This window comes from Oncorhynchus clarkii, chromosome 3, assembly GCF_045791955.1.
Source record: "Oncorhynchus clarkii lewisi isolate Uvic-CL-2024 chromosome 3, UVic_Ocla_1.0, whole genome shotgun sequence".
Lineage (NCBI taxonomy): Eukaryota > Metazoa > Chordata > Actinopteri > Salmoniformes > Salmonidae > Oncorhynchus > Oncorhynchus clarkii.
Genome location: NC_092149.1, coordinates 43459435 through 43747792, shown reverse-complemented (window position 1 = coordinate 43747792; position 288358 = coordinate 43459435). Strand labels below are relative to the sequence as shown.

Sequence of the window (288358 nt, the reverse complement as noted above, 5' to 3'; positions counted from 1 at the left end):
ACTAATACCTAAAGTTGGATTACAAAAGGATTTCGAAGTGTTTTGTGAAAGTTTATCGTCGACTTTTTTAATTTTAAAAAATTACGCAGCGTTTAAAAACGATGATTTTTTCTGAATGACACAGCTTCCATACAAAGCTATTTTGGGTATATATGGACCGATTTAAACGAAAAAAAGACCCAATAGTGATGTTTATGGGGCATATAGGAGTGCCAAGAAAGAAGCTCGTCTAAGGTAATGAATGTTTTATATTTTATTTCTGCGTTTTGGGTAGCGCCGGCTATCGCAAAATCTGTTGTTTACGTGTCGAGCTGGCATTTTGGGGGGTGCATGCTATCAGATAATAGCTTCTGATGCTTTCGCCGAAAAGCATTTTAAAAATCTGACTTGCTGGCTAGGTTCACAACGAGTGTAGCTTTAATTCAATACCCTGCTTGTGAATTTTGATCAAGGTTTGAGTTTTAACGAGTACATTTAGCATTTAGCGTAGCGCATTTGCATTTCCAGGTGCCTAGTTGAGACATCTGCGTCTCAAGTAGGATCAAGAAGTTAAATTAAATAACAAAAATGTCACTTGCCTACACACAATAATGTCAAAGAGGAATGATGTTTTTCGAAATATTTTCTAATTACTTAAAAATGAAAAGCAGAAATTTCTTCAGTCAATAAGTATTCAGCCCTTTGTTATGGCAAGTCTAAATAAGTTCCAGATTAAAACAAGTCACATAAGTTGCATAGATTCACTCTGTGTGCAATAATAGTGTTTAACATGACTTTTGAACGACTACCTTATCTCTGTACCCCACACACACAGATCTGTAAGGTCCCTCAGTCGAGCAGTGAATTTCAAACACAGATTCAACCACAAAGGCCATGGATGTTTTCCAATGCCTCGCAAATAAGTGCACCTATTGGTAGATGGGTAACAAAACAAAAAAATCTGACATTGAATATCCCTTTGAGCATGGTGAAGTTAATAATTACAATTTGGATGTTGTATCAATACACCCAGTCACAACAAAGATTCAGGCGTCCTTAATAATACTGAAAAACATTTTTTTTATCCTGAATACAAATCCAGTACTACACGTTACTGAGTGCCACTCGATATTTTCAAGCACAGTGGTGGCTGCATCATGTTCTGGGTTTGCTTGTAATCGTTAAGGACTGGGGAGTTTTTCAGGATAAAAAAATAAATGGAATGGAGCTAAGCACAGGCAAAATCCTAGAGGAAACCTAGTTCAGTCTGCTTTCCACCAGACACTGGGAGATGAATTCACCTTTCAGCAGGACAATAATCTACAACACAAGGGCAAATCTATACTGTAGTTGCTTACCAAGAAGACAGTGAATGTTCCTGAGTGGCCGAGTTACAGTTTTGACTTAAATCTACTTAAAAATCTATGGCAAGACCTGGAAATGGTTTTCTGTCAATGATCAACAACCAATTTGTCAAAGCCTGAAGAATTCTGAACAGAATATTGGGCAAATGTTGGACAATGCAGGTGTGGAAAGCTCTTACCCAGAAAGACCCAAAACCGTAATCGCTGCCAAAGATGCTTATACAAACGATTGACTCAGGTGTGTGAATACTTATGTTAATTAAATTTCTGTATTTCATTTTCAATAAATGAGCAACATTTTCTAAAATCATGTATTCACTATGTCATTATTGTGTATATAAATCTGTTTAGGACTTTTTTAATTCAGGCTATAACACAAAATGTGGAATAAGTCAAGCAAAATGAATACTTTCTGAAGGCACTAGACTGGGAGCCTGTCAAAATGTCATTCTTTTTTCCCCTTTTTTGCCACCTGCAGTAATGTGTATACCCTCATTTGTGAAGACCTGACCACCTATAAATGTTAAAGATGTTCTACACAAAATACAACCTAAAATGATTTTTCCCCCTACGTTGGCTATAGTAGTTTTTGGACATGCATTTAGCTTAAGGTATTGATTAGTCATGCTCTGTATTTTCAATATTACCATTCATTCTGAAAATGTCTAACACCCTACAATCCAATTCATATTACAACAGCATCCCTTTCTGACAGGAATATAATTCAACATGGCGGTAACCCTAGTCTGCTGTTTCTCTCCAGGTGTTTAAGGAGGAAGAGGAGGCAATCAAAGTGGACCTCCACGAGGGCTGTGGGAGGACAAAGCTCTTCTGGCTCATGGCTCTGGCTGACTCTAAGACCATGAAGGCCATGGTGGAGTTTAGGGAGCACACAGGTAACAGACCCTTTCTAGCCCTGTCCAGAAACAACCCCAGCTTACCATTACCACCCTAGACACTTGTGTAGATCTGAGAGGGACTGAATATGGTTACATTTCCACCGAGCCTATTAGAAGGTAAAGTGGAGCTACTACTTGTTGCTTCTACCTTTCTACTTCTTTACGATCATAAAACGACACCGGCTGTCATGACTGTTGATCTGCCGTGTGATGTTAATGACAGGGATGTGTATGTCGTATGATCCTTTTGTTGTGCATAGCTAATGCTCTGCCTCTATGTGCAGGGAAACCAGCCTCCAGCAGCTCAGACGCCTGTAGGTTCTGTGGCACCAGGAACGGCACCGAGCTCTCAGCCGTGGGCAGTGTCTGCTCTGACCCAGACTGCCAGGTACCAACCATTGTTCTGAATTGCATTGATAAAGCTCTTTTCATATTGAAGTGTTCAGAGAGCTAAACTTACTTAGTCCAGTCATAGTGATCATAGTAACATATTGGATCTACAGTTGAAGTCAGAAGTTTACATACACTTAGGTTGGAGTCATTAAAACTCGTTTTTCAACCACTCCACAAATGTCTTGTTAACAAACTATAGTTTTGGCAAGTCGTTTAGGACATCTACTTTGTGCATGGCACAAGTCATTTTTCCAACAATTTATTACAGACAGATTATTTCACTTATAATTCACTGTATCACAATTCCAGTGGGTCAGAAGTTTACATACACCAAGTTGACCGTGCTTTTAAACAGCTTGAAAAATTCCAGAAAATGATGTCATGGCTTTAGAAGCTTCTGATAGGCTAATTGACATAATTTGAGTCAATTGGAGGTGTACCTGTGGATGCATTTCAAGGCCTACCTTCAAACTCAGTGCCTTTTTGCTTGACATCATGGGAAAATCAAAAGAAATCAGCTAAGACCCCAGAAAAAAATTGTAAACCTCCACAAGTCTGGTTCATCCGTGGGAGCAATTTTCAAATGCCTGAAGGTACCACGTTCATCTGTTCAAACAATAGTATGCAAGTTACAAACACCATGGGACCACGCATCCGTCATACCTCTCAGGAAGGAGATGTGTTCTGTCTCCTAGAGATTAACGTTCTTAATCAATCCCAGAACAACAGCAAAGGACCTTGTGAAGATGCTGGAGGAAACGGGTACAAAAGTATCTATATCCACAGTAAAACGAGTCCTAAATCAACATAACCTGAATGGCTGCTCAGCAAGGAAGAAGCCACTGCTCCAAAACCGCCATAAAAAAGCCAGACTACGGTTTGCAACTGCACATGGGGACAAAGATCATACTTTTTGGAAAAATGTCCTCTGGTCTGATGGAAAAAAATAGAACTGTTTGGCCATAATGACCATCGTCATGTTTGGAGGGAAACGGGGAGGCTCGCAAGCTGAAGAACACCATTCCAACCGTGAAGCACAGGGTTGGCAGCATCATGTTGTGGGGAATGCTTTGAGGGAGGAGGGACTGGTGCACTTCACAAAATAGATGGCATCATGAGGTAGGACAATTATGTGGATTTATTGAAGCAACATCTCAAGACATCAGAAGTTAAAGCTTGGTCGCAAATGGGTCTTCCAAATGGACAATGACCCCAAGCATGCTTCCAAAGTTGTGTCAAAATGGCTTAAGGACAACAAAGTCAAGGTATTGGAGTGGCCATCACAAAGCCCTGACTTCAATCCTTTATAAAAATTGTGGGCAGAACTGAAAAAGTGAGTGCGAGCAAAGATGCCAACAAACCTGACTCAGTTACACCAGCTCTGTCAGGAGTAATCGGACAAATTTCACCCAACTTATTGTGGAAGGCTACTTGAAACGTTTGACCCAAGTTAAACAATTTAAAGGCAATGCTACCAAATACTAATTGAGTGAATGTAAACTTCTGACACACTGGGAATGTGATGAAAGAAATAAAGGCTGAAATAAACCATTCTCTCTACTTTTATTCTGACATTTCACATTCTTAAAATAAAGCGGTGATCCTAACTGACCCAAGACAGGGAATTTTTACTAGGATTAAATGTTAGGAATTGTGTAAAACTGAGTTTAAATGTATTTGGCTAAGGTGTATGTAAACTTCTGACTTCAGCTGTATATAGCTAGCTCTTTCAAAGTGTTCAAAATGCATAGGCCATACAACTTGAATGTTTAACTGATACATTTTTTGGAAAAGTGAGACGAGCGGGGGGAAAATAAGGAAAAAAAAGTTAATATACTATAACGACCTTATTTCAACACTTAACAACCTAATATTTTATTTTATTTAACTCGGCAAATCGGTTAAGAACTAATTCTTATTTTACAATGACAGTCTACCCCTGCCCTAACCCGGACGACGCTGTGCAAATTGTGCGCTGACCTATGGGTCTCCCGATCATGGCCATTTGTGATTCAGCCCGGTATCGAACCAGGGTCTGCAGTGACGCCTCTAGCACTGAGATGCAGTGCCTTAGACCACTGTGCCACTCAGGAGATGGCTTATTTTACCACATCCGCCACTATTATGAAAAACCCAACTCGGTAATAATGATCATAGTAATGGATTTTCAACTGTCTAAACTTACCTTACCTGCCACCGGTGGGAGACACCCAACTCAACTTGGCTTATTAGGCTTGGAGTCCATTTCCGTCCAGTCCATTCAATATATGGACATTGAAACTCAATTTATTTTAAATTGTACAGTTCATGAATTGAATTCCAAGTCACTCTCTAAATTGATAGATTTGACCCAGACTCTTCTGTACAGTATCGCACTGCAAAGGGTGTTGCTATTTTAAACACACTTTGAACAAAGTTGGATTTGATTAGATGTAAAAAAGCATAACATGACCCTCCGTGTCCTATGTAGGAGTATGCCAAGCTGGCGTGCAGTAAGACGCACGCGTGCGGCCACCCCTGTGGCGGGGTGAAGAACGAGGAGAGCTGCCTGCCCTGTCTGCACGGCTGCGACAAAAGCACAGGCTGCCTGAAACAGGACGCCGATGACATGTGCATGATCTGCTTCACAGAGGCACTCTCTGCCGCTCCCGCTGTCCAGGTATACTATACTGTACACGGAATTAAATACAATATGCTATTTATTTATAGTATATTGTATCGATACTAACTTGCTTGAATCAGATGGTGACTCACACCTGGGTTCAATTAGTATCCGTTTTCTTTCATATATGTGTGTGTATATATACAGTGGGGCAAAAAAGTATTTAGTCAGCCACCAATTGTGCAAGTTCTCCCACTTAAAGATGAGAGGCCTCTAATTTTCATCATAGGTACACTTCAACTATGACACACAAAATGAGAAAAAAAATCCAGAAAATCACATTGTAGGATTTTTAATTAATTTATTTGCAAATTATGGTGGAAAATAAGTATTTGGTCACCTACAAACAAGCAAGATTTCTGGCTCTCACTGGCCTGTAACAACTTCTTTAAGAGGCTCCTCTGTCCTCCACTCATTACCTGTATTAATGGCACCTGTTTGAACGTATCAGTATAAAAGACACCTGTCCACAACCTCAAACAGTCACACTCCAAACTCCACTATGGCCAAGACCAAAGAGCTGTCAAAGGACACCAGAAACAAAATTGTAGACCTGCACCAGGCTGGGAAGACTGAATCTGCAATAGGTAAGCAGCTTGGTTCGAAGAAATCAACTGTGGGAGCAATTATTAGGGAATGGAAGACATACAAGACCACTGATAATCTCCCTCGATCTGGAGCTCCACGCAAGATCTCACCCCGTGGGGTCAAAATGATCACAAGAACGGTGAGCAAAAATCCCAGAACCACACGGGGGAACCTAGTGAATGACCTGCAGAGAGCTGGGACCAAAGTAACAAAGCCTACCATCAGTAACACACTACGCCGAAAGGGACTCAAATCCTGCAGGGCCAGACGTGTCCCCCTGCTTAAGTGAGTACATGTCCAGGCCCGTCTGAAGTTTGCTAGAGAGCATTTGGATGATCCAGAAGAAGATTGGGAGAATGCCATATGGTCAGATGAAACCAAAATATAACATTTTGGTAAACTCAACTCGTTGTGTTTGGAGGACAAAGAATGCTGAGTTGCATCCAAAGAACACCATACCTACTGTGAAGCATGGGGGTGGAAACATCATGCTTTGGGGCTGTTTTTCTGCAAAGGGACTAGGACGACTGATCCGTGTAATTTTGAGTGAAAACCTCCTTCCATCAGCAAGGGCATTGAAGATGAAACGTGGCTGGGTGTTTCAGCATGACAATGATCCCAAACACACCGCCCGGGCAACGAAGGAGTGGCTTCGTAAGAAGCATTTCAAGATCCTGGAGTGGCCTAGCCAGTCTCCAGATCTCAACCCCATTGAAAATCTTTGGAGCGAGTTGAAAGTCCGTGTTGCCCAGCAACAGCCCCAAAACATCACTGCCTTAGAGGAGATCTGCGTGGAGGAATGGGCCAAAATACCAGCAACAGTGTGTGAAAACCTTGTGAAGACTTACAGAAAATGTTTGACCTCTGTCATTGCCAACAAAGGGTATATAACAAAGTATTGAGAAACTTTTGTTATTGACCAAATACTTATTTTCCACCATAATTTGCAAATAATTTCATTAAAAATCCTACAATGTGATTTTCTGGATATTTTTTTTTCTCATAGTTGAAGTGTACCTATAATGGAAATTACAGGCCTCTCTCATCTTTTTAAGTGGGAGAACTTGTACAATTGGTGTCTTACTAAATACTTTTTTGCCCCACTGTATACACTGCTCAAAAAAATTAAGGGATCACTAAAATAACACATCCTAGATCTGAATGAATGAAATATTCTTATTAAAGAATTTTTCTTTACATAGTTGGATGTGCTGACAACAAAATCACACAAATTATCAATGGAAATCAAATGTATCAACCCATGGAGGTCTGGATTTGGAGTCACACTCAAAATTAAAGTGGAAAACCACACTACAGGCTGATCCAACTTTGATGTAATGTCCTTAAAACAAGTCAAAATGAGGCTCAGTAGTGTGTATGACCTCCCTACAACACCTGGGCATGCTCCTGATGAGGTGGCGGATGGTCTCCTGACGGATCTCCTCCCAGACCTGGACTAAAGCATCCGCCAACTCCTGGACAGTCTGTGGTGCAACGTGGCGTTGGTGGATGGAGCGAGACATGATGTCCCAGATTTGCTCAGTTGGAACCAGGTCTGGGGAACCGGGCCAGTCCATAGCATCAATGCCTTCATCTTGCAGGAACTGCTGACACACTCCAGCCACATGAGGTCTAGCATTGTCTTGCATAAGGAGGAACCCAGGGCCAACCGCACCAGCATATGGTCTCACAAGGGGTCTGAGGATCTCATCTCGGTACCTAATGGCAGTCAGGCTACCTCTGGCGAGCACTTTGAGGGCTGTGCGGCCCCCCAAAGAAATGCCACCCCACACCATGACTGACCCACCGCCAAACCGGTCATGCTGGAGGATGTTGCAGGCAGCAGAACGTTCTCCACGGCGTCTCCAGACTCTGTCACGTCTGTCACGTGCTCAGTGTGAACCTGCTTTCATCTGTGAAGAGCACAGGGCGCCAGTGGCGAATTTGCCAATCTTGGTGTTCTCTGGCAAATGCCCAACGTCCTGCACGATGTTGGGCTGTAAGCACAACCCCCACCTGTGGACGTCGGGCCCTCATACCACCCTCATGGAGTCTGTTTCTGACCGTTTGAGCAGACACATGCATATATATATATATATGTGTGTGTGTGTGTGTGTGTATATATATCTGTGTGTATGTATACACAGTACAAGGTCAACAGTTTGGACACACCTACTCATTCCAGGGTTTTTCTTAATTTTTTCTACCTAGTAGAATAATAGTGAAGACATCAAAACTATAAAATAACACATATGGAAGCATTTAGTAACCAAGAATGTGATAAACAAATCAAAATATATTTGGTATATTTGAGAATCTTCAAAGTAGCCATCCTTTGCTTTGATGACAGCTATTGGCATTCTCTCAACCAGCTTCATGAGGTAGTCACCTGGAATGCATTTAAATTAACATGTGTCTTGTCAATGTATATTTTGGGGATTTCTTTCCTTCCTGCATTTGAGCCAATCAGTTGTGTTGTGACAAGATATGGGGTGGTATACAGAAGATAGCCCTATTTGGTAAAAGACCAAGTCCATATTATGTCAAGAACAGCTCAAATAAGCAAAGAGAAACTACATTCCATTACTTTAAGAAATGTTCTTCAATGCAGTCACAAAAACCATCAAGCGCTATGATGAAACTGGCTCTCATGAGGACCGCCACAGGAAAGAAAAAAAACAGAGTTACCTCTGCTGCAGAGGATAGATTCATGGTCGAATTGCTGCGAAGAAACCACTACTAAAGGACACCAATAAGAAGAAGAGACTTGCTTGGTTCAAGAAACACGAGCAATGGACATTAGACCGGTGGAAATCTATAATTTGGTCTGATGAGAAATTTGAGATTTCTGAATCCAACCGCCGTGTCTTTGTGAGATGCAGAGTTGGTGAACAAATGATCTTTCCATATATGGTTCCCACCATGATGCACGGAGGAGGTATGGGGGTGCTTTCCTGGTGACACTCTGATTTATTTAGAATTCAATGCTCACTTAACCAGCATGGCTACCACAGTATTCTGCAGCGATACAGCATCCCATCTGTTTTGCACTTAGTGGGACTATAATTTGTTTTTAGCAGTACAATGACCCAACACACCTCCAGGCTGTGTAAGGGATATTTGACCTAGAACAAGAGTAATGGAGTGCTGCATCAGATGACCTGGCCTCCACAATCACCCGACCTTAACCCAATTGAGATGGTTTGGGACGAGTTGGACCGCAGACTGAAGGGAAAGCAACCAGCTAGTGCTCAACATATGTGGAACTCCTTCAAGACTGTTGGAAAAGCATTCCAGGTAAAGCTGGTTGAGAGAATGCCAAGAGTGTGCAAAGCTGTCATCAAGGCAATGGATGGCTACTTTGAAGAATCTAAAATATATTTGTTTAGTTACTACATGGTCTTATATGTGTTATTTCATCGTTTTGATGTTTTCACTATGATGTAGAAAATAATAAAAAATTAAGAAAAACCCTTGAATGAGTAGTTGTGTCCATAGATGGATAGAGATAAAAATACAGTGGGGAGAACAAGTATTTGAGACACTGCCGATTTTGCAGGTTTTCCTACTTACAAAGCATGTAGTCTGTAATTTTTATCATAGGTACACTTCAACTGTGAGAGATGGTATCTAAAACAAAAATCCAGAAAATCACATTGTATGATTTTTAAGTAATGAATTTGCATTTTATTGCATCAGAAAAGCAGAACTTAATATTTGGTACAAAAACCTTTGTTTGCAATTACAGAGATCATACGTTTCCTTTAGTTCTTGACCAGGTTTGCGCAGCATGGATTTTGGCCCACTCCTCCAAACAGACCTTCTCCAGATCCTTCAGGTTTCGGGGCTGTCATTGGGCAATACGGACTTTCAGCTCCCTCCAAAGATTTTCTATTGGGTTCAGGTCTGGAGACTGGCTAGGCCACTCCAGGACCTTGAGATGCTTCTTACGGAGCCACTCCTTAGTTGCCCTGGCTGTGTGTTTCGGGTCGTTGTCATCCTGGAAGACCCAGCCACGACCCATCAATGCTCTTACTGAGGGAAGGGGGTTGTTGGCCAAGATCTTGCGATACATGGCCCCATCCATCCTCCCCTCAATACGGTGCAGTCGTCTTGTCCCCTTTGCAGAAAAGCATCCCCAAAGACTGATGTTTCCACCTCCATGCTTCACGGTTGGGATGGTGTTCTTGGGGTTGTACTCATCCTTCGTCTTCCTCCAAACACGGCGAGTGGAGTTTAGACCAAAAAGCTCTATTTTGTCTCGTCAGACCACATGGCCTTCTCCCATTCCTCCTCTGGATCATCCAGATGGTCATTGGCAAACTTCATACGGGCCTGGACATGCCCTGGCTTGAGCAGGGGGACCTTGCGTGCGCTGCAGGATTTTAATCCATGACGGCGTAGTGTGTTACTAATGGTTTTCTTAGAGACTGTGGTCCCAGCTCTCTTCAGGTCATTGACCAGGTCCTGCCGTGTAGTTCTGGGCTGATCCCTCACCTTCCTCATGATCATTGATGTCCCACGAGGTGAGATCTTGCATGGAGCCCAAGACCGAGGGTGATTGACAGTCATCTTGAACTTCTTCCATTTTCTAATAATTGCACCAACAGTTGTTGCCTTCTCACCAAGCTGCTTGCCTATTGTCCTGTAGCCCATCCCAGCCTTGTGCAGGTCTACAATTTTGTCCCTGATGTCCTTACACAGCTCTCTGGTCTTGGCCATTGTGGAGAGGTTGGAGTCTGTTTGATTGAGTGTGTGGACAGGTGTCTTTTATACAGGTAACGAGTTCAAACAGGTGCAGTTAATACAGGTAATGAGTGGAGAACAGGAGGGCTTCTTAAAGAAAAACTAACAGGTCTGTGAGAGCCGGATTTCTTACTGGTTGGTAGGTGATCAAATACTAATGTCATGCAATAAAATTCAAATTAATTACTTAAAAATCATACAATGTGATTTTCTGGATTTTTGTTTTAGATTCTGTCTCTTACAGTTGAAGTGTACCTATGATAAAAATGACAGACCTCTACATGCTTTGTAAGCAGGAAAACCTGCAAAATCGGCAGTGTATCAAATACTTGTTCTCCCTCTGTATATATATATATAATCTCAGCAAAAAAAGAAACATTGAGTTTGCTAATGAGGATGCTCATGATGTGATAATAGCCCAGTCATTGTTGAATAAGTAAACTCAGCAAAAACAAGAAATGTCCTCTCACCATCAACTGCGTTTATTTTCAACAAACTTAACATGTGTAAATATTTGTACGAACATGAGATTCAACAACTGAGACATAAACTGAACAAGTTCCACAGACATGTGACTAACAGAATTTGAATAATGTGTCCCTGAACAAAAGGTGAGGGGGTCAAAAGTAACAGTCAGTATCTGGTGTGACCACCAGCTGCATTAAGTATTGCAGTACATCTCCTCCTCATGGACTGCACCATATTTGCCCATTCTTGCTGTGAGAAGTTACCCCACTCGTCCACCAAGGCACCTGCAAGTTCCCGGACATTTCTGGGGGGCCCTAGCCCTCACCCTCCGATCCAACAGGTCCCAGACATGCTCAATGGGATTGAGATCCGGGCTCTTCGCTGGCCATGGCAGAACAGACAGTTCTGTCTTGCAGTAAATCACTTACAGAACGAGCAGTATGGCTGGTGGCATTGTCATGCTGGAGGGTCATGTCAGGAATGAGCCTGCAAGAAGGGTACCACATGAGGGAGGAGGATGTCTTCCCTGTAACGCACCGCGTTGAGATTGCCTACATTGGCAACAAGCTCAGTCCGATGATGCTGTGACACACTGCCCCAGACCATGACAGACCCTCCACTTCCAAATCGAGTACAGGCCTCGATGTAACGCTCATTCCTTCGACAATAAACACGAATCCCACCATCACCCCTAGTGAGACAAAACCGCGACTCGTCAGTGAAGAGCACTTTTTGCCAGTCCTGTCTGGTCCAGCGACGGTGGGTTTGTGCCCATAGGCGACGTTGTTGCCGGTGATGTCTTTTGAAGACCTGCCTTAATTTAAAACAGGCCTTCAAGCCCTCAGTCCAGGAGCCTCTCTCAGCCTATTGCGGACAGTCTGAGCACCGATGGAGGGATTGTGCATTCCTGGTGTAAATCGGGCAGTTGTTGTTGCCATCCTGTACCTGTCCTGCAGGTGTGATGTTCGGATGTACCGATCCTGTGCAGGTGTTGTTACACATGGTCTGCCACTGCGAGGACGATCAGCTGTCCGTCTTGTCTCCCTGTAGCGCTGTCTTGGGCGTCTCACAGTACAAATATTGCAATTTATTGCCCTGGCCACATCTGCAGTCCTAATGCCTCCTTGCAGCATGCTTACACAGATGAGCAGGGACCCTGGGCATCTTTCTTTTGGTGTTTTTCAGAGTCAGTAGAAACTGCCTCTTTCGTGTCCTACGTTTTCATAACTGTGACCTTAATTTTCTACTCTCTGTAAGCTGTTAGTGTCTTAACGACCGTTCCACATGTGCATGTTTATGGTTCATTGAACACGCATGGGAAACAGTGTATAAACCCTTTACAATGAAGATCTGTGAAGTTATTTGTATTTTTACTAATTATCTTTGCAAGACAGGGTACTGCAAATGGGACGTATCTTTTTTTTGCTGAGTTTATATTAAAAAAATATATAATGGTTTACCTCCCTGGAGTTCCAGATAGGTAGGATTTGAACTTGTGGGACAATTCTATTGGTTTTGTTGTTTGAAAAAAAAAAAAAATGTAACCAAGGATTCTTGTTTACCTTTATGCCAAAGATGTGTTCAGATTCAAGGTCAGGTTCTATGTGTGTGATTCTGTTTTGTTCCTCAGTTGGACTGCAGTCACGTGTTCCATCTCCAGTGTACCCGTCGTGTTCTGGACAACCGCTGGCTCGGACCCAGGATCACTTTTGGCTTCATGTCCTGCCCAATCTGCAAGGTACTATTCACCTTATGTAGCCCCGCCCTCTCGACCTGAGCCATTTCAAACGTGGTCGTCCTACAACTTCCGGCCCATTGACACACAAGCAAAACCATGGTTAAATATTAAATAAATGTGTCATTATCATGTAGTATAAGCACTCTGAAGCCGACACTAGCATATTCAGCATTCCTGGAGACCTAAAATGGCAGGTTAGCTAGCTAGCTTATTAGGCTGTATCAAATGGTCGTTATCCGTACAGGCTGTATTACCTTTTAATTGAAGATCAATGCTTGAAAGGGCAAATGTTGTTAGACAGAATACCAATGACAAAAGACAGAAACAGTGCTGAAATGTTTTGATGTAGATAACATTAAGATATTTGCAGTCGGTTGTGCCCAATGATTTGTATATACACTAGATGACTGCCACTGTGCCTCCATCTTGGAAGCTATAGAAATGCATTTATTAATCTATACATTCATTTTTGGACACATTTATTCTATTTACAGACACTTTAAGCCGTTATATTATGTGGGCAAAAAATGTAAATATAAAAATATATAACATTTTCCTTAAGGAATATTTTTTTTTATTAATAATGTTACTGTCCCCACTGCATCAAAAAAATACCTAGATACAAGGACATAATTTTGTCCTTGAAACACTTCATTGACATAGTGTAGAATTCCATTCATTCCTATGGAGGACAGCTCCTACTGGGGAGTGCCAATATGGTTGACCAGTTGCTTCAAACCCAATGCATAGCATCAGCAATCCAAAGTTTATATACATCATTGGTTGTGCCACAAAGCTAACTAGCTAACCTGCCATTTTGAATCTATGGAAATGCTAATGATGCTAATAATAATACATTTAATTTGTATGGTATAGAAATACAGTTTTATATCTTTATGTTTGAAGCCTGAAATGTGGCAAAAGGTCGCAAAGTTCAAGGGGGCCGAATACTTTCGCAAGGCACTGTATTCCTCTTGTCCAGATGGGTTAGGGCAGTGTGATTGCGATTGCTTCGTCTGTGGACCTATTGGGGCGGTAAGCAAATTGGAGTGGGTCTAGTGTGTCAGGTAGGGTGGAGGTGATATGGTCCTTGACTATTCTCTCAAAGCACTTCATGATGACGGAAGTGAGTGCTACGGTGCGATAGTCATTTAGCTCAGTTACCTTTGCTTTCTTGGGAACAGGAACTGTGGTGGCTCTCTTGAAGCATGTAGGAACAGCAGACTGGGATAAGAATTGATTGAATATGTCCTTAAACACACCAGCCAGCTGGTCTGCGCATCCTCTGAGGACGCAGCTAGGGATGCCGTTTTATTTTTGTAGTCCGAGATTGATTGTAGACCTGCCACATACCTCTCGTGTCTGAGCCGTTAAATTGCGGCTCTACTTTGTCTCTATACTGACGCTTAGCTTGTTTGATTGGTGTGTGTTTGGACCACGATAGGTCGTTAGTGATGTGAGCACCAAGGAACTTGAAACGCTCGATCGTCTCCACTACAGCAAACTTAATTCGCCATTCAGACGTAGATGAACAGCGAGTACAGGAGGGGGCTAAGCACGCACAGCTGAGGGACCCCCATGTTGTGGGTCAGCGTGGCGGATGTTTTTGCCTACCCTGACCACCTTGGGACGGCCCGTCAAAGTCCAGGATCGGAATGCAGTTGGAGGTGTTTAATCCTATAGAGTCCTTAATTTAGTGATGACCTTGGAGAGCACTATGGTGTTGAACGCTGAGCTGTATTCAATGACCAGCATTCTCATGTAGGTGTTCCTTTTGTCCAGGTGGGAAATGGCAGTGTAGAGTGCAATAGAGTTTGTGTCATCTGTGGGTCTGTTGGGGCGGTATGCAAATTGGAGTTGGTCTAGGGTTTCTGGGGTGATGGTGTTAAAGTGAGCCATGACAAGCATTTCATGGCTACAGATGTGAGTGCTACTGGCCGATAGTCATTTAGCAAAGTTACGTTGGAGTTCTAGGGCACGGGACTATGGTGGTCTGCTTGAAACATATGGGTATTACAAACTGAGTCAGGGAGAGGTTGAAAATGTCAGGGAAGACACTTGTTAGCGAATTCTCTGAGTACACGTCTGTTAGTGGAATTCTAAATTCCTCTGTATTATTTCCCAATCAGAATTATTACTCTGTCAATGCATTCTAAAGGGATTGTAAGACCCAATATTTTTATAAGAAATGGACAGAGTCCCGGTCTTAAAAGTCAGGTAACAGCGTTTAATTCAAGAGAGTACTCCCACATACACATATTTCCACAGGTTATAAACTGAAAATGACGTCAGCGTTTTCTAAACGTTCTATCCCTTTTCACCAGTAGAGAGGCCCTATAGCTCTCGAGCCTGAAGTCAAGGTCAGTCAGTATAAATCAGCATTCTAGACAGTCTGGAGATAGTCCGTTCCTGCCACCTGGAGATTGTACAAATGAATGAACTAAGGAACAGACCTTCATTGTTACTAAACTCCTGACTACATTATATACAATTGGGAATGGGAGCAAGAGAGAAAATTCATATGTACAGTACATTATAGCATTTGGACTAGTCCGTTCTGATTGGAATGTATACATAATTAGTCATTTCAACCATAATTTCCTCCAACAACGTCCTGGTAATCCGTCTGGCCCTGCGGCCTTCTGAATGTTAACCTGTTTAAAGGTCTTACTCACATTGGCTATGGAGATCATGATCACAGAGTCGTCCAGGACAGCTGGTGCTCTCATTCATGGTTCTGTGTTGCTTGCTTCGAAGCGAGCGCAAAGAAGGCATTAGGTCTAGTATGCTCGCGTCACTGAGCAGCTCGCAGCTGGGCTTCCCTTTGTAGTCCGTGATAGTTTGCAAGCCCTGCCACATCTGACGAGCATCAGAGCCGGTGTAGTAGGATTCAATCTTAGTCCTGTTTGATAGTTTGTCTGCGGGTATCGCAGGATTTCTTATAAGCTTCCGGGTTAGAGTCCTGTTCGTTGAAATCGGCGGCTCTACCCTTTATTCCAGTACGGATGTTGCCTGTAGTCCATGGCTTCTGGTTGGGATATGTACGTACAGTCATTGTGGGGACGACATCGTCAATGCACTTATTGATGAAGCCGGTGACTGATGGATGTGGTTCACACCTCAATGCCATTGGATGAATCACAGAACATATTCCAGTTTGTACAGGCAAAACAGTCCTGTAGCATCCGATTAATCTGACCACTTCCGTATTGAGCGAGTCACCTGTACATCCTGCATTAGTTTTTGCTTGCAAGCAAGAATCAGGAGGATAGAATTATGGTCAGATTTGCTAAATGGAGGGCAAAGAAGAGCTTTGTATGTGTCTCTGTGTGTGGAGTAAAGGTGGTCTAGAGTTTTTTTTCTCTGGTTACACATGACATGCTGAGTTAAAATTGATTTAAATTTGCCTGCGTTAAAGTCCCCGGCCAGTAAGAGTGCCGCTTATGGATGAGCATTTTCTTGTTTCCTTATGGCCTTATACAGCTCGTTGAGTGCAGTCTTCGTACAAGCATCGGTTGGTTGTGGTACACAGACGGCTATGAATAATATAGATGAGAACTGTCTTGGTAGCTAGTGTGGTCTACAGCTTATCATGAGGTATTCTACCTCAGGCGAGCAATAACTCGAGACTTATTTTATATTAGACATCGCACACCAGCTGTTATTGACAAATAGACACACACCCCGCCCTCGTCTTAGCTGCTCTGTCCTGCAAATGCACGGAAAACCCAGCCAGCTCTATATTATCCGTGTCGGATAATCTTATCCCTTGATAGGGATTTGGGCTTGGTCTCCGAATTGCATTATATCCTTCGCGACGGACTCTTTGTCCAGTTTGAGGTGAGTAATCGCTGTTCCGATGTCCAGAAGCTGTTTTCGGTCATAAGAGACAGTATCAACAACTTTGTGTACATAATAAGTTACAAACAATGCGAAAAAAACGAACAAAATAGCACAGTTGGTTAAGAGCCCGTAAAACTGCAGCCATCCCCTCCGGCGCCATTATCATTCACTTCTGATTCATTGAAATCGAAGTCCTCATCCAAAACGAGGTTAGTAATCGCTGTTTTGATGTCCAGAAGCCCTTTTTTGGTCATATGAAACAATGTCTGAAACATTATGTACAAAAAAAGTTAGGACCAGGCCCCCCCAAAAAATAGCACGTAACAGTGGCCATCCCTCCTGGGGCCATTCTCAAATCCAAACCACTGCCCTTCTGACTCGCAGTCCTCCTACCTTTACGGTCTACTCTTCACTGTCCTATCTGGTCAATAAAACAAAACTAAAAATACATTGCTGTGTAGAGTTGAGGACTTGAGTTCTCAAATTTACTAATTGACCTTACAAAGATTCATATCTTCAATTGCTTGGATCATAACAACTCTGGCTCTGTTTGTTTGAACTAACATTTTGTTAAGGAGCGAAAATTGACTCATACTCCAAGACTTGAGACTTGACTGGACTGTTGCCTTTTTCCTCCCAGAACAAGATCAACCACTCCGTCATCAAGGACCTGCTGGACCCTATCAAGGAGCTGTTTGAGGACGTACGGAGGAAAGCTCTGATGAGAATGGAGTACGAGGGTCTGCACAAGAGCGAGGCCATCACCACGCCCGGTGCCCGCTTCCACAATGATCCGGCCGGCTTCGCAATGAACCGATACGCCTACTACGTCTGCTACAAGTGCAAGAAGGTAGGCAGAATTCGGTTTCATAATAGAATGGATCTTTCCCTTAAAGGGCTAGTTCACTTTTTTAAGTTCAAATTATTTGTATATTTAGTGTTGTCAATTTGGAAAAAATAACCTTAAACTTCAAAATAAGGAATAATATCCTTATCCCCTAGGGTCTGTATTTTCCCCCCGCGGTAATCTAATTAGCATAATAATAACATCCCCGTTGGTTTAAAAAAAAATGTAAATAATATATTTGCATGGGCAATGGCAGCCTTCCCATCTGCGGTCCTCATAAGGGACTTCAGCTCAGTGTACCTCGACTGTGAAAAATTGCCGTTGATTATCCCTGTTTCCAGTGTGTCCGCCAAGATGGGATTCTTTCTCCAAAACAGATTAAAAACTACCTTCTTGAGGACAAAGTAACAATGCTGCTCCAAGGATTTGGGCAGTTTTGACTGCCCAACAGCAGTGGCTCACTTTGAAAAGGCCAAGGTCCGCCACAAACTCAAGTAAATTAGAGGCATAATTTTTGTGTTCATCAGGTCCAGTCCTAGCAGTTCTGCTGCCGCCCTGGGCAAGATCAACATATGCAGCGCCTATGTCATGTATAGTTTAAATATTTGGAATGGATTGATAGACTAGAGTAAAGTACTGATGTATATCATATTATTCAGTAGCACTTGGAAATGAAACCATCGTTGCCAACTATTCACAACTATAACCTTAACCTAATTCTTCTAACCTGCTACAAAAAGTCAAATCTGACGTTAATTTGACATAAGCTGGATCCCTTTTAGCCATGACTGGCCAGCCCTTGTGTTCATAGACAGCCATATTTTGTTATTTATTAGGACTAATTAGAATGTTCATGCCTAGGCTAAATTAAATTAGAGAGGCCTAGATTTGTATTTGAAAACAGCTGTGTTTTATTTATTTATTAAAATGTTCATACAATAGGACATGTTGTTCGCAAAATTATACAAATATTATATTTTTAAGTTTTATACAGTGTAGGTCAAATCAAAATTATTTATATAGCCCTTCGTACATCAACTGGTATTTCAAAGTGCTGTACAGAAACAAGGTGACTTGTTCTAAATGTTAAATGTTTTTTTGATCATATTAATTTATGATTTATAGCAGGGATGAAGAGGCGCAATGTTTTGTTTTTCAACAAAACGCTAATTTCTATTCTGTTAAGATGAATGACAATGTAAATGTGATTTTGAGCACTGTGGGTCAAATCAAAGTTTATTTGTCACGTGCTCCGAATACAACAGGTGTAGGTAGACCTTACAGTGAAATGCTTACTTACAGGCTCTAACCAATATTGCAAAAAAGGTATTAGGTGAACAATAGGTAAGTAAAGAAATAAAAGAACAGTAGCGAGGCTACATACAGACACCGGTTAGTCACGCTGATTGAGGTAGTATGTAGATATGGTTAAGGTGACTATGCATATATGATGAACAGAGAGTAGCAGTAGCGTAAAAGAGGGGGTGGTGGGTGGAAGGACACAATGCAGATAGCCCGGTTAGCTAATGTGCGGGAGCACTGGATAGTCGGGCCAATTGAGGCAGTATGTACATGTAGATATGGTTAAAGTGACTATGCATATATGATAAACAGTGTAGCAGCAGCGTAAAAAGAGGGATTTGGTTGGGAGGGGGCACACAATGCAAATAGTCCACGTAGCCATTTTATTTCGGGTGGACGCCCTAATGCTTTACCTACCCAATGCATATGGATGTCCAGTAAATTTCTCAAATGTCCGGTAAATTCAAATCTTGCCGGTCGCATTGTCCGCTGCCATATTTTCCTAACTGAAACCCTGATGTGGAAGTAATTTAGTACCCTCCAAAAAGGGGGTTAATTATGGGTAATACATTATTTTTATTTTTTTTGTAATTTCCTGATCTTTCTCTATATATCTCAGATATAGGACAGACACTTTTAAAACAAAATGTATTTTGATGTATTTTTGGACAATCTGTTTTTCCATGTATGAGTATATTCTGAATCATATATCACTAGGCTTTGGGATAGTTAAAAGGCCAGTGCCAGAGGACCTGAGGGACCTACTGGGTACATAACTCAAAAGCATACAGTAAATTCAAAAAGTACCAGACCCCTAGACTTTTCCACATTTTTGTTATGTTACAACCTTATTGTAAGATGGTTTTTCTCATCAATCTACACATAGTATCCCATAACGAAAAACCAAACGTTAGCAAATGTATAAAAAATAAAGATACCTTGTTTACATAAGTATTCAGACAAAGCAACAAAAAAAATGTTTTTGTTTGTCATTATGGAGTATTGTGTGTAGATTGAATACTTTCCGAACGCACTGTATTTCTTCTATACGCTAATAGCAGTAAGGCCAAATTCAATGTTTCAGCAAGTATTTTTTTAAATATATTTTGGGAATACCTAAAGGGGTCCTAAAATTCCATATCAAATTGCCAAATGATCCTTCGTCTGACCATCTTAATAGTTTAGGCATAGACTCTTAAGGATTAACTTGTGAGAATACAGTAGCAGCAGGCATATATTTCCCCTACATGGAATATATTTCGCAGAGGTCCTTCAGTCAGTTTCGCTTGTCTCTAATTAACTACTTTTAACTGACCCATTCCCTTCCTCTGTTGCAGGCGTACTTTGGGGGAGAGGCGCGCTGTGACGCGGAGGCAGGACAGGGAGACGACTACGACCCCAGCGAGCTGATATGTGGAGCATGCTCAGATGTGTCCAGGGCACAGGTGGGTGGAGGACAAGGTCCAGCGAAGGCCTTAGGGCATTGACTCCATTGGGCTGTGTAACCAACACATTGCTGAATACTTGGTAGTATCCAAGTTTGTATAGTGGGACACATCTTGACACTTTAACTCCTGACCCTATCACTTAAAATTAAGACATTATTTTTCAAATAATACGATTTATTGTCCATTTCAATATAAATTAACTTTGTAACCTCAGCAATACATTTTAAATACTAAATACACAAATCAATACATTTTTATACAATACAATTGACACACTATACATCCATGTTCTGTCTGCAGATGTGTTCCAAGCACGGGACAGACTTTCTGGAGTACAAATGCCGTTACTGCTGCTCGGTGGCTGTTTTCTTCTGCTTCGGCACCACTCACTTCTGTAACGCCTGCCATGATGACTTCCAGAAGATGACCAGTGTGCCCAAGGAGGAGCTGCCTCACTGTCCTGCAGGTACTGACTTACCGTGCAAAATGCATCATCATAACATACGTTTTTGCTCTGTAAGGAAAGTGCTCCATCTTAACTTGACTGCTGATATGCATACTTCTTCGGGATTGTATTTAAAAGTAAACAAAATTAACTAAATACTGAACAAAACACTGAAAGATTGCTTGTGAGTATAGTATTCCTTTAAGCCCTTAGCTCCTTTAAGGAGCATATCAAGCCGTTGTCAAATGTCCTCCATTTCACTCGGTACGGGGCAAGTTTTAGTTGTTGCCACAGTTGAAGCACCAGGTATGCAACCAGACAACCGGACCAATACCCTATTTATCTATTCAGTTATATACTTACCCGTTATTTATAACCAGGAACGTTGATTTAGCGCCTATTTACGATAGTATCTTCTGGCCGGGGAGCTTTGTTAAGAGCCTCAACACTTGCTCTAAATGTTAACATGCATCGCGGTTTTGGAAACATAAGGAACGTATCTTTCGTATCAGTGAGAATTAATTTAAAAACAAAAGGTTAAATTACTACACACCTTTTATAGTGTTAGTGTCCCTGTATGGCTATATTTCTTACTATATTACTTGTTTACAGAAAACAGAGGAGACTACCAGTGCTAATTAGCTATCTGCGTCCGAACACCTGTGTGTAAACTGTCCCCACACCTAATGCGTGTTGTCACTGAAAAATACTGTCCGCTGCAACTTTGTTAATACCACTAAAAACCAGGCAAGATGGCGTCCTGAACACAACGGTGCAAAATCACCTCAAGATAAATACGTAATATTCAATATCAGTAAGTTAGACCAAATTTTAGCACTTCCTTCCAGACTCATTAAGCATCTCCAATCCAAAACTAAATCTAGAATCAGCTTCGTATTTCACAACACAACATCCTTCACTCATCCTTGACTTCGGTGATGTCATTTACAAAATAGCCTCCAACACTCTACTCAGCAAATTGGATGCAGTCTATCACAGTGCCATCCATTTTGACACCAAAGCCCCATATACTTCCCACCACTGCGACCTGTATGCTCTCGTTGGTTTGCCCTCGCTTCATATTTGTCGCCAAGCCCACTGGCTCCAGGTCATCTGTAAGTCTTTGCTAGGTAAAGCCCCGTCTTATCTCAGCTCACTGGTCACCATAGCAGCACACACCCATAGCATGCGCTCCTGCAGGTATATTTCACTGGTCACCCCCAAAGCCAACTCCTCCTTTGGCCACCTTTCCTTCCAGTTCTCTGCTGCCCATGACTGGAACTAATTGCAAAAATCACTAAAGCTGTAGTCTTATATCTCCCTCGCTAACTTTAAGCACCAGCTATCAGAACAGCTTACAGATCATTGCACCTGTACACAGCCCATCCAACCAACTACCTACCTCATCCCCATATTGTTATTTATTTTTTTGCTCCTTTGCACCCCAGTATCTCTACTTGCACATTCATCTTCTGCACATCTATCACTTGTTTAATTGCTAAATTGTAATTATTTTGTCACTATGGCCTATTTATTGGCTTACCTCCCTAATCTTACTACATTTGCACACACTGTATATTGACTTTTCTATTGTGTTATTGACTGTACATTTGTTTCTGTGTTTGTGTCGCAATGCTTGCTTTATCTTGGCCAGGTCGCAGTTGTAAATGAGAACTTGTTCTCAACTGGCCTACCTGGTTAAATAAAGGTGAAAAAATATATATACATATATATACTCGCTGTTAATTACATTCAATCTGAATAATAACACAAAACAAATCATAAGGCTAGAGAAATGTATTGACAAATATAACGAAAACAAGCAACACTCAAACATGACGGAGAGTAAACGTGGAGAATCAATATCGAAAAAGAAACGCGACTCTTCCGCGGATACAAACAATTTATGCTTTTCACCACTGGGACTGGTAAGTGTGGGAAGTGATCTGTTAAAGTCGATAAATGACAAACTGGGTATACTTGAATTAGTCAGTAAGGATATAAAGGATTTGAAGGTGAGCCTTGAAATGAGTGACGAAAGAGTTCCGATAATAGAGAAAGAAACTAAGCTAAAAGGGGACAGTCAGTAAGATAGAAACGGATGTTAATGAACTTAAAAATAACATAATTCTGAGAGAAGCCTTACTAGATATAGACTAGATCTATGAGAGAAAATCTGGTACTTACTGGTATCCGAGAGAGAGGAGAAGTTCCCGAAAACGTAGTGAAGGAATTCTTTCTTACAGTGCTTCAAATCCCACTCGATGCTGACGATAAAATCCAACTCAAACATATACACTGTTTTGGACAGAGGACAGAGATATGAGCGTCCAATTATCCAAAAACACAGCAAATAGAAGACACAGAAGGCACAGTATGTGGGTATGTGTGGATGTATTGTGGTGGTGTGGTGTGGTGTGTTTTTTGGTGTTTGGAAAGTGTGCCGTTGAGTGAGAAAGGAAATGGTTGCATATCCCAGAACCAATGTATGTCTGTGAGCAGGGGTTGGGAGAGAGCTTTGCATTTTGTGCAGATGAGGGATATACATTTTAAAATAAATTATACATCTAATGTATTTATTTATTGTCTTGTCATAATGGAACAGTCCACAACCCTTTACCCTAGACACCCACCTGAATGACCCATACACTGAAGAGAAGATGTATCTGTAACAGATATCTGTTTTATGGGCCTGCTGTAAGCTGCCTGTATGCAGCCAAAACAGAAAGATAAATGCAGTCAGAGACCTACTAGAGCAGTACCGCCCCTCAATTTTCTGAGCCTGCCTGGCAGGGTTGGTCCGACAAAGCCAGGGCCCCCTGATGGGTGAGCATAATATACAAGGAAATTCTCGAAACTGCTAATGAGAACATTTACGACCTTGTACCTAGCCGGTGTAGATTCCGATAGGGTATCCCCACCCAGGTTGTGGCAGTGCTGGCAACACAGGCTGTCATAACCCATGGGGAGGGGGTCACACTCGGACAATCAGAGATGTGACATACTATGGTGGCCCTTGTGGCACAAAATCAAAGGTCTGACTGCACAGAGATGCTTGGGGAAATGGTAACAACTTGGGACCAGCGTGTGTGTGTTTCAGGGGAACGGGTTGGATCTGATCTCCACCTAAGACTTGACAATGGTTAATCAAATCTCACATTTTTGCCAGCTGTAACTATATGCATTCATAGATCAGGTCCTTTCTTGAGTTGGGCTCTGGGATATAACAATCGTTAAGCATCTGAGTTTATGGTTGAGTGTGTGAGTAAGTGTGTGTTTTTCCACATCTGTTGCAAGGGGGTAAGGATGTTAGAGACAATATAGGAGGAATCACAATAAAATAATTGCTTGACAAAAATGTAATGTAATGCAAAGGCAATCCTGGTAAAAAGGTAGCAATCCTTTGCACAAACTGCTGACATTATTACGCATATTAATTGTAAATTAAGATACGTAGGATATTTGAATATATATATATATATATATATATATATATATATATATATATATATATATTTTATAGCAATATATAAAACAAATTGAGGTGAAAGCATTGGAAATAATTTTAGCGGTTGATCTGTTCTGTGGGTGGCACTGTGTGCTCTTTTCAAAGGATGGGTCCTGGCCTTTCGGGTGGCTAGGGATCTGGGGGTCTGGGGGTGGTTTCCCGGTCACTGGGATGACAGCCCAACTTGGGAGGGGCTTTGACGGGTGGAGTAGTGGAGAACAATTGGAGGCTTACTTAGTAGCAATGCAGATATCATGGTACAGTACATATGGGCACTCAATCACTATGCATTTTTTTATGGTAAATGTACAAACATATATTATGATGAATAGATATGAAACTTGTATCTCATTATGGTAAATGGTGCAAAGTATAGCCAGTTATAATTGTAATGGCATAGCAGATAATAAGAAAATGACAATATTTACCTTGCTCAAAGAGAAGGAATATAATATCTATTGTTTACAGGAAACTCATTCAACAATTTTAGATGAAGCTGAGTGGAAAATAGACTGGGGGGGTGAAATATACTTCATTCATGGGCAAAGAAACTCAAAAGGCTTGATTATATTAATTAACAGTCATTTTAAACCGAATGTGCAAATTGTCCAAACAGATGCGTAAGGTAAATGGATGGTTTTAAATATGTTATTGGACCATAAACAGATATGACTCAATAACCTTTACGGACCAAATAATGATGATCCACGCGTCTTTGAAATATATATATATATGTCACGAGAATTTTCAATCCCAATGATAACTGACAATCAATAGCTCTGACCAATCCCCGAGATCTGTAAGACCATGGGTTTAATAATAATTAGTCAGACTCAGCTTATGCAAAAGGATAGTACAGTTTATTCACAAGAACGTTCTAAAGTCCATTATACAAAGACATTCATTTTATAGCTACGCACCTAATTCCACACAAACAGTAGGTATCATACGCACATACTTCCACACAAACAGTAGGTATCCTACGCACATACTTCCACACAAACAGTAGGTATCCTACGCACATACTTCCACACAAACAGTAGGTATCCTACGCACATACTTCCACACAAACAGTAGGTATCCTCCGCACATACTTCCACACAAACAGTAGGTATCCTACGCACATACTTCCACACAAACAGTAGGTGAGTTTTATCTATAGTTCTCACCACTGTGGATCACTACCCAGCCGACAGTTCCATTCCCCCGAGATTAGGGAAACCTTGAGAAATACTCCCTATGCTCTCATAGGTTCCTCTGAGGCCTAGCCAGGTCGGTTCAAACACAGTTTTAATTGTTCTTTGGTATTTTCCTTCGGCCCCCACATACACGTTCAAATCCTGAGCTACGCCTTGCTCACACAGTCTGTGTTTTTCCACTATACAGATACATTGTTTAACCTAAATCTGACTAAAACTACACACATCATCAGATTATAATGTTATGATTGTAATCAATTTCATACAGTTATAAGGTTTCAGAGTGGAATTATTTTATCAATATCTTTCAACATATGCATTATTTTATCAATGTAATAAATTATCAACCCTGTAAGCAATATAAAACTATATTATTATGGTTGGAGATGATAATACTGTTTTAAATACCTCAATGAACAGTAGAGGAAATCACAATACAAACTATCACCCTCATGCCCTTAAGGCAATCATGAATGTCATGGATATATTGGAACTAGTTGATATATGGAGGCTTAAATATCCTGACCTAGTGAGATATACATGGCGGAGGCTCAATCAAGCTAGTCGTCTTGACTTGTTTCTCATGTCATTCTCATTGGCACCAAAAGTGAAAAAAAGTGTTGATAGGGAATAGAATGTGGTAGGACCATCAGATAATTGGCATATACATTACTTGTACTGAATTTCCACGTGGGCGAGGATATTGGACATTTAATCAAAGCCTATTGGATGATAATTTGTTTTTAACTAGGACAGAATAATTTATAACTGAATTTTTCCAACATAACATAGTTACAGCAAATCTGCTTATTGTATGGGACACTTTTTAAATATGCCTTTAGAGGTCATGCAATTCAGTACTTATCTCTAAAACCAAAGTAATTTAGGTCAATGGAGTCCATACTAACAAGGGAAATAGGTCTAACAGAACAGATGTATAGCAGTAAAAACTGTACCATAGAGGCACAGAATAATTCAGTGGAAAAACAAAAAGAAAGGAGTGAGCTAAGCATATGTTTTTGTTTCTGTCTCCTCCAGCTCCTCTAACCAAAGCTAATTGTATATATTTTTTTCTATGAATAATGTAAAATTAACAGCCATACAGACAACTCAAGTGAAGGTGAATTTACAGAAGAACATTTGATTCAATTAAAGCCTTTATGTCCGGGAAAACTCCAGGCTGGATGGTATACCAGTTGAGGTATACCAAACTATGTTTGATATACTCGAGGGCCGTTATTAGCATGTTTTAACGACTCATATGTAAATAGTAGATTATCGGACACTCAACAAGGTCTGATTTCATTATTACTGAAACAGGATACAAGTGGTAAATATAAAGGTACAGTCCTTTTTTTTTTTAAATGGAGGCCCCTTACACTTCAGTGTTGTGATGCTAAAATTCTAGCAAAATGTATAGCGCATATAATTAAAAGCTATTATTCGACATTATTAATTCTAATCAGAAAATGTTTTTTACATGGACAATACATTGGAGATAATATAAGGCTAGTACTGGAAACAATAGAACATATTTCAAAAATCTGGAATCCAGGCCTGCTATTCATAGCAGACAACTGAAATTTATATGTAAATGCCTGGAACATTTCCATTTTGGAGAATATCTTATAAAATGGGTTAAAATCATGTATAGTAACCCTAGGTGTAACATTGTAAATAATGGCTACTTCTCAAAAAGTTTTAAACTCTCATGAGTAGTAAAACAAGGTTGTCCACTATCGGCATATCTATTTATTATGGCCATTGGAATGTTAGATATTAAAATCAGATCCAACAATAATATCATGGGATTAGAAATACAGGGCTTAAAAACAAATGTGTCATTGCTGATGATTCATGTTCATGTTCATCTTTTAAATCCACAACACGGATCCCTCCATAGCCTCTTAGATGATCTTGATCATTTTTCTAACCTCTGGATTACAACCAAATTATGATAAGTGTACTATATTAGTTATTGGATGACTGAAAAATACTACTTTTACTTTACCATGTAGTTTACCAATATAATGGTCTGATGGTGATCAAATCAAATTTGTTTATGAAGCCCTTCTTACATCAGCTGATATCTCAAAGTGCTGTACAGAAACCCAGCCTAAAACCCCAAACAGCAAGCAATGCAGGTGTAGAAGCACGGTGGCTAGGAAAAACTCCCTAGAAAGGCCATGAGGGGTGGCCAGTCCTCTTCTGGCTGTGTCGGGTGGAGATTATAACAGAACATGGCCAATATGTTCATAGATGACCAGCAGGGTCAAATAATAATCACAGTGGTTGTAGCGGTGCAACAGGTCAGCACCTGTCAGTTGGCTTTTCATAGCCCATCATTCAGAGTATCTCTACCGCTCCTGCTGTCTCTAGAGAGTTGAAAACAGCAGGTCTGGGACAGGTAGCGCGTCCGGTGAACAGGTCAGGGTTCCATAGCCGCAGGCAGAACAGTTGAAACTGGAGCAGCAGCACGGCCAGGTGGACTGGGGACAACAAGGAGTTATCAGGCCAGGTAGTGGTGATGTGGATATACTCGGTAACATATCCTGAAATAAATAAATTATCTTACTCCAATACATTTGAATAAAAAGTTAGCAAAAATAGATAAGATCTTGCTACCATGGAAAGGTAAATTAGTGATATCACAGTTTACTTATTTGCTTATGGTCTTGCCTACATCTAATGAACCGTTTTTTTTTTTTATTATATGAGAAAAAAATATTACATTTTATTTAGAACGGCAAGCCAGACGAAATTAAACAGGCCTATTGATATAATGAATATGAATTTTATAAAATATTAAAGCATTAGACCTCTCACTAAAGGCTTCAGTCGTACAAAAGTTATACTTAAATCCGAACTGGTTCTCTAGCAAATTAGAAGGAATGTGTCACCACCCTATGTTCAAAAACGGCCTTTTTCCATTCATTCAGATTACAACCTCGCACTTTCAGTTATTTGAGAAGGAAATAATCTCCCAAATATTGCTATTTTTAAAACATGGCATAGAAAGTTGGTTGCAATTTCATCCACCAGAAAAGACCGAACAAATAATACAACAAATATAAACTCAAATATACTAATTGATAAATACATGTTTTTTATTTAATCTTTATTTAACTAGGCAAGTCAGTTAAGGACAAATTGTTATTTACAATGATGGCCTAGGAACAGTGGGTTAACTGCCTTTTTCAGAGGCAGAACGATAGATTTTTACCTTGTCAGCTCTGAGATTTGATCTAGCAACCTTTCGGTTACTGGCCCAACGCTCTAACCACTAGACTACCTGCCGTCGAAGATGAAATGTAATCTTCGTAAATTATATCATAAATACGACTAGTAGAGTTATGTCATACATGCAGCTAACTAAAACATATGGAAATGTCTGCTCTACCCAAAATTACAACCAACTAATTGTGGCATTTCCACAAAAATGGAAGAGGAAAGTGGAAGAGGTAAAAAATAAGGAACTTGTCTGTTGGCCCTGCATTAAAGGCCATAATTGGTTAAAGAAAATTAAATTGTGATAAATAAAAAAGTATACCAGTTTCATTTAAGGACCAAAAAATGGACAGCCCTTGCCATATAGATTGCAAAATAGTTGGGAAGAGATTTTTGACATACCGATTCCATGGCACATGGTTTATGAATTGATACGCAAACGACGCCAGATTCAAAATAATTTTTCAAGTAAATTATTATACAGAATTCTTACAACCAACAGAATAACTAAGCTGGAATCAAATGTTTTCCGTCAGATAAAGTATTTCAAGCCAAATTCCTCATTGTTCCCCTTCCATCCCCAGGTCCCAAAGGCAAGCAGTTGGAGGGGACGGAGTGCCCCTTACACGTGGTTCACCCTCCCACCGGCGAGGAGTTTGCCCTGGGCTGTGGAGTGTGCAGGAACGCCCATACCTTCTAAAATCACCCAGTTCTGAAAACCCAGAGACCTGTACCGAACACTCGTTCTTCTTCTGTGACTGCAAGCTATTGGCTGCAGCCGGGGCCCAGCCTGTCAAGTATTTCCTCGTGTTGGCTCTCGTTGTCAGGCGGCCATGGACACTGTTTCAGGTATTTCTAACGTACCCAAGAGTCTCAAGTTGTGCTCTTCGACATACCAATCAAAGTCTTCAAGGCTTTACTACAAAAACAGCTCTCTGTGGATTCCAGAGGAAACTCCCATGTAAAAAAAATATTATTAGTATAATTTGTTTTTTTTACTTGTGACATGTTTGCATGCGGCCGTTGTAACCCCTCGGCTTCCATAGACGTTGCACACCTCCCCGATCACTGAAGTGTAAAAAAGTATTTAAAAATTGTATATGAAATACATTTTGCTTAGGCAACTGTGGATGGACTTGGATATATAAAAGGAAAAAAATGTGACAGGCCTTATTTCCAGCTTCCTAACTATGAATTCTAAATATTGTTGTATGTAAACAGACTTTTTTTTTTCCGTAATCCTGTACAGTATTCTCTCCACTGTCGAGTGCATCAGGGGACAACAACAAAAAAATAGGAGAATTTTGATGAGGGGGTGAAAAAGTGTACGATTTATCTAATCTTGTATATAATGATAGTATCCAAAATAGCTGTATTCCGAAGTTGCTACTCTACACTTCAGTTTCGTTTGATATTCTGGGTTATGTTTTGAGCCAGAACTTTTAATGAAGTGCAATACTGAGTGTGCCTCCTATCTTGCAGCAGTTTAACCTATGGAATGTATGTCAATAAAAGCCACTGTACTTTTTTATACAGTGATAAACACAGTCGTGTATTACCCCAATTCAAAATGTCAGATCACTTATGTTCTCTGCAGCAGATCCCAGCATCTTCAGTGTATGAAGGTTGATTGATGTGAACCCTTTTTTTAGTTCCTCAATTAGACAAATAACGTGGTGGTACAAACTTTTTTTCTGTCATTTTTTTTAAACAACTGAGAAGGTGATTACGCTATAGGCTACCATTGTATTGTAAAGGAGTGCTAACTGAACGTGTTGGGGGCCAGTCTTCTTCACCAAATATAAAAAATAATTGTGATTCTGTAATGCTTCTCCATCATTAGGAGGCAGGCGGGACATATGGGTATGGGGGTTTGAGAGAAAAAACAAACAGCTGCTGTTATAAAAGCTTAATACTTGTGATTCTGTATCTGTGATGGATGGAGTTGAATGGTAATAAACCAGGTTCTCTGTTTCGCAAGGTACATTCAAGCGGTCTCCTGTGTGTTTATTTCACCGGGTTATAGTTTTACCACCAACAATGCAAGTCATTTCATACAGTATACTGCTGAGACTGTCATCACCACATGTATTTGGAAAGTGATGCTAGCTAATGTTTTTAATTTGGCTCTGGTTTGTTTTGCCCAATAGTAACTAAATGGTGAATGATGACTGGAGTAATTTTCTTTCGAAGTGAGTAGATAACATGTTTCTGAACACTAACGCTACTAAATAAATCCTGATAATGCCATGATTAAGAAAAATCATGAATTAATCATGAATAATGATGAGTGAGAAGGTTACAGAGGCTATAACAAAACAAGCTAATCTCTCCTTATTACCAGTAACAGGGGATTTTAGATTTTGGGGGGATCTTTGTCTCGAACTTTATTTTTCATCGTTATTCACAATTTATTCGCAAGTCCATCATCTAATCTTACAATAAATGTGACTCCAAAATGACAAGACATTATTCCCCATTCAGTTCCTATTGGGCAAAAATATAGGTTGACTGTGCCTAATATGAAACAAATATCAAATCCAAAATTCTGGAATATAGACAAATTATATATTTTTTGCTTCACTGTCCAAATACATCTGGCGTTGACTGTAATGTAGAGAATATTAATTGCCAGTTATTTTACTATTACTGCTGCACAGTTTTACACAGAAAAGGGCAGTATATCGGACATTCAATGCCAAAGGACTTTTGTGCATTTCATGAAATTGTAATCTGTTTCTCAATTTTTGTCATACTTTGGGCAGATTATTATTTCTTAATTGGGCAGGAGCTTACCAGAACTGAGTACAGGCTCCTTACATTTTCTACTGCTTGAGTTCCTGCACCTCTTATAAAATATTTGCTCAAAAGTATTGTACAGTTCCTGCATGTAAATATAAACAGTACCGCCACCCAAAATGAGTACCGGCACCTATTTTAGTCAAGCACTGCATATGCCATACTGCTATGCAGTAAAGCAGACTTCACTGTGTTTGAGATATGCTCTGCATTATGCTATGTTTCCTCCTAAGTAGGTATTCTAAAAATGATTTTGAAAATATTCAACACAGGAGCCAGCCATTTCATACAGTACCACCACAAATAGAACAATGAGACAAATATTTCACTGGATGTATGAATGTGAAGCATCGGGTTGGCGTTTCCACTCACTGCCAAATATGGTGGTGAGAGGAAGCCATGTGGCTGAAGATGGAGCGAGATGGATTTTGGCCAACATTCTGCAAATTTTCTCATGGATTAAACGTTTCCTCTCAATACAATTTTCAGTTTCCAAAACTAAAATATGTTACGAACAAAGTAGAGTATGTGTTGTACCCTTAGCCAAAGTTTGAAAAAATTGTGTTGTTTAGAACGAGTGCAAGAGCTAATTGAGTTATTGCACACGCACACTTCAAAGTAAGCATTCCTAATGCAAATAATGCTAGCTCGTGCTTGGCTCTGTCCACGTCCTTGCTTGTTCTGCCCACTGTTAGTAATTTGTTCCCATTGGAAATGACAGGCTGTGGTCTGTCTATCTTGGGTTAGTTATAAAAAATATTTGGTATCACCCACAATACACCGCTTCTGTCACAACCTATCGCCATTTCAGGGATGGAGGGTGGGAACAAGCTGAATCTCCCGCGAAGGAATTAAGGTCACCGGGAATATAGCAATTCACACAAACATAATGTATCTTCAAGAAAACTGAATCTTGCTCAATCTTAAACTGATGGCACCGAGTTGGTTCCCGATAAGTGTTGTTTGGCTTGGGCGAATAAGTTTTTCATTATGGGGTTGAAGTTTTCAGTAATTATATTTTTCACTGCAAACAGCTTACCGTTAGCTATCCAGCCAAGTGTAAACATAAGGTAAGGAAGGGGATGGGTATGCTAACAGCTAGCTAACGTTAGCTTTCCTTCCACCATCATTTAATGTTTGTCAAGATTAGTATATTTTTATTCACTTAAGTAGATAACTAAAACTAAACGTTAAATTCTAAATATTTTATCTACCAAATCATTTGACTAGGAAATGTTACAGTTACTAGCTAGTTAGCTAATGTTATCTACGTTAACATTGCCACAGCCATACAATTAGGAATTACAATACTAGAAAGGATATGAACCTTCTTATGATGTCATAAAGGTCAGCCAGTGCTGTGATAAGATTTGTTTAAAAATAATGAATTTGAAGATTGTATCTGTACTGTGTGTTTGTTAGCTTACCTAGCCAGCCAGTTTTAAAGAAATTATGTACATTTTTACAATATGCCAACATTCTATTCAAACAATCAATCCACAGCCATACAGTGGCTGAAATCAGTTGATGATAGGACTGACACAAGTTGTAAATGTAAGTAACAAGTACTAATATTGTATCTTATAGCACTCACAGCTTTCCAAAAAACAAAGATGTAGCTATGGTCTGTTTACATATATATTTGTTGTCTATTGATACAGAAAACAGGTATAAAACCTGTATGAACTGTATATATTTATGTCAATATTTTGTAATAAGTTGTAACAGTAAGTGCAGTTATTTAAACAACGTTCCATCCAATGACTGTATAAATGAATGGACAAAGGCATTAATCACATGACACCATTGATTCCTATGTGAAGACTCAATAGTGCATTGAATCCAAATATGCATGATGACTAACAAAAATACACGCACCAATTTAATTGCACTAAATTATGCAAATTAACTTCTTGGTGACAGGGGGGCAGTATTGAGTAGCTTGGATGAATAAGGTGCCCAGAGTAAACTGCCTGATACTCTGTCCCAGATGCTAATATATGCATATTATTAGTAGTATTGGATAGAAAACACTCTGAAGTTTCTAAAACTGTTTGAATGATGTCTGTGAGTATAACAGAACTCATGGCAGGCAAAAACCTGAGAAAAATCCAACCAGGAAGTGGGAAATCTGAGGTTTGTAGTTTTTCAACTCTTTGCCATTCCAATATACAGTGTAAATGGGGTCATATTGCACTTCCTAAGGCTTCCACTAGATGTCAACAGTCTTTAGAACGTGGTTTCAGGCTTCCACTGTGAAGTGGGAGAGAATGAGAGGGGATTGAGCCAGGTGTCTGGCAGAGTGACACAGGCTCTGAGGTGCGGTTACGAGAGAGTTAAGCTCTCGTTCCATTGCTTTTCTACAGACATAGGAATTCTCCGGTTGGAAAATGATTGAACATTTATGATAAAAACATCCTAAAGATTTATTCTATACTTAGTTTGACAAGTTTCTACGGGCTGTAATATAACTTTGAACTTTTCGTCCGAAGTTCGGCTGGACCTGAACGCGCGTTTGGATTTGTTTACAAAACGCGCTAACAAAAGAAGCTATTTAGACATAAATAAACAAATCAAACATTTATCGTGGAACTGGGATTCCTGGGAGTGCATTCTGATGAAGATCATCAAAGGTAAGTGAATATTTATAATGCTATTTCTGACTAATGTTGACGACACAATATGGCTTTTTGGCTGCTTTGTTGTCTGAACGCTGTACTCAGATTATTGCTTTTTCCGTAAAGTTTTTTTCAAATCTGGCACAGTTGTTGGATTAACAGATGGTGCTGTGAGCAGGGTTCACCACGATTTGTAGTCAAACCAAAGAGTCCAAATCAGTGGAGCAGATCTGGCAAAAAATAAGGTAAGCAAGTTCCTATATCTGTTTCCACTCCTTTTGACATCTTTGGGAGATGAGAATCGTAGGCGTTTAATTCGATTGGCCCTTTGTATAACGACCGGTCGTAGCTTTATGGTAGATGGTAAGTCCCGGAACGTAAACTCGTACAGGCTGTGACCTGTAGGGTAAGTCTTAGAGGGTAAATCCCTCGTAGGTTGGTTCCTGCTATTACTATAAAGTAAATGGTAAATCCTAGTAGGTTGGTTCCTGCTAGTACTATAAAGTAAATGGTAAATCCTAGTAGGTTGGTTCCTGCTAGTACTATAAAGTAAATAGTAAATTCCTAGTAGGTTGGTTCCTGCTAGTACTATAAAGTAAATGGTAAATTCCTAGTAGGTTGGTTCCTGCTAGTACTATAAAGTAAATGGTAAATTCCTAGTAGGTTGGTTCCTGCTAGTACTATAAAGTAAATGGTAAATCCTAGTAGGTTGGTTCCTGCTAGTACTATAAAGTAAATAGTAAATTCCTAGTAGGTTGGTTCCTGCTAGTACTATAAAGTAAATGGTAAATTCCTAGTAGGTTGGTTCCTGCTAGTACTATAAAGTAAATGGTAAATTCCTAATAGGTTGGTTCCTGCTAGTACTATAAAGTAAATGGTAAATTCCTAGTAGGTTGGTTCCTGCTAGTACTATAAAGTAAATGGTAAATTCCTAGTAGGTTGGTTCCTGCTAGTACTATAAAGTACATGGTAAATTCCTAGTAGGTTGGTTCCTGCTAGTACTATAAAGTAAATGGTAAATTCCTAGTAGGTTGGTTCCTGCTAGTACTATAAAGTAAATGGTTAATTCCTAGTAGGTTGGTTCCTGCTAGTACTATAAAGTAAATGGTAAATTCCTAGTAGGTTTGTTCCTGCAAGTAATATAAGTATAGAGTAAGTCCTGGAGGGTAAACTCCAGCAGGGTACCTGTAGGGTAAGTCCTAGGGGGTACATTCTGGTTGGGATAGTTCATGTGACTACTATAAGAATAGTGTGAGTCCTGGAAGGTAAGCCCACGCAGGCTGGAACCTTTGAAGGGTAAGTCCTAGGGGGTACATTCTGGGTGGGTTGGTTCCCTGCTAAAACTGTAACAAGAGGACAAAAGGCCCAGTTGCAGTGGCTGTAAAAGTGCAGGTTGTGAGTGTGTGTGTGTGAATGGGGGGTTAGTTTTGTGGCCTGTTGGGGTGGTGAACCATGGCATATTATGTGGAAATAGGAAGACAAGTGTGAATAATTTTGGTGATGTGTGTTATCAATAATAGGGATATTGGAGGGAAGACGGGACAAAGCCATTAAGTCATCTGTATTCTCCAGTAATACATTCGCAGACGCTATGGTATCGGTTCTAATACAAGGTATTAAGTGATGTGACCAATTTATTATTATCCGGGGAATTGTGTAGCGCTATCTTAGAAAATACTTAATAGAAGGTGTGCATTATAGACGGGAGTGAAGTAATCTAAGATACCCTGAACACCGTCGGGAGAATTTAAGGAATAATAACTATTGATATGACGACAAACGGCTCCAATTCTCTGTGTAATATAGAGCTAGCAGATTTTAATAAAGCCATGGAGGCGCTGAAAGAAGCACACGAGTGCTCTACCAATTCGGCTGGAATATGGGTAATATTTGTTAAGTTCATGTTTTAAGTATCCCTATATTTCTGTTATTACGGGGCTATCGCTCAGTCAAGAGTGCACCTGCGCAGAGAGTCTTGTTGTTGATGGACCTAGCCTTGAGTGTAATGGCTACCTTGTAGTGTGTTCATACGGTATAGTAAACTTTGTTCAACTGGAACCTTGTCGTTGTGTCATTTCGAGTTAACATTGGTAGCAGAGGATGGCTAATAACTACAATGTGCCACCACGCTTCGACGAGAAGAGGTCGTACGAAATTTGGAAAAATGAACTTGGAATCTGACCACGGGTTACTAATCTGGACATGAAAAAGCAAGCACTTGCGGTGGTATTATCGCTCGAGGGAAGAGCGAGAGATACAGCACTGGAAATATCCGTTGAGGATTTGAACAAGGATGACGGTATGGGAACTTTGATCAGAGCACTGGATTCTGTATTTCTTAAAGAAGAGAACGACCGTGCCTACGAGGCATATTCAAACTTTGACAGTGTTACGAGAGATATTTTGGTTGCAATGACGGACTACATCATTTTGAACAGAGTTACAATAGGATGCGCAAGTACGACATGGTTCTCCCGGATGCAGTGTTAGCTTTCAAGTTGCTAGATACTGCCTGTCTAGATGGTAGGGAGAAGCAGTTGGCTTTGACTGCTTGTACTGTGCAGACTTTTGCATCCATGAAGTCGGCACTAAAAATAGTTTTTGGTGAAAAGACGTCTGTCGCGCCAATAACAGATGGAATGCAAGTGAGTGACGCAGCATATTACACCTAGCAGCAGAGAAAAAGCGCCAACAAGTCACGTTCTCAAGACAACCAGAAGAGGGTGCCATTCCCCGACACAAATCCACTGGACAAATATGGAAGGAGATCAAAATGTGCTATTTGTCAAAGCACCATTGGGTTAAAGACTGTCCTCATAAAACTTAAACTACCAGAGAAATGTAAACACGGAGATAGAGCAGTGTAATATTACACTGTTTTCAAATTAATCTGCTTCTGATGCTGAGATTTTTATAGTTGAATCCTTAGGATCTGCTGTGATTGATACTGCATATACACGGACAGTGTGTGGTGCAAAATGGCTTGATAGCTATGTCAGTGAACTAAATATGAAAGAAGTACAAAATATGATTGACACACCAAGCAAAAGAGCTTTCAAATTTGGAGATGGGAGAATTGTCCATTCTACCAAGAGTGTCAAGATACCAGCAAAAATTGGTCAGACAAAGTGTCACATTGAAACAGAGGTGGTCCCTACAGATATCCCCTTACTATTAAGCAAAGCTTCCCTCAAGAAGGCAGAGGCTGTACTAGACATGAAAAAATTACAAGGCAGTGATGTTTAAACAACCAGTGACTCTTGAACTTACTACCTCAGGCCACTATTATGTAAACATTTTAGACAAAGACATCACACAGAGTCCATGTAAAAATGACATTCTGATGGACCTAGAGCACATGGGGATTCTGACAGTCACAGAGAACATGAACACAAAAGAAAAACAAAGTATTGTTAAAGCTTCACAAACAGTTTGACATGCTACAGTTGACAGACTTCAGAAATGACTCTGCAGTTCAGGTAATAATGATGATAAGTACGAATCTGGAAACAAAGTGTACTTGTACTACAAACGAGTTGACTATCAAGAGTGGAAAGGACCGAGAGTAGTCATTGGTCAAGATGGTGTGGTGATATTTGTGAGACACGGAGGCATCTTTGTCAGGGTGCATCACTCAAGATTGCGGAAAGTAAATGATCAACAAGATAGAGGGGCTGTTGCTGAGAATCAGTCTCCTCATGAAAATGACAAAAAGGACACAGTAACAGACACAGACCTACCAGATGTCAGATCCAATGATATGGACACTGAAACTGACACAGGAAATGGAGCAGAGACCTTCAACCATGTCACAGGTAATACTGTTGAGCATTCAAATGAAGAAAACATTCAACAACATCCACATGTGTTAATGGAACATGGTTGTTCCAATCTGAAAACTGGACAAACTGTTAAATACATGGACAGAGAAAGTGGTATTCCACATACAGCAACCGTCATTGGACGAGCAGGAAAAGCCAAAGTAAAACACCAGAACTGGTACAACGTGCAGTATTCTGAGCCAGCTACACTTTCTGGTACAACAGGGTCAGCTGACCTGTCGCTTGTAGATCATATCAGAATTGAACCAATTGAAAATCGAGAAAAACAGAATGACATTCAAAATTATGATGTACTTGCAACCAGGGACGTGTCATTTGACTCAGCTAAGCTAGATGAGCTCAGTAATTGGAGAAAAAAATGGAGTGTTTGAGGAAGTCAAAGACATTGGCCAAAAATGTGTCTCAAGAAGGTGGGTGTGTACCCTTAAAGAATCCTTAACTGGAATAGTGCCTAAAGCACGTCTAGTGGCTAGAGGTTTTGAGGAGCTGGCTGCTAAAGAACTCCCAAAAGACTCACCGACATGCGCCTCAGTCACTCAGATTGCTGATATCAGTGATCTGCCAGAAAAAATGGAAACTTAATTCCATAGACATCAAATCTGCATTTTTGCAAGGAACAGAGCTGTTAAGGGACATTCGCATCCGACCTCCGCCTGAAGCTAAAAGCGAAGGAACACTGTGGAAACTCTAAAAGTGCGTGTATGGACTGGCAGATGCATCACTCTACCGGTACAACAAAGTCAAGGAAACAATGCTGAATACAGGTGGAAAAATGTCACAAGTGGATCCTGCAGTCTTCTATTGGCTTGATGAAGACTGCAATGTGACTGGAGTACTTGCCTGTCATGTTGATGACTTTATCTGGGGTGGCTCACAGACCTTTGCTTCAACTGTGATTCCACACCTCAAAGCTATTTTCTAGGTCGGCCGTGAGGGGCATGATAATTTTTGTTATGTTGACAAAGAGTTTATTACAGTTGATGGAAAAATACTGATGCAACAGGAGAGCTATATCAAAAATCTTCAACCCATTCACCTGGATTCTTCAAAAGCCGTACAAAGGAATTCCTCTCTGTGAAATTGAAGCTGATCAATTGAGGTCAAAGATGGGACAAATTTTATGGGTTGCTAGACACAAACCATGCCACTGTACAAACCATTCATGAGGCGAACAAAGTTATTCGTAAACTGAAATCACAACAAGTGACTTTACAGTTTTAGCATGTTGGAAAAGATGACTCTTTGAAACTAGTTGTCTTCAGTGATGCTTCCCTAGGGAACCTTACAGATGGAGGCACACAAGGTGGACATCTAATTGTGTTAATGGGTGAAGCTAAAGATTCTCACCTATCTGTTGGCAGTCAAAAAGGATCAGAAGGGTTGTCCGAAGCACACTTGCTGGAGAAACCCTTGTTCTTGGGGATGGAATTGACAATGCTATATTTCTTGCAACTCTGTTCTCAGACCTCACCACTGGTGAGACAAAACGGCACATTCTAAATGTAGTTTGTGTCACTGACAACTACTTATTAGTTGATGCTGTGAAGTCAACCAAGTCTGTCATAGAGAAAATACTTTGTCTTGAGATTAGCAGCGTCAAGGAACTTATTCAAGCACAGAGAATCCAGCGGATTCCTTGGTCGACCACAAAGGAACAGCTTGCTGACTGTCTGGCTAAAAAAGGAGCATCCGGTCTTGTGCTCCTACAGGCTCTCAGTAATGGAAAGTGGCAGCTTGAGTAATACAAATAAAAACTGTCACACAACCCATTTGTAATGGGGATGTTGAATAATACTTGGACATTTAATTATGTAGTTTTATTTGTCTTTAAAGAAAAGGGGGAGATTGTTGAATTCATGTTTTAAGTATCCCTATATTTCTGTTATTACGGGGCTATCACTCAGTTAAGAGTGCGCCTGCGCAGAGAGTCTTGTTGAGTGTAATGGCTACCTTGTAGTGTGTTCATATGGTATAGTAAACTTTGTTAAACTGGAACCTTGTCGTTGTGTCATTTCGAGTTAACAATATTGAGCAAATTAGATCAAATTGGACAACAGTTTCCTGCTGGCGGGGAATTTAAATCAAATAAAGAATTCAGGGAGGCAATTATGACTTGGCATAGAGACATAAAATCAGAATCAAAAGCTCAATATACCAGCGTGTTGATGTCAGCATTCTATCAACGAAAAATGCATCATGATAAACCCGGAATAAGTACAGGTATACTACCACAGAAAGACTGGGAACAGGAGTGTAATTGATAGAATTTGCACCCTGTGATCAAAAAGATAATTGTGTGGGTGGTAGATTTAATTCAAGAAGATGTTTTGAGAGTGGATTATAACTCCGCTCACCTCGCATACGTGCGAGGAGTTAATAGGGCCATAGAGAAAATCATTACCTATTGTTTCAAAGGCCAAGATAGACAAAGCAACGTAGCGAAAAAAACATCAAAGCGTAAGGAGATAGCTCCCTGTTTTATTGGAAGAATGAGTGTAAAGTGATACTGGAACCTACTGCATTCGAAGGAAATGCCTCTATGCAAGATTGCATCTTTTTCAAAAGAGTAACAACTAATCGTTTTGAGATCAGTAAGAATGGAACTTTCACCTAGCGGTGTATTGCCTCATAGAGATTACTGTTTCTATGTGATGGAAAACGTATGAGATCCCGTTTTACCTAACTTTTAGTAGAGGCCAGGGATTAAATATCGCAGATTCCTTGCAATGAGAAATTGGCTAAATTTGCCACAGGAAAACGTATTTTGGGTTGAAGAATCTAGGCAAAATGCCAGGAGAATGGATTCTAAAGGTAACAAGTTTAAATAAGATGGCCAAACACTCCTTGCAAACTCAGAAAGCCACATTTTACGTGGTTTTATTTTTAAATCGATTTACGCTTTGTCGTCTTATTCTGAAATAGAATTCCAGAATGGTCGAAAGGGTGGAGGGGTCACGAGGAATTGGTATAGGGGTTACCAAACCTAAAAATAACCTTTTATTTTTGTAAGTGGTGTGTTGGTTATGGAGAATCATGGGGTAAGGAGACCAGTGTTAGACTCGTTGGAGAGATAATGTTGCCGTGTCTCTGCTAAATAAAGGACAGTGGATTAAAAATAACAGGTTTGGTTTATAATTAATAGTTTTGGATTGCTGGTTAAAATGTTGCATAGTGAATGCTAACGGAATGTACACTCTCTTTAACGAAAGAGGGGGTTTCATTATTTTGCTTTGGAAGGTCCCCAGAGATTTAGGGGGAGAGCAGTTAGTGATATTCGCCAATTTGAGGTATAAACGTATCTGGATTAGGCCATAAACGAGTTCCAGATAATAAGTGAGCCCTGTTAATGTGTGTTCTGGACCTACGGTTCCCCAGCACGCACACACCATTTACTGGTTACGAATGTGCGTCAGTAGTGTGTTGATACTGTGAGATTTATTGGATGGGGTCTTTTCAATTCAGTTAAATTGGGAATGCAGAAGGATGGAAATATTTTGGAATGTATTTAAATGGTTTCTGAAGGACCTTGAAAGAAAAGGGAGAGGAAACATTTTAATGGTGTCGAATGCCCTGTATCCTAGAATTTCTCGTGAGGAATGATCAACCTCAGTAGAGATGATCGGAACAGGGGGATTTAATTATAAAATGTATGAGAAACACCATTCTCTATCCAAATTGTACCATTACTTTAGGAGATTATTATTATTTCCGTAGGGAGATATAAAGAGTTGTAATTCTAAGTTGATTAGTTATTCGAATTGGTTTATTTTTGATCTAACATGTTGTTTTTGAATCACGTGTTCTAAGGGAAAATGACCAGGTAAATATACAGAGGTACTGTGTTCAATCTGCATAAAGAAAGGAAAATATATGCTATTACGGGATGACAGTTACTTCAAATGGATTGTGAAAAATGTATTGCTGATTTCATTTTGTGTTTTTGTTTCGATACAAATTTTTCCAGATTGGATAATGGATTGTGGAATTCTGCAAGGGGTTAGGGTGCTTCATGATCTGGTAACACTTCCGAGAGGTCGCCAGTAGAATAAGGGAGTATGGACTAATTTCGAAAATGGTTTTAGCACTAACAACATGTAACCTCGGAATCCAAACCGGTTGTGCGCGTGCGCTATCGTGCAGAATATTTTGCCCCCCCACACCAAACGCGATCACGACATGCGGGTTAAAATATCAAAACAAACTCTGAACCAAAGACATTAATTTGGGGAGGTCGAAAAGCATTAAACATGTATGGCAATTTAGCTAGCTAGCTTGCACTTGCTAGCTAACGTTAATGTGTCCTATTTAGCTAGCTTGCTGTTGCTAGCTCATTTGTCCTGGTAAATAAATATTGAGTTGTTATTTTACCTGAAATGCACAAGGACCTCTACTACGACAATTAATCCACATATAAAATGGCCAACCAAATCCTTTCTTGTCATCTATCCTCCTTACAGGCTTTTTCATCTTTGAATTTATATGGTGATCGCATCTAAACTTTCATTGTATTACCACGACAACCGGCAACAAAGTTCGTCTTTCAGTCACCCACGTGGGTATAACCAATGAGGAGATGGCACGTGGGTACCTGCTTCTATAAACCAATGAGGAGATGACTTTCAGCGCGATCTGCGTCAGAAATATGAACGACTTCTGTTTTAGCCCTCGGCGTCGCAGACACTCGTTGGCGCGCTCGAGCAGTGTGGGTGCAATTATTGAATAACACGCAACGTGTCCGGTCTGGTCAGCATGTTAAGCTTTTTGACATTTGTCGTAGAGGTTCATTTTATTAAGAAAAGGTTCATGTCATAATTCGTCATATAGTCTGTGTTTGTCTGGATTTCCTGAGACAGAAATAAAATGAACTAAACTGTTATGATTTGTACTTTTTTGAGGTTATCATGGAAGGTAACATCAGATCGTGTCTTAAAACTTCTTAAGGCTAGTGGAACCCCTCGACAACATCTGCTGAAAAGGCAGAGTGCGAAATTCAAAAATAATTTTTAGAAATATTTAACTTTCAACATTCACAAGTGCAATACACCAAATTAAAGCTTAACTTCTTGTTAATCTACCTATCGTTAATCTACCCTACAATTTCAAAAAAGGCTTTACAGCGAAAGCACACCATATGATTATGTTAGGACAGAGCCTAGTCACAAAAAAAATACAGCCATTTTAGGGCCAAAGAGAGGAGTCCCAAAAAGCAGAAATAGAGAGAAAATGAATCGCTAACCTTTGATGATCTTCATCAGATGGCACTCATATGACTACATTAATGTATGTTTTGTTCGATAAAGTTCATATTTATATCCAAAAATCTCAGTTTACATTGGCACGTTATGTTCAGTAATGTTGTGCCTCGAAAACATCCGGCGAATTTGCAGAGCCACATCAAATTACAGAAATACTCATCATAAACTTTGATAAAAGATACAAGTGTTATACACAGAATTAAAGATATACTTCTCCTAAACCTCTTGATACTACCCTTCCTGGATCCGGGTGCGTAATCATCGCCTGAAACGAATTAGCATAACGCAGCGGACATAAATATCCCTAGAAAATATTCCTATTCATGAAAATCACAAATGAAATATATTGACACACAGCTTAGCCTTTTGTTAATCACACTGTCATCTCAGATTTTCCAAATATGCTTTCCAGCCAACGCTAGACAAGCATTTGTGTAAGTTTATCATAGCCTAGCATAGCATTATGCCCTGCTAGCAGCAGGCAACATTTTCACGAAAATAAGAAAAGCAATCAAATTAAATCATTTACCTTTGAAGAACTTCAGATGTTTTCGCTCACGAGACTCCCAGTTAGATAGCAAATGTTCCTTTTTTCCCAAAATATTATTTTTGTAGGCGAAATAGCTCCGTTTGTTCTTCACGTTTGGCTGAGAAATCAGTTCTGTTGCACTCACAGACAATATCTTTGCAGTTTTGGAAACGTTTGTGTTTTCTATCCAAAGCTGTCAATTATATGCATAGTCGAGCATCTTGTCGTGACAAAATATCCTGTTTAAAACGGGAACGTTTTTTATCCAAAAATGAAATACTGCCCCCAGAGTTTCAAGAGGTTAATGCAACCACGGTGTCACATTTCAAAAAAGCACACCATGCAATAATCTGAGTGTAGCGCTCAGACACAATAACAAGCCATACAGATGATACCCGCCATGTTGTGGAGTCAGTAAAAGTCAGAAATAGCGTTATAAATATTCACTTACCTTTGATGATCATCAGCAGAATGCACTGCCAGGAAATATAGTTCCACAATAAATGTTTGTTTTGTTCGATAAAGTCCATAATTTACGTCCAAATAGCTTCTTTTGTTATGGCGTTTGGTAAACAAATCCAAACGCGCATTCAGGTCCAGCCGAACGTTGAACGAGAAGTTCAAAAAGTTATATTAGAGGTCGTAGAAACCTGTCAAACTAAGTATAGAATCAATCTTTAGGATGTTTTTATCATAAATCTTCAATAATGTTCCAACCGGAGAATTCCACTGTCTGTAGAAAAGCAATGGAATGAGAGCTAACTCTCTCGTGACCGCGCGTCACTAGCCTGTGGCACTCTGCCAGTCACCTGGCTCAATCCCCTCTCATTCTCTCCCCCTTCATAGTAGAAGCCTCAAACAAAGTTCTAAAGACTGTTGACATCTGGTGGAAGCCTTAGGAAGTGCAATATGACCCCATTTACACTGTATATTGGAATGGCAAAGAGTTGAAAAACTACAAACCTCAGATTTCCCACTTCCTGGTTGGATTTTTCTCAGGTTTTCGCCTGCCATATGAGTTCTGTTATACTCACAGACATCATTCAGAGTGTTTTCTATCCAATACTTTTAATAATTAGCATCTAGGACAGAGTAGCAGGCAGTTTACTCTGGGCACCTTATTCATCCAAGCTACTCAATACTGCCCCCCTGTCACCAAGAAGTTAACAAGAATTGAAGCTTTCTGCCAATATCAGATATGTCTATGTCCTGGGAAATGTTCTTGTTACTTACAACCTCATGCTAATTGCATTAGCCTACATTAGCTGAACCGTCCCGTGGATGGGACACCGATCCCGAAGTTAAAAGGTCCTTCAGGCCTTGGATGGGACACTGGGGATATTGAAATGCCGCATTCAAAATTGTTATTCATACAAATCAAAAATGTCTTGCACAAAATGTCTGGAAACACAGTAACCCCTACTGTACACCATTATTTATTTACAAGATCCACTATCCCTGTTTTTTACACATGGTCTTGACTATGTGATAATTTTATGAGGAAATGGAATGTACAACGGGGCATCAAGCCATACACCCGAGGTGTCCTTATGACAGCACCCAGCCCACTTGAATTTCTCTGAAGCATCAGCTGTGGCCTGTAAAGCACTGATATCATTAACAGAGAAAATTTAGCTGCACATTCAGCCTTTGCATTCCCCAGAAATGTTCTCTTTACAGGGACTATGGGCCTGACACTTTATCACCAAGATTGACAAGGGGAGTTGAACAGCCTCCAACAGAGAGGACACAAGCTTAACGTGAGCATTTGTTTTCCAGAGGTCAAAAACCCTATATTCTTCCACAATGTTCCAAAATCATGCACTACACCAAATTCATATCTACTGTTGTGTATATGTTAACAGAGCTCTCTTTAGCCAAAATACAGGCTCTAGTCAAACCAAATCATTCTGCTGATTGAGCTGACAAGTGGGACGGGAGCCTTGCACTCTCCACCGTCTCCAAAATAGTCACAACAGCATAACCAATTAGGCTCCACTTTATCATTACGTGGAGCAGACCCATCTACAAAATACTCTAAATCTGGATTTTCTAATGGGGTGTCTCTCAAGTCCAACCTAGGTCTACACTCAATTTTAGTAGCTAAGTCACAATCATGGTCTTCACCGGCCTCTGATTTAGGGAGAAGATTTGCAGGGTTAAGAATTTTACATAGTTTCAGAGTAACATGGGACATTGTCGACAGAATGTTCTGATAGTCTAGCAGTCTTGCAGGCGTCAAATGAGCCATTTTTGCCTGTGTAATAAGTAGCAGACACTACCAATCTCAAAACAGGAAACCATTCCCCTGATCACACTATCCAATCATTTAGAATACTAACCAACAGGTTTCTAGCTCTCATGATTCTGTGTCAAAACTGCTGACATTAACCCACCCGTCAAACAGATGAAAAGGTTTGTATGGTCTGGCAGGCCCAGGCAACAGCCGACATCAGAGTTTGTTTGAATTTTACCAATGCCGTCTCAGCCTCATCTGTCCTGACTACAATTTCACTCGCCTTTATATTTCTTCCATAAATACAATCCCGCAATGGTTGAACTATCTCTGCATAGTCTTTCAACCACAGACGACATTAACCAGCCACACCCAACAAAGACATCATGTTCCGCTTAGTAACAGGATTAGGCAAAACTTTAATTGCATCTAATCTATTTTTGGAGAGGGAAGTAATGTCAAGACCTAAATATTTAACGGAGCTCCAGCATAACTGTATTTCATTTGGGGAAACTTTATGACCATTTTCTGCTAAGAAAATCAACAATTCTAGAGTGTCCTCATAACATCTCTCCTCTGATTGTGATCAAACCAACGAATCATCGACATATTGATCCAAAATGCTTCTACCAGGGGCAACAAAATCCTCTAGGTTCCGATCCATTTCTTGGGCAGAGATCGCTGGTGATTCAACATAACCTTGGGGCATCACCATCCAAGTCAATTACCAAGAAACGTAAACGAGAACCACTCATGTTACTCTTCAGCCACAGGGATACTGAAAAAAGCATTTGCCAAATCAATCACTGAAAAACAACTACTTGGAGGCACTTGGGATGAAATTATAACAGTGTTAGGCACCAGGCGTGCTCTAGCACGTACTGCATTATTTACTAGTCTAAGGTCTTACACAACACGATAAACACCAGATGGTTTCATAACAGGTAAAATTGGTGTGTTACAGGGTGAATTCGGACAAGGAATCAAAGCACCTATTTCAACGAATGTACTATTAATGGGAATATTTGCTAAGAGGGTAATGAGCTTTGTAAGGTCTGTGGTTGCAAATGAAATCGCAAATGAAATGAAATCAATATTCTAGCTCTCAAGCTTAGCCTTTTGTTAACAACACTGTCATCTCAGATTTTCAAAATATGCTTCTCAACCATAGCAAAACAAGCATTTGTGTAACAGTATTGATAGCTAGCATAGCATTTAGCATAGCATTTAGCATTAGCATTCAGCAGGCAACATTTACACAAAAACCAGAAAAGCATTCAAATAAAATCATTTACCTTTGAAGAACTTCGGATGTTTTCAATGAGGAGACTCTCAGTTAGATAGCAAATGTTCAGTTTTTCCTGAAAGATTATTTGTTTAGGACAAATCGCTCCGTATTCTGCGTCACGTTTAGCTACGGAAAAAACCTGTATCCAGGATTGTGTAAATCTATCCGCAAGCTCATTAGCATAACGCAACGTTAACTATTCATGAAAATCGCAAATGAAATGAAATAAATCTATTTGCTCTCAAGCTTAGCCTTTTGTTAACAACACTGTCATCTTAGATTTTCAAAATATGCTTTTGAACCATAGCTAAACAAGCATTTGTGTAACAGTATTGATAGCCTAGCATAGGATTATCCCTGGCATTCAGCATGCAACATTTTCACAAAAAACAGAAAAGCATTCAAATAAAATAATTTACCTTTGAAGAACTTCAGATGTTTTCAATGAGGAGACTCTCAGTTAGATAGCAAATGTTCGGTTTTTACAAAAATATTATTTGTGTTGACAAATCGCTCTGTTTTCTTCATCACGTTTGGGTAAAAATAAAAAATATATAAAAAAAATTACAAAAAAATTAAGTCATTAAAACGTGAACTTTTTTCCAAATTAACTCCATAATATCGACAGAAACATGGCAAACGATATTTAGAATCATTCCTCAAGGTGTTTTTCACATATCTATCGATGATAAATCCTTCGTGGCAGTTGACTTTCTCTTCTGAAGAAATGGAACGCGCATGGACCTAGAGATTACGCAATAATTTCGACACAGGACACCGGGCGGACACCTGGTAAATGTAGTCTCTTATGGTCAATCTTCCAATGATATGCCTACAAATACGTCACAATGCTGCAGACACCTTGGAGAAACGACAGAAAGGGCAGGCTCAATCCTGGCGCATTCACAGCCATATAAGGAGACATTGGAACACAGCGCCTTCAGAATCTGGGGCATTTCCTGTATGAAACTTCATCTTGGTTTCGCCTGTAGCATTAGTTCTGGGGCACTCACAGATAATATCTTTGCAGTTTTGGAAACGTCAGAGTTTTTTCTTTCCAAAGCTGTCAATTACATGCATAGTCGAGCATCTTTTTGTGCCAAAATATCTTGTTTAAAACGGGAACGTTTTTTATCCAAAAATTAAAAGAGCGCCCCCTATCTCGAAGAAGTTAATGGGTCCAATGTCAGTCTTTGATTTAGCCCTCAGTTCTTCAGGTATGTCTTTTAGCCAATCAATGTGTGAATGATCTTGTAATACCACAGGCATGGTTTCAACGGGAATTGATTATTTTCTTGGTAATGTCATTGCAATAGCCCAGAATGGGGAACAGAAAGTTGCTGTTGAAGCTGACCACTTTCCTTCTCCTTACCAAGACACCCAATTAGTTGCTTCTACCACTGTCCAAACACTCACATCTTTCCATTGCTTTCCAGAAGCTTTTGATAAGCTACATTGGGGAACAGAATCAGGGACTTCATACAGACTTGTCTTAGTATCCGTCAACAACACTCCAGCTGCTACGAAGTCTTCTCCTCTGTTTATCAACTTTCTCTTTTTGGTTTAACCATCCCTGTTGGTATTCAGGATCTCTTTCGAATGAGGAAACAGCAGCAGTACAATGTAGGTGTTCAGAAACTTCCCAGTTAGCATCCAATGGTGTAGAAGTATTTCTCTCTCAGCTGTCCCTCAACATGTTGATCATTCAAATGTCAATCATAGTAACAGTTTATTAGGTATGAGAAGATTCCATTTCCTCTCGATCCCAATGACAATCCTTCTTCGGTACATGCAACAGATATATTAATTTTACACATCAAATCTCTTCCCAATAAATTTACTGGTCAGGCAGATGAATATAGGAATCAGTGTTGCCATTTCCCCTCACCCCAACACCACATCTCGGGGAGAAGTCAAACATTCTTCAGAAGTAATTCCAGTTGCTCCATTTGACATGTTTCTTCTGATTCTTTGTCATTGTTTTCTTCATTAGTTTCTCCTTCTGTTTCCACCTCATCCTATGTTTGGTATCCCCCTCGACCTCCTCTTCCAAATGGGTTGTCAACTTGCACGCCAAAAGGTGGGGAAGGCCAATCGTTTTGTTGTTCTCCTCCTTCAGGACAGTTTCCTTTAGAAATGCCCTGGATTCCCACAGTTGTAGCAGCTCCAATCTCTCTCTCTGTCAACTCCAGCAGGGGCCCCTTGGCCTCTTTTTCTGCCTCTTCAGTTTCCACGGTTACCACTATTTCCTTGATATCCTCTTCCTCTTTCATAGTACATCAGCTGTCTTCTTCAGTGTCTTTCCATCCTTAGTTTCATTTTCTTTCAACTGTCTTTCCACATGGGTGATGTATGGCTTTACATCAGGCAGTGATCTTGTTTCCCCTGCGATACAAGTTGTCGTTACAGCTGTCTTCAAATCGTGTCTCAGTCCTGTCACCCCAGCAAGGCACAATAGCCTGCTACATGAGTCTTGGTCAGGCGTCAGGCCTGAGTGTTGGAGGAAGACTGTCTCTACTCTTACCATGTAATCACAACATTTTTCATCAGTTACCTGTTTGGTAGAATGGATTTTTTGCCAGTCTGTGTGTTTAACGAAAGCTGCCTTTATAGCAGTAAACACTGCATCCAGCTGGTCACCACGATTAGCCACTAATACATTGCGATCCCACATATGTTTATAGTCTTTCAATTCCAATTTTAAGCAGTGGAGTATTTCTTCAATTTCTTCAATTTCTCTGGTACATGGAGATGATGGGGTTGGGGTAGCATATTATCAGACACATTCCCGGGGGAGGCGTTTTCTTCCCTCTCATATCTTTTCTCTTTTTGCCCTCGTTGCTGTCTTCACTGCTGCTTGTTTAATCTTCTGTCTCTTCTTTACTGACATTCTTCCTGCTGCTTGCGCTCCTTAATTTGCGTCTTGTATCATTTAGTCTCTTACATTTCTCCAGTTCTCTTCCGAGGTGTCCTCTAGTGCTTCTTCTTCACTCTCTCTCTTCTGTTCCTGTTTTTTTTGGTGGTAGCGTTCTATCTTCCATTCCAGCACCCTCTGCAGCTCTTCCGACAGCTCCTAAACCTCCTGCTCATCCACCAGGCACCTGGCCACCCCCAAATGGGTTGTGAAGAGGTGGGAATCCACCAACTCTGTCCGCTGGTGGAGGATTCGGCAGTGGTGGATACCAGTGGGGCTCCATGAAAGGGTTCCCCTTCGGAGAAGAGCCAGCCAGGCTTCTTCTTCTCTTCATCCTCTTTCTACTCTGGTAGTTCCACTTGTTTTATCAGCAGTCCTCTTACACCTTTATCTTTTGGATTTTCTGCCTCCCTCTCCCATTTTCTGAAATTGTCCCACTTCACTTTCCCTTTATTGTTCTGTCTCTTTTCTCTCAAGTTGGCTTCTCACAGACTCCAGTTTAGCTGTGCTCAATGTCCCATCAGCTGGGAAATCTAAATCTGTCCAATTTGTCCGATCTTCTGTTAGGTTCAGCTATGCTATGCTACTGATCCTTGACTTCGGCGATGTCATTTACAAAATAGCCTCCAACACTACTCAGCGAATTGGATGTAGTCTATCACAGTGCCATCCGTTTTGTCACCAAAGCACCATATACTACCCACCACTGCGACCTGTATACTCTCTTTGGCTGGTCCTCGCTGCATCTTCGTCGCCAAACCCACTGGCTCCAGGTCATCTATAAGTCTTTGCTAGGTAAAGCTCTCCCTTATCTCAGCTCGCTGGTCACCATAGCAACACCCAGAGCATGCGCTCCAGACGGTATATTTCACTGGTCACCCCCAAAGCCAACACCCCCTTTGGCCGCCTTTCCTTCCAGTTCTCTGCTGCCAATGACTGGAACCAATTGCAAAAATCACTGAAGTCTTGTCTCCCTCATCTACTTTAAGCATCAGCTGTCAGAGCAGCTTACCGATCGCTGTACACAGCCCATCTGTAAATAGCCCATCCAACCAACTACCTACCTCATTCCATATTTGTTTTTGTTTTTCTGTTCTTTTGCACACCAGTATTTCTACTTGCACATCCTCATCTGCACATCTATCACTACAGTGTTAATTGCTAAATTGTAATTACTTCGTCACTATGGCCTATTTATTGCCTTACCTCCTTACTTTATTTGCACACACTGTATACAGTTTTTTTTCTATTGTGTAATTGACTGTACATTTGTTTATCTCATGTGTAACTCTGTGTTGTTGTTTTTGTCGCACTGCTTGCTTTATCTTGGCCAGGTCGCAATTGTAAATGAGAACTTGTTCGCAACTGGCCTACCTGGTTAAATAAAGGTGAAATAAAAAAATAAAAGGGAGGGTGACATGTTCAATGCCGATATAACATAGGGACGAAATTGAGTGGTTTGCTTCCAAAAGTGGGCCGCAACTAGGTAAGTCAAGTTTTTATACCTATTGGTGCTACGATGCACAGATATTCTTATTTTTTATTTGTGCTTTGTTTTACCCACGTCATTTTTACCACAAGGACAAGTTATAAGATAAATAACTGTCTTAGTGGAGCACCTAATAACACCTTTGATTGGGATCTGTTTCCCTGTTTGGGGGTGTTTGAAGGATCTGCATTTGTAAGTGCCATTGCATTGTGCGCAGTCATTGCACTTGTAGTTTCCATCTGGTAGAAGCGCAAGTAAATCTCAGGTGCTCAGAACAAGAGTTAAGAAAAGCATGGAATGCCTGCAGCTGTTTTGCATCACTCCTCCATAGAACAAAAATATCATCAATGTACCGTTTCCAAATAATAATGTCAGGCAATAATTTTTTTTTGAGAGGATTGAAAATGGACTGTTTCTCCATGTAACCCACATACACATTAGCATAGTTAGGAACCATAGGGGATCCCATAGCAATACCCTTCGTCTGAATAAAGAAATAATATATAATGCATGCACTAGGTAGTTCATTTGGGGCACATTGCAGAAGAAAATGTTCCATGGCTTCAATACCGCCCTCATGTGGAATATTTGTTTATAATGACTCAACTTCAAAAGTAAATAATGTATTATCAGGAAGAGGATCAAGAGAAACAATAATAGAGATCATACTGCTGGTGTCCTTTACAAAGGAGGGGCGCTGTTCTGCGAATGGTCTAATAAAAAAGTCAATAAATTCGATAAAGGGGCCGACTGCATCAATGCCCACTACAATAGGGTGTCCTGGAGGTTTTGTAACATTCTTGTGTAATTTCTGCAAAGTATAGAAAGTGAAATTTTTTGTATGTTGAATAGCCCAAAAGTTATGTTGGTGATTTGACCAGAACTTAAATACTCATCTAGGACAGTAAAGATTGTGTTCTGAAATTGGGAAGTAGGGTTGCTTCTGAGTTCTTTGTAAAAGGTGTTGTCAAGCAGTTGTCTATGACACTCATTTACATAAACTCTCCTTTCCATGAGTACAACCGACCCACCCTTATCAGCAGGGCGGGTTAGGACTGACGTAACGGTTTGTAAATCAAGCAAAGCTTGTTTTTCATCCTTGGGTAAATTATGGAAAGATATGTACTCCTGTTTGTTCTTAATGAGATTACCAACATCTTTATCAACGAGTCTGCAATATGTCTCAATAGAGTGATTGCAATTGGCTGGAGGTACAAAATAACTCTTACTTCTAAAAGGAGTCTGAGTATGTGCAGGTGAACAACCAACATGTTCAGTTGAAATGTCACGATTAGGGGAGCTAAAGTATTCCCTTAAATGGATGTTTCTATAAAAAAACTTGAACATGTCTACCTTACCATTGAAATCGTTGCACTGAGTTGTAGACACAAAAGATAACCTTTTAGTAAGCAAGGAGACATGTGTAATGAACATGATGGGAGACAGAGAGCTGGTTTCAAGCGCAGGGCGCAAGAGGTGTTTATTGCAAAGGACCACAGGAAGAGGCAGGTAGCCGGGTCCAGGGACAAGCAGAAGGTAATACACAGGGGTCCAAAAGGGCAACAGTACAGGCAGGGAAAAGGCTAGTGACGTAGTCTGGGAGATCAGGCAATAGGTAGATAACAGGAAATCCGCTATCCGCTAAATAGGCAAAAGGTGTCGTTAGTGAGTGTCAGGTATGCGTAAATGGCTGTAAGGGAGTCAGGTCCAGGAGAGCAGATATTGGGTAGCCAACGGAGCCTTTTATTTAGGCGAACCAAAAACACACGGCAAAGTGAACACGAAATAACAATACGGGTTAACATAACCCAGCGCAACAGACTAACGTGCGCATAACATGAAACAGAATAAACAATACCACACAAAGACATGGGGGAAACAGAGGGTTAAATACACAACACATAATGAGGGACATGAGAACCAGGTGTGTGGGAAAACAGGACAAGACAAATGGAAAATGGATCGGCAATGTCTAGAAGACCGGTGACGTCGACCGCCCAGAGCACTGCCCGAACAAGGAGAGGCATCGACTTCGGCAGAAGTCGTGACAGTGAGGCAGGCAAAAACGATCATACACGGGAGGATTAAATCATGGGAAAAACAGAGCTCAGAAAGACGTGCGTCACAAAACAAAAAATACCTCACAGTGGTGGGGTGCAAAAAACTGATCTAAATAGTGTGTGATAATGACATACAGGTGTGTGAACAGGTGATTAGAATTCAGGTGATTGGGATCTGGAGAGTGAGCTGCGTTCAGGGGATCTAGGTGTTTGAGAGTGTGAGCTGGAAAGTGGGCTGGAAAGGGAGCTGCGTTCAGGGGGATCTACGTGTTTGAGGGTGTGAGTTGGAAGCAGACGGACGTTACAACATGAGCAGGGCTCAATATCTTGCTTGATAAATGTGTGCCCTTTGACACTATATAAACTAGTGATCCGAAGTGTTAGTGTGCTCCTCTCCTTTTCTTTTTCAAGTGTTCTGCACCGCTAGCCAGCACCTCGTCTAAACAGGTGTGCATTTATTTTGCCTCCAGGCTACACACGCTCACAGAATGGGACCGTTGAGTGCTGAAGCGCTTAGTGCATAAAAATCATCTATCCTCGGTTGCAACACTCCCTATCAAGTTCCAAACTGCCTCTGGAAGCAACATTAGCACAACAACTGTTCGTCATGAGCTTCATGGGGGGGGGTATAAACAATAGTGGTCCTAAAACGGAACCTTGAGGAACACCGAAATTTACAGTTGATTTGTCAGAGGACAAACCATTCACAGAGACAAACTGATATCTTTCCGACAGATAAGATCTAAACCAGGCCAGAACTTTGGGTTTCCAATCTCTTCAAAAAGAATGTGGTGATCGATGGTATCAAAAGCAGCACTAAGGTCTAGGAGCACTGACAACTGAGCTTTGAAGGAATACGCAGATTTAAAGAGGAGTCTGTAATTTTCTTTCTAAGCTGTGCTACAGCCTCCACTCTTCTGTGAAGGAGGGACTTGCTTCCATTCAGCCACAAGAGCATTCATGGCTAACCTTACTTTGCTACCCGACAACTTTACGGTTTTTACTTTTTAATTACCGTTTATATTTTTGGTTTTCCCTCACTTAACTTTTTTTCATAAAAAGTAAAGTTGAAAGGTAGCAAAGTAAGATTGGCCATGAATGCTCTTGTGGCTGAATGGAAGCAAGTCCCTCCTTCACAGAAGAGTGGAGGCTGTTATAGCAGCAAAAGGGTGATCAACTCCATATTAATGCCCATGATTTTGGAATGAGCTGTTCGATGAGCAGGTGTCCACATACGTTTGGTCATGTACTGTAGATAGGCATGAACAGAATACACTATTAATTTCTGGGGCTACGTTCAATAGGATATTTGACAGATAATATAGACAATATAATTGCAATATTCAATGAACAATGTTATTAGGCCTGCAGTACATTTGGAATGTATTCAGACCCCTTCCCTTTTTCCACATTTTGTTATTCTAAAATAAATTGAATAAATACAAATCAATGACAAAGTGAAAACAGGTTTTTAGAATGTTTTGCTTTGATTTGGAAAGGCACATATACAGTATATAAGGTCCCACAGTTTTTTCAGAGAAAAAACCAAGCCATGAGGTCGAAGGAATTGTACTGAGACCTCTGAGATCTGGGGAAGGGTACTGAAACATTTCATCAGCATTGACGGCCCCCAAGAATACTGTGACCTCCATCATTCTTAAATGGAAGAAGTTTGGAACCACTTCCTAGGGCTAGCTGTCTGACCAAACTGAGCAATCGGGGATAGAAGGGCCTTGGTCAGGGAGGTGACCAAGAACCCGATGGTCACTCTTACAGAGCTCCAGAGTTCCTGTGTGTAGATGGGAGAACCTTCCAGAAGGACAACCATCTCTGCAACACCCCAGCAATCAGACCTTTATGGTAGAGTGGCCAGACGGAAGCCACTTTTCAGTAAAAGGCGCTAGACAGTTTGCCAAAAGGCACCCTTAGACCATGAGAAACAAGATTTTCTGGTCTGATGAAACCAAGATTGAACACTTTGGCTTGAATGCCAAGCGTCAGGTCTGTTGGAAACCTGGCATCATCCCTACGGTGAAGCATGGTGGTGGCAGCATCATGCTGTGGGGATGTTTTTCAGCAGCAGGGACTGGGAGACTAGTCAGGATCAAGGGAAAGATGAACGGAGCAAAGTACAGAGAGATCCTTGATGAAAACCTGCTCCAGAGTGCTCAGGACCTCAGACTGGGGCGAAGGTTCACCTTCCAACAGGACAATGACCCTAAGCACACAGCCAAGCCAATGCAAGAGTGGCTTCGGAAACAAGTCTCTGAATCTCCTTGAGTGGCCCAGCCAGAGCCTGGACTTGAACCCGATCAAACATCTCCGGAGAGACCTGAAAATAGCTGTGCAGCAATGCTCCCCATCCAACCTGACAGAGCTTGAGAGGATCTGCAGAGAAGAATGGGAGAAACTCCCCAAATACAGTTGTGCTAAGCTTGTAGCGTCATACCCAAGAAGACTCAAGGCTGTAATCGCTGCCAAAGGTGCTTCAAAAAGTACTGAGTAAAGAGTCTGAATACTTATGTAAATGTGATATTTCATATTATTATTTCATATTATTATTTTTAATTAGCTTTCTAAAAAACAGTTTTTTTGGTCATTATGGGGTATTGTGTGTAGATTTATGATGACCCTCCCCCCGCCATTTTAATCAATTTTAGAATAAGGCTGTAATGTAACAAAAAAGGTCAAGGTGTCTGAATGCTTTCCCAATGCAATGTTTTTAATCATCTTTTACAACAGTATAAGGAGTTATATTAAGTGACATTTGGGAGTAAAGACCACACCTACACTAACCACATCCTTCCCTCTCTCATTAAATCAGTTTTATACACACCTGGCATGGTACATCAGGTGAGCAGGAGCTCCGATTAAGGTCATACGACATACTGGTAGTATGATAACAATGGGAAAGGGTAACCTAGGGCCCATACAAATAGTACAGTTTTCTACCATCTTAACTGGTCTGACAACAAAATGCAGGTGGAAAAACACTAAATAGGAAGAGAATAGGTTTTTACTTTAATTTTGTCTTAGATCTGCAAAGGTGTAGGGAGGAAATAAGGAGATTAAGTTTAAATGAGATACTAATAAACAAATGAAAACTTATTATAATTTTTGGGGAATTTAATAAGTATTCAAGTACAGGAAAGAACGTGTGTTATACATTTTTTACAAAAAAAATAAAAAGTATTGAAAGAGGTGTGTGTGTGCGTATGTACGTGTAAAAATTTAACATTTCATAGCTAAACACACAAATCACCTGTAATCTGTAAGAGTACAACTAGATAGAGCATGTATTTTTGGCAAAACTGCAGACAGATACAGGGTCTACTCATACTCATAAAGACGTAGTAGGGGGACTTCAGACATGGCCATAAAGAGAGAGGGCAGGGCACTGGCGATCTGAGGTACATAGAGGAATGGAGGAGAGTTGTGTGTCTGAAAAAAATGTAAGTGAATGTGTAGTCACAATAGAGGTAAACACAAATGTCACCTTTAGTCTTGTAAAAGAACAAGAGCATCTGAATTCTCTGGTTTGTGAGTTTCAATTCAGTCCATTTTCATGCATTCTTTGTACAACTAATAATGAACGCTATTGAGTAACTGTTTACTTTATGAATTCCATGAAGTGTATACTCAAAAAGCCTACTAACAACCGGTCTCCCCTAGTCTTTTCTATCATCCTTGTAGAAAGGGTTAACAGTCATCACTCAAATCAGCTGTCTACTCTCTCCTCCCACACCGACAAGCACAGCACTACATAAACAAACTGCTAGACGTTCACTCTCATTATTACATGATTCCAGTCGGTAACAGAGACCCAGGGCTGCGAGTGAAAATGTCACTGGCTGACACGGACACAGAGCGTGGGTTCTCTGGCGCCGAGTCTGAGTGCCCTTTCTCGGAGGTAATTGAACTGAATGTAGGGGGACAGGTGTATGTGACACGGCACATAACTTTGGTCGCTGTCCCAGACTCGCTCCTCTGGACCATGTTCAGCAAGAAGACTCCAAAGGACCTGGCGCGCGACAACAAAGGGCGCTACTTCTTGGACAGGGACGGATTCTTGTTTCGTTATATTTTAGACTACCTACGGGACCTCAACCTGGTACTGCCTGATTATTTCCCCGAGCAAAGCCGGCTGCAGAGAGAGGCTGAGTTCTTCCAGTTGCGGAGCCTGTCCACGTGCATCAGCCCCAGGATGAGCAAGGATAACTCCATCAGTGATGATATTTGCCAGAGCGTGACCGAGGAGGGTGCGCTCCAGTGCGGCATAGGGCCCTCCAGCGGAATGGAAACTTTGCGCATGATGTCCGCAATTAGCTGCGCCCGCTCCCCGTCTCGGGAGTCCAGCAAGTCAGGGTACATCACAATTGGATACCGGGGATCGTATAGTATCGGTAGAGATATCCAAACCGACGCCAAGTTCAGGAGAGTGGCGCGCATCACGGTGTGTGGGAAAACGTCCCTTGCCAAAGAGGTGTTCTCGGACACTTTGAATGAGAGCAGAGACCCCGATCGGCCACCGGAGAGGTACACGTCCCGCTACTACCTGAAATTCAATTTTCTTGAGCAGGCGTTTGACAAGCTGACGGAGGTTGGCTTTCACATGGTGGCTTGTAGCTCCACAGGCACGTGCGCCTACACTAACAATGATCCAAACGAGGATACAATCTGGACGAGTTATATGGAGTATGTGTTTTGTCGGGACTAAAATGTTGATATGATCCCACCCCAGTAGCCGCTTTGATATTGATGTTTACTGACATTTTATTTGGTTTAGCCTACTGGTGTAAGTAGGCCTCACGCACGCACGCACTCCTTCCAGTTATTTCACAGATCAGTCATTATGCCAGTTAGTGGCATTGAGCCAATCTTCAGTATTGTTTTCTGAATCCAGTCCTGTTAAAAAATAAATTGATAGAGATGATTATTGTAAGAGATCATTCTGAATGTCCAAGAATAATAGACATAAATGTAGTTGTACTTTATTTTGTATACTAGACCGTGGAGACCTGTCATTTAGGGCAGGTGGGGCAGAGCTTGTTAGCATGTTAATTTGGCATTAATACGTGTCACATATCAGTTTGAAAACAATGTAAAAAATAATAATAATTGAGTTAATAAAGCCGCATACAAACATGGTCTCTTTTTTGCTTTCTTGAGTAAGGCAGCTCCAAAATGCAGGTGTTTCAGCCTAGCTCAGCGCTTTCTGTGGTGGTGAGGCAGCCAGCAGAAAATACAGCGCGTAGGGGTTGGTAATGTTCTCTAGTTTAACTGGGATTGGCTCAGTGTTCTGTCACTCATGGGGTCACTACCTCACCGCAAAATCTAGAGGGAGAGCTCAAAAAATCATTGCCCTTGGGTGCTGCAATAGATTTACATTAGAAGTGCCCATCCAAGAAGGCACAAGGTCATTGGCCACAGATAAAATGATGTCAAATCACATTATATCTACCCTAACTTTGATGGGACTGATCATGCCAACATCATATATCAAAATCTTAGCTAGCAAGCTAGACAACCAGTCATTCTCATGAATGAAATTGACAATCTACTGGCAAATCCTTTTCATATGAAGATAAATTATAGCAAATTCAACAATGAGTGATTTGGAAGGAATTAGTGGCTAACTGCAAGCGTTTCAAAGCAATCACTAGCCTGCTATTCAGTGGAGAGGGTGTGTGGTCCAAGTCTGGATTTAAGAGTCTCTTTTCAAAGCAACACCATGGACCAGAAAAAGTTATATTACATTGGTCATGCTGTCAAACCAGCATGACTTCTACTGCGTTCAAAACAACTGGAAACTTGGAACTGGGTGATCACAAGCTTCAGTGAATACAAGACAACTGGGAATTCTGAAAAAAAACAAGCTCTGACTGGGAAAATACGCTTTGAACAGTCATCCAAGTCGGGAAAATGAGGCCTCTTTCTAGAGCTCTGACCTGAAGATCACTGACGTCATGATTCAACCTTGTTTTTTTCATAGTCTCCAGTTGTCTTGAAAGCACCATAAATTCAGAGGATGTCAGATATTGATGATGAAGTTTGATGACAAAATTTGCCCACAAGAAGGACCGCCAGCCACACCACCTTCCTGTTTAAGTGAGCACAACAAGGTGAATCCAAAAATGTCTTGTATGCTGCTATATAAATTATGTAATATTTCAGGGAGATATGTATACTGTCGCTAAGAAAATAATACTAAGTGTATGTTGTGTAGTAAGCTGTTAGTAGACCATGTGCCTCACCATAATAATTTGGTCCCTTTCCCCTCTCATACCTTGGCCTACTGTTCTGACTTGGTGGTGCACATGTAGCCTATAGCCTGTTTTAGAGAAATGTCCTCATCGAATATTGTAAAGAGCTTTCGTTATCTGCTTATATGATCCCATTATTTATCCTACGGTTCTGACTTAGTGTACAGGGAGAATACTGTAAGAATGGCCCATGTTCTGAAATCTGTCGCTGTCCATTTCAAAAGTGCTGAACAAATATTTATATTGTGACTATGTCTGTCTTAGCTCACTCATTAATGTCTTCATCAAAAAGCCTCTTATGCGCTCATCGTTCCCTTATGCCATATTTTGAACATCTCAATTGTCAGTAGAAACCACATTTGTTTAAGCAAGTCAGCCATGTTTTTAAAAAGGCAGTAAATGAGGCTGAATTAACTGTTTGCTGCCAGTCAAGGCTCTGCTAATAGCCAGGTGTAGCAGTGGTAAGGATTCACTCCATGGTGCTGAAAAGAAAGCTCTGCTGTTGGGACAGCTTATGTAGGCCCTTACAAATTGTGGGTATCATTTGTCACCATTAAAGTACAATTCATGTATTGTTTAGTGTAGTGGCTTTGCTGGCATGCATCAACATATTTTTTTTGAGTTTGCCCCATCATTTACATGCTAAAATCGCCACAGATACTAGATCTTCTACAGAGCTTATATTGACCTGAAATATATATTAGCCTACTAAGAGAAACACTTCTCTCTGCAGAGCTGACAAATGTAAACTCCTGTAATAATAATGGTGTTATAATGACATTGCCTGGTCTCACAGGGATAAATAATACAATCAAAGCATATCTTTTTGTTTCTGCCTCGTATTGCATGAAAATGTTACATTGACTCCAACAGACTCCAGTGATCTATAAAGTTAATACAACATCGTATTGTGTTGTATTTTTGTTAACCTGTTCAGATACTGAAATAAGGTATTCTACAATTCCAACATTCTTTACATTAAGTTTACCACTGACTGAAGACATTTTGCAGGATCTTTCCCATTGCTCCTTATCCAGGAACAATTTCTAGAGAGAAGTGCCATTACCAAAGGGTTGCATGTTCAAATACAGGGCTGTCAGGATAAATCTATTGGGAGTGAACATCAACATGGTCGGTATGCATGGCGCCTGCAACAGCAATGTTTGAGGGTTCGATTACTGCTGAGACCACCCATACATAAAATGTATGCACAATTCTTTTTATTTCAGCTTTATTTTCACAGGGATGTCATACAGAGACTATGGTCTCTTTTACAGATGAGCCCTGCATAAATGCATCAAAGACTGTAAATTGCTTTGGATAGAAGTGTCTGCTATATGGCTTTCAGTGCCTTTACAAAGTATTCACAGCCATTGACTTTTCCTACATTTTGTTGTGTTACAGCCTGAATGGATTCATATGGGATTGTTTTGACACTGGCCTTCGCATAATACCCCATAATGTCAAAGTGGAATAATGTTTTTCAAAATTTGCACCAATTAACTAAAAGTGAAAAGCTGAAATGTCTTTAGTCAATAAGTTTTCAACTAATTTGTTATGGTAAGCCTAAATACGTTCAGGAGTAAAAATGTGCTAAATAAGTAATGATAAGTTGTATGTACCGTACTCACTCACTGTGCAATAATAGTGTTTAACATGCTTTTTGAATGACTACTTCATCTCTGTACCACACACATACAATTATCTTTAAGGTCCCTCAGTTGAGCAGTAAATTTCAAACACAGATTCAACCTCAAAGACCAGGGAGGTTTTCCAATGCCTCACGAAGAAGGGCACCTATTGGTAGAAGGGTAAAAAAAAAGAGAGATTGAATATCCATTTGAGCATGGAGAAGTTATTAATTACACTTTGGATAGTGTATTGAGGCATCCATTACAAAGATACAGGAAACCATTTCGGGAATTCACTATGAAGCCAATTGTGACATTTAAACAGTTATAGACTTTAATGGCTGTGATAGGAAAAACTGAGGATATATCAACAACATTGTAGTTACTCCACAATACTAACCTTATTGACAGAGTGAAAAGAAGGAAGCTTGTACAGAATAAAAATATTCCAAAACATGCATCCTGTTTGCATCAAGGCTCCAATGTGATACAGCAAAAAAAAGTTTTGTCCTGAATACAAAGTGTTATGTTTGGGGCAAAACCAATACAACACATTACTGAGTACCACTCTCCATATTTTCAAGCATAGTGGTGCCTGCATCATGTTAAGGGAATGCTTGTAATCGTTAAGGACTGAAGAGTTTTTCAGGATTAAAAAGCAACGGGATGGAGCTATGCACAGACAAAATCGTAGAGGAAAACTTTCTTCAGTCTGCTTTCCACCAGACACTGGGAGATTAATTCAACTTTCAGCAGGACAACAACATAAAACACAAGGTCAAATGTACACTGGAGTTGCTTACCAAGAAGACAATGAATGTTCATGAGTGGTCATGTCACAGTTCTGACTTAAATCTACTTGAAAATCTATGGTATAACCTGAAAATGTTTGTCTAGCAATGATCAACAACCAATTTGAAAGAGCTTGAATAATTTTGAAAACAATAATGGGAAAATGTTGAACAATCCAGGTGTGGAAAGCTCTTAGAGACTTGCCCAGAAAGACCCACAGCTGTAATCGATGCAAAAGGTGCTTCTACAAAGTATTGACTCATGGTTGTGAAAACATCTTATATCTCTTTATTTCATTTTCAATACATTTTCAAAAATGTCTAAAAACATGTTTTCACTTTGCATTATGGGGTATTGAAGGTAGACGGGTGAGAAATAAATATTTAATCCATTTTGAATTCAGGCTGTAACACAACAAAATATGGAATACTTTTTGAAAGCACTGCATATGATATTACATCCCAGGTGACACCTACTGCCATTGTGCCCTTGATCAAGGCACGTAACTGTTCGAAGGGCGCTGCTATGCTATTGGTCTATTGGAATGGGTGGAGTAGAAAGTGATGCTGGGTATTTAGACCACAGTCCCCAAAGAAATTGTTTATTTTTATTGAGTCTTTATTTTGACAGAGAGTCAATGCTGAGACCAAGGTCTCTTTTCCAGATGAGCCCCATAATACAGATGAAAATACAATGAGCACATTAAACTACACATTCATATACACAATAAAATACCCGTAAAGCAAAACTCAATCATAAAAAAACAGACATTCTTCAGTAAAAAGGTCCCCGAGTGGCGCAGCGGTCTAAGGCACTTTATCTCAGTGCTTGAGGCGTCACTACAGACATCCTGATTCGAATCCAGGCTGTATCAGAACCGGCCGTGATTGGGAGTCCCATAGGGCGGCTCACAATTGGCCCAGCGTCTTCCGGGTTTGGCCTGTGCAGGCCGTCATCGTAAATAATAATTTGTTCTTAACTGACTTGCCTAGTTAACTAAGGTTCAATAAAAACAACCATCTGAAATTCCTTGTAGACACCAATTCCTCCAATTTTAAAGTCTATTGTAGATAATTCCACACGTAGAGTGCAGGGAAATTAAAGGCTGTATAACCAACCCCACTTATACCTCGGCACGTAGAATATTTTTTTCTCTATAGCCCAATATTCAATATTGTGAACATACCAGTCTGAACATTGTATTTTTCAATGCCATATTTGTAATAGTTTCCATAAATTCCTTCATGAATTTTGTTATAAGCACAATAAAAATGGACAGGAAACCCCCAGCTCTTGAAGAAGTTAGTCAGAACTACACAGTTCTGATTATTTACTGATCATGAAAAGCATGCAGTTACTTGTTGTATAACTCTGATGATCGAGATACATGTGTGTAATTGTTTTGCATGGAATAATTTGAAATGTGTAGTTCTGACTACGCTCTTCAAGAGGTGACGTTATTACAATCAAATAGTTGACATTTATTTAACGATCCCTTGAAAACGACACACAGTTGCCAATGGTTTTAGCGGAGCTGGGGGTGACACCTACACCTAATAGGTTGTTATTAGTAAAACGTCACAATAAGGTGCAGAGGGTTTGATTTGATTGCAATCAAATCAAACGCTCTGCTCCTTATTGTGACGTTTTATTAATAACAACCTATTGTGGAAAACAATTAATTTAAATAATTTATCTCCACTGTATGTTTGTTAGCTAGCCACCCAGTTTTAGAGGAATGATTCCATAAACTTTGAATTTAAATGCCATTATGCCAGCGTTACTTTCAAACAGTCAATCCACAGCCATACACTGGCTGAAATCAGTTGATGATAGGACTTAGTTGTAAATGTTACAAGTACTGATATTATATCATATATTGGTGATATATTGGTTACTACATGATTCCATATGTGTTATTTCACAGTTTTGATGTCTTCACTATTATTCTACAATGTAGAAAATAGTAAAAATAAAGAAAAATCCTTGAATGAGTAGGTTTGTCCAACCTTTTGACTGATATTTTTAGACATTTGTGACCAACCGGCTTGAGTCGGTCTTATGTAGCAAAATTAGAAATTGTGTTTTTACATTGGATAAAAGTAGAGACTCAGAGCTACAAAATGGTATATCATACACTACAGTTGAGGAACAATGGGAAAGTAATTCTGCTTTGAAAGTTGATAAACTTGTAACCTCACTTTCGTGGAAATGGCCTTTGAATGTTTTGGTACACCTACTGGAGAGCTCTCCTTTGTCAACATCCATTCAGCATCGTTTACACCCTCTAAAGCTTTAGCCCAGCCCATCTCTTTAACAAGCTTTCAGAATGCACACTGGACGCTCTGGCCGAGGAGTAGGGTGGATCTGAGCGTTTTGTCATAACAACAGCAGTCAAGCACCCAAGCTAACTGGCTAACATTGGCTAGCTTGCTAGCTACTTCCAGACACAAATGAGAGAACAGCTCACCCTGACCACTTTACTCGCCCTAGCAGACCTGGTTAGGCTGTTTTTATGTTATCCAGACCGGTGGGGACTGCACCAACAATTTAATGACACTTTTTTTGCCAACGTTTACTGACACTGGCAATATTCAATAGGTGTTGAGCATTTGTAAATTTGTCAGTTATTCTGCTCTCTGGCACGCTCAGACAAGAGTGCTCTGAAATCGGAGTAGATAGCCAGAGCAAATTTACCAGCTATTTCTATCAACAGTTGTCGCAGTGACATCATTAACATTCTATTGAAATGGTTACTTGCATAGTGGAGTCTTTTGTTAAGACATGTAGCTAGCTAGCTAAAAGATTAATCATAATCCCAACTCATGATATTACTACCCTGCGTGAATTTGCAGGTATCTAACCAACCATTTTCAATATTAGCTAGCTAACATTGGGCTTTAACAAGCAAAGCAAATGGCTCTGAGATACAAATAATATTACTACACAGATCATACATGTAACGTTAGCTAGCAAGCCAGCCAGCTAATGTTAGCAAGCTAGCTAACAGTACACTTTAAATGAAAATAACTTTATGACTAAATATGAAATGTGTATCTGAAAATCTAGCTAGCTAGACTATCTTACATGGATGGACACTTCTCCCTCTCGGTCACGGATGCCATTGTTGCCCTTAGTTTGAAGATCTATCTCCTTAGCTATTATACTCTAATACTCTAATAACACTTATGCAGTTTTACTATGTGATATCTTTAAAAAAAAGCTGTGTTAGAAAGGATTACATGCTACCCTTCCTGACCAGCTCAAATAGACACAAGCGTGCTACATAACAGACCAATCCGAACTCATCTCTCGGCATGTCCAGCCCACACATTATCTCAGCCAATCATGGCTAGCGGGAAAATTGCTGTCTTTTTTTGTGGCTAAACCAACTGGGATCGTAATTTATCAATTGTATTCATATTTACAGATGGAAACAAGTTTGTTAAGACAAATCAAAGTTCACATGTTCCAGAAGGCATTTCTGCCAAAAAACGCAGTTTGATAAAAATACAAAAAGTTTACCTTCAAAAATGGCTCTCGTGTGACGTAGTGACGTGAAACAAGTCACATTTGTGGTATGTTTGCATATATTTTAGAGGCTATTTATGCAGACATTTTTCATAAAACCTGTATAAACTGTATTTATAACTATACAACAATATTTTAGGTTGACATTCTATTACACAATTTCTGTTCTATCACATGCCTTGCTTTTATTTTCCTGCATAATTAAAATCAGGATCATGCCTCTACTGCCATTCATTCCAATTAGACTGGTTTGGATTTCTCCCTGACCAATATGTCTGCCATTTTCACCTCATTGTGTACGTTTGAGGATGAATGACATGGCCCCTCTAGTAATTTAATAGGATCTCTACCCTTGTAACTTAGATTTAAAGTTTCATATAAAGAGATAATATCGTGGTAACGAAGTCAACTACTGCGAGTTGAATGCACTCGGCCTTCAGTCAGCTCAACTGTCCTACAACACAATATCTGGCTAGTTTTGTCTCTCCTTATGTCTGCTGTTAGAGCTATCCCGTGAGACAAATCCCAGAACTAATATCCTTACTGATTGCACAAACATCGCCCAGCTTGCGTGTAGATATGGTTATCAACAAAACATCTTCTCTAAATATCATATACAGTGCCTTGCGAAAGTATTCGGCCCCCTTGAACTTTGCGACCTTTTGCCACATTTCAGGCTTCAAACATAAAGATATAAAACTGAATTTTTTTTGTGAAGAATCAACAACAAGTGGGACACAATCATGAAGTGGAACGACATTTATTGGATATTGATTTAACAAATCAAAAACTGAAAAATTGGGCGTGCAAAATTATTCAGCCCCTTTACTTTCAGTGCAGCAAACTCTCTCCAGAAGTTCAGTGAGGATCTCTGAATGATCCAATGTTGACCTAAATGACTAATGATGATAAATACAATCCACCTGTGTGTAATCAAGTCTCCGTATAAATGCACCTGCACTGTGATAGTCTCAGAGGTCCGTTAAAAGCGCAGAGAGCATCATGAAGAACAAGGAACACACCAGGCAGGTCCGAGATACTGTTGTGAAGGAGTTTAAAGCCGGATTTGGATACAAAAAGATTTCCCAAGCTTTAAACATCCCAAGGAGCACTGTGCAAGCGATAATATTGAAATGGAAGGAGTATCAGACCACTGCAAATCTACCAAGACCTGGACGTCCCTCTAAACTTTCAGCTCATACAAGGAGAAGACTGATCAGAGATGCAGCCAAGAGGCCCATGATCACTCTGGATGAACTGCAGAGATCTACAGCTGAGGTGGGAGACTCTGTCCATAGGACAACAATCAGTCGTGTATTGCACAAATCTGGCCTTTATGGAAAAGTGGCAAGAAGAAAGCCATTTCTTAAAGATATCCATAAAAAGTGTCGGTTAAAGTTTGCCACAAGGGAGACACACCAAACATGTGGAAGAAGGTGCTCTGGTCAGATGAAACCAAAATTGAACTTTTTGGCAACAATGCAAAACGTTATGTTTGGCGTAAAAGCAACACAGCTGAACACACCATCCCCACTGTCAAACATGGTGGTGGCAGCATCATGGTTTGGGCCTGCTTTTCTTCAGCAGGGACAGGGAAGATGGTTAAAATTGATGGGAAGATGGATGGAGCCAAATACAGGACCATTCTGGAAGAAAACCTGATGTAGTCTGCAAAAGACCTGAGACTGGGACGGAGATTTGTCTTCCAACAAGACAATGATCCAAAACATAAAGCAAAATCTACAATGGAATGGTTCAAAAATAAACATATCCAGGTGTTAGAATGGCCAAGTCAAAGTCCAGACCTGAATCCAATCGAGAATCTGTGGAAAGAACTGAAAACTGCTGTTGACAAATGCTCTTCATCCAACCTCACTGAGCTCGAGCTGTTTTGCAAGGAGGAATGGGAAAAAATTTCAGTCTCTCGATGTGCAAAACTGATAGAGACATACCCCAAGCGACTTACAGCTGTAATCGCAGCAAAAGGTGGCGCTACAAAGTATTAACTTAAGGGGGCTGAATAATTTTGCACGCCCAATTTTTCAGTTTTTGATTTGTTAAAAAAGTTTGAAATATCCAATAAATGTCGTTCCACTTCATGATTGTGTCCCACTTGTTGTTGATTCTTCACAAAAAAATACAGTTTTATATCTTTATGTTTGAAGCCTGAAATGTGGCAAAAGGTCGCAAAGTTCAAGGGGGCCGAATACTTTCGCAAGGCACTGTAGACAGCATGTCTACACTTTACCTAGAAAATGAAAATAAGCTGTGTGAGTGTACAAGTTCAGCTGTCTAACCAGAACTAGAATGGAATTTATTAATATTTATATGGTCTATTTGGCCAAATCTAAGGATTTCTCTGTATAACTATGCACAGCTCTCTGGGTGACGTTCTGTCTTCAAGTCTCCAGTGGGTGATTAAGTTCCTTCCATATATGTAATGTATTACAGGTTATGGACAGGTCCAATCAGGTGGCAGGAGGGGTAGAGTGCATGACACTCCATCCTGGATATGACAATAGTTTGCCTCAACTCATTGGGTCCAGTAAGCAGACTACCTTTCCAAACACGTCAATTGTCATACCTTCCTATATAGGGACCAATGAACTCCAACCACATATTCCCGCATGGTAGGGTCCTTTGGCATGGCATGCAAACCACAGTCGGTTGTGCATCCTGGAAGCATGCTTTGTCGAACCGGAGACAAAGAAATGGTCAATCCATAGAGGGATTTTTGCTCAGTCTCAAAAGCCCCATTTATACCTGGTGCTAACATGTGTCCTTTGTCCTGGTCCTGTCCATTATCTGATTGTGCTCACATTTTCAGACTGGTCTAGACGATTAAAAGGCGCATTGTGACCTGATTATGATCAGTGTGTAAACAGACAAGATCACAACAAGAGCAGGACGAAGGACGCAGGTTAGAACCAGGTATAAACAGGGCAAGAAGGGACCATTTTCACTTGGATCTTGGCAAAAGAGGGCATAAATTGTTTGCATAATTGTAATCCAAACCCAACATTCTTAACATCTTGATGAACTCTTGTCACAAATCTCACAAAACTCTTGTTTGACACTAGAATAAATGTTTCTGACTCAAATTGATGCTATTTAGTCCTTTTCAAAGGAGGAATGTGCTTTTTTGATTCCGTTGCGCTTGAAAAGTGTGATTGGTTTTAATCCCGGCCAAAGGCCTAGATTCAATCAGATCAAGCGTTATCCGGCGATAGCCAACCCACGCATAGCTGATGTTTTGGCAGTGTTGGAGGTGAAAATGCGTTGGAGCTGTCAAATTGATGAGCAGCGGCTCTTGTGATCATTGTCACAAAGCCATGCCCGTCCCACTTGTGTTAGAAGTTCAGAAGGAGAAAGTGTAGGCTATATAGAAATAATGACACTCAAATTGAAAATCTTAAAACAAAATAATTACGATTTCTATAAGCCTAATTGAGGTGTTGTCACGTTCTGACCCTAGTTATTATGTTAATTGTTAGTTTTAGTTGGTCAGGACGTGAGTTGGGTGGGCATTCTGTTTTGTGTGTCTAGGTTGTTTTTCTGTGTTCGGCCTAGTATGGTTCTCAATCAGAGGCAGGTGTCGTTAGTTGTCTCTGATTGAGAATCATACTTAGGTAGCCTGGGTTTCACTGTTTGTTTGTGGGTGATTGTTTCCGTGTCTGTGTTTTACACCACACGGTACTGTTTTTGGTTTCGGTTATTCACATTACGTTTATTGTTTTTGTATGGAGTGTTCAGTTTATGTGTTTTAATAAACAACCATGGACACTTACCACGCCGCATATTGGTCCTCCGATCCTTCTCGCCTCTCCTCTTCAGACGAAGAGGAGGAATACCATTACAGGTGTAGATTACATCTCACGTGTTCAAACTTGTGAACAAGGCTGCATGGGATTTCTCTCAATGCGACTCCGTGTAGCCAATGGCAATGTCCTGCCTGGGAGCCGTTATGGATTTGACACCGTCAAACCATCACCTATGCAGGTTTAGTTTAAATCCGAATCGGGCCCTAAGATGTACCAGTCCTTCTGGAATCTGCTCGACTGCCCTACAGCCAGTCTGTTTCTGACTGATTGGCTCAGTATATCACACTGAGAATGGGTCACCCAAGTACTGTAAATTAGAGGGAACAACCCCACAGCCGATTCAACTCATACATTCAACTTTACAAATGCCACCCCATGCCACTCCACATGTGAATATTTAGGAGATGTGTAAATGTTACAATAGTATCTGTTTCCCTCATCTCTTTATAACACAAATTGGGCTGTGTGTGATGTCGGTGCAAAATGGAGCAGCTGGCCTCATTTTATGATGTCATTATCATTTCAAGTGTAAATAACAAAAGGCTCCAGCTGCAGAGATGAGAGAGTGGGAGAGAGAGATAAATGGGAAAAGGATCTGTGATGATAGAGTGAAAGGAAAAAGTGAATAGAGCAGAGCTTCTCAACCTTTTAAATTTTATGAAATGAATTTTTTGTATTTTTATATCAACTGTTTGTTATCTTCCCCTACTCCCCTGGATCAGAATCACTGGAATCGAGGACATCCATGAGTGGAGACGACCTGCCATTGACCCAAGATATTATCTCATTCTAAATAAACAACATTTGCTACGAGAAATATCTATCTTTCAATTTAGTTACTGTATGTATTTATTTGAGTTTATTTGAGTATATTTTATTTTTACAGGGACAGTGCACATTAATCAACGTTTCAGTAAAAGTGCCGGTTTTAGCCAGCCGGCTAATTTTCTAGGGCAGGTTATTAAAAATAATTACAATATAGACAATAGCAACATAGGACAAGCAAGACGTAGCATACAGACATAGCAACATAGAACAAAAAGCAGCAAGACAAAATTCATAAAAGCAACAAAGTGTTTCCACACCTCACAAGCTACAGACAACAGACAACATGGAAAGCGGCAACACACAGCTAGGGACCATGTTCACAAATCTGATTGACCTTTAGCCATGTCTTCAAGCATTTTGTGAAAGTGTGATATGTGGTGCAGTTATGTGTGTCTGATGGCAGTGTATTCCAGACATGGGAAGCTCTCACAGAGAAAACGGACTTACTAAAGGTGCTTTTCCTTAACACAGTCACCTCTCATGGCAGACCTTGTGGATCTGCTGCCATATGTTTGGGTTTTCTGTTTAACAAAAATACTGAGTGGAGGGGGAGCCAGGCCATTTAGGATCTTGAATACAAGACATGCATCGGTGTATTGCACAAGATTTTCCCAACTCAGGAGCTCATGCTTTCTGAGGATGTAACAGTGATGATGGCTATTGGGCTTCCTATCAAGCACTTTGAGAGCCTGTTTGTAGACAGACTGAATAGGTCTTAATGCTGTACAGCAAGCTTGGGCGAAACTAGTCAAGCAGTATGTTAAGTGGGGGAGTATCATAGATTTGAAGTACAGTTTTGCTACCTCTGTAGTCAAACAATTTCGTATAAATCGGAAATGAGCTAGGTTGAATTTGGTTATTTGAATTACCTTTTTCACATGCTTTTTAAGAGAGGTTGGAATCAAGTATGATGCCAAGGTACTTACAATCAGATATCACCTGGAGCTTCTCCCCTGACACATAGACATCTGGCTCAGTAGCATCTGTTGCCCTTTTTGTGAAGAACATGCAAACAGTTTTTTTCACATTGAGATGCAAACATGAGTCACTGAGCCACTTTGTAACCTGGACCATTACAGTAGTGAGTTTTTGTGCAGCTTATTGTTTGCTCTTTGCATGCACATATATCACTGTATCATCTGCATACATTTGAACTTCAGACCCAGTACAGACAGAAGGCAGATCATTAATGTACAGGCTGAAGAGGGGCCCCAGTATTGACCCTTGGGGCATGCCCACATCATAGCTAAGAGTGGGCGACAGCTCATTGCTCACTCTGACACACTGAGTTCTGCCTTCAAGGTATGATTTCCTCCATCTCAAGGCATCAGGGGAAAAGTTGAACTTGGACAATTTTGTGATACGAATTTCATGGTTAACAGTATCAAAATCATTCCTTAGGTCCAGAAACACAGCCCCAACAACGCCCTCTTTGTCCATCTTGGACTTCACATTTTCCAGAAGAAAGTTTCTGTGGAGTGTTTCGCTCTGAAGCCAAACTGCATGGAGTGTAATGTGAAGGGGCTGTTGTTGAGGTGGGCAATCAGTTGTTTTGCTACACACTTTTCAACAACCTTTGACACCTCAGGTAGTATACTAATGGGTCTGTAGTTACTCACGTCACCAGGGTCGCCTGATTTAAAGATGGCCGTTATTATGGCTGACTTCCATACCCTTGGAAACACCCCGAGACCAATAGATGTGTTGGTGACCTTAGTAATGGGGCCAATGAGTGACTCTTTGTAGTTTTTAAGAAAGGTAGAGTCCAGCCCAAACACATCTTTGGCGATAGAGTTCTTTAGTGAACTAATCACCTTGTTCACCTTTGACTGAGAAACCTCCCTTATGATGAAGACAGGTTGAGCGTCATTCACTAGCACTGAGCCCAAGAAACCAGTGGAGGGGTTCTGTGTCAGTACCCTGACAGAGTCAATAAAGTAGGAATTGAAGGCTATTGCTATTTCGACTGCATCCTGTGTTAGATTGTTATTCACCATGATTTCTAGTCTTTTTGCAATGGTCTTTCCCTGTTAACTTTTTTATATTCTCCCAGATCAGTTTAGAATTTCCCTTTGCTTCACCAATTATTTTAATAAAAAGGTTTGTCTAGGCCTGTCTGATTTCTTTCATCACCTTATTTCTCAACATGGTAAACCTACGTCTGTCATGCTCTTAATTTGGATCTTAGGGCTATTTTTAGAGCATAATCTCATTCTTTCATCAATTTCCAGATTTCTTCTTTTTAGCCAAGGAAGAGTGCTCTTTTGGCCAGGTTTGGATTTAATTTTCTTTAGGAAACCATTTATTGTAGTCTGGATTGCTGATAGAAAAACTTGACTATCAGCTTCTACATCTGTATAGGACAAGAGATCATTCCAGTTAATTCCCTTAATTGTGTTTTCAAAATAGCTTAATTCACTCTTAGGTATTCTTAGTTGATCCGGCTTTCTAACAGTAGAGAGGTTAAACCTGCTCTTAGACAGCTTTCTGGCTGTAAGTGTCAGATTATGATCAGATAGCCCAGTAACCATTTTGAATGATTTAGTCACTCTCTTTGGTTTATTACTGAACACCAAATCAATCTGTGTTTTAGAGCAACAAGTCACCCTGGTTGGCCCTTTAACTAGCTGTGTAAGCTCAAAGGTATTAGTGATCCATTTGACGGTTTTCCTACAAAACTTGTCTTCATAATTAATGTTAAAATCTCCCATTAAGATGTAATTTATTTGGCACGAAGAACACGTTCATCATGTCACTTTAAAGGTGCCAGAGTGAAAGAAACATAGTGCACATAATTCACCATTCATAAATTTGCTTCAATACCAACATACATTGGTATTGTTTAATATACTCCGTTGTTTAGGATACTCCGTTGGCTCAGATTATGGTAAAGATTATCAGCCAGTCAGTGAAATGAAAGGAATCAATGGAACATGAATTTGAACTAGAAAATGACATTAGTAAAGTAAATGTAGTGTGCTTGCTAGTCTTGAAGTATTTATGATTGTGAAATAGTAGTAGTGTAGTAGGTAGTGATAGCAATAGTAATTGTAGTAGTAGGGTTTTCATAGGCTATGTGTTTGTTATACTGACCTATTTTCGGTTTGTAGGTGTGGAATTATTATAGTGGGTTGTAGTGGGATAGTATAGTACGCTAGAGTGAGGACTATATCATCATTAGCCATATAATGTGTTTTTAAGCTCTTCAAATTATTTAGTTTGAACATTCTGAAAGTTTTGGGGCAGTGATTATGATTATTCCTACCTACTATTTCCTGAGTACTTTATTATTTTGCACTTTGGGTTTTGTCCCACTTTTATATATGGTGCTTTAATAATTTCAGTAGCTCTAAACCTGCACCTGCCTTCTCCTCTCTACACCTGTGACAGAATGACCGACCCAACAAAACAGGAAGCAGCAGGACATCCCGACCTCTCCGCCATAGGAGCAACCTCCACCTTGCCCGTCATGCCAGGACGGCCTCCGAGAGGGACAAGGTGGCTGGCCTTGGTGATCTCGGTGCTGGGAGAGGGACGGTTCAGAAGTGCAGTTCTATGAGCGCTTCACCCAACTCTTCCGTGCCGTTTTCGACCACCTTACAGAGGGCAGAGAGGGAGGTGAGCATCTCCTCTGTCTACGCCAGGGGTCCAGGGCAGCATCTGAGTACACTCTGGATTTCCGGACGGTGGCTACGTCCACTGGCTGGAAAGAACAGGCCCTGTTGACGGTTTTCCACAGCGGGCTACAGGAGGATGTCCAGACTGAGCTGGCCTGTTGAAATGAGGACCTCATGCTGGACCAGCTCATCGCCATGGCCATCCGCCTGGATAATCTCCTACGTGCCCGTCGTCGCCCATCCCGGGCATTCTGGTCTCTCCCAGGAATCTCCAGCGAGACTGAGCCCAGAGGAACGTCAACGCTGCCGTCAACAGGGTCTCTGCTCCTACTGCGGGGAGTCAGACCACCCCTGGAAGACCTGTCCTAGAAGAAGAACCCGGCGAGGAAGTGACAGGCCGGGGAGCACTCCTGCACCTTCCCAAGTAGGCGTGGTTGTGCCTTGCTCCTCTCTGTCCACCTCCTTCCTGTCACCTTCCCAGCCTATCCTGGCCCCCCATTGAGTCCTTCCCTAGTGGACTCAGGTACTGCAGGCAATTTCCTAGACCGGTCAGTGGCCTTGTCATTACGCATTGCTCTAGTCTCTTTAAAACCCCCTATCCCAGTCCATGACCTAGACAACCGTCCCCTAGGAACAGGACTGGTGTGCCAAACCACGATTCCCATTTCCCTCATAGTTGCTCACACCCACCATGAACGCATCATTTTCCTAATCTTAGACTCTCCCGTAGTTTTAGGTTTCCCCTGGTTACAGTTGCATAACCCCAGGATATCATGGGCAGAGAGGAGGTTGTTGAGTGTCAGGGGAATTGTCTCTCTGTGTCTGTGCCACCTCCATGGAAAGTCCGGACCAGGCCACCCACGTCTCTATCCAGGAGGAATACCGGGATCTAAAGGTGTTTTTTTCGAAGACTCGTGCCATGTGCCTGCCCCCTCATCACCCTTGGGATGGCACTATTGACCTACTGCCTGGTTTTACCCTCCCGCGGGGGCACATCTACCTTCTCTCGCATGCAGAGACTGAAGCCATGGAAGTCTACATCCAGGAGGCGCTGGCCCAAGGATTCCTTTGTCCGTCCACCTCTCCGGCCTCCTCCAGCTTATTTCTTGTGAAGAAGAAAGGTCTCCACCCCTGTATCGATTACCGGACACTGAGTAAGGCAACTGTTAAGTAAGTTATCCCTTGCCTCTCATACCCACTGTGATCGAACAAATGCATGGTGCTCAGTACTTTACCAAATTGGATTTACGCAGTGCCTACAACCTAGTGCGCTTCAGAGAGGGGGATGAATGGAAGACTGTCTTCAGCACCAGAACCGGGCACTACAAATACAGGGTAATGCCCTATGGACTGACAAATGCACCCTCTGTGTTTCAATCCTTCATTAACGAGGTGTTTAGAAACACATTGGGTCGTAGTGGTGTACATAGATGACATCTTGGTGTACTCCACTACACGCGAGCAACATGTCTCTCGTCAGGTCCATTTTGGAGAGGCTGATAGGGCATCACCTGTACCTGAGGGTGCTCAACACCCATTGGTTTGGACGGACCACCAGAACCTAGAGTATATTTGAGCCGTGAAGAGGCTGAACTCGCGTCAGGCCAGGTTGGACCCTATTCTTCGCCAGGTTTGACTTTACCCTCTCCTACCGGCCGGGATCTAAAGTCAAGGCCGATGTGTTGTCTTGGGTGCATGACACAGAGGATCAGAGGGAGAAAGTGACACCCATTGTTGCTCTGTCCCGCATTGTTGCCCCTGTCGTGTGGAATGTGGACGCGGACATCAGTCGAGCCCTGTGATGGGAGCCCTCACCTGCCCACTGTCCCTAAGGGGTGTACCTACATGCCCTCTAATGTGCAAAACTGACTCCTTGCCTGGGCGCGGGGAACCCGGGGAACCCGGGTATAGCCCGTACTGTCGACTGTCTCTCCACCAAGTACTGTTGGCTCACCTTGGCCCAGGACGTCTGGGTTTACTTTTCTTCCTGCTCCCCCTGCACACAGAGCAAGACACAGAGACACCTCCCCTATGGCAAACTCCACCCGCTGCCGGTTCCACAATGACCCTAGTCTTTGTCACAGACCTTCCCCCCTCGGAGGTGCACAACACCATCCTGGTCGTTGTGGACCTGTTTTTCAAAGCCTGTCGTTTGATTCCTCTGCCTGGTCTCCCTACAACCATGCATACCATGGAGGCTATCTTCTCTCAAGTCTTCAGGCACTACGGATCCCGGAGGACATCGTGTCTGACCGTGGTCCTCAGTTTACCTCCCGTGTCTGGAAGGCCTTCATGGAACAATTGGGGGTCACGGTCAGCCTCACCTCCGGGTACCGTCCCCAATCAAATGGGCAGGTGGAAAGGGAAATCAGGAACTGGGTAGGTACCTTCGTAGTTAGTGTCAGGACTGGCTGGGGGAGTGGGCTGCATTTCTGCCTTGGGCAGAATACGCACAAAACTCCCTCTGTCACTCCTCCACTAACTTCACCCCCTTTCAGTGTGTTCTAGGCTATCAGCCGGCCCTGGCACCTTAGTCAGATCAAAGGCTCCTGCGGTGGACGATTTGGTGCTCCGGCAAAAGGTGCAGGCTGATCATCACCGCAGTGTGACCCCTGTCTTTCAACCCGGTGACAGGGTCTAGCTTTCAACCCGGTGACAGGTGGAGGACCTGTCCCTCCACCTGCCCTGCCGGAAGCTGAGCCCGCGGTTTGTGGGGCCGCTCAAAGCCCCGAGGAGAGTCAATGAGGTACAGATTACAGCTCCCCGTCAATTACCGTATCTCACCCTCATTTCATGTATCTCTCCTCATGCCGGTGGTAGCTGGTCCCTTGCCTAGTGCTGGACCCCACGACGCACATTCCCTTGGATGTCGATGGGGGCCCCGGCGTACTCCGTCCGTAGCCTGTTGGACTCACAGCGTCGTGGGGGGGGGTCGCTTTGGTCGCTTTGGCTCCCCTTCCTGTCCAGCTCAGGGGTTCGGTGTCACCGGCCAAAGAGCTGCTGCCGAACCTGCTGCTGGCAAACGCCCTTCACTCATCAACCCAGGACGTGTCTCGTCATCATTACACACACCTGGTTCCAATCCCCACTCTATCACTGTATAATTACTCCCTCTGACCTTTTGTCTTTGTTGGTCATTGTAAATGTTGCTTGTTTCCTGAGCGGAATCTCTCCTACTATTTCCTGAGTACTTTATTATTTTGCACTTTGGGTTTTGTCCCACTTTTATATATGGTGCTTTAATAATTTCAGTAGTTCTAAACCTGCGACTACCTCTTGCCTTCTCCTCTCTACACTTGTGACATACACATTATTACACACACCCACGTACATAGATAAAGGCTTCCAGGTGAACATCATGTTATTAAATTATTACAATATTGAGAAAAGGGTAAATGTACAAAAAATAAATGTTATTCTGTACTTACTTTGAGTGGCGTTGTACTGTACCTTCAAATGTGTTGGCAGATTACGGGTGGATATCTAGAAAATGTGGTAAAAAAATACTATCCTACCAGATCTACACTGAAATAATTAACACTTTGTAAATTATATACAATTAATCATAGGACTGGATGGTTTCAAATATTAGCGTTAATTAGCATCAAGCCCTTTTAAAATAGGAAGTCAATTTGGCTGTTTTAAGCTATTATTAGACAACTTTCTAGGAATCGTAGCCAAGACTTGACTGTCTATCTGGTTGATAACGTTAACTAGCGAGGTCAAAGTAATATATGGCCAGATATTAGTAATCCTAGAATAGTAATAAATACCCAGCTAGCTAAATAACTGACTAGGTTGCCAACGTCATAACTTTTAGGACCTAGACGTGTTACCTGACAGGAAAATATATTATTGTTAATGTCAGCTAACAGCATCTTTGATACAGGAGACCTGTAAGTTAGACATTGGTGTATCCAATGTGTACATGTCTCCTGGACCTAAGAGGCTACTAGTAGGAGGATGCTAACAAGTAAGCCTGTAGCTGAGAACGGTTTCTTGTTGCTGAAGGTCACAAGTCTGTAGCTAGCTAGCCAGGTAGTGAGAAAATTTGGCTAGTTTGATTAGCTTACTAGATAGTTATATAATTTGCTAGCTAGCTAGTTAACATAAGCTTACCAGCTAAAGGTAGTGTCCGCTAATATCGGTGATACAATGGCACCGTTCGATAACTTAACAAGCTAATGTTGTCTAGCTATCTACAATGTTAACCAGATTAAAAGGGAATATAATGATTTATTTGGTTACAATGGCTGAAGGCCATATCAAACTAGCTAGCTGTTTATCTTATGAGGTGGTATCGTTATATCTTATGAAATAGTTTGGTAGCTAGCTATCAATGTTCAAACATTACTTACCCTAACTAGCTATCTAGCTAACATTAGCTAGCTAGGTGGCTAGCTACCAAACATTGTTAGTTAGACACAAACAGAGCGATGCATAGAATCAAGCAAGGTCTATTAGCTAACTAACCCCCTTTGGTCTAGCTAACATGAACAACCGCCACTGTTTATAGACAGTTTCAACAAACAAAGCAATAACTATTGGCACACAAAAGTACTCAAAGAAAACAAATTAAGCAGGAGTCAACATGGTTGACAATATTTATTTCCCTCAATACTTATTTCTCTCATTAAAATGCAAATCAATTTATAACATTTTTGACATGTGTTTTTCTGATTTTTTTGTTGTTGTTATTCTGTCTCTCACTGTTCAAATAAACCTACCATTAAAATTCTAGACTGATCATTTCTTTGTCAGTGGGCAAATGTACAAAATCACCAGGGGATCAAATACTTTTTTCCCTCACTGTATATAATGAATAATGAATTTATTTGCAAATTATGGTGGAAAATAAACTGTACATAAGTAAGTAGCCATGCCCCGAGTGACATCAGAGAGCATGTCAGACGGACGGAGTCGTCCCCTTTGGCCAGAGTGCATAAAAAGCCTTGGTAACAAAATTAACATTAGACCAGAAAAGCATGGAGCGGTAGCTACATGTCTAAAATGGTTGGAACTTTGAACCTCAACATGAGGTGAAGAAATAAACTCACCTTTCTTTAGACCAGGAAAGACAGGGAGCTGCAGCCCACCGTCTAAAGTGGTTTAAATCCTGACTATCAAGACAAGGAGGAAGAGGTGACTAACTCCCCTTTCAGACAATCACTGGCAAGGCTGATTAGCTGTCCTAAGTCAGGAAAAGCGAATCAGAGAGGGACCATCGAGGAAAGCGAATCAGAGAGGGACCATCCTACTACACTTCGAACCATCCCATCCTACTACTAAGTCTCAAATCACCGTATTCTCCGACTATCATCACCAATGAGAATCGTCGACACAGCTGGCTGTCTTCCAGAGTGAACAACAGTAGAAGAGGACGGTCCAGACCCTTACAAGCGTGCTGCTGAAATGCCAACCTACCTCCATCCTAAGAAGACATGGTTCCAACAGAGAAGAACGGCGAACAAGGGCACTCACAAGTAAATACATTCAGGATTTTTTCATATTCCAAACAGGCAGCGGTTTGTGTGCAAAGTATTTCATTAATGGGAGAATAGTTATAGAATGTGTCCAATAATAAGTGCACCTATTTCTCTGTCTCTCTGTTTTATTACGACACCTTACAGCCTTATTCTAAAAGTAGATATATTTTTTCAAGCCTCTGAAATCCCAATACCCCATTATGACAAAACAAACAGGTTTTTAGAAATGTTTTTTTTAAAATTTAACTGAAATACACTTACATATGTATTCAGACCCTTTGCTTTGAGACTCTGGTGCATCCTGTTTCCATTGATCATCCTTGAGATCTTTCTACAACTTGATTGGAGTCCACCTGTGGTAAATTCAACTGATTGGACATGATTAGGAAAGGCATACACCTGTCTAAAGAATGTCCCACAGTTAATAGTGCATGTCAGAGCAAAAACCAAGCCATGAGATCGAAGGAATTGTCCGTAGAGCTTCGAGACAGGATTGTGACGAGACACAAATCTGGGGAACTGTACCAAAAAATGTCTGCAGCATTGAAGGCCACCAAGAACACAGTGGCCTCCATCATTCTTAAATGGGAGAAGTTTGGAACCACCAAGAGCCTTCCCTGGAGCTGGCCGCCCCCAGCCAAACTGGAGAAAGGCCTTGGTCAGGGAGGTGACATCCAATGGTCACTCTGACAGAGCTCCAGAGTTCCTTTGTGGAGATGGGGGAACCTTCCAGAAGGACAACCATCTCTGCAGTACTCCACCAATCAGGCCTTTATGGTAGAGTGGCCAGACAGAAGCCACATGACAGCCCGCTTGGAGTTTGCCAAAAGGCACCTAAAGACTCTCAGACCATTAGAAACAAGATTTTCTTGTCTGATGAAACCAAGATTCAACTTTTTGACGCGTCGCGTCTGGGGGAAACCTATTAGCCAAGAACGTTTTTTATGTTATTACATATAGCCGGAAATAACTTTTGGAAATCAGTGCGGCGGGAACTAACCAGCATTCCGACCAGAAATACGACTTTCCCGAATTGGATCCTTTGTTTTTAACATTTCTGGCGCAGGCGTTGCGCTAGCGACCCACCTCGACAACATCCAGGGAAATTGCAGAGAGCCAAATTCAAAATACAGAAATAGTCATAATAAACATTCATAACAAATACAAGTGTTACACATCGGTTTAAAGATGAACTTCTTGTTAATCCAGCCGCTTTGTCAGATTTCAAAATGGCTTTACGGCGAAAGCATACCATGCAATTATCAGAGGACAGCGCCCTGCTTACAAAAGCATACAAACATTTTACAACCAAGTGAAGACCCTCCTGAAATGGACAAAGATGAATGGGAACTTATTGGCACCGTACAAAACATATACACGATGTACAATACCACTCAAATGGACGGCATATCATTCAAAACTTATTGCAAATGTCATATGGCAAATGCCAAGTGTCGCACAGCAAAAATCCAATAGATGGCGAGCGCGCTCCACAGTAAATTTCATATTGCAAATGTACATCAAGTCAAGACCCCAAGAGGCAAATTTTGATTATTATTTTATTTTCAATAACTTATCACCCCCTTAAAAAAGTGCTTTCTGGACTGTTTTTTGAAATTCTTTTAATGTTTTAGTCATTTATACATGTATTACAACTGTATGATCATACTTTTGTCATATTTTATTTTCAGATTTTTTAAACTTGTCCATAAGGATCATGTTTTGTCCATTTGCAATGTGATTTCATAGGAAGTCAAAAGTCAATGAACCATTGCCAAATGCCATAAGAAAGTATTGAAAGTGCCAAATCAGGATGTTATGTCCATTTACCATGTACGACCATGGGTTTCCGAACCCAAAAGTCAGTGAACCATGTCCAAATGGCATTTATACCGCCCAAATGATATATAGCACTATGTTAAGCCATGAATCAACCTAGATGGTCTATTGGTCATGATGATGAGGGAGAAGTGGGACTCAGTTGTTTGTTTTTGTATTGAAAAAAGTCCAAAATGACCAGGGGCGCCCCTTATTTCATATGTGTGTGTGTGTGTGTGTGTGTGTGTGTGTGTGTGTGTGTGTGTGTGTGTGTGAGAGAGAGAGTTGTTTTTGTATTGAAAAAAGTCCAAAATGACCAGGGGCGCCCCTTATTTCATATGTGTGTGTGTGTGTGTGTGTGTGTGTGTGTGTGTGTGTGTGTGTGTGTGTGTGTGTGTGTGTGTGTGTGTGTGTGTGTGTGTGTGTGTGTGTGTGTGAGAGAGTTCTTTCTTTGACATCTGTTGGGAGAAATGACTGATTTACAGTTCATGAGGGTTGTCTAATCACACATATGAAGTTTTGGAAAGATCTGACATTTTTAACCCTTCGAAACAGCCCCTATGACCCTAATTTAAGGCACTTCTGGATGACACAGGAAGCTGAAAGTTAAAACATATCCTCCTTGGGGTAGGCTCTTACAGAATTGTGGGTTTTGAGTCTTTATGTTAAGAACTGACTGATTTACAGAGGGTTGAATGATTGTGTGTGATTTCAGATAATCACAGAAATTCACAGAAATCTCGCAGAGCTCCGAAACCCACCTTAACGGATTCGTCTGAACACGTCACAACTGTAACTTTTTTTGGGAAAAAAATAAATAATTATTTGAACAACACCAATTGTACATTGTACGATTTCTCTTAAATTACGATAGATAAATGGCTGGTTCTTTTTCCTGACACCGTACGTTCATGTAGCGCTCTATTCAAATTAGAGCAATTTTTTTTTTTACCTTAAATCCCAAAATTTTGGCCTTAACTGAAAAATCGTTGGGCCTCGACGCCATCTTGTTTCTGGGGTAACAGCCCATTAGTTCAAAACCTATGCTTACCGAGTTTCGTCTTTGAAGTCTTTTCCGTTTAGGAGAAATGGCCATGTCGTAATTGGTGATGTTTTGTACATTTGCCATAAGATTCCATTCGCCATCTGGTGGAATTTACCGGGACAGCGGAAAAATTACCAACATTGTTATAAAACGGAAACCAAATGTCAGAGAGACTTCGTTCGATCACTTCCCGGAAGATCTGGCCCCGGTGCACGGCCCGCCGCCGTCGGCAAATTTTAGAAACATTTGCGGATGTCTAGTAAGCGACCGTACATTTGCAATATGGAGATTCTCATCGATCATACAGCAAATGCCGAAAAGTGACCTTCAGGTATGTAAATTAATCACGTACCTTTGAAGATCTTCATATGGTTGCAGTCACAAGAGTCCCAGGTACACAATAAACGTTTGTTTTGTTCCATAAAGTCCCTCTCTTTATCCCAAAAACCCAGTTTTGTTGGCGCGTTTTGTTCAGTAATCCACTGGCTCAAAGGCTGGCTCAAATTTGGCTCAAATCCACTGGCTCAAAACATGCAGACAAATACTTCCTAATAGTACCGGTAAAGTTCGTCGAAACATGTCAAACGATGTTTAAAATTAATCCTCAGGTTGTCAATTGTCTAAATAATCGATAATATTTCAACCGGACAATAGCGTATTCAATAGAAAGGAAAAACAACGAAGGGGCACACTCGGTCATGCGCAAAACCAGCACTGCATGATTCTACAGTCCACTGAGAGAAAGGTCTCATTCTTCTTCATTTTTCAGAAAACAAGCCTGAAACAATGTCTTCAGACTGTTGACATCTGGTGGAAGCCATATGAATTGCAATCTGGGTTCTAACCCATTAGATACTCTATAGGCATTCAATTGAAAATACCCACTTCCTGGATGGATTTTCCTCCGGTTTTCGCCTGCCATATCAGTTCTGTTATACTCAGAGACATTATTTTAACAGTTTTTGAAACTTTAGAGTGTTTTCTATTCAAATCTATCAATTATTTGCATATCCTAGCTTCTGGGCCTGAGTAAGCAGGCAGTTTTCTTTGGGCATGCTTCTCATCCAGACGTGAAAATACTGCCCCCAAGCCATAAGAAGTTAATAAATATATTTTCAATACATTTTATTTAAATAATCTCCCCCCCATAACAAACCAAAAAGGCACATCGATAAAAATAAAGAGTCAACAACAAACCTTAGTCATCAACAAACTTGTTGTAACCAAAATATTTGTAGGCGAAAAGGAGAATAAATCCAGCCTAACATGAAAACTCTTACATCTCTGAAGTATGAAGTAATCAGGATCAATAATCTCATGAACAAGACCAAAATCAATTTCCAGTATTGTTTCGTTAGGGTTGCAAAATTCCCAAAACTCTCCACCAGTGATTTCTGATATTTGGGAAAGTTTTCAGAATTTTCCAACCCTATTTTCAGCTAAAAGTCTAAAACTCGCAGGCGCATGCACATCCCTACTACTTTATACAAGCAACTGGTAAAAATAATACGTTGATATCAACATTTTCACTTTTTTTGGTCAATCTCACCCTCTCAAGTGTACAGTAGAAATAAAGAATAAGATAGTTGTTAATTGAAGAATCAGGGCTTTTTGTCAAATCACAAAACCACATTAATACATCTGAAGTTACAGCTGGTTGCAGTGTTCATGGGTTGTTGTCAAGTAGTCCTTTATCTACTCAAGTACAGCGTTGTCACATGGACGTTGGCTGTCCAGCTAGAGGAGAAAGAAGATAGAGGTTATAACACGATACTATTCGATAACACAACAACACAGCATATCACTAAATGGCACGGCACGACTCACCATAATATAACTGACATGACACAACACAGACAATAGTAACACGAGCCCTGTTACTATTGGCGATACCAGTCAGGTATGACTATGGAGTTTTTATAAATGGTGACAGATAGCCTCGTGGTTAGAGCATTGGGCCAGTAACTGAAAGGTCGCTAGTTCAAATCCTGAGCTGAACATTTTGAAATGATGTGCCCTTTCCAATTTACACATGTACATGTAAGCACCCACCAAATTACTATTATTCAGCTTTGATTCTAGTTGGCTCACTTTTCAGCTGGTACCCAGCTAAAGTCATACTCACTTTTGAATCGCATGTAGCAGGAGTTACAGTAGAGCTGTCGGTTACGTATTCTGACCTCAGCTCCGGCCTCCGATCCTCCTAGGTCAGACTTACAGTCGATACACTGGAGGATAGGGAGAGAGGGAAATGGTCAATGAGGGCTAGCCCAGATCCCTCACTCCCGGGTGGGGAGAGGAGAGGAAAGTTGCCCCCTGGACGAAAGAAGAGTTCCACAGACAGAGGAGTCACGGGGAGAGTGCTAGACATATACCCATGGAGCCAAAACCAGATAGACGGAGCCCATGAGAGACACCTGACCTGACACTTGACTGCCAGACAGAGAGACCAATGAGATTATAAAAAACTGACAGTTTAAGCCCAAGTATACATGTAGGGACTTTTGGAAGCTCGTCATGATGTCAGCAGCAAATGTTGGTGATAGGTAATAGTGAGGTGAAGGATTGATTAGTGAGGTTTGGCACAAATGCAGTCAGATTTCCTGAAATGCTCATAAAACCATGAAAACAATGTCCCAAACGTTTTGCCATTTCTGCAGCAAGTCATAGATCTTCAGGAATTTGGAAGAGCTGTATTTTTCAATTAACTAAAAAACGAATGGAAACATTACTCCAGTCATGTTACACTGGAAACCTTAATTAAATGGTAATGATTGGCCACATTGGAAAAGTCATCAACTATCCATCTTTACAACCCAGTGGGACTTTGGACTTCTGTTTCCTTGGTTTTGTGTGTACGGTTATAAAGGATCAGACCAGATTGTGATCCATTCATGCTGGTTAGGTTAGTAGAACATTAATCAGGATCAAGTTGTCCATATTAGTACAGTCTCATTCCGTGGATACGGTTATTACTGAGAGGATCAGGTAGGTTTAGTCTTTGCTATGGACCAATCATGACCTCAATCTCCAGGTCAGGTAGGTCCGGTCTTGAACTTTGAACTCTCACCTTGAAACAGGTCAAATGATAGCAGAGTCCCAGGGACTCGATGATCATGGCGGCTCCCTTGCCCAGCACCGTGTCACAGAACGTACAGACTTTCTTGCCACTCACTGACCTGAGATTACAGAATGCAGAACCATAATTTGACTGGAGAACACAGACACACAGACTGGAGAATCGAGAATATACATGCCCTCCCACGCACCATCAACCACACTGAAAAAATGAGAATACACACACATTCCTATCCAAACAAAAATACTTTCATACTTGTTCATGTTATATGTGTATTGGATGGTCACCTCCCTGACCAAGGCCCTTCTCCCCTGATTGCTCAATTTATCACAGGTAGACTCCAATAAAGTTGTAGAAACATCTCAAGAATGATCAATGGAAACATGATCCACCTGAGCTCAATTTTGAGTCACTTAGCCTACTCGAACAGAGAGGAATGTTATTTATGTTAGCTAGCTGGCTATCCAACACTGGAACTCTTCCAAGTCGAGATAAGCTTTTGGTTTTATTCATTTATTACCATTGTGGGCCGCCTGTGTAAATGCTAAATTGCTTGCTGTACCCTGACCTGTGTGATTGTAGTGGATTTACTAATGAGTTAGTTCTAGTAGCTATGTTGACTATGACGTTAGCTAATATGGTTGACAACGATGTAGGCTGTGTGTAGTGGTTAGCGGTTATGGTATGAAGGTTTAGCTTGGAGAGGTCAAGACAGCTGTTGTGTTGTGCACTGTCCACAAATGAAGGGAAAAGGGAAACGTTGATGAGAGAAGGAATTATACAACGAGAAAAGTGATAGTGCTGTTTGTATGTGGCTGCTATGAAAGTGAACTGTGTGTGTGGTGATCAGGGGTGTATTCATTCCGTCAATTCTGTTGAAAAAAGTTTCTTAATTGGAAGCAAAGGAAATGGGGATAGACCTACCTGAATTTGTCTAATAGAAACTCTTGGAATGTTTTGCAACTGTTTGGACTAATGATTACAAACTAGATCAACTAGATGTAGGCAAGAGCGTGCAAGGCGGTATTGAATGTGTCACTGTCACCTTGTTTACTCCAATTTGTCTCTCGACATGTGCACCTACGTGATACACTTTCTTTCGTAGGCTAGGTTGTAGCAACCTCATGATGGGTATAGGGAAAATATGAGTGTCATGTAGTTGCCTAAACCTATCAATGTTACATTGAGCTGGGTGAATGGAATATGAATGACAGTCATTCAATATGCTGTAATATAAATAAATAAAAAAGAAACCTTGGTTCACGTTTGTGGTGAACACAAACGCCTAAGCACCGACATTTTGATGCATGTCAGCATTTGTTACTTTGAGCAAGGGCTTTTGGTGTTACCCTTAACCCCAGATCGAGAATCTGGCTTTTAGCTCAGATATATGACATTGTATCAGGGTTTGGGAGCAAATCTACTGACTCAGTTCTTTGGCAAGCAGCAGTGTGCCACGTGATTGGACGTTGGATGTTTTACCTGCTGCGTTGCTGTGAGCATGGGCGTGACTCGGGTTCGGGGCCAAGAGAAGGGGTGGGGGATGGCGAGGGTGAGCGCAGGGACCAGGAAGATAGGTTACACCCCCTGGCCTCTCTGAGGGAGCTCATGGAGAGGGAGGAGGGCAGGGTGGCTAAGCCAGGACGACTTCCGACCCCGCTGCCATAGCCACCACCACCGTAGGCAACACCACTATAGGAGGATGTAGTTTTGAGGCCAGAAAGGGCTAAATGAGGCCGGCTGTAGTTGGGGATGGACGAGGGGCTTCCTGGTGTCCATGACGAGCGCCAGGAAGAACGGGGCGCGGTGTCCAGGTTGTCCAGAGACTCGCCTCTGAAAAGTTGAACAGATTACCGGATGTTAGTGGATGTTAGCGGGTTAGCGTAAGCACCCAAATAGCCTGGATACCACAGGCCATTATGTTTCTGATTTAGCCAACTCTTTTGATAACTGCAACAGAAAAGAGACTGGCATCCAGGCTAGAGCCCAAAATGTTAAAGTCACTAAAAACAGTTACTTCTACTAAAATAGTTGTTGTAAATTATGTGTTAACATGTTACACACACTCATTCAAGCTAGCATTATACGGCATTAAACCCCTGGTGACCCAATCTAGGCAGTTTAGTGTGCTGTCCAAGTTGGAACAGAGTAATCACAAATCCATGGAAGGCGTGTCAGAGTTACTTGGAGTTGGTGTCAGAGTTATGTGGAGCTGTCCTAATATGGACGCCCATGTGAGTCCCAGGTAGAGTACCTTCTAATAGGGCCATTGAGGCTGGCTTAACCCCTATCCATCATTCAACACACACATTGTACTGTACTGATCCACTTCCCCCATGCCAGCGGAGCCCCAGTCAAGCCCCAGGAAGAGTACCTCCTGATGGGGCTGGCAGTGGGGTCCTTGCTGTTGGTGGTGCTGGTGGAGCGTTGGCGGATCCAGCTGTTGTCTGTGGCCAGGTTGGTCTTCTTCTTCATCTCCTGAAGGATCTGCTGCCTCTCCAGCTCCGCCTGGGGTACGCTCTGCTGGCCCTTCCTCCCCAATCCTTCGCCTATCCCACAGCTGCTAGTCACTGTGGGCCAATGAGAGAGAAGAGGGAATCAGAAAATAAAGATGAGTCAATGGGGGAGGAGAGGGTGTCAGGGGATAGACATGAGAGCCAATCAGATTGGATGGAAGTCCAGAAATAGACTGTAGACCAGTGATTTATCCAGGAAACACCAATAAGACCAGTGATTCATCATTGTGACAGAGCCACTGGAGAGGACAGATTCATTTTCTGTATTCAGCTTCAGTGACCAATAGGACATGATCAAGACATATTATAAAATTTATATATTAATTCATGCTAAACGCGATTGATCGGCTGAGCTGGTTGGTTGACTGGGTCCTGCATTGATTAGACAGGAGTGGTCAGGAGCGGTCGAGGAACGGTCGAGGTTGTGAACCACACCTCTTTCTGGCTCTCTGTATCTCATGGCGTTTAGGATGTTTCTCCTCTCCAACTCCAGTTCTGACGCAGCCCGGAGACTCTGGGCCTTTTTGTCTGTTTTACGTCTCAACTCCTCCTCCAGTAAGCTCTGGGCCATGCCCCCAGAGCTGCCGTACCAGCCTGGGCACAGTGTGTACAGTATTCACACTCACTGACATACAGTCACACACACACACACACACACACACACACACACACACACACACACACACACACACACACACACACACACACACACACACACACACACACACACACACACACACACACACACACACACACCTTCCCTTGCTAATTTGAGCAGCTAAGTAATGGTTCAACTTCCACCGAAGGTCAATAAGGATGAACTACTATTGATGAATACATGAGGACATTAGTAAATCCCCACTGACCTTTAGTTTTCTCCATGTTGTCCAGCTCTGGAGTAGATTTCGACTTTGCCCTGCCAATCACAACAAAACACATTTAGGGGCTGATAATCAAGAAAATTCATTATCTCTCAAATCAATGTACACTGTAAAACACATTATTGATTTTACTAGTCTACGTGGTACCAAATGGTACCCTATTCCCTACAAAGTGTACTACATTTGATCAGGGCCCTTGGGGCTCTTTGTATTTTCAAATGCGTACAGTTCAATACATGAACACATACAGTACATGAGTGGCCTGCAATGGAAATAAGCCTTCCGGCTTTGTTGCATAATCTCTTCTTTTTTACTTTACAGTGCATTCGGAAAATATTCAGGCCCCTTGACTTTTTCCATTTTTTTTTTTACGTTACAGCCTTATAAAATTGATTAAATGTTATGTTTTCTCTCAACAATCTACACACAATACCCTATAATGACAAAGAAAAACTGGTTTTTAGAAACGTTTGCAAAAAAGTTAGTACAACTAAATGTAACATTTACATAAGTATTCAGATCCTTTACTCAGTACTTTGTTGAAGCATCTTTGGCAGAGATTTCAGCCATGAGTCCTCTTTGATTGACGTGACAAGCTTGACACACTTGTATTTGAGGCGTTCTCCCATTCTTCTCTGCAGATCCTCTCAAGCTCTGTCAGGTTGGATGGGGAGCGTTGCTGGACAGCTATTTTCCAGTCTCTCCAGAGATGTTCAATCGGGTTCAACTCTGGGCTTTGGCTGGGCCCCTCAAGGACATTCAGAGACTTGTCCCGAAGCCACTCCTGCGTTGTCTTGGCTGTGTGCTTAGGGTCGTTGTTCTGTTGGAAGGTGAGCCTTCAGTCCAGTCTGAGGTCCTGAGCAGGTTTTCATCAAGGATCTCTCTGTACTTTTCTCAGTTCATCTTTGCCTCGATCCTGACTAGTCTCCCAGTCCCTGCCGCTGAAAAACATCCCCAGGGATGGTGCCAGGTTTCCTCCGGATGTGACATTGGTCGGAGAGTCTTTAGGAGCCTTTTGGCAAACTCCAAGCAGAAGGCCATGAGCCTTTTACTGAAGAGTGGCTTACATCTGGCCACTCTACCATGAAGGCTTGATTGGTGGAGTGCTGCAGAGATGGTTGTCCTTCTGGAAGGATCTCCCATCTCCACAGAGAAATTCTAGAGCTCTGTCAGAGTGACCATCAGGTTCTTGGTCACCTTCCTGACCAAGGCCCTTCTCCCCCGATTGCTCAGCTTGGCCGGGCGGCCAGCTCTAGGAAGAGTCTTGGTGGTTCCAAACTTCTTCCATTTAACAATGAAGGAGACCACTGTGTTCTTGGGGATCTTCAATGCTGCAGAAATGTTTTGGTACCCTTCCCCAGATCTGTGCCTTGACACAATCCTGTCGCAGAGCTCTACGGGCAATTCCTTCGACCTTATGGCTTGGTTTTTGCTCTGACATGCACTATTAACTGTGGGTCCTTATATAGACAGGTGTGTGTCTTTCCAAATAATGTCCAATCAATTGAATTTTACACAGGTGGACTCCAATCAAGTTGTAGAAACATCTCAAGGGTGATCAATGGAAACAGAATGCACCTGAGCTCAATTTGGAGTCTCATAGCAAAGGGTCTGAATACTTAAGTAAATAAGATATTTCTGTTTTTTTTTGCACAAAAAAACATAAACCTGTTTTTGTTTTGTCATTATGGTGTATTATTGTGTGTAGATTGCTGCCGAGTTATTATTATTTTTAATCAATTTTAGAATTAGGCTGTGATGTAATATTTTTGAGCCATTCGGGCTCTGGTCAACAGTAGTGCCCTGTATTGGGAATAGGGTCCCATTTGGGACATGGGCTGCGCTACACATTTAGTTCTGTTGGTTAAGTATTGACTCTTAGAACATAATGTATTAGTTATAGGCTGAGGCATGCTTTGCGTTTGCTAGTAACAGACCATAGATTTTATGAATGCAATTAAGTCATACTGTATGTTTGTCTGATTGCAACAGAGGCAAAGCCGTGGCCATTCTAATGCATACAGACACGCATGCACTCAGAAAACTGCAAACCCAGCCCATCTGGCACTCAAGGCAGACGTAAGCAAATACTCTGAGTATTTAATTTATTTTTTAAGTATTTGATGTTTAGGTTGGACCTTGGCAGACACACACTGACCTGTCTGCTATGGATATCTCAGGCTGGGCCTTGGCATAGCCATAAGAGTCCCCGACCCTGCCAGCAGTTTTGAGAAAGGGTTATGGGGTTACAGCAGTATAAAGATAATATAGATAGGGAATACAGACAGACAGACAGACAGACAGACAGACAGACAGACAGACAGACAGACAGACAGACAGACAGACAAGGACAGACAGGTCAAAACACATACAGAGAAGACAAAATACAGGCAGACCAATAGTGGGGTTTAGAGGTTACAATACAATGTAAAGTAGACCTTAGAACAGGCAACAATTAATTATTAATTAACTAAATGGTAATGTTTAATATACTGCAGTGAGTTGGTGTTTACAATAAGCATTTGAAGATTTAGCACACACAAATCTTAAAGCCTTTAACATTATGTCTGTAACGACAAAAGCGCTACAGAAGATAGCTTGCTTCATCAAGACCACTACTGTTATCCGTCATTCTTCTTTTTTATTAGTGTGCTTGCTTCAGCAAGACCAATACTATTATCCGTCATTCTTCTTTTTTATTAGTGTGCTTGCTTCAGCAAGACCACTACTGTTATGCGTCATTCTTCTTTTTTATTAGTGTGCTTGCTATTTTTATTATCCATCAATTGAATTCTTTAACCTCTCTTCGCCCTTGCCATCCCCCAACACTCTTTATCTTTCCATCAACCCAACTATGGGTACTCAAGTACGGGTTTTCGGAAAGGCCCACTATTTAACTCATTCAACTTCTGTTCAGCTTGAACTCTACATTTGCCAATTTATCCTCCTCCCACTGCCAGAAAAAAATATATTTTTAGACTGCAGACAAATGATACGTACTTTTTCAAAATTAGGGGAGGGAACTGGGTAGGATGGGAAGGGAGAATTATGGAGGAAAAACAACATAATTGCAAATCTTTATCATTGTAAAAAGCATCACTGAAAAACTGGGGGGAAAAAAATACAAAATTCCGGTAATGTATACTGGAGCATCATCTATAAGTGACTTTGTTCGGCTACATAATCAATTTTAGATACTTTAGGATAATTTGGACATGATGTGCGAAAAATGCTAACATAGGTACAACGATTGCATTAGATTAGTGCCACAAATGTTAAAATGTTAGCATTTGGAAACAGTGCCAGAGAAACTTAAACAAAGCATGGATTGCTGTTATACCTGGTCCATAGACTGCTTACAGGGTAAGGAAACCAATATGTAATTTTGTAATTTGGGTGAACTAAACCTTTAAAGAAAATAAATATTATTATTATTAACCATTGCTGCTGCTCCTGCATTTTCTCTTTCTCCCTGTGTTGTTGTTCAGCAGCCTTTTGGCGCCTCCTCTCCTCCCTCTCCTCCTCCTTTCTCCTCTGCCATCTCAGCTCCTCCTTTTCCCTCTGTCTCCTCTCCTCATCCTCCTGCTTCTCCCTCCTCTTCCTCTCCTCCTGAAGACGCAGCAGCTCTTGCTCCTTCTCCTCCTTCCTCCTCCCCTCCTCCCACTTTTGCCGCTCCTCCTCCACTCTCCTCCTCTCTTCCTCCTCCTGTCTTCTCTGTGCTTCCTCCTCTACCCTCCTCCCCCTTTCCTCCTCTTGGGCTTCCTTGTCCTCCCAGGGCATGGTAGGCTGGCGGAGGGGGGAGAGGGGGCTGATACTCCTGCTGTACGTCTCCAGGCCCCTCGGCTCCTGGGGAACAGACAGTAAAGGGTTCAAGCCAAAGTCCTGAGTTACAACCAGAAAATTACATTGCTAAAGTGATATGGTTCCTCACCTCTTGGTGGTGTCTTCCCCCTTCTGTCATAGCCTCTTGCTGGGCCCGACGCCACTCTTCCTCCAGTTTCTCCTGGTCACGACGGTATTTCTCCTGATCACAAACACGCACACAGAGAGAGACAGGTTACTGTACTGTATGCACACACACACACACACACACCCACACACACATATAAACACACATTCAGAGTTTATCAAGCACTTTGGTCGCAGGCCCCCTACTGACAACCCCTTTTAATCACAATTTGATGTAAGAGGAAAATAGTCTCTCTTGTTAAACAATAGAAATAGAAAGTTATAGTTTCATGGTAAAGACAAGGAAAGTGCTTCAACTCATTCAACAATTGACAGCCCTTAATATCCCGACAAAAAAATAATTTCCACATTTTAGTCTACCAAAACCTAAGTAAAGGGCAATTGGAAGACAAGGATTAGATGAAGTCGACCTAACTCCTGAGAACGAAAACAATCCCAAAGTTTCACCTTCAACCGCTCAGCTCTACATTCCAGCTTCGTTCCCCAGAGTAGGTGAACCTTGTTAGATTTTCTGCCAAGCTTCTATGTCTCATTAAGAAATTAGGCCGTTTGACCTGCGGGGAATAGAGAGTGGAGGAATAACGAGCCTTGGCTTCTAGTCTACAGCTGCTCTGCAGGGGTCAGGCTGGACACATTTTTATCTCTCTACCTCCATAAATAGACCTCGGGAGTAATTCACAATGTGCACACAGACACACTTCAAACAAACAAAACCCCCACACACTGTTACCTGTAGGAGTCTCTCCTGCTCCTTCTGCCATTTCTCCTGCCTCCTGAGCTCCTCCTCCGGGTCACAGGACAAGCGGTTAGAGGAGGGAGCGATGGAGGCAACGGGCATCTGATGGAGGAGAGGAAGAGGAGAGTAGAGAAGAGACATTGCCATTATTCCTTTATAGGAGAACACATTTATCCTGCAAATAAACAAATAACTTTATTGTTTTTTCTTCATCTGATGTTTGAATATAAGTAATTCTTACAGTATCTTAATCACACTTAATCAACAAAGCTATTTGAGTCTCCCCAACCCTTATACATATTGTCATGCATATCACTTGTTTTCCATTTAAATGTTTCATTGTTTATGTATTAACATGCTACCCATGTACAGCATTGCAGTGTCTATGACTAAGATGAAAAGTTCAAACTTGAGCTGTTAGTTATATTATTCCTCCAGTCAACCTTTTCAAAGTGAGCCACAGATGCTTCAGTTCACCATCCAATTTCAAAGATTGAGTTATTCTATGAACAATGTCAAAGGTTGGGACTAGCATTTTCAATCAAGGAGTTTAAGGGGGCTCAGGATCCTGCCCCTGGTGTGGTAGTTAAATAACCCATTACTATCCCACACAGTAAAGATGTCACTCACATTGATGGGTCAATGCATTGTAAAAACTTAAGAACATAAATACGTATTTGAGAGAAAAAAAAAAAACACTTGCATGTAAACATTTTGTAAATATTAAATAGAATTGCTTACATCTGATTTTGCTGACTCTGATCCTCCTTGAAAAAGAACAACAATCATCAAATAAATTTATCTAATGTTAATAGTAGGTCCCAACATACTGTTGGTGTGTTACCAAAGTACATCACACTAACTAGATTCAACTTATTAACATCTCATCATTTTTGTTTTTTAATGGATATAACAACAAACATGCACAAGATGCAAAGAGTCAAAAAAAGTCAACAGTCACCAAAATGCATGTTGATGCATGCAAAAGCATTGGCTATTAGTAATAACACAAGAGCAAAAGCACAGCACAGCAAAGCATGCAAGGTTTAAAAGGAGGGGAGCCAATGTGTGACACCTGGACATCATACCAACATACTGTACCATTCACCTGACAGCATATGACACCCGAGTTAGCCTTGTGATGGCATTAGTTTCTAGGCTTATGGCTTAGTGAATAGCCCAGAGGCATAGATATGCACTACATGACCAAAATTATGTGGACACCTGCTCGTAAAACATCTCATTCCAAAATCATGGGCATTAATATGGAGTTAGTCCCCCCTGCTGCTAAAACAGACTCCACTCTTCTGGGAAGTCTTTCCAATAAATGGTCACAAATTCAGTCACAAGAGCATTAGTGAGGTCGTGCACTGATGTTGGGTGATTAGGCCTGGCTCGCAGTCAGCGTTCCAATTCATCCTAAAGGTGTTCGATGGGTTTTTATTTATTTTAATTGTATTTATTTTTTTACATTTATTTAACTAGGCAAGTCAGTTAAGAACAAATTCTTATTTACAATGACAGCCTACCGGGGAACAGTGGGTTAACTGCCTTGTTCAGGGGCAGAACGACAGATTTTTACCTTGACAGTAACGGGGATTCAATCCAGCAACCTTTTGGTTACTGACCTAACGCTTTAACCACTAGGCTACCTGCCACCCCAAGGCGGTGATGGCTCTGTGCAGGCCAGTCAAGTTCTTCCACATTGATCTCGACAAACCATTTCCGTATGGACCTCGCTTTCTGCACGGGGGCATTGTCATGCTGAAACAAGAAAGGGCCTTCCCCAAACTGTTGCCACAAAGTTGGAACAACAGAATTGTCTAGAATGTCATTGTATGCTCTAGCGCTATGATTTACCTTAACTGGAACTAAGGGGCACGAGCCATGAAAAACAGCCCCAGACCATTATTCCTTCTGCACCAAACTTTACAGTTGGCACTATGCATTCGGGCAGGTTGTGTTCATCTGGCATCTGCCAAACCCAGATTAGTCCGTCGGACTGCCGGATGGTGAAGCATGATTTATCACTCCAGAGAACACATTTCCACTGCTCCAGAGTCTAAAGGCGGCAAGCTTTACACCACTCCAGCTGAAGCTTGGTATTGCGCATGTTGATCTTAGGCTTGTGTGTGGCTGCTTGGCCATGGAAACCCATGTCCATGAAGTACCCGACGAACAGTTCTTGTGCTGACCTTGCTTCCAGAGGCAGTTTGGAACTCAGTAGTTATTGTTGCAACCTAAGACAAACGATCTTTACAATCTACACACTTCAGCACTCCCCGGTCCAGTTCTGTGAGCTTGTGTGGCCTACCATTTCGACGCTGAGTCGTTGTTAATCCTAGACGTTTCCACTTCTCAATAACCACACTTACAGTTGACTGGGGAAGCTCTAGCACGGCAGAAACTGACTTGTTGGAAAGGTGGCATCATATGACGGTGCCACATTGAAAGTCACTGAACTCTTCAGTAAAGCCATTCTACTGCCAATGTTTGTCTATGGAGATTACATGACTGTGTGTTCGATTTTATAGACCTGATCGCAACGGGTGTGGCTGAAATAGCCGAATCCACAATTGTGAAGGGGTGTCCACATACTTTTGTATATAAAGTATAGTGTATATCGCTATCCTATATGGCTCTGGAACAGACTAGAATTGATCATTGATCAAAACGCACAAGCAAGAAGTGAGAATTCTGTAACCACTTCTATGGAGTCTAGTAGATTGGTATGTTGGTATGGCATTCTGACATGCTGTCTCCCCTTTGGTGCTTCAAAGTGTTGGTGAAAACACAACTTTCTAGTCAAGTGTATCCCAACCCTCTACTGAGGGATCCTCAGACGGTTCTCAATTTGGTTTTAACCCTGAACTAGCCACCTGATTCAACTAATCAAGGCCTTTGTGATTAGTTGTCAACTCAGAGCTGCAACAGAAATGTAGATAGATTGCTGGTCCCACAAGAGAGGGTTGGGAAATACTGGTCTAGACTCATCGAGCTCAGTGTCTCTGGGAGAATCACCACACACTCAACCCTGTTTATCACAGAGGTAGACCAGCGCACTGAAACTGGGCCCTGAGAAGCCCGGGTGTGGGAGGGAGGGGGAGACCAGTGGAGTTACACTCACTACCAGATCAGATGGAAAAAAGCAGTAGATTTTAAGCAGCGGGCCCAACATGGATCCCTAGGGAACTCCTGAGTATTCAACTGTTTGTCTCAATCTTTCCATAATCATGATTAGGTTAATAAGTCATAGATGAAACAAAACCTGTACACCAGGAAGGTCCTTAGGAGAACCACTGGGATAGATAGAAAGAGATGGAAGCCTAGAGCACCCAGCCTCTTGATAGTTACACAGACCATTGACCCTTCACCAACACCAGGACTCGATCAGGGGTGTTTTACCTTGTTCAAAAAACTCTGACCTCCGTTTTAAATTTTTCATGGATATGGGTTCTACATGAGAGATGGAAAAATCAGAACAGGGTCAGAGAGTGTAAGAGAGTGGGAGAGAAACTTTGAAGTAATAGCTTCAATCATGCAGGCACGTGCACAGATATGGTTCTACCTGTGCAGAGCACATGCCCCTTTGCCCTTCCAGTCTCCAAATTTCCCTTTTGGGTGGTAGTATTTTTTTGTATACATATATTGTCACTGTTGTTTGGAACCTAATGCCCGCAAGACAAGCCTTTAAGTTCACTAGCCACCATCCTTTCTGTTGGTTGCACCTGTTGATCTGCCCTGTATGGAGCTTGCGTGCGCCCGGTTGCGCCTTTTGCCCAGTCTGTCCTGTACGGAGAATCCGTGCACCTGTTATCCAAACATGTATGCCTTGAGAGATGCGGTCACTGGTTGAGTGTGTGTAGCTAGCTAGTTCAAATATCAACAATAGTGCCACAGCAGCATAACATTTGATTAACACTTGATTTAGCCTACAGCATGATCAATATTCAGTCTGGTTAGCTGATATGTGCAACAGAGAGAGGCAGTAAGACATAGAGGTAAATCACAATCAGTAAAATAAATTGAGGTGGCTAACAAGCTGATTTACATCAATCATCTACATCAATGGTCAGCTGATTGCCCACACTCTTTTCCCAATGTCAATTATGTCTCAAGGAGTCACTGCAACAGAGGCATATGGTATGTTATAATTTTCGAGATATGAATTATGAAAGCTCTGTGCACGGCCCTGCTATCATGGCATGGGGAACTTCAATCAAGATCTCCATTCTCCACTATTGGACACATAACAACTACATTAGGATTATGTCATCACACTGAAAATAAAAACAATCATATGCAGGGCCAGCTCCGGGCATAAGCAAATTTATTGGGGGGGGAATAGATTGTCATTGAAACAGAAAGCCCATAAGGTTACCTCTCAGTTGGGGTCTGAACTTACTCTTGAGAGTTAGATTAGTACAATACACAAGGTGTAAGTTCAAAATGTGGTTGTGCATCAAGCAGTTTTCCTCTTGTTTTGTCAGTCATTGACAGTCACAAAACAATCAAAACCAAAAATAAACACACCTAAAACCAGAATGCCTAAAGTCTTCACATGTTATGGGAAGGGTTGTCTGTCTATCTGTCCGTTTGGTTTACTGACTTAAAACACACGTGGAATTTATTCAAGAAGTCTGTGGAGCCATGTCATTTCATTTAATCATTTTTTGATCGATAAGTTAGTCCAGCCAGTTATCTAAACTTGTATTAATCATTGCAGAATACCAACCGGGCACGCAGGGCATTGTTTTGTTAGTCACTCTCACTCAGATATCATTAAAATTGCAAAATGTGTAGAATTGCAAGAAATTAGCTTTAAAACTGAAAAATATATATTTCAGTCCCTTGAAAATGTATTGGTATTGCATGACATTTTTTTATAAAATCCCCCCACCCAAAAAATCTACACCCGATTGCAAAATGTGTAGATTTGCAGGAAAAAAAAAATACATTTTTCACCCCCCCGTCAAAAGGGGGCCACTAAAAAAAATTTGCCCTCTTGGTGGTCTCCCATAGGGCCCCCAAAAGTCTAGACCTAGTCCTGATCATGTGTGAGGTCTGCCCAGGTCTTTCCAAAAATGCTCACACAGACATATCCTACATTACAAGGAAACAGTACATCATCATATTTGTATTAATTATGGATCCCCATTAGCTTCAGCTACTCTTCCTGGGGTCCAGCTAAATTAAGGCAGTTTAAACCATTTAAAAAACTTTACAATACATTCAAAGTTTTCACAACACAATGTGTGCCCTCCACCACTACCACATATCTACTGTACAAAATCCATAGTTACATGTGTGTATAGTGCGTATGTTATCTTGTGTGTGTATGTATGTATGTCTGTGCCTATGTAATGTTTTTGCATTGCCCCCCCCCCCCCCCCCCCCCCCTACGTTGCTGCTACTCTCTGCTATTATCTATTCATAGACACTTTAATAACTCTAGTTCCATGTACATAATTACCTCGACACCGGTGCCCCCGCACATTGACACATTGATTCTGTACCGGTACCCCCTGTATATATATATAGCCCCGCTATTGTTATTTACTGCTGCTCTTTAATTATTTGTTATTCTTATCTTTTACTCTTTTTTTGTATTTTCTTAAAACTGCATTGTTGGTTAAGGGCTTGCAAGTAAGCATTTCACTGTAAGGTCAACACCTGTTGTATTCGGTGCATTTGATGTTCGTGTTGCTTCACAGTCCCCACTGATCCAAAAGGTGTATTTTTATCTGTTTTTTTAAATCTAATTTTATTGCTTGCATCAGTTACTTGATGTGGAGTTCCATGTAGTCATGTCTCTATGTAGTACTGTGCGCCTCCCATAGTCTGTTCTGGACTTGGGGACTGTGAAGAGAACTCTTGTGGCATGTCTTGTGGGGTCTGCATGGGTGTCTGAGCTGTGCGCCAGTAGTTCATACAGACAGCTCGGTGCATTCAACACCTCTCATAAATACAAGTCAATCGCTCTTCCACTTTGAGCCAGGAGAGATTGACATGCATATTATTATATTAGTTCTCTATGTACATCCAAGGGCCAGTCGTGCTGCCCTGTTCTGAGCCACTTGCAATTTTCCTAAGTCCCTTTTTGTGGCACCTGACCACATGACTGAATAGTTGTCCAGATGCGACAAAACTCGGGCCTGTATGACCTGCCTTGCTGATAGTGCTGTTAAGAAGGTAGAGCTGCGCTTTATTATGGACATACTTCTCCCCATCTTAGCTACTGTTGTATCAATATGTTTTTACCATGACATTTTACAAACCAGGGTTATGCCAAGCAGTTTAGTCACCTCAACTTGCACAATTTCCACATAATTTATTACAAGATTTAGTTGAGGTTTAGGGTTTAGTGAATGATTTGCCCCAAATACAATGCTTTTAGTTTTATAAATATTTAGGACTAACTAATTCATTGCCACCCACTCTGAAACAAACTGCAAATCTTTGTTAAGTGTTTCAGTCATTTCAGACGGAATCCAACCTATGTGTTCTGGTAGACAGGTAACTCTTCATCCACAATGTAGCAGGTGGTGTAAAGCCACAACACATACGTTTCTTCCAGCAGCAGACTATGATTGAAAATGTCAAAGGCTGCACTAAAAAAACATCAATGTCTCTAAGCCAATCATCAGTCATTTGTGTAAGTGCTGTGCTTGTTGAATGTTATTCCCTAAAAGAAAGTTTGTTGACAATTTGTTTACTGTAAAATAGCAATGTATCTGGTCAAACACAATTAAATTATTTTTTTTACCAAGTGTTGAGAACAGGCTGATTGGTCGTCTATTTGAGCCAGTAAAGGGGACTTTAGTATTCTTAGGTAGCGGAATGATTTTTGCTTCCCTCCAGGCCTGGGGGCACACACTTTCTAGTAGGTTTAAACTGAAAATATTGCAAATAGGAGTCACTACAGACCCTGGTTCGATTCCAGGCTTTGTCACTACCGGCCGTGATTGGGAGTCTCATAGGGTGGCGCACAATTGGCCCAGCGTCGTCGGGGTTAGGGTTTGGCCGGGGTAGGAAGTCATTGTAAATAAGAATGTGTTCTTAACTGACTTGCCTAGTTAAATACAGTGCCTTGCGAAAGTATTCGGCCCCCTTGAACTTTGCGACCTTTTGCCACATTTCAGGCTTCAAACATAAAGATATAAAACTGTATTTTTTTGTGAAGAATCAACAACAAGTGGGACACAATCATGAAGTGGAACGACATTTATTGGATATTTCAAACTTTTTTAACAAATCAAAAACTGAAAAATTGGGCGTGCAAAATTATTCAGCCCCTTTACTTTCAGTGCAGCAAACTCTCTCCAGAAGTTCAGTGAGGATCTCTGAATGATCCAATGTTGACCTAAATGACTAATGATGATAAATACAATCCACCTGTGTGTAATCAAGTCTCTGTATAAATGCACCTGCACTGTGATAGTCTCAGAGGTCCGTCAAAAGCGCAGAGAGCATCATGAAGAACAAGGAACACACCAGGCAGGTCCGAGATACTGTTGTGAAGAAGTTTAAAGCCGGATTTGGATACAAAAAGATTTCCCAAGCTTTAAACATCCCAAGGAGCACTGTGCAAGCGATAATATTGAAATGGAAGGAGTATCAGACCACTGCAAATCTACCAAGACCTGGCCGTCCCTCTAAACTTTCAGCTTGTTTGCCACAAGCCACCTGGGAGACACACCAAACATGTGGAAGAAGGTGCTCTGGTCAGATGAAACCAAAATTGAACTTTTTGGCAACAATGCAAAACGTTATGTTTGGCGTAAAAGCAACACAGCTCATCACCCTGAACACACCATACCCACTGTCAAACATGGTGGTGGCAGCATCATGGTTTGGGCCTGCTTTTCTTCAGCAGGGACAGGGAAGATGGTTCAAATTGATGGGAAGATGGATGGAGCCAAATACAGGACCATTCTGGAAGAAAACCTGATGGAGTCTGCAAAAGACCTGAGACTGGGAAGGAGATTTGTCTTCCAACAAGACAATGATCCAAAACATAAAGCAAAATCTACAATGGAATGGTTCAAAAATAAACATATCCAGGTGTTAGAATGGCCAAGTCAAAGTCCAGACCTGAATCCAATCGAGAATCTGTGGAAAGAACTGAAAACTGCTGTTCACAAATGCTCTCCATCCAACCTCACTGAGCTCGAGCTGTTTTGCAAGGAGGAATGGGAAAAAATGTCAGTCTCTCGATATGAAAAACTGATAGAGACATACCCCAAGCGACTTACAGCTGTAATCGCAGCAAAAGGTGGCGCTACAAAGTATTAACTTAAGGGGGCTGAATAATTTTGCACGCCCAATTTTTCAGTTTTTGATTTGTTAAAAAAGTTTGAAATATCCAATAAATGTCGTTCCACTTCATGATTGTGTCCCACTTGTTGTTGATTCTTCACAAAAAAATACAGTTTTATATCTTTATGTTTGAAGCCTGAAATGTGGCAAAAGGTCGCAAAGTTCAAGGGGGCCGAATACTTTCGCAAGGCACTGTAAATAAATAAAAAACTATATGAATGATGGAGATGAGTTTGCCTTTTTTTCCCCAAAATGTCAATTAAGGTGCTCCAAAGCTTTTTACTATCATTCTTTATGTCATTTATCTTTGTTTCATAGTGTAGTTTCTTCTTCTTTTTATTCAGTTTAGCCACATGATTTCTCAATTTGCAATATGTTTGCCAATCCGTTCTGCAGCCAGACTTATTTGCCATTCCTTTTGTCATTCCTTTTTTCAAATGCTCATCAATCTATGGGGATTTAATAGTTTTTACAGTCATTTTCTTAATGGGTGCATGCTTATTAGTAACTGGAATAAGCAATTTTATAACTGTGTCAAGTGCAGTGTCTGTTTGCTCCTCATTACACAAACCAGACCAACAAATATTCTTTACATCAACAACATAGAATTCACTACAAAAGTAGTAAATACGTGATCAATACATGTTGATGATTTCATTCCTGTGCTGTTTGTAACTACCCTGGTAGGTTGACTGATAACCTGAACCAGGTTGCAGGCCCTGGTTACAGTTTGAAGCTTTTTCTTGAGTGGGCAGCTTGATGAAAGGCATTTCAATATTTTAATCACTCAGAAAATGTTATCAGTACATTGTATTAATATAGATTCAATGTGACCATGCAACAAACCAAAATCTATTTTTTTTCTCACAATGATGTGCTATGTCAATGTCCTTACCAACCTTGTCACAACATGTTTGCAACTTTTGGAAAATATACCTCTCTGTTGATGTCACATACATTATCAAGAATTTCACATGTTATCCAGATACTGACTTTTAGCACTTGGTAGTCTATAGCATGGTGGTAAGCTGCCCTCAGGAAACTAGGCGTATGTCGCGGGTCACTACTTCACAGGAGAGCCACTTGAATGTAAACTTTAAAGAAAATCAAAATGTGGTTATTGGCAGAAATGCCTTCACAAACATGTGAACTTTCATGTGCCTTAATAACAAACTTGTATACCATCTGTAAACATTATAAAATAGTTAAATTACGAGCCTAGTTGGTTAAGCCAAAGAAAAAGTCAGCAACCTTCCGGCTAGCCATGATTGGCTGAGATAATGAGTGGGCTTGACATGCCAAGAGATGAGTTTGGATTGTCTATTTGAGCTGGTCAGTGTGTCTAGGTAATCCTGTCTAACGCAGCTTTTTTTTTTTCCGATCGTATATTAAAACTGCATGAGTGTTGCTCTCCACTTTCTGGAGGACTGAGTTTTAAATCAGTGGAATTAGAGTATGATAGCTAAGGAGAGGGAGAAAACACCTGTCTCCAGATTATATCTTCAAACTAAGGGCAACCCTGGCATCCGACAGGAAATGCATCCAACCATGAATGATGAGTGAATGATGATTAGTCTAGCTAGCTACATTTTCAGATATTACACCTTTCTAATTTTGACAGAAAGAACCATTTGCTTGGCTAGCTATAGCCTAATGTTAGCTAGCTACCACAAACTTGGTTGGTTATTTACCTGGAGATTCATGCAAGGGTAGTAACGTCATGAGTTGTGATTATGGTTCATTGTTTACCTAGCTAAGTAGCTAACATTAGCTGGCTGGTTGGTTGGCAATCTGCAGATTCATGAAGGGCAGCTAGCTATAGCTAGCTATATGTCTTAACAAAAGACTTCACTATGCAAGTACCCATTTTGGGTGACTTCATAAATTCAGTCTAGCCATCTACTCTGATTTCAGAGCACTCTTGTCTGAGTGTGCCAGGGAGCGCAGAACAACTGTTGAATTTATGAACACTCAACACCCGTTGAATATGGCCGGTGTCAGGAAACGTCGGCAAAAATAAATAGCGGTCCTATAGTAGCTGTTAAAAGCTAACCGTGTCAAGGAATTCACGTAAAAACAAGTTCGGTATTTGTAGTTAATGAATAGCAGTTTTGTTTTAATCAATAATAACAAACCAAGTGTTTTTACAGGATACAATTTTCAGCTGCACACTCTGATCAAGTCATGTGGTGGCATGCGCAAACAAAATGTGTAAATGTACATCATTATTGTGGAAGGACCACCAGAGGGCAGGCTGGGCTCATGGATATTAGCCCAACAAGGCATGTGAGACAAGGTAACCAGAGGCAATTAAGCACAGCTGACGGTACTAATGACATACTCTCCTTCCCCTATAAGAGAGAGAATGGAACCAGCAGAGAAGGGGGAAAACTATCTCTGGAAGATGGCCACCGAGAGAGAGGAGCTATCCAGGAAGAACCACTAAGACGGTGATAATCCCGTGCCTTTTTGTTGTAGTTTAAAGATAATCCTATTATGTTCTTGTTTCATCTGGAGAAGAAGATGTATGTTTTTCCTTGGAAGATTTTCATTGATTATGTTGGAGTGTTTGTGTTGACCCAATGCCCTCAATAGAGAACTGTGTTCAATCGAGAAAACATACTCCTGACTCGTTTATTCCACCTTCCCGCTTTAGAGTGACGCCCAATTAGTTGGTCCGCTCACATTATACATAATTGAACAATGGGCATTCACCACCAGAAACACATACAGTCCCAAAGAGAGAACGTTGTCCTTGCTTTCTCAAACTTGTTCCTGTTTATAAAGGCTAGTCATAACCTCTCTGGTTAGTAGATCTGCTCTATGTTCTTTACCTTTGTTTCTCACGGTCACTGTTTCATCACGGAAGCCTCCATTCACTCCATTGGATGCTACATCCTGCAACAAGATGAATTAAAAGCCTGTTGAGAGCTGTCTGTGGTTTAATCAGAACATTGTATTCATATAGATTCAATGTGACCATGCAACAAACAAAAATCACAAATGTTTTCACAATGATGTCCTATGTCAATGTTCTTACCAACCTTGTCACAACATGTTTGCAGATTTGTGATATATCAAGTTTATTTGGGTATTTGTGAGTAACATAGCAATAAGCTAATAAGAAACATTTGAACATTATCAACACCACGAGGTCTTCCTGTAAAACTCACAATGATTGGTTGGGTAGTGACCTTCTTGGTGGTTTCCATGGATCCCCGAGAGGTGAAATCCAAGCTGGTGGTTGCGTTAACGGTGGTTGTGTCGGGGAAACCTATAACTGTTGGATGATGATCCATACTGGTCAGATTGATGGTCGTATGGCTTTTAAACGGCAGGGAAGGTAGGTCTCTGTCCCAGTCTGAACGTCGTAGACGTGTGTCAATGGCAAAGATAAAAGTTTTGTGTGTGTGTGTGTGTGTGTGTGTGTGAAAAATGTATGTGTAAGAGATAGTGTGTGGGCGTGAAAGCACAACATTAGGAAAGGTACTAGTACTTAGGAAAGGTACTACTATACAACTATAGTACACAGAGTACTTACAGTATTTTCTGCAGGTATAATAATAGTAAAGACATCAAAACTATGGATAAGAGATATGCATTCAGTCTTGGCATTCTCTCAACCAGATTCATGAGGTAGTCACCTGGAATGCATTTCAACAAGTACATATTATAGCAAGAACAGCTCAAATAAGCAAAGAGAAATGACAGTCCATCATTACTTTAAGACATGAAGGTCAATCACTCTAGAACATTTCAAGATTTTTGAAAGTTTCTTCAAGTGCATTCGCAAAAACTATTAAGCGCTATGATGAAACTGGCTCTCATGAGGACCTCCACAGTAAAGGAAGACTCAGAATTACCTCTGCTGTGGTATGATGAAACTGTCTCTCATGAGGACCTCCACAGTAAAGGAAGACTCAGAATTACCTCTGCTGCAGAGGATATATTCATTCGAGTTAACTGCATCTCAGATTGCAACCCAAATAAATGCTTCACAGAGTTCAAGTAAGAGACACAGTTCAACATCAACTGTTCAGAAGAGACTACGTGAATCAGGCCTTCATGGTCGAATTGCTGCATAGAAACCACTACTAAAGGACACCAATAATAATAAGAGAATTGCTTGGGCCAAGAAACACGAGCAATGGACATTAGACCGGTGGAAATCTGGCCTTTGGTCTGATGAGTCCAAATTTGAGATTTTTGGTTCCAACCGCCGTGCCTTTGTGAGATGCAGAGTATGTGAACGGATGATCTCCATAGAGTGGGGAGAACAAGTATTTGATACACTGCCGATTTTGCCGGTTTTCCTACTTACAAAGCATGTAGAAGTCTGTAATTTTTATCATAGGTACACTTCAACTGTGAGAGACGGAATCCAGAAAATCACATTGTATGATTTTTAAGTAATTAATTAGCATTTTATTGCATGACATAAGTATTTGATCATCTACCAACCAGTAAGAATTCCGGCTCTCACAGAACTGTTAGTTTTTCTTTAAGAAGCCCACCTGTTCTCCACTCATTACCTGTATTAACTGCACCTGTTTGAACTCGTTTCCTGTATAAAAGACACCTGTCCACACACTCAATCAAACAGACTCCAATCTCTCCACAATGGCCAAGACCAGAGAGCTGTGTAAGGACATCAGGGACAAAATTGTAGACCTGCACAAGGCTGGGATGGGCTACAGGACAATAGGCAAGCAGCTTGGTGAGAAGGCAACAACTGTTGGCGCAATTATTAGAAAATGGAAGAAGTTCAAGATGACTGTCAATCACCCTCGGTCTGGGGCTCCATGCATGATCTCATCTTGTGGGGCATCAATGATCATGAGGAAGGTGAGGGATCAGCCCAGAACTACACGGCAGGACCTGGTCAATGACCTGAAGAGATCTGGGACCACAGTCTCAAAGAAAACCATTAGTAACACACTACGCCGTCATGGATTAAAATCCTGCAGCGCACGCAAGGTCCCCTTGTTCAAGCCAGCACATGTCCAGGCCCGTCTGAAGTTTGCCAATGACCATCTGGAGGAATGGGAGAAGGTCATGTGGTCTGATGAGACAAAAATAGAGATTTTTGGTTTAAACTCCACTCGCCATGTTTGGAGGAAGAAGAAGGATGAGTACAACCCCAAGAACACCATCCCAACCGTGAAGCATGGTGGTGGAAACATCATGCTTTGGGGATGCTTTTCTGCAAAGGGGACAGGACGACTGCACTGCATTGAGGGGAGGATGGATGGGGCGATGTATCGCGAGATCTTGGCCAACAACCTCCTTCCCTCAGTAAGAGCATTGAAGATGGGTCGTGGCTGGGTCTTCCAGCATGACGACAACCCAAATCACACAGCCGGGCAACTAAGGAGTGGCTCCGTAAGAAGCATCTCAAGGTCCTGGAGTGGCCTAGCCAGTCTCCAGACCTGAACCCAATAGACAATCTTTGGAGGGAGCTGAAAGTTCGTATTGCCCAGCGACAGACCCGAAACCTGAAGGATCTGGAGAAGGTCTGTATGGAGGAGTGAGCCAAAATCCCTGCTGCAGTGTGTGCAAACCTGGTCAAGAACTACAGGAAACGTATGATCTCTGTAATTGCAAACAAAGGATCCTGTACCAAATACTAAGTTCTGCTTTTCTGATATATCAAATACTTATGTCATGCAATAAAATGCTAATGAATTACTTAAAAATCATTTAATGTGATTTTCTGGATTTTTGTTTTAGATTCCGTCTCTCACAGTTGAAGTGTACCTATGATTAAAATTACAGACCTCTACATGCTTTGTAAGTAGGAAAACCTGCAAAATCGGCAGTTTATCAAATACTTGTTCTCCCCACTGTATGTGTGGTTCCCACTGTGAAGCATGTAGGAGGAGATGTGATGGCATCGAGGTGCTTTGCTGGAGACACTGTCAGTGATTTATTTAGAATTCAAGGCACACTTTACTAGCATGGCTACCACAGCATTCTGCAGCGATACACCATCCCATCTTGTTTGCGCTTAGTGGGACTATCATTTGTTTTCAACAGGATAATGACCCTGCACACTTCCAGGCTTGTAAGGGCAATTTGACCAAGAAGGAGAGTAATGGAGTACAGCATCAGATGACCTGGCCTCCACAATCGACCTCAACCCAATTGAGATGGTTTGGGATGAGAAAAAGTGCTCAGCATATGTGGCAACTCCTTCAACACTGTTGGAAAAGGATCCCAGGTGAAGCTGGTTTAGAGAATGCCAACAGTGTGCAAAGCTGTCAAGGCAAATGGTGGCTACTTTGAAGAATCTAAAATATATTTTGATTTGTTTAACACTTTTTTACATGATTCCATTTGTGTCATTTCATAGTTTTGATGTCTTCACTGTTATTCTACAATGTAGAAAATAGTAAAAATAAAGAAAAACCCTTGAATGTGTAACTTTTGACTGGTACTGTATGCTACCACTTGGAAGGGAAAATAAGGTTGTTGTTATGGTGTCATTCTAAAGAACAGCAGGGATAACAGAGAAACCACCTTCCACACCCATGCACAATCTACAAACCCCTAGCTTTACCAACTGGTTTACACTCTCTCCTACAAAAGCGTCTATTTTGATATGCATTGCACATTCAACAGATCACACAAATCAATACAATGACTGATGTTTTGGTGGTGTAATCGTGATATAGTAGGATGTGTAAACCTGTTGGTGAAAACATACGAATCCTACAGACGAAGAACCATATATGTGACATTTAAAAAAAAAAAAAAGATATACATGAAAAATCATTATTGGACACCATTTTTCTATAGTGAACCGGTTTCACAAGCTTTCCACGCGCTAATTAACAATAATTTTAAATTTAAAGATAGGCTCTCGTGGAATAACCGTTTATGTGCACCACTCAGAATGGACGGACAAGCGCACAACCTTTCTGTTGCTGATGAAAATCGCAGAAATGTGGGAAAGAAACTTAAAACAAAACTAAAAGAATGGAAAGACAGGCAAAGGAAGATCTTACGGGATGCGGGAAAACCCTATACAAATCGTAAGGGTCAAGAAAAAACTGGGAAAAGCTGTCCAAAAGAGGTATGTGGAAGAACCGTATATCAAACAATCAAGCTAGCTAGCTATAGAGTACAGTAACTAACATGTATGTTCTGGGTTGTCTAATTTGTAACTATAGAGAAAACATATTAGCTAAAGTTCGTTGGCTACTAACTCATACATTATCGTTACAAATGTTATTGCTAGATTATAGAAGAAACATAGCTAGCTACTTTTTCTCCGTCCACCGGATGATTCGACATGGCTACAGTAGCTAGCTAGTTACACTGTATCCTGCAGGGAAGAGCGTGTTCCACGACGTGCAGAAAGGATTGTGGAAAGTTGACTGATGAACGCAAGCTGCATCTGTTCAACAGGTTCTATACTGTCCCATACGAGAAACAACAAGCGTTGATTCTCTCCGGCTTAGAATAGGTTAGAAATAAGACAAAACGCCTATTATTATAATAGCTATATTGAACACTTGCATAGTTTAACTTTGACAGTAATGATACGTACATTAACGTTAACTCTAAAAGTGCTGTGTTACACAATGGTGCAATACAAACTCATTCTGTGTATAGATTGGGAGTGTGTGAAAGATGGAGGTCCTGATCAAGCAATATCCTGAATGTGCTACAGTATATTAAATTCTGAATTCATCATTGTCAATTTTTATTGCAGCATGAGGTGAAACGGAGACGTAAACCTGAGGATACAAAGGAGAACAAACGACGGAAACAAACCTTCAAATACCATGTACAGCAAGCAGGCCAGAGATTGAATGTGTGCAAGGTTACTTTCATGTCTGTGTTCCAGCTAACCAACAGCCGTCTTCAGGCAAGTGAAAATATGAATTAATGTCTATATGAATATCAATTACAAACATATTGTATTCTCTGTACTAGTTTTTAATAACCTGCTAATTGAAATGTAATTGTTTTGGTCAGGTTATTCAGGAAAAGTTAGCTGAGGCAGGTGAGGTTGCAGGGTCTCCAGATCAGGCTACTGAGGCTAGGTCTCCTTTAGAAGATGGAAGAGGGAAGCATAGCAATAGGTAATACGCTATGGATTCCAGCCTGGATTATTTCACTATAGCAGTGCTCTAAACAATCTTCTAAACATTAACATAGAGTATCGAATGGATGAATAGCGAATTCTGAAACAAAAATATAAAAATGTTTATTACTTTTAAACAAAATGATGGTAACTAAGCTGTCCAACTACCACCTGAGCATTGAGGACTGAGTGCCGATTACCTTCCCCCTCCCACCGGACAGCACTGGCCTAATTCTCGCCGCCCTACAGGACCCCCCGTGTGGCAATGGCGTGACCGGGATTTGTACCCCGGTTATAGCGACACAGTTGCACTCTAAGGCAGGTCCCTAGACCATTGAGAGAATACAAGTTTAACAACACCTTGTTGTCTCCTTACAGGCCACATCGGATACATGCTACAATGAAAGAGGGCATCAAGGAGCACATTCTATCTTTCCCAAGAACCCAGAACCACTACTCACGGATGAAGGGGGATGTACACAGAGAATACCTCAGCCCTGATCTGAATTTGTTGCGAATGTACCGACTCTACAAAGAGAATAATACCACATCATCTGCAAAATTCTGGGTTTATAGGGACATTTTCAAACAGCAGAGTCTCAATTTCGGCCAACCCAGGAGTGACACCTGTGGCAAATGTGACGCATTCTTCACTAAGATGTCAGCAGCAACATCTGAAGAGGAGAAGAGGAAGATTGCAGTTGAAAGTGAGTTACACCATCGAAAAGCCGAAAAGGCCTACACACAGCTTCAAAGTGACACTGAGTGGGCTAAAGCCAATGCTGACTGCCATGTCATTTCTGTGGATCTACAGGGGGTGATGTACACCCCTAATCTGACCCACTCCAATGTCTACTACCAGCGGCAGCTGTCAAATTTTAACTTTTGCATCCAGGAACTTGGAAAAGAAGATCCTGCATACATGTGTGTTTGGCATGAGGGGATTGCACACCGAGGGTCCATTGAGGTGGCAAGCTGCATAATGAAGTGGGTGAAGACAAAATTCACGCCACTCACCAAACCAAAGGTGTGCAAGTTGATCATATTCAGTGACAGATGCTGTGGGCAGAATAACAACTGGCGGATGCTCAACCTGATGTCGATGCTCGTCTCTATGGGTTACTTTACCCAAGTTGAGCAGAAGTTCATGGTCTCTGGTCATTCTTTTCTTCCTTGTGATCGATCTTTTGCCACCATCGAGAAGAGGCGCAAGGTGTCAGTCCTTCATACACCTGATGATGTTTCAAAGATGATACTTGAAGCACAACCAGCAAAACCATTCAAGGTGATGAGGATGCAATGTGAAGACTTCAGGCACCTCCCAGATTCTGTCCTCAAGCGACCAGCTGGACTACAGATCACCTCAGTGAGGTGGTTAAAAGTCACAGGTATTGCACAGAGAATAGTTTACTAACATCCCATCAACATGCAACATGTTGTTCTAACAATAAAATATCCTAATGCTTGACTGTGAAAGTTGTTTATTGATGTCAGGAACTTAAAATGTTTCTGTTCTAATTTCAGTTGAGGATCCTTGGAATCTGTACGCCAAACAGAGCCACAGTCTATTTGAGGGATGGAAGTCGTGGCTGATCTCCAAACCAAAACAAGGAGCTACACCTCAACCTCCCTATTTTGCAAGCCACTACCCTAGAGCATATGAGAGTCCTCTGCCCATCAAAAAAAACAAGTACCAAGATCTGATGACCATGCTCAACTACTTGCCAGCTGCTGCACGCTCTTTTTATGAATCACTGCAGAGTGAATAATTTGTTGTTAAACCAAGCTACATAATTAAACGTTTTTTCTGTGAGTTTATGACCCCCTGAACCTGTATACTGTAGTATGTTGAATCTGTATACATTTCAGAAGACATGTCACCCCTATTGTAGGAAATTAAATGTATCGTAGGTGTTTTCTATGTGAATCAATTTGTGTATGATTTGAACCAGCACAATATATTGAATTAATTTAATTTTAAGATGTTGTTCCTAGTGTAGAAAATGTTATGTACAATGTGTTGATAATTATTTTGTGTGATCATTTGAACCTTTTTTAATCTGAATGAATTAAAAACAAATAAGTCATCACATACAGTATGTGAGTATTCATTTGATCTTGATTCCCTTTTTTTATTCATTACAATATACACTGTCTCTCTGTCACCACATTTAGCATTAACTCTAAGCAGTTAATACTTATTTACTGCTGTCACCTCAGTGCAGAAGGACATTTCTTACCTTTAGCATGGGTTTAACGCAATTCACAACTTACAGTGCCTTGCGAAAGTATTCGGCCCCCTTGAACTTTGCGACCTTTTGCCACATTTCAGGCTTCAAACATAAAGATATAAAACTGTATTTTTTTGTGAAGAATCAACAACAAGTGGGACACAATCATGAAGTGGAACGACATTTATTGGATATTTCAAACTTTTTTAACAAATCAAAAACTGAAAAATTGGACGTGCAAAATTATTCAGCCCCTTTACTTTCAGTGCAGCAAACTCTCTCCAGAAGTTCAGTGAGGATCTCTGAATGATCCAATGTTGACCTAAATGACTAATGATGATAAATACAATCCACCTGTGTGTAATCAAGTCTCCGTATAAATGCACCTGCACTGTGATAGTCTCAGAGGTCCGTTAAAAGCGCAGAGAGCATCATGAAGAACAAGGAACACACCAGGCAGGTCCGAGATACTGTTGTGAAGAAGTTTAAAGCCGGATTTGGATACAAAAATATTTCCCAAGCTTTAAACATCCCAAGGAGCACTGTGCAAGCGATAATATTGAAATGGAAGGAGTATCAGACCACTGCAAATCTACCAAGACCTGGCCGTCCCTCTAAACTTTTAGCTCATACAAGGAGAAGACTGATCAGAGATGCAGCCAAGAGGCCCATGATCACTCTGGATGAACTGCAGAGATCTACAGCTGAGGTGGGAGACTCTGTCCATAGGACAACAATCAGTCGTATATTGCACAAATCTGGCCTTTATGGAAGAGTGGCAAGAAGAAAGCCATTTCTTAAAGATATCCATAAAAAGTGTTGTTTAAAGTTTGCCACAAGCCACCTGGGAGACACACCAAACATGTTGAATAAGGTGCTCTGGCAGATGAAACCAAAATTGAACTTTTTTGGCAACAATGCAAAACGTTATGTTTGGCGTAAAAGCAACACAGCTGAACACACCATCCCCACTGTCAAACATGGTGGTGGCAGCATCATGGTTTGGGCCTGCTTTTCTTCAGCAGTGACAGGGAAGATGGTTAAAATTGATGGGAAGATGGATGGAGCCAAATACAGGACCATTCTGGAAGAAAACCTGATGGAGTCTGCAAAAGACCTGAGACTGGGACGGAGATTTGTCTTCCAACAAGACAATGATCCAAAACATAAAGCTAAATCTACAATGGAATGGTTCAAAAGTAAACATATCCAGGTGTTAGAATGGCCAAGTCAAAGTCCAGACCTGAATCCAATCGAGAATCTGTGGAAAGAACTGAAAACTGCTGTTCACAAATGCTCTCCATCCAACCTCACTGAGCTCGAGCTGTTTTGCAAGGAGGAATGGGAAAAAATGTCAGTCTCTCGATGTGCAAAACTGATAGAGACATACCCCAAGCGACTTACAGCTGTAATCGCAGCAAAAGGTGGCGCTACAAAGTATTAACTTAAGGGGGCTGAATAATTTTGCACGCCCAATTTTCAGTTTTTGATTTGTTAAAAAAGTTTGAAATATCCAATAAATGTCGTTCCACTTCATGATTGTGTCCCACTTGTTGTTGATTCTTCACAAAAAATACAGTTTTATATCTTTATGTTTGAAGCCTGAAATGTGGCAAAAGGTCGCAAAGTTCAAGGGGGCCGAATACTTTCGCAAGGCACTGTAATTGCTGATCATAGTGTTAAACACAAAGAGAATGGTTTTCTGAACGTTTTGTAATATTGACCTTAGGGACCTGCATATTGGTACATCACATTGATCCATATTTGATATTTACAAGTTGTGCTTGTTTTGATTTAATTAATTTAATTGTATTCTATGTTGGTAGTTCTATGGTATGTTCACATTGAGGGCTTCATTTTAAATGAGACTAAGATTTCATGACTCAACTTTTAAGAAAAGTCATCATTGCTAAAGTTGATAGACCGCCTTTAAATGAACATCCATACAAATGAATTAACTGCATATTGCATTTAAGTTATTTACATGAAGGGCATATGTACTTGAAAGTACTTAAAACATCATATCAGGTGTTAAAAAAGGACATCTTACAAGAGTCATGCAAAATGTCACATATACTGTTCTTCCACAAACTGAAATCATCACTGGAGATATACTGTTCTTCCACATTCTAAAAATTAAAACGGCAATAAAAAAAGTATTATTTGAAATAACAAAAAAATATAAATTGTTGTTGGAAGATATGGGTATGGTGAATTTATTTCTCAACCATAAAACACCTAATGTGGTACACACAATTAATAATATAAAAATAACTGATTATCTTAAAATGGAAAAATTGTCACATATATGGTTCTTCGTCTGTAGGGTTCTGTATTACAGTGAGCTCCAAAAGTACTGTGACAATTACATTTTTGGATTGTTATATAATAACTGTGAGGTTAAAGTGCAGACTATCAGCTTTAATTTTATGGTATTTTCATCCATATCGGGTTAACCCGTTTAGACATAACAGCACATTACACAAAAGTATTGGGACAAATACACGTATATGTGTATTAAATTAGTAAAAGGTTAAGTATTTGGTTTCATATAAAACTTAATGTGTCACGCCCTGACCTTAGAGAGACGTTTTATTTCTCTATTTGATTAGGTCAGGGTGTGATGTGGGCATTCTATGTTTTGTATTTCTGTGTGTTTGGCCGAGTGTGGTTCTCAATCAGAGGCAGCTGTCTATCGTTGTCTCTGATTGGGAATCATACTTAGGCAGCCTGTTTTGCCACCTTCGTTGTGGGTAATTGTCTTTGTTAGTGGCCTGTATAGCCCTAGTAAGCGTCACGGTTGTGGCTTGTTTTGTTGGCGACATTCTTAATAAAGAAAAATTTACGCTCACCACGCAGCACCTTGGTCCGGTCATTTCCCTGGCGACTACATCAAGCTTGTGACTCTACACATTTGTTGGATGTATTTGCAGTTTGCTTTGGTTGTTCCAGATTATTGTGTGTGTTTTTGTGTACATGTTTTGTTTTGGGAGTATTAAAAACCTCTAATTTGTATTCCTGCGCCTATCTCCAAAATCCTTTATACCAGTGTGACACCTTGCCTTAATGTAATGATTAGAGGTTAGCACATCTTAGGGGTATGATATTTGTGCATCTGTAACTTTCTCACTCATTATTATTCAGGATGATCCATAATCATGGAGGCATCCACCTTAATGTAGAGTCAAAATGACACAAGATATTATTTACCATTCATTTCTATTAAGCACAAAATAATCTGAAACAGAACAAAAACAAACAGAAAATGCGTCCAACAAATTTGTAGAGTCAAAAGCTTGATGTAGTCATTGCGTGCTATGAAAATGAGACCAAATACTTAACTTGTTATTACTTTAATACACAAGTAAATTTGAACCCAATACTTTTGGTCCCCTAAAATAGGGAGACAAGGTACAAAGAGTTGCAATTTCTAAACGGTTTACCTGATATGGATGAAAATACCCTCAAATTAAAGCTGACAGTCTGCACTTTAACCTCATACTCATTGTATAATTTCAAATCCAGTGCTGGAGTACAGAGTTCGGACCTGTAGGATCTTGTGCCTGAGTATGAGTTAGTTCTCCACAAGGTAGACACCACATAAGGAATGCACAAAGGAAAACAGAGGGAGACAGAAACAGACAGAGACAGAGAAACACAAACAGACTGTCAGGCAGACAGACAGACATAGAAGGAGAAACAGAAGTATAGAAACACAAGCATACAGACAGTGAGAGACAGACAGAGACAGGCAGGCAGAGACGGGAAGATAGTCAAAACTGGGCACACATATCACTAACTAAAGGGTTATCCCAGAACAGAGGACTAGAAAACGAAGGAAATTATCATTAAACTGCCATTAAATAATTGAGCCATGATACCAGAAAAATGTACTGACCAGTTTAACGTGTCGCAATAGTTTACCAACACAGAAAACATAAATAACACTGACATTCTACAAATACTCTGTAACACACACATCTCTCTAGTCGTCTACTCACTGTTCCTGCCGTGACGGCGTATGTCCATGGTAAGGCTTCCCTGCTGCAGAGCTTGCTCTGTGCTGCTCTTCCACTTGCCGTAGCTCATCTCTGCCACCCTTTGCCCGCTCACCGACATCACCTCGTCGCCCACCTGCAGTTGGCACAGCTCGGCTGGGCTGCCTGCGGGGCACAGAGAGGGGCAGCGAGGTCAGATAGAGAGGGTAAAGAAGGAACAGAAGGAAGGAACAGTGGTCAGATATAGAGAGTGTAGAGTGCACAGAGGGTGAGATAGATATGTAGAGATGGAATTGGGTCTCAGATGTAGGGGCAGAGAAGGCATTGGGGTGAGTAATAGAGAGGGCAAAACAGGTGTCACAGTAGTGATGTAGACCAGTCAAGATACATTTAAACTGTTACAATAGAGAGATACAGAGATAGGACAAGGCAGCGATTGCAATAAATCATCTCAACTTTTTAAAGTGGCTTCAGCTTCTTGTCTCCTTCCCTCATTTACATTGATGAGAAAGAACTGGACTACTGAAAAGTCAGGGGTGGAATGACAATAGGTATCAGGTACTCCCCTAGTAAATACAGTATAGGCTAGAGAGAGACAACCCCAGCAAATCTGACCTAGATAGAGGCTACCCTACATAAGGCCGGGCACATGATCTGCTACTGACTACTTATCTTCTAGTAATTTTAAGAAACATTAGTGTGTTGAAAATGCCTAGCCACTTGTATTTGCATACACTTCAAAATACACCAGACACGCCACTATGGGTTTCTTCACGGTACCCAAACCAAATAGAGATTTAATGCATTGCTTAGTTATGTATAGAGTCACGTCATCATGGAATGCGCTGCCACCAGAGGTTACTCAGGCAAAAAGCAAGTTTAGCAAAAAAAAACGGATTAAAAAACATACTGTATCACAGCGCCTCTCCTCTTTCTAAAGATCTAATTTAACTGGACTGTATATAAGAATATGAAAATGTATGTATAAATAGTGCATAAATAGTATTTTTTGTAGTCTCTTGGTGTCTTTCCTTTACATAACTCTTATTTTTAATTTTAATTTTATGTAATATAGTTTACCAAGCTACCAATTACTTCCCACTGGAAGAAGTTAAGCTACACTAAAGCTACCCTTAAGAAACATACAGTTTACTGAACTAAAGATACACTTAAGAAACATATAGTTTACTGAACTAAAGCTACCCTTTAGAAACATATAGTTTACTGAACTAAAGCTACCCTTAATAAACATACAGTTTACTGAACTAAAGCTACACTTAAGAAACATAGTTTACTGAACTAAAGCTACCCTTTAGGAACATATAGTTTACTGAACTAAAGCTCCCTTAAGAAACATACAGTTTACTGAACTAAAGCTACCCTTAAGAAACATATAGTTTACTGAACTAAAGCTCCCTTAAGAAACGTATAGTTTACTGAACTAAAGCTACCCTTAAGAAACATATAGTTTACTGAACTAAAGCTACCCTTAAGAAACATATAGTTTACTGAACTAAACTACTTTGTGATAAATACTAATATCTAAATCTGAAATATCAGAGACTACAAATTTGCAAGAACAGATCACTCTGGAGTCAACTGTTAACATAATGTTTGAATTCAAGTGTAAATTAGGAAGGTGTGATGTCAAAAATGTATGAAACTTCTTGCCTACTTTTTTTGCAAAAAAAAGTGTAGTTGCAGTAGTTAGTTTCACCGCTACATGGCAAAATAGTAATTAACTACTAAAAACACTACCCATATTTGAATTTAATTACATTACCAACAAGCTACTGCAAACTGTAGTTAAATTACTAGTTTAACTACATGTATTTCACTATTTCACGGTCTATTGGCACTGTACTAAGGTATCTGGCACTATGTGTGGTGGCCAGCAGAGGCAGAAATTGGAGGACGGACTCATTGTAATGGCTGGAATAGAATCATATTAATGGTATCAAACACATCAAACTCATGGACCTCCAGCTACTGGTGCAGTGTTAGCAGTGGAATGGTATTTACTCTTCTGTGTGAATTATGAATGGTTTATGAACAAAAGGGAGTGAAGCCATTGTCCACTAATCAAATCTAACCAAGTTTTATTCCCAGTGTCTCACATATTGTCCATTGCTTAAATAAACAACCTTTAAAACTTTCTCACTGAAATGAGAGATGAGCCTGCTGTGCCAGTGGAGGCTGGTGTCACTTTAAATCAAATGATGCGCTCATTGTTAAGGCTGGATTGGAACGATATCAAAAACATTAAACATGGTTCCCAAGTGTTTGATACCATTACATTAATTGCCATTACTCTGTGCTCATTCTTCCTTCACTATCCTCCAACATGCTGTATGTACCCGGTTTAAATCAGACAGTTGGTTCAGTTGTTACTCTTTGTTTGTTTTAACCATGCTAAACGTGTGTGTTTTGTGCTAAATGTGTGTGTGTGTGTATGTATGTGTTTACCTGGTTGGATGGAGGTGACGTGTGCTCCAGTGGAGTCCCACTCTGTCTGGAAGCCAAAGTCTCGACTGCTGTTGGGCTTCTGGTTGAGACTGATCCGCATGTCAGCGTAGCTCTCCTACACAACACACACACACATTAAGAATGCCAGGTTGTGTTCCAAAGCCAGGGAAAGAATAAAATTTGTTCTTCACTATGAATTATTAGTTGCTCTCTGACAATGGGGAGCATCGATCCTACTGTATCTCCTACTGTATGTAGCACTAGCTGCATGGTATAGTATGCACATAGTATAGTATGCTCGCTCACTCGCTCCAGTGCAGTGACTGCTACTTATATTCCAACATTTCTTTAACAAATTGTTTTTTACATGTGATGTCCTTATTACTATGTGCTATTTTTGGCTTCAGCTCTGGAATACTGCAAATGTGCCCTTAAAAAGTCTAATCTGCCTAATAACCAAAATCTAAACCTACCTGGTTAGTGTCTTTTGTAGGTAACGGACTGACTGGGGCTGTGTAGGCCACTTTTGGGGTCTGGAGGGCGGGTGAAGGACTCCTGGCCTGAGAAGGGACAGGAGAAGGGGCCAGGGTAGGGACAAGTGTTGTGGCAAGTGTTTTTTCTTCTTCTTCTTCTTCTTTTCCACTGCTGTGGGCAGAGCTGGAGAGGGAGTGCGCCTTATCCTCAGAGGTCATGACCTGGATATAGCGGCTGGGGGCCGACAGCTTCTTGGTGAAATCCGTCTCTCCGTTCACACTTTTCTGAGAGTCAGCCATCAGAGGAGCCTACAGTGCATTCGGAAAGTATTCAGACCCTTTCACTTTTTCCACATTTTGTAACAGCGTTATTCTAAAATTGATTAAATAGTTTCCCCCCCATCAATCTACATACAATACTCCATAATGAAATGTTTACAAATTGTCCTGTTGGAAGGTGAACCTTCATCCCAGTTTGAGGTCCTGAGCGTTCTGGAACAGGTTTTCATCAAGTATCTCTCTGTACTTTGCTTTGTTCATCTTTCCCTCAATCCTGACTAGTCTCCCAGTCTCTGTCATTGAAAAACATCCCCACAGCATGATGCTGCCACCACCATGCTTTGCCGTAGGGATGGTATTGGCCAGGTGATGAGCGGTGCCTCCAGACGTGATGCCTGGCATTCAGGTCAAAGAGTTAAATCTTGGTTTTATCAGACCAGATAATCTTGTTTCTCATTGTCTGAGAGACCTTTAGGTGCCTTTTGGAAAACTCCAAGCAGGCTGTCACATGCCTTTTTATGAGGAGTGGCTTCCGTCTGGCCACTCTAGTATAAAGGCCTGATTGGTGGAGTGCTGCAGAGGTGGTTGTCCTTCTGGAAGGTTCTCCCATTTCCACAGAGGAACTCAAGAGCTCTGTCAGAGTGACCATCGGGTTCATGGTCACCTCCCTGAGCAAGGCCCTTCTCCCCCAATTGCTCATTTTGGCCGGGCGGCCAGCTCTAGGAAGAGTCTTGGTGGTCTCAAACGTCTTCCATTTAAGAATGACGGAGGCCACTTTGTTCTTGGGGACCTTCAATGCCAATGTTTTGGTACCCTTTCCCGATACAATCCTGTCTCGGAGCTCTACGGACAATTCCTTCAACCTCATGGCTTGGTTTTTATTCTGACATACACTGTCAACTGTGGGACCTTATATAGACAGGTGTGCCTTTCCAAATCATGTCCAATCAATTGAATTTACATGAGGTGGACTCCAATCAAGTTGTTGAAACATCTCAAGGATGATCAATGGAAACAGGATGCACCTGAGCTCAATTTTGAGTCTCTAGCAAAGGGTCTGAATACTTAGGTAAATAAGGTATATTATTTATTTTATTGTAATTTTTTTTTGTAAACATTTCTAAAAACCTATTTTTGCTTTGTCTTTATGGGGTATTGTGTGTAGATTGATGATTAATTGTTTTTATTTAATCCAATTTAGATTAAGGCTCTAATGTAACAAAATGTGGAAAAAGTTAAGGGGTCTGAATACTTTCCGAATGCACTGTATATATATGGTTAAAAGGTAGCCTATTTTTACATTGTTAAATGTACTTTACATCCGGTGGACTCCAATCAAGTTGTTGAAATATCTCAAGGATGATCAATGGAAACAGGATGCACCTGAGCTCAATTTTGGAAACAGGATGCACCTGAGCTCAATTTAGTATAATTAAAAGTTGTGAACAAATAATAATCAAAGTCATAACAAGCCAACAGTAAACATGTCATCCCGCACGAATGACGCAGCGCCAATCAAGGAGCTCTACGGCAAAATGCATCATTCACCAATGTTTCGTCAAAATCTGGCCAGTGGTGTCAGAGATATCGCATGGGTTAGTAAGAGTCATATCCCTGAGCATGTGTCATTTCATGACTGAGTCAAACAGATCAAGAGAAATAAACATGTGCCAGTTATAGTGCCACAGTGTGGTTGATAGGAATGTTCTTGTACATTCTGAGTCTTTATAGTGTTTGCAACATGTGTGCCACATCTTGTCACAATACAAATATCCTTGACTAATTTATTTACATTTATGTACCAGACTACACCCAAGTAAAATGTTTATTGGTCAATAGCGTTGTTGTTTTAGGTACTAGCCTGAAACATATTGCTTGAGAGACCTTTGTTCCCAGATCCCACATATCAAGTTTTGTGCAGATCGGTCATTCGGTGCCAGAGGAATAACTTTCATTCTAAATGACTTTAGGTCTAACGGGGTCAGACGCTTGGCCTTTCAAACGCTTGTTATAGCGGCACAATCTGGCCAGTCAGTGTAATTTTGAAAATGCAGGATCTCTATGGCAAGACACATCATTTCATCAAAATCAGGCCAGTGGTGTCTGAGATATCATGTGTGATGTACGTACAAAGGACACAGATCCATAGTCCCCTCACCGATTTCATCGCGAGGGACAATTATAAAATGATCAAAGTCGTGAGCCAATAGTTTTTTCATTATTACTATTGTATCAAACTCAATAGAGACTGAGAGATGTAAAGTAACTATTTGGACAACACTGTCTGGAATTCTCTCAAGCTTAATGTACAATATACTAATACTAGTTAGAATTGTTGCTAGCTCCAATGTGTTGATGCTAAACAACTTAAAGAGATCTTGCCTGAACAAGTTCATGACACAAGTTATTCGCTGGTGGACAGATGCACGTAACATAGGATGGTATCCCACAAACTGTGGGATGCAAAGACTAATGAGGAACTTCGTTCCAGTGTGCAGATTTCTTCGTCACTGATTATTTGGACAAATCACGATTTCACAGGTGTTTGCATCTTTGATGATATCTCGTTGATATCTCGCATCTTCCATCTCCCCCTAGAACCTAATCGAGCATCTGCCTCTATGTTCTGGGTTACCGAGAATACTAACACTCAAATAATCACCCAAACTGTTTATATCAAAATGCCCTACTAATGATATTCTTCTGATGCTATACTACACGCCTTCGTAAAAGCTGTACGAATATTTTAAGATAAATACACAACGCAGAGGATGAAAGGTAAAGAGGGAATTAACGATCAATGTTTTTCTGTAATATGGAATTGAAGATTAATGGGACAGAGACACAGGGGAATTTCAGTCTAGGACTCATAGCTACGTGGCAAGTTCTCATTGGTCCGAATTGTCTATACATTAGGCCTGAAACAGGATACTTGGCACAGTTTTATTGCGAGGAATTCTAATTGGTCAACCACAGGCTAGAGTTGGGTTATAAATTAGATCCTGTCGCTTTGTTCTGAGGAGAAGATATTGAGAACAGGGAAGAATGACCATCTACTTCCCAGCATAACAACTATTATTTATTATTTTTGAATAAATATATTTTTCTCCCCTTGATTTACTTTGGGGTCTGTGTTATTGAAGAATAACATCAACTGTTAACACAGCGAAATTGAAGGTAATAGAGTGACAAGGCTGGAAACAGCAGCTTTGCTAAGTAAATGGTCACATAGTTCAAAAAAGCCTCATTCATTATTCACTGACAGATAAAACAAATAAGGCGTGTGAGCAACTACTACATTGGAAATAGACTACGTTGCGACCGACACAATACAACATTCCTACCGGTCTTAGGTCCTGTTCATTATGTAACAAATAGAGGAAAATGGACTGGAACAGGTAGCGATTCTCTGGACTTGTCTATTAAGAAACATTAATTTAAATGTTTTGTTGCAAAAACGTTGCGTGCCCTAATGAACATAACCCACAGCCATTGAAGTACCTCACCCAAATCCTCCAGTCTACTAAAAGCAGTTTCTGCAGAAAGCAGTCCTGAGGTAACTACACACACAGACAGAACTGGAAAGTGTGGTGATATTACTGTATACTACGGTACTCACGGTGTAGGCGGGTGGCAGTGATGCGACGCTTGTAGACTGGCTCCCAAAGGGCCTTGGCATGACGACAGAGTTGAGCCGAGCGCTGTCCGATCTCATGTAGCTCCTGGGGAGAGAGGCAGAAACCCGAGACACACCAGGAGGCACGGGCTGTGGGTCCATCACCACCGAGTTGTACTGTGGCTGTTGTATGTACAGAGAGCCACCACCAGTGGATGGGGTCACTTCTTCAGACACCTTCCCCACCCATGGGCGACTGGGCTCATGAGCTTTGGGTAGTAGGCTGGGGGTGGTGGTGGTGCTGAAGGTCTCCTCCGTCTTGGCTGCACTGGTGTACCGTGAGGCCAGGCTTGGGGCTCTTTCTGAAGGATTCGGGGCTGGAACGTAGGGGTTGTAGTTGGGGGTGCGACCCACAGTGGTAGTGATGTCGCTACCAGAATCGAAGGGACTGTCGATACTGTCACTCATGTTGCCCCTAGAAGGCGGGACAGCCCTGTTGGTTGCCGTGGTGGCAGCGCACGCCTCCTCCCTTGGGGGGAGCACGGAGGAGCTAGTGGGTCTGAGGTGGTCAAGAGGGGTGTAGGGGTTGTCGAAGGTGTAGCTCCTCGGAGGGAGGGTGCGGAGGACCGGGGCGGCGTCTTCAAACACGTCCTGGTCCAGAGAGGCGAGGGAGTTGAGGCGACTGCCGATGGAGCTGTGGGGATGGAGAAGAGAGGGAGGGTGGTGAAGTAGAGAGAGAGAGGGAGGGAGAGAGAGGAGGGTGAGGGGAGAGAGGGATGGAAGGGAAGGGAGGTGAAAGAGAGAGGGGAAAGGGATTAAAAGGTGTTATGTAAGCGATTGAAAGAGATAAAGACAGAGAGAGAGAGAGAGAGAGAGAGAGCGAGAGAGAGAGAGAGGAGGGCAGGGGAAAAGTAAGATAGGATGGGTGAAAGAGAGAAAGGAGCCGAGGAAAGGAGGTGAAGTGGCAAGGGAGGATGGGAAAACCAGAGGAAAAAGTGAAAGGTGGAGGGGGATAAAAGGAGAGGGCAGAATGAGAAAAGGATTGAGGAAAGGTGAAAGGGGGAGGGAAAGAGAAGTTTGAAAGAACAAAAAAAAAGAGGTGAGGTAGGATTTAAGCCACGATTAGATTACACTTTCACACAACGCTTTGCAGAGAGACAATTACTGTTCATTCATTAACACAGTCTCAGGTCACTTTCTCTCAGGGCAAACGTTTCAACAAAAGTCTGTAAAAACACAAAAGTTTGCATGGCCCTGTATTTGTGCCTGAGTTGTCATCGACCGGAGTTTGTTGGTGTAGTAAGTACTTGTACAGTAACAGGACAGCTTTGAGTGACAGTGAAAACACATCTAAAAATACTGATTAGAATTCTGATGATGAAATACTTTAAAACAGGGTAAAATATATTCAACCAATAAAGGATTATTCAATGCCTTCAGAAACTATTCAGACCCCTTGACTTTTTCCACATTTTGTTACAGATTTTAAAAAATCCTTAGCAATCTACACACAAAACCCCATAATGACAAAGAATAAGGCTGTAATGCAACAAAATGTGGGAAAAAAATCAAGGGGTCTGAATACTTTCTGAAGGCACTGTATGTTTCTAATTGTCTGTACAAAAATGGCATGGCTAGCCCAAATGCCCTTTGGTAACTGTATAGAATATAGAGAACATAATAACTCGAACACATGTAGGATTTGTATTTGAGGATGTCTAGTCTCTAGTCTAGCAGATACAGTACTTTCATCAATCCATCAATCATAGATTCCTTTTTTAAATCTTACATTCAATCAGACCATATTTCATGAGCTCATCCCCTCATGTTCATCGGGCACCAAACGGAAGAACAGGCAGGGACTACGTGGACATGTAGGGATCAACTGGACATGTCCAGTAAGAAAGCCCCATTATAATTTCCCCTTGCAAATTGTTTTCCGTAGAGTGCCCAAATTAAATCATTGGCCCTGGTGTCTACCTGTCACTCTATTACCTCCAATTGGAATTCTGGAAACCGCGGCTCCCTATTCCGCTGCTCGCTGTGGTCTGCTCCCTCTCCTCTTTCTTCTTCACAATATCAGAGTTGAAGCTCTTGCGACGGTTTTTCCACTTGGTGAGATCCTGCAGAGAAGAAACGCAAGTAACAGTTAAATCCCCTAACGGATGTTGAGGGTGGCTAATGTGATAGGTGTTAGCCGCATAGGAGGGGAAGAGGAGGAGGAGGAGGAGGAGGAGGAAGAGAGAGAGAGAGAGAGAGAGAGAGAGAGAGAGAGAGAGAGACTTTCCTATTTGTGTCAGTTTAGCTCCTCCCACCTCATGTCCCATGTGTATTGGGGCCCGTGAATGACTTAAATCTATGCTAAGACACCATACTATACTGCTGGACAATGTTACAACTGATAGACATATAACCCAGTAACAGGTAAGAATGAGGCCTTTAATATATTCATATTTCGTGGAATAATTATATGAACTGAGTTGGACATGGTGAAACATTGTGAATATACCTAACTTTTGCTTCCTGCACCTCTTTTTATTCTCTCTCTCTCTTTCTTTTTCTGTGCACTCTCTACCCTCTCTCTCTGTTCTCTTCAGATTTCCATTCTCCCCATTTCAAATACGAACTAGACTGATCTATCATACAGTATGTTGTTACCTGTAGACAGCTGGGATGGCTTTGACTTGAGTGTACACATTTAGACAAGGACACAATAACCATGGCTTATATAATGATATGGTCGATGGCTGTTTAATCAGTGATGATTAAACAGGCCTAGTTCCCTAGATATTAAACACGACTAGATTGTGTAAAGCATGGGTTGGACAGGTTTTACATTCTAATTTTAACGGCAAAGCCAGGGGAACATACATTTTGTGATTCACAAACTAGTACAGTTTTCACCCTCACAGATCATTTCAGATCCTGGAGGATGTTATACAATAGTTAGTGGCACCCTCTTCCAGAACTCTGTAGTAAGACTCCAACCCTCTTTTACGCTGCTGCTACTCTCTGTTTATCATATACGCATAGTCACTTTAACTATACATTCATGTACATACTACCTCAATTGGGCCGACCAACCAGCGCCCCCGCACATTGGCTAACCGGGCTATCTGCATTGTGTCACGCCCACCCCCTGTACCTATCACTAATCAAGGTAAGACCCAAGTGCAGGCTTTGTTAAGTAACAATGTTTATTGTAACAACAAGAGCAGGCAAATGACAGGTCAAGGCAGGTTGGGGTCGATAAATCCAGAGTAGAGGCCAAAGTACAGGATGGCAGGCAAGCTCAGGTCAGGCAGAGTTCAGTAATCCAGAGGTGGAACAAAGGTACAGGACAGCAGGCAGGCTCAGGGACAGGCAGAGTGGTCAGACAGGCAGGTACAGGGTCAAGACAGGCAAGTGTCAAAAACCAGGAGGATGAGTTGGGACTTGGGAAAAAGGAGCAGAAACAACCACTGGTTGACTTGAACAAACAAGATGAACTGGCACACAGAAAACACAGGTATAAATACCCAGAGGATAAGTGGGGAAGATGGGTGACAACTGGAGGGGGTGGAAACAAACACAAGGACAGGTGAAACAGATCAGAGCGTGACAGTACCGGTAACGAGTCAATATGCGGAGGTACATGTTAGTTGAGTTATTTTGTACATGTAGTTAAGGGTAAAGTTAAACGCCAGTCAGCATCTCATCTTATCTCTCAGGTACATGACTCTTCCTGTAATCTTACAAGTGATTCCTCTAATATTAATTCAATGTTTGTGTCGTTGTATTCTAACCTCTACAAATCCGAACCCCGATGAGATAATACGGCTATGGACAACTTTTTAGATAACTTGGATACCCCATCCATTGACAGGGACATGAGTAAAGTTCTGGACAACCCTCTGCATCAGGGTAGGCAGGGTAGCCTAGTGGTTAGAGCGTTGGAGTAGTAACCAAAAGGTTGCAAGTTCGAATCCCCGAGCTGACAAGGTTCTTTCCCACCGACGCTAACACAAGACTCTATCTCACTTATACTCAAAAAAATCTGTCGTTTTGCCCCTGAACAGCCACTGTTCCTAGGCCGTCATTGAAAATAAGAATTTGTTCTTAACTGACTTGCCTAGTAAAATAAAAAAATCTAGATGAGATAACAAAGGGTCTGAAGTTAATGCAAAGTGGCAAGGCACCAGACCCTGATGGCTTCCCAGTCGATTTTCTTAACTCTCCCCATCACTATTAGATATGTTCACCGACTCGTTATCACAGGGCTCTTTCCCACCGACGCTAACACAAGACTCTATCTCACTTATACTCAAAAAAGATAAAGATCTGTCAGAATGTGGTGGATATCGTCCCATTTCATTCCCCGCTCATTTTTACACTTTTCGATAGAACCGCTTTCCTTGGCCTTAAAATTAGCATCATTATTCAATGGAATCCACCAAGCTGGTGAAGAACACAAAGTGTCACTGTATGCAGCTGATTTACTATTATATATCACTAACCATGTGAACTCTGTCAGGAAACATACTGCATGTTTTAAACACAACTGGATCATTCTCAGGTAACAAATTGAACATTTAGAAAATGTTTTCCGATCAAGCAAATTCCCCCTGCAGTCCTGCCTTTCCATCTATTGCCCTCTGGTTTTTCGTATTTAGGTGTGAAAATAACTCAGGCTACCCTCCATAAAACTATCTTTGCGAGTCTAGTCACACGATTTAAAGCAGACTTACAATGCTGGGATAGTCTGCCTCTCTCCTTAGCTGGAAGAATCCAATCGGTTTGAATGTGACTCATTTCAGAAAACTAGGCGTATGATGCACATCAGTACTTCACAGGAGAGCCATTTGAACATCAACTCAAAATAAATAATCTAAATGCGTTTTTTTTGTGATCTTTCATGTGCTTTAATAACAAACGTGTATGTCATCTGTAAATACAAATGAAATTGTGAAATTACGAGCCTAGTTGGTTCAGCCACAGAAAAATAACCTTCCAGCTAGCCATGATTGGCTGAGATAATGGATGGGCTGGACATGCCGAGAGATGAGTTTGGATTGGTCTGCCATGTAGCGCGCTTCTGTCTATAATATGAGCTGGACAATATGTGTAGGTAATCCTTTCTAACGAGGCATTTTTGAAAAATATCACGTAATAGAACTGCAAAGGTGTTGCTCTCCACTTTCTGGAGGACCTAGTTTGGAAATCAGTGGAATGCACGGTGGAATTAGAGTATGATAGCTAAGGAGATGAAGAAAATTCTGCCGTTTGATTGCAAATATGCAGATGGCTATAAAAAGAGAACACACAGAAGGCTGTTGTATAAAACACCTGTCTATCCGGATTACATCTTCAAACTAAGGCAACCATGGCATCCGTGACAGAGGGGGAAGCGTCCATCCATGTAAGATAGTCTAGCTAGCTAATATTATTCATATCTCAGAGACATTTGCATTGCTAGTTATAGTCTAATGTTACAGTAGCTAGCTAACATTGAACCTGGTTGGTTAGCTACCTGCAGATTCATGCAGGGTAGTAACGTTATACATTTTTTGTTTAGCTTGCTAGCTAGCTACATATCTAAACAAAAGACTCCACTATGCAAGAAACCATTTCAATAGAATGTTCTTGATGTTACTGTGACAACTGTCGATATACGTAGCTGGTAAATTCTCTCTGGCTATCTACTCCAATTTCCGAGCACTCGTCTGAGTGTGCCAGAGTGCTGAAAAACGGACAAATTTCTGAATGCTCAACACCCATGGAATGCAGCCGGTGTCAGTAAACGTTGGCAAAAAAGCATGATCAAATTGTTGCCAGCAGCACAGTTTCAGTCACCAACACTTGAGATAACATAAAAACAGCCTAACCAGCTCTGCTAGGATGAGTCAAATGGTCAGAGTGCGCTGTTCCCTCATTTTTGTATGGAAATAGCTAGCAAGCTAGCAACTTTAGCCAGTTATCTTGGGTGCTTGACTGCTGTTGTTAGGTCAGAATGCTCAGATCAACCCTACTCCTTGGCCATAGCATCCAGCGTGCGCTCTGAACGCTCCGAGACAGTCAGAGGTCACCAAGCACAAAATAGCTTCAGCGTGTAAATCAGCTAGAAATGTGTTGGCATCGAGTAATTGTCTCTGTTAGCCAGCCTGCCAGCTTAGTGGAGTCTGCCACTAGCACAGTCAGTGTAGTCAGCTCAGCTATCCCCATTGGGGTGGCAGGTAGCCTAGCGGTTAAAGCGTTGGGCCAGTAACCAAAAGGTTGCTAGATCGAATACCAGAGCTGACAAGGTAAAAATCTGTCATTCTACCCCTGAACAAGGCAGTTAACCCACTGCTCCTAGGCTGTCATTATAAATATAAATGTTCTGTTAACTGACTTGCCTAGTTAAATAAAGGTTAAACAAAGAAACTGTGTATGTGCCTTGATTTAGGTTGGGCAAAACTAAACATGGTGGTGTTTGCTTTAGCAATCTCACTGGAATTAAGACCTCTAGTCATTATTGAAAGAGATTGTGATAACTCACATCTCAAAATAGGGCTACTTAACATTAGATCCCTCACTTCCAAGGCAGTTATAGTCAATTAACTGATCATAATATTGATGTGATTGGCCTGACTGAAACATGGATTAAGACCTGATGAATTTAATGTGTTAAATGAGGCCTCTCCTCCTGGTTACACTACTGAACATATCCCCCACGTATCCTGCAAAGGTGGAGGTGATGCTAACATTTTCAATAGAAAAATTATATTTACAAAAGAAATTACTGCGTTAGGTAGGAGCACACACTTGGCATTCTCTCAAGAAACGTGTGCGATGGACATTAGACTGGTGGAAATCTGTCCTTTGGTCTGATTAGTCCAAATTTTAGATTTTTGGTTCCAACCACTGTGTCTTTGTGAGATGCAGAGTAGGTGAACGGATGATCTTCGCATGTGTGGTTCCCACCGTGAAACAATGGAGGAGGAGGTGTGATGGCGTGGAGGTGCTTTGCTGGTGACACTGTCTGTGATTTATATAGAATTCAAGTTATACTTAACCAGCATGGCTACCACAGCATTCTGCAGTGATACGCCATCCGATCTGGTTTGGGCTTAGTGGGACTATCATTTGTTTTTCAACAGGACAATGACCCAACACACCTCCAGGCTGTGTAAGGGCAATTTTACCAAGAAGGAGAGTGATGGGGTGTTGTATCAGATGACCTGGCCTCCACAATCACCCAACCTCAACCCAATTGAGATGGTTTGGTATGAGTTGGACTGCAGAGTGAAGGAAAAGCAGCCAACAAGTGCTCAGCATGTATGGGAACTCCTTCAAGACTGCTCAAAAAGCACTCCAGGTGAAGCTTGTTGAGAGAATGCCAAGAGTGTGCAAAGCTGTCATCAAGGAAAAGTGGGGCTACATTGAAGAATCTCAAATATAAAATATATTTTGATTTGTTTTAACACTTTTTTTTTGGTTACTATAGTTGAAGTTGGAAGTTTGTATACACCTAGCAAAATACATTTAATCTCAGATTTTCTAAATTCCTGACATTTAATTCTAGTAAAAATGCCCTGTTTTAGGTTAGTCAGGATCACCACTTTATTTTAAGAATGTGAAATGTCAGAATAACAGTAGAGATAATTATTTATTTCAGCTTTTATTTCTTTCATAACATTCCCAGTGGGTCAGAAGTTTACATACAGTCAATTCGTATTTGCTATTATTGCCTTTAAATTGTCAAATGTTTCAGGTAGCCTTCCACAAGCTTCCCACCATAAGGTGGGTTAAACATTGGCCCATTCCTCCTGACAGAGCCGATGTAACTGAGTCAGGTTTGTAGGCCTCCTTGCTCGCACACACTTTTTCAGTTCTGCCCACACATTTTCCATAGCATGAGGTCAGGGCTTTGTGATGGCCTATCTAATACCTTGACTTTGTTGTCCTTAAGCCATTTTCCACAACTTTGGAAGTATGCTTGGGGTCATTGTCCATTTGGAAGACCCATTTGCGACCAAGATGTCTTGAGATGTTGCTTCAACATATCCACATAATTTTTCTACCTCAAGATGCCATCTATTGTGTGAATTGCACCAGTCCCTCCTGCAGCAAAGCACCCCCACAACATGATGCTGCCACCCCCATGCTTCACGGTTGGGATGGTGTTCTTCGGCTTGCAAGCCTCCCTGTTTTTCCTCCTAACGTAACGATGGTCATTATGGCCAAACAGTTCTATGTTGGTTTCATCAGACGAGAGGACATTTCTCAAAAATGTACGATCTTTGTCCCCATGTGCAGTTACATACCGTAGTCTGGCTTTTTTATGGCGGTTTTGGAGCAGTGGCTTGTTCCATGTTGAGCGGCCTTTCAGGTTATGTTGATATAGGACTCGTTTTACTGTGGATATAGATACTTTTGTACCTGTTTCCTCCAGTATCTTCACAAGGTCCTTTGCTGTAGTTCTGGGATTGATTAGCACTTTTCGCACCAAACTCTAGGAGACAGAACGGGTCTCCTTCCTGAGTGGTATGACGGCTGAGTGGTCCCATGGTGTTAATACTTGCGTACTATTGTTTGTACAGATGAATGTGGTACATTTGGAAATTGCTCGAAAGGACGAACCAGACTTGTGGAGGTCTACAATTATTTTTCTGAGGTCTTGGCTGATTTCTTTTGATTTTCCCATGATGTCAAGCAAAAGTGCACTGAGTTTGAAGGTAGGCATTGAAATACATCCACAGGTACACCTCCAATTAACTCAAATTATGTCAATTAGCCTATCAGAAGCTTCTAAAGCCATGACATCATCTTCTGGAATTTTCCAAGCTGTTTAAAGGCACAGTCAACTTAGTGTATGTAAACTTCTGACCCACTGGAATTGTGATACAGTGAATTATAAGTGAAATAATCTGTCTGTAAACAATTGTTGGAAAATTTACTTCTGCCATGCACAAAGTAACCGACTTGCCAAAACTATAGTTTAACAAGAAATTTGTGGAGTGGTTGAAAAACAAGTTTTAATGACTCCAACATAAGTGTATGTAAACTTCCGACTTCAACTGTACATGGTTCCATGTGTTGTTTCATTGTTGTGATGTCTTCACTATTAATCCAACAATGTAAAAAATAGTAGAAATAAAGAAAACCCCTTGAATGAGTAGGTGTGTCCAAACTTTTGACTGGTACTGTATATGTGTGTATGTATGTCTGTAGTATGTACTCCTACATCGCTGTCGTTGGTTGCTACAGACCACGCTCGAACGTTCTAATGTCCTGCAACAAGCTAAATGAATCTGAATTCATTATTTTAGGAGATTTGAACTGCGACATGCTTACATCTGTATCCGACTCTTTTAAAGAAAGAACTGTGTGACTCTGAATCTCGCTCAATTAATTAGAGCACCAGAGCACTTAACAAATCAACTCTATTGGACATTATTCTAACGAAAACCCTCACAAATACACATCGACTGGGATATTTTGTAATGATGTCAGTGATCACTGTGCAATTGCTTGTGTTAGAAATACAAAAATGACCAAAGCCTAACCCGCATTATATTTTTAAAATACATTTCAGACAGTTTGATGAGCAAGCATTCTTACATGATCTGTACCATAATATTGACAGAGTAAGTCTGATTCCCGATGTTGACACTGCCTGGGAATATGTTTATATGAAATTCGTGTCCATTTGTGATAAGCATGCCCCTGTGAAGAAATTTAGAATCAGTGGAAGGGACAATCCCTGGTTTTCAGATAACTTGGCAGAATTATTAGAAAGATAAATATATCTTGGCCTCAAGCTAGACATACAAATGGGCCTCCTTCAGAGTGCTAAGAAACAAATGCACAGGTTTGATCAGGAAGTCCAAATCAGATTACGATTTCAATGCAGTCATAGAGAACCTAAACAACCCTACCAGGTTCAGGAAGCTAATCAAATCAGTGTCAGGTTCTAATGTATCCTCTGGCCTTCCTGACCATTTAATGATGGATTCTAATGAAGTGAAAGATAAAGCTCATATTGTAGGGGGATTTAACAAGCACTTCATATCTGTTCAGTTTTTAATAATGGTGGGGCCCAGGCCCATAGTCCCTCATGTGAACCATTTTAACTTTGAGCCTGTTTCTTATACTGAGATCTATAAAGCACTAAAGGCAATGGACACTAAAAAGTCTGCAGGTACAGACAACCGGGACCCCTACAGTGGTTCCTCCTTTAAAAGTTGCGTCACACTGAGGCACAACCTGCGTGCTGCCGCAGCATTCTGTGGCACGTCATTTGATTCTGAGCCATTTTTTCTGTTACAGCAAGTTATTGCTAGTTTGACCACCAGAGGGAATCTTTGAGAAGCATTTGATAGTATTCCATATTGGCATTACCAGAGAATGTAAAACCTTTTTTGTAATAACACAGTATATGGGATTGAGTTTAAGAAATTTGGCTTGATTAATTTGATTAATATTATGGTGTTTCCTTTCAGAGAAAAATTGTCAGTTTGTAAATTCAGACCGTTTCACTGTCGGAGCGCAGTAGTCTTTTCCTGGTTAAATAAACAAAATGTATGTGTACATACTGTATATTTATATTTTATTATTTCCAATTGTATGTTTTAATTTATTTTTGTATGTATGCTGCTTTTGTTGTTAAGGGGAGGGAGGTGTTTCAATAAGTATAGCTATCCCCAAACTGGGGAAGGGGTATGCCCAATGCCATTGGGGGTACGCCAAAAAGAATGTGATTCACATTTAAAAAAATGTTTTAACCAAAAACATTTCTTCACATTTTCAAACAGTCCATTTATATTTTCCAAAGGGGCTATACATTTGGGTGAGATTTGTTTCTCGCCTGAGCAGCCTCGTTTCACTGCCCAAAATAAAATGAAACCATCTAGTGTTCAGCAAAATAACAACACAATGTCAAATACAGCTAGTCTGGTCAAGTAATTAACATCCAATCACATTAACCATTACTCTCTCACAGGAATTCCATTAACGGTCACATGTAGCCAAACGCAGCTGCTGCTCATTCCGTTTGCTCGAAAATGAATCAATGGTTCAAAAAAGTAAGGCCTGCGTCCATAGAGACACATACCAGCTCTACTGGTAGTACTGCTACTACCAGCAGTACTACACTTGCACCTGTCAACGACACAAGTTGTTCTGCTTCCACGACCACATCCAATGCTAGCATCAGTAATTCTACATTTGTTGTTAGCCCAGCTAGCATGGACCCTGTCAGTTGTGAATTTGATGCAGCTCCAGAGCTACTGCCCCGTTACCCAGGAAAGCCCCTGAACAACAGACAGGGTCGTTGGACCATTGAAGTGGCGCAAAAATGATGACTACTACATTGATTTGGGGTTCACTTATATTGGGTGTAGTGCCTTTGCTCAGCTACATTGTGTTATATGTGCAAAAGTACTGTCTCACAACTCAATGAAACCACTCTTAGAAACAAAACATGCCAATTTGAAAAGTCAGCCACTTGAGTTTTTTGAGCGAGAAGTAAGACGACTTACGAGTAGTAAAACATATTTAAAAGCAACAGATACCATTAATAAGAAGGGGCTAGAAGTGTCTTATATTGTGAGCTACCGAGTGGGTAGGACAGGCAAGGCCCATACTATTGTGGAGGACTTAATTCTTTCTGCTGCCGCAGATATGGCTGGGACAATGCTGGGGGAAAAGGCCAAAAAAACTGTACAGACAATGCCTTCATCAAACAACACTTTTTCACGGCGCATCAGTGATGGCAGGAGATGTTTTGAGACAATTACTGCTTTGCATACAAGCCAATGTATTCTATGCGTTACAGCTGGATGAATCAACAGACGTGGCGGGCCTGGCACAGCTCCTTGTATACGTTTGTTACGTTTATGGAGGGTCAATTAACCTCTTTCAGCTAGGGGGCACTATTTTTATGTTTGGAAAAATAACGTTCCCAATGTAAACGGCCTATTTCTCAGGCCCATATGCCAGAATATGCATATAATTGACAGATTAGGATAGAAAACCCTTGAGCGAGAAAGATAACATCGCGTCAGGTGTTCGCATGAGTTTTGCTTGCGCAACAGAGCTTGGGCAGCCATCGTCTCTCCCTCTCCTACTGAAAAAGAGACAGTGCCGGTTGATATATTATCGATTATATATTTTAACAACAACCTGGGGATTGATTATAAAAAACTTTGACATGTTTCTGAGGACATTACGGATACTATTTGGAATTTTTGTCTGCATTGTTGTGACCGCTCGAGCCTATGGATCTCTGAACATAACGCGTCAAACAAACGGATGTATTTTGGATATAAAAATAATCTTTATGGAACAAAAGGAACATTTATTGTGTAACTGGGAGTCTCGTGAGTGAAAACATCTGAAGATCATCAAAGGTAAGCGATTAATTTGATTGCTTTTCTGATTTTCGTGACCAAGCTACTTTGATGCTAGGTTTTCATACTGTTTTGCCTAGTGATTGATAAACTTACACAAACGCTTGGATTGCTTTTGCTGTAAAGCATATTTTCAAAATCTAAAGCATATTTTCAAAATCTGACACGACAGGGGGGAGGGAGTATTTTCATTTTTGGCTAAAAAACGTACCCATTTGAAACGGCCTATTTTTCAGCCCCAGAATATGCATATAATTGTCAGATTAGGATAGAAAACACTCTAAAGTTTCCAAAACTGTAAAAATAATGTCTGTGAGTATAACAGAACTGATATTGCAGGCGAACGCCTGAGGAAAATCCAATCAGGAAGTGCCTCTTATTTTGAAACCTCTGTGTTCCTATGCATGCCTATCCTCCATTTAAAGGGATATCAACCAGATTCCTTTTTCTATGGCTTCCCTAAGGTGTCAACAGTCTTTAGACATAGAAAATCAGAAAAGCAATCAAATTAATCGCTTACCTTTGATGATCTTCAGATGTTTTCACTCACGAGACTCCCAGTTACACAATAAATGTTCCTTTTGTTCCATAAAGATTATTTTTATATCCAAAATACATCCGTTTGTTTGGCGCGTTATGTTCAGAGATCCATAGGCTCGAGCGGTCACAACAATGCAGACGAAAATTCCAAATAGTATCCGTAATGTCCTCAGAAACATGTCAAAATGTTTTTTTATAATCAATCCTCAGGTTGTTGTTAAAATATATAATCGATAATATATCAACTGGCACCGTCTCTTTTTCAGTAGGAGAAGGAGAGACGATGGCTGCCCAAGCTCTGTTGCGCAAGCAAAACTCATGCGAGCACCTGGCGCGATGTTATCTTTCTTGCTCATTTTTCTAAATAAAAGCCTGAAACTATGTCTAAAGACTGTTGACACCTTGAGGAAGCGATAGGAAAATCTGGTTGATATCCCTTTAAATGGAGTGAAGGCAGGTTATGGAACATGGAGCTTTCAAAATAGAAGCCACTTCCTGGTTTGATTTTCCTCAGGTTTTCGCCTGCAATATCCGTTCTGTTATACTCACAGACAATATTTTGACAGTTTTGGAAACTTTATAGTGTTTTCTATCCTAATCTGTCAATTGTAGTATATGCATATTCTCGCATATGGGCCTGAGAAATAGGCTGTTTACTTTGGGAACGTTATTTTTCCAAACATAAAAATAGTGCCCCCTAGGTGAAAGAGGTTAACAAGGACAACACACAGGTCTTTCCATCATTATATATTTTTTTGTGTGCAAAAGAACTCAAGCTTACTGGACAATGTCAAATGTCATATAGCGAAGCACCTGAGTGAGTTGGGTGCGCAATTACGCAGGTACTTTCCCAAAATGGATTACACAAACAACTGGATTCGTTATCTCTTTCTTGCCCTGCCTCCAGTCCACTTACGGATATCTGAACAAGAGAGCCTCATCGAAACTGTGAACGGTTAATCAGAAGAGTATCCTGCCTTGGCAAATCGAGCTGTTAAGACACTGATGCCCTTTGCAACCACGTACCTATGTGAGAGTGAATTCTCGGCCCTCACTAGCATGAAAACTAAATACAGGCACAGACTGTGTTTGGAATTAAAAAATAAATGTTTCATATAGTGTGTATGTGGCAGACTTACAAAGATGGCAAAAAACAACATTTGAGAGTGCGCTGACCCTGGTGCTAGAGGGTTACGCAGCTGGAGGTTGAATGTTTGAAGGTGTACGGGACTATAAAAAGTTGGGAACCACTGGTATAGGGAGCTAAAAGGATGTATGTGTTCAATTTGTAATTCTTTATATGTGCAATAAAAATATACATATATACTTTTTTTAAGCAATCTCTCATGTCATGATTATTACGTTAATGTAGCCCTCATAAGGGAGGGTTCAAGTCAAGTGTAATAACAGTCTTTTGGGTTGAATGTGTGCGACCCCTGGTAAGTTGGAGACCGTTAGTGTTGAACGGCTATGTGGGGCATGCAGGGTTTATTGCCACCAAACCAAACCTAACCAAAGGACTGACACAGGGTGAGAATACCAGGGGTATACTCATTAGTGCAGACAGTAGAAAAATGTTTTGCAATGCAAACTACAGTTTCTATTGGACAAATTCAGGTATGTCCTTACCAGTTTCGTCCTGTTTGCTTCCATTTGGTTCTTAGTGAATACACCCTAATCCACCTGATCCAATAACAAACACTAATTTTCATTTAGCGTTTCTAAATATTTTGTCACACTGAACACAGCCCACGTGTGTGGTCGTCGCCAGTTCATCTACTCACATCCTGCCACTGGTCTTCGTTCTCCCTGACCTGCTCTCTGATCTTCTGTAGCTCCTCGTAGCGCACCTGCTTTAGGGCCTCCTGGTCCACCGCAAGGTCTGTCATTGATTTGCTCCTACACATCACAAGAGAAGAGGAAGACGGCTTAAAGACGGGGTTGAGATCATTGTCAACTCAGTTACAGGCATTGGACCATCAGTTAGGAGCATAAACCTACAGTACACAAGACGGTATTTACAAGACGTTCATAAAGTAGGCTACAGATGTATGTATCAAAAGACACTACAAATCCACTATAATCACAGATGCGACACACATGCCAATCATAAATGCACTCAAAATGTGGAGCAAAAGTGCTTGTTAAAGTAAATCTCAATTAAATAAACTGAAACGTACTTTTACACATACATTTATTGTAAGAACACAGAAAACAAAAACAAGATTCAACATTCATTGAAGATGAAACAATAATTTTCATCTACATTACACCATTAAGACTAAAAGTACAAACAAAACATGTTCCCCATTTTTCACATTTCTTAGTTAGGTATTAGTAAGCAAACAAAATAAGCAACAGTTGAGTCACGCTAAACACAAGCTTGATGCGGTTTTAGCCTAATTGGGTTAGACAAACCATGCAGTATATCTCAGCCATCCCATTCTGCAAAATACGCTTGTTTACTCAAAGCTTTCAAAGTTGTCTATGGTCAAAAACATTCACTGCATTTTACTTACCTGTAAACTTCTGAATCATACCGCTATCAATGTCTCTCTATCTTGTCTGTCTGTTACACAAAACCAACCATCACGGTAGCCTACAACCTGTGCTTCAAACATTTTCTAACTCTCAGCTGTACATAACAAACAGTATGTTTGGTTGGATGACCCAGCATATTGGTATCGTGTGTACAATCCCCTCACTCCACTTTGTTGCCTTATCAAACGTTGTGTCCCACCCCCCTTGGTTTGGCCCTGCGCCATTCAATCCCCAACAATGTGTCAGTGTCATCGTATAGCAGTCAGTCAGCGAGTGAGGAAACTAGTAAATGAGCAGCAACACAAAGGCAAAAGGAGGAAGGAGGCAGGAAGTGCTCTGTGATTGCATTGTGGGGGGAGGCCGTGGAGAGAACACGACCATGCCACATTCCTGGGAACCAACATAATCAACTCACCCATCGTTAGCAACGTCATACATTTCGAGCAGTCTAGGAGAACCAGAAAAGAGAACCACACAGACAAAAAAGTCACATTTGGGCCAGAATTTATTTTCCTACTCTGGGAATAAGTATAGGTATAAGTGATCCCTAACCAGTGTCTGGAGTTTTTCTCTCCCTCTAATGGCTAAATTCAGGATTGGGAATCTAATCCTAGACCTGTGGTAAGGGATTGCTACCTCCAGCCTCTGTCTTCCTTTTTGGAAGGGGAAAAGGTAAAGTGCATGGATGGACACATAATGGTTCATTGCAATGCATAGTCAAGTGCCACTCCACTTCAGCTTCCTCCTCCTGAGGTTTCACTGTCCTTTTTATTGAAGGTGGGTGTGTATCACAGCTAGAGTAACACCTTCCTTTCATCTCTTTGAGACCACAGCTACGGTGATGTCACTGGAAACTCTACAGGAGTTTTCCATGTGTGAGGGAAATACATCCAGATGCTTCAGACCCATGTTTGAATGGCCTGTCTTGTGAGTGAGTCACACAGAGAAATAGAAAGAGTGTGAGTGTGATTGTGAATTTGTTAGAGGAAAGTGTGTATGCTTCATATTTACACTCACCTCCATATGTATTTGGACAGTGAAGCTACATTTTTAAAATTTAGTCCCCTCATTTGAAGAAATCACAAGTATTTGCACTTATAGTGTATTAAAGCAGTCAAAAGTGTAGTGTTTGGTCCCATATTCCTTGCACGCAATGACTACATCAAGCTTGTGACTCTTGTTTTGGTTGTGTTTTGGATTAAGTAATGCCTAATAGGTATTGCGTGCAAGGAATACTTTAAATACTTTAAATTAATACACTAAGTGAACTTAGTCCAAATACTTAGGACTTCATCACATGGGGGGGGGGGGGGGGGGGGCTAGTTACATGAAGTGCTTTCATTTGTAATTGGTATGAAAATACCCTCAAATAAAAGGTGACATTCTGTACTGTCACCTAACATGAAAGACATGATCTCAAATCCAAAATGCTGGAGTATAGAGCCAAGTAAAAAAAATGTATCTTCACTGTCCAAATACATATGGAGGGGAGTGATGTCAGAGTGTGTGTGTGTAAACTGTGTATGTGTTTTCACGTTGCCAAGAGTGGCAGGTAACAGCTTTCATCCCCTCACACGACGATGGGGAATTTCAGTCTAGGTTTTCATGTCTGTCTTCGTTATTAAAAAACGTATGCTCTATGATCGTCATCTACCTCTGCTATGCAGACTTGAGTTGAAATACTATTAGAAATGTCTCAAATACTTTGAGAGTTTACTTCAGCCTGACTGCCAGTGCCTGGAGTGCCATGTGGGTGGGGTTTGCACTTTTGAGAATTCTCTATTGAATCCATTGCACCAGGCAAGCTCAATTGACCACAGCTAAAGTATTTTAAATGATTTCAAATAGTATTTCGAACCCAGGTTTGGTGCAGTGTCTAGGGGTAAGTATGGAGTTCATCTCAGAAACCCCAAACTAAAATATTGCATAATTGCGTAAGATGCTTGATTAGGTTCAGGAGGGAGATAATATACTGTATTTTATTAGAAAAGATACTAACAAAACTAGCGAAGTCTCCACCCCCCTAAACGGAAACTCTCAGCCAAAGCATGGGCCAAATGTTCCTTGTTAGTCGTCTCATCCCTGTCTGTTCGACGTTACCATCCTATGTTACGTGCGTCTGTCCATGAGAGTGAGTGTGGGGTCAATAGATCTTACTCATGTTCAAATCCCTTTTCATACCACTGCACTCATACTGCTCCCCCAAGTCAGTGTGAAGTCCTCTGATGTTGAGAGACACTGTGTTATTCCAAGGCAAATAGAGGTGCTAGGGTGATATCATGCTTCGCCATTCGTGAACCACCTCCGATTAATTCCATGACAAGTTTTCAGTCTGTTTTTGACTATTTTTATTAAGCATGGGACAAAGTATTTTTAAATTCACAGGCAAAGGCAATCCATGAGCAAAAAACAAAAAACAAAAAAACAAACAAATGTATAACAGAATGGGGTCTTGTTGTGTTAATTCTGATGGAGGTATACGTTTTTGGTCAATGCATTGACGACAGTACTCATGTGGTGGTGTCTATAATTAGCACTTAAAAAAAGGTTAGCAGCAGTTATACAAGTTGTACAGAAAGGTCATTTACTTAGAGTGTTGCGTTTTAGAGCTTCAGAATCGTATAGCTTGTATGGTTTCAGAAAATACCACAACCTGCGTAAAAAAAGTCATTTTTTGACCTAATCAATCAAACCACTTTCTCAAAAGCTGAGGTAACTTAACCGTGGGTTATTTTTCTACATTTCCACCACTGGGTTTATGTGTTAAAAATAAATTTACTGTAAAGTTGTCTTTTATCAATTTGTTGCAGTTAGTGTGAAAGGCACATGTTTGTTTTTGGTAGAGAAGTGCTTAATATAGTTAATTGAAATTTCCTTCTATGAGGTCCTTCTATAAGCACCACTCCGTATCAATGCATGTCCACATGCGATTTAGGGCACTTCAATAACAGACAGAAAAGGGTTTATTAGAAGTAAACAGCACCGGTGTGTGTGGGGGGGCAGGAGTTGTGGGGGTTAAAGAAGAAAACAACAATACACAACCTGGAGATTTGAGTCTCTGTCTCAAATGGCACCCTATTCCCTATATAGTGCACTACTTTTGACTAGAGCCTTATACGGTAGACCTATGTGGCTCCAGGTCAGTCAAAGTAGTACAGCGCCCCTGGAGCAAATTAGAGTTAAATACTTTGCTCAGGCGCACATTGACCAATTATTCACCTTGTATTTGAACCAGCAACAGTTACTGGCCCAAAGCTCTAACCGCTAAGCTACCTGTCGCCCATAGCAGTGCACTATATAGGGTTTGGGGTGCCATATGAGATTTGCCCTGAGAGCAACAGGCACTGTAGCGAAGTTGTTGTTTTCAGCAGCCATTTTAGTTCCTAACTCTTCAGAAAGGCTAACCTCTCAATCATCATCCTCTTCTTGTACCTCAGCCGACTCGCCTCCCTAATCGCCACCATCTTCTGCAGGTCACCCTCGCTACAGGAAGTGGGCAGCGACGAACCCATCTGATTGGCCGACATACCTAGATATGACCGCTGACCTTGGACACGCACTGCCCCCACCCCCACCCCTAGCACCATCCCAAACTTCCTCAGCAACATGTCGTCCGTTTTAGGGTGCCCATCACGATATCCTCTTTCCTCATGGTTCTCCCTGCCCTCAGCTTCAACCTCCTGGGTCAAAGGTGAGGGGGCGCAGAGCAGCCGCGCCTGGAGCTTGGCAGGCAGTGCCCAGGGCTCAGGGATGGTCATCGGGTTGTAGCTGTCGGCCGCACCCAACAGTGGTCTCTGCCGCCGACCATCCTGGGGCTGGTTGACCTTCCGAGAGATGAAGTCGTCCCTCTCGATGTCGGGGATGACGGTCTTGTGATCCTTGCCTGGTGTCTGCGGCTGGGTGGCGATGTTGAGCTGGGGGTTCGAGGCGTAGAGGTGGCCGGACAAGTGGTTTACGCACACCCGGGTTTTCAGCACAGCCAGCGCCGAGTTGGAGTGGAAGGCCTGGGTGCGTCGGGCGAACATGTCGTCATTCTCCAGGTCAGGGTAGATGCTTGCCAGGGACTCATCCAACTGTTCTGGTGGATCCAGGGGGTTGTCACGCCCCAGAAGGGGACGCTTCTCGCATTTGACCAGCCGGGGGCCGGAGGTGGGGTCGATCATAGGGAATACCACCGGGAAGCGCTCAAAGTATGGGATGTTGGTGGCTTGCTTTTTGGGGGGCTGGTAGAGGGCAGTGTGTTGTGGCTGAGTGTTGTAAGGACTGGAGGGGGGGGGGGGGGGGTGGAAGAGAGAGGAGAAGGAGAGACAGGACAGAGGGTTGATGAGTTGCATGCAAGTAGAATAAGAGGAAAGCAGAAAGAGCTAGGAAAAGGAGGTTTAAAAAATGGAAGGCTATTTGACTTAAAACAGGGCTGCATCAAACTGAGGACCTTGTATTCTGAAGCAGCTTATTCAAATCGTAAGTGCTTGGCAAACACAGTACAGTATCTTAACATATGTACTGATGCAAATTGGACTAAACAGCAAGACAGCAAAGTGATTATACCTCAGTTTAACTGGTATAACTCTCAAAACTGCTCTTCAAGGCATGTTAGGGCACAGTTACTAGCTAAGCTTTTTAGCACAGTATTGCTGTTAGGGAGGGCAGCTGTTAGGGAGGGCAGCCAATCAGAACTCCTGCCCTTTTAAGGCAATGCGTTAAAAGGGCAGCTGTATCGACCTTTGACCAGCAGGGAGGCTGGTGTGGGCGGAGCCTTCAGGTGCATGGGGGTGAGAGGAGGGGGAGGGGCCGGAAGGGGCTGAGGAGAGCCAGCGACTGACATCGCAGTCAGAGTCGTCAGAGGATGAGCCGCCAGACTTCTTTCGGCTATGGCCCCAGAGAGGAGTGGGTGCAGAAAAGAGAGAGAGACAGAACGAGAGAGGGGGGGGGGGGGGGGGGGAGAAGGATTGATGAGAGAAAGTGAGGGAAAATAGAATGGGGAAAAGGAGTGTAAGGCAAAGTGAGAAGAAAAGAGAGAAACGGAGAAGCAGAAGTCAGACAGGTGGAATCAATACAGTGAAGTCGTGTAAAAGTAGAGTAGAATAGTTCCCCACAGCAGTGCGGACCCAACTTATCAATCAAATGAAAGCTTTATGAATGATGTTAGAATCACATGCATTAAACAGACTATAGGGAATCACTGGAAAATGTTGTGATAGAAAGAGATAGAAACAGGAAACTGTGATAGAAAGATAATGAATATAGTTGGTGATAGAGTGATAAAGTATTGTTAGCAATAAGAATGGGATGTGCCATTAGAAATAGTGAATGTAAGAAAGAGTAAGGAAATTATGTGTGTGGTTTGTAAATGTTGGCATTGTATGTACTAATGTTTTATATAGTATTTTAAATGTACAGTATGAACATGTGAATGGAATGCAAGTGCTTTAAATTATGACGTTAAATCTGTGTTATTGGGTATGATGCTGTAAGTGTTTGTGCATGTGCGGTCTTTAACATTGGCCCTCTTTGCATCGTCCCCCCCTCACCCTGTATGTCCACAGACCTGAAGCCCTGGATCTTCTTGTACCAGGGTCTCCTCTGGGACCCCAGTTTGATCTTCTGCACGTGGGTGTCCTCCTCAGGCGTCCAGAACTTGGGCAGAAACCGGTCATATGACACGTCGACAGTTGACTTGGGCAACGCACCCACTTTGCGAGCGTACAGGTCGTCCTGAATGGGGTCTGCATACCCAACATCATCTTCCTCGTCTTCAGAATCGTCATACATCTGTCGGAGAAGGCTGTCAGTGGGGAGAGGACAGTGGTGGTCCACCCTGACTGAGCCCATCTGAGGCTGGGGGGAGCACATCGGCGTCATTGGCCCACTGCTGCTACTCGAGAGAGAGAGAAAGAGAGACCAGCCAATCGTATGAGGGGAAAGGGTTTATCAGGAAGGTACAAGCAATTAAAAGGCAGAGCAAGGAGCGTATGGTGTTGGAACATCCTTGGGTAAACGGCACACAATCTCCAATGAGAGCACACAAGGATAGAGGTAAAGGGCAAGGCAGAACCAAAATGAAAAACACATGATCAATGAAATCAAGTAAATTAAATGAAATCAAGTAAATGAAATCGAGTCAATGTGAAATTGGATATTTCGGATGGCAAGTCACTGCAAATCCAACTGCAAGAGGAACGAGCAAATACAACTAAAGAAAACAATAAAACAAAACAATCAAACACACAAACAAAATAAACGTATTCAATCAATCAGTTAGAAGAGCCGGCAAGTTAAGACCAAGGTGGCCTGGTTCTAGAAAACCATGCAAATTGAAGCGTTCTCTCATTCTTTTTTTCTCCCACACTCGTTCATCCGGCAGGCATAACAGAAGAAGCACTCTCTCTTTCTCTCTCGCTCTGGTCAGATCCCACAGCATCAGGCTTTCTGACCTGAGGCAGGTCACCGTCTGCCGCGGTGGGGCGTTTGTGTTTGTGGTCATTGTGACCATTGGCCAGGTCCCTCCTTTCGCCACTGAAACCACTCCTCCCCCTCCTCCTAATCCCACAGCATTCCCGGCCTCCACAGGGCTGATTGGTAGTGCGAAGTTGGTAGGCAGGGCAGGGGAGGGACTGTGGAAGCGCCGGCTGGCCAGGTCGTCCAGAACGAGGTCGGGGTCCGGCCGCTCGGGGTCAGAATCATCGCCACTGCCACTCTCATACTCGTACGCCCACTGCAGTTGGACGGCGGGCAGGGAATCCTGGGATATGCATCTGTTGTTGGAGGATTCGGACCTGGTCTCACAGAGGTCAGTGTTCCGAGGTTAGTCGCAACATATGATGGTACAGTGCACACACACAACCATAAACATGGGACAGCCATACACAACCATGGGAGAACCAACCAGCAGACAGACAGAAAGACAGTGGAGATTATAGGAGAGGAGTGTGTAAAGACAAGGGCAAGTATCAGGGTATGGCATACAGTAGATTTAAACCACATAGAGTCAGATCCATGTCTTATACAGTATTCACCAGTGCAAAGCAATAGTTTTATTTGGTGTGAAAGAAAAAAAGCTGGCTTATAGAGCTAGCTTACTGTAGCTTGTGTTGCAATGGAGTTTCATAACGATCAAAGAAACTGGGTGGCAAGGTTTGACTCGATACCATTACCATTTAACAGAAGGACACCAATTCACCTGAATTATACTGAATTAAAATGGAATGGAGCCCCACCCTTCTGGATGATTTAAACATTGACAGACGAGTGAACAGACCGGAATGAACATTTTACACTTCTATAGCCCCTTCGTATATCCGAAAGGATTTGCTAGAGCAGTACCTGTGGATAAAGACTTGAGGTAGCTGATTTCTGGTGTATAAGCTACATGTGTGTGTATGACTCTGCTACCTTGTGAAGGTGCCATCCTCCTCAGTGTACTTGGGGCTGGCCCAGCTTCGGCGGCTGTCCTCGTGGCGCTCGGCCCGCTTCTTGCGGAGAGGTGCTGGCACGTAGGCCGCTGGCTTGTCCTTGGTGGGCAGGAACTGGTTGAACTGTGTGGTCGTTTTGGGTGCGATGACCAACGAGCGGCGGTAGTGCAGCGAATCCTTGTTACTGTCCACCGCCATCCTGAAGACTGAGTCCACCTCCGCGTCACTCCCACAACCTGGGGGAGTGAGAAGATATAGAGAAGGAAGAGGTGAGAATTTAACGAGGAAGGGGAAGGACACGGCAAATGAAAAGGGGAGGGAAGTGTAAGAGGAGAGAAAAAGTAGAAAGAGGGAGAAGTCTAATGAGGGTTGTGGAGGGGAAGATAAGAATAGCCGAGTGGAGATTGGAAAGGGAAGGTGGGAAGAGGGACGGGGGACGAGAAGGGGGAGGAGAGAAGAGGAATGGGAAAGGGTAGAGTTGAGAGGTCCAGTAAGGAAGAAAAGTAGAGAAAAGGAAAGGGCGGAGTAAAGGTCTATTTAGTGTTGTGTATAATATGATTGTCCGTTATAATATGATAGAACAGTTAGTCCCAAACTGAGGTACCCCCAGGGGTAAGCGCAATGTTTCACATTTAAAAAAACATACATCTTCACATTTTCAAACAGTCCATTTATATTTTCCAATGGGGCTATACATTTGAGTGAGATGTTTTTCTCGCCTGAGCAGCCTCGTTTCACTGCCAAAAATAAAATGAAACCATCTAGTGTTCAGCAAAGTAACAACACAATGTCAAATACAGCTAGTCTAGTCAAGTAATTAACATCCAATCACATTAACCGTTACTCTCTCATGGGAATTCCACTAATGGTCACATGTAGCCAAATGTAGCTGCTGCTCATTCCGTTTGCTCGAAAATGGATCAATGGTTAAAAAAAGTAAGATCTGCGTCCATAGAGACACATACCAGCTCTACTGGTAGTACTGCTACTACCAGCAGTACGACACCTGCAATCAAGTTGTTCTGCTTCCACGACCACATCCAATGCTAGCATCAGTAATTCTACATTTGTTGTTAGCCCAGCTAGCATGGACACTGACAGTTGTAATTCTGATGCAGCCGAAGAGCTACTGCCCCCTTACCCTGGAAAGCACCGAACAACAGACAGCGTCGTTGGACCATCCAAGTGGTGCAAATATGTTGATTTGGGGTTCACTTATATTGGAAGTAGTGCCTTTCCTCAGCCACAGCCAATTTAAAAAATGAGTCACTGGAGTTTTTTGAGCGAGAATTAAGATGACTTTCGAGTAGTAAGACATGTTTAAAAGCAACAGATACCATTAATAAGAAGGGGCTAGAATCGTTTTATATGGTGAGCTACCGAGTGGCTAGGACAAATAAGCCCCATACTATTGTGGAGGACTTAATTCTTCCTGCTTCCGCGGATATGGCTGGGACAATGCTGGGGGAAAAGGCCAAAAAAACTATAGACAATGTCTTCATCAAACAACACTGTTTCACGACACATCAGTGACATGGCAGGAGATGATTTGAAACAATTACTGCTTCACATACAAGACAGGGAATTCTATGCATTACAGCTGGATGAGTTAACAGACGTGGCAGGCCTGGCACAGCTCCTGGTTTATATTCGTTACATCTATGGGGGGGTCAATTAAGGAAGACATACTCTTCTGCAAACCGCTGGAAAGTCTCTCTCTCTAATTAATGACCTGCTCTCCTGGCCTTAAACACCACGAACCAAAACAAAACCTATTTGACTTAATTGAAATAACTATTATTAAATAGAAGTAGAAAAAAAGCTGTTTGTGTAATATATTTGTCTTCTTACAGTGAGTTTGATAAGTTTCGACGAGAAAATATAGTTTTATTTATCAACCACTAGAGGGCGGTATGTGTTTCTTATTATAAGTAGCTCTCTTCAACTGATGCTACATGTTTTTGTATCCCAAAACATTATTTGTTTTACAGTGAGACTAAGACATTGTATTATGAAACTATCCAATTTTAGTGTCGGCTGAGAGACTTTTAACCGATAAAATAGTCCACACATTGTCAAATGTCAACAAAGATCCGGTATCGGTAAAATCAACATGCTCAGTGTGAATTTATTGACTTTGTCAGGGTACTGACACAGAACCCCTCCACTGGTTTCTTGGGCTCAGTGCTAGGAAATGACACTCAACCTGTCTTCATCATAAGAGAGGTTTCTGAGTCAAAGGTGAACAAGGTGATTAGTTCACTAAAGAACTCTAAAGCCAAATATGTGTTTGGGCTGGACTGAAAGAGTCACTCATTGGTCCCATTACTAAGGTCACCAACACATCTATTAGTCTGGGGGTGTTTCCAAGGTTATGGAAGTCGGCCTTAATAACGGCCATCTTTAAATCAGGCGACCCTGCTGACGTGAGTAACTACAGGCCCATTAGTACCTGTGGTGTCGAAGGTTGTTGAAAAGTGTGCAGCAGAACAACTGCTTGCCCACCTCAACAACAGCCCCTTCACATTACACTCCATGCAGTTTGGCTTCAGAGCGAAACACTTCACAGAAATGGCCAACTGCTTTCTTCAGGAAAATGTGACGTCCAAGATGGACAAAGAGGGTGTTGTTGGGGCTGTGTTTCTGGACCTAAGGATGGCTTTTGATACTATTAACCATGAGGTTCTCATCACAAAATTATCCAAGTCAACTTTTTCCCCGATGCCTTGAGATGGATGAAATCATACCTTGAAGGCAGAACTCAGTGTGTCAGAGTGCGCAATGAGCTGTCGCCCACTCTTAACTATGATGTGGGCGTGTCCCAAGAGTACGGGTCAATGCTGCCTTCTGTCTGTACTGGGTCTGAAGTTCAAATGTATGCAGATGATACAGAGATATATGTGCATGCAAAGAGCAAACAACAAGCTGCACAAGAACTCACTACTGTAATGGTCCAGGTTACAAAGTGGCTCTGTGACTCGTGTTTGCATCTCAATGTGAAAAAAACTGTCTGCATGTTCTTCACAAAGAGGGCAACAGATGCTACTGAGCCAGTCTATGTGTCAGGGGAGAAGCTCCAGGTGGTATCTGATTTTAAGTAACTTGGCATCATACTTAATTCCAACCTCTCTTAAAAAGCAGGTGGAAAAGGTCATTCAAATAACCAAATTCAACCTAGCTCATTTCCAATTTATACGAAAGTGTTTGACTACAGAGGTAGCAAAACTGTATTTCAAATCTATGATACTCCCCCACTTAACATACTGCTTGACTAGTTGGGCCCAAGCTTGCTGTACAACATTAAAACCCATTCAGTCTGTCTACAAAAAGGCTCTCAAAGTGCTTGATAGGAAGCCCAATAGCCATCACCACTGTTACATCCTCAGAAAGCATGAGCTCCTGAGTTGGGAAAATCTTGTGCAATACACCGACGCATGTCTTCTATTCAAGATCCTAAATGGCCTGGCTCCCCCTCTACTCAGTACTTTTGTTAAACAGAAAACCCAAACATATCGCAGTAGATCCACAAGGTCTGCCATGAGAGGTGACTGTATAGTTCCCTTAAGGAAAAGCATCCTCTAGTCAATCGCTTTTTCTGTGAGAGCTTCCCATGTCTAGAATACACTGCCATCAGACACACATAACTGCACCACCTATCACACTTTTACAAAAAACGTGAAGACATGGCTAAAGGTCAATCAGATTTGTGAAATAATCCCTAGCTTGTACTGCCGGTTTCCATGTTGTCTGTTGTCTGTAGCTTGTGAGCAGTGGAAACACTTTGTTGCTTTTATGGATTTTGCCCTGTTGCTTTTTGTGCTATGTTGCTCTGTCTAATGCTATGTCTTGCTTGTCCAATGATGCTCTGCGTGTGCTCACTACTTGATACTTGATTGTCTGTATTGTAATTGTTTTTAATAACCTGCCCAGGGACTGCGGTTGAAAATTGGCCGGCTGGCTAAAACCGGCACTTTAACTGAAATGTTGATTAATATGCACTGTCCCTTTAAAAAATAAACTCAAACTAAACTCAAGTTTCAAGAACATTTCCCAGGACATAGACATATCTGATATGGGCAGAACGCTTAAATTATTGTTAATCTAACTTCACTGTCCAATTTACAGTAGCTTTTACAGTTAAAGAATACCATGCTATTGTTTGAGTAGAGTGCACAGTTATGAACTTGATAATGTATTAGTAAACCAATTAGGTACATTTGGGCAGTCTTGATACAACATTTTGAGCAGAAATACAATGGTTCATTGGATCAGTCTAAAACTTTGTACATTCACTGATGCCATCTAGTGGCCAAAATATAAATTGTGGCTAGACTCCTAAGTAATATAATGGCACTTCTCTTGCATTTCAAAGACGCATGTTTTGTTCTTTGTATTATCTTTCACCAGATCTAATGTGTTATATTCTCCTATATTAATTTCACATTTCCACAAACTTCAAAGTGTTTCTTTTCAAATGGTATCAGGAATATGCATATCCTTGCTTCAGGTCCTGAGTTACAGGCAGTTAGATTTGGGTATGTCATTTTAGGTGAAAATTGAAAAAAAGGGCCAGATCTTTAAAAGGTTCGCAAGGCTGCCTGCCCAGACGGTATCCCTAGCCGCTTCCGCAGAGCATGCGCAAACCAGCTGGCCGGAGTGTTTACTGACATATTCAATCTCTCCCTATCCCAGTCTGCTGTCCCCACTTGCATCAAGATGTCCACCATTGTTCCTGTACCAAAGAAACCAAAGATAAATGAACTAAATGACTATCACCCGTAGCACTCACTTCTGTCATCATAAAGTGCTTTGAGAGCCTAGTTAAGGATCATATCACCTCCACCTTACCTGACACCCTAGACACACTTCAATTTGTCTCCGCCCCAATATATCCACAGACAATGCAATCTCCATCAGACTGAACACTGCCCTATCCCACCTGGCATGAGGAAGACCACATTGACTATAGCTCAGCATTCTACATCACAGTACCTTCCAAGCTCATCATTAAGCTCGGGGCCCTGGGTTTGAAACCCTCCCTGTGCAACTGGGTCCTGCACTTCCTGATGGGCCGCCCCCCAGGTGGTGAAGGTAGGAAACAACACCTCCACCTCGTTGTTCACCCATGTCTGCATGGCCACACATGCCTCCAACTCAATCATCAAGTTTGCAGAAGACACAACACTAGTAGGCTTGATTACCAACAATGACGAGACAGCCTACAGGGAGGAGGTGAGGGCCCTGGGAGAGTGGTGACAGGAAAATAATCTCTCACTCAACGTCAACGAAACAAAGGAGCTGATCTTGGACTTCAGGAAACAGCAGAGGGAACACGCCCCTATTAACATCGATGGGAACACAATGGAGAAGGTGGAAAGCTTCAAGTTCCTCTGCATACACATCATGACGATCTGACGATCTGAAATGGTCTGCCCACTCAGACAGTGGGGTGAAGGAGAAACAGCACCTCTTCAACCTCAACCTCAGAACCTGAAGAAATTTGGCTTGGCCCCTAAAACCCTTACAAACTTTTACAGATGCACAATTGAGAGCATCCTGTCGGTCTGTTTCACCACCTGGTATGGCAACTGCACCGCCCTCAACTGCAGGGCTCTCCAGATGGTGGTGAAGTCTGCCCAACGCATCACCGGGGCAAACTACCTGCCCTCCAGTACACCTACACCACCCGATGTTACAGGAAGCCAAAAAGATGATCAAGGACATCAACCATCCAAGCCACTGCCTGTTCATCCCGCTATCATCCAGAAGGCGAGGTCAGTACAGGTGCATCAAAGCTGGGACCGAGAGCAATGCACAGTGATATGGTTGCCAGGTGTCGGGTCTTTCCTCCGACACATTGGTGCGACTGGCTTCCGGATTTAGCGAGCATTGCATCAAGAAGCAGTGCAGCTTGGCGGTGTCGTTTTTTGGCGGATGCCGAAACCAAGATTGTAACAACCAATTGGAAATCAAGAAATTGGGGAGAAAAAGGGGTAAAAAATAAAGATAAGCTGAAACTGAGAGACTGAAAAACAGCTTCTATTTCAAGGCCACCAGACTGTTAAATAGCCATCACTATCCGGCTACCACCGGGTTACGCAGCCCTGCTTCTTAGAAGCTTCTGCCCTATATACAGTGCTATCAGAAAGTATTCAGACCCCTTGCTTTCCTCCACATTTTGTTAGGTTACAGCCTTATTCTAAAATGTAGTTTTTTTAAAAATCCTCATCAATCTACACACAATACCCCATAAGGAGATAACAACAACAGGATTTGAGAAATGTTTGCTAATTTATTAAAAAAAAAAAAAAACTGAAATATCACATTTACATAACCATTCAGACCCTTTCCTCAGTACTTTGCTAAATAACTTTGGCAGTGACTACAGGCTCGAGACTTCTTGGGTATAATGCTACAAGCTTGGCACACCTGTATTTTGGGGAGTTTCTCCCATTCTTCTCTGCAGATCCTCTCAAGCTCTGTTTGGTTGGATTGGGAGCATTGCTGTACAGCTATTTTCAGGTCTCTCCAGAGATGTTTGATCGGGTTCTGGCTCTGGCTGGGCCATTCAAGGACATTCAGAGACTTGTCCCGAAGCCTGTGTTGTCTTGGCAGTGTGCTTAGGGTCGTTGTTCTGTTGGAAGGTGAACCTTTGTCCCAGTCTGAGGTCCTGAGCACTCTGGAGCAGGTTTTCATCAAGGATCTCACTGTACTTTGCAACGTTGATCTTTGACTCGATCCTGATTAGTCTCCCAGTCCCTGTCACTGAAAAACATCTCCACTGCATGATGCTGCCAACACCATGCTTCACAGTAGGGATGGTGCCAAATTTCCTCCAGAAGTGACGCTTAGCATTCAGGCGAAAGAGTTCAATCTTGTTTCTCATGATCTGAGAGTTTTTAGGTGCCTTTTGGTAAACTCCAAGCGGGCTTTCATGTGCCTGTTACTGAGGAGTGGCGTACGTCGGGCCACTCTACCATAAAGGCCTAATTGTTGGAGTGCTGCAGAGATGGTTGTCCTTCTGGAAGTTTCTCCCATCTCCACAAAGGAACTCTAGAGCTCTTTCAGATTGGTCACCTCTCTGACCAAGGCTATTCTCCCCCGATTGCTCAGTTTGGCCGAGGCGGCCAGCTCTAGGAAGAGTCTTTCCAAAGTACATAGACTTGTAATCGCTGGCCATTTTAATAATGGAACACTAGTCACTTTAATAATGTTTACATACTGCTTTACTCATCGCATACTCATCTCATATACTGATATACATATACTGATTGGCTATGAAAAGCCAACTGACATTTACTCCTGAGGTGCTGACCTGTTGCACCCTCTATAACCACTGTGATTATTATTATTTGACCCTGTTGGTCATCTGTGAACATTTGAACATCTTGGCCATGTTCTGTTATAATCTCCACCCAGCACAGCCAGAAGAGGACTGGCCACCCCTCATAGTCTGGTTCCTCTCTAGGTTTCTTCCTAGGTTTGGGCCTTTCTAGGTAGGTTTTCCTAGCCACTGTGCTTCTACACCTGCATTGCTTGCTGTTTGGGGTTTTAGGCTGTGTTTCTGTACAGCACTTTGTGACATCAGCTGATGTAAGGGCTTAATAAATACATTTGATTTATTGATTGATTGATACTGTATTCCTTTCTATTGTATTTTAGTCAATGCCACTCCGACATTGCTCAATCTAATATTTATATATTTCTTAATTCCATTCTTAATTCCAACTTCTAGATTTGTTTGTATTGTTGTGAATTGTTAGATACTAATGCACTGTTGGCGCTAGGAACTAGCATTTCGCTACACCCACAATAACAGATAAATATGCTAAATATATGTGTGTGACCAATAACATTTAATGTAATTTTTATTTTATTTGAAGACAGAGTGATGTGTCTCTTAGTCATTTAGCTCTTTAGGGTTATCCTCACTGGTACATGACAACTCACGCACACACACCTCCCCCACACACAAACTTCCGAGTGTTTTCCACTCTGCCTCATGCAAGCACAACCCAGTTAGCCATGCGTTGTGTGACGGTGACAACCATGAAAAATGTTGACAGTCTAAAGACTGGCTTATAGCGTAAGCACTCAAACTGGACAGTTTTATATCCATCTACACATTCAAATACTTAATCATGGACACTCTTACTGACACTTGTGGCTGCTTCGCAGTATTCTTTTCTCAACCTTTTTTCCCTTCGTACGGTTGTCTGTGCCTAACAATGTTTGTACCATGTTGTGTTGCTACCACGTTGTGTTGTTGTCATGTTGTGTTGCTACCATGTTATGTTGTTGTCATGTTGTCTTGCTACCAAGTTGTGTTATCATGTTGTGTTGCTACCATGTTGTGTTGTTTTCATGTTGTGTTGCTACCATGTTGTGTTATCATGTTGTGTTGCTACCATGTTGTGTTGTTGTCATGTTGTGTTGCTACCATTTTGTGTTATCATGTTGTGTTGCTACCATGTTGTGTTGTTGTCATGTTGTGTTGCTACCATTTTGTGTTACCATGTTGTGTTGCTGCCATGTTGTATTGTTGTCTTTAGGTATCTCTTTATGTAGTGTTGTGGTGTCTCTCTTGTCGTGATGTGTGTTTTGTCCTACTTTCTTTTTTATCCCATGTCCACACAGGAGGCCTTTTGCCTCTTGGTAGGCCGTGATTGTAAATAAGAATTTGTTCTATGGACTTGCCTAGTTAAATAAATGTTAAAATAAAAAAAATAAAAAAAATAAAAAAATGGCCTGGAGCCTCTCTAACCAGCCTGCTTCCCAACAAGCAACAACTTGTCAGCCGCTCTTTATGAAACAATAACTGCCTCTGTTCCCAACTGGCACCCATTTCCCTACATAATGTAATACTTTTGAACACATCCCCGTGGGCCCTGGTCAAATGTAGTGCAATATGTAGGAAATAGGGTGCCATATCGGACACAGACAATGTCCGATCAAAAATGTACTTTGAATCCAGGACTAAACAATGCTATTCTATGCTATTCCCTACTGAGCTTGGCTTAACATCGCTTCACTGAGCTCGGACTGGAACAGATAAACGCATGGAACATGTTGTAACTAACCATCACTTTAACTAATCATCACTTTTGCCTGTTTTTAATCATATAACATCCCATGGTATTGAGTGTAATCGTAGGGCTTGAATGTGCTTGGTAAATCTAACTACAAACAGACCAAACTGTAAAACTCAGTTATGTCACGACACACACAAACACACATGTGCAAAGAACGACACACACACACACACACACACACACACCGAAACACACTTTTATGCATGTACCAAGTGACCTATGGGCTTCTGAAGTAAACAAGATTAAAATAGCTGCGTCAGGAGATTGGATCAGTTATGACTTAACTTTGCTATGGTTTTAATACAGACTGTCAAGTATTCTGAGCCTGAAGCCCCTCGGCCAATGGGCTGGCTTCCTCAACACATAGCTAAAATACCGGGAAGGATGTAGAGATGTGATGGGGTATGAGTGTAAAAGAGGATTTCATTAATACGATTTGATTCCTACTGTAGCTATGCTGATTACTCAAACCTTTACATGGTAGCACACAACACAAAAACTGTAGTTTGAATAACAATGTACAGGTACATCAGGGTTGAGGTCCATTCCAATTTATTTCAGTTTCATGAAGTGAAATTCCAAATAAAGTGTTGAAAAATCCTAACTGAAACTAAGACATCTATCCATCTTGAATTGCAATTTCAATTCACTTCCCGAATTGACCAAATTAAAATGGAATGTCCATCAATTGATGGACCCCAAACTTAACTAGCCCACTGAAGTACAGTGAGGCAGCTTTACTTTGAATACTGCTAATACCGTAGCCTGTCTTCGTCGTGCAAACTCCTGTGGTTAAACACATTGGCAAGACAGTACAAACAAATCTGGGACCAGGCTACTAATACAGTACACATATAAATATAATTACTAAAAGGGGCAAACATTTAAAAGAATGGGTTATATAGAGTATAATAGAGTGAATAACGAAAGAATAATAAAGTGTTAACCTAGCCTAGCACAGCGTACAGTATGTACAGTAAGGTTATATATTTACCTTGGATATTGCTGCTATGCCCAGTAGTCGTTCGAAGGCCTTGAGGTTTAGGTTAGGTCTATTATAGAAAGTTTCGCTTTGTGCCTTCCTACCCAGCCAGTATTTGGAGATCAGCACCTGGGAGAAAGAGGACATGAGTTATTACAAAAATCATGATTATAATGTATGCATAAGTACTTTACAGGAGCAATGCCAATGTCTCTAAATAAAGCAACTGGGTGGGTGCATATGCTTTTTGACAGACATTTTTCTACTCTTCTTTTCTATTGAACATCTATTAAACAGCTATTAAACAGAACAAACATGCAGACCTGGGTTCAAATAGTACTTGATTTCTTTCAAATACTTTGAGTGTTTGAGGAGTGCCAGATGGGCAGGGTTTGCACATGTGGGACTATACAATTGGTTAAAAGCCAGGCACCCTCAATCAAGTGTGGCTAAAGTATTTGAATGAAAACAAATCCTGTTTGAACCCAGGTAAACAGTAGAAAACAGTGGAAAACAGTAGGACATAGTTATATATTGATAAGGACACACTTACAGTACATTAGAGCAGAACACTACGTAGCCTACATATAGTATGGACTGTTAGGATGGCTCATGTTTAGATTTCTGTATTGTTATTGTATAGTAATGCTCATACATAGTTGTCATAAGGTTATACTGGCCTCTGTGGCTCCTGTGGCCACTAGTGTCCAGCTCTTTGCTTTCCTGCCTCATCCAGAACCGTCTGATACATCACTATTTGTTTGTGTGCACTGATCTGACCTATACCTCTTGTAAACATGTAGGTCTTTGAATCATGTTTTAGAAAAGTAATGCAGCTCTCAATAATGTCATTCCATGAGCACTACAGATATCACAGAACTCAAGTGCTGTTTGCATGTAAATAATGTGGAGGGATGCATTTACTCCATTTAGTACGTTTTTGTCGGTGTCCCACTCTTTGATGGTAGTTCCCCTTTATGTTCAGTTTTCTGCATATTACATGGTAATTACATGTTGTATTGGCAGCACAGGGTAATACTAACTACAGTGCATATTTACAAGCCTTTCCTGCAAAAACATTGCTCAAGAGTCTTTAGACTAAAGCGGATACCTAGTCAGTTGCACAACTGAATGCATTTAACCAAAATGTGTCTTCCACATTTAACCTAAGGTACAGGGGGCTGCCTTATTCGACATCATATTCACCTGGGGAGCAGTTAATTACCTTGCTCAACAGCAGAACGGCAGATTTTTCCACTTTGCTGGCTCAGGGATTTGAACCAGCAACTTTTTGGTTACCGCTCCAACACTCTTAACCACTAGACTACCTGCCACCCCCTAGCCTAAGATTCTTGCTGCCCCAGAAAGTGATTTGGGTATGGTATTATGGAAATCACTTCTATTGAAGCGGTCTGATAGTTAAAAAATGACTACATACTGTATACAGTAGATTGGAATGTAGCAATAGGATGGATAAAGACATACTGTAAGCACAAAACCCTAAAATCACCCTACTGTTCCATTGGATTCTACAGTAGTGGGCAAAGCCAATCTCCGCCATCTCCTCAAACCTTCCCAAGTAAAATAAAAACATTTCCACTCACATGTTTCAGTCCCCTGTTGGTCTCTTGATAGGTGTGTGTGTGAGAGAAGTGTATGTGGGAGTGTGTGTGTGGTTTATCACTCACAGCCTGCTAAAATGACAATAAAAGAATAGTGTGTTTAGGTCTATGTGCTTCCCCCACTGAAAGAGCTGGAAAGAGAGAGTACAATCCATGCGACTGCCAGCCCTTGAATCACCCCTGCCCCCCTTACACAACAACAGAACAAGACAAAGGCTGGGGATGGGATGGAGTGGAGGCCACACACACAAGCACATAAATGGGCACACTAAGCACACAAACAATTTGTGTCAATGGCCATATGCACACAGACTCACACACATACATACAGTGCCTTCGGGAAGTCTGACCTATAGACTTTTTCCAAATTTTGTTAGGTTACAGCCTCATTCTAACATGGATTAAAATGCCCCCCCCCCCCCCCCCCCATCAATCTACACACAATACCCCATGACGACAAAGCAAAAACAGGTTTTTAGAAATGTTTGCTAATTTCTTAAAAATAAAACACAGAAATATTACATTTCCTTAAGTATTCAGACCTTTTACTCAGTACTTTGTTGAAGCACCTTTGGTAGAGATTACAGACTTGAGTCTTCTTGGGTATGACACTTCAAGCTTGGCACACCTGTATTTGGGGAGTTTCTCCCATTTTTCTCTGCAGATCCTCTCAATCTCTGTCAGGTTGGATGGGGAGCGTCACTGCACAGCTATTTTCAGGTCTCTCCAGAGATGTTCGATTGGTTTCAAGTCCGGACTCTGGCTGGGCAATATAAGGACATTCAGAGACTTGTCCCGAAGCCACTCCTGAGTTGTCTTGGCAGTGTGCTTAGGGTCGTTATCCTGTTGGAAGGTGAACCTTCGGCCCAGTCTGAGGCCCTGTGCCCTCTGAAGCAGGTTTTTTATCAAGGATCTCTCTGTACTTTGTTCCATTCGTCTATCCCTCAATCCTGACTCGTCTCCCAGTCCCTGCCGCTGAAAAACACCCCCACAGCATGATTCACAGTAGGGATGGTGCCAAGTTTCCTCCAGACGTGACACTTGACATTTAGGCCAAAGAGTTTAGTCTTGATTTCATCAGACCAGAAAATCTTGTTTCTCATGGTCAGAGAGTCTTTTTGGCAAACTCCAAGCGTGCTGTCACGTGCCTGATACTGAGGAGTGGCTTACGTCGGGCCACTCTACCACAAAGGCCTGATTGGTGGAGTGTTGCATAGATGGTTGTTCTTCTCGAAGGTTCTCCCATCTCCACTCTAGAGCTCTGTCAGAGTGACCATCGGGTTCTTGGTCACCTCCCTGACCAAGGCCCTTCTCCCCCAATTGCTTTGTTTGGCAGAGCGGACAACTCTAGGAAGAGTCTTGGTGGTTCCAAACTTCTTCCATTTAAGAATGATGGAGGTCCCTGTGTTCTTGGGGACCTTCAATGCTGCAAAAAAATGTGGTACCCTTCCCCAGATCTATGCTTTGACACAATCATATCTCGGAAATCTACATACAATTCCTTTGGCCTCATGGCTTGGTTTTAGCTCTGACATGCACTGTCAACTGTGGGACACATAAACCGGTGTGTGTCTTTCCAAATAATTGTCTAATCAATTGAATTTCAAGTTCCAATCAAGTTGTAGAAACATCTCAAGGATGATCAATGGAAACAGAATGCACCTGAGCTCAATTTCGAGTCTCATAGCAAAGGGTCTTAATGTCAATATGGTAATTCTGTTTTTTATGTTTTATAAATTTGCAAACATTTCTAGAAACCTGTTTTTGCTTTGTCATTATGGGGTATTGTGTGTAGATTGCTGAGGATTTAAATTGTATTTGATTCAACTTAGAATAAAGCTTTAACGTAACAAATTGTGGAAAAGGTCAAGGGGTCTGAATTTTTTTTGAAGGCACTGTATTTGGCAATAATACATGGCTTCATTGGCTAAATGGGTTATATCAAATAGATTTTCTGATCTCTTTAATAAGAAGTGTATGTTTTAAAATCGAACATAAGTTTGATTCCAGAACAATCTTCTATGTGAGCATGTTTTGGAGGTGGGCGGTCATGGCTTTATTGATAATTTATTGTTATCAAAGAAGATGCATTCATACATAGTTGGCAATAAAACTGGCTTAATTATGTACATTGATTGTATCAATCTCTTTTAGAAGTTTATGTTCTCATAAACCTTTTCTCAAGTTTGAATTGAGAACCTTCTGTGTGTGCATAGATGGTTCAGCTTTTGGTCCATATTTGCTTGGTTATTTACGACAGTCACTAAATACCACACAGCCATAAAAATAATTGGACTTTGAAGGGTAAAACGCAGAGGTAAGAAAACTATTTGAGGTCCTGACACAGGCCTATTGATTTATATGAATTTAAACCTCCCAAATACAGTAACATACATCCTGCACATATACGTATGTTCACAGACTGTCAGAGATATATACCCCCCAGAAGTTCAGTCATATTTTTGGTTCTTGTGTATACTGACCCCCAAATGTCAGTAAATCACGCTAGTAGTAGAAGTATTGAGTCTCAATGGGTCGATTTGCAAGTGCAACCAAACTACACCGAAAAACAAAGCACATTCTAACCTTCCTGAACTTACACTCTGCCTCCAATTAGTCTCCATATGTCACCTGTGAAGAGGACAGTAGTACGTACGTATGTCATGTGTGCTTCAACAGGGGACCAATAGTGCTGTAAAGTAGCACTAACGTGATAACCACAGTGACAGAGGGATATACTGTATACAACCATTCTCCGTCTCTCCGTGCTCCGCATTTCTCCCGTCATACGACGGTAATACAATACTCACACCACACTGAGCGTGTGTGTGGTGTCCTGTGGCCCTTGCTTTTATCCCGCATGCAATGGGGCTGGTGCGGTTTGGAGCACTTGCTGAGTATACTGGGTGTGAACATTCTGCTGCTGCGACGACGACCATCTGACTTTCTCTCAAAATTCTACTACTGCTTTGGTTTAGCATGAAAAGCGACAACAAAAAAACATATAGGTATTAGAAAGGTTCAATTCAGTTTGAAGATAAATTATTTGTGTTGTTTTCCCAATATTACTTTTTAGATGATCTTTCAACTTTATTTGGTATATGAAAGTACAATATAGTCTGATCTACACAACACAAGACCACTGGCAAATTTAGATTTTTGGGGTGATCTCTTTAAATGCCACCAATATGGTTGATGAAAACAAGCTAGCTAATGAAGTCAACATGGGTTGACACAACACCACAGTATGTGATATCACCACGGCTGGCTCTCAAGGACCTGCATCATTTCAAATGCAAGCGATCCTTACACCCCAACAAACCTGTGAACCAAAGTGAAAATTAAACCAGGCGTTCACCGATTCCACGTCTCCCGGATTTATGGGGCCAATAAAACATCTCTGGTGTGGCCTGGAACAAAGTCTACATTATTCTTAATATTTATGGTACTGCGAGGACTGGAGGGGTGGGTGGGTGGGGGGGTTCAGGCCAAACTACCACAGGCCTGGTTACCTAATGCTAATTTATGAGGGGTGGTAGGCCTTGTTAGGAGAACATGGGATAAAAACCTATTCTCTGTGCCCCTCGGGTCTGTACTGACGCCTCACCACCAGATCAGCTGAGAGAGAGCTATCAACAGCACCAGGCATTGTGACTAGTGTCGTCATTGAAACTGAGGCATTATGCCGCCTAGTTTCATCCTGTAGATATAGAACAGTTATTAACTCTCATACTAAAACGTATACCGAACTAGTCATCATAGTTCAGTCACCTTCAAAACGATTATGTTGAACAAAATTCCTGTGGGATTGGGATTCAGCTGAGATATGGGACTTATATAAAAGAGGCTGGGAGAAGACCTGGGAAGGAAAGGACGACGACCATCTGACTTTCTCTCAAAATTCTACTACTGCTTTGGTTTAGCATGAAAAGCGACAACAAAAAAACATATAGGTATTAGAAAGGTTCAATTCAGTTTGAAGATAAATTATTGGAGTTGTTTTCCCAATATTACTTTTTAGATGATCTTTCAACTTTATTTGGTATATGAAAGTACAATATAGTCTGATCTACACAACACAAGACCACTGGCAAATTTAGATTTGCCTCTTTGCCGTTGACGTTGAGACTGGTGTTTTGCGGGTACTATTTAATGATGCTGCCAGTTGAGTACTTGTGAGGCATTTGTTTCTCAAACTAGACACTCTAATGTACTTGCCATCTTGCTCAGTTGTGCACCAAGGCCTCCCACTCCTCTTTCTATTCTGGTTAGAGCCCGTTTTCATTGTTCTGTGAAGGGAGTAGTAAACAGCGTTGTAAGAGATCTTCAGTTTCTTGGCAATTTCTCGCATGGATAAGCCTTCATTTCTCAGAACAAGAATAGACTGACGAGTTTCAGAAGAAAACTCGTTGTTTCTGACCATTTTGAGCCTGTAATCGAACTCACAAATGCTGACGCTCCAGAAACTCAATTAGTCTAAAGAAGACCAATTTTGGGTTTTCTAATGATCAATTAGCCTTTCAAAATAATAAACTTGGATTAGCTAACACAACGTGACATTGGAACACAGGAGTGATGGTTGCTGATAATGGGCGTAAGCCTATGTAGATGTTCCATAAAAAAATCAACCATTTCCAGCTACAATAGTAATTTACAACATTAACAATGTCTACACTGTATTTCTGATCAATTTGTTATTTTAATGGTCAAACAATGTGCTTTTCTTGAAAAAACAAGGACATTTCTAAGTGACCCTACACTTTTTCCTTTTTGGCATAGCAGTCAGATGTCTTTTGTCCTTGTCTTGTCGTGTCCCGTATAGATATATATTTACAACTTTCTTCGCATACCTTTTTATATATATTTTTTATTTTCCATAAACTAATCTTCAAAACACTCTCCTGCAACCTGCCTCACCAATTTATATTAAAAAAGAAAGTATTATTTACCTCAAATCTGTAATCCTCCATAGAAGCTAACCAGAAGCTAGCCAGAAGCTAACCAGAAGCTAGCCAGAAGCTAGCCAGAAGCTATCCAGAAGCTAACCAGAAGCTAGCCAGAAGCTAACCAGAAGCTAGCCTGAAGCTAGCCTGAAGCTAACCAGAAGCTAATCCAGACCCGTTTTACTGCCAACGCGGAGCCCCAACGGGCCTTCACAACTGGACTACCGACGTTATCTGCCCGAGGGAGTTATCCAGCTGGCTCCTCCGTCGCGACTTTACCTGAACGCCCATCTGCGGTCCGCTAATCGTTAGCTGTCTTATCGGCTGCTATCTGAATAGATCTATTGGACAATTATTATTATTATTTATTTTTTCTTGGGCCTTTTTCTTGGGCCTCTATAACTTTGCGAATTGGATTGATCCCCTCTACCACACGGAACCCCACTAATCCTACCGACGGAAACGCACGAGGTGGCTAAAAACAGACCTCCATCCTATGCTTGCTACCGATGGCCGGGATAGCTGTCTGAATCGCCGTGACCCCAACCAACCTCATTACTCACTGGACCCTTTTGATCACTCGACTAAGCAAGCCTCTCCTTATTGTCAATATGCCTTGTCCATTGCTGTTCTGGCTATCATCACTCAATACCTAGGTTTACCTCCACTGTATTCACATCCTACCATACCTTTGTCTGTACATTATACCTTGAAGCTATTTTATCGCCCCCCAGAAACCACCTTTTACTATCTGTTCCAGACGTTCTAGATGACCAATTCTCATTGCTTTTAGCCGTACTCTTATCCTACTCCTCCTCTTTTCCAGGCCCTGCAGTGCCTAGCTCCACTCCTATTCCCCAGGCGCTCTCTTTTGATGCCTTGGTTTCATGCATGTTAACATACCTTAAGGGAACATTTTGACATTTTGTGTATGGTTAGTGAGAAAGTCCATATTGGAAGTGTACGGTCCCTTACTAGACGTCCGAAAACTTTTGTAAAATTCGCGGTCGGCGTCGGGCCGTGCGGTAGGGCCGGACCTACCGGGAAGTCATCAAATTAACTTTGTCGGACATTCGGTTTCCGTTTTATAAAATAAACAAGTTTTGGTCCATTTTTCCGCCATCCCGGAAATTCCCACAAGAGGGCATAAGGAATCATATGGCAATTGTACTAAACATAATGAATCACGACGGGGCCTTATCTCAAAAACTGAAAATATTTCGAAGCCGAAACTTGGTGAGCGTAGGTTTGGCATAATGGGCAGTTGGCCCCGAACAAGATGGCGTCTAGGCCTCAACGGTTTTTGAATTATGGCCATTTTTCTGGGATTAAAGGTCCAAAATGGAAATAGAGAAATTATTTTTCCACTTCACGTCAAAGTCAAGGAGCCTCCGGTGTGTCAATAAAAAAAGAACCAGCCATTTATCTATTGTCATTTAAGAGAAATCGTACAATGACAAATTGGTGATGTTCACAAATAGGCGTTTTTTTTTCTCAACAGTTACAGATCCAGTTGCAGGGTGTTCATACGAATCTTTTTAAAGTGTGCTGCGGAGCTCTGCGAGATTTCTGTGATTTTCTATGATTTTCTGAAATAACACACACTCACTAAACCCTCCGTAAATAACTCAGTTCTTAACGTAAAGACTTATAACTCAGGATTCTGTAAAGGCATACCCGAATCAGGATATGAGTTTATTTATAGCTTCCTGTGCCAACCGGAAGTGCCTTAAATGGTGTCATAGTGGCAGTTCCCAAGGGTTAAAAAGGTCAGATCTTTTCAAAACTTCCTATGTGTGATTAGGCAACCCCCATAAACTGTAAGTCAGTCATTTCTCCCAACAGATGTCAAAGAAAAGCTCTCACACACACAAACAGCAAGGATGGAGTGACAAAGTGTGGTGCTTAAAGACACAGAGAGCAGGCAATGGCATTACCATAATCCCTAGGCCGTGCCGAGTTCAACGAGATATCCCGCTTGACCGTAACTCGCTCGGTCTAGGCGCAGCGACCATTAGAAAAGTAGGCCCAAAATGAAGCCTGCCCCACAATGTCATTTGCTTTTGGGTGATAGTGAGAGAACCGTTAGGGTGAGAAGAAAAATTCCACCACAGGAATGTTCCTAAGGTCCTCCCGATCTGTGCAAGCCTAACCTTGACCGTGTGGCATTAACCCTTAACAGTAAAAATAAGGTGTTTACATCAAACAGTTTGCATTTACTTCTCTCCCCATAGGAATACATTGCCTGCACCCCTAAATTCAACCTGAAGCCTATATGGGTTATGAATGCCGTATGAACCTGTCTTCGGTAACAGTCCATCAGGCCACTATGAGGTCTACCTGTGTTGATTCTAAGCTTCCTGAACCAACCGGAAGTGGTTAAAATCACCCTAAAAGTGTATATCCATACCCTGCCTGCAGTTTGATAGACATAGTGCATTCAACCCTGTGTAAATCAGTCAATTCTTAACGTAAAGACTTAAAACTCAGGATTCTGTAAAAGCATACCCCAATGAGGATGTGTTATGTTATGTTGACTTATAGCTTCCTGTGCCAACCGGAAGTGCCATAATTGGTGTCTCAGGGGCTGTTTCGAAGGGTTAAAAAAGTCAGATCTGTCCAAAACTTATCTGTCCAAAAAATATGTGTGATTAGGCAACCCCCATGAACTGTAAATCCGTCATTTTTCCCATAAAATTTCAAAGGAAAACTAAATCACTCACACACACAGCTTGGAAGGAGGGACCTATTGGGGTGCGCAGAGACATACACTGCCTGCATTAGTTAACCTTGTTGGAACTTTTAAAGAACCGTCAGACCTAGAGTTCCGAAACTTTAGAATCCTGTTCTAGACCTCATGTCGATAGTGCGTGGTGAGTTAGGTGGCTCTAGAAGGTTCTCGGACCGAGAAACAGCCTCGTACATTTGCAATACCTTAAATTCATTTTTGCTCACGAAAATGACGACATTTAGAAATGTCCCAGAGTCGCAAGACTAGGTGCATTGCGAACGCCTTGGCCCATATAGACAGACCCCAACGTTTCTGTCTGATAGCTCATTCAAGGACCCCGTAGCAAGTCATGGAAAAAAGGGGATTTTCAGCACCAATTCGGGTTTTGCTCGGACACCAAATGACCTATCGAGCCGAAACTTGGGATTTGGGGTCGCCTCAGCTAGGCCAACACATAACATAAGAAATGGACCCGCAGCTAGAGCGTAACTACGTGTTTTATGTTTTTTTATGGTTTGAACTGAAGGCGGTGTGAATTTTGGGCCAGCTCTGAAGTATGTAATAGTTGGCTACTAAACGAGTTGGAAAAAGTGGGTTTGGTGTCAGTTTGTATCAGTTTGGTCTCAGAATGATATCTAATTGTCTGATGGACTCTTGTCCACTTGACTCTTGTCCATTTGCAATATGTTTAAACAGTGAGGTACCATCACCAAAGTGACATTCTGAAATCTACCCTAACGAGCAATTGAGATGAACCAGAATCACTGCCCAGCCATCCCGAGTTCATCGGGCCAGTCAATTTCACATTCCTGCAGGATTTTTATAGCATGACAAATTCGTGATGGTACCTGCCCATTGAACGATATTGCAAATGCACAGTGACTTTGAAAAAGTAAGAAAACATAAACAAATGGACATAATGAAATCATGAAAACAATGCGTATCCATCAGAATATTTTAAACAGTCCATAAAGCACTCAGGACGGCCCCCACTGATAGACGGCCGTAGTAGGGTACTCCCATAGCGGGCATGGATGACAGGAGTACCGGTTAATGTATTTAAAACAGTATTTTAATTTTTGGGTTACCAGATGCACATTTCAGATCACCAGTTGCACGGAGGAAAATCACAATCTGCATCCATCGTCATATTTTAAACTGTCCATAAAGCACTCAGGACGGCCCCCATGGATAGAGGGCCGTAGTAGGGTACTGCCATAGCGGGCATGGACAATAGGAGTCCCGGTAAATGCATTTACAACCATATTTTTATTTTGGGGTTACCAGTTGCACAACAATGCACGCGCATTTGCAATATGATTCTATAGTGAAAAAACATCACCAAAGTGACATTCTGAAATCAATCCTAACGAGCGATTGAGATGAACCAGAATCACTGCCCAGCCATCCCGAGTTCATCGGGCCAGTCAATTTCACATTCCTGCAGGATTTTTATAGCATGACAAATTCGTGATGGTAAATGCCCATTGAAACATATTGCAAATGCACGTGCATTTGCAATATGATTCTATAGTGAAAAAACATCACCAAATGGACATGATGAAATCAACACAACGAGTGATGGAAATGAACAACTATCACTGCCCGGCCATCCCGAGTTCATCAGTTCAGTCAATTTTGTCCCCCAAAAAATTGACTTTTGACTTTTGACTTCCTATGAAATCATATTGCAAATGGACAAATCATATTCCTTATGCACAAGTAAAAAAAAAAAATTATGATAATAACATTTTACAAAAGTATATTCATACAGTTCTTACACATGATTAATTGACTTAAAATCTAAACAATTTCGAAAAACGGTCCAGAAAGCACTTTTTTTACGAGGGTGATAAGTTTTTAAAAAGAAGTTCACATTTTCGACTTTTGACTTCCTATTAAATCATATTGCAAATCGACAAAACATATGCCTTATGCACAAGTAAAAAAAATAATAAAAAAATAGTGATAATAAAATACGAATAAAGTATGTTGATACAGTTCTTATACGTGTGTAATTGACACAAAATTCGAAAGAATTTTGAAAAACGGTCCAGAAAGCACTTTTTTAAGGGTGTGTGAAGTTTTTTATAAAATGTTGACATTTTTTACTTTTGACATTTGACTTCCTATGAAATCATATTCCAAATGGAGAAAACATATGCCTTATGCACAAGTAAAAAAAAAAATTATGATAATAAATTATGACTAAAGTATGTTGATACAGTTCTTATACATGTGTAATTGACACAAAAATCGAAATAATGTTGAAAAACGGTCCAGAAAGCACTTTTTTAAGGATGTGTGAAGTTTTTTACCAAATTTTGACATTTTTGACTTTTGACTTTTGACTTCCTATGAAATCATATTGCAACTGGACAAAACATATGCCTTATGCGCATGTAATAAAAAAAAAAAACATATATGATAATACAATTGTACAAACGTATATTCATACAGTTCTTACACATGTGTAATTGACAAAAAAATCGAAAGAATTTCGAAAAACGGTCCAGAAAGCACTTTTTTAAGGGGTGTTAAGTTTTTGACAAAAAAAATCATTTTTTCAAAATTTTGCTTTTGGATGTTGACTTGGGTTGCATTTCCAATATGAAAAACCCCGGTGGAGCGCACTCGCCCCCTGTTGGATTTTTGAAGTGTTACAACTGGCACTTGCCATATGGCATTTGCCATCAACTTTGCACGAATCAACGCCACATTGGGTGGTATTGGACATCGTGTATATGGTTTGTCCAATGCCAATGTTTTGCCATTAATTTTTGTCCATTTCAGGGGGGTATTTCCTTACATTAGAAGCCTCCTCCCTAAGTTTGTTTTATTCACTGCTTTAGCACACTCTGCCAACACTCTGCCAATGTTCTAGCTGTGTCTGAATCCTGGCTTAGGAAGACCACCAAAAATTCAGAAATTTACATCCCTAACTAGACAAGATAGAACTGCCAAAGGGGGCGGTGATGCAATCTACTGCCTGCAGATTTCTGTCATCCTATCCAGGTCTGTACCCAAACAATTTGAACTTCTACTTTTAAAAATCCACCTCTCTAAAAACAAGTCTCTCACCGTTGCCGCCTGCTATAGACCACCCTCTGCCCCCAGCTGTGCTCTGGACACCATATGTGAACTGATTGCCCCCCATCTATCTTCAGAGCTCGTGCTGCTAGGCGACCTAAACTGGAACATGCTTAACACCCCAGCCATCCTACAATCTAAGCTTGATGCCCTCAATCTCACACAAATTATTAATGAACCTACCAGGTACCTCCCCAAAGCCATAAACACGGGCACCCTCATAGATATCATCCAAACCAACTTGTCCTCTAAATACACCTCTGCTGTTTTCAACCAAGATCTCAGCAATCACTGCCTCATTGCCTGCATCCATAATGGGTCAGCGGTCAAAGGACCTCCACTCATCACTGTCAAACGCTCCTTGAAACACTTCAGCGAGCAGGCCTTTCTAATCGACCTGGCCGGGGTATCCTGGAAGGATATTGATCTCAGTAGAGGATGCCTGGTTATTTTTTTTAAATGCTTTCCTAAACATCTTAAATAAGCATGCCCCATTCAAGAAATTTAGAACCAGGAACCGATATTGCCCTTGGTTCTCCCCAGACCTGACTGCCCTTAACCAACACAAAAACATCCTATGGCGTTCTGCATTAGCATCAAACAGCCCCCTTGATATGCAGCTTTTCAGGGAAGCTAGAAACCATCATACACAGGCAGTTAGAATAGCCAAGGCTAGCTTTTTCAAGCAGAAATTTGCATCCTGCAACACTAACTCAAAAAACTTCTGGGACACTGTAAAGTCCATGGAGAATAAGAACACCTCCTCCCAGCTGCCCACTGCACTGAAGATAGGAAACAATGTCACCACTGATAAATCCACTATCATTGAGAATTTCAATAAGCATTTTTCTGCGGCTGGCCATGCTTTCCACCTGGCTACCCCTACCCCGATCAACAGCACTGCACCCCGCACAGCAACTCGCCCAAGCCTTCCCTATTTCTCCTTCTCCCAAATCCAGTCAGCTGATGTTCTGAAATAGCTGCAAAATCTGGAAACATACAAATCAGCCGGGCTAGACAATCTGGACCCTTTCTTTCTAAAATGATCTGCCGAAATTGTTGCCACCCCTATTACTAGCCTGTTCAACCTCTCGTTCGTGTCGTCTGAGATTCCCAAAGATTGAAAAAAAGCTGCTGTCATCCCCATCTTCAAAGGGGAGGAACACTCTTGACCCAAACTGCTACAGACCGATATCTATCCCACCCTGCCTTTCTAAGGTCTTCGAAAGCCAAGTCAACAAACAGATTACCGACCATTTCGAATCTCACCTCTCTGCTATGCAATCTGGTTTCAGAGCTGGTCATGGGTGCAACTCAGCCACGCTCAAGGTCCTAAACGATATCTTAACCACCATCGATAAGAAACATTACTGTGCAGCCTTATTCATTGATCTGGCCAAGGCTTTCGACTCTGTCAATCACCACATCCTCATCGGCAGACTCTGACTTAGAATACATGGACAACTACAAATACCTAGGTGTCTGGTTAGACAGTAAACTCTCCGTCCAGACCCACATCAGACATCTCTAATCCAAAAATAAATCTAGAATTGGCTTCCTATTTCGCAACAAAGCATCCTTCACTCATGCTGCCAAACATACCCTTGTAAAACTGACTATGCTACCAATCCTCGACTTCGGCGATGTCCTTTACAAAATAGCCTCCAATACCCTACTCAACAAATTGGATGCAGTCTATCACAGTGCCATCCGTTTTGTCACCAAAGCCCCATATACTACCCACCATTGCGACCTGTACGCTCGCGTAGCACGCGCTCCAGCAGGTACAGTGGGGCAAAAAAGTATTTAGTCAGCCACCAATTGTGCAAGTTCTCCCACTTAAAAAGATGAGAGAGGCCTGTAATTTTCATCATAGGTACACTTCAACTATGACAGACAAAATGAAAAAAAAATCAATAACAAAAGTTTATCTCAATATTTTGTTATATACCCTTTGTTAATAAATATGAATTTCAGTTGGTGATGATTTTTATGTCATGGGAGTAGTTTAGAGTGTACTTTAGTTGCTAGTAAGTTGTGAATAATAAGTTTCACTCTTGCTTGTTTGTAGGTGACCAAATACTTATTTTCCACCATAATTTGCAAATAAATTCATAAAAAATCCTACAATTTGATTTTCTGGATTTTTTTTCTCATTTTGTCTGTCATAGTTGAAGTGTACCTATGATGAAAATGACAGGCCTATCTCATCTTTTTAAGTGGGAGAACTTGCACAATTGGTGGGTGACTAAATACTTTTTTGCCCCACTGTATATCTCTCTGGTCACCCCCAAAACCAATTTGTTCTTTGGCCGCCTCTCCTTCCAGTTCTCTGCTGCCAATGACTGGAACGAATTACAAAAATCTCTGAAACTGGAAACACTTATCTCCCTCACTAGCTTTAAGTACCAGCTGTCAGAGCAGCTCACAGAATACTGCACCTCTACATAGCCCACCTATAATTTAGCCCAAACAACTTTCCCTACTGTATATATTTTATTTTATTTATTTATTTTGCTCCTTTGCACCCCATTATTTTTATTTCTACTTTGCACATTCTTCCACTGCAAATCTACCATTCCAGTGTTTTACTTGCTATATTGTATTTACAGTGCCTTGCGAAAGTATTCGGCCCCCTTGAACTTTGCGACCTTTTGCCACATTTCAGGCTTCAAACAAAGATATAAAACTGTATTTTTTGGTGAAGAATCAACAACAAGTGGGACACAATCATGAAGTGGAACGACATTTATTGGATATTTCAAACTTTTTTAACAAATCAAAAACTGAAAAATTGGGCGTGCAAAATTATTCAGTCCCGTTAAGTTAATACTTTGTAGCGCCACCTTTTGCTGCGATTACAGCTGTAAGTCGCTTGGGGTATGTCTCTATCAGTTTTGCACATCGAGAGACTGAAATTCTTTCCCATTCCTCCTTGCAAAACAGCTCGAGCTCAGTGAGGTTGGATGGAGAGCGGCCAAGCCCTCTCTAACCCGGATGACGCTAGGCCAATTGTGCGTCGCCCCACGGACCTCCCGGTCGCGGTCGGTTACGACCCAGAGTCTCTGGTGGCACAGCTGGCACTGCAGTACAGCGCCCTTAACCACTGCGCCACCCGGGAAGCCCCCTGGTACTGTATGTTTGATGTATTTATGCAGGGCTCTTCTAAAAAAGAGACCCTAGTCTAGACCCTAGAAATTCTATGTATATAATAGTTTAGAATGTTTCAAATTTATTTAACACACTCCAGGCAGTATTCATAGAGAGAGGATCATTAATTTAAGGCAGTTTAAGCATTTAGATATAAATTATAAATATGTGTATATCCATATCAACCTACAATATTGTTCTATCCATTTCAAAGCAGGAGAATAAAACAAAGTACACTACACGACCACAAGTATCTGGACATTCATGTGGAGTTTGGCCCCCCCCTTTGCTGCTACAACAGCCTCCACTCTTCTGGGAAGGCTTTCCCCTAGATGTTGGAACATTGCTGAGTGGACTTGCTTCCATTCAGCCACAAGAGCATTCGTGAGGTCTGGCACTGATGTTGGGCGATTAGGCCTGGCTCACAGTCGACTTTCCAATTAATCTGAAAGATGTTCAGTGGGGTTGAGGTCAGGGCTCTGTGCAGGCCAGTTAAATTCTTCCACACCGATCTCGACAAACCATTTCTGTATGGACCTCGCTTTGTGCACTGGGGCATTGTCATGCTTAAACAGGAAAGGGCCTTCCCCAAACTGTTGCTACAAAGTTGAAGCACAGAATCATCTAGAATGTCATTGTATACTGTAGCATTAAGATTTCCCTTCACTTCAACTATGGGGCCTAGCCCGAACCATGAAAAACAGCCCCAGACCATTATTCCTCCTCCACCAAACTTTACAGTCGGCACTATGCATTGAAGCAGGTAGCGTTCTCCTGGCATCTGCCAAACCGAGATCAGTCCATCAGACTGCCAGATTGTGAAGCATGATTCATCACAGAGAATGCATTTCCATTGCTCCAGAGTCCAATGGACACGAGCGGTACACCACTCCAGGCAACCCTTGGCATTGCACATGGTGATGTAAGGCTTGTGTGCGTCTGCTCGGCCATGGAAACCCATATCATGAAGCTGCTGATGAACAGTTCTTGTGCTGACCTTGCTTCCAGAGACAGTTTGGAACTCAGTAGTGAGTGTTGAAACTGAGGACAGACCATTTTTATGCTCTACGCGCTTCAGCACTTGGCAGTCCCGTTCTTTGAGCTTGTGTGGCCTACCATTTCGCAGCTGAGCTGTTGTTGCTCCTAGACATTTTCACTTCACAATAACAGCACTTACAGTTGAACGGGGCAGCTCTAGCAGGGAAGAAATTTGACAAACTGACTTGTTGAAAAGGTGGCATCCTATGACGGTGCCAAATTGAATGTCACTGAGCTCTCCATTAATGCCATTCTACTGCCAATGTTTGTCTATGGCGATTGCAAGGCTGTGTGCTCAGTTTTATACACCTGGCAGCAACGGGTGTGGCTGAAATAGCCAAATCCACTCATTTGAAGGGGTGTCCACATACTTTTGTACACAGTTTATAGTGCACATGCTTTAGCCCTTTATACTCGTACTCGTTTACAGGTTGAAAATGGCAGATTTGGATGCTGAGTGCCTAAATTGGAATGCAGTGGCGCACAGTAACATGCTACAAATCAGATCACAGGGTCTCTGTTTCACAGCTTTGTATAGGTTTTGACTGACAGCCATTCTGTCAAACACCTGTGAGTCCAAAATGTTCACTACATTCACCAAAATTGTGATCGGATTTTCTGAATTGCCCTGTTAAAGCCTAACATCGTATTTTACAATTCAGCTAGTCATATAGCTTTCCATATTTTGTCTGTAAGAAACATTTCAATTTAACACTATCCATTTAGGCCAATTCCCAGCCCCTGTTGTTACCTCATATCCCACCTGAGAAGAAAACACTTCAATTTGCTCAACCATTGGCTCAACTTACCCAAAGACAAACATTTTTACTATATTAGCCCACACAGCTACAGGGATGCACTTTCATGCTAGGTTTATGACCTCATATTGAGGCTTACGGGTGTATGGAACAGTCTTAAAATTATCTACTTTGATTTAGATACAAGCATCATGAAACGTCTAACACATTAAATTAATTAGACTTTGTGAAAAACCGTTTTTTGGTTGCTTACCACTTTTTCCATGTGGTTTCTTTTTTCAGAGACTCAATGAAATGATTAAATTTTCCTAAATATTTGGTCAAATTATTAATGTTGTGTATGGTTTCCTAGAAACAAGGATGGCTCAACTTATCCCTTTGGCTCAACTTACGTACTATGTACTGATTTTATAAAACATTAAGAACACCTGCTATTTCCATGACACAAAGTGACTAGGTGAATCCGTGTGAAAGCTATGATCCCTTATTGATGTCACTTGTTATATCCACTTCAATCAGTGTAGATGAAGGGGAGAATGAGGATTGTTAAGCCTTGAGACATGGATAGTGTATGTGTGACATTCAGAGGGTAAACGGGCATGACAAACTATTGAAGTGCCTTTGAACCTGGTATAATAGTAGGTGCCAGGCACAACAGTTTGTGTCAAGAACTGCAACGCTGCTGGATTTTCAAAATCAACAATTTCCCTTGTGTATCAAGAATGGTCCACCACCCAAAGGACATCCAAACAACTTGACACAACTGTGGGAAGCATTGGAGTCAACACCTTGTAGAGTTCATGCCCCCGATGAATTGAGGCTGGACAAAGGGTGGTGGTGCAACTCAATATTAGGAAGGTATTCTTAAGATTTTGTGCACTCAGAACACATGATAACCAATTGTCTAACAACATCAACACATGGCTCTTTCACAAAGCAGTGTCAACGAGTGAACCAGCTAACATTTGAAATAAAAGATAATCCATTTGACTCTCTTGTTTATAAAGAACGATGGTGAGAGTATAACTGTCTTTCCTTGAAACTAAACTCTACTAAAATATTCAACTATAGCTTTTTTTAGAGGCAAGGAAATGAGGTCATACAAAATGTAATGTTAGATGATTAACTGATTGCTCCCACTTTGTGACTTAACTTACAACCTTGCTGAATCAGAAAGCATTCATCTTGCTGGTGTTGACAAACTGGGGACAAATATTTGACAATAACTCATCAACATTGACCTAGCGCCCTCCTGTGAGTCAAATAATGCAACCTCTGCTTGGTTACACAATGGGTGGGGTGGACCAAACCTCCAAATTCTGGGATAGGTCGAGCAACAAACCAAACAACCTGTCACATCCTTCCTGGTTCGACCGCCAATGTGAACAGAAGAGGAAGTCAGACAGTACATTCTTGTGCGGTACCGTCCCTGAGGCAGAAACAGAAACTGGAGCCTTCTGACGGAGGCCCTACCTGCACTGGTAAGGTATATGTCAGAGCCCAATACAGGTACACGTTGTAAATCTGCTAGGCTGACGGCTATGGGAGTAATAAGTTAAAGAGCTGATCTTTCAGAAACGTGTACATTAAGGATGTACTGTATATTACTGTTTTGTATGTGACTGTTTTGAGAGGCTCAATTGGATAATGGATAACTACAGTGCCTCTTTGTTAGCTATTCACTATGTTTCTTTAGGACACTAGTTTATTGTTTATCCATTTTAATTGCAGGTGGATTTCTGAAGACTTAGATACACATTCAGGCTAATCACAAACATACACATACATGCACGTTAATAACAAAATACAAACACACTAATTGCACACACAAACACTAATCACACACGCGCATGCTAATCACACACACACACTCAACAATAAAAGGATCTTGCACCTGCTATTGCTCCATGCCAAACTAACTACCTGTACACAATGGAACACCACTCAATGACCCATTGGTCCACCCCACCCATGCCAAGTCCTGCTGGGCGAGACAAGGCCATCACACACAATGGATGGGTAGGTCTGCGAGTCCTGATGAGTGATGCCTCAACACTAAAAACGACACACACTGAACTCACATACCTAAACACCACACCACGTTGTACCGAAAGTACACCGTCCAAAAATAAAAATACCAAAGCACAGTCACCAGCCTACCTGGGAAAATTAAGCTCATCAGTTCTTCTGCGTGATTGATTGATTCAGCCAGGGCATGGAATGTTCTTACTCTGCGTTCAGCATCAATAAATACCTCACATATATACCTACACATAACACCTTGTCACTAAGCATAAATCAGGTGTCATGAAAAATGAAAGGTGGGTTATAAAAAATGAAAAAAGCTCTTGAGGAAAAATGTCTAGGATCAGTCTCAGCTGAGCTCAGATGTCAAATATTGTTTTATTGGAGGCATCACACACACACAAATATTGAGAGAGGGATTGTGTCACGCTTATGAGACACTATAGCCACTGTTGTCGAGTGAAAGAACAAGTGGATGGGCAAACGGTTGGGCTGGCATTTCTCTCTCCAGCCAGGGAGCACAAATATAGCCTTTGAGCTGTGTTGCCCCGTCGCCATTTACAGCCAGGGCCGTAACCATGGAGGGGAGAGGACTTTATTGGCCGTTCACCATTATCGCTCCTCGTTCCGTTTCACAATCTCTTCACAGTTCAAACATGGCTGCGCAGAGGACGGATAGTTTGATCAGTACAGTAAGGGATGAAAGCAATTCAATACAGTGCAACTGTTGTGTCACAGACACATCCGAAATTCAAACAGAGAGCTCTTTTTTTCTGCTTTACTGAGGAAAAGGGACAGTTACAGACTTGTCCTTGTGAAGGTAAAACAAACAAATGTTGTTTCTTTACGGCTACCAAGGGCAAGCTGAAATTTCATAAAAAATATTTTTTTAATAAATCCTTGAATATGAGATTTCAAGGGGTTTTAATACTGTCATGAACATTTCTAATGAATAGATATGTTGATCACATATTTGTTCAGCATTCCTATTCAGCTTGATTTTATGTTTAGGTAAAGTAAACTTTCATATCCAGCCGTCAATCTGACAAAAAGGAACTCCACCCTGTAAATCAGACAGTTTGCTCGATCAACAGTTGCAGAGTGTTGCATAATCAAATGCTATCGTGCCACATTGCCACTCCTCTAGCTAATTGTCTGGTGATGGTCAGTTAAATTCCTCAGGAGCTGAAGATTATTGTACTCTACCTCATTCAGAAGCCTGTGTAAAGTTCTGTTTTTGGGCTGTAAAGTAATCTCCCCATGTCAATCATTTGTGTCAATAATTTACTAAATCGAAAGGCCATCAGCAGAGTGACTTTGGATCAGAAATACAGTCTGTGTCTCTCATAGACACAGAAAGGAAGCAGAAAGGTCTCAAAGTAAGACAAAGGCAGAGCTAAATACTGCATATTTAAGCTGCAAGGTAGAATTTGCCCGTAACCACAGATCTAGGATCAGATTACTCTACCCTCTACAACCCCAGCCATTAGAGAGGAAGTACAAATTATCTGACTAATGATTCTACCAACACTGTAAAATTAGCTGTGTAAGCATGCACATTTCTAACATCCTACTGTACAGTAGGTTCATGACTGTAAATTACTAGAACAATGCTGTTGGTACAGTCGTATCCATCCTATAAGCTAGAAAGCCCCTTTAGTCTGTAGATTTGGGAAGTAATATGACGTATTCTGAAGGTGTAGGTTCACATACTGTGACCTAATCAGCTGATTTCCAGGGTCAGCTGGTAAAGCCTGACACATATACATACATACCAGAGCTTTTTTTTCATAACAAATCAGAGACTGTAGTGCATTTTTCTGCATTCAACATTACATTACATTGTTGTGAGAGCCAGTTTTTCCTAACCAAGTGACCTGAACTCTAGAACTGAACAATGCTACATCATTGCTAGGGATGACCATCATTGGTAAGGCTAGTAGGTTTATCCTGTCCATGTGACCTGACCACTAATATCTCTTGAACTCTGTAGATAAAAACTATTGAAAAGTCTAGAACATGGCTAAGGGCACACTGCAAAGAATTTAAATATTTTTTTAACCTATTTTTCCTCCCCAATTTCATGATTACCATCTTGTCTCATTTCTGCAACTCCCCAACGGGCTCAGGAGAGGAGAAGGTTGAGTCCTCCGAAACATGACTAGCCAAGCCACGCTTCTTAACACCCACTCACTTATCCCAGAAGCCAGCTGCATCAATGTATCGGAAGAAACACTGTTCAACTGACAACCGATATCAGCCTATAGGTTCTCCTGCCACAAGGAGTCGCTAGAGCGCAATGAGCCGAGTAAATCCCAACCGATCGATTTTGCAACGCCCCATGGGACTCCCGGTTACTGGGATTGAACCCCAGGTCGTAATGACACTGCAACGCTGCGATGTAGTGCCACTTGGAAGGCCCCAAGAATTACAATCTTATCTAGGTTTTTAATCTTGCATTGAAATAAGTTAAAATACCAAGATACATTATATTACTTAACTGGCAGACAATTCTGTAAAGCCAATACTACAACAATGAGCTAGGGTTCAAAGGTCTTACCATATAGTTCCTTTTATGGTTGTCATGACAGCAGAGCCTACTTTGGAGTCAACTGTGATCTGAGAGAATAAACTATTTAGGTAATCTCAACCCCTCAATACTAGCCTGAAGCCTTGAACTAAATTATTATGCCTACCTACCTTCCGGCGCCTACCTACCTTCCGGCGCCGACAGAGATGGCCGCCTCGCTTCGCGTTCCTAGGAAACTATGCAGTTTTTTGTTTTTTTACGTGTTATTTCTTACATTAGTACCCCAGGTCATCTTAGGTTTCATTACATACAGTCAAGAAGAACTACTGAATATAAGATCAGCGTCAACTCACCATCAGTACGACCAAGAATATGTTTTTCGCGACGCGGATCCTGTGTTCTGCCTTACAAACAGGACAACGGAGTGGATCCCATGCAGCGACCCAAAAAAACGACTCTGAAAAAGAGGGAAACGAGGCGGTCTTCTGGTCAGACTCCGGAGACGGGCACACCGTGCACCATTCCCTAGCATTCTTCTTGCCAATGTCCAGTCTCTTGACAACAAGGTTGATGAAATCCGAGCAAGGGTAGCATTCCAGAGGGACATCAGAGACTGTAACGTTCTTTGCTTCACGGAAACGTGGCTCACTGGAGAGATGCTATCCGAGGCGGTGCAGCCAACGGGTTTCTCCACGCATCGCGCAGACAGAAACAAACATCTTTCTGGTAAGAAGAGGGGCGGGGGCGTATGCCTTATGACTAACGTGACATGGTGTGACGAAAGAAACATACAGGAACTCAAATCCTTCTGTTCACCTGATTTAGAATTCCTCACAATCAAATGTAGACCGCATTATCTACCAAGAGAATTCTCTTCGATTATAATCACAGCCGTATATATCCCCCCCCAAGCAGACACATCGATGGCTCTGAATGAACTTTATTTGACTCTTTGCAAACTGGAAACCATTTATCCGAAGGCTGCATTCATTGTAGCTGGGGATTTTAACAAGGCTAATCTGAAAACAAGACTCCCTAAATTTTATCAGCATATCGATTGCGCAACCAGGGGTGGAAAGACCTTGGATCATTGTTACTCTAACTTCCGCGACGCATATAAGGCCCTGCCCCACCCCCCTTTCGGAAAAGCTGACCACGACTCCATTTTGTTGATCCCTGCCTACAGACAGAAACTAAAACAAGAGGCTCCCACGCTGAGGTCTGTCCAACGCTGGTCCGACCAAGCTGACTCCACACTCCAAGACTGCTTCCATCACATGGACTGGGACATGTTTCGTATTGCGTCAGACAACAACATTGACGAATACGCTGATTCGGTGTGCGAGTTCATTAGAACGTGCGTTGAATATGCCGTTCCCATAGCAACGATTAAAACATTCCCTAACCAGAAACCATGGAGTGATGGCAGCATTTGCGTGAAACTGAAAGCGCGAACCACTGCTTTTAATCAGGGCAAGGTGTCTGGTAACATGACCGAATACAAACAGTGCAGCTATTCCCTCCGCAAGGCTATCAAACAAGCTAAGCGTCAGTACAGAGACAAAGTAGAATCTCAATTCAACGGCTCAGACACAAGAGGCATGTCGCAGGGTCTACAGTCAATCACGGACTACAGGAAGAAATCCAGCCCAGTCACGGACCAGGATGTCCTGCTCCCAGGCAGACTAAATAACTTTTTTGCCCGCTTTGAGGACAATACAGTGCCACTGACACGGCCTGCAACGAAAACATGAGGTCTCTCCTTCACTGCAGCCGAGGTGAGTAAGACATTTAAACGTGTTAACCCTCGCAAGGCTGCAGGCCCAGACGGCATCCCCAGCCGCGCCCTCAGAGCATGCGCAGACCAGCTGGCCGGTGTGTTTACGGACATATTCAATCAATCCCTATACCAGTCTGCTGTTCCCACATGCTTCAAGAGGGCCACCATTGTTCCTGTTCCCAAGAAAGCTAAGGTAACTGAGCTAAACGACTACCGCCCCGTAGCACTCACTTCCGTCATCATGAAGTGCTTTGAGAGACTAGTCAAGGACCATATCACCTCCACCCTACCTGACACCCTAGACCCACTCCAATTTGCTTACCGCCCAAATAGGTCCACAGACGATACAATCTCAACCACACTGCACACTACCCTAACCCATCTGGACAAGAGGAATACCTATGTGAGAATGCTGTTCATTGACTACAGCTCGGCATTCAACACCATAGTACCCTCCAAGCTCGTCATCAAGCTCGAGACCCTGGGTCTCGACCCCGCCCTGTGCAACTGGGTACTGGACTTCCTGACGGGCCGCCCCCAGGTGGTGAGGGTAGGCAACAACATCTCCTCCCCGCTGATCCTCAACACTGGGGCCCCACAAGGGTGCGTTCTGAGCCCTCTCCTGTACTCCCTGTTCACCCACGACTGCGTGGCCACGCACGCCTCCAACTCAATCATCAAGTTTGCGGACAACAGTGGTAGGCTTGATTACCAACAACGACGAGACGGCCTACAGGGAGGAGGTGAGGGCCCTCGGAGTGTGGTGTCAGGAAAATAACCTCACACTCAACGTCAACAAAACTAAGGAGATGATTGTGGACTTCAGGAAACAGCAGAGGGAACACCCCCCTATCCACATCGATGGAACAGTAGTGGAGAGGGTAGCAAGTTTTAAGTTCCTCGGCATACACATCACAGACAAACTGAATTGGTCCACTCACACAGACAGCATTGTGAAGAAGGCGCAGCAGCGCCTCTTCAACCTCAGGAGGCTGAAGAAATTCGGCTTGTCACCAAAAGCACTCACAAACTTCTACAGATGCACAATCGAGAGCATCCTGGCGGGCTGTATCACCGCCTGGTACGGCAACTGCTCCGCCCTCAACCGTAAGGCTCTCCAGAGGGTAGTGAGGTCTGCACAACGCATCACCGGGGGCAAACTGCCTGCCCTCCAGGACACCTACACCACCCGATGTCACAGGAAGGCCATAAAGATCATCAAGGACATCAACCACCCGAGCCACTGCCTGTTCACCCCGCTATCATCCAGAAGGCGAGGTCAGTACAGGTGCATCAAAGCTGGGACCGAGAGACTGAAAAACAGCTTCTATCTCAAGGCCATCAGACTGTTAAACAGCCACCACTAACATTGAGTGGCTGCTGCCAACACACTGACACTGACTCAACTCCAGCCACTTTAATAATGGGAATTGATGGGAAATGATGTAAATATATCACTAGCCACTTTAAACAATGCTACCTTATATAATGTTACTTACCCTACATTATTCATCTCATATGCATACGTATATACTGTACTCTATATCATCGACTGTATCCTTATGTAATACATGTATCACTAGCCACTTTAACTATGCCACTTTGTTTACATACTCATCTCATATGTACATACTGTACTCGATACCATCTACTGTATCTTGCCTATGCTGCTCTGTACCATCACTCATTCATATATCCTTATGTACATATTCTTTATCCCCTTACACTGTGTACAAGACAGTAGTTTTGGAATTGTTAGTTAGATTACTTGTTGGTTATTACTGCATTGTCGGATCTAGAAGCACAAGCATTTCGCTACACTCGCATTAACATCTGCTAACCATGTGTATGTGACAAATAAAATTTGATTTGATTTGATTTGCTCTGTCATTGGCCACAGATTTTAGTCTGAATCTGCCATTATTGAAAGTTGCTTGGGTGATGTCGTTTGTGGTGAAAACAAAATTAACATGCAAGCAGTCAGACAAGTGAAAATTATGGTCAGTGTAGAAAACTTTAAGCTTGTCAAAAAAAACGTGTCAATACTTTGCCCCTTGATAACCAGCGCACTTCTGTATGTTGTAAAAGTGTTACATGGTCACTGTCCATATCATTGCATAGTACAGACAATCCACAAGAGTTCAGGGGCCTTGCTTTAACAAAGTTAACTATTTTTACTACAGTGTCCAAAATCTCTTTCAAGCGCTCAGGCATTCCTTTGGCAGCAAGAGTCTCGCAGTGAATGCTGCAGTGTAACCAAGTGGCGTCGGGAGCAACTGCTTGCACGCTTGTTACCACTCCACCTGTCATGGCTTTTGCGCCATCAGTACAGATACCAACACATCTTGACCACCAAAGTCCATTTTGATGTCACAAAGCGGTCCAGTACTTTAAAAATATCCTCTCCTGTTGTCCTGGCTTCCAGTGGTTTGCAGAAGAGGATGTCTTCCTTAATTGACCCCCCATAAAAGTAATGGACATATACCAGGAGCTGTGCCAGGCCCAGGAGCTGTTGACTCCAGCTGTAACGCATAAAATTCACTGGCTTGTATGCAAAGCAGTAATTGTTTCAAAACATCTCCTGCCATGTCACTGATACGTCGTGAAACAGTGTTTTTGGCCTTTTCCCCAGCATTGTCCCAGCCATATCCGCGGCAGCAGGAAGAATTAAGTCCTCCACAATAGTATGGGGCTTGCCTGTCCTACCCACTTGGTAGCTCACCATATAAGGCTTCTTATTAATGGTTTCTGTTGCTTTTATACATGTCTTACTAATCGAAAGTCGTCTTTATTCTCGCACCAAAAACTCCCTTGGCTTATTTTTCAAATTGTCATGTTTTGTTTCTAAATGTCTTCGCAAGAGTGGTTTCATCGAGTTGTGAGATAGTACTTTTGCACATGCAGTGCCTTGCGAAAGTATTCGGCCCCTTGAACTTTGCGACCTTTTGCCACATTTCAGGCTTCAAACATAAAGATATAAAACTGTATTTTTTGTGAAGAATCAACAACAAGTGGGACACAATCATGAAGTGAAACGACATTTATTGGATATTTCAAACTTTTTTAACAAATCAAAAACTGAAAAATTGGGCGTGCAAAATTATTCAGCCCCCTTAAGTTAATACTTTGTAGCGCCACCTTTTGCTGCGATTACAGCTGTAAGTCGCTTGGGGTATGTCTCTATCAGTTTTGCACATCGAGAGACTGAAATTTTTTCCCATTCCCCCTTGCAAAACAGCTCGAGCTCAGTGAGGTTGGATGGAGAGCATTTGTGAACAGCAGTTTTCAGTTCTTTCCACAGATTCTCGATTGGATTCAGGTTTGGACTTTGACTTGGCCATTCTAACACCTGGATATGTTTATTTTTGAACCATTCCATTGTAGATGTTGCTTTATGTTTTGGATCATTGTCTTGTTGGAAGACAAATCTCCGTCCCAGTCTCAGGTCTTTTGCAGACTCCATCAGGTTTTCTTCCAGAATGGTCCTGTATTTGGCTCCATCCATCTTCCCATCAATTGTAACCATCTTCCCTGTCCCTGCTGAAGAAAAGCAGGCCCAAACCATGATGCTGCCACCACCATGTTTGACAGTGGGGATGGTGTGTTCAGCTGTGTTGCTTTTACGCCAAACATAACGTTTTGCATTGTTGCCAAAAAGTTCAATTTTGGTTTCATCTGACCAGAGCACCTTCTTCCACATGTTTGGTGTGTCTCCCAGGTGGCTTGTGGCAAACTTTAAACAACACTTTTTATGGATATCTTTAAGAAATGGCTTTCTTCTTGCCACTCTTCCATAAAGGCCAGATTTGTGCAATATACGACTGATTGTTGTCCTATGGACAGAGTCTCCCACCTCAGCTGTAGATCTCTGCAGTTCATCCAGAGTGATCATGGGCCTCTTGGCTGCATCTCTGATCAGTCTTCTCCTTGTATGAGCTGAAAGTTTAGAGGGACGGCCAGGTCTTGGTAGATTTGCTCCTTGGGATGTTTAAAGCTTGGGAAATCTTTTTGTATCCAAATCCGGCTTTAAACTTCTTCACAACAGTATCTCGGACCTGCCTGGTGTGTTCCTTGTTCTTCATGATGCTCTCTGCGCTTTTAACGGACCTCTGAGACTATCACAGTGCAGGTGCATTTATACGGAGACTTGATTACACACAGGTGGATTGTATTTATCATCATTAGTCATTTAGGTCAACATTGGATCATTCAGAGATCCTCACTGAACTTCTGGAGAGAGTTTGCTGCACTGAAAGTAAAGGGGCTGAATAATTTTGCACGCCCAATTTTTCAGTTTTTGGTTTGTTAAAAAAGTTTGAAATATCCAATAAATGTCGTTCCACTTCATGATTGTGTCCCACTTGTTGTTGATTCTTCACAAAAAAATACAGTTTTATATCTTTATGTTTGAAGCCTGAAATGTGGCAAAAGGTCGCAAAGTTCAAGGGGGCCGAATACTTTCGCAAGGCACTGTATAACCCACTGTGGCTGAGGAAAGGCACTACTCCCAATATAAGTGAACCCCAAATCAAAGTAGTTCTAATCATATTAGCGCCTCTTCGATGTTCCAACGTCCCGGTCTGTTGTTAGATGCTTTCCCGGGAATCGGGGCAGGAGCTCTTTGGCTGCATCAGATTCACAACAGTCACTGTCCATGCTAGATGGGAAAACAATAAATGTAGAATTACTGATGCTAGCATTGGATGTGCTCGTGGAAGCAGAACAACTTGTGTCGTCGACAGGTGCAGGTGTAGAGCTGCTTTGTGTCTCTATGGACGCGGACCTTACTTTTTTTTTTACCATTTATCCATTTTAGAGCAAACGGAATGAGCAGCAGCAAGGTTACATGTGACCGTTAATGGAATTCCCGCGAGAGAGTAACGGTTAATGTGATTGGATGTTATTTGATTAGGCTACCTGTATTTGACATTGTGCGCTGAACACAAGATGGTTTAATTTTATTTTTGGCAGTGAAATGAGGCTACTCAGGCATGAAAAAAAACTCTGTTTATCCCCGTTGGAAAATCTAAATGGACTGTTTGAAAATGTGAAAGAAATATATATTATTTTTTGGCATACCCCCAACATCATTGCGTGTAATAACAGTTTGGGAATACCTGGCCTAGAACATCAAGTCAACAGGCCCAACATCAGAACAACATACCAACCCAATGATAACAGGAGTGATATTGCTGCTGATGTATGAGATAATGACTGGTGTATGAGAACACACAGACATGGAGCAGCACACCTGTCAGACTGGGTTTGAGGGAGTGGAGACTTGGACACACACCAGGAACACAACAGCTGATGTGGCATTCTTAACGTGTGTGTGTGCGCTCGTGTGCCCATGTGCGTGTATGAATGTGTGTATGTTTGTTTGGCCAACAACAGCTCCAGGAAGACAGGAAACATGGCCCAGGGTCTATATTGGTAGACATTCCAGTTTGTGCATGCAAAACATCCACATACCTCCTCACCCTCAACACGCAACTCAAGGTTTACAAGAAAACATACACGTAAACACACAGACACACACACAAGGACTAATCGAGGGGAGAATGCCAAGCGGGGGAGAAAACATACACGTAAACACACAGTCACACACACACAAGGACTAATCGAGGGGAGAAAACATACACGGAAACACACAGTCACACACACACACAAGGACTAATCGAGGGGAGAATGCCAAGCGGGGGAGAAAACATACACGTAAACACAGTCACACACACACAAGGACTAATCGAGGGGAGAAAACATACACGTAAACACACAGTCACACACACACAAGGACTATTCGAGGGGAGAAAACATACACGTAAACACACACACGGACTAATCGAGGGGAGAATGCCAAGTGGGGGAGAAAACACAAGCTAAAAAAAGCTCCATTCCCAAGAGTGCTCTCATCATTCCACTTAATCCAATGTCAAAATGTGATCCTCCAAGTCCTAAATTTAGCCAAGCTAGCCCCCCATATCGTTCCCCCCACTTGGATACCTGAGATGGGGGGAACAGAGAGAAACATTGCCCCTAGAGAGAACCAGCACTCAGCCTGGTATTAACTCTGTGTTTACTGCCCCTAAGGGTGTATTAGCCTCTTGGACATTCAATACAATTTTTTTTACATACAGTACCAGTCAAAGGTTTGGACATTCAAGGGTTTTTCTTCTTCTTCTTTTTATAAAAATAACTTTCTACATTGTAGAAAAGTAGTGAAGACATCAAAACTATGGAATAACACATATGGAATAATGTAATAACCAAAAAAGTGTTTAATGACAAATCAAAATATATTTAATATTTGAGATTCTTCAAAGTAGCCACCTTTGCCTTGATGACAGCTTTGCACACTGTTGGCATTCTCTCAACCAGCTTCATGAGGTAGTCACCTGAAATATCTTGAAGCCACTCAATGTTAGTGGTGGCTGTTTAACAATCTGATGGCCTTGAGATAGAAGCTGTTTTTCAGTCTCTCGGTCCCAGCTTTGGTCATGGTGTGATGTGGGGTGGGCATTCTGTTTTGTTTTTCTATGATTTTGTATTTCTATGTTTTGGCCGGGTATGGTTATCAATCAGGGTCTATCGTTGTCTCTGATTGGGAACCATACTTAGGTAGCCCTTTTCCCTCCTTTCTTTGTGGGAAGTTAACTTTGGTTGTGGCACATAACCTTTAATTAAGCTTCACGGTTGTGTTTGTTGTTTTTGTCGGCGTCATCCTAATATAAATGAATATGTACGCTCACCACGCTGAGCTTTGGTCCAGTTCTTTCGTCGGCCATGAAAGGGGGACCACGTGTGGGTGTTTCAGGACCACGTGTGGGTGTTTAATTTTTGCCCAGTTTTGCTCAGTTTTGCAGACCTTCTACACAATATGACACGTGTTACACAAGATGGGGATTTAGAAAGAGAGAGAGAGAGAGAGAGTGCACGAGAGAAAAGCACACTTGGATACATTTGTAAACTATGCTTAGCTTAGCCCTAGCACCTTGCCTCGAGCTGCCACTCTTATGGGTCAGAATTATAACGATGTAATTACTTGTTGAAAGTCTCTTCGTGGACCGAGTTCTGCTTACTGGGCGGTTTGACGAGGACTATTCCTTCAATGGAGGTCTCCTTCGTTATCGGGTGTAAGTCTTTGATTGTCCACACCATGTCAGTGTCCTTTCTCTTAGTGGTCTGTTCCCTTGCACTCGTTTGTGAGAGTGGACTTCTGAGGAGGCTAATCAGCTGTGTCGACGCTGCCAGCATGGGCAGGATCGCCATGTAGACAACTAATGATTTGAAGAGAATAGCCGGTTGGGTCCTTCTTTAATTGACCTTCGTAGACCTAGTACTCACCCGTAGCCTTGATTGTTAAGAGTTTATTTTGTCCTCTTCCTCGTGCTGCATTTGTGGGGTTGCTGCTATCTTAGATCATGTGTGCTCCGTTTTAGTCTGATATGTAAATTCTTAACTCACATGTTTTATACCCCAGTGTAGAAAGGGGCATTTCTGTCTTTATGACAAGTTTTACTCTGATCTAGTTAAGACAACTTAAATCACAGTTCATCATTTCAAAGATATTCTCCTTTATCTGTATAATGAACAGTATGTAAACATCATGTACATATTTTGAAAACTCTTGAAGTTACAATGTTTTTGTTATAACGTCGTCATTTAACTTTTAATAACATAACAAAAACAACATTAATTTTCATATTCCAACTATCACTGTTGACACGATTTTGGCTGATGAAATATATTGTCCTGAAGTCCATTTATTGCATGTTACCGTTCTGAGGTAGATTCTCCATAGGCCCACCATACATTCCAATCCTCCACACTGAGAGGACAAAGGATTCATGTACTGCTTTAAGATTTACAATTGGCATGAGGTGTCATAAACCCCCCCCATCAATCCCTCTATACCTCTCCCCCTCTGCAGAAGTGAGAGATGTCTCTGTAGGACTGTGATCCACGGTAACCTGACCTGAACAGGCCAGTCATTATAGGATGAATCACAATAATTGTTTGCTAAAATTATAATCGCAAGCCGAGAATCCACTCTCACATACAGTAGGGTGAACAAGTATTTGATATACTGCAGGTTTTCCTACTTACAAAGCATGTAGAGGTCTGTATTTTTTTTAATCATAGGTAGACTTCAACTGTTAGAAACAGAATCTAAAACGAAAATCACATTGTATGATTTTTAAGTATTACATTTGCATTTTATTGCATGACATAAGCATTTGATCACCTACCAACCAGTAAGAATTCCGGCTCTCACAGACAGTTTTTCTTTAAGAAGCCCTCCTGTTCTCCACTCATTACCTGTATTAACTGCACCTGTTTGAACTCGTTACCTGTATAAAAGACACCTGTTCACACACTCAATCAAACAGCCAATGACCATCTGAATGATCCAGAGGAGGAATGGGAGAAGGTCATGAGACAAAAATAGAGCTTTTTTGGTCTAAACTCCACTTGCCGTGTTTGGAGGATGAAGAAGGATGAGTACAACCCCAAGAACACCATCCCAACCGTGAAGCATGGAGGTGGAAACATCATTCTTTGGGGATGCTTTTCTGCAAAGGGGACAGGACGACTGCACCGTATTGATGGGAGGATGGATGGGCCATGTATCGCGAGATCTTGGCCAACAACATCCTTCCCTCAGAAAGAGCATTGATGGGTTGTGGCTGGGTCTTCCTGCATGACACAGCTAGGGCAACTAAGGAGTGGTTCCGTAAGAAGCATGTCAAGGTCCTGGAGTGGCCTAGCCAGTCTCTAGACCTGAACCCAATAGAAAATCTTTGGAGGGAGCTGAAAGTCCATCTTGCCCAGCGACAGCCCCGAAACCTGAAGGATCTGGAGAGGGTTTGTATGGAGGAGTGGGCCAAAATCCCTGCTGCTGTGTGTGCAAACCTGGTCAAGAACTACAGGAAACGTAAGATCTCTATAACTGCAAACAAAGGTTTCTGTACCAAATATTAAGTTCTGCTTTTCTGATGTATCAAATACTTATGTCATGCAATAAAAAAAACAAACAAATTAATTACTTAGAAATCATACAAAGCGATTTTCTGGATTTTTGTTTTAGATTCCGTCTCTCACAGTTGAAGTGTACCTATGATAAAAATTACAGACCTCTACATGCTTTGTAAGTAGGAAAACCTGCAAAATCTGCAGTGTGTCAAATACTTGTTCTCCCCACTGCAGGTACGTGGTTGCAAAGGGCATCAGTGTCTTAACAGCTCAATTTGCCAAGGCAAGAAACTCTGAGCACAGCCAAATCCAGAAATCTGTCAGCGGCTTCTGATTAAATTACATTTTCACAAAACAGATTGTTGCAATTTCGATGAGGCTCTTTTGTTCAGATATCATAAGTGGACTGGAGGCACGGCATGAAAGGGATAACTAATCCAGTTGTTTGTGTTGTACATTTCGCACCCAAGTCACTCAGGTGCTTTGCTATATGACATTTGACATTGTCCGTAAGCTTGAGTTCATTTGCACACAAAAAAATCATAAAATGATGGAAAGACCTGTTTGTTGTCCTTATTGATGCAAACAAAGAAGCGCTCCAACTTCTTATTAATAGCCTCAATGTTGTTGTATAGTTGCATATAGTCCCTGTAATCCTAGATTCAGATCATTCAGGAAAGAAAAAACATAACCCAAATAGACCAGTCGTGTGAGAAACTCGTCATCATGCAAGCTGTCAGACAAGTGAAACTTATGGTCAGTAAAGAGAACTTTAAACTCGTTTCTCTATTTTTAAAAACGTGTCAATACTTTCCCCCTTGATAACCAGTGCACTTCTGTATGTTGTAAAAGAATTACATGGTCGCTGCCCATATCATTGCACAATGTAGAAAATACACAAGAGTTCAGGGGCCTTGCTTTAACAAAAGTTAACCATTTTCACTGTAGTGTCCAAAACGTATTTCAAGCTGTCAGGCATTCCCTTGTCAGCAAGAGCCTTTTGGTGGATGCTGCAGTGCACCCAAGTGGCGTCGGGAGCAACTGCTTGCACGCGTTACCACTTTACTATGTCTTCCTGTCTTGGCTTTTGTGCAATCAGCATCATCAGTACACTGGTTCCCAGTGGTTTGCAGAAGAGGAAGTCTTCCTTAATTGAACCCCCCCCATAAATGTAATGAATATATACCAGGATCTGTGCCAGGCCCACCATGTCTGTTGACTCATCCAGGTGTAACAACATATAATTCACTGGCTTGTATGCAAGCAGTAATTGTTTCAAAACATCTCCTGCCATGTCACTGATGCGTCATGAAACAGTGTTGTTTGATGAAGACAAAGTCTATATAGTTTATTGGGCCTTTTTCCCCAGCATTGTCCCAGCCATGGCAACGTCAGCAGGAAGAATTAAGTCCTCCAGAATAGTATGGGGCTTGCCTGTCCTAGCCACTCGGTAGCTCACCATATCAGACGCTTCTAGCCCCTTCTTAATAATGATTTCTGTTGCTTTTATACATGTGTTACTACTTGAAAGTCATCTTTATTCTCGCTCAAAAAACTCCCTTGGCTTATATTTCAAATTGTCTTGTTTCGTTTCTAAATGTCTGTGCAAGAGTGAAGGTTTACCGTGAGAGAGTAACGGTTAATGTGAATGGATGTTAATTATTTGACTTGTATTTGACATTGTGTTGTTATTTTGCTGAACGCTAGATGGTTTATTTTGATTTTTTGCAGTGAAACGAGGCTACTTAGGCGAGAAAAAAAACTCACCCAAATGTATAGCCCTGTTGGAAAATAGAAATGCACTGTTTGAAAATGTAAAAAAAAAATGTGAATCACATTTTTATTTGGCGTACCCCTGAAAGCATTGCGTACCCCAGTTTGGGACTACCTGATCTAGAGCTTCCATTATGTCCATCCAGTTCCATTCACTTTTACTGCGGTGCAGTAGCTGAATTCATAGTTCTCCGTTGCATAAGCGCAATAGTCTGGCCCATTATTATTTACAAGCATTATTTATCTCCATGTTTACAACTTCTGCATACTGCAGAATCTGTCCATTCATGACATCATGACCCTTTCCTGTTTCATCTGTATTTCAGATTCTGTCTGTCTGTGCTGACCGTGTTGTTAGGGTCAGGAAGGTGTGGTGTGGTTAGTTACCAACAGGCAGAGTTAGCTTTGTTTGATGTGTTTGTGGGCTGGTTAGTGTGGGTGCTATTTGGTGTGTGTGTTGTTGTTGTGTGTCAACCTATGTGTGTTCACCAGCCACGCCTTTGACAGATTGGTGGATGACACAGCCATTGTGGATCCTGGGAAAAATTAACCTGCTGACTTGTACCACTCCACCTTATCAACGGAGTGGCTAATTTAAGCATAGCTGGATTAAGCATTGAAGCAAAGTTCATTGTGAGCATAATAATGTTTGTGTCTCATGGTTTTTGGACCACTATAGGCAGCCAGGCACTATAGACATTCTTATAAGCAAAGTCTATTGATATTTGCTTGTGGTTTTCTCCATGCTGCGTCTTCTGCCATGGTGAACATGTCTGAGTGTATGGTCTCTACATCCCCCCACCTCACCTTTCTGCCTCCCTGTCTCCCTAAGACACATCTGTGTCAAAACTGAACAGGTTGTTCGACATACCGCATGCAACTCCGCCCAGTGCGCAGGTTGGAGCTAAGAGAAGTAGAGCAACACACACACACACACACACACACACACACACACACACACACACACACACACACACACACACACACACACACACACACACACACACACACACACACACACACACACACACACACACACAATATTTCTCATTCTTTCTGCTGTCTACCTCTCTCTTTGTCTCTAGCTCTCTCTCTTTCTCTGCTCACTTTGTTTTTGGTTTCACTAGGTGAATACCAGCGTAGCATTGTATATTAAAGAGACATAACTCAACCACAGCTGATGTCAAATTCGAACACCTGGGTGGTATTCATTATGGAGCAGACACAATAACAAAAATGTGCGTTTATTATTGGACAAGTTGGAACTTCAATATCCTTAACAGTATTTACAGCTGCTTTTATTACAATAAATTTATAGTTAACACATACACACACTTTGAAAACATTGCTTAAGCCATGTGCGTTCTGGCTCTGGCCCAGGGTCAGGGAGTATGGTCTGATTAAGACTCCTTGCAGAGTAAGAAAAGTCCGTAGGCATTGCGTAGGGTTTGAACGGAGCAATTATTCTGGGTAGCCCGGCAATCTCAAAATCATTTATGCTCAGAATCATATTCCTGTACAGTTTAGAGAGGATCTCATGTCAAATGCTTAAATTATATTTTTGGCAAAAAGACCAAGGCAAAACACCAAGTCCATATTAAGGCAAGAACAGCTCAAATAAGCTAAGAGAAACGACTGTCCATCATTACTTAAAGACATTGTCAGTCAAGAACTTTCTCAAGAAAGTTTCTTCAAGTGCAGTCGCAAAAAACATCAAGCACTATGATGAAACTGGCTCTCATGACTACCGCCACAGGAAAGGAAGGTTCAGAGTTACCTCTGCTGCAGAGGATAAGTTAATTAGAGTTACCAGCCTCAGAAATTGCAGCCCAAATAAATGCTTCACACAGTTAACACACATCTCAACATCAACTGTTCAGAGGAGACTACGTGAATCATGCCTTCGTGGTCGAATAAATAAACCACTACTAAAGGACACCAATAAAGAACAGACTTTATTGGGCAAAGAACACAATCAATGGATATTAGACTGGTGGAAATCTGTCGTTTGGTCTGATGAGTTCCAATTTTAGATTTTTGGTTCCAACTGCCTTGTCTTTGTGAGATGCAGAGTAGGTGAACGGATGATCTCCACATGTGTGGTTCCCCCTGTGAGGCATGAAGGAGGAGGTGTGATGGTGTGGGGGTGCTTTGCTGGTGACACTGTTGATGATTTATTTAGAATTCAAGGAACACTTAACCAGCATGGCTACCACAGCAACCTGCAGTGATATGCCATCCCATCTATTTGGCACTTAGTGGGACAATCATTTGTTTTTCAACAGGACAATGATCCAACACACCTCCAGGCTGTGTAAGGGCTATTTGACCAAGAAGGATAGTGATGGAGTACTGCATCAAATGACTTCACAATCACCCAACCTCAGCCCAATGTAGATGGTTTGGGATGAGTTGGACCGCAGAGTGAAGGAAAAGCAGCCAACAAGTGTTAGCATATATGGGAACTCCTTCAAGACTGCTCGAAAAGCACTCCAGGTGAAGCTGGTTGAGAGAATGCCAATAGTGTGCAAAGCTGTCATCAAGGCAAATGGGTGGCTACTTTGAAGAATCTAAAATCTAATTTGATTTATTTGATCTTTTTGTTTAACACCTTTTTGGTTACTACATGATTCCATATGTGTTATTCTTCACTATTATTCTTCAATGTAAACAATGGTAAAAATAAAGAAAAACCCTTGAATGAGTAGGTGCGTCCAAATTGTTGACTGGTACTGTGTATATATATATATATATATATATAGTATATATATTCGTAGACCTTCCAGTTTGTACATACAAAACATCCACGTACCCCCTCACTGTGGCAACACACACACCTTATATCCTAAACACAACCTCTCTTTCTCACACACACACACACACACACACACACACACACACACACACACACACACACACACACACACACACACACACACACACACACACACACACACACACAGAGAGAGAGAGAGAGAGTATTGATTGATGGCAGGTATCTATTCTATTGTACTCTACAGCAAACAGTAGAGACAATAGCAAATTAAATGCAGAATAGCCCCAGAGATTTACACTTTGAATAGCACCTTTTTGTTGACCCCTTCTCAACCTCTCAATATGAAAGAAATTTCACATTGAGAGCCGCTTGTTCGAGAAAACAGTCCACATAGTTACATTTAAACCTGGGGTCATCTACAAACACGTTCACAAGTTCACCCCAATCACGTACACACTTGGCAACTGCACACACGCACCCACACCCTTAAACACACACAAAAGCCTGCACACACACGCACTATCTGTAATAGTTTAGTCTTGTCTTGTTAGAAAGAGAAAGGTGAGTCTCTCACACTGTTCAAACTTAGTCTCATAAAATAACCGATCTCAGGGTATGTGAGCGGAGCAAAGAGCGGTGTGCCCAATTTGACTGGAGCACAGAGCCAGATGCCCAAAGGCTGGAGTGTGGTCCTTCTCGCCCTCTCCAATTTTACTCTAGTAGTGCTCAAAGTAGCACTCACTTCACAAGCTCAGGGCATGCCCAGCCCAGCATACATTTGTAGTCTACTTGTGAGCTGCTATAGCCCCTTGCTTTAGCTACTGTCATGGAGTTTGATAGATATGTTCATAAAGAAACTGATAAAATACACAGGTGCAAAATCAAGGTGACTAACAAAGATGAGGACAAATAGCAAGAGAAGAAGTGGTGATGTAATGTCCACAACTAAAGTATCATCGTGGAATCTGAAAAGACACATATCACGAAAGCATGATGGTGTACTTACTACATGCACATGCTAAAAGAAAGGAACAAGGTGGGTAGATAACTAAATGTGTCATTGTAGCAAAGTATTTCTAGACAAAAAATCTGATCTCTTAAACATTTCATTCATTTTTGTTCTATTATTGATACAATAGGACTTAATTGATTTTGGCACAATAGGCCTGGCATATTTCCATGTTCAAGAGGCTTGCCCTTTTGATTGGGTTATTTTGCCTAAAAACATTTTGGCCTACTTATATAAAAATAAAAAAACAACTCTGCATCTCTGCCCAGCCTGGCAAGAGTGGCCAAAAGGGTGTTAAGCATCCCCAGTGGCTCTGCAAGTGTGGAGAGGATATTCTCAGCTGCTGGCCTGCTCTCCAGGCACCATCACATGAGCCCGAAGCCACATACTGGCCAAACTACTGTTTCTAAAAATGAATTCTAAAAATGAATTAAAAGGCACTAATAAGTCATTTTTCGGTTAATTTGTATTTAATTCTAAGTAAGTCACAGCCTATATGCACAATTTATAGACAATAATGATTTAATACAACAAAATGTTGTTTAAATGCTGAGCGCTTTATATCCCTACCAGCCTATTGTGTCACACTCGCAAATGCTTCACAATGCATTTCTTTGTAGGCAATAGCCTTAAAATCATTTAAATAATATAGCCATTTTTTTAAAGTTCCTTCTTAGTCTGGCTCCTGACCTATTTAGAGTGTGTATATGCTGTTTAATATGACATGTAGTCTATTTGATATGATGTGCGAATGGAGCGAATTTGGAGCTGCAGTTTCTTCTCCTGTGTGCATGGAGTGGTTTTTAGCAGAGCGGTTTGAAAGGATGAGTGGTGCACATCTCTGAGTTGGATTTCCAACTGCTCAACTCCGCTCACATAATCTGCCCAGTATGTTCCAGTCACAGATCAGACAATGCATACAAAAGTAATCAATATCTTGTCATCTGTATGTAAATACAGCACCAGTCAAAAGTTTGGACACACCTACTCATTCGCTTTTCATGTAGTAACCAAACACTTTTTTGATTACTACATGATTCTATATGTGTTATTTCATAGTTTTGATGTCTTCACTATTATTCTACAATATAGAAAACAGTAAAAACAAAGAAAAACCCTTAAATGAGTAGGTGTGTCCAAACATTTGACTGGTACTGTATGTGCATCCTAATATGTAGCAGTACTTACTTGACAGTGGCTTTAGTGGATGTGTCTTGGAGGTCTCCTGCGTGAAAGAGCTGTGCCTCCTTTAGTCCAAGCTTCCCACGGGAAGGAAGACGTTGAAGTTGTCCTATGGAGAGACAGATAGTCAAACAGACTGACTGAGAGACAGACAGGGAGAGAGAAGGTTTTCCAACTTTAGAGTCACCGTCAATAATGACTCAGGCATTCTCTGGCAGACTTGACAAGCAACAGTTCCACACTTCACTGCTGCATATCCAAAGTGCATACCACCGGGGATAACTGAGAAAGGGGCGGGTAGGAGCATGTGTGTGTGTAGCAAATAGAGAGTGACACAATGCAGAACACACACAAGCAGGGGCAGGGCAGCATGACCGGCAAATTGACAGCTCTAAAACTACCTGTGAGAGTGTGTGGGCCGGCTAAGGGGGCGGGGTATTTGGAACTAGGAGAGGTGAGTGAAGTTTACAGTCTGTAACACTTTCTCTCTCACACACACTCTCACGCACACCCTTAATAAACTGGCCCCTACCCTCCCTGCACTGTAGAACACCTGCGGTTGTAACAAGAGGTTGGGTGACTGAAACAGCGACGGCAGGTATCCTAGCAGTTAAGAGCGTTGGGCCAGTAACTAAAAGTTTGCTAGTTTGAATCCCCGAGCAGACTAGGTGAAACATCTGTTGATTTTCAGCAACGCTCTTAACCCTAATTGCTCCTGTAAGTCGCTCTGGATAAGAGCGTCTGCTAAATGACTAAAATGTAAATAAAACTACCATGCAAATATTGCTAGTGACTAGAAAGGAGTGGAGCAAATATTCTCTCTTCAATGCAATAATGTTTTGTGTGAGTGTGTGCTCATGCATGCACTGTGTGTGAGAGAGAGTGTTACAGGCTGTATATGTCACCTGTCCTGACATAACACCCTGCATATTTGAACCCTGTATTACAATCCAAAAACAGATCCCTAGCGCGTGCGTGTACTGTGTACAATCGGTCAATTCCTTCTTCCTAGAACAGTAAAGCTTTAATGTTTCATGCTCTAACTCCCCAGTGCCTCCTTCTCCCTCCTCGTTTGTACATCTGCATAACCCTTAGTGATTTAGGACTACACACAACCCTACTCCATGTAATGACACATTGGATTCAAGCATTCAACATGGGGCTGAAAAAATAACAGGGGTAGCTGGGTCTATATTTAAACACTGAACATGCTTATTAGCAGATGGCAGGGGAGAGTTGACCTCTGCAGCTGCCGGCTTCGCATTACGGGAATTTTAGTGGGCCTCTAAGCTCACAGTAGTAGGACCTCAAAATGTGAAAGGTCAAAAGCCCCTCACTTCCTGCATGGGCGGTTAACAGTTGCACTGTTTACTTGTAATAGTGCTGTACATTGGGGGGTCTTGTTTTATCTGGGTCTATTTATGTTCGGGAAGGCTTATCTGATTACTGTTGGGTTGAACAGAACAGTGATACAGTAAGACCAATCCTGTGGGGTATATCACAAAGCAGGATAACCAAATTAGCCATCTAACTTTGATAATCATTCAGAAATAACTATTGATTTTCTGGTTCATTCAGAAAGCTAAGCTTGTTAGATTTTGAGTCAAATGATACCATGCCCATTTTTAGCCAGCTTCTTGCCATATCCCCCAGACTGGTGGCAGAAAAATATGAAATGCTGAATTAACTGGTTGGCTGACCTCGCATGCTGTTATAGCCACCTGAGGAAACAAACACTCATTTAAAAACAATCAGATATAATTCATATGGACATCCCATTGTGTGAACGGAATTCATAAAATTGTTACTCAATGCATACCATAGGTATAGTTTACTACAGTTAAAGGCCTTGATACATGAGGCCATTTTGTTTTTACTATTGCATTTATATCCCCTTCGATCAGTATGTGACCTATGTTGTGTCAAAGTTGATCTTATCTAACACGTTACAAAGCAAACTGACAAGACAGTGTGAGACAAACTAGACAGTGTGAGGTAAAATAACTAGAATCACATATATTATGCTCCCGTGAAATGGGAAAATATGCAGAGTTGTTGTTTCCTGTGTGTTGATTGTGATGCTGCAATGCACTAACTCTGCTTCTGTGCAAGCAATAGTGAAGACATCAAAACTATGAAATAACACATGTGGAATCGTGTAGTAACCAAAAAAGTGTTAAAAGAATCTAAATATATTTTACATTTGAGATTCTTCAAAGTTGCAACCCTGTGCCTTGATGACAGCTTTGCACACTCTTGACATTCTCTCAATCATTTTTTGGGTATCAAGAGTACCTGTGGCCTTAATTACCATCATTTTGGAATGTGATGTCCGACGAGCATGTGTCCACATACTTTTGGTCATGTAGTGTATTTTATGGCACCAAAGGAAATATATCCATGGGATAATCTAATTATACAGCCTTCCATTGAGACAGCTTTAAGTACTGCATTAATTAAGGACTGCCGCTCACCATTCTTATTTTGACCCTAAGGGAGGAAGAAAAAAATGTGCCTTTTGTACTTTCAGCTAAAATATAACAAAGAGTCAGATATAGTTATCAGGCCAGACATTCAAAATATCTCACTTAGTTACCTCGATACTTAAAAAAAAGCCCTATAAGCACATTACCATTTAACTGAAATCAATTAACTCAAAAACAAAAAAACATACCATTAGATGCTAGTGACACTATCTATGATTTATTTAGAATTTAAGGAAAACACAACCAGCATGGCTCCAACGGCATTCTGCAGCGTTACACCATCCCATCTGGTTTGCGCTTAGTGGAACTATCATTTATTTTTCAACATGACAATGACCTAACACACCTACAGGCTGTGTAAGGGCCATTTGACCAAGAAGGGGAGTGATGGACTGCTGCATCAGATGACCTGGCCCCCACAATCACCTGACCTCAACCCAAATGAGATGGTTTGGGATGAGTTGAACTGCAGAGTGAAGGAAAAGCAGCCAACAATTGCTCCGCATATGTGGGAACTCCTTCAAGACTGTTGGAAAAGCATTCCAGTTGAAACTGTTTGAGAGAACGCCAAGAGTGTGCAAAGCTGTCATCAAGGCAAAGGGTGGCAACTTTGAAAAAACTAAAATATATTTTCATTTGTTTAACACTTTTTTGGTTACTACATGATTTCATGTGTTATTTCATAGTTTTGATGTCTTCACCATTATTCTACAATGTAGAAAATAGTAAAAATTAAGAAAAACCCTTGAATGAGTAGGTGTGTCCAAACTTTTGACTGGTACTGTACGTTAGCATAGGAAACTAGCTAGTAGGGTTACCTAGTCACACATCGTACAGATTTGTTGGAATACATTTTACAAAGTAAGGAATTAAACTGTCCTGATCATTTATAACTTACCATATCAGCGTGCTCAATAAGCATATGACAACCATACTGCAGCAGGAGAAGATGTGTGTTGACCACCAATGGCACCAACTAGTTGTTGCTGCATCTCTTCAGCACGTGCACCCTTGGCATAACATTAATAAACTAATTCTGTCGCCATACTCTGTACACGCGGTCAAAACATTTACTTGTCAAGCAACACACTAACATACCTAGAGTAATGTTAGCCAAACTGAATTGCACAATATCTCACTATTATCTCACTAAAATCCTTAACAGTATTTGAAATTCCCTCGCTTTGAGATGCACCACGGTACAGAACGTTGTTCACGCACATGACGCCAGACAACGTCGGGCTGTAGAGTTAAAAATACGAGTTACAGTATTCAGATAAAATAGTTGAGTTCAGGAAAAGTAAATGCTACGTGCACATCAGGGTAACCCAATACTTTAGAGTCAGGATAACGGTTTGCCACGTAATGAGTTTACAACAAAAATGTGTTTAACTCCATGACACTGTTAGGGTTTACAGTGCGCAGGCTTTGGCAAGACAACACAAACACATCAGGGACCAGGCTACAGTGCTGTATAACACTGCAAATTGACATACTACAAACCAAAACAATCCATGTATTATGTGAGATAATTGCATTGTGTAGTAGTAATGAATACTTACTGAGGGAGGATGCAGCGAACTATCAAACCATTGCTTGTATATCCTAATCAACAATGGCACAATGTATAGGTGTCAGAAATGGTTCCTACTTGTAAATCTGTGTCCTTATCTGACTCATTACACCAGAGGGATAGTTTCTTTGTTTTTCGATGTCACACTGCAATGAATCATTCAATAACCTGATCACAAAGGTCAGTGTTTCACACTATACTAGATGATTAGTAGGAGCAAAGGTTAACACAGTTGTAAGCGCCATGTGTCTGCCAGCTCTCTTCTTTTTTATTGTCTTGTTTTGCCTCCTCTCATAACCTCTTTTAAACAATCAAACCAAACTTTATTTAAAAAGCACATTTCCTTAAAGGTAAGATGCAGTGCAAAGTGCTTCTCATAAAATATAAAAAGTGAGAAAGATAAAAACACAACCAGGTTGGGGTCAATTCCATTTAAATTCCAGTCAATTCAGAAGGTAAATCAAATTCCAATTCCAAATGTTCCTCATTGAAAAGCATTGGAATTGTTGTGTACTTCCTGAATTGACTGGAATTTAAATGGAATTGACCCCAACCCTGGACAAAGTACGTTTCTTTAGCTCGTCTCCTTTCTCCTCTACTTCTCATTCTCTACTCTATTTCTCTCCTCCCCCTTCCTCTCCTCCCCCTCTACCCTCTTCTCTCAGCACCCCCTTCCCTCCTCTTCTTTTCTCCCCTGCCATCCTCTCCTCTTGTCCCCTCCTCCCTTTCCCTCATGTTCTACTTAAAGAGCTGGATACATAGCGGAAATATGCAGGGAGGGATGGAATGTGCTTACCACTTCCTTCCCACCATTGTCTGCCCATTTGATTGGTTAAAACGGTTGCTGTTCATGTTTTGTCCATTATGTCATACTATATTATTGCATTAGAATTAATATGGAGTTGGTCCCCCTTTGCTGCTATAACAGCCTCCAATCTCCTGGCAAGACATTACACTAGATGTTGGAACATTTCTGTGAGGACTTGCTTCTATTCAGCCACAAGAGCATTAATGAGGTTGGGCACTGATGTTGGGCTATTAGACCTGGCTCGCAGTGGGTGTTCCAATTCATCCCAAAGGTGTTCGATGGGGTTGAGGTCAGGGCTCTGCGCAGGCCAGTCAAGTTCTTCCACACCGATCTCAACAAACCATTTCTGTATGGACCTCGCTTTTTGCACGGGGGCATTGTCATGCTGAAACAGGAAAGGGCCTTCCTCAAACTAGAATAGAGATTCCTTGAATGCATGAAAATTGACTGACTTTGAGTTGTGTGTACTAAGAATATAGTATGGTTTGTTACGTTTTGAGTTAATAGTACCTAACTAAATCGAGGTAGTCGTTTTCCATAAATGCTTGAAGGAAGGTCAAAGGCTTTGAGTAAAGTCAGTGTGTCTATGTATGCAGATGACTCAACACTATACACATCAGCTATCACAGTGACTAAAATGACTGCAACACTTAACAAAGAAATGTATTTATTTTCAGAATTGGTGGCAAGTAATAAGTTAGTAAAAAAAAAAAAACTAAAAGCATTGTATTTGGGACAAAACCCTAAACCTCAACTAAATATTGTAATGAATAATGTGGAAATTGAGCAAGTTGAGGAGATTCAACTGCTTGGAGTAACCCTGGATTGTGAACTGTCATGGTCAAAACACATTGTTCCAACAGTAGCTAGGATGGGGAGAAGTCTGTCCATAATAAAGCTCTGCTCTGCATTCTTAACAGCTCTCAACAAGGAAGGTCCTACAGGCCCTAGTTTTGTCTTACCTGGACTACTGTTTAGTCACGTGGTCAGGTGCCACAAAGTGGGACTTTTTGTGGCACCTTACCACAAAATTGCAATTGGCTCAGAACAGGGCAGCACGACTGGTTCTTGGATGTACACAGAGAGCTAACATTAAAAATATACATGTCAATCTCTCCTGGCTCAAAGTGGAGGAGAGATTGACTTCATCACTACTTACTACTGTGAGAGGTATTGGCATGTTGAATGCACCGGGCTGTCTGTTTAAACTACTGGCACACAGCTCGGACACCCATGCATCTCGGTAGGACCTCGTCCTTTTGGGCTCACAAGTGGTGCAGAGGTCTAAGGCACAGTATCTTAGTGCTAGAGGCGTCACTACAGACACACTGGTTTGATTCCAGGCTGTATCACAACCGGCCGTGATTGGGAGTCCCATAGGGCGGCGCACAATTGGCACATTGTCGTCCGAGTTTGGCCGGTGTAGGCCGTCATTGTAAATTAGAATTTGTTCTTAACTGATTTGTCTAGTTAAATAAAATAAAATAAAAAGTACCCCACAAGACATGCCACCAGAAGTCTCTTCACAGTCCCCATGTCCAGAACAGGCTATGGGAGGCGCACAGTACTACATAGAGCCATGACTACATGAAACTCTATTCCACATCAAGTAACTCACGCAAGCAGTAAATTCCGATATAAACATTTATAAAAATACACAAACACAGGCACAGACACATGCATACAAACACATGATAACAAACGCACTATACACACACACACGTACACATGGATTTTGTGTTGTGAATATATGGTAGTAGAGCAGGGGCCTGTGGGCACACACTTAATCTGTTGTATATGTATTGTAATATTTTTTCTTTTTAAGTATAACTTTTGTATGCATTTTGCTGGACCCCAGGAAAAGTAGCTGCTGCCTTGGCATCAGCTAATACAGTGCCTTGCGAAAGTATTCGCCCCCCTCGAACTTTGCAACCTTTTGCCACATTTCAGGCTTCAAACGTAAAGATATAAAACTGTATTTTTTTGTGAAGAATCAACAACAAGTGGGACACAATCATGAAGTGGAACGACATTTATTGGATATTTCAAACTTTTTTAACAAATCAAAAACTGAAAAATTGGGCGTGCAAAATTATTCAGCCCCTTAACTTTCAGTGCAGCAAACTCTCTCCAGAAGTTCAGTGAGGATATCTGAATGATCCAATGTTGACCTAAATGACTAATGATGATAAATACAATCCACCTGTGTGTAATCAAGTCTCCGTATAAATGCACCTGCACTGTGATAGTCTCAGAGGTCCGTTAAAAGCGCAGAGAGCATCATGAAGAACAAGGAACACACCAGGCAGGTCCGAGATACTGTTGTGAAGAAGTTTAAAGCCGGATTTGGATACAAAAATATTTCCCAAGCTTTAAACATCCCAAGGAGCACTGTGCAAGCGATAATATTGAAATGGAAGGAGTATCAGACCACTGCAAATCTACCAAGACCTGGCCGTCCCTCTAAACTTTCAGCTCATACAAGGAGAAGACTGATCAGAGATGCAGCCAAGAGGCCCATGATCACTCTGGATGAACTGCAGAGATCTACAGCTGAGGTGGGAGACTTTGTCCTTAGGACAACAATCAGTCGTATATTGCACAAATCTGGCCTTTATGGAAGAGTGGCAAGAAGAAAGCCATTTCTTCAAGATATCCATAAAAAGTGTTGTTTAAAGTTTGCCACAAGCCACCTGGGAGACACACCAAACATGTGGAAGAAGGTGCTCTGGTCAGATGAAACCAAAATTGAACTTTTTGGCAACAATGCAAGACGTTATGTTTGGCGTAAAAGCAACACAGCTCATCACCCTGAACACACCATCCCCACTGTCAAACATGGTGGTGGCAGCATCATGGTTTGGGCCTGCTTTTCTTCAGCAGGGACAGGGAAGATGGTTAAAATTGATGGGAAGATGGATGGAGCCAAATACAGGACCATTCTGGAAGAAAACCTGATGGAGTCTGCAAAAGACCTGAGACTGGGACGGAGATTTGTCTTCCAACAAGACAATGATCCAAAACATAAAGCAAAATCTACAATGGAATGGTTCAAAAATAAACATATCCAGGTGTTAGAATGGCCAAGTCAAAGTCCAGACCTGAATCCAATCGAGAATCTGTGGAAAGAATTGAAAACTGCTGTTCACAAATGCTCTCCATCCAACCTCACTGAGCTCGAGCTGTTTTGCAAGGAGGAATGGGAAAAAATGTCAGTCTCTCGATGTGCAAAACTGATAGAGACATACCCCAAGCGACTTACAGCTGTAATCGCAGCAAAAGGTGGCGCTACAAAGTATTAACTTAAGGGGGCTGAATAATTTTGCACGGCCCAATTTTTCAGTTTTTGATTTGTTAAAAAAGTTTGAAATATCCAATAAATGTCATTCCACTTCATGATTGTGTCCCACTTGTTGTTGATTCTTCACAAAAAAATACAGTTTTATATTTTTATGTTTGAAGCGTGAAATGTGGCAAAAGGTCGCAAAGTTCAAGGGGGCCGAATACTTTCGCAAGGCACTGTAAATGCAAATACAAACTAAGTTGACTACAGCTAAAACATAGCTATTCAATATGCAGCAATCCAATGTATTAAACTAATTAACATTATTTTTTTAAGTAAAGTACAGTTTAATTTACATTTGCATAAAACCATTAGGTTAACTACAAGTAATTAAAAATAATTAGGTGTGCCTTAATTTGAACTTTTTAGTGTTTTGATTCACAATTAGTTCACGGAACTTATAGGGTTTTACAGTGAAGTTATTGTCATGAAAAACATGACAACGACCATAGGAGTCGTGATCTGTTTCACCTGTCATGCGCTTGTCTCCACCCCCCTCCAGGTGTCGCTCATTTTTCCCATTATGCCCTGTGCATTTATACCTGTGTTGACTGTTTGTCTGTTACCAGTTTGTCTTGTCTCGTCAAGCCTACCTGCATGTTTTTTCCCGTACTCCTGTTTTCTTTAGTCCCTATTATCTAGTTCTTCTGGTTTTGACCATACTGCCTGCCCTGACCCTGAGCCTGCCTGCCGTTCTGAACCTTCTGACACTGCCCTGGATTACTGACTGCTCCATGCCCTGGCCCTGAACCTTCCTGCCATTCTGTATTTTACGGACTCTGCTTTGGATTACTGACCTCTGCCAGCCCTTGACCTGTCGTTTTCCTGCCCCCTGTTTTGTAAATAAACCTCTGTGATTCGAACTGTTCTGAGTTCTGTTAAGGAGTTGACTATAAAGCACCAACAGATCTGGAACCAGGCTAACAGTACTGAAAACTACTTCCATAGACATTGAGAAAACATTGAGAATTCCCCTATGTCTGCCGTTATCCTGAGGGTGGTAAAAAGTGGAGTCAGGATGAGATCAGCAGAACGAGTGGTTGTCTGTCTGTGTCTGACTGTGCTTTACAGAGTGGATGGCCCGAGTGGTCAGGGAGATTTCGCAACGGCCTGTGGTAATTAAAGCCCTCTGCTGAGTCACTGAAACAACACCAGGGTGTCTGGGAGGCCCACGCGCACACTCACACACGCAAAGAACAGCAACACGCACACACGCTGAAGATACATGCACTCTTACACATGCATGCATCTCAATGTTATCATAATGTTATGCTAACATCTCCTTCCACATGAGTTGAGTGTTCTTAAATTCATTTAGGTCAATGCAACACTGCTTTGCTTTCCACTGTGGTTTCAGCTACAGCAATCCCAATTAACTCCACAGCCTATCACCCCTCTCATTAAAGAAGCCAAGATGGCAACCAGCCCGCTCCATCCCAATCACATCTGTTTCACAGGCAAAACCATCCCCATTTAAAATACATTACAAGACATCATAGCAAAATGAAATGGCACAGAGAACAAACAAACAAAAAATGTGTGGATTTTACTAGTAACATTCTTCGTTGGAAATGTTACTAGTAGGAAATGTCAGTAAAAAGACGTCATTGCGAAACAAGATTGAACAGAGGAGAATATGACAATCAAACACTAACATGGCATATATTTAAGTCCAAATGGGCTGTGTTTTCAATAAGGTGGTTTAACAACAAGGTCTAACAAACAAACATTCTATGCTACATTCAGTGCTGGGCAATCTCAGTAACACTTACGGAAGAAGTAGAGCTCTGGAGATAGGAGGGAGGGTCCTGAATGAATGGGAGGCTTGAAAGAGCGACAGCAAGATATATTTATAGAGAGAGAGAGAGAGAGAGAGAGAGAGAGAGAGAGAGAGAGAGAGACCCGCCTGTAAACGTGATGAAAAGACAGATACAGTGTGAAAGGGAGTGTGAGAGACAGAGAGAGAGAGAGGGAGAGGGAAAGGGTGAGAGGGTGAGTTAGTGGTTTAACCTAGAGAAGAAAGGTAGGATGTATAGAACAGTAGAGGAAGCTCTGTGTTGTTTTTTTCTTTTCAATCTTCTCCAATCTTCCACTGTAAGTTCCTGCAGAGTGAAAGTTAAGTTCCTTCAGTTCCTTAAGTTTCTGTGTTGGCTCCTATAAGGTCCCCGGTAAACAGAAAAGGGGAGTGCTATAAACTGTTCTGGAGCCAGCCAAGCAGACCACAGAGGCAAGCATCTGGAGTAGAGGGGGAAACACACACACACACACACACACACACACACACACACACACACACACACACACACACACACACACACACACACACACACACAAAGCCCCAGTGTTGTTACGGCCTTATGCCTTTCCCATGATCTCAAACCACTGCTGCAGGAACAGGGCAAGAGAAACAGGCCATTGTTGTTGTCAAAACACACACAGCAGAAACATACAAAAACACACAGACTCCGGGTTTGGTGTTTATACATGGGTGTGAAGTCAGTTGACATTGATCAGGCCTATCCCAATACAGTTAAATAAAAATGAATATTACTGTGCAGGACTAGCCATTGGGAAAAAGGTATTCTGACTTAATTGGAAATGTACAGTGCCTTGCGAAAGTATTCGGCCCCCTTGAACTTTACGACCTTTTGCCACATTTCAGGCTTCAAACATAAAGATATAAAACTGTATTTTTTTGTGAAGAATCAACAACAAGTGGGACACAATCATGAAGTGGAATGACATTTATTGGATATTTCAAACTTTTTTAACAAATCAAAAACTGAAAAATTGGCCGTGCAAAATTATTCAGCCCCTTTACTTTCAGTGCAGCAAACTCTCTCCAGAAGTTCAGTGAGGATATCTGAATGATCCAATGTTGACCTAAATGACTGATGATGATAAATACAATCCACCTGTGTGTAATTAAGTCTCCGTATAAATGCACCTGCATTTTGATAGTCTCAGAGGTCCGTTAAAAGCGCAGAGAGCATCATGAAGAACAAGGAACACACCAGGCAGGTCCGAGATACTGTTGTGAAGAAGTTTAAAGCCGGATTTGAATACAAAAGATTTCCCAAGCTTTAAACATCCCAAGGAGCACTGTGCAAGCGATAATATTGAAATGGAAGGAGTATCAGACCACTGCAAATCTGCCAAGACCTGGATGTCCCTCTAAACTTTCAGCTCATACAAGGAGAAGACTGATCAGAGATGCAGCCAAGAGGCCCATGATCACTCTGGATGAACTGCAGAGATCTACAGCTGAGGTGGGAGACTCTGTCCATAGGACAACAATCAGTCGTATATTGCACAAATCTGGCCTTTATGGAAGAGTGGCAAGAAGAAAGCCATTTCTTAATAATATCCATAAAAAGTGTCGTTTAAAGTTTGCCACAAGCCACCTGGGAGACACACCAACCATGTGGAAGAAGGTGCTCTGGTCAGATGAAACCAAAATGGAACTTTTTGGCAGCAATGCAAAACGTTATGTTTGGCGTAAAAGCAACACAGCTGAACACACCATCCTCACTGTCAAACATGGTGGTGGCAGCATCATGGTTTGGGCCTGCTTTTCTTCAGCAGGGACAGGGAAGATGGTTAAAATTGATGGGAAGATGGATGGAGCCAAATACAGGACCATTCTGGAAGAAAACCTGATGGAGTCTGCAAAAGACTTGAGACTGGGACGGAGATTTGTCTTCCAACAAGACAATGATCCAAAACATAAAGCAAAATCTACAATGGAATGGTTCAAAAATAAACATATCCAGGTGTTAGAATGGCCAAGTCAAAGTCCAGACCTGAATCCAATCGAGAATCTGTGGAAAGAACTGAAAACTGCTATTCACAAATGCTCTCCATCCAACCTCACTGAGCTCGAGCTGTTTTGCAAGGAGGAATGGGAAAAATTTCAGTCTCTCGATGTGCAAAACTGATAGAGACATACCCCAAGCGACTTACAGCTGTAATCGCAGCAAAAGGTGGCGCTACAAAGTATTACCTTAAGGGGGCTGAATAATTTTGCACGCCCAATTTTTCAGTTTTTGATTTGTTAAAAAAGTTTGAAATATCCAATAAATGTCGTTTTTATCAAAATGCATTTTTCTTTGTCAGAAACATCTTCTGTAACGTGAAATTTCATGTGCCTTAATAACAAACTTGTATTCCATCCATGAATACGAATAAAATTGTTAAATTACGAGCCTAGTTGGTTTAGCCATGGAAAAAGTGAGGAACCTTCCCACTAGCATTGATTGAATGAGATGCCGGGAGATGAGTTTGGATTGGCCTGTAGCATGATTCTGTCTATAACGTAATCTGTTCAGTATGTGTTGACAGTCCTTTCTACCGCGCCATTTTTAAAGACATAACTTTAGCCATTGAGAATTACAAACTTTTTTCTACTTTTCTCAACAGCATTGATGCTCTGAATTTAGCAGGCAATATCGACAGATCAGTAGGAAAAAGTGACGGGCTACTTTCTGCACATGCCGCATTCAATGTGAACTGGAGTTACTTGACACAAAGCTGGCCAAACAAGATGTAGCTACAAACAAAATGGTGTTAAATGGTTCCAGTCTGCCGGGAAGCATTCATCCATGTACACGGGTAAGAGTCTAGCTACATTTTCCAGATGAGTTGCTAATTTTGTCAGAAAGTAATTTTTATTGCAAGTTAATGCATACTGTAAGTTAGCTAGCAGTTAGCTTTGCTGGCTCGCTAGCTAATGTTACGTACAGTGGGGCAAAAAAAGTATTTAGTCAGCAACCAATTGTGCAAGTTCTCCCACTTAAAATGATGAGAGAGGCCTGTAATTTTCATCATAGATACACTTCAACTATGTAGTATTTTTAATGAATTTATTTGCAAATTATGGTGGAAAATAAGTATTTGGTCACCTACAAACAAGCAAGATTTCTGGCTCTCACAGACCTGTAACTTCTTCTTTAAGAGGCTCCTCTGTCCTCCACTCGTTACCTGTATTTATGGCACCTGTTTGAACTTGTTATCAGTATAAAAGACACCTGTCCACAACCTCAAACAGTCACACTCCAAACTCCACTATGGCCAAGACCAAAGAGCTGTCAAAGGACACCAGGAACAAAATTGTAGACCTGCACCAGGCTGGGAAGACTGAATCTGCAATAGGTAAGCGGCTTGGTTTGAAGAAATAAACTGTGGGAGCAATTATTAGGAAATGGAAGACATACAAGACCACTGATAATCTCCCTCGATCTGGGGCTCCATGCAATATCTCACCCCGTGGGGTCAAAATGACCACAAGAACGGTGAGCAAATATCCCAGAACCACACGGGGGGACCTAGTGAATGACCTGCAGAGAGCTGGGACCAAAGTAACAAAGCCTACCATCAGTATCACACTACGCCGCCAGGGACTCAAATCCTGCAGTGCCAGACGTGTCCCCCTGCTTAAGCCAGTACATGTCCAGGCTCGTCTGAAGTTTGCTAGAGAGCATTTGGATGATCCAGAAGAAGATTGGGAGAATGTCATATGAAACGTGGCTGGGTCTATCAGCATGACATTGATCCCAAACACACCGCCCGGGCAACGAAGGAGTGGCTTTGTAAGAAGCATTTCAAGGTCCTGGAGTGGCCCTGCCAGTCTCCAGATCTCAACCCCATAGAACACATTTGGAGGGAGTTGAAAGTCCGTGTTGCCCAGCAACAGCCCCAAAACGTCACTGCTCTAGAGGAGATCTGCGTGTAGGAATGGGCCAAAATACCAGCAACAGTGTGTGAAAACCGTGTGAAGACTTACAGAAAACATTTGACCTCTGTCATTGCCAACAAAGGGTATGTAACAAAGTGTTGGAGATCAACTTTTGTTATTGACCAAATACTTATTTTCCACCATAATTTGCAAATAAATTTGCAAATAAACAATTCTACATTGTGATTTTCATGATTTTTTTCTTCTCATTTTGTCTGTCATAGTTGAAGTGTACCTATGATGAAAATTACAGGCCTCTCTCATCTTTTTAAGTGGGAGAACTTGCACAATTGGTGGCTGACTAAATACTTTTTTGCCCCACTGTATATACTGTACTCTATACCATCTACTGCATCTTGCCTATGTCGTTCGGCCATCGCTCATCCATATATTTATATGTACATATTCTTATTAATTCCTTTACACTTGTGTGTATAAGGTATTTGTTGTGAAATTGTTAGGAATTGTCAGATTACTTGTTAGATATTACTGCACTGTCGGAACTAGAAGTACTTCGCTACACTTGCATTAACATCTGCTAACCATGTGTTTGTGACCAATAAAGTTTGATTTGATTTGAAATGTAGGTCAGGCTTCATTTTGGGCCTACTTTTTTGCACGGTCGCTGCGGTCAGACCGAGTGAGCTAAGGTCAAGCGTGGCACCTCGTTGAAGTCGCCACTTTCTAGAGACTATGGTGATGCCATATGTTTCCCTTTCTGTGATGATTTCAGCCTGCCCATTTGTTGATTTCAGCCCTATTTGATGGTAAAGTTCATACTTCCCATTTAGGATATGAAGGGGACCATTCAATCTTTTCAGGCTGATATCTGTAGAGGTAGAGGTGACCTTAAACATGTGACAAAATTAATTTTGAAAATTGCTTTAACAGAAGCAGAGTTAGAGCAAAACCTGTAAACCATTGTAATCATAAGGGAGAAACTCGGATGTGTCAACCTATATGAACCAGCGAGCTCAGCTAGAATAACTCTATGGCTTATCCACCCCAACCTCCTCCCGATGAGCCCATTGAAAATGGCGTGTCTCTGTGTGACCCAGAGGCCGCAATATGTCAAAAGCATGTTGAAATCACAACTAGTCAGGCTTCATTTCGGGCCTACTTTTTGCACGGGTCGCTGCGGTCAGACCGGGCACCTTGTTGAACTCGGCAAGGTCTAGAGACTACAGTGACACAATTTGCCAACACTTTCAGTGATGATTTCAGCCTGTCCATTTGGTGATGGTTAAAGCCTAAATGTTTTTATTTTGCTCTTGTTGCCTTAATGAAAAAAAAAGCATACAATAATTTTGTAAATGAGCTTTTTGAGAGCCAACCTACTGCTTATAAATTGGATTTGAAATATAGCCACTTCCTTATCAGAGGAGAAGTATGTGACTGAACGCTTAAACATTAATACGTTAATAGCAGTATTACCAGCATCTTGTGAAGATAATTTAACCCGGAACAGAGAGAAGGAGAAACCTGGCTCGTTCAGACTCCTGTCCTCTACTGTATGTTCCTACAAAATGCAGGGCCACATCAGAAGAGCAGAATGTAAACTTCAAATGTGTAAGGGGTGCGTGTTGGTGGCAGAGAAGTCAGGTGCAGGAGAGTGAACTTGGTTTAAATGGAGTTGTTTAATAAATGCTGACAAAACTCCAAAATAACCAAAATGTTCAAAATAACAAAGTGGGTACAAAACCCGTTGCACACCAACACTAAATATCATATCACATCACATACAATCAAAACAATCTCCAACAAGGACATGAGGGGAAACAGAGGGTTAAATACACAACATGTAATTGATGGGATTGGAACAAGGTGTGAAGGAAGACAAGACAAAACCAATGGAAAATGAAAAATGGATCCGTGATGGCTAGAAGATCGGCGACTTCAAAATGACAATGGTCTGTTTCATCTGTCAGTTTGAAGTGCAAAATGAAATGGGCAAAAATATAAATTGTTAAATAACGAAACAAATGGGTTCAAATCATCGACAGTCAGTATGTGTCCATATGACAACACAATATTTGATTTGTTGCCAGAATATGAGTCAGCACCAAACACAGAACAGAACAGAGTAGAGCAGAGTGAGAGACAGAAAGAGAAAGAGAACGAGAGAAAGAGAGGGAGAGTCATTGTTAATTCATGCAGGTGCAATGAAGCTCACCTGTATTCTGAGGTTTGTTTGACAGTCGCACGGAATGCAGCCCATCACGAACTGTGTCAAAGTGCTATAGCAACCCCTAGGGGGTTGCTGTAGGGTAACGAGGGCATTATAAAAAATTCCAGAATCCAGCTACTTGCCTCCATACAATCCTCTATTTTACCAAAACAGATAGTTGTTCAAGATAGCTGTTCTTCCAATACAGATAGAGTGTGGCAGTCAAATCACACCATCATGGACTTGTTTCATAGAACCCGGAACTGGGAAAATGCAGCACCTAACCTCTGCGCAATGTATGGCAATTGATGGTGGCTTGCCTGAACTGCCCAGCTGCCCGCTCCACATGACTACATTTGAACTACATAGGCTGTGACCTAATTGGCACCCTATTCCTTATCTTGAGCATTTCTTTTGACCAGGTACCATAGGGCTCTGAGTGAAGTGACTTTCCTGGTATACGAAAGGTTGAATGGTTACTTATCACACGTTGTATTTTTCATGTGAATTGGTTTTGTTGTGAAACATCACAAACCATGGTGGCTGAAACTGTATTGAGGGCAGGCTCAGTGGAGTCAACACAAACATCTGGTTTTCAGGGGAAGAGCAGAGAGGAAAACGCAAAGCCCGAAAAACATCCAACCTACTCAAGCGCCTGCTATGTTAGGCTATATAGATCCTCTCTCGCTCTTTCTCTGGTGGTACACAATGTGTTTTAGGGGGGGGGGGGGAGATAATGTGGTGTTTTTATTACAATAAGGATGGCTCTTTAACCTCTTGAAGCTAGGGGGCACTATTTTAATTTTTGGAAAAATAACGTTCCCAAAGTAAACGGGCTATTTCTCAGGACCAGATGCTAGAATATGCATATAATTGACAGCTTAGGATAGAAAACACTCTAAAGTTTCCAAAACTGTAAAAATATTGTCTGTGAGTATAACAGAACTGATATTGCAGGCGAAAGCCTGAGAAAAATCCAATCAGGAAGTGACTCTTATTTTGAAACCCCTGTGTTCCTATGCATCCCTATTGCCCATTGAAAGGGATATCAACCATATTCATTTTTCTATGGCTTCCCTAATGTGTCTACAGGCACAAGACAGTTTCAGGCTTTTATTTTGAAAAATGAGCGTGAACGACAACATTGCATCAGGTGGTAGCTCTCAGAGTGATTTGTGCGTAATAGACAAAGGCGGCCATTGTTCCTCTCTCTCCTACTGAAAAGCCGATTCTGCCGGTTGATATATTATCAAATAGATATTTGAAAAACACCTTGAGGATTGATTATAAAAAACGTTTGTCATGTTTCTGTCGATATTATGGATCTAATTTTGAGTTTTTCCGGCGTTGGATTTCTCAACAAAACGTGAACAAGAAACGGAGGTATTTCGGCTATAAAAATAATCTTTATGGAACAAAAGGAAGAACATTTGCTGTCTAACTGGGAGTCTCGTGAGTGAAAACATCCGAAGCTCATCAAAGGTAAACGATTGAATTTGATTGCTTTTCTGATTTTCGTGACCAAGCTTCCTGCTTCGTGACCAAGCTTCCTGCGAGGCAACGAAGAGTCGTCTCCAGGTTCTGATTGGCTCGCTCCGACTGGCCGTTAGACTGGGGATGAAAACCCAGAGGACAGGCTGGCCGACGAACCAATGAGGGTGCAGAACGCCTTCCAAAACCGGGACGAGAACTGAGGACTGCGATCGGAGACCATGTCGACCAGGAGTTCATGGATCCGGAAGACGTGCTACACCAAGAGTTGGGCCGTCTCCTCATCTGAGGGCAACTTAGGAAGGGGAATAAAATGGGTGGCTCTGGAAAACCTGTCCACCACCGTAAGGATGGTGGTGTTGCCTTCTGACTGAGGGAGGCCCGTGATGAAGTCCAAGGATACAGTTGAAGTCGGAAATTAACATGCAACTTAGCCAAATGCCTTTAAACTCAGTTTTTCACAATTCCTGACATTTAATCCGAGTAACAATTCCCTGTCTTAGGTCAATTAGGATGACCACTTTATTTTAAGAATATTAAATGTCAGAATAATAGTAGAGAGAATTATTTATTTCATCACATTCCCAGTGGGTCAGAAGTTTACATACACTCAATTACAATTTGGTAGCATTGCCTTTAAATTGTTTAACTTGGGTCAAATGTTTCGGGTAGCCTTCCACAAGCTTCCCACAATAAGTTGGGTGAATTTTGGCCCATTCCTCCTGACAGAGCTGGTGTAACTGAGCCAGGCTTGTAGAACTTCTTGCACGCACACGCTTTTTCAGTTCTGCACACAGATTCTCTATAGGATTGAGGTCAGGGCTTTGTGATGGCTACTCCAATACCTCGACTCTGTTGTCCTTAAGCCATTTTGCCACAACTTTGGAAGTATGCTTGTGGTCATTGTCCATTTGGAAGACACTTGCGACCAAGCTTTAACTTCCTGTCTGATCTCTTGAGATGTTGCTTCAATATATCCACATAATTTCCCTCCTCATGGTGCCATCTATTTTGTGAAGTGCACCAGTCCCTCCTGCAACAAAACACCCCCACAACATGATGCTGCCACCCCCGTGCTTCACGGTTGGGATGGCATTCTTCAGCTTGCAAGCCTCCCCCTTTTTCCTCCAAACATAACGATGGTCATTATGGCCAAACAGTTCTATTTTTGGTTCATCAGACCAGAGGACATTTCTTCAAAAAGTAAAATCTTTGTCCCCATGTGCAGTAACAAACTGCAGTCTGGCTTTTTTATGGTGGTTTTGGAGCAGTGGCTTCTTCCTTGGTGAGCGACCTTTCAGGTTATGTCAATATTGGACTCGTTTTAACTGTGGAAATATATTTACTTTTGTACCTGTTTCCTCCAGCATCTTCACAAGGTCCTTTGCTGTTGTTCTGGGATTGATTTGCACTTTTTGCACCAAGTACGTTCATCTCTAGGAGACAGAACGAGTCTCCTTCCGGAGCGGTATAATGGCTGAGTGGTCCCATAGTGTTTATACTTGTGTACTATTGTTTGTACAGATGAACGTGGTACCTTCAGGCATTTGGATATTGCTCCCAAGGATGAACCAGACCTGTGGAGGTCTTGGATGATTTTTTTCGATATTCCCATGATGGCAAGCAAAGAGCCACTGAGTATGAAGGTAGGCCTTGAAATACATCCACAAGTACACCCCCAATTGTCAATTAGCCTAGCAGAAGCTTCTAAAGCCATGACATAATTTTCTGGAATTTTCCAAGCTGTTTAAAGGCACAGTCAACTTAGTGTATGTTAACTTCTGACACACTGGAATTGTGATACAGTGAATTACAAGTGAAATACTCTGTCTGTAAACAATTGTTGGAAAAATACTTGTGTCATGCACAAAGTAGATGTCCTAACCGACTTGCCAAAACTATAATTTGTTAACAAGAAATGTATGGAGTGAATGAAAAATACGTTTAATGGCTCCAACCTAAGTGTATGTAAACTTCCGACTTCAACTGTATATGGGACACAAGGAGTGGTTGAAGAAGGCCAGCCGGAGCTTGCCGCGGAGTCTTGTTCTGTGCACACACAGTACACGTACACGAGCAGAAATGGTCAAAAGCAGGAAAACTAGAAAACAGGAAGTAAAAAAAGACAGGAGCAAGGGAAAAACCGCTGGTAGGCTTGACGAAGAAAATGAACTGGTAACAGACAGACGGAGAACATCGGTATAAATACACTAGGGATAAGGGGGGTAGAGACAAGCACAAAGACAGGTGAAACAGATCAGGGTGTGACAAAGGGATTGTCTTTTTCTCCCCTTTTTAACTTTGCAAGTAACAACAACTGTCTGTCCTCATATGTTTCTTTCTTGTAAGCATTTTCCTATTCCGGAGTCTGAAATCTTGGGGAAATCTATGGTAGAGAAGAAGAATGTATGACAAGTTAGCATTAGACACTATGTTACCCTATAAGAGAGTTATTTGTATTTAACATCTACAGATTTGTATTTATTATGGATCCCAATTAGCTACAGGCAAGGCAGCAGCTACTCTTCCTGGGGTCCAGCAAAATTAAGACCGTTATACAATTTCCAAAACATTACAATACATTCACAACAGATTTCACAACACATTAAGTGTGTGCCCTCAGGCGCCTACTCTACGAAGACATATCTACAGCACAAAAACCATGCGTACGTATGTATAGTGTATATGGTATTGTGTATGTGTATGCATGTGTCTGGTCAATGACCAGGTCCTGCCATGTAGTTCTGGGCTGATCCCTCACCTTCCTCATGATCATTGATGCCCCACGAGGTGAGATCTTGCATGGAGCCCCAGACCGAGGGTGATTGACCGTCATCTTGAACTTCTTCCATTTTCTAGTAATTGCGCCAACAGTTGTTGCCTTCTCACCAAGCTGCTTGCCTATTGTCCTGCAGCCCATCCCAGCCTTGTGCAGGTCTACAATTTTATCCCTGATGTCCTTACACCCTCTCTGGTCTTGGCCATTGTGGAGAGGTTGGCGTCTGTTGATTGAGTGTGTGGACAGGTGTCTTTTATACAGGTAACAGGTTCAAACAGGTGCAGTTAATACCTGTAACAGTAGGGATTCTTAAATAAAAACTAACAGGTCTGTGAGAGCCGGAATTCTTACTGGTTGGTAGGTGATCAAATACTTATGTCATGCAATAAAATGTAGATTCATTACTTAAAAATCATACAAAGTGATTTTTGTTTTAGATTCCGTCTCTCACAGTTGAAGTGTACCTATGATAAAAATGACAGACCTCTACAGGCTTTGTAAGTAGGAACACCTGCAAAATTGGCAGTGCATCAAATACTTGTTCTCCCCACTGTATGTTCAAGTAAGCTATTAACACTTTTCTGGGATGCTTGCATGTTTTCATTGCTTTACTGGGAAGCTTAGCAGAAGTAGATATTCTCATGTTATTTATGTTAGTGCAAAGTGAGCTGCACACAGTGGACTTCCTACTAGGGCACAACGCCTCAGCGCTAACAGTATAACTCTGGTTCATAGGCACATGATTTCAGCATACAATAGCTGTAGGATCAGCAGAGGCATTCAGGGCAGTTAGAGGGACATAATTTAGGTTACTTACATTGTGTCTACCAATGCCTCCAGTATAATGTACATTTGCTAAAGCATTATAAAGACTTAGCGACACAATGGTAGGGATTAACTGAGCTGGGCTTGGGTCATTGATAAGTCATTGTCTCAATACAGCCTTATAATGCTGGGAAAGGATCCAGGAACCCAAATTATTTGTGTGGATCCCATCCTCCTTTTAAAATGTGTTGTTTCCAAAAGGTATGGAAATTGTCAACAAAAGTTACACCCGCAGAGCTGTAGTAACCACGTAGTCAGTTGTGAAGAGAAAGAATCCTAATAAAGCGTTCAATGCCATGATTCAGAGAGGGCACAGGGCCAGATATTAGTGTCTAGCAGAGAGTCAATCAGCTCTTTAAAATTCAGTTTCAACTGTTCGGAGCTGCCCTTCGAAATGTAATTAAAACCCACATAGACTACGATAGAATCGATGTCCATGTCCTGGCGTAGTATATTTGGGGGCAGCTTAGTAATGTCTTTTACTTGAGCTCCGGGATAGGACATTGTCTTTGCACCATGAACAGTCACATGGCGGAGAGGCATCCAGCAATCGCGAACGCCATCCAGCCACCGGAGTGGAAAAGGTAAACATTCCACTCTGCGTTTTTACTACAGTTTCTTATGCAGTCTGGCAACCTGCCTGATCAGGAAAGCCACCTCAAGCTTAGTTTGTCCTGAAACAAAGCGTAGTAGATGCAGCTCCTACAGCGCTGGAACCGTACATTTATTTCTCCAGACGAAGAGGGATCCATTGTAAATCTTATCTTTGTTTGCTTGATATGACGCTACAAGCTTGGTACACCTGTATTTGGAGAGTTTCTTCTATTCTTCTCTGCAGATTCTCTGAAGTTCTGTCAGGTTAGATGGGGAGTGATGCTGCACAGCTATTTTCAGGTCTCCCAAGTGATGTTCGATCACGTTCAAGTCTGGGCTCTAGCTTGGCAACTCAAGGACATTCAGAGACTTGTCCCGAAGACACTGCTGTGTTGTCTTGGCTGTGTGCTTAGGGTCGTGGTCCTGTTGGAAGGTGAACCTTCGCCCCAGTCTGAGGGCCTGAGCGCTCTGGAGCAGGTTTTCATCAAGGATTTCTCTGTACTTTGCTCGGTTCATCTTTCCCTCGATCCTGATTAGTCTTCCAGTCCCTGCTGCTAAAAAACATGCCCACAGGATCATGCTGCCACCAACATGCTTCACCATGTTTCCAGGTTTCCTCCAGACATGACGCTTGGCACTAAGGCCAAAGAGGTCAATCTTGGTTTCATCAGACCAGAGAATCTTGTTTCTCATGATCTGAGAGTCCTTTTTGTGCCTATTGGAAAACTCCAAGCGGACGGTCACCTGCCTTTTACTGAGGAGTGGCTTTTATCTGGCCACTCTAGCATAAAGGGCTGATTGGTGGAGCGTTGCAGAGATGGTTGTCCTTCTGGAAGGTTCTCCCAGTTCCACAGAGGAACTCTGGAGCTCTGTCAGAATGACCATCGGGTTCTTGGTCACCTCTAGGAAGAGTTTTGGTAGTTCCAAACTTCTTCCATTTAAGAATGATGGAGGCCACTGTGTTCTTGGGGACCTTTGATGTTGCAGACATTTTTTGGTACCCTTCCCCAGATCTGTGCCTCGACACAATCCTGTCTCGGAGCTCTACGGACAATTCCTTCGACCTCATTATTTGTTTTTTCTCTGACATGCACTCTCAACTGTGGGACCTTATATAGACAGGTGTGTGCCTTTCCAAATAATTTTGAATTTAACACAGGTGTACTCCAATCAAGTTGCAGAAACATCTCAAGGAAGATCAATGGTAACAGGATGCATCTTTGCTCAATTTCGAGACTATTAGCAAAGGGTCTGAAAACTTATGTATATCATTTTTTTTGTGGTGTACAGTTTTATAAAAACCTGTTTTTTTCTGTGTCATTATGTGTGGTGTCAACATTTGTTGTTGGCATTTAATGCCTAAGTTTGTTAAACCTGTTGGGGCTAGGGGGCAGCATTTTCACTTTTGGATGAAAGGCGTGCCCAGAGTAAACTGCCTCCTACTCTTTCCCAGATGGGAATGTATGCATATTATTATTACTGGTGGATAGAAAACACTCTGAAGTTTCTAAAATTGTTTGAATTATGTCTGTGAGTATAACATAACTCATATGGCAGACAAAAACCTGAGAAGAAATCCAAACAGGAAGTGAGAACTCAATTTTGAAAACAGTGCCATTTGACGTCCATCTTAGATATGGATGATCATGCACTTCCTAGGGCTTCCACAAGATGTCACCATCTTTAGATTCTGGTTGTATGATTCTACTATAAAGGAGGGGCTCATAATAGCTCTTTGAGTGGGTGGTCTGGCAGAAAGTCTCGGTCTCATTGCGCGCGGTGGAGTGAGTGTTCTTCCGTTCCAATGCGTTTCTTCAGAGAATGAAATTCTCCGGTTGGAACCTTATTGCTGATTAATGTTTAAAACATCCTAAATATGGATTGCATACATCATTTGACTTGTTTCTACGATCTGTAACGGAACTTTTTAAGTTTTTGTCTAGAGGAATTGCTCGTGCTTTTTGAGGTTTGAATGCTGGGCTGAACAAGCTAACAACAAGTGGCTAAATGATGGGCTTTGTGGAACTTTATGTAACAAATCAGTCATTTATTGTCGAACTGGGATTACTGGAACTGCCTTCTGATGAAGATATTCAAAGGTAAGTGAATATTTATAGTGTTTTTTTGTAGCTTCTATTGACGCCAAAATGGCTGCTATTTCTTTGGCTAATTTGGGTTCTGAGCGCCGTTCTCAGATTATTATTTTTCCGTAAAGTTTCTTTGAAATCTGACACAGAGGTTGCATAGAGGATACGTTTATCTTTAATACACTTGAATAACACTTGAATCTTTTATCAATGCTTATTGTGAGTATTTCTGCAAAATCACCGGATGTTTTGGAATCAAAACATTATGGCACATAACGCGCAAATGTAAACTGAGATTTTTTATATATACAGTATATATGCACATTATCGAACAAAACACACAATACATGTATAACATGATGTCCTATGAGTGTCATCTGATGGAGATAATCAAAGGTTAGTGATTCATTTTATCTATATTTCTGCTTTTGTGACTGTGAAAAATGGCTGTGAGTGTTTTTGAATTTGGTGGTGATCTAACATAAATGTATGTTGTGTTTTCGCTGTAAAACATTTAAAAAATTGGACACGATGGGTAGATTAACAAGATGTTTATCTTTCATTTGCTGGGGGGGGGGGGTTATGCTAGCCATAACAGGTTTTAATCTTGCCAATGAAAAAATCTTTAAAGTTGTTGGCAATATCAGTGGGTTTTGTGAAGAATGAGCCATCTGATTCAATGAATGATGGAGCTAAGTTTGACTTTTGCCCAAATTTTCATTTAAGGGGCTCCAAAGCTTTTTACTATCATTCTACATATAATTTAGTTTTGTTTTATAATACAGTTCATTCTTCTTTTTTTTAGTTTAGTAACTTGATTTCTCTATTTGCAGTCAATTATGTGCCATACCTTTTGCCTCACCCATCTCAACCATTACATTTTTCTTATTCCTCAACTATCCAAGGGGATTTAACAGCTTTAAGTCAATTTATTGATGTGTGCATGCTGTTAGTAACTGGAGCACTGGAATAATTATTTAAATACTTTTTACAGTCAATGTCTTAACGGGTGCATGCTTATTAGCTTAACTAGAATACTGGAAGAAAATTATTTTATTTTGGTGTATTGCACTTGTTAATGTATGAAAGTTACATATTTCAAAAAAATATTTTTGAATTTCGCACGCTGCCTTTTCAGAGCAATGTACCCCTGGCCATAAGAAGTTAATAAAAACTGTAACATCTTACGTATGTCTCACTGAGTCGTGGCTGAACAACGACATGGATAATATATAGTTGGCTGGGTTTTCTGTGCATCTGCAAAGATAGAACAGCTGTCTCTGGTAAGACAAGGGGAGGCAGTCTGTGTCTATGTGTAAATAACAGCTGGTGCACAAAATGTCATGTTAAGGAAGTCTTAAGGTTTTGCTGATCTAAGGTAGAGTATCTAATGATAAGCTGTACACCATATAGTTTTCATCTATATTTTTCGTAGCTGTCTATTTACCACCACAAACAACTGCTGGCACTAAGACCGCACTCAATGAACTGTATAAGGCCATATAAGCAAACAAGAAAATGCTCATCCAGAGGCAGCGCTCCGAGTTGCCGGGGACTTTAATGCCTGCAAACTTAAATCCGTTTTACCTAATTTATACCAGTATGTGCAACCAGAAGGAAATAAAACTCTAGACCACCTTTACTCTAAACACAGAGACGCATACAAAGCTCTCCCTCGCCCTCCATCTGACCATATCTCTATCCTCCTGATTCCTGCTTACAAGGTCAATCTAAAGCAGGAAGTACTAGTGACTCGCTCAATACAGAAGTGGTCAGATGACGCACATGCAAAGCTACAGGGCTGTTTTGCTAGAACAGACTGGAATATGTTCCGGGATTCTTAAAATGGCATTGAGGAGTACATCACATCAGTCACTGGCTTCATCAATAAGTCCATCGATGATGTCGTCACCACAGTGACCGTACGTACATACCCCAAACAGAAACCATGGATTACAGACAACATCCACTCTGAGCTGAAGGGTAGACCTTCCGCTTTCAAGGAGCGGGACTCTAACCTGGAGGCTTATAGAAAATCCTACTATGCCCTCCGACGAACCGTCAAACAGGACAAGACAGGACGAAGATTGAATCGTATTACACCGGCTCCGACAATTGTCGGATGTGGCAGGGCTTGCAAACTATTACAGACTATAAAAGGGAAGGACAGCCACGATCTGCCCAGTAGCACAAGCCTACCAGATGGGCTAAATGTGACTCACCACCTGGATTCGGTCTTATGTAGCAAAATGTGAAATGGTGTTTTTTACATTGGACAAAAGTAGAGACTCAGAGCTACAAAATGGTATATCATACACTGCATTTGAGGAACAATGGGAAAGAAATTCTGCTTTGAAAGTAGATCAGCTTGTAAGCTGACTTTTGAGAAAATCAACTTTGAATGTCTTGGTATCTAGTGAAGAGCTCTTCTTCGTCTACATCCATTCAGCATCGTTCACACCATCTTAAGCTTTAGCCCCATCCATCTCGTTTCGCTCTCTGAGCTTACACTTGACGCTCTGGCCGATTTGTTTACCTCTGGATAACATTAAAACAGCTTAACCAGCTCTGCTGGCAACAATTTCATTAAGCTTTTTTGCAGACGTTTACTGACACCGGCCATATTCAACGGGTGTTGTACACAAGTCACGTAACGTTAGCTAATGAGCCAGCCAGCCAATGTTAGCTAGTTAAACACCAATGAACAAAGTTCCAACATTGCCTAACATTAGGCTCTAACTAGAAAAGCAAACAGCTCTGGGAAACAAATAATAACCTCCGCTAGAGAGCTAATATTAGCTAGCTAGCTAACAATACACTTTAGCTTAAGACATTTGGCTAGTTAGGTAAACAATGAAACTATTTTAGGTAAACAATGTTTGAGATCACACGTCATGTAACTTTAGCTGACGAGCCAGCCAGCTAACGTTAGCTAGTTAAACAACAATGAACAAAGTGCCAACAATGCCTAACATTAGGCTCTAATTAGAAAAGCAAAAAGCTCTGGGAAACAAATAATAACATCCGCTAAGGAACCAGCTAGCTAATGTTAGCTAGCTAGCTAACAATACTCTTTAGATTTAAGACATATATCTAGCTAGCTAGCTGAACAATGAACCTAGCTATGTAACCAATGTTTAAGATCACACACTTGTCACATAACGAGCCAGACAGCTAACGTTAGTTAGTTAAACAATGAACAACGTGCCAACAATGCCACAGTGCTGGGCGCTAACCAACCAGGTCCAATACTAGCTAGCTAACATTAGGCTCTAACTAGAAAAGCAAACAGCTCTGGGAAACAAATAATGACGTCAGCTAGGGAGCCAGTCAGCTAACGTTATTTAGCTAGCTAACAGTACACTTTAGCTTGGAATAAAACCACTTTCTGTCAAAATTAGAAACGTGTAATATCTGAAAATGTAGCTCGCTAACGCTGGACTATCTTACCTGTATACATCATCATGCATGATGGACGCGTCTTCCTGTCAGGAATGCCATACCACGGTTGCCTTTAGTTTTAAGATGTAATCGAGACACGTGTTTTCTCCATCTCTTTAGCTATCATACTCTAATTCCACTGATTTCAAAACTTGATCCTCCAGAAAGTGGAGAGCAACACTAATGCAGCTCCACTACACAATACATAACAAAATAAGCTGCGTTCGACAGGATTACCGACACAGGCTGACGAGCTCAAATAGACAGAAGCCTTCTATATGGCAGACCAATCCAAACTCCTCTCTCGGGAAGTCAAGCCCACTATTATCTCAGCCAATCATGGCTAGTGGGAAGGTTGTCCACTTTTTCTGTGCCTTAAAACCAACAAGGCTCGTAATTTAACAATTTTATTCCTGTTTACAGATTGCATACAAGTTTGTTATATAAGGATCAAGAAAGTTCACATGTTCGAGAAGGCATTTCTGCCAAAAAACGCATTTTGTTAAAAAAAAATGTTACGTTCAAACGGCTCTTATGTGAAGTCGTGACTTGCGACCTACTGTCACGTTCGTCATAATGATGAGACCAAGGCGCAGCGTGAGTAGAGTTCCACATAATTTTAATAAATCGAAATTCACTGAACAAAACAACAAACATCCAAACGAAACGTGACGCTACTGATGTGCACTAAGGCAACTATGCATAGACAAGATCCCACAACACAAATGAGGGAAATGGCTACCTAAATATGATCCCCAATCAGAGACAACGATAAACAGCTGCCTCTGATTGGGAACCATATCAGGCCAACATAGACATACAAAAAACCCTTGACATACAAAAACTAGAGTACTCACCCTAGTCACACCCCGACCTAACCAAAATATATAGAAAAACAGATATCTGAGGTCAGGGCTTGACACCTACGCCTAGTTTCCTGAATTGGATCACATATATACACTACCGTTCAAAAGTTGGGGATCACTTAGAAATGTAGATATTCCATAAAGAATCTGCAGTTTCCAGCTACAATAATAATTTACAACATTAACAATGTCTACACTTTTTAAATGGACAAAAAAAAATTCTAAGTGACCCCAAACGTTTGAACGGTAATGTATATTTCCTGAGCTTTGTTATTTCTCATAGATATAGAAACGTATTCCTTATGATTTATTTGCCATTTATTAATGTGTTATTCAATGCGGTTACATGTGTTATAGTAGTAGGCCAAATTCAATATTTAATAAAATATTTTTTACAAGACGCGCACGAACACACAGAAAAATCAACACTCAGCTGACCACAGCTGATGGTGCCCGACAGACATGGCATCTCTGCTTCTAGCTCCTAAGCAACTTTGCAGTGTTTAGTTTTTTTGTGTGTTATTTCTTACATTATTAGCCCAGAAAATGTTTTGTGTTATTACATACAGCCGGAAATAACTTTTGGATGTCAGAAAGGCGGTCACAACCAGAAATATGAGTTTTCCAAATTGGATCCTTTGTTTGTAACCCCCAGGGTAATTGAACTTATCCCAGAGGCTGCTCCAAGATGCCCCCGCTGGCAGAGAAGAGGTATTCTGAGTGGACTTCTAGTCCGACTCAGGAGGCGTGCACACCATCCACCACTTCTGAGTATATTACTTGCTAATGTTCAGTCACTGGACAATAAAGTAGACGAGCTCAGGGTGAGGATCTCCTTCCAGAGACACTTCAGGGACTAACATACTCTGTATCCCAGAATCATGGGTATTTCCGGATATAATGTCCCCGTCCATACAGCCAGCTGGGTTCTCAGTACACCACATAGACAGAGATAAAGAACTCTCCGGGAAGAAGAAAAGCGGTGGTGTGTGTTTCATGATGAATTACTCATGGTGTGATTGTGATAATGTACAGGAACTCAAATCCTTTTGTTCACCCGACCTAGAATACCTCACAATCAAATGCCGACCGCGTTACCTCCCAAGATAATTATCTTCGGTTATAGTCACAGCCGTGTTTATTCCCCCTTAAGATGATACCAAGACAGCCCTCAAGGAACAACACTGGACTTTGTGCAAACTGGAAACCACATATCCTGAGGCCACATTTATTGAAACTGTGATTTTAACCTCTCTGGGATATGTGGGACGCTAGTGTCCCACCTGGCCAAAAGCCAGGGAAAATGCAGAGCTCCAAATTCAAATAAATTACTATAAAAATCAAACTTTCATTAAATCACACATGCAAGATAGCAAATTAAAGCTACACTTGTTGTGAATCCAGCCAACATGTCAGATTTCAAAAAGGCTTTCAGCGAAAGCAAACTGTGCTATTATCTGAGGGTAGCACCTCCGTAAACAAAGAGAGAAAGGATATTTCAACCCTGCAGGCGCGATACAAAATGCAGAAATAAAAACATAATTAATTCCTTACCTTTGACGAGATTCTTTTGTTGGCACTCCAATATGTCCCATAAACATCATAAATGGTCCTTTTGTTCGATTAACTCCGTCGATATATATCCAAAATGTCAATTTATTTGGCTCATTTGATCCAGAAAAACACCGGTTCCAACTTGCGCAATGTGGCTACAAAATATCTCAAAGTTTACTTGTAAACTTTGCCAAAACATTTCAAAGTACGTTTGTAATACAACTTTAGATATTTTTTGCAAGAAGGTCCATTAGAAACATGGATTCCCAATGAAATCTCATTGAAAAGAGAGTGACCTCAAAAACAAAACAAATCTGAATGGTTTGTCCTCGGGGTTTCGCCTGCTAAATAAGTTCTGTTATACTCACAGACATGATTCAAACAGTTTTAGAAACTTCAGAGTGTTTTATATCCAGGTCTGCTAATAATATGCACATCTTATCTTCTGGGGAGGCAGTTGAATTTGGGCATGCATTTCATCCAGACGTGAAAATTCTGCCCTCTGTCACCAAGAAGTTAACAATGCAAATTTGAGGAAACTAAAGTTCTATGAAGACATTGCGTGTAGTTCTTGCGTATAAAATACTCTCGACCATTGTTACTCTCAGATTGTGACTCCATCTTGCTCCTCCGTTCCTATAGGCAGAAACTCAAACAGGAAGTACGCGTGCTATGGTCTATTCAACACTCGTCTGACCAATTGGAATCGATGCTTCAAGATTGTTTTGATCACGCGGACTGGGATATGTTCCGGGTTGCCTCTGAGAATAACATTGACGTATACACGGACACGGTGACTGAGATCATCAGGAACTGTGTAGGCGATGTTGTTCCCACTGTGACTATTAAAACCTACCCAAAACAAAAACCGTGGATAGATTACAGCATTTGCTAAAAAGTGAAAATGCATTTAATCACAGAAAGGTGACTGGGAATATGATCGAATAAAAAGAGTGTTGTTATTCCTTCCGTAAGGCAATCAAACAGGCAAAACGTCAGTACATAGACAAAGTGAAGTCACAATTCAATGGCCCAGACACGAGACGAATGTGGCAGGGTCTACAGACAATGGTAAAACCAGCCACATCGCTGACACCGGTGTCTTGTTCCCAGACAAGCTAAATTCCCTAACACAGTGGCACCGACGCGGCCTGCTCCAAAGGATTGTGGGCTCTCATTCTCCGTTGCCAATGTGAGTAAGACATTTGGACGTGTTAACCCTTGCAAGGCTGCCGGCCCAAACAGCATCCCTAGCTGCGTTCTCAGAGCATGTGCAGACCAGCTGGCTGGAGTGTTTACAGTCATATTCAATCTCTCCCTATCCCAGTCTGCTGTCCCCACTAAATGACTATGGCCGTGTAGCACTCACTTCTGTCATCATGAATTGTTTTGAGATACTAGTTAAGGATCATATTACCTCGACCTTACCTGACACCCTAGACCCACTTCAATTTGCATACCGCCCCAATAGATCCACAGATTATGTAATCGCCATGGCACTGTACACTGCCCAATCCCATCTGTACAAGCGGAAATCCTATGTAAGAATGCTGTTCATTGACTATAGCTCAGCCTTCAACGCCATAGTTCCCTCCAAGCTCATCATAAAGCTTGGGGCCATGAGTCTGAACCCCGCCCTGTGCAACTGGGTTCTGGACTTCCTGACGGGACACTCCAAGGGTGATGATGGTAGAAAACAAAACCTCCACTACGCTGATCCTCAACACATTGGCCCCACAAGGGTGTGTGCTCAGCCCCCTACTGCACTCCCATGGCCTCTCACACCTCAATCATCAAGGTTGCAGACAACACATCAGTAGTAGGCCTGATTACCAGCAATGACGAAACAGCCTACAGGGAGGAGGTGAGGGCCCTGGTGGAGAGGTGATAGGAAAATAACCTCTCCCTCAACGTCAACAAAACAAAGGAGCTGATCATGGACTTCAGGAGACTGCAGCGGGAGCACGCCCCCATCCACATCGACGAGACGGTGGTAGAGAAGGTGAAAAGCTTCAAGTTCCTTGCAGTACACATCACTGACGATCTGAAATGGTCCACCAACACAGTCCACCTCAGGAGGCTGAAGAAATTAGTCTTGGCCCCTAAGAATCACACCAACCTTTACAGATGTACAATTGAAAGCATCCTGTCAGGCTGTATCACCGCCTGGTACGGCAACTGCACCGCCCACAATCACTGGGCACAGCAGAGAGTGGTGGTGGCCCAAACGCATCACACGCAAACTACAGTACAAAAAAGAAGGCAAAAAAGATCATCAAGGGCATCAACCACCCGAGCCATGGCCTGTTCACCCGCTATCATCAAGAAGGCGAGGTCAGTACAGGAGTATCAAAGCTGGGACCAAGAGACTGCTTCTATCTCAAGGCCATCAGACTGTTAAATAGCCATCACTAGCTGGCTACCACCCGGTTATTCAACCCTGCACCTTAGAGGCTGCTGTTCTATGTACATAGACTTGGACATTTTATAGACATTCTACTGTATTTTAGTCAATGCTATTCCCGAAATTACTCATCCTAATATTTAAATATTTCTTAATTCCAATCTTTTACTTTTAGATGAGTGTACTGTTGTGAATTGTTAGATACTACTGCACTGTCAGAGCAAGGAACACAAGCATTTTGCTACACCCGCAATAACATCAGCTAAATGTGTGTACGTGACTAATGAAATTTGATTTGAGCCAAGGAGCGCACATGATGAATGTGTGCATGTAACAAAAACCAGACCATTTTGTCTACTTTTAACACCACACACACACATAGAAACGCACTGGCAAACAAAGAAAGAGACACACATGCGCAGGTTAACCCATGTGCACTCACACAGAGACACATACACTTGCGCAACTCCATGTACAGAGGCACATAAACACACCTCTGTAAAGACTGCCCTGAAGCCTAGCTGCCTGTTAATCTTTCAGTAGTGGACCCAAAAGTGTCACAATCTCTCTGCAGGTGAGCAATGAGCAATAAGCCCTTGTCTCTCTTCCTGCCTGCTCCTGTCCCGGTTACAGCTTATGCCTCAACTCCTGACACCACCCCAGTTACAACTGTAACCGCTCCTACAGTGGCTTGCAAAATTATTATTCCCCCTTGCCATTTTTCCTATTTTGTTGCCTTACAACCTGGAATTAAAATAGATTTTTGGGTGTTTTGTATCATTTGATTTACACAACATGCCTACCACTTTGAAGATGCAAAATATGTTTTAATGTGAAACAAACAAGAAATAAGACAAAAAAACGAACTATTCACCTCCCCAAAGTCAATACTTTGTAGAGCCACCTTTTGCAGCAATTACAGCTGCAAGTCTCTTGGGGTATGTCTCTATAAGCTTGGCACATCTAGCCACTGGAATGTTTGCCCACTCTTCAAGGCAAAACTGCTCCAGCTCCTTCAAGTTGGATAGGTTTTGCTGGTGTAAAGTAATCTTTAAGTCATACCACAGATTCAATTGGATTGAGGTCTGGGCTTTGACTAGGCCATTCCAAGACATTTAAATGTTTCCGCTTAAAATGCTGAAGTGTTTCTTAAGCAGGATGCTTAGGGTCATTGTCTTGCTTGAAGGTGAACCTCCGTCCCAGTCACAAATCTCTGGAAGACTGAAACAAGTTTCCCTAAAGAATGTCCCTGTATTTAACGGCATCTATCATTCCTTAAGTTCTGACCAGTTTCCCAGTCTCTGCCGATGAAAAACAGCCCTCTTTTTGAATAATGGATTTAATGGTGCTCCATGAGATGTTCAAAGTTTCTGATATTTTTTTAGAACCCAACCCAGATCTGTACTTCTCCACAACTTTGTCCCTGACCTGTTTGGAGAGCTCCTTTGTCTTCATAGTGCCGCTCGCTTGGTGGTACCCCTTCTTAGTGGTGTTGCAGACTCTGGGGCCTTTCAGAACAGGTGTAAATATACTGAGATCATGTGACAGATCATGTTACACTTAGAATGCACACAGGTCGACTTTATTTAACTAATTATGTGACTTCTGAAGGTAATTGTTTGCACCATATCTTATTTAGGGGCTTCAGAGCAAAGTGGGTGAATACATTTTTAAGCAAGTTTTTTTTTCATTTCACTTCACCAATTTGGACTATTTTGTTTCCATAACATGAAATCCAAATAAATATCCATTTAAATTACAGGTTGTAATGCAACAAAATAGGAAAAACGCCAAGGGGGGTGAATACTTTTTGCAAATACTTTGCCCCTACTCCAGCTTCAGTCCTAGCCTATTTTTTAAATTAAATTGTATTATTTAGTCACGGCCGGTTGTAATACAGCCTGGAATTGAACCAGTGTGTCTGTAGGGATGCCTCCAGCACTGATATGCAGTGCCTTAGACCGCTGTGCCACTCGGGAGCCCCCTGAGCTTCTAACCATCCTGGCCACAACAGCCATTGCCCCAGCTTCTACAACTGACTGCAGTATTTCCCTGCCCCAGCTCTTGTCCAAGCATCAACCCATCACCCAGCCCTGTCCCTAACCCTGCGTAGTCCACCGGCCTGGCCACAACAATATGCCTACTATCACTACCCAGCCCCATCCCCTAAACAACAGTCCCTGCCGCTGCCTATGTCTCTACCCTCAGCCCCAGCCCAAGCCCCTACCTACCCCAGCTCCTGTCCTAGCCTCGAGCTCCAGTCCAAGTCTCATTCCCTGCTCCCGAACCCAGCTCCAGTCCACACCTCAGCCCTACCACTTCCCCAGTCCCTGCCAAGTTCCTCCGGCCGCACGGCCACAACAATGTGCCAGTGTGCAAGCGTGAAAGAGGCTGATGTCACAGTGAAAGCATTCAGATTCACCCCTCATGAAATAAGAACAATATATGTTTAGTTACAGCCAGTGCACTGTTGGGAAAGGAATTCATAAGGCTTGGAAACTCCTCATAACTCTAGTACCATGTATAATGGAGGAAAAAGAGGTGAGAACAAGGGGGTCTGGAGGCTCCATAGAAAGTTTGGAAACTACCGATGATTGTTCAGCCTAGTCTCATCAACGGACCCGGGCTTCCGGTCCAGAAGTACGGTTTTGACTGCTCCAACAGTTTTGCTTCGGTACTGCAGTTTAACTGACGCCCGGCCCAGAAATACAATTTTCTTAGACGGCCACATAGAGAAAATAAATTCCTAATAAGACACTTTAGACATCACCCTTGTGCACAAACCATCAATTTAATTATTCCAATAATTGTCAATGAGGCAAAAACTAAATCCCTCACCACTCACAGCCAAAGATATTAATCTGTTATGTTCAAGCTGTGATGTCATGCCCAAGTGGACGAGCTTGTGTCACATGCACACACTTAAGACTAAACAATAGAAATCATTCACTCAACCACTCAACCGAGACCTGCTTGTGCTGGGTGCTGTGCTGAAAACCTGGCCTGAGACTAGAAGATGAATGTGAATGCCTGTTTAAGTGAATTGATGGATCCAAATAGTTTTGTTAGATCATGACATTTATGGAAATGTTTATTAAATGTTTACTGTATTGCTTTTTTGTAATGATGATACGATGTTGCATTTAAAATATGTTCGACAAAGAGTTGTGCTGCATGTGAATCTTCAGTCTTAAATCAGAAATATGTCAAGAAGAATTTAGAGAAGTCATAACATGCGGAATTCACCATTTATTATATCCAATGCAATAATGTGTAATGTTAATAAAACTTTTCAAAATAAGATAAAGAAAACAATGTGAATAAGTGTAACTATATACTAATATTAATGATATTACTTTTTGGTGTTTTGATTTCAATAATCTAACTGACATAAAAATAGGTCAAGATATAGCCTAACGTTTGCTAGTTTTTTATGAGCAAGACAATTTTTTCAAGTGGGGTACATTGCATTTTATATTGTTAATCTGGGGTTGTGTGCAGAATGAGAACCCCTGAAATAGGCTATCTATTGGAGGTGTAATGGTTGATTCCATTGTTATCACATGGTTTTCATCGGTCTCTTATGATCTCCTTTAAAAATCAAGGAACAACACACCTGTATACCTTGATCCAAGGCTCTAAGTTCAGATTCCTCTGTACATCCGTTTGTCACGTTGAAAGATTGTGGAGGGTTGCAAAAACCACCACCAAGGATTGTTGCAGTGTGTAAAGACACAGAGTGTTGTTTTCAGATTATTCTGAAAACAACTCTGGAAAGCTACCCCAGGGACCTGGAATAAAAAAAGCATCTATTGCCAATAAAGTACTAGCTGATAGTGCTGTTAAGACCCTCTTTCCAGAGCTGCATAGCCACATGTTTCACACCACTGTGGAAGATGTACATCTCTTGGTGAAAAAGGCATCCTCCATGTACTGCAAAAATCAGGATACACCACTTGGCAAAAAGGGAAAGAGAAATTTAGAGAGGAAGGACACTTGTTCAACAAAAGATGTCCAAGTTGATGAATTTTCATCACGAGTAGTGAGAGGGTTGTTCCTACTTTTTTTGTGTGTCCCTATGTGTGTGGGTTCCATATCTTTGTGTGTTATGATGTATACACTCACTTCCCATTTATTAGGTACACCACCCCGATCACGAAAATGGTTGGCTCCTATGGACTGAGTTACGTAGCCATGGCTTGCTAGTATATAAAGCAGGCAAACAGCCATCAAAGCATTCAGTTACTGTTCGATTGAACATTAGAATAGGCAAAACGACTGACCTAAGCGACTTTGATCATGGTATAATTGTCAGTGCCAGGCGTGCTATTTCCAGTATCTCAGAAATGGCTGGCCTCCTGGAATTTTCACGCACGACAGTTCTAGGGTTTACTGAGAATGGTGCAACAACATAAACATATCCAGTGTGTACGCGATCACCAATACTGGACAAATTAGGAGTGGGAAAACTTTTCCTGGTCCGACAAAGCCTGGTTCCTTTTGCGTAATGCTGATGGTAGTCAGGATTTGGCATAAGCAGCAAGAGTCCATGGCCACATCCTGCTTGGTGTCAACGGTACATGTTGGTTGGGGGGTGTAATGTTTTCCTGGCACGTACAGTGGTTCCTCCTTTAAAAGTTGCGAGCTTACACCGAGGGACTTAGAGGTACTCAGCGTCATGGCTTTATTGCTCCAAACCACCACAAGGGGGAGTTAGAGCACTCGTTATTGAGTGGTTCCAATGACGAATTTGACGCGAGCCACCCGTCTCTGGTGACTTTCTTCAGCATAGATGGCTGACAAAACATTACGGTGAAAGCAACTTTAAGTAATTATAACGTCAAAACGAGTCAGCTAGCTAGCTAGCTAGAACAGAGGCAAACAGCATATGATTAATGAATTACAGTGCTACCCTAATATTCTCAGTGGGCCTGAAGGTTATCTTAAGAGCGGGTGAGGTGGCGATGACTGGACTGGCTTCCTCTCTCACATCAAAACATACCTGCAGATGAGAGACAGATGGATGAGAGAGAGCATGAATAAGCCTTGTTATTCTATTCTAACACGGTCAGTCATCATAATCATCAGGAGGTGAAATGCAAAGCTGACCTTGGATCATTAACTCTGGGACTACTACATCTCTATTTCAATGTAAAGTCTCTCTTTCATAATACTTCCTGTTGACCCGACCACGTGACCTCTCACCTATGATCATGCTGTGCTCTCTGTGTCAACCAGTTCAGATAAGGGAGGAGTTCACCAACACAGCTGATATAACCTAAAGGATTTAGGGAGAAGGAGGAGAGGGATGAAGTGAAGGAGAGAGACTGTTATTGTGTGTGTGGTCTCACCTGGTGTCCACACTAAGTGGCTACATAGTACTTTATGATGAAAAACAGACACATGGGGACAAAACAATAGAAGATAATTACATTATTAGACATAAATACCACTTGAAGTTTGATGATGGCTTGATCATTTGAATCAGCTATGTAGTGATAAGGCAAAAACAAAAATGTGCACAGGTGTTTGGAGCATTCCGATATGCCACAGCTGGTGAGGCGTCAGGTTCGCCTTTAATAAAGGGTGATTATTCCAACTCTCTGTGAAATGCTGCCGATCTGCCCACAGACGAGGTAGGAACACATATCCCACACAGAAGAGGTGGATAGAATTCGTTCGACAGGTCAAGGTATCCTCCTTCCTCCAACCTGTGCATGTGAGACAGGTTCCATGTACAACAAGACAGACAGAGAGGAAGAGAGAAAAATAACACAGAACAGTTTAATTACCTCTGGTTATGGACACTTTTGCCAACAATAAAGCTTCCACGGCCGGTTCCTCGGACAGTGAACATCTGGCAATATCTACATTTTTGACCCCTTGATCAGCTCACACTCTGAAAGTAAAGAAAATAGCTTCTTTAATGTAGATAAGAAAACAATAACTGAGATATGACCGTTCAATCTAAAGCATGAGATGTAATTTTTACACATCTTGACCCACGATGGCATAGCAGTCAGACGTCCTTTGTCCTCATCTTGTCGTGTCCCGTGTATATATATATTTACATATTTTCCTCGCATATCTTATTATATGTATTTTTTTCTAAAAATCTCAACTTCAAAACACTCTCCTGCAACCTGCCTTACCAATTCGGAGCTAGCCAGCTGAAGAGTTCCATCAGCCACTCCTGGGCTACAACCACCAGAGCCTCTAGTCCTGCTCACTGTACCTTATCCAACCTATTAGTTCCACCACCCACACATGCGATGACATGTCCTGATTTCAATGATGTTTCTAGAGACAATATCTCTCTCATCATCACTCAATACCTAGGTTTACCTCCACTGTATTCACATCCTACCATACCTTTGTCTGTACATTATACCTTGAAGCTATTTTATCGCCCCCAGAAACCTCCTTTTACTCTCTGTTCCAGACGTTCTAGACGAGCAATTCTCATTGCTTTTAGCCGTACCCTTATCCTACTACTCCTTTTTTCCTCTGGTGATGTAGAGGTGAATCCAGGCCCTGCAGTGCCTAGCTCCACTCCTATTCCCCAGGGGCTCTCTTTTGATGACTTCTGTAACCGTAATAGCCTTGGTTTCATGCATGTTAAAATTAGAAGCCTCCTCCCTAAGTTTGTTTTATTCACTGCTTTACTACACTCTGCCAACCCGGATGTTCTAGCCGTGTCTGAATCCTGGCTTAGGAAGACCACCAAAAACTCTGAAATCTCAATCCCTAACTACAACATTTTCAGACAAGATAGAACGGCCAAAGGGGGCGGTGTTGCAATCTACTGCAGAGATAGCCTGCAGAGTTCTGTCCTACTATCCAGGTCTGTACCCAAACAATTTGAACTTCTACTTTTAAAAATCCAACTCTCGAAAAACAAGTCTATTACCGTTGCCGCCTGCTGTAGACCACCCTCTGCTGATAGCTGTACTCTGGAAACCATATGTGAACTGATTGCCCCCCATCTATCTTCAGAGCTCGTGCTGCTAGATGACCTAAACATGAACATGCTCACCAAAGCCATCCTACAATCTAAACTTGATGCCCTCAATCTCACACAAATTATCAATGAACCTACCAGGTACCACCCCAAAGCCGTTAACAGAGGCACCCTCATAGATATCATCCTAATCAACTTGCCCTCTAAATACACCCCTGCTGTTTTCAACCAAGATCTCAGCGATCACTGTCTCATTGCCTGCATCCGTAATGGGTCAGCGGTCAAGCGACCTCCACTCATCACTGTCAAACGCTCCCTGAAACACTTCAGCGAGCAGGCCTTTCTAATCGACCAGGCCCGGTTGTCCTGGAAGGATAGTGTCTTCATCCCGTCAGTAGGGGATGCCTGGTTATTAAAAAAAAAAGCCTTCCTCACCATCTTAAATATGCATGCCCCATTCAAGAAATTTTGAACCAGGAACAGATATAGCCCTTGGTTCTCTCCAGATCTGACTGCCCTTAACCAACACAAAAACATCCTATGGCGTTCTGCATTAGCATCGAACAGCCCCCTTGATATGCAACTTTTAAGGGAAGTTAGAAACCAATATACACAGGCAGAAAAGCCAAGGCTAGCTTGTTCAAGCAGAAATTTGCTTCCTGCAACAGAAACTCAAAACATTTCTGGGACACAATCAAGTCCATGGAGAATAAGAACACCTCCTCCAAGCTGCCTACTGCACTGAGGATAGGAAACTCTGTCACCACCGATAAATTGAAAATGTCAATAAGCATTTTTCTACGGCTGGCCATGCTTTCCACCTGGCTACCCCTAACCCGGTCAACTGCACTGTACTCCCCACAGCAACTCGCCCAAGCCTTCCCCATTTCTCCTTCTCCCAAATCCAGTCAGCTGATGTTCTGAAAGAGCTGCAATATCTGGACCCCTACAAATCAGCCTGGCTAGACAATCTGGACCCTTTCTTTCTAAAATGATCTGCCGAAATTGTTGCGACTCCTATTACTAGCCTGTTCAACCTCTCTTTCATCCTAATCAACTGAGATTCCCAAAGATTGGAAAGCAGCTGCGTTCTTCCCACTCTTCAAAGGGGGGGACACTCTAGACCCAAATTGCTACAGACCTATATCTATCCTACCCTGCCTTTCTAAGGTCTTCGAAAGCCAAGTAAACAAACAGATTACCGACCATTTCGAATCCCACCGCACCTTCTCCGCTATGCAATCTGGTTTCAGAGCTGGTTAATGGGTGCACCTCAGCACACGCTCAAGGTCCTAAACGATATCTTAACCGCCATCGATAATAAACAATACCGTGCAGCTGTATTCATTGACCTGGCCAAGGCTTTCGACTCTGTCAATCAGCCTTGGTTTCTCAAATGATTGCCTCTCCTGGTTCACCAACTACTTCTCTGACAGAGTTCAGTGTGTCAAATAGGAGGGCCTGTTTTCCGGGCCTCTGGCAGTTTCTATGGGGGTGCCACAGGGTTCAGTTCTTGGGCAGACTCTCTTCTCTGTATACATCAATGATGTCGCTCTTGCAGCTGGTGAGTCTCTGATCCACCTCTACTCAGATGACACCATTCTGTATACTTCTGGCCATTCTTTGGACACTCACTGTGTTAACCACCCTCCAGACGAGCTTCAATGCCATACAACACTCCTTCCGTGGCCTCCAACTGCTCTTAAATGCAAGTAAAACTAAATGCATGCTCTTCAACCAATCGTTGCCTGCACCTGCCCGCCTGTCCAGCATCACTCCTCTGGACGGTTCTGACTTAGAATATGTGGACAACTACAAATACCTAGGTGTCTGGTTAGACTGTAAACTCTCCTTCCAGACTCACATCCAACATCTCCAATCCAAAGTTAAATCTAGAATTGGCTTCCTATTTAGCAACAAAGCATCATTCACTCATGCTGCCAAACATACCCTCGTAAAACTGTCCATCCTACCGATCTTGACTTCGGCGATGTCATTTACAAAATAGTCTCCAATACCCTACTCAATAAATTGGATGCAGTCTATCACAGTGCCATTCGTTTCGTCACCAAAGCCCCATATACTACCCACCATTGTGACCTGTACACTCTCGTTGGCTGGCCCTCGCTTCATACTCGTCGCCAAACCCACTGGCTCCAGGTCATCTACAAGACCTTGCTAGGTAAAGTCCCTGCTTATCTCAGCTTGCTGGTCACCATAGCAGCACCCACCTGTAGCGCGTGCTTCTGCAGGTATATCTCTGCAGGTATATCTCGCTCCTCCTCCATATTCTTCCTTTGGCCGCCTCTCCTTCCAGTTCTCTGCTGCCAATGACTGGAACGAACTACAAAAATCTCTGAAACTGGAAACACTTACCTCCCTCACTAGCTTTAAGCACCAGCTGTCAGAGCAGCTCACAGATTACTGCACCTGTACATAGACCATCTATAATTTAGCTCAAACAACTACCTCTTCCCGCTACTGTATTTATTTATTTCATTTGCTCCTTTGCACCCCATTATTTGTATTTCTACTTTGCACATTCTTCCACTGCAAATCTACCATTCCAGTGTTTTACTTGCTATATTGTATTTACTTCGCCACCATGGCCTTGTTTTTGCCTTTACCTCCCTTATCTCACCTCATTTGCTCACATTGTATATAGACCTATTTTTCTACTGTATTATTGACTGTATGTTTCTTCTACTCCATATGTAACTCTGTGTTGTTGTATGTGTCCAACTGCTCTGCTTTATTTGGCCAGGTCGCAATTGTAAATGAGAACTTGTTCTCAACTTGCCTACCTGGTTAAATAAAGGTGAAAAAAAAATTGTTACAAAAATTTCAGCATACGTCAATACAGCACAGAAAGCTTAACACTAGACTGGTATTGTGGTTGTTCATTAGGTGATTAGAAATTTGCAATATGTATACAAAATAATATACTTACCTTCCTTGAAAATCCATCTATACCGCCAAAACTGACAATGTTGTATCTTGACAAAAAGCATTGGAATTAAAAGTGAAATGTGTAACCTATTAACCTGCTTCATTATTTAGTATTACCAGCTGATGAAGAACAACTACAACTCCAAACATCATTGAACATTTGTCTACGAATAAGTAAGAATAAAAAAGTTTAAATAACTTCTTAGATTTGATGGAGACATTATACATCTTAGTACCTTATCAATATATGATTTGTATCAATGTGGACGAGAGACAGGGGAGCAGGAACAGAGTATTTTTGCCGAGCAATGCAACAAAGCTGGATCATTCTGGCAATGATACCTGCACCATCTAGTTAGGCACAAGCTGCAAAGACTCCCTAACTCTTCGCCATTTTACACGGTGGCCCATATCTCTGATATGGCCGCATGGGGAATCCTTGACTTAATGGGGCTGACTTTCTGGTCTACCTCTTAATCTGACATATCAGAATAGCATTCTCTGACAGACATAGTGTTTTTTCATTCTTCTGTAAAAAACTACACTGTCACGCAATATGATTACATATTGACCATGAAACAAATAGAACATGGCCTGCTTATGAGTTGCCATGAAAGAAAGTTAGAATCATTCAACTGAAAATGTCAAGAACAGGCGTTTGTAGCTAAATGTTTTTGGTTAGCTTGAGAATAATAATTGCATGATTTATCATTCCACGGTATGTATGTATGTACTATAGTAGAATGTTATGAACCGACACTGAATCGTAGGAGCTGACTACTAGCTATGTAAAAGTTGGATGAAAGAACGCCTGTGCATTCTCAGGTAAGTGCTGCTTACCTGAGATGTCATCATCACACAGTCCTTCTTCGTAGGTGTCCGCTATGACTTCCTTTGTGTCGGAAAGAAAGGCTGAATAATATTGGTTGTAGCCAAACTGACACTCAGAAATTGCCAAAATGGGGGGTGGTTGATAGCGTAATTAAATTCTGTTTTCAAATACATTTAAAAAAATATATTTTTGAGGAATAAAATGCATAAAGTTTTGCGCTCTATTACAAAATATTTGATTGCAATAAAAAATCATTTTGAAGCCCTGTTTTTTCTTTCAGAACAATAATTTTTGATTGAAAATAAAAAAAGATTTGCTCACAACAAAAATACCTTCATTTGTTGCAAGTTGGGGAGGGGGGCTAATAGCTGAACAATAGACTGTTCAACCTTTACTAAAGAATAGTTTAATAGCTGAGCTAAGTGTGAAAAAACCCTGTCCTATCAAAGACCAGACTTGCCCTAACGACCAAGGGGGAGTTAGAAACCTGATTATGCTTTTGGGCCCCAATGCCCTACTGTGTCTCTAACTGACAATGAATGGACAATTTAAATAAAATTATAAACTGATAATTGTGCATTACTTGAAATGAAACAAGCAGGGAGATTTCGAACCCTCAGCCTTCTTGCCCGAAGTCCAGCGCGCTATCGACTGTGCACCAAAAGCATGCTCAAGCCACAGAGTCAATAGAGCGCGTCCTCGCGGTAGCTTGCTACTCAATGTAATAAAGTGATGACTTTTCAAATAAGTTGCCTTAAACGTTATGTGGCTGACAATTTGTTAGCTACGTTGTCCTTACGAACCACATAGCATATCATTACAGCAGTATGTAATGGTATGTTAGCTATCTACCTAACGTTAGTAGTTATACATAAAACATGCCAGTACATTAACTATAGGCTATCAAACTACCCAATGTTTATTGACTTGATGATTCCAGTCATTCTTAGCTTAGCTAAATGGTATAGTGGTTGTGTGTTCTCAATGGACATTCGGGTGCTTTCGTAAATTTGCTCTGTCTATCTACTCTAATATCAGAACATTCTCGCCTAGAGTGTACCAGAGCGCAGAATAATGGGTGCTTGACTGCCGTTGTAAGGCCAGAACGCTCAAATTCAACCCTACTCCTCAGCCCGAACGTCCAGCGTGCACTCCGTGAGCGAAACGGTCTGTAATTACCCATGGGTTCTTTTGATTTTCATGGAATAGAAATACCATAATATGAATCTAATTAATTAAGTAAGGTAACACCCCCCTGAAATGTACAAAAATGAATGGGAACATATTGGCAACGTACGAAACATATACACGGTGTTCAATACCACTCAATTCGGCGTCGTTTCATTCAAAGTTAGTTGCAAATGCCATATGGCAAATGCCAAGTGTAACACTGCAAAAATGGCGAGTGCGCTCCCCCGAAAAACAGATGGCGAGTGCGCTCCACCGTAATTTTTTTATATTGCAAATGTAACACAAGTCAAGACCCAAGAGTAAAATTTAGAATTTTTTTTTTAAATCAAAAACTTATCACCCCTTTAAAAAAGTGCTTTCTGGACCGTTTTTCGAAATTCTTTCGATGTTTGTGTCAATTACACATGTATAAGAACTGTATCAACATACTTTAGTCATGTAATATTATTATCATCATGTTTTTTATTTTTTATTTTATTTTTTATACTTGTGCATAAGGCAAAAGTCGAAAATGTGATAAAAAATTCCAAAACTTATCAACCCCTTAAAAAAGTGCTTTCTGGACCGTTTTACGAAATTCTTTCCATTTTTTTGGTCAATTACACATGTATAAGAACTGTATGAACATACTTTTGTCATATTTGATTATCATAGTTGGTTTTTTTACTTGTCCAATAAGGCATATGTTTTGTCCATTTGCAATATGATTTCATAGGAAGTCAAAAGTAACTTTTTTGGGGGGAGCCAAATGCCATAAGAAATGTCCAAATGCAATATGAATGATTTGAAAGTGCCAAATCAGGATGTTATGTCCATTTGCCATGTACGATCAATGTAAGTCGGTTTACAAACCCAAAAGTCAGTGAACCATGTCCAAAAGGCATTTATACTGCCAAAATGATATATAGCACTATGTTAAGCCATGGGGCACGGGTGGGGGGTGCTCCCTACCCAACCGTGGACCCCTTGCTACCTCGTAATGGCATTAAAAAACATTTTAAAAATGTGCTCCTGGTAACCCGTCCCAATCACCAGGTGCACGGCTGTGCATTTGCAATATGTTTCAATGTGCATTTACCATCACTAATTTAGCATGCTCAAAAATACTGCCAAAATGCAAAATTGACTGGACTGATGAACTCGGGATGGCCGAGCAGTGATAGTGGTTCCTCTCCATCGTTCATTGTGTTGATTTCATCATGTCCATTTGGTGATGTTTTTTCACTGTTAAATCATATTGCAAATGCACTGTGCATTTGCAATATGTATCAATGGGCATTTACCATCACAAATTTGTAATTCTCAAAAATACAGCAGAAATGCAAAATTGACTTGCCTGATGAACTCGGAATGGCCGGGCAGTGTTTCTGGTTCCTCTCCATCGCTCGTTGGTGTTGATTTCAGAATGTCATTTTGGTGATGGTACCTCACTGTTTAACCTTTCTGATCTCCCCATCCCGGATCCGGGATCGTGAATACAGACTCAAGCTCATTACCATAACGCAACGTTAACTATTCATGAAAATCGCAAATGAAATGAAATAAATATGCTAGCTCTCAAGCTTAGCCTTTTGTTAACAACACTGTCATCTCAGATTTTCAAAATATGCTTCTCAACCATTGCAAAACAAGCATTTGTGTAACAGTATTGTAGGCTAACGTAGCATTTAGCATTAGCATTCAGCTGGCAACATTTACACAAAAAAACAGAAAAGCATTCAAATAAAATCATTTACCTTTGAAGAACTTCAGATGTTTTCAATGAGGAGACTCTCAGACAGCAAATGTTCAGTTTTTCCTGAAAGATTATTTGTTTAGGACAAATCGCTCCGTTTTCTGCGTCACGTTTAGCTATGAAAAAACCCCTGTATCCAGGATTGTGTAAATCTATCAGCAAGCTCATTAGCATAACACAACGTTAACTATTTATGAAAATCGCAAATGAAATGAAATAAATATGCCATCTCTCAAGCTTAGCCTTTTGTAAACAACACTGTCATCTCAGATTTTCAAAATATGCTTCTCAACCATAGGAAAACAATCATTTGTGTAAAAGTAGCTAGCTAGCGTTAGCATTTCGCGTTAGCATTTAGCGTTAGCATTAGCGTTAGCATCCAGCACGCAACATTAACAAAAACATAAAAGCCTTCAAATAAAATCATTTACCTTTGAAGAACTTCTGATGTTTTCAATGAGGATACTCTCAGTTAGATAGCAGATGCTCAGTTTTTCCAAAAAGATTCCTTGTGTATTAGAAATAGCTCCGTTTTATACATCACATTTGGCTACCAAAAGAAATCCGAAAATTCAGTCCTCAAAACGCGAAATTTTTTCCAAATTAACTCCATAATATCGACTGAAAACATGGCAAACGTTGTTTAGAATCAATCATCAAGGTGTTTTTCACATATCTCTTCATTGATACATCGTTCTTGGACACATGCTTTCTCCCCTGAATCAAATGGTAAAGTAGAAGCAGCTGGCAATTGCGCACCGAATTCGACGCAGGACACCAGGCGGACACTTGGAAAATGTAGTCTCTTATCGTCAATCTTCCAATGATATGCCTACAAATACGTCACAATGCTGCTAAGACCTTGGGCGAACGACAGAAAGTGTAGGCTCATTCGTTGCGCAATCACAGCCATATAAGGAGAGAATGGAAAACAGAGCTCAGAAATTCTGCTAATTCCTGGGTGATGCATCATCTTGGTTTCGCCTGTAGAATGAGTTCTGGGGCACTTACAGACAAAATCTTTGCAGATTCTGAAACTTCAGAGTGTTTTCTTTCCAAAACTGTCAAGAATATGCATAGTCGAGTATCTTTTCGTGACAAAATATCGCGCTTAAAACGGGAACGTTTTTTATCCAAAAATGAAATAGCGCCCCTAGAGCTCTAACAGGTTAAACATATAGCAAATGGACAAAAGTCAGCCAGCAATCACCGTCCATCACTAAATTAGATGTCAATCTGACACCAAACTGATACAAACTGACACCACACCATTTTTCGACTCGTTTAGAAGCCAACTATCATTTATATGTATATATATATATATATATATTATCACATATCACATACCCCGAATCCCGAGTTTCGGCTCGATAGGTCATTCGGTGCCCGAGCAAGACCTAAATTGGTGCTGAAAATACACTTTTTTTCCATGCCTTCATACGTGGTCCTTGAATGAGCTATCGGACAGAAACGTTGGGGTTTGTCTCTATGGGCCGAGTCGGTTTCAATGGACCTAGTCTTGCGACTCTGGGAATTTTCTAAATGCCGTCATTTTCGTAATGGTCAAAATGAATTGAAGTTATTGCAAATGTACGAGGCTGTTTCTCGGTCCGAGAAACTTCTAGAGCCACATAGCTCACCACGCACTATCGACCTGAGCTCTAGAACAGGTTTCTAAAGTTATAGAACTCTAGGTCTGACGGTTCTTTAATAGTTCAAACAAAGGTAACTATTGCAGGCTCTGTCTGTCTCTACGCACCACACTGTGTCCCTCCATCTAAGCTGTGTGCGTGTGTGTGTTAGAGTCTTTCTTGGAAATTTTATTGGAGACATGACACATTTACAGTTCATGAGGGTTGCCTAATCGCACATATGAAGTTTTGGAAAGATCTAACTTTTTTTAACCCTTCGAAACAGCCCCTATGACACCAATTATGGCAATTCCGGTTGGCACAGGAAGCTAAAAGTAAACACATACAGTGGGGCAAAAAAGTATTTAGTCAGTCACCAATTGTGCAAGTTCTCCCACTTAAAAAGATGAGATAGGCCTGTCATTTTCATCATAGGTACACTTCAACTATGACAGACAAAATGAGAAAAAAATCCAGAAAATCAAATTGTAGGATTTTTTATTAATTTATTTGCAAATTATGGTGGAAAATAAGTATTTGGTCACCTACAAACAAGCAAGATTTCTGGCTCTCACAGACCTGTAACTTCTTCTTTAAGAGGCTCCCATGTCCTCCACTCGTTACCTGTATTAATGGCACCTGTTTGAACTTGTTTTCAGTATAAAAGACACCTGTCCACAACCTCAAACAGTCACACTCCAAACTCCACTATGGCCAAGACCAAAGAGATGTCAAAGGACACCAGAAACAAAATTGTAGACCTGCACCAGGCTGGGAAGACTGAATCTGCAATAGGTAAGCAGCTTGGTTTGAAGAAATCAACTGTGGGAGCAATTATTAGGAAATGGAAGACATACAAGACCCTGATAATCTGGGGCTCCACGCAAGAGCTCACCCCGTGGGGTCAAAATGATTACAAGAACGGTGAGCAAAAATCCCACAACCACACGGGGGGACCTAGTGAATGACCTGCAGAGAGCTGGGACCAAAGTAACAAAGCCTACCATCAGTAACACACTACGCCACCAGGGACTCAAATCCTACAGTGCCAGACGTGTCCCCCTGCTTAAGCCAGTACATGTCCAGGCCCGTCTGAAGTTTGCTAGAGAGCATTTGGATGATCCAGAAGAAGATTGGGAGAATGCCATGTGGTCAGATGAAACCAAAATATAACTTTTTGGTAAAACTCAACTTGTCGTGTTTGGAGGACAAAGAGTGCTGAGTTGCATCCAAAGAACACCATACCTAATGTGAAGCATGGGGGTGGAAACATCAGGCTTTGGGGATGTTTTTCTGCAAAGGAACCAGGACGACTGATCTGTGTAAAGGAAAGAATGAATGGGGCCATTTTGAGTGAAAACCTCCTTCCATCAGCAAGGGCATTTGAAGATTAAACGTGGCTGGGTCTTTCAGCATGACAATGATCCCAAACACACCACCCGGGCAACGAAGGAGTGGCTTCGTAAGAAGCACTTCAAGGTCCTGGAGTGGCCAAGCCAGTCTCCAGATCTCAACCCCATAGAAAATCTTTGGAGGGAGTTGAAAGTCTGTGTTGACCAGCAACAGCCCCACAACATCACTGCTCTAGAGGAGATCTGCATGGAGGAATGGGACAAAATACCAGCAACAGTGTGTGAAAACCTTGTGAAGAATTACAGAAAACGTTTGACCTCTGTCATTGCCAACAAAGGGTATTTAACAAAGTACTGAGATAAACTTTTGTTATTGACCATATACTTATTTTCCACCATAATTTGCAAACAAATTCATTAAAAATCCTACAATGTGATTTTCTGGATTTCTTTTCTCATTTTGTCTGTCATAGTTGAAGTGTACCTATGATGAAAATTACAGGCCTCTCTCATCTTTTTAAGTGGGAGAACTTGCACAATTGGTGGCCGACTAAATCCTTTTTTGCCCCACTGTATCCTCACTGGGGTGTGCTTTTACAGAATCCTGAGTTTTAAGTCTTTACGTTAAGAACTGACTGATTTACTGATTTTCATGTTGACTATAGAGGAGCAGGCAATGTATTCCTATGGGGAGAGAAGTCATTGTAAACTGTTTGATGAAAATAAACTGTTTTATCTGTTATGGGTTAATGCCACACCGTCAAGTTTAGGCTTGCACAGATCGGGAGGACCTCAGGAACATTCCTGAGGTCAAATTGTGCTTCTCATCCTAAAGGGTCACCCAATGTCACCCAAAAGCAAATGACATTTTGGGCCTACTTTTTTCACCGTCGCTGCACTCAGAGCGAGCTACTGTCAAGCGGGGCATCTTGTTGAACTCTGCACGGCGTTGAGAATATGGAAATGCCATTGCAGGCTCTGTGTGTCTTTAAGCACTGGACTTTGTCACTCCATCCTTGCTGTGTGTGTGTGTGTGTGTGTGTGTGTGTGTGAGAGAGAGCATTTCTTTGACATCTGTTGGGTGAAATTACTGATTTACAGTTCATGAGGGTTGCCTAATAACACATATGAAGTTTTGAAAAGATCAGACCTTTTTAACCCTTTGAAACAGCACCTATGACACCATTTTTAGGCATTTCCGGTTTACACAGGAAGCTGAAAGTGAACACATATCCTCCTTTGGGTAGGCACTTATAGAATATTTAGTTTTAAGTATTTTTGTTAAGAACTGACTTATTTACAGAGGGTTGAATGAGTGTGTGTTATTTCAGAAAATCACAGAAATTCACAGAAATCTCGCATAGCTCGGAAACACAATTAAAAAAGATTAGTCTGAACACGCTGCTACTGGATCTGTAACTTTAAAAAAAAAACACATTGTACGATTTCTCTTAAATTACAATAGATAAATGGCTGGTTCTTTTTTTATTGACACCGTAGGTTCATTTTCTTTGACGTGAAGTGGAAATATTATTGCTCTATTTTCATTTTTGACATTTAATCCCAGAAAAATGGCCATAACTCAAAAACCGTTGAGGCCTGGACGCCATCTTGTTCGGGGCCAACTGTCCATTATGCCAAACCTATGCTCACCAAGTTTTGTCTTCGAAGTCTTTTCCATTTAGGAGATAAGGCCACGTAATGATTGGTGATGTTTTGTACATTTGCAATATGATTCCACTCGCCCTCTTGTGGGATTTACCGGGACAGCGGAAAAATTACCAAAATGTTAACATTTTATAAAACGGAAACCAAATGTCCGAGAGACTTCGTTTGATGACTTCCTGGAAGATCCGGCCCTGCTGCACGGCCCGCTGCCGTCCGCGAATTTTAGAAACATTGTCGGACGTCTAGTAAGGGACCGTACATTTGCAATGTGGACTTTCTCACTAACCATATGGCAAATGTCAAAATGTTCCCTTAAGGTATGCAAGTACCAGTCAAAAGTTTGGACACACCTACTCATTCAAGGATTTTTCTATATTCTTAAAACTTCTCTAGGATAGGGGGCAGCATTCAGAATTTTGGATGAAAAGCATGCCCAAATTCAACTGCCTGCTACTCAACCCCAGAAGATAAGATATACTGTACATATTATTTGGATAGAAAAAACTCTGAAGTTTCTAAAACTGTTTGAATCATGTCTGTGAGTATAACATAACTTATTTGGCAGGTGAAACCCTGAGGACAAACCATTCAGATTTGTGTTGAGGTCACTCTCTTTTCAATGGGTTTTCATTGGGAATCCATATTTCTAAGGGACCTTTTTGCAATTTCTACCGATTCCACTGGATGTCAACAGTCTTTAGAAATTGGTTGAGGTTTTTCCTATGTGTAATGAATAAGTAACACTGTTCAGAACGAGGCAAGAGTGAAGAGGACTCTGTTAGAGGCGCGTGACCTGAAAGCTAGCTACAGTTTGTTTTCCCCTGGTATTGAACACAGATAATCCCATCTTCAATTGTATAGATTATTTACGTTAAAAAATACCTAAAGTTGTATTACAAAAGTAGTTGGAAATGTTTTGGCAAAGTTTACAGGTAACTTTTGAGATATTTTGTATTCACGTTGCGCAAGTTGGAACTGGTGTTTTACTGAATCAAACGCGCCAAATAAATGGACATTTTGGACAACGTAAACACACCCCATTCCGTACAAATGTGCACAACCGCAACGTTCAAACGAGGCTACAAAGACAACTAATGGGACTGTAGCGACTGTGTTGACTTCAAAATCGGGGGTATGAACTAGGTTTCTATTCAAGAGTTGTAGCACTTGTAGCACAGGTGTATCACTTCTCTCATCCTTTAAAAACAAGAAATGCACAGTGACGGGGGTAAGGGGGGATACCTAGTCATTTTTTGGCTCATCATTGCATGCGATCATCATTCTCAAAGCCACTGTTTACTTCTAAGATCACTTTAGCACCGCCCTAAAACCTGATTCAAATTCAACACAAATCTTCAAATAGGTATGTAATGACACATTATATAAACTCTTTATAGTGTTTTATTTACATTTTAGAGATGATAAGGTAATACAGTGCCTTGCGAAAGTATTCGGCCCCCTTGAACTTTGCGACCTTTTGCCACATTTCAGGCTTCAAACATAAAGATATAAAACTGTATTTTTTTGTGAAGAATCAACAACAAGTGGGACACAATCATGAAGTGGAACGACATTTATTGGATATTTCAAACTTTTTTAACAATTCAAAAACTGAAAAATTGGGCGTGCAAAATTATTCAGCCCCCTTAAGTTAATACTTTGTAGCGCCACCTTTTGCTGCGATTACAGCTGTAAGTCGCTTGGGGTATGTCTCTATCAGTTTTGCACATCGAGAGACTGAAATTTTTTCCCATTCCTCCTTGCAAAACAGCTCCAGCTCAATGAGGTTGGATGGAGAGCATTTGTGAACAGCAGTTTTCAGTTCTTTCCACAGATTCTCGATTGGATTCAGGTCTGGACTTTGACTTGGCCATTCTAACACCTGGATATGTTTATTTTTGAACCATTCCATTGTAGATTTTGCTTTATGTTTTGGATCATTGTCTTGTTGGAAGACAAATCTCCGTCCCAGTCTCAGGTCTTTTGCAGACTCCATCAGGTTTTCTTCCAGAATGCATCTGTATTTGGCTCCATCCATCTTCCCATAAATTTTAACTATCTTCCCTGTCCCTGCTGAAGAAAAGCAGGCCCAAACCATGATGCTGCCACCACCATGTTTGACAGTGGGGATGGTGTGTTCAGCTGTGTTGCTTTTACGCCAAACATAAAGTTTTGCATTGTTGCCAAAAAGTTCAATTTTGGTTTCATCTGACCAGAGCACCTTCTTCCACATGTTTGGTGTATCTCCCAGGTGGCTGGTGGCAAACTTTAAACGCCACTTTTTATGGATATCTTTAAGAAATGGCTTTCTTCTTGCCACTCTTCCATAAAGGCCAGATTTGTGCAATATACGACTGATTGTTGTCCTATGGACAGAGTCTCCCACCTCAGCTGTAGATCTCTGCAGTTCATCCAGAGTGATCATGGGCCTCTTGGCTGCATCTCTGATCAGTCTTCTCCTTGTATGAGCTGAAAGTTTAGAGGGACGGCCAGGTCTTGGTAGATTTGCAGTGGTCTGATACTCCTTCCATTTCAATATTATCGCTTGCACAGTGCTCCTTGGGATGTTTAAAGCTTGGGAAATCTTTTTGTATCCAAATCCGGCTTTAAACTTCTTCACAACAGTATCTCGGACCTGCCTGGTGTGTTCCTTGTTCTTCATGATGCTCTCTGCGCTTTTAACGGACCTCTGAGACTATCACAGTGCAGGTGCATTTATACGGAGACTTGATTACACACAGGTGGATTGTATTTATCATCATTAGTCATTTAGGTCAACATTGGATCATTCAGAGATCCTCACTGAACTTCTGGAGAGAGTTTGCTGCACTGAAAGTAAAGGGGCTGAATAATTTTGCACGCCAAATTTTTCAGTTTTTGATTTGTTAAAAAAGTTTGAAATATCCAATAAATGTCGTTCCACTTCATGATTGTGTCCCACTTGTTGTTGATTCTTCACAAAAAAATACAGTTTTATATCTTTATGTTTGAAGCCTGAAATGTGGCAAAAGGTCGCAAAGTTCAAGGGGGCCGAATACTTTCGCAAGGCACTGTAAGTTGGACAGATCGAGTGAAAAAAAGCAATTTTCCCACATGACATCTCTCCTTCTCACCATCACACATTAGTTTCGCTTCCCCACCCGCCATTTTTAAAAAGACCCGAGGGGGCTCATTGCCTGCTTGAATTATGCAGAAACTGGCAGTGTTTAGGTCATGTAATTGATTCTGTTGGAAAGGGGAGAAATTGTGCTTTATAATGGTATTGACATTACAGTTGATCTGGAAGTATTATGTTTTTGGTGCGCTAAAATAAGGGCAATTGTACGGACCAAGGTGTTGTACGGGTTTACGTGAGTTTACGTTATATATCGACGAAATTAATGAAACAAAAGGACCATTTGTGATGTTTATGGGACACATTGGAGTGCCAACTAAAGAAGCTCGTCAAATGACTTGTATCTTTATTTCTGCGTTTTGTGTCGCGCCTGGAGGGTTGAAATATGCTTGTCAGTGTTTGTTTACTATGGTGCTATCCTCAGATAATAGCATCATTTGCTTTCGCCGAAAAGCCTTTTTGAAATCTGACATGTTGGCTGGATTCACAACAAGTGTAGATTTAATTTGATATCTTGCATGTATGATTTCATGAAAGTTAGATTTTTATAGTCATTTCACTGGCTTTTGGCTAGCGTCCCACATATCCCAGAGACGTTTTTAAATGTTCTACATTGTAGAATAATAGTAAAGACATCACAACTATGAAATAACACATATGGAATCAGTTAAGACCAAATTCTTATTTACAAGGACAGCCTACTCCTTCCTCCTAGTCGGGGTGGTAAACCCCGGTCTCCCACATGCCTGCAATATGGAAGACTATGGAATGCTTCTCAAAGATGCCCTCTGGTGTTCAAACTAGCACTAACTTGCTTTAACCGAAAAAATGGCTGACAATTAAATGACGTGCCACAGAATGCTGAGGCAGCCTGCAAGGTGTGCCGTAGTATGACGCAACTTTTAAAGGAGGAACCACTGTATCAATAACTCACGAGGCTTCTTCTCTCTAAGTTGAGACCTTGAAATTGACATATCTTTCATTCTCAAAACAAGGGTCTGGGCGTACTTCCAAATTTCAGATACTGATAGTGAGGATTCGTTCAATCAGTGTGTGATATACCATTTTACTTTTATCCAATGTAAAAAAAATACAATAAAAAATGTTGCTACATAAGACCGATTTGGGCCGGCCGGTCACATATACAATGTATATACAGTGCCAGTCAAAAGTTGAGACACTTACTCATTCCAGGATTTTTCTTTATTTTCACTATTTTCTACAGTGTAGTCACTTTAAACAATGCCACTTTAAATAATGCCACTTTAGTAATGTTTACATACAGTGCCTTGCGAAAGTATTCGGCCCCCTTGAACTTTGCGACCTTTTGCCACATTTCAGGATTCAAACATAAAGATATAAAACTGTATTTTTTTGTGAAGAATCAACAACAAGTGGGACACAATCATGAAGTGGAACGACATTTATTGGATATTTCAAACTTTTTTAACAAATCAAAAACTGAAAAATTGGGAGTGCAAAATTATTCAGCCCCTTTACTTTCAGTGCAGCAAACTCTCTCCAGACGTTTAGTGAGGATCTCTGAATGATCCAATGTTGACCTAAATGACTAATGATGATAAATACAATCCACCTGTGTGTAATCAAGTCTCCGTAGAAATGCACCTGCACTGTGATAGTCTCAGAGGTCCGTTAAAAGTGCAGAGAGCATCATGAAGAACAAGGAACACACCAGGCAGGTCCGAGATACTGTTGTGAAGAAGTTTAAAGCCGGATTTGGATACAAAAATATTTCCCAAGCTTTAAACATCCCAAGGAGCACTGTGCAAGCGATAATATTGAAATGGAAGGAGTATCAGACCACTGCAAATCTACCAAGACCTGGCCGTCCCTCTAAACTTTCAGCTCATACAAGGAGAAGACTGATCAGAGATGCAGCCAAGAGGCCCATGATCACTCTGGATGAACTGCAGAGATCTACAGCTGAGGTGGGAGACTCTGTCCATAGGACAACAATCAGTCGTATATTGCACAAATCTGGCCTTTATGGAAGAGTGGCCAGAAGAAAGCCATTTCTTAAAGATATCCATAAAAAGTGTTGTTTAAAGTTTGCCACAAGCCACCTGGGAGACACACCAAACATGTGGAAGAAGGTGCTCTGGTCAGATGAAACCAAAATTGAACTTTTTGGCAACAATGCAAAACATTATGTTTGGCGTAAAAGCAACACAGCTCATCACCTTGAACACACCATCCCCACTGTCAAACATGGTGGTGGCAGCATCATGGTTTGGGCCTGCTTTTCTTCAGCAGGGACAGGGAAGATGGGAAGATGGATGGAGCCAAATACAGGACCATTCTGGAAGAAAACCTGATGGAGTCTGCAAAAGACCTGAGACTGGGACGGAGATTTGTCTTCCAACAAGACAATGATCCAAAACATAAAGCAAAATCTACAATGGAATGGTTCAAAAATAAACATATCCAGGTGTTAGAATGGCCAAGTCAAAGTCCAGACCTGAATCCAATCGAGAATCTGTGGAAAGAACTGAAAACTGCTGTTCACAAATGCTCTCCATCCAACCTCACTGAGCTCGAGCTGTTTTGCAAGGAGGAATGGGAAAAAATGTCAGTCTCTCGATGTGCAAAACTGATAGAGACATACCCCAAGCGACTTACAGCTGTAATCGCAGCAAAAGGTGGCGCTACAAAGTATTAACTTAAGGGGGCTGAATAATTTTGCACGCCCAATTTTTCAGTTTTTGATTTGTTAAAAAAAGTTTGAAATATCCAATAAATGTCGTTCCACTTCATGATTGTGTCCCACTTGTTGTTGATTCTTCACAAAAAAATACAGTTTTATATCTTTATGTTTGAATCCTGAAATGTGGCAAAAGGTCGCAAAGTTCAAGGGGGCCGAATACTTTCGCAAGGCACTATCTTATATTACTCATATCAGGTGTATATACTGTGTTTTAAACCATCTATTGCACCTTGTGTAACGGTTTTCTATATGAGAAGGAGAGTCGGACCAAAATGCAGCGTGTCGATTGCGATCCATGTTTTAATAAACAAACTTAAAACACGAATCAATACAAACACTACAAAATAAAGAACGTAATGAACGTAACGAAAACCTAAACAGCCTATCTGGTAAAAACACATAGACAGGAACAATCACCCACAAACACACAGTGAAACCCAGGCTACCTAAATATGGTTCCCAATCAGAGACAATGACGAACACCTGCCTCTGATTGAGAACCATATCAGGCCGAACATAGAACTGGACAAACTAGACATGTAACATAGAATGCCCACTCAGATCACACCCTGACCAACCACAACATAGAAATATACAAAGTAAACTATGGTCAGGGTGTGACAGTACCCCCCCCCCCCCCCCCCCCCCCAAGGTGCGGACTCCGGCCGCAAAACCTGAACCTATAGGGGAGGGTTTGGGTGGGCATCTGTCCACGGTGGCGGCTCTGGCGCTGGACGTGGACCCCACTCCATAATAGTTTTAGTCCACCTCCTTAGCGTCCCTAGATAGGTTACCCTCCTTAATGACCGCTCGGGACAGAGGGGCAGCTCGGGACAGAGGTAGCTCGGGACTGATGGGTAGCTCAGCACTGAGAGGAAGCTCAGCACTGAGAGGAAGCTCAGCACTGAGAGGAAGCTCAGCACTGAGAGGAAGCCCAGGCAGGTATTTGGATCTAGCAGATCCTGGCTGACTGGAGAATCTGGAAGAGTCTGGTCGACTGGCAGATCTGGAAGAGTCTGGTCGACTGGCAGATCTGGAAGAGTCTGGTCGACTGGCAGATCTGGAAGAGTCTGGTCGACTGGCAGATCTGGAAGAGTCTGGTCGACTGGCAGATCTGGAAGAGTCTGGTCGACTGGCAGATCTGGAAGAGTCTGGTCGACTGGCAGATCTGGAAGAGTCTGGTCGACTGGCAGCTCTGGCTGCTCCATGCTGATTGGCTGCCCCATGCTGACTGGCAGCTCTGGCTGCTCCATGCTGACTGGCTGCTCCATGCTGACTGACAGCTCTGGCTGCTCCATGCTGACTGGCAGCTCTGGCTGCTCCATGCTGACTGGCAGCTCTGGCTGCTCCATGCTGACTGGCTGCTCCATGCTGACTGGCTGCTCTGGCTGCTCCATGCTGACTGGCGCCCCTGGCTGCTCCATGCTGACTGGCGGCCCTGGCTGCTCCATGCTGACTGGCGGCCCTGGCTGCTCCATGCTGACTGGCGGCCCTGGCTGCTCCATGCTGACTGGCGGCTCTGGCTGCTCCATGCAGACTGGCAGCTCTGGCGGCTCCTTGCAGACTGGCAGCTCTGGCGGCTCCTTGCAGACTGGCAGCTTTGGCGGCATCCTGCAGACTGGCAGCTCTGGCGGCTCCTTGCAGACTGGCAGCTCCCTGCAGACTGGCAGCTCCTTGCAGACTGGCAGCTCTATGCAGACTGGCAGCTCCTTGCAAACTGGCAGCTCCTTGCAAACTGGCAGCTCCTTGCAAACTGGCAGCTCCTTGCAAACTGGCAGCTCCTTGCAAACTGGCAGCTCCTTGCAAACTGGCAGTTCTGAACAGGCGGGAGACTCCGGCAGCGCTGTAGAGAAGGAAGGCTCTAACAGCGCTAAACAGGCGGGAGACTCCGACAGCGCTGAAGAGGAGGAAGGCTCTGGCAGCGCTGGACAGGCGAGGCGCACTGTAGGCCTGATGCGTGGTGCTGGCACTGGTGGTACTGGGCCGAGGACACGCACAGGAAGCCTGGTGCGGGGAGCTGCTACCGGAGGGCTGGGGTGTGGAGGTGGTACTGGAAAGACCGGACCGTGCAGGCGCACTGGAGCTCTTGAGCACCGAGCCTGCCCAACCTTACCTGGTTGAATGCTCACGGTCGCCCTGCCAGTGCGGCGAGGTGGAATAGCCCGCACTGGGCTATGCAGGCGAACCGGAGACACTGAGCGCAAGGCTGGTGCCATGTAAGCCGGCCCAAGGAGACGCACTGGGGACCAGCTGCGTAGAGCCGGCTTCATGGCATTAGGCTCGACGCTCAATCTAGCCCGGCCGACACGTGGAGCTGGAATATACCGCACCGGGCTATGCACCCGCACTGGAGACACCGTGCGCACCACTGCATAACACGGTGCCTGTCCGGTCTCTCTAGCCCCCGGTAAGCACAGGGAGTCTGCCCAGGTCTCCTACCTGGCGTAGCCATACTCCCTGTTAGCCCCCCCCCCCAAGAAATTTTTGGGGCTGCCTCTCGGGCTTCCTTGCCAGCCTTGTTCCCTCATATCGCCGGCTCCTTTCTCCGGCTGCCTCTGCTCTCCTAAGTGCCTCCACCTGTTCCCATGGAAGGCGATCTCTTCCAGCTAGTATCTCCTCCCAAGTGTAACAGCCCTTGCCATCCAAAACGTCCTCCCATGTCCATTCCTCTTTACGCTGCTGTTGCTGCCTGTTGACACGCTGCTTGGTCCGTTGGTGGTGGGTGATTCTGTAACGGTTTTCTATATGAGAAGGAGAGTCGGACCAAAATGCAGCGTGTAGATTGCATCCATGTTTTAATAAACAAACGTAAAACACGAATCAATACAAACACTACAAAATAAAGAACGTAACAAAAACCTAAACAGCCTATCTGGTAAAAACACATAGACAGGAACAATCACCCACAAACACACAGTGAAACCCAGGCTACCTAAATATGGTTCCCAATCAGAGACAATGACGAACACCTGCCTCTGATTGAGAACCATATCAGGCCGAACATAGAACTGGACAAACTAGACATGTAACATAGAATGCCCACTCAGATCACACCCTGACCAACCACAACATAGAAATATACAAAGTAAACTATGGTCAGGGTGTGACACCTTGCCTATGCTGCTCAGCCATCGGTCATCCGTATATTTATATGTACATATTCTCATTTATATATATGTACATGCATTTATATATATACGTACATCAATATATGTACATATTCCCTTTAGATTTGAGTGTATTAGGAAGTTGTTCGGACATTGTTAGATTACTAGTTAGGTATTACTGCACTGTTGGAACTGCTAACCATCTGCTAACCATGTGTATGTGACCAATAACATTTTATATGATTTGAGAAACCAAAAAAAGTGTTAAACAAATCAAATGAAATGATTGTTTCTTAAAAGTAGCCAGCCTTTGCCTTGATGACAGCTTTGCACATTCTCTCAACCTGCTTCATGAGGTAGTCACCTGTAATGCATTTTAATATACAGGTGTGCCTTGTTAAAAGTGAATTCATGAAATGTCTTTCCTTCTTAATGTGTTTGAGCCAAACAGTTGTGTATTGACAAGGTAGGTGTCTTTACAGAAGATAGCACTATTTAGTAAAATAACAAGTCCATATTATGGCACGAACAGCTCAAATAAGCAAAGAGAAATGACAGTCCATAATTACTTTAAGACATGAAGGTCAGTCAATCTGGAAAATGTCAGGAACTTTGAAAGTTTTTCAACTGCTGTTACAAAAACCATCAAGCGCTATGATGAAACTGGCTCTCATAAAGACCGGCACAGGAAAGGAAGACCCTGCTAAGTTCATTTGAGTTACCAGCCTCAGAAATTGCAGCATAAATAAATCCTTCACAGAGTTCAAGTAACAGACACATCTAAACATTAACTGTTCAGAGGAGACTGCGTGAATCAGAGCTTCATGGTCAAATTGCTGCAAAGAACCACCACTAAAAGGACACCAATAAGAAGAACAGACTTGTTTGGGCCAGGAAACACAAGCAATGGACATTAGACCTGTGTCATTTAATGTAGATGAGTCCAAATTTGAGATTTTGTGTTCCTACTACCTTGTCTTTGTGAGACACAGAGCAGGTGAATGGATGATCTCGCATGTGTTGTTCCCACTGTGAAGCATTGGGGAGGAGGTATGATGGGGAGGAGGTATGATGGTGTGGGGGTGCTTTGATGGTGACACTCTGATTCATTTAGAATTCAAGGCACACTAACTGGCATGGCTACCACAGCATTCTGCAGTATTACGCCATCCCATTTAGTTTGCGCTTAGTGGGATTATCGTTTGTTTTTCAACAGGACAATGACCCAACACACCTCCATGCTGTGTAAGGGCTATTTGACCAAGGAGAGTGATGGAGTGCTGCAACAGATGACCTGGCCTCCACAATCATCCGACCTCAACTCAATTGAGATGGTTTGGGATGGACCGCAAGGTGAAGGAAAACCATCCAACAAATGCTCAGATGTTCGTCTTTTAAAAGTTGCAGCGTACTGCGGCGCAGCTTGCTTGGTTCTGGAGAATTCTATGGCACGTTATTTTAAGTGTGGACCACTGGTACCATTAATGCTAGTTTGACCACTAGAGGGCATTTTTGAGATTCAGTTGATAGCCTTCAATAGAGGCTTTCCTAGAGTATTTAAAACCTTTTTGTAAGAACTTAGTATATGGGATTGATTAAGACCTTTTGAATAAATAATATTATGGTGTTTCCATAATAAGAAACATGAAAAACCCTCTGGGCTATTTAGCTAAAGAGGCCCCATGTCATGCGGGCATTCGGGAGACCGGGGTTCATTTCCCTGATGGGGAGGAAGGAGTAGGCTGTCTTTGTAAATATATTTTTTTTTTAAAGGACTTGCCTAGTTAAATAAAGGTTACACTAAGAGAATAACATTTTTACACCTTAATTTTCAATTTATATTCTAACCAAATACCCAAACGGAGAATCAGTTCAAATAAAAATGTCATTGATTTACCAAGACCAGTCCCAATGTTGTCTCAGAAACGGTGCTAAAATAGTTGTAGGCTATTGCTTCAAATCCATTTGCTTCTAACTTCAATATGGACTTTAAATAAATAAGACCTACCCCAATTTTAACAGCACATTACTCAACACTAGTGAGACTCATGTTGCCTACGGTAGGCCTACAGTATATCTAAATATATGACTCTCCTCCAATAATTACATATAGAGGATTGGAGGATTCTAAATTAAAACCAAAAGCCACCTTATGGGTCCGATATGGGTATCGAACCTGCATCTGTAGCAAAACATTTTGCACTGCGGGAGGTGTTGGGAAAAGTATATTATAATGCTAATAGCCCATACTGTACATGGTATCCAGGTCAGGATAACCAAACATTTATTTACTAAAGACTATCAGAAAGATTGTTGGTACTTATTTATTTTGATCCAAGGTCATGAATGAGTAAGTCACTCAGCTTTATGTTGGTGCCGGACTATATGACTGTCATCAACTTGATAATATATAACAATATTTTGGAGGCTATTTTGTGTTCAAAAAAATATGAGGACTGATCGGCAAAGGCCATCTGTAATCTGCTGGCATCACGGCACAACATCACTCTAATCACAGTCAGAAGACAGTTGAAGAAAGTTGTGTGGACTTATGGAAACCGCGATAAGACATGTTTTATATATATTTATTTAATTTGTTTGTTTTTTCATAACATTAACTGTTCTGTAGTTTCGACCCAACGATTCGTCTGACAAACAAAGAACTTTGCGTCCTGCAGGCCCAGGCATGGATCAAAGCTGGCGAGACATTCAATGATGTCATCTTCACAGAGGAATCAACTGTGGCCCTTGAGCAATTTGCTCAAAATTGCTACAGAAAAAAAGGAAGAAGGTCAAGCAAGCCGAGTCCCAAACATCCGCTCAAACTCCATTTGTGGGGGGCAATTTCTCACCAGAGACCAGGCCCATATTTAATTTTTGATAGTAGGTTTAGCTATTTACAAATCAAAAGGTACATAAAATATTGTAGCCTTCACCGCACAGACTGATATGTGTTCCACAATAATTCACTTTTGCTTCCTTTTTCAGGTATCATAGCTCAAGATTTCTTTGAGGAAGAAATCCTCAAGAGATATGGTGGACCCTATGTCAGAGAGGTGTTTCTGGGACCAAATCGTTTCTTTCAAGGTAGGACTCTAGCAATATTTTGTTATGTTTAGGCCTATTGACGTGTATATTTCTAGTATTGTACCTAATTTTGGCTGTTAGGCTAAAATTATTTTTATCTTCTCCAAATGCAGACAATGACCCTAAACACACTGCCACCTGGGTTTGTGAGGCAAACTTCAATATGCTCTTCAAATAATTAAGACCTACACCCTTTGAACAGCACATTACTCAACACTAGTGAGACTCATGTCGCCTACGGTAGGCCTACTGTATATCGAAAAATATGACGTGATTTTCCCCTAATAATTAACATATAGAGGATTGGAGGATATTTCTGTAATTCAGAGATGTTTATTCCCATAGTTCCCATAATTCGTTATGGATCCATTACTAAATACACTTCGGCATTTTGAAAGAGTATTTTTATCATTATTTTATTAACGAAAGCATGAATATGCCTTTATTAGTTACATTGTTTTAGTTTGAACGTGCAGACTGGCACTACGAACAGAACAGCGGGAACGTTTTCCTAGTCAGCGCCATTATAAGTGCAATGGCCCTTAAAGTGTTGCCAGTGTGGAGAGTCCACCCCTCCTCCCCCTATCTCATCCCCCTTCCCCATGGGCTAGGTCGGTCTTCTGTCCACGGGATCTGCGGCCCATTCCGTGCCCCCTGCCCTCGTGCCTTGAACCTTGCATGCTTTCAGTGGATACAGCTGGAGAACTGCAAGGCAATCCCATTGTGCACCACTCGGGAGCCATGACCAATATATATTGTCCAGCTAAAAACAGGGTTAATAATATATCTGTGAGAATAGCCAACGTGCTTTTATATAATTCTAAATTGAAGGAAAAAGGAAACTGCACACTGCTCTTGATAGTATCACCAATCTTTAATAAGCTTACGTATCGGCCACACGGCCTTCGTCAGAGCTTTTGGGATTTTTTGAAAGTTGCACCATTATGTGGACCTAGCCCATCCCACATCCGTTCTACACATCGAAGGGGGTTGGAGGCAAAGGAAAAATAAATAACTGCTACCAAATATAACAATATGCATTTCATAAATATTACATTATACAAATATTTTGTATACCCATTTTTCACTCTGCACTCTGAAATCCTTTAAGTATACACAGAAGTAAAAGACGTACCAAATATACAATGGATCCACTACGAGAGATCAACTCACTTACCACGCATTGTGCGAGTACCCTTTCATTCACACAAGAAGACGCCAATAAGATTATTTTTCCTACCTCCAACATGGACAACCCAGTTCCACGCTCGACTGTCGAACTCAAAATCCAACTACAGAGACTCCGAGAGAAAGAAACACGTTTGTTCCTGCATGGCACCACTCTTAGCGGATATTGGCGCAACAAGCGCATTCCAAGAGGACTGAGAATACAGAAGGAGCATACAATAGGTAAAAATGACAAAACTTTCATTCAGCAATGGTGTGAAATACTCAACAAATGCTCAATAGATTTAATGCTATTAATCGTGGAACGTGTCGAAGGAAGTGAAAGAAGTTGAAGTTAAGATTAGCGAACATGAGGCTATAATGAAGGAGATTTTAGGCCCTAATTTTACAGCCATAGACAATATGATCAAGCAGTCCATTGGGAAATACAGAGACTCTCTACAAGCAACAAAGATCAAGAAATACCAGCGAGACACAGAAGACTACCAGCTCAGCCGGATGTACGCATGGGAAGGCCCAAGAACAGGAGCACGGAGAGAACAGGAGCTGATCGGGGGACACAGATACGCAGCAGCGGGAGGACATGGAAACTTGGACACAGAGGCATCCACCGAGAGCAAATTCCCTACAGACAGTGACTCCAGCTACCATGGCACACAGTCCGTTTTTTTAGCCCGGAAGCAACAGAGGGCTCCACGAAAGAAAAGAAACGATACAGGAGAGGCAAGCGGTCGAAGAGGAGACCAGGAACACAGGCCGTGGACACGGAGCTACAGCGGGACATGGTAATTAACCTCTCCAAAAAATACCTTACTGACGCTCAAGTCTCAGTCTTATCTAAGGGCCTCTCTTTTGTACCTACATGTACAGATAAACCATTCGATATGAAAGTAGATCTGTTTAAATTCTTTCGCAAGATTAAACTTAAGCATGTGTTTTCGCAAAACATTGATTTGGGCCTAGAAACAGATCATAGAACTGGTACCCATTTTAAGCCCAAAAGCAAATTCTGTCCCATGGTTAACAACTCCTTGATTAATACCTATTGTAGGTTAGTCGAACAAGAAGCCATGTCAGTATATACGAGACAAACAAACCATATTCAGAAGAATCTCACTAGAACAGAAGAACTGGCACTCAATGAATTAATGAAAGATACATCTTTGGTTATAAAACCTGCAGACAAGGGCGGTGCTGTGGTTGTTTTAGACTATGAAAAATATAAAGAAGAAATTCAGAGACAACTCAGCAATGAATGTTTCTATAGAAAACTGAGTGTTGATCCCACACAGGTGTTCCAAAGGGATATATGCTCGAATCTGTAGCAAGCCCTATTAAATAACCTGATCTCAAAACCTGAATATGAATATCTTTGCTGCAAATGTGCCATACGTCCATGCATATATATTTTACCGAAATTACACAAACCTAAAACACAACAAGGCAACTATCAAGGCAGACCAGCGGTTGCAGGAATAGGCTCAATGCTAGAGCCTTTGTCGAACTTTGTAGACTCTTATATTAAATCTCATGTGCAATCATTGCCATCATATGTAAAATACTCTATAGACTTTATAAACAAGATCTCACCAATTACGGGTTTAAAATAAGATTTGGTCACATTAGATGTCGAGAGTCTATATACCAGCATTCCCCATGTGGGGGGGGGGGGGGCTTGCTGCACTAGCACACTATTTGGGAGACAGAGATACTAATGAATATCCACCAACAAACTTAATTTTAGAATTGGCTGAATATGTTTTGACGTACAACTATTTCAGGTTTGATGATGAATACTACCTCCAAATGAATGGAACATCGATGGCCTCTACATTCACTCCGAGTTATGCTAACCTTTATATGGGTCTTTTTGAAGAACGTTTTGTTAATAATGTAAACGAGAACCCATTTTTGAATAAAGTCCTGAAGTGGTATCGATATATTGACGACATTCTTTGTATATGGGATGGAACTGAAGAAGAATTGTCAGATTTTATGGCACTACTCAATGACACAGACCCTAATCTCAAATTAACTATTGAACGTGACACTCAACGTGTTCATTATCTCGATATGTGGATTGAGAAATCAAATGGAACCCTATTTACAGAAAGAAACGGACAGAAATATTATATTACAGAGTGACAGCTTCCATCCTGAACCATTAAAAAGAGGACTTCCAAGAAGCCAGTTTTTTAGACTGCGCCGTATATGCCACTCCACAGAGGATTATCTAGAAAAAGCAGCGGAGATGCGCCTGAGGTTTCTAAGAAGAGGCTATTCCTCACAATGTGTGGATGAAGATCATAATTTGGCATTGGAAAACACATGAGATGAAGTGCTACAAAAAATACCCGCTAAAGCCAAAGAACACTCTGTAATGTTCACAACTACATATACTTTGAATTCGCGAAAAGTGGGAGGTGTGGTCAAGAAACACTGGAATATTTTATCATCGGATCCAGCTTTGCCGGCTGAATTTAAATATCCACCACATATTGTGTATAGGAGAGTTCACAATTTACGCGATAAATTGGTTCATGCCAACTGCCAGCCACAAAAGAAAATCAGCCAAGCCCTTTACCGCCTTCTACCAAATGATAGCTATAAATGCAGAGGATGCGCACAGTGCAACAATATGATAAAGTGTGAATATTTCTGCCACCCACACACAGGAAAACGGTTCCTAATAAATGACATCATTACATGTTCCACCACCCATGTCATTTACATTATTAAATGTCCATGTGGGCTCTGTTATGTCGGTAAAACCACCCGCTCTCTCAAACAGATAATTAGTGAACATAAAAGTTCAATCAGGAGAAATGACAGGGATTATCCAGTCGCTGTACATTTCAATGACCTGAAGCATGACATTTCCACCTTTAGATTCTGTGGCATAGAGAAAGTTAAGATATCAGATAGGGGAGGAGATATTAATAATACTCTGAGTAAAAGAGAATGTTTTTGAATTTTCACCCTCCAGACATTATTTCCTAAAGGATTTAATGATGAAATGCCTATGTATGTTATGTTGTGAATTTGAACATGAAATATGTGTCTCTTGTAGATTATTCTGACGTTTTTCGTATGATGTACCCTATGACTAATGAAAACTTGCTATGTCCTTATTGAGATTTTACAGACGTGTTTAATACACCTTATTTATACACTTTTGTAATATTTATGAAATGCATATTGTTATATTTGATAGCACTTATTTATTTTTCCTTTGCCTCCAACCCCCTTCGAAGTGTAGAACGGATGTGGGAGGGGCTAGGTCCACATAATGGTGCAACTTTCAAAAAATCCCAAAAGCTCTGACGAAGGCCGTGAGGCCGATACATAAGCTTATTAAAGATCGGTGATACTATCAAGAGCAGTGTGCGGTTTCCTTTTTCCTTCATCTTGTTCAATTGTTGCTATGCACCTGCAAATTAGATTGCTCAGATGTGTGAGTGCCTTTTGAATTTTATATAATTCTAAATAAAAAATAATCACTTTGTTTAAAACAACAATATTTTGGGGACTATTTTGTTTTCAACTAATGTAAAATGAGCAAGGGAAAAAAGGCCATTATTGAACATGGGGTGAGACATTGTTACTAATTTGTAAATCAAGCCAGTTTGTTATTTAGAAGTATTTATTTCTGTTTTTAGAGCGAGAGAAACCGAAAACCTACAGTCATCTCTTGGGTCTTGTTGGTTCCACTTTTCTGGGCTCCGTTATTTACTTAACAAATAAGGAACCCTCAAAATGTGTACTAATAATTCATAACAATTTTACTCAAAATACAGCTGTAGACAGAACTCAAAGATCAAACATCAGACATACAACTGTTGTCTCTCCTGAGTTCTGCCCCGAACAAAAGAAAGACAGCATCTTAAATACCCGAGATCACACCTTATCCTATGTCAAACCCTGCATGTGCAGCTAAAATAACAAGTTATTATTAACACAAGGTTTCTGAGAACCTGTCTCCGCGGTATGCAAATCTGCCCTTGTTACAGAGAAAAACAGAAGCTGTCTCTCTGTGTCTCGCTATCACCCTCAGTCCCTTTTCTCACAGACTCCAGGCTGTGGGTTTTGGTGGACAGCTAAACACAGACAGAGGCCTCAATATTCAGCTATACAGTGAGTATAAGTACAATGTATGCAATGCAAGCAAATTAATGTAAGCAAATGAATGTATGTAAGCAAATTAATAACAACATAATGAATGGTGGGGTTCTTTAGAAGACCCCCAAAATTTATTTTAACCCTACAGTCTCCCAGTCGAGGCCAGCACTGGTATTGAATCAGCATTTGTAGTAACACAGCTTGCACTGCAGTAAGACCAAACTAATCCTAACAAAATAAAATAATAAAAACCTTAGTGAAACAACAGTTTTAGTAAGTAATACTGAAGTCGTGCACAATTATCCGTTTCTATTTAGGTTTATGTCACCCATTTATTGTCAGTTAGAGACACAGTAGGACCCAAAAGCATAATCAGTGCTCTAACCCCCCCCCCCCCCCCCCCCCCCCCCCCTTGTGCTGGTCTGGAGCAATGAAACTGTGATGCAGGGTACCGTACTAAACCACAAGTTACCTCTAAATCCAGCAGCATAATTGCAAAACTTGTAGTGGAGCAACCACTGTATGTGGGAACTCCTTCAAGACTGTTGGAAAAGCATTCCAGGTGAATCTGGTTGAGAGAATGCCAAGAGTGTGAAAAGTTGTCATCATGGCAAAGGTTGGCTACTTTTGAAGAACCTAAAAAACATGAGCTGGTGCACACCCAGAAAAACGTATTCGTGCGATGGTGCTGACTAACGGCGAATAAACTATGACCTATCAAAATAGAGTGGCACACTCCATATATAAACACCCAGTAATTTGGGGGGTATTTACCTTCCAGTTGTAGCTGGTTGAGAGAATGCCAAGTTTGTGCAAAGCTGTCAAGGCAAAGGGTGGCTACTTTGAAGAGTCTAAAATGTAAAATATATTTGAATTTGTTTAACACTTTTTTAGTTACTACACGTGTTTCATAGTTTTGATGTCTTCACTATTATTATATACTCTCTACTGTTAGAAAGCCGGATCAACTAAGAATACCTAAGAGTGAATTAAACTATTTTGAAAACTTAATTAAGGGAATTAACTGGAATGATCTCTTGTCCTATACAGACGTGGAATCTGATAGTCAGGTTTTTCTATCCACAATCCAGACAACAATAAATGGTTTCCTAAAGAAAATCAAATCCAAACCTGGCCAAAAGAGCACTCTTCCTTGGCTAAATCGAGAAATCTGGAAATTGATGAAAGAACGAGAGTATGCTCTAAAAATAGCCCTAAGATCCAAATTGGAGCGTGACAGAAGTAGGTTTACCACGTTGAGAAATAAGGTGATGAAAGAAATCAGACAGGCCAAGGCAAACTTTTTTAATAACATAATTGGTGAAGCAAAGGGAAATTCTAAATTGATTTGCGAGAATCTAAAAAAGTTAACAGGGAAAGACCATAGTAACACTGCAAAAAGACTAGAAATCATGGTGAATAACAATCTAACACAGGATGCAGTCGAAATAGCAAGAGCCTTCAATTCCTACTTTATTGACTCTGTCAGGGTACTGACACAGAACCCCTCCACTGGTTTATTGGGCTCAGTGCTAGTGAATGACGCTTAACCTGTCTTCATCATAAGGGAGGTTTCTCAGTCAAAGGTTAACAAGGTGATTAGCTTATTAAAGAACTCTAAAGCCAAAGATGTGTTTGGGCTGGACTCTACCTTTCTTAAAAACTACAAAGAGTCACTCATTGGCCCCATTACTAAGGTCACCAACACATCTATAGGTCTCGGGGTGTTTCCAAGGGTATGGAAGTCGGCCAAAATAATGGCCATTTTTAAATCAGGCGACCCTGCTGACGTGAGTAACTACAGGCCCATTAGTATGCTACCTGTGGTGTCAGAGGTTGATGAAAAGTGTGTAGCAGAACAACTGATTGCCCACCTCAACAACAGCCCCTTACACTCCATGCAGTTTGGCTTCAGAGCGAAACACTCCAAAGAAACGGCCAACTGCTTTCTTCTGGAAAATGTGGAAGTCCAAGATGGAAAAAGGGGGCGTTGTTGGGGCTGTGTTTCTGGACCTAAGGAAGGCTTTTGATACTGTTAACCATGAGATTCTCATCACACAATTGTCCAAGTTCAACTTTTCCCCCGATGCCTTGAGGTGGATGAAATCATACCTTGAAGGCAGAACTCAGTGTGTCAGAGTGCGCAATGAGCTGTCGCCCACTCTTAACTTTGATGTGGGCGTGTCCCAAGAGTACGGGTCAATGCTGCCTTCTGTCTGTACTGGGTCTGAAGTTCAAATGTATGCAGATGATACAGAGATATATGTGCATGCAAAGAGCAAACAACAAGCTGCACAAGAACTCACTACTGTGATGGTCCAGGTTACAAAGTGGCTCTGTGACTCGTGTTTGCATCTCAATGTGAAAAAAACTGTCTGCATGTTCTTCACAAAGAGGGCAACAGATGCTACTGAGCCAGTCTATGTGTCAGGGGAGAAGCTCCAGGTGGTATCTGATTTTAAGTAACTTGGCATCATACTTGATTCCAACCTCTCTTAAAAAGCAGGTGGAAAAGGTCATTCAAATAACCAAATACAACATAGCTAATTTCCGATTTATACGAAAGTGTTTGACTACAGAGTTAGCAAAACTATACTTCAAATCTATGATACTCCCCCACTTAACATACTGCTTGACTAGTTGGGCCCAAGCTTGCTGTAAAACATTAAAACCTATTCAGTCTGTCTTCAAACAGGCTCTCAAAGTGCTTGATAGGAAGCCCAATAGCCATCACCACTGTTACATCCTCAGAAAGCATGAGCTCCTGAGTTGGGAAAATCTTGTGCAATACACCGAAGCATGTCTTGTATTCAAGATCCTAAATGGCCTGGCTCCCCCTCTACTTAGTATTTTTGTTAAACAGAAAACCCAAACATATGGCAGCAAATCCACAAGTTCCCCCATGAGAGGTGACTGTATAGTTCCCTTAAGGAAAAAGCACCTTTAGTAAATCCACTTTCTGTGTGAGAGCTTCCCATGTCTGGAATACACTGCCATCAGACACACATAACTGCACCATCTATCACACTTTCACAAAATGTATGAATACATGGCTGAAGGTCAATCAGATGTGTGATCATAATCCCTAGCTGTGTATTGCCGCTTTCCATGTTGTCTGTTGTCTGTAGCTTGTGAGGTGTGGAAACACTTTGTTGCTTTTATGAAATTTGTCTTGCTGCTTTTTGTTCTATGTTTCTCTGTCTGTATGCTACATCTTGCTTGTCCTATGTTGCTCTGTCTGTATGCTATGTCTTGCTTGTCCTATGTTGCTCTGCGTGTGCTCACTGCTCAATGATTGTGTATATTGTAAATGTTTTTAATAACCTGCCCAGGGACTGCGGTTGAAAATTAGCCGGCTGGCGAAAACCGACACTTTTACTGAATCGTTGATTAATGTACTGAATCGTTGATTATTCTGTCCCTGTAAAAATAAAATAAACTCAACTCAACTCAATAATGTAGAAAATAGTAAAAAATAAAGAAAACCCTTGAAGGAGTAGGTGTCCAAACATTTGACTGGTACTTTACATTTAGCGCAATTAATTGGTTGGTTGGTTGGTTGGTTGGTTGGTGTGTGTGTGTGTGTGTGTGTGTGTGTGTGTGTGTGTGTGTGTGTGTGTGTGTGTGTGTGTGTGTGTGTGTGTGTGTGTGTGTGTGTGTGTGTGTGTGTGTGTGGCACAATGAGCCTGTCATATCGGATGTATGCAAATTCCCCACACACTCTGGCAGCTTTCATGGCTGGGATCAGTTATTTCCTCGTTTGGCGCACAGCTTATGGATAGACCTCGTTGTCGATGAGAATGGGGGCGTGCTCGGGTTTCCTTTTCCTGTAGTCCACAATCATCTCCTTTGTCTTGATCACGTTGAGGAAGAGGTTGTTGTCCTGGCACCACACTGCCAGGTCTCTGATCTCCTCCCTATAGCCTGTCTCATCGTTTTCAGTGTTCAGGCCAACCACTGTTAAATCATCAGCAAACTTGATGATGGTGTTGGAGTCATGGGTGGCCATGCAGTCATTAGTGAAAAGGGAGTACAGGAGGGGACTGAGCACGCATCCCTGAGGAGCCCCAGTGTTGAGGATCAGCGTGGTGGAGGTGTCGTTACCTACCCTTACCACCTGGGGTGGCCCTTCAGGAAGTCCGAGATCCAGTTGCAGAGGTAGGTGTTTAGTCCCAGGGTCCTTAGCTTTGAGATGAGCTTTGAGGGCACTATGGTGTTGAACTATTAGCTGTAGTCAATGAATAGTATTCTCACATAGGTGTTCCTTTGTCCAGGTGGGAAAGGGCCGTGTTGATTGCAATAGGTTGCATCATCTGTGGATCTGTTGGGGTGGTATGCAAATTGAGTGTGTCTAGGGTTTCTGGGATAATGGGTCGGTAGTCATTTTAGACAGGTTAACTTAATGTTATGTTGTTCTTGGGCACAGTGACTGTGGTGGTCTGCCTGAAACATGTTGGTAATACAGACTCAGTTGAGGTTGAGAACCTCAGTGAAGACACTTGCCAGTTGTTCAGAGCATGCTCAGAGTACACATCCTGGTTATCCGCCTAGTACTGCGGCCTTGTGTATGTTGACCTGTTTAAAGGTCTTACTGAGTGATCACACAGTCATCCGGAACAGCTGGTGCTCTCATGCATGCTTTAGTGTTACTTGCCTTGAAGCGAGCATAGAAGTTATTTAGCTCTCGCGGCTGTGTTTCCATTTGTAGTCTGTAATAGTTTGCAAGCCATGCCACATCCGACAAGCGTCAGAGCCGGTGTAGTACGATTTAATCGTAGTCCTGTAATGATGCTTTGCCTGTTTGATGGTTCGTAGGAGGGCATAGCAGGATATCTTATAAGCTTCTGGGTCAGAGTGCCGCTCGTTGAAAGCGGCAGCTCTACCCTTCAACTCAGTGCAGATGTTGCCTGCAATCCATGGCTTCTAGATGGGGGTATGTAGGCACGGTCATGGTGTGGACAACGTCATCAATGCACTTATCGATGAAGCCTCCGACTGATGTGGTGTACTCAATGCCATAGGACGAATCCTGGAACATATTCCAGTTTGTGATAGCAAACAGTTTTGTAGCTTAACATCTGCTTCATCTGACCACTTTCTTATTGACCAAGTCAATGATGCTTCCTGCTTTTGTTTTAAGCAGGAATCAGGAGGATAGATTTATGGTCAGATTTTCCAAATGGAGCGTGAGGGAGAGCTTTGTACGCGTCTCTGTGTGTGGAGTAAAGGTTGTCTAGAGTTTTTTCCCCCTGGTTGCACATTTAATGTGCTGGTAGAATCTAGGTAAAACGGATTTGACTTTCCCTATATTAAAGTCCCCGGCAACTAGGAGTGTCCGCCTTTGGATGAACGTTTTCCTGTTTGCTCACGGCCATATACAGCTCATTGAGTGCAGTATTAATGCCTACCTCAAACGAGCAAAACCTCAAGACTTCCTTAGATTTCGTGTACGAGCTGTTTACAAACATACATAGACCGCCATCCCTTGTCTTACCAGAGGCCGCTATTCTACCCTGCCAAAAAAGCTTTAAACCCGCCAGCTGTATGTTATTCATGTTGTTGTTCAGCCACGACTCGGTGAAACATAAGATATTACAGTTTTTGATGTCCCTTTTGGTAGGATATACAGTTGAAGTCGGAAGTTTACATATACCTTAGCCAAGTACATTTAAACTCAGTTTTTCACAATTCCTGACATTTTCCTCCAAACATAATGATGGTCATTATGGCCAAACAGTTTTATTTTTTATTTAATCAGACCAGAGGATATTTCTCCAAAAAGTCAATCTTTATCCCCATGTGCTATTGCAAACCGTAGTTTGGCTTTTTTATGCTGAGAGCCTTTCAGGTTATGTCGATATAGGACTCATTTTACTGTGGATATAGATACTTTTCTACCTGTTTCCTCCAGCATCTTCACAAGGTCCTTTGCTGTTGTTCTGGGATTGATTTGCACTTTTCGCACCAAAGTACGTTCATCTCTAGGAGACAGAACACGTCTCCTTCCTGAGCGGTATGATGGCTGCATGGTCCCATTGGGTTTATACTTATGTACTATTGTTTGTACAGATGAACGTGGTACCTTCAGGAGTTTGGAAATTGCTCCCAAGAATGAACCAGACTTGTGGAGGTCTCCAATTATTTTCTGAAGTCTTGGCTGATTTCTTTTGATTTTCCCATGATGTCAAGCAAAAAGGCAGAGTTTGAAGGTCCACAGGTACACATCCACAGGTACACCTCTAATTGACTCAAATGATGTCAATAGCCTATCAGAAGCTTCTAAAGCCATGACATCATTTTCTGGAATTTTCCAAGCTGTTTAAAGTCACAGTCAACTTAGTGTATGTAAACTTCTGACCCACTGGAATTGTTATACTGTGAATTACAAGTGAAATAATCTGTCTCAAACAACTGTTGGACAAATTACTTGTGTCATGCACAAAGTAGATGTTCTAACAGACTTGGCAAAACTAGTTTCTTAACAAGAAATGTGTGGATTGGTTAAAAAACGACTCCAACCTAAGTGTATGTAAACTTCTGACTTCAACTGTATAAAATAGATTACCCTCTCGGCGACAGATCTTTACAAGGCTACCAGACCTTCGTCTCTGATATCTCCATCTCTTTCTCCTGCGAATGACAGGAATGAGGGCCTCGTCGGGCGTCTGAAGTTAATCCTTCCTGTCCAACTCATTGAAGAAAAAGTTTTCCTCCAGTACGGGGTGAGTAATTGCTGTCATGATATCTAGAAAATCTTTTCGGTCATAAGACACGGTGGCAGAAACTTTACGTACAAAACGCTTCAATAGCACAATTGGTTACGGGATCATAAAACGGCAGTCATCTTCTTCGGCGCAATTCCTGTGGTCTGTCTTCAAATTCTCTGAGTTAATTTCCCTCACTTTGTCCTCAGACTCCATCCAGGTCTCATGTAGAGATTCTGCAATTCCGTCCACAACCAAGTTGTTCCGCCTTGATTGTCCCTCCATTGACTTTGTTATCAAGGATTCACACACAGAACTGATGTACTCTCTCAATGACTCACAGATTGCTGTCATCCTGTGTTCTCCTTTTTCAACTCATCAAGCTGACCCTGGGAGAACTGTAAACTGTTCTTCAGGTCCTGGACCTCTCTGGTCCTGGACCTCGCACCCCTCGACTTTTTCCACATTTTGTTGTGTTACAGCCTGAATTTAAAATGTATTAAATTGTTGCGGAAAGACTGATACATGTTTGATAGTGTCTTGGTGCTGTATTGTTTGTCCTTCATGTTATAATACCTTAATGTTACCCCTTCCTTGTGTTTTTTGTAATAAATCATTTAAAATAAATGTAAAAAAATAAAAAATAAAGTTTTTTCACTGGTTTACACACAATACCCCATAAAAAAAGCTGAAGTGTCTTGAGTCAATAAGTATTCAATCCCTGTGTTGTGGAAGTTTAGGAGTAAAAACGTGCTCATCAAGTCGCATAATAATTACATTTTACATTTTTCAACTAGCCTATGTCAGCTAATGTTTTTTTATTTTGGTTTCTTAGCCCATTGTCACGGCAACCTCCACTCCGGTGTTCGACATCATCAGTCTGATAATCACCGGCCCTAGCAACCATCATGCACCTGTTATCCAGATGTTCCCCATCATTACACACACCTGGACATCATTATTTCCTTGATTACTCTCCCTTTATTTAGCCATCAGTCACTAGGCAGCATTGTTTTGAGTCACGTTCTGTACCCTTGTTGTTTTGTTTATCTACATTTATTTATTATTAAACTCACCTTCTGCACCTGCTTCCTGACTCCCGGCATATGTGTAAATAGAATACTACTTCCACATATGGAAGCAGCAGAAGATAAAACCATCTTCCAGACCGTCAAAGAACAGAGTCATCTACTCCACCAACACCACGACCAGCTGGCGCAACTGGGTACGGCTATGAAGGAGGTCCTCTGCGTTCTCCACTGCCTCGACACCACCAGAGACGATCTTCATACCACTAACAGAGGGCCTCCTACCACGGGTTGTCAGTGAGCCAGTCCCCCAGCCTACCCAGCAGTCCGACCAGGTCAGCAATGCCCGACTGTTCTTTCTGGAGAAGTGGTACTGTGTTGAAACGATGGTACTCTGTTGAAACGCTGTGGCTTCCTACTCCTGTGCTCCTTCTATTTCACCCATCAAACGGGAGCCCCCACCACCGAGAGGTCCAAGGTTGGCCCTGTCATTTCCCTGCTGTACGGGAGGGCATTGGAGTGGGCTACGGCTGTCTGGAAGAGAGGCGAGGCGGCTCTTTTCAGGGCAGTCTTCGACCACCCACCAGAGAAGTAGGTAAGTGACTTCAACTCTATCAGGGTGCCCAGACCGCTGCGGAGTATGCCCTCACATTTACCTGTGACAGTCTACAGCAGCTGGAATGAGCCGGCGTACCACACCCTATTCCAGAGAGGACTGCGCGAAGAGGTCCAGAGTTGACGTATTGGGATGTACTTTCCTTGGACGTCCTCATCGCGATGGACATCCATCTGGATAACATTCTTCAGGAGAGCCGGTGCCCACCTCACCACTCGTTTCACGCCATCCTGAGGCAGAGCCCATGGAGATAGCATGGGCAGAACGGCGTCGCCGGAGACAACTGGGGCTCTACCCTATTATGGCCAGGAAGGGCACCAGCTTCAGCGATGTCTGGTACATCCATGAGAGCTGAGGGGCGGCCCGGTCAACTTCCGTCTCCCGGCAAAGGCGTTGGCATTCCAACATTTTTCCGCCTAAACGTTCCCGATTTCCATTTGACTAGTTGGCTGTCCCTCAAATTGATTCTATCTCTCTAGTGGATTCTGGTGCTGAATTTCATCAACCAGGCACTCATCTCCTCCATGAATATCTCCTTGTACTCACTCGCCTCTTCTCTTCCCATCCATGGTCTGTATAATAAACCAGTGGGATCTGGCATTATCACACACGTCACCGTGGGATCCATGCACCAGGAGAGCCTTCCCTTCCTCATCATCACCACACCAGTGCACAGCGTCATCCTCTGCGTCCCGTGGCTCCAACGTCATGACACCACCATCTCGTGGTCGAGGATGGAAATCACTGACGGCACTCGGATGCCGAAGAACCAGCTTTCCCTTGCCCAGCGGTTCCACGTTGGTTGAGTGTCCTGTGGTTGCCCGCCATCCAAGAAGTGTACCAGGATCTACGGGAGGGGTTCTCCAAGACCCAAGCCACCGGTCTCCTTCCTCATCGCCCCAGGGACTGTGCCATCGACATGCTAGAAGGCTATGAGCAGCTGTGTCTACCCTCTGTTGGTGGCTGAGACTGAGGCCATGGAGGAGTACATCCAGTAGCCTCTCCAACAGGGTTTTGTCTGCTCATCCACCTCTCCTGCATCGGCAGGCTTCTTCTTCATGACTAAGAAGGATGAGGGTCTGCACCCCTGCATTGATTACAGAGGTCTCAATTCCAACACCACTAAGTATCCCCGCTATTGAACAGCTCTGCGGGGCCTGCTTTTTTTTATGAAGCTAGACCTGCGGAGTGCCTGCAATCTTTTTCGCATCCGCGAGGTGGATGAGTGGAAAACAGTCTACAACATGACGTCTGGGTACTACGAGTACTTGGGGATGCCTTTTGGACTAGCAAATGATACGTCAGTGTTTCAGGCATTCATGATGAGGTGTTCCAGTACATGATCGGGCGCCAGATGGTTGTGTATATCGACAACATCCTGGTCTACTTGGCCACCTTGAGGATCACATCACTCAAGTCTGAGTAGTCCTGAGACGCCTCCTGGATAAACACCTTTATATTAAAGCGGAAAAGTGCCAGTTCCATCAGGTTTATGTCTCCTTCTTGGGGTACTGGATCAGCCTGAGTATGGATGAAAGGAAGGTCGAAGCAGTCAGGTCATGGACAGTCCCAACCACCATAAAGAGGCTCCTAAGGTGTCTGTGGTTTGCCAACTTCTACCGCCGCTTCAGCTCTATTGCCTCTCCTTTTACTTCTCCTCAAGGGTAGTCCTTGTAAGTTGGTGTGGAGTCCTGCAACCAATGAGGCCTTCTGCCTGCTGATAGGTCATTTCACCTCCACCCCATTGCTGAAACACCCAGATCCTACATTGCCCTTTGTGGTGGAGGTGGACGCTAGAGAAGTGGGCGTGGGAGTCACCTGTTCCAAAGCCAAGGTATCCCAGAGAAATTGTATCCATGTGCATACTTCTCAAAAGAAACTGTCTCCTGCTGAGAGGATCTATGATTGACGATGGGGAGCTGCTGGCTGTCAAGTTGGCAGAGGAGTTGAGACACTGAATGGAGGGCGCCAAGGAGCCATTCTTCATCTTCAGCGAGGCTGCTGAATCTGCGCCAAGCAAACTGGGTTCTTTTCTTCACTAGATTCAACTTCACCCTGTCATATCACCCAGGTTCTAAGAACATCAAAGCCAATGCCCTCTCCTGTCAGCCCAATTTGGGAGAGTTTCCGATCCTGAGGTTCCGATCCCGATCCTCATTCCACCCTCTGGAAAAATGTATAATGTGCTCTGGGACAAATATGTGGACAGCCACCAGGCTCTGCAGAGGGAACCCACACCTGCTATAGTGTTTTCTCAACTAAAGGTTTTGTGATTTTGCTGCGGGATTTAGAGGTAATTTGTGGTTAGGTACGGTACCCCATTGCTCCAGACCAGTGCAAGGGCGAGCACTGATTATGTGTCACGTTTGCTCCCTCTCCGGCCTCTAAGTTACTGTGCTGCTCGTTATGGCGCACACCTGTCACCATCGTTACAAGCACCTGCGCGTCACTCACCTGGTCTCCATCACTTCCTTGATTGCCTGCCCTATATATGTCCCTCCCTTTGACTCCTTCCCCAGGAGTCTTTGTTTCTGTTTCCTGTCTGTGTACTGTCAGTGTTTCTTGTTTTGTATTATGCTCCATTTATTTTATCAAAAACACTCACTCCCTGAAATTGCTTCCCGACTGTCAGCGCACATTGTTACATTGTGGGTCCTACTGTGACTCTAACTGACAATGAATGGGCGACATAAACCTAAATAGAAACTGAGAATTGTGCACGACTTCAATATTAAAATAAAGTGACGGCAACGAGAGAGATGGTCGTCTCACTTGGCCTTCTTAGGAAACTAAGCAGTATTTGTTTTTTTGTATGCATTATTTCTTACATTGTTACCCCAGGAAATCTTAAGTCTTATTAACTACAGCAGGGAAGAACTAATAAGAGCTACGTCAACTTACCAGAAATACGACTTTCCCGAAGCGGATCCTCCCTTCGGACCACTACAACCCAGGACAATGGATCTAATCCCCGCAGCTGACCGAAAACAACGGTGACGCAGAAGGGGCAGACGGAGCGGTCTTCTGGTCAAGCTTTGTATAAATGGGCACGTTGCTCACCGCTCCTGAGTATACTACTTCCCAATGTCCAGTCTCTTGACAACAAAGTAGATGAAATCCGAGCAAGGGTTGCCTTCCAGAGACAGAGATTGTAACAGTCTTTGTTTTACTGTAACATTCTCTGTTTTACGGAAACATGGCTATCTCTGGATATGTTGTCGGAATCGGTCCAGCCATCGGGCTTCTCCATGCATCACGCTAACAGATAAACACCTCTCTGGGAAGAGGAAGTGCAGGGGTGTATGCTTTATGATTAACAACTCATGGTGTGATCATAACACACAGGAACTCAAGTCCTTCTGCTCACCCAATCTATAATTCTTTAAAATCAAATGCAGGCCATTCTACCTACCAAGAGAATTCTCATCAGTTACAGTTACAGCTCTGTACATCACACCTCGAAGGCCCTCAAGGAACTTCACTAGATTCTAAAAAATGCTCCAAAAAATAAAGGGAACACTTAAACAACACAATGTAACTCCAAGTCAATCACACTTCTGTAAAATCAAACTGTCCACTTAAGAAGCAACACTGATTGACAATACATTTCGCATTATGTTGTGCAAATGGAATAGACAACAGGTGGAAATTATAGGCAATTAGCTAGACACCCACAGTAAAGGTGTGGTTCTGCAGGTGATAACCACAGACCACTTCTCAGTTCCTATGCTTCCTGGCTGATGTTTTGGTCACTTTTGAATGCTGGCGGTGCTTTCACTCTAGTGGTAGCATGAGACGGACTCTACAACCCACACAAGTGGCTCAGGTAGTGCAGCTCATCCAGGATGTCACATCAATGTGAGCTGTGGCAAGAAGGTTTGCTGTGTCTGTCAGCGTAGTGTCCAGAGCATGGAGGTGCTACCAGGAGACAGGCCAGTACATCAGGAGACGTGGAGGAGGCCGTAGGAGGGCAACAACCCAGCAGCAGGACCGCTACCTCCGCCTTTGTGCAAGGAGGAGCAGGAGGAGCACTGCCAGAGCCCTGCAAAATTACCTCCAGCAGGCCACAAATGTGCATGTGTCTGCTCAAACGGTCAGAAACTGACTCCATGAGGGTGGTAATGAGGGCCCGACGTCCCCAGGTGGGGGTTGTGCTTACAGCCCAACACCGTGCAGGACGTTTGGCATTTGCCAGAGTACACCAAGAGTGGCAAAATTAGCCACTGGCGCCCTGTGCTCTTCACAGATGAAAGCAGGTTCACACTGAGCGCATGTGACAGACGTGACAGTCTGGAGACGCCGTGGAGAACGTTCTGCTGCCTGCAACATCCTCCAGCATGACCGGTTTGGCGGTGGGTCAGTCATGGTGTGGGGTGGCATTCCTTTGGGGGGCCGCACAGCCCTCCATGTGCTCGCCAGAGATAGCCTGACTGCCATTAGGTACCGAGATGAGATCCTCAGACCCCTTCTGAGACCATATGCTGGTGCGGTTGGCCCTGGGTTCCTCCTAATGCAAGACAATGCTAGACCTCATGTGGCTGGAGCGTGTCAGCAGTTCCTGCAAGAGGAAGGCATTGATGCTATGGACTGGCTCGCCTGTTCCCCAGACCTGAATCCAATTGTGCACATCTGGGGCATCATGTCTCGCTCCATCCACCAACGCCACGTTGCACCACAGACTGTCCAGGAGTTGGCGGATGCTTTAGTCCAGGTCTGGGAGGAGATCCGTCAGGAGACCATCCGCCACCTCATCAGGAGCATGCCCAGGCGTTGTAGGGAGGTCATACAGGCACGTGGAGGCCACACACACTACTGAGCCTCATTTTGACTTGTTTTAAGGACATTATATCAAAGTTGGATCAGCCTATAGTTTGGTTTTCCACTTTAATTTTGAGTGTGACTCCAAATCCAGATCTCCATGGGTTGATAAATGTGATTTCCATTGATAATTTGTGTGTGATTTTGTTGTCAGCACATTCAACTATGTAAAGAAAAAATAAGAATATTTCATTCATTCATCTAGGATGTGTTATTTTTAGTGTTCCCTTTATTTTTTGAGCAGTGTATATACCCGGAGGATGCATTTATTGTAACTGGGGATTTTAACAAAGCAAATTTGAGATCAATGTTACCTACATTTTATCAGCATGTCGATTGCACGACACATAGGGCTAATAATCTTGACCACTGCTACTCTACCTTCCCCGATGCATACAAAGCCCTCCCCCGCCCTCCCTTCGACAAATCCGACCACAACGTCATCTTGCTCGTCCCCGCTTATAGGCAGAAACTCAAACAGGATGTACCAGTGACGAGAACCATTCAATGCTGGCTGACCAATCGGAAGCCACGCTCCAAGATTGTTTTGATCACGGGGACTGGAATATGTTCCGGTCAGCCTCTGAGAATGAACATTGATCGATACGCTGACTCGTTGAGTTTGTTTATAAATAAGTGCATTGGAGATGTCGTACCCACTGTGACTATTAAAACTTACCCTAACCAGAAACTGTTGACAGATGGCAGAATTCAAGAAAAACTGAAAGCACGATCCACCGCATTTAACCATGGTAAGAGTTCTGATAATATGGCTGAATATAAACAGTGTAGTTATTCCCTCCGCAAGGCAATGAAACAAGCGAAAAGCCGGTCGCAATTAAATGGCTCAGACACGAGACGTATGTGGCAGGGTCTTCAGGAAATCACGGACTACAAAAACAGCCACGTCATGGATACTGATGTCACGTTTCCAGACAAACTAAACACCTTCTTTTCCCGCTTTGAGGATAATACAGTGCCACCGTCGTGGTTAGCTAACAAAGACTGCGCCCCCTCCTTCTCAGTGGCTGACGTGAGTAAAACATTTAAACATGTTAACCCGCGCAAGGCTGCTGGCCCAGACAGCATCCCGAGCCTCGTCCTCAGAGCATGTGCAAGCCAGATGGCTGGTGTGTTTACAGACATATTTAATCACTCCCTATCCCAGTCTGTTGTCCCCATATGCTTCAAGGTGGGCTTGGGATGGGCCACAGAGCCGTGCACAGAAGACAGACCTAGCCCATGGGGAAGGGATGAGGGGGAGGGGGGTGGACCTCCACCCCGCCCCACTGGCAACACTTTAAGGGACATTGCACTTGTAATGGCGCTGACTAGGGGTACGTTCCCGCTGTTCTGTTCTTAGTGCCAGTCTGCATGTTCAAACTAAAACAATGTAACTGATAATGGCATCTTTATGCTTTCGTTAATAAAATAATGCTAAGAAATACTCTTTCAAATTCAGATGTTTATTTAGTTATGAATCCAAAACGAATTACCATGGGAATAAATATCATTGGATTACACAAATATCCTTGTAACGCCCGAGGTGTAGTGGGGAAGAAGTCAGGCACAGGAAGCAGAGAGTTCAGGGTAGCGCTTACTTTTAATGCACCACAAAGGTGAACAGACGCCAACCAAAACAAATGCCCCAAACACGGGGGACTTAAACAGTCCAGCAAGAAAAAAAAAACACGGACAACCATGACATACAGCCGTGTACACATGTACATCAAAATAATCCTGCACAACTAGCAGGCGAGCCGGCTGGTAAATAAAGCCCAACCAATCAGCCCAAACTAAACACAGGTGAAACCAATAAACAGAAAGGGGGAAAAAAGGGATCAGTGGCAGCTAGTAGGCCAGTGACAACAACCACCGAGCGCCACCCGAAAAGGAAGGGGAGCCACCTTCGGTAGGAGCCGTGACAATCCTCTATGTAATTAATTAATTTGATATACCGTAGGCCTACCGTAGGCGACATGAATCTCACTAGTGTTGAGTAATGTGCTGTTAAAAGTGATCTAGGTCTTATTTACCATTTAAAGAGCATATTGAAGTTAGAAGCAATTGAATTTTAAGCAATTGCCTGCAACTATTTTAGCACAGTTTTGCGCTGCTCTGACAATCATGAGGACTGGTCTTGAAAAATCAATGAGAAACCTAGAGAGTTTTTAATTTTTCTTGAAATAGAAACACTATTATATTAATAAAAGGAATTAAGCAAAATGTCTTAATCAGTCCCATATACTATGTTCTTCAAAAAAAAAAAAAAATTCCTCTTGGTCAGCCACTATTTAAGGCTACCAAATGCTTCTCAAAGATGCCCTCTGGTGCTGCAACTAGCATGAATGGTACCAGTTGTTCACACTTAAATAGCGTGCCATAGAAGTCTGCGGCACCATGCAAGCTGCGTCGCAGTACACTGCATCTTTTAAAGGGCGAACCACTGTACCTGCCCTCCTTGTGCACCTAAGTCCCTACTATGAATTTTTTCTAGTAATATTATTTGACTGTGGCGCTATGCTATTCAGCGTTGCTGATGACAATTTTCCCGGATCCGGTATGGTTGGTTCAGAGAGGTTAACATAAATCTTCAATAATGTTCCAACCGGAGTATTTCTTTGTCTTATTAATTGCAATGGAAAGCAGGTCGCTCTCACGTGAGTGCGCGTGATTAGCTCATGCCACTCTGCAGACCCCTTACTCAATCAGCTCTCATTCCCCCCTCCTTCACGTTAGAAGCCTCAAACAAGGTTCTAAAGACTGTTGACATCTGGTGGAAGTCTTAGGATGTGCAATATGAACCCGTAGACACTGTATATTCGATAGGCAATGACTTGAAAAACGCCCAACCTCAGATTTCCCACTTCCTGGTTGGATTTTTTCTCAGGTTTTTGCCTGCCATATGAGTTCTGTTTTACTCACAGACATCATTCAAACAGTTTTAGAAACTTCAGAGTCTTTTCTATCCAGATCTTCTAATAATATGCATATATTAGCAACTGGGCCTTAGTAGCAGGCAGTTTACTCTGGGCACCTTATTCATGCCCCCAGCCATAAGAGGTTAACTGCTTTTTGGCAAATGTGAGCCAGTTACATTATGCAGTACAAAAAAATACTTCAATAGTCATTTCATTTCTCTTTGAACTTTCTGTGTTTTTCTTGAATTGACCGTATCCTTCTCTTCGCCAACGGAGCCACATTAGCTAGCTGCAGTTCCCCGCTGCCATCTTCCTGATTTGCCTGGTTTTCCGGTGGTTGTTCCATCATAGCTGTCACGTGTTCTCCAGCTCTTCCCCCTAATTTTCATTGTCAATAGATTTACGCTTCTTTTTTACCATAATCTTCAATGTGGCCGGGTACAACAGTGCGTAGTCCATCTTCATTCTCCTGAGTCGAGCCTTCGCCTCATCAAACGCTTTGCGTCTTCGTACAACCGCAGTGGAATAATCATTGAAGAATGAGATCTTATGACTTTTACGTTGACTACCATCAGAGCCGATGTTTCTAACCGCGTCCATGACGCGCTGCTTGTCGGTGAAGTTGTGGAACTTTATAACCACCGGCCGTGGGCGCTGATTGGGACCGGGTATCGGTGCTTGAGAGCGATGGGCTCTGTCCAGCTTCACACGACCAGCCTTAGTGTCCATTTGTAGGTAGCCAGGGATCAATTCCTCAAATAATTTTACTGAACGCGTCCCTTCAGAATTTTCCGGGAGTCCCACAACACGAATATTGCATCTGCGTCCTCGATTATCCAAGTCGTCAATGTGCTCCGCCATTTCGCGCAACTGTTTCTCAAGTGCTTTTATCTTAGCGTCCATAGATGTAGTTTAAGTTTCCACTGCATCAATTCTTCCTTCCACCTCAACAACACGTTTCACAACCCTCTGTAGTTCAGCTGAATGGCCTGCTATTGCTTCCAAGACCGTTCTTATCTTAGCATCGATCACTTTAGTAATGTTATCAGTCATCTTTTGAATCACCAGGTCCATTGTGCCTGGATCCGCAATGGTGTTAGCCTCGCTAACGTTAGCTAGCTCCTCATGCACAGCCACAGGGGTGGTGGTTTTGGTCGACTTCTTAGTAGTTCTGTTGGGCATGTTGTCGGATATTTTAGCGAAATAGCCGTCAAGACTCATTACATGGTAACTTATTTAGCCAATTCTACCACTTTTTCAAGCTATGAGATTAATGTAAAAATATAAATTTACGAATGCCACGAGAGCTCGCTGAAACACTGTGTTCTCTATACGGCACCATTTTGTCCCCCCTGCTTATTTTTTACAATAAATTGATCCATGTCTATCATACTGCAAAATCAGCTAGTAGCAAACTGATGTGTGTCGGTCACTATAGCTGAGCAGTTGCGTTCTATTTCAGCAAACGTTCTATTTCGGCCTTTCTGTTCAACAGCTGCGCTATACAGCCATCTATCTGCCATCCAGGGAACAATAGATATATTTCAATGAAGTGATTCATTTTTTCTCAGGTTTTTGCCTGCCATATGAGTTCTTCTCAACAACACGTTTCACAACCCTCTGTAGTTCAGCTGAATGGCCTGCTATTGCTTCCAAGACCGTTCTTATCTTAGCATCGATCACTTTAGTAATGTTATCAGTCATCTTTTGAATCACCAGGTCCATTGTGCCTGGATCCGCAATGGTGTTAGCCTCGCTAACGTTAGCTAGCTCCTCATGCACAGCCACAGGGGTGGTGGTTTTGGTCGACTTCTTAGTAGTTCTGTTGGGCATGTTGTCGGATATTTTAGCGAAATAGCCGTCAAGACTCATTACATGGTAACTTATTTAGCCAATTCTACCACTTTTTCAAGCTATGAGATTAATGTAAAAATATAAATTTACGAATGCCACGAGAGCTCGCTGAAACACTGTGTTCTCTATACGGCACCATTTTGTCCCCCCTGCTTATTTTTTACAATAAATTGATCCATGTCTATCATACTGCAAAATCAGCTAGTAGCAAACTGATGTGTGTCGGTCACTATAGCTGAGCAGTTGCGTTCTATTTCAGCAAACGTTCTATTTCGGCCTTTCTGTTCAACAGCTGCGCTATACAGCCATCTATCTGCCATCCAGGGAACAATAGATATATTTCAATGAAGTGATTCAGGCCTGCATTAAACAAATGTAATTGAAATTGTATTATTGTTATCTATTATGAACGGAAAATAGGAAAATCACTGCGAGCCGCAAATGAAGGGCTCACGGCCCGCACAATGAGTTCCACAGCTCTACAGAAAATGGAAACTCTCAGGAAACAGAAACTCTGATCCTACCGTGGGGCAGGGAAATTAACATCAAGGTCGGGGGCGACCTCTGGTGGGTCACCCGGGGCAATGCCTGGTGGGTCCCCTGAGGCGTGGTCTGGAATGTCTGGAGGTAGCAGGACCCTCGGGCTGGAATTAGCACGGCGCTGGCAGGCAGGGCTGGAGAGGCCCCAATTCCCTGGCTGCACTTGACATCTGCAGCTGCAGCTCAATCCTGTGAGCAGGTGAAGAATCCCCCGCTGGCTTGGGCTCCGGGCCAGAAGCGGCAGGTGGTTTGTGATTAAAGGTTCCAGGGCAGCAGACAGTGGAACCTTGGGAACCCGAGCATCTGCCTCATCTAGCAGGGCATCCCTACGGGGAGGAGAGAACGACTCCGCAACGGCAACCAGAATGAGCCCCATGGTAGAGGCTGGCTGTGGCTCCACAATTGGAGTGGGTATCGCCTCTTCAATGGCTAGTCGAGGCTCTGGCTGATCGGGGTGCAGATCCACGGTATGTTGGTTGGGGGAGCAGCTGGGCCGCTGTGGTAGATACGACATGGGCTCCAGCTGAGGGGGGGTAGGAGCGACAAAGATCTACTGAATAACTGTGCCACATCGAGACATTGTGAAAGTCCTAACTGTCCCGTGGAGGTGCTCTGGCCGGGGGGCATGGGGTAGTGTCTCTCGGGGAAGTAGACTGTCTGAGTCTGGGAATAACGGTGGTGCTCCTGACACGGTGACAGTGGATCTAGCTGGGAGAGCTCAGATTGGTGGTGGTCAGGAGAGTAGCAGCGGTACTGATGCTCCCGTGGGGGCGACTGACCTAGGAGGGCCTAGAGAACACCCTTGTGATCTCTTCTCTCTTACAGAGTAGCGTCTCGTAGTCCCTCAGCAGCTCCCAACTGGTGTGGGTATGGTCACTCCCTGGAGCAGGGCTTGTAGTAGTCTTTTAGATTTGAGAGTTGCGCAAGGCCTCGCAGCTCATCTTCCTCAGGTGCATGACGGCTTCATGTAGCGGTGTGGGCTGATGTGTGTGTTGACAGGCATCTTGTGGTAAAACTAGGGCTGTTGCGGTGACTGTACTACCATTGAGTCACGTTATTCTCCTCTTATGCACTCTAGACATGCTTGGGGGAACCCAACTGGCTAACAACCGTCCCTAACCGTCCCTCATCAATGGAAATGCAATCGAAAATCACATCTAAAACAGTTATCATCAAAACAGTATCAGGCTTTAAAAACTCACCTCAATGTGATCTATCAATTTGAACAGGTTGACAACAGAGTGGAAAACATGGTCATTGTTTCAAAGCCAAACCACGAAATGGGAAGCGCTTTCTAAGGTGATGATAAATTCAAATAATTTAAGACGTTGCATTTAGAACACCCATATCCATATTAGAGATTATGCATAGGCCTGTATACATCATGAACCCAAGCCCCACAAAAAACCCTGAATTAAAATAATGATTGTGCCATTATACAAAACATAGCCTACCACAAATAATGCACAGCAGAATAAAAAAAAACAGATTTAAGATGTCTTTGGCATATAATTTGTCTAGCCTGTACTCCATAATTAGAATAAGTTTAATTTTGGCATTTGAGTGTGGACTGTATTATTATGCAGTCCACACTCAGTCTGCGGGAGAACGTATAGGCCTAAGCAATGATATTGGTTCGTTGATGCTGTAGGGTGGCTTAGAGAGTTAGCCTACAATTATAGTGAATTTGTATTTGATTTTGAATAGTGAAGTAAGAGGGAATTTGTTATATTTTCATAATAAATAGGCTGACACATTAATGCTACAGAATCTCACCACCTCGCTCTCCTTCATTCCTTCCTTGAGCGCGCAGAGTTTAATTAAATATTTTTTTGTGGAAACATGTTACTATCGATTTTCCCAAACAGATTTGGTTGCAGGAACATGGTTGGCGAGCCCATGGCATACAGAGTTTTGGCGGAATATCACCTGTCGCACAGCGAGAGGCTGAATGCTCCTCGAAAGTGTTTGATGCATGAAATAATGTTCTCATAAGCCTAGACGTTACTACTGTAACGGCTGTCGTCTGTGGAAGAAGGAGAGGACCAAAGCGCAGTGTGGTTAGTGTTCATCTTTTTAATAAGAAACTGAACACTTCAAAAATACAAAACAACAAAGTGACAACCAAAACAGTTCTATCTGGTGCAGACACACAAAGACTGAAAATAACCACCCACAAAACACAAAGGAAAACAGGCTACCTAAATATGGTTCTCAATCAGGGACAACGATATACAGCTGCCTCTGATTGAGAACGATATCAGGCCAAACACAGAAATAGAAAATATAGAAAAACTAACATAGACTGCCCACCCCAACTCACGCCCTGACCATACTAAATAAAGACAAAATAAAGGAATAAAGGTCAGAACGTGACAACGACATACAATCCGTGTGAAAGCAGAATTTTGATCGTTGCCATTAAAAAAAGAGTCTCCCAACTGCTACTATATTTATTTCTCAGCTGCTAATATTACGCACATGCTCCTCTATAAAAACAGAGCATGTTTGAAAAATTAACTGCGTGAAAGCTGCCTCCATTAACTATTCAAGTGCATACTCCATTCGAGTGAATACAGATTACATGTATTTTTCCCCTGACCCCTTTCCTAAACTTTTTATAAAATGGACCATTCTGATCTAATTTTCCATATTAGTAAAAACATATGAAATTGAGAAAAGTCTGGGTGAAAATAAGAAAAGCTTGTGCAGCCTGAGGCAAGGAACAGAGCGCAAGCTTTTTAGACTTTTTCAAATATTATTTTTTTGGCCTAATGTCAAGTTTTGATTTTTAAAACATTCTAGGGTTTGTATTTTTTTGGCCAAATAAACTCTAAATCTAGCGTATGGAACCTGTTTCAAATGATCACTTTTACGCTCAACATAGCCACTTCAAATGCACACTTGCACTGGAATGGGAAAAATGTCCTTTATATTTTATTCAGCTAAGTTCAATTATATTCTTCTTACTATAAAAACATAATATAAAATAATGGCATGGGACTAATAAGCATATCTTTTCTGTTAAACGAACTAGCCTACAGCCTATGTCATGGCGCATAAAGTAGACCGGCTCATTTGGTTCTTCTTCATATTATGTTCCCTGTCCAGCTTTATTTTAATTGCATCTTAGGAAGGCATAATAAAGTAATCATATGGGCTTCATAAGCACTACATGAATGGTTACAAATGATCTATAACCATATTTCATGCTCTATAAAGGATGAATATATGTATGGTAAAGTCAGTTATGCCACATTAAGAATCTTTATAGAGCATGATATACTGTTATAGATGATTTGTGAAGCATTTATGTAGTGCTTATGAAGCCTATATGAAAGCTTTATGAAGCTTTCATAAGATGCTATAAACAAATTATGGATTTATAATGATGTGTGTATTAAATAGATGTATTCTTACTCGCTGGTCAGAATCCAACGATACAAGGACCATGTAAAAACAGCTAGCTGGCGCTATCGGAGCTATCACCTGCTAGTACTTAATGCTGATTGTAAAGGTTCTGACTCACGACATGATGTCCGGCAAGAACAAGGCAGATGTGTCCATAGCTAGAGTTTTATTGGCTCTTGCTCACCACCAGACATTAACACACGCACACGCATACAAAGTGATCTTCATGTTACAAATAGCAATGGACTTGTGGTTCTAAAGGAAAGGAAAATATACATATGACAGTAATAATATATAGTTGTACATGCAATAAGAATATACAGTGCATTCGAAAAGTATTCAGACCATTTCACTTTTTCCACATTTTGTTAGTCTTATTCTAAAATGGATGAAATAAAACAGTTCCTCATCAATTTATGAACAATACCCCATAATGACAAAGTGAAAACATGTTTTTAGTATTGAAAATAACAGAAATACCTTATTCACATAAGTATTTAGACCCTTTGCTATGAGACTCGAAATTGAGCTCCGGTGCATCCTGTTTCAATTGATCATCCGTGAGATGTTTTTACAACTTGATTGGAGTCCACCTGTGGTAAATTAGATTGATTGGACATGATTTGGAAAGGCACACACCTGTCTATATAAAAGGTCTCACAGTTGACAGTGCAAGTCAGAGCAAAATGAGGTCAAAGGAATTGTCCATAGAGTTCCGAGACACGATTGTGTCGAGTCACAGATCTGGGGAAGGGTAACAAAAAGTTTCTAGAGCATTAAAGGTCCCCAAGTACACTGTAGCCGCCATCATTCTTAAGGATCTGATCCCATTACTGGGATCAAAATCGACAACATCCGGTGAAGTTGGAGCGTGCCAAATTCAAATGACAAAATAGTAAAATTAAACATTCATGAACACACATACAAGTGTCCTACATCATTTAAAAGCTTAACTTTTTGTTAATCCAATAGCGTTACAGCGAAAGCATACCATGCTATTATCTGAGGACAGCGCCCCACATCAAAATACTTTTTCAAAACAGCACAGGCGTCACAAAAATCACAAATAGCATTTAAATAAATCACTTACCTTTGAAGAACTTCCTCTGTTTGCAATCCCAAGTGTCCCAGCTACACAATGAATGGTCGTTTTGTTCGATAAGGTCCTTCTTTATATCCAAAAAAGTCAGTTTAGTTGGCGCCTCTGATTTCAGTAATCCACTCGTTCAACATGCACACAAACAAATCCAAAAAGTCACTGGTAAAGTTCGTCCAAACAAGTCAAACATTGTTTCTAATTAATCCTCAGGTACTCTAATATCTAAATAAACAATACCATTTAAGACGGAGAATAGTATGTTCTATAGAGAAGATAAATAACGAAGAGCGCGCACCGCATTCACGTGCGCAACAAGACTACTTTTCTAATGAGAGACACCTTGGAAAAACTACAACTACTCGTTTGTTTTTCAAAAAACAAGCCTGAAACCCTTTCTAAAGACTGTTGACATCTAGTGGAAGCCATAGGAAATGCATTCTGGGAGCTATTTATTTGTACATCCCATAGACTAGCATTGAAAATTCAGAAGGGATTTTCCTTGTGTTTCTGCCTGCCATATCAGTTCTGTTATACTCATAGACATTATTTTAACAGTTTTAGAAACTTCAGCATGTTTTCCACCCAATTATATGCATATCCTAGCTTCTGGGCCTGAGTAACAGGCAGTTTACCTTGGGCACGTCATTCATCCAAACTTCCAAACACTGCCCCCTTAATTCCACAAATGAAAAAGGCACACCTATTAATTGAAATTCATTCCAGGTGACTACCTCATGTTGCTGGTTGAGAGAATGCCAAGAGTGTGCAAAGCAAAGGGTGGCTACTTTGAAGTATCTCAAATACAAAATATATTTTGATTTGTTTAATGCGTTTGAGCCAAGCAGTTGTGTTGTGACAAGTTAGGGTTGGTATACAGAGGATAGCCCTATTTGGTAAAATACCAAGTCCATATTATGGCAAGAGCAGCTCAAATAAGCAAAGAGAAACAACAGTCCATCATTACTTTAAGACATGTTCAGTCAATCTGGAAAATGTTAAGAACTTTGAGTTTCTTCAAGCGCAGTCGTAAAAACTGGCTCTCATGAGAACCGCCACAGCAAAGGAAAACCCTGAGTTACCTCTGCTGCAGAGGATAAGTTCATTACAGTTACCAGTCTCAGAAATTACAGCTGAATAAATGCTTCACAGACTTCAAGCAACGGACACATCTCAACATCAGCTGTTCAGAGACTGCGTGAATCAGACCTTGATGGTCCAATTGATGCAAAGAAACCACTACTAGGACATCAATAATAAGAATAAACTTGCTTGGGCCAAGGAACATGAGCAATGGACATTTGACTTGTGCAAATCTGTCCTTCGGTCTGATGAGTCCAAATTTGAGATTTTTGGTTCCAAATGCTGTGTCTTTGTGAACAGATTATCTTTGCATGTATGGTTCCCACCGTGAAGCATGGAAGAGATGTGATGTTGTGGGGGTGCTTTGCTGGTGACACAGACTGTAATTTTGTTTAGAATTGAAGGCACACTTAACCAGCATGGTTACCACAGCATTCTGCAGCGATACGCCATCCCATCTGGTTTGCGATTAGTGGGTTTATCATTTGTTTTTCAACAGGACATTGACCCAACACACATCCAGGCTGGGCTATTTTACCATCAGCTGCATCAGATGACCTGGCCTCCACAATCACCTGACCTTAATCCAATTAAGATGGTTTGGGATGAGTTGGACCGTAGTGAAGGAAAAGCAGCCAACAAGTGCTCAGCATATGTGGGAACTCCTTCAAGACTGTTAAAAAAGCATTCCCCATGAAGCTGGTTGAAAGAATACCAAGAGTGTGCAAAACTGTCATCAAGGCAAAAGGTGGATACTTTGAAGAATCTCAAATATAAAATATATTTTGATTTGTTTAACACTTTGGTTACTACATGATTCCATGTGTTATTTGATCCTTTTGATGTTTTCACTATTTTTCTACAATTTAGAAAATAGGAAAAATCAAAATACTTGAATGAGTAGGTGTGTCTACATTTTTGACAAGTACTTTACTTAGAAATCATACAGCTGGTTTATAATGTCTTGATTTCTGCCATTTAAC

At 41.8% G+C, this 288358-nt stretch overlaps 3 protein-coding genes across 39 annotated transcripts in view; 2 read left to right on the top strand and 1 right to left on the bottom strand.

Moving 5' to 3' along the window:
* Positions 1-30648, top strand: part of LOC139395705 (E3 ubiquitin-protein ligase MYCBP2) — a 350297-nt gene extending 319649 nt beyond the window's left edge. For 25 of the 26 annotated variants that reach the window (XM_071143146.1, XM_071143169.1, XM_071143125.1 and 22 more), the window contains 8 exons: positions 2107-2239; positions 2527-2630; positions 5106-5294; positions 12730-12837; positions 17321-17530; positions 20167-20274; positions 20578-20743; positions 29242-30648. In XM_071143146.1, coding sequence (XP_070999247.1) covers positions 2107-2239; positions 2527-2630; positions 5106-5294; positions 12730-12837; positions 17321-17530; positions 20167-20274; positions 20578-20743; positions 29242-29357 — 1134 coding nt within the window. In that variant the 3' untranslated portion in view covers positions 29358-30648. The remainder of the gene's footprint in view (positions 1-2106; positions 2240-2526; positions 2631-5105; positions 5295-12729; positions 12838-17320; positions 17531-20166; positions 20275-20577; positions 20744-29241) is intronic. The other variant, XM_071143064.1, reaches the window with a different exon arrangement.
* A 26861-nt stretch (positions 30649-57509) lies between these two features.
* On the top strand, positions 57510-58404 carry LOC139405983 (BTB/POZ domain-containing protein KCTD12-like). Its single transcript, XM_071148442.1, has one exon. The coding sequence runs from the start codon at positions 57529-57531 to the stop codon at positions 58402-58404; it is 876 nt and encodes a 291-aa protein (XP_071004543.1). The 5' UTR covers positions 57510-57528.
* Positions 58405-83629: 25225 nt separating this feature from the next.
* LOC139395912 (LIM domain only protein 7-like) lies at positions 83630-205555 on the bottom strand. 12 transcript variants are annotated; one of them, XM_071143226.1, is made up of 27 exons: positions 205475-205555; positions 195499-195601; positions 156125-156241; positions 146019-146274; positions 145061-145402; positions 144175-144501; positions 143349-143495; positions 137870-137984; positions 125170-125297; positions 123178-123868; positions 119280-119588; positions 118807-118921; positions 116344-116505; positions 105193-105380; positions 104854-104917; positions 97106-97156; positions 94442-94467; positions 93695-93802; positions 92927-93019; positions 92435-92841; positions 91154-91210; positions 88981-89030; positions 87973-88168; positions 87081-87431; positions 85590-85698; positions 84645-84747; positions 83630-84256 (listed from the first exon to the last, which is right to left on the bottom strand). In XM_071143226.1, exons 4-27 carry the CDS (start codon positions 146234-146236, stop codon positions 84234-84236), a joined length of 4380 nt encoding a protein of 1459 aa, XP_070999327.1. In that variant the 5' UTR covers positions 146237-146274; positions 156125-156241; positions 195499-195601; positions 205475-205555; the 3' UTR covers positions 83630-84233. The 12 variants fall into 12 exon arrangements, with proteins under 12 accessions (XP_070999327.1, XP_070999345.1, XP_070999338.1 ...); XM_071143244.1 differs by lacking the exon at positions 205475-205555 and having other exon boundaries at positions 105193-105299; positions 195499-195756; XM_071143237.1 differs by lacking the exons at positions 91154-91210; positions 205475-205555 and having other exon boundaries at positions 195499-195756.
* Positions 205556-288358: the final 82803 nt, after the last annotated feature.

Coding starts and splice junctions, on each gene's coding strand:
- LOC139405983 (XM_071148442.1), top strand. CDS start 57,529: ATGTCACTGGCTGACACGGACACAGAGCGTGGGTTCTCTGGCGCCGAG.
- LOC139395912 (XM_071143226.1), bottom strand. CDS start 146,236: ATGGCGGTGGACAGTAACAAGGATTCGCTGCACTACCGCCGCTCGTTG. Junction 84,748..85,589: donor ATCATTTGACCTGTTTCAAG/GTGAGAGTTCAA, acceptor CCTATCCTCCAG/TGTATCGACTGTAAGTCTGA. Junction 84,257..84,644: donor CTGCTACATGCGATTCAAAA/GTGAGTATGACT, acceptor TTTCTCCTCTAG/CTGGACAGCCAACGTCCATG.